The 288,358-nt window shown below is 46.2% G+C and overlaps 1 protein-coding gene across 1 annotated transcript; it reads left to right on the forward strand.

Annotated features, from left to right (window-relative positions):
- The first annotated feature begins 66,409 nt into the window (after positions 1-66,409).
- On the forward strand, positions 66,410-242,328 carry CAPZA2 (capping actin protein of muscle Z-line subunit alpha 2). Its single transcript, XM_069627932.1, has 10 exons — positions 66,410-66,556; positions 112,592-112,655; positions 123,279-123,330; positions 143,702-143,765; positions 145,328-145,534; positions 146,603-146,682; positions 201,281-201,359; positions 201,555-201,626; positions 228,156-228,218; positions 241,373-242,328. Exons 1-10 carry the CDS (start codon positions 66,518-66,520, stop codon positions 241,511-241,513), a joined length of 861 nt encoding a protein of 286 aa, XP_069484033.1. The 5' UTR covers positions 66,410-66,517; the 3' UTR covers positions 241,514-242,328.
- Positions 242,329-288,358: the final 46,030 nt, after the last annotated feature.

Consider the following 288,358-nt stretch of genomic DNA (forward strand, 5'->3'; position numbering starts at 1 on the left):
TTTAAAAACAGCCAAGGCCCAATCGTCACGTCAACTCTGATGGGCATTGTTCTTTGCCGAGTTCGATTTCGAGATAACCTATCGACCAGGTTGTAAGAATGGTAAAGCAGACGCCTTATCCCGAAAAGGGATGGGAGAGGCAGAAGTGAACCCAGAACCAGTACCTATAATTTCCGAACAAAGGATTCTTGGCATGACTACTCTACAGACACTAGAGGACATTCAGGTAAAGATCCAGCAACTCTTTGATCCTACAGCCCTGCAGGACTGGGTAAAGAAAGGCCTGGACTACTCTGTCGCCAAGGATCTGCCTTATTACCAAGGGCGACTATTTCTGCCACACAAGGAACTACAAGAGCTAGTCATTTCCCGTTATCATGATACCATAATGGAGGGGCACCCAGGTATTGCAAAAACTGAAGCTAAAATTAAAAGACAATTCTGGTGGCCCACCTGGCGAAAGGATATTAAATCATTTGTATTGTCTTGTGGTATTTGCGCCCAAAACAAAAGTCAAAAGAAAAAACCAGCTGGACTCTTACAACCTTTAGACATTCCACCTACACCATGGCACACCTTATCGTTAGACTTTATTACCGATCTACCTCCTTGTAATGGGTTTAACACCATTCTAGTTACTGTGGATCTTTTTTCCAAGATGGCCCACTTTATTCCTTTAAAAGGACTACCTTCAGCCTCAATCCTGGCCAAAGAATTCCTCAAAAACATTGTTCGCATACATGGATTTCCGTCCGTGTGGGTCTCTGACCGGGGCAGTCAATTCATTTCACATTTTTGGAAGAAATGTTGTCAATTGGCGCAAATCGACGTGAGATTATCGACCAGTCACCACCCCCAGACCGATGGTCAAATGGAGAGGACCAACCAGACTCTTGAACAATACCTGCGTTGGATGTTACATCAAACTGAGAGTAATTGGAAGGACATTCTTTGGATCGCCGAATATGCATACAATAATTCAGTACATTCTGGAACTGGACAAAGTCCCTTTTATACCCCATATGGGCACCACCCTCGAACCTCAGACCTTGACTCACCCCAACACCTAGAAATGCCCGTGCTGGACCATCTACACTCTACGATTACACAAGCCTTTAAGGAGGCAACTGCACATTCAAAACAGGCGAAGGAGAAATATAAGAAAGATGCTGATCGCCATAGAAGTGATACTCCATAGTACCAGATAGGGGACCAAGTATGGTTGGCCACAAAACACATACCTCTCAAGGGAACGCGGACCTTTAACCCTAGATATTTGGGACCTTACTCTATTAAGGTCATTATCAACCCGGTGGCCATCAAGTTGGACTTACCTGCTAATATTCGAATTCATCCCGTCTTTCATGTGCCACTTTTGAAGCCAGTGCAACCAGGGACAAGACTAAACAAGCCACCAGACCCCGTCCTTATAGACGGGGAACCCGAATTTGAAGTTAAGAACATCCTGGACTCCAAGATGGTGAAGTCAAAACTTTTTTATTTAATCGACTGGAAAGGTTACAGACCACAGGAAAGGTCTTGGGGACCTAGTGACCACGTGCACACACCTCGATTGGTGAAAAGATTCCACTGAAATTTCCCAGACAAACCAAAACAACGGGGAAGAATGACTTTAGGAGGGGCCTTGGGGGGGAGTGCTGTCATGATGCCTACCCCCGCGAACCAGACCAGGTCCAGCAACCCCGGAAGCAGGCATCACGTTATTTTGAGCAAGCCTAAAAACCCCTGCTAGGGGCTGTTTGGGTGCGGTCCTGGCGCCTATGGCGCCATACTCATATGGAGAGTCAGTCCTGGCACCATAGATGCCAGGCTCATAGAGTGGAACTTACCTGATGCAGACCATGCTGCAAGCTTACCTGATGCAGACCATGCTGCAGAGCTCCAAGCCAAATGAGGCTAGAAAGGGACTATTTTACCTAGGGACTATTTTTTTACTCGAGTGGGGCTGGGGAAGAATACTTACCTGGGACTACTTTGGAGGCTATTTAAACCACGCCCGAAGAGCAGCACACGCTTCGTGTTATTCTGCATCCAGCAGCGTAACGCTCACCGTGTCTGCAAGCCTGCATCCAGTCTTCTGCCACGCCCGCCTCGAGTCTGCAGCTCCTAGAAAAAGGGAGGAACAGAAGGAGAAAAGGTTAGAATAAGAGCAAAACCTTCGATCCTTACCTGAATTCTGGATCCACCGCACCTTCGAGCTGGAAGAAAGAAGCATTTTACGCGCGCCGCCTCGCCTGCTGCAGCGCCGCGCTGAACTCACCGGCCTTCGCAGCATCCTCACGATCCACCGCATCCTTCTGCACGTTCCCGCCGCATTCTGGCACCTAAGGGGAACACAAGAACAGCAAAGGTGAGCCAATGGAATAAACAGAGGCAACAGTAACTACCCCCATAGACTTACCTGATTACCGCCGGGGGTACTATTCCTCTTCACGGGTCGGCGCAGTCTCCATTGCATCCTCGCCGTACACCGGCCCCTAAGGGGAACAAAAGGACAACAAGGTGAGACAAAGGGACAAACAAGGGGAACTCTTCTCACCGGAATAGACTTACCTAATTTTACCGCCGGAGGCATTATTCCCCGAACTTCATATTTTCTCTCCACACCTGAATAAGGGAGCAAGCAACAGGTTACATTCTGGCCTTATTTTATTGAACTGTGTAGGATAAGCCAAATCCTTACCTGAACTTCGTCAGCTACCACGAGGAACTCTTCGCTTGGGTCAAGCTGCTAACTGCAAGGAATCGGACAAGAGTGAAAGTCAGACATGTGAACTCTTACGAACTACATACTTTTCGGAGTCAATATTGTTCTGGAACTCACCAATTCCTTCGAGCCAGTGACGCAACTGGTTATCAACGCACCCCTGCACTCAATGCAGGATGGAGAGCTCATCTTTTCAAACCATCAGGTGAGACTATAAGAGGGGACATCAAAGGTGATCTGTGGGGAGAACAGCGTGGGTGGGTGGATTTACACTGAACTCCACAGGTGGTTAATTCCCTTTCTCCATTTGCAGAAGAATATTCCTAAAGGCCAAGCAAACGAAGCTAGGTGGGCCAGTCCAGTCCGTCATCTCGGCCCTACGCGTCACATTGGTGGAGACCGCAGCTGTCCAGTTCAGATCGACGCCTCTGTGGGAGCCCGGTGAGCGTAACAAAAGGTTACAATTACACTGCGCACTAATGAAGAGGGTCCATGAATGAGTTGCATATGTTTAGTTAGTTGTAAAACAGCCTGACACGTGTTTCGAGCACTAAACTCTTCTTCTGAGGCTGAAGACACCATATACAATTATGTAAAGTAATCACACAGTATAAGATACACAATGAACAAAGCAAACCAAAAATCACATTACAGGGCAATTGACCAATGGCCACATCATATCATTTCCATAACATGGGCTAAAAAGATCACAAAAGTAATAGCAAGTTATTCATATAGCAAGACATAAAGGTTACCCATCCATCAATGCCATTAGAACAAATAATTCAAAAAGGATATCGGTCAGCGATTGGATGCAGAAGATTGAAGAATTGGGTGAAAGGAAATTTTGGGTGAGGGAAGACAAATACAGAAACATAAAAATAGTGTTAGATACAGTGTAAGGTGGTTCAGTATGCATGCTCAACCAAGATTCACAGAGGTCACATTGAAAACCACGATAATGACTGTAATGTACCTTGTGGTATCCTGAAATCAGTCTATACCACTGAGAAAATAAATCAAAAGATATACATGTAATCACACTGGACCAGATACATGTTTGAACAAGTCTAACATTTAGGCAGCTTCATATTATTCTTGCCACTTACCAATTGTCTTTTGACCATGGGCTCACTATTTGTGCAGTCCTTTACTTTTCCTTCCACGGAGGTTGCGCGGGCCTGTGGTTACAGTTCCTTTTCTCAATATCTGGACCTTCTGTGTCCAAGTCTCTTTCAAGCTTCAGAGGGCATGATATGCCATTAACAACAAAATAAAAGTTCCTTCTGCTAATCTTCACGTCAGGTAATTACTCCTCACCCTTAGATCCCCCTCAGCCGGGTTCCGATCCTTCTCTCACCGTTAGCCTCCCTCAGTCAAGCTCAAACCAGCCACTCACTCCCTCAGTCGGGTTCACACTTGTCATCACAATGTTCACGGGTATATTACTGCTCGCCCTAATTTGCAGGTATCCCTCAGTCGGGTTTACACTTGCCCCATTTACACAGTTAACTTTGTTAAGCTTTCTCTAGGGATCCCTCAGTCGGGTTCACATTTGCCTCCACAACATGCCAAAGACTTTCAACTGTACAAGGGGTTTGGCTTGACCCTCGTATGACCACTTTGACACCTTATACCGGCCTTCCCTAGGGCCTCTTGGTACTTGTAGTTTCTACAACAACCGAGACTTTCGACTGTGCACGGGATTCAACATAACCTGCTGCAGGACCACTTCGATTTTCCAGTTCAATTCATAGGGCCTTATTACATGGTTGCCGGTAAAAAAAGAAAATTATCGGCATGCCGGTGCTGCCGTGTAGCACTGCTGCCGGAATCTACGGTAGATTCCGAGTCAGCATCTATCTGCATACCGGCATGCCGGTAACAGTAGTACCGGCATGCCAGTAACGCCCCCTAAACTCCTGATAGCGCCATCCTCGATGCCGCAGACACCGACTCCGGCACCAATGAGGCTGTAATTACTGGTACCGGTAATATTAGCACCAGAAGCAATGTCATCGGTTTATAGTCAAAAAGTCGAAAACATAATGTCGAATAGCAAAAATGTTGAAAAAAAATGTCGAATGTAAAAAAGTCGAAAAAACATACATATAATAGGAAAAGTCATAATTTCGAGAAAAAAAATGTCGAAAAAAAAATTGAAAACCCAAAACACTCTTTTTTTTTTTACCCAGATAGTAACATTTATTATGGGGGGGGGGACCCTCCCCAACCCCCCATCACAAACCCCTACCCCAACCCCCCCCCCTCCTCCCCATCCCCCCCACCCCCCATAGATATACCTTTAATTATTTTAAAAAAATCTTTAATATAATATTAAATAATTAATTAATTATTTAAAAAACCATCCCAAACCCCTATCCCCAACCCCCCCCCATCCTCCCCATCACCCCCACCCCCCATGGAAATACCTTTAATTATTTTTTAAAAAAAGTTTAATAAAATATTTATTATTAACACATAAAATCGAAAAAAGTCGAAAAAAAGTCGACATTTTTGTTTTTCGACATTTTTGTTTTTCGACTAAATATTTTCGACATTTTTACTTTCGAATATATTGTATTCGAAATTATGACTGGATACCAATGTCATCGCGCCGGAACGGGGAATCCACTGGCGGCCATCTTTAAAATTAGAATCCATTGCAATCCTCATCCTACAGGAGTGCAACTGAAATCCAAAGTGTGACCTAGTTTTGGCAGAGAAGGACAATTGAGAAATGGCGCCCTGACAAGTAATATGTGTGCCGGGCTGCAGATTGAGGTAAGGTGTGGGCAACCTGCCAAAGTTGCCAACGGTACATAAAATGGGTCAAGGGGAGGTTTGCCTGTTATCTGCGCACAAAACACAATTAGAAACACAATTAAGGTGAGTTTTAATTGAACAGTCTTGAACAGCCTGACACGTGTTTCGAGCTGAGGAGCTCATCATCAGAGGCTTGTATTCCTTGGAAGGTAAGTCAACCTGACAATAGGTTAGTTCATTTCCTGAACCAGTAATTATTGTGAGCTCCACTATATAAAACGCTTTCAATGCGTTGAGATGCCGGCGTCTCCGCCTTTATGAACTGGAAATCCAAAGTGCACAGCTAGAATGAGGATTATGTCAGCGACACGAGGAACTGTCCGTTGGCGCAAACCACGCTTTAGTGAGGCGGAGCTCAACATGCTTGCGGACACTCCAGTAGAGCTTGCAGATGTTGTGTTTGCAGGAGATCAGCGCCGCCCAGCACAGTTTAAGAAGAAGGCGACATTGGTGGAAGTGGCCACCAAAGTGTCTGCTGTGGGGACAACAACCCGGACTGTGAAAGACTGCTGCAAGAGGTGGGACAACTTGCGTCTCCGGGTCCGATACCTCCTCGTAGCCAACCGCAGCCAGGGGCAGGCCACAGGTGGCGGTGCGTCATCCCCACTAAAACTCCAGCCATGGGAGGAAACCTGTAGCTCTGTCATACACATCAAAAGCATTGAGGGGGTTCGAGATGCGGAGACGGGAGTAGCGTCATCAGGAGATGCCGGTGAGTGCCCATGACTTTAATCCCAAATTACACAAATGTCTCCCCAATGCCTATGATGAAGTCCTAATGACAAGTCAGTGCCACCAGATCCCTGCTGCCTTGCCACACACCGACTCCCCCATTGCACGCAAGTATGTACCTGCCTGGAACACAGGCAACAAACCCCACTGACACACCCCACATGTCCCCTGTATTGCACACACAAGTACCATCAGCATGCACAGACACACATCAATGTCCACCGGCTGCCGTCAGCGCTGTGCCACCATATGGCCCAATCCACCTCATGGCAAGATGCACACATCATTGACACCAGTCGCCCACCTGTCACTCCCACTATGTCCCTTCCCGCAGATTCAACATCAATGCAGCAACGTACACAAGTTGACCACATCCTTATCACAATCAAACTGTACATGTCACAGAGCCAGGGCTGCAAGGCCACAACACCCAAGCCACTACACACCTGTACCCCAGCCAACAGACACTGTGCCATCCATGTCCACACTGCAAATATGTCCCCACACTGCTTCCCACACACAATAATGTGTGCACCATGCTATGTCCTACACCGTGACCATGACAATGGACATGACTATGAATGTACTGGCTTTGATGTATGTCACATGGATTCACACATCAATAATGCCCTGCTTCAATGTCCCCCACAGACACATCATCTGAAAGCGAGGGAGAGCTAGCCACAACACCCACCTCCACTGCAGCACGTGGCCGGCGCACAAAATCTACCACCACTAGCCAGGAGCCAGGCACCAGTGCCACAAGACCAGAGCCTGCCTCTACATCTACCGCTCATCCCCCCCAGCCACCACCACATACCTGCTGGCCAGCAACACCACAAGTCCACAACACCACACGGCCAAGCAACCCCACAAACCAACACCACCAGTGGCCAAGCTGGCACATGAGCCGAAAACACCTGTTTCCAAGGCAGCACATCACGAGGACGATCCAGATTCCCCAGTCAGGAGCCTGCCAGAAGACCCACAATCCCCTGTCCGGAGCCTGCCAGAAGACCCACAATCCCCTGTCCGGAGCCTTCCAGAAGATCCACAATCCCCTGTCCGGCCTGCCTGAACATCTGGATTCCTCCCCACCCAGCCAGGCGCCCCACCCAGAAAGAACAACGGATGACACAGGAGCAAACAGCACCGTTGAGGCCACTGGGGCAGGCACACAGAGCGATGTGGCACAGGATGAAAAAGCTGTGTTCTCTCCCCCAGACCCCTGCAGCCCGCCACCATTGCCACTGCCCGGACTGCGCCACATTAGGGACATTGAGGTCCGCCTCAGTTGAATGGAGGAGCGGCAAGAGGCTCTGCATGCCCTGGTCAGATGATACCTCACTGAGGCTGAGTTGACACGCCAGACAATGCAGGACACCTCCCGCAACACTGCTCGTATGCTCGGCAGGGCAACCAAGGGCATATACCAAATGGCAAGGCATGTGCGTGAGGGGAATGAGGTGATGTCATCAATGGCAGAGTGGATAAACATGCTGGTGACTGCAATTGCCAAGCAACGGCACATTATAACACCACTTGGCCCATCGGCTAGCGCAACACCAAGCAGCTCCACCCAAGGAAGCCTTGTGCGTCCCTCGCCGATACTGAATCGGCCGCAGGGGCCTCACCCCCATCCACCAAAAAGGGGCCTCAAATAGGCCATGTAACCAGTGCACGTGTGGATGGAGTTGTTGGGAAGGGGCTGTAGGGGTTATCGGGGAGGTGGCAGCAGGCGGGTGGGTAGTGGTTGTGGGGGTTTGGGGGTGGAATAGGGGTTAGTGGGGGAGGGGGTGTGGTCTAAATTTAGGGGGATAGATATGTAAGGTTCAACAAATATTATCTGTACATTGTTCTTCATCTTTAAATACACCTGGTGTAGCAAAAATCATATGCCTGGACATTGATTCTTGAGTGTGTATCAATTTTGATTCTTGAGTGTGTATCAATTTAATCATTCACAGTGTCCAGCACCCAGTGTGTCCCACTGTTACGCTCACCTGGCTCCCACAGAGGCGTCGATCTGGACTGGACTGCTGCGATCTCCACCAATGTGACGCGTAGGGCCTAGATGGCGGACTGGACTGGCCCACCTAGCTTTGTTTACTTGGCCCGTAGGAATATTCTTCTGCAAGTGGAGAAAGGGAATTAACCACCCGTGGAGTTGAGCGTAAATCCTCCCACCCCGTTGTTCTCCCACTGATCACCTTGGCTGTCCCCTCTTATAGTCTCACCTAATGATTTGAAAAGATGAGCTCTCCATCCTGCATTGAGCGCAGGGGCGCCTAGATAACCAGTTGCTTCACTGGCTCGAAGGAATTGGTGAGTTCCAGGACAATATTGATTCCGATATTCCCGGCAAGACGACGTAAGTATGTAGTTCGTAAGAGTTAAAATGCCTGACTTTCACTCATGTCCGATTCCTTGCAGGTTGCAGGTTGCAGCTTGACCTTACTGAAGAGTTCCTCGTGGCAACCAGTAATGTTCTGGTAAGGATTTGTATTATCCAAAACTGTTCGATAAAATAATGTCCATATGTAACTTGTTGCTTCTCCCTTATTCAGGCGCTGAGAGAAAGTATGAAGTCTCGGGAATAATGCCTCCGGCGGTAAAATCAGGAAAGTCTTTTGTGGTGAGGAGGGTTCCCCTTGTTAGTCCCTTGTTTCACCTTGCTGTCCTTTTGTTTCCCCTTAGGGGCCGGGTTTGGCTAGGATGCAGTGGAAGCTGTGCTGACCCGTGAAGAAGACTAGTCCCCCGGTGGTAAAATCAGGTAAGTCTATGGGGGGTAGTCCTCTGTGTATTCCCTTGCCTCACCTTGCTGTTCTTGTCTTCTCCTTAGGTGCCGGAGTGCAGCGGGAACATGCAGGAGGATGCAGTGAAATGTGAAGATGCTGCGAAGGCCGGTGAGGTCAGCGCGGCGCTGCAGCAGGCGAGGCGACGCGCATTAAAATAACTTCTTTCTTCCAGCTCGAAGGCGCGATGAATCGGGAATTCAGGTAAGGATCAAAGGTATTGCTCTTGTTCTAACCTTTTCTCCTTCTTTCTCCCTTTTTCTAGGAGCTCCAAACTCGAGGCGGGCGTGGCAGAAGACTGGTTGCAGACTTGCAGGCACGGGGAGCGTTACGCTGCTGGATGCAGAATAACGCGAAGCGTGTGCTGCTCTTCGGGCGTGGTTTAAATAGACTCCAAAGTAGTCCCAGGTAAGTATTTCTCCCCAGCCCCACCCGAGTAAAAAAATAGTCCCTAGGTAAAATATTCCCTTCCAAGCCTCTTTTGGCTTGGAGCTCTTGCAGCATGGTCTGCATCAGGTAAGTTTGCAGCATGGTCTGCATCAGGTAAGTTTTAATCTATGAGCCTGGCACCTATGGTGCCAGGACTGACTCTCCATATGAGTATGGCGCCATAGGCGCCAGGACCGCACCCAAACAGCCCCTAGCAGGGGTTTTTAGGCTTGCTTAAAATAACGTGATGCCTGCTTCCGGGGTTGCTGGACCTGGTCTGGTTCGCGGGGGTAGGCATCATGACAGCACTCCCCCCCAAGGCCCCTCCTAAAGTCGTTCTTCCCCGTGGTTTTGGTTTGTCTGGGAAATTTCAGTGGAATCTTTTCACCAATCGAGGTGTATGCACGTGGTCACTAGGTTCCCATGACCTTTCCTGTGGTCTGTAACCTTTCAAGTCGATTAAATAAAAAAGTTTTGACTTTATCAGCTTGGAGTCCAGGATGTTCTTAACTTCAAATTCGGGTTCTCCGTCTACAAGGATGGGGTCTGGTGGCTTGGTTAGTCTTGTCCCTGGTTGTACTGGCTTCAAAAGTGATACATGAAAGACGGGATGAATTTGCATATTAGCAGGTAAGTCCAACTTGACAGCCACCGGGTTGAAAATGTCCTTAATAGAGTAAGGTCCCAAATATCTGGGGTTAAAGGTCTGTGTCCCCTTTAGAGGTATATGTTTTGTGGCTAACCATACTTGGTCCCCTATTTGGTATTGTGGAGAATCACTTCTATGCCGATGAGCATCATTCTTGTATTTTTGTTTCGCCTGTTTTAAATGTGTAGTTGCTTCTTTAAAGGCTTGTGTAATCGTAGCATGCAGATGGTCCACTGCGGGCCTTTCTAAGTGTTGGGGTGAGTCAAGGTCTGAGGTTCGAAGATGGTGCCCATATAAGTTATAAAAGGGGCTTTGTCCAGTTCCAGAGTGTACTGAATTATTGTATGCATATTCGGCAATCCAAAGAATGTCTTTCCAATTACTCTCCGTCTGATGTAACATACAACGCAGGTATTGTTCAAGAGTCTGGTTGGTCCTCTCCGTTTGACCATCGGTCTGGGGGTGGTGACTGGTCGATAACCTCACATCGATTTGCACCAATTGACAGCATTCTTTCCAAAAATGTGAAATGAATTGACTGCCCCGGTCAGAGACCAATACGGACGGAAATCCGTGTATGCGAACAATGTTTTCGAGGAACTCCTTGGCCAGGATTGAAGCAGAAGGTAATCCCTTTAAAGGAATAAAGCGAGCCATCTTGGAAAAAAGATCCACAATAACTAGAATGGTGTTAAATCCATTGCATGGGGGTAGATCAGTAATAAAGTCTAACGATAAGGTGTGCCATGGTGTAGGCGGAATGTCTAAAGGTTTTAAGAGTCCAGCTGGTTTTTTCTTTTGACTTTTGTTTTGGGTGCAAATGCCACAAGACATCACAAATGATTTAATATCCTTTCGCCAGGTGGGCCACCAGAATTGTGTTTTAATTTTAGCTTCAGTTTTTGCAATACCTGGGTGCTCCACCATTAGGGTATCATGATAACGGGAAATGACTAGCTCTTGTAGTTCCTTGAGTGGCAGAAATAGCCGTCCTTGGTAATAAGGCAGATCATTGGTGACAGAGTAGTCCTGGCCTTTCTTTACCCAGTCCTGCAAGGCTGTAGAATCAAAGAGTTGCTGGATCTTTACCTGAATGTCCTCTAGAGTCTGTAGAGTAGTCATGCCAAGAATCCTTTGTTCGGGAATTATAGGTACTGGTTCAGGGTTCACTTCTGCCTCTCCCATCCCTATTCGGGATAAGGCGTCTTCTTACAACCTGGCCGATAGGTTATCACGAAATCGAACTCGGCAAAGAACAACGCCCATCGGAGTTGACGTGACGATTGGGCCTTGGCTGTCTTTAAATACTGTAAGTTCCGGTGATCGGTGATTACAGTAATAGTATGCCTGGCACTGAGAAGATAGTGCCGCCAAGCCTTGAAGGCGGATTTAATGGCTAATAACTCCTTATTGGTAACTGCATAGTTTAACTCAGGTGCCGAGAACTTTCTGGACCAAAACGCTACTGGGTGAAGCTGGCCAGTTTCAGGGTCCTTTTGAGACAGGACAGCTCCCATGGCTAGACTGGATGCATCAGTTTCCACTATGTATGGAAGTTCAGGGCGCGGGTGCTTTAATACAGGTGCAGACGTGAATTTTGCTTTAAGCTCTTGGAAGGCATTTTCAGCTTCTTCAGTCCACATAAAGCGTTTATTTTTTCACAAGAGTGCTTTGATGGGATGTACAACATGTGAAAAATCTGGGATGAATCTGCGGTAGAAATTGGCAAAGCCGAGCATACTTTGTACTCCTTTAACTGAACTTGGTGATGGCCACTTAAGGATTGCGTCCACCTTTCGTGAGTCCATTCGGACTACCTTTGGGGTCAGGATAAACCCAAGGAATTCAACTTCTGTGGCATGAAAAACACATTTTTCCATTTTTGCATATAGTTTGTGCTGGCGCAATTTCTCAAGGACTGCTCGGACGTGCTTCACATGGTCAGATTCTGAAGAGGAGTATACTAGAATGTCATCGATATATACGACAACACAAACGTCAATGAGTTCACAAAGGACATCGTTCATGAAGTATTGGAAGGCTGCAGGTGCATTGCACAACCCGAAAGGCATCACCTGGTATTCGAATAACCCATACTTAGTGCGGAAAGCAGTCTTCCATTCGTCGCCCTCTTTTACACGTACCAGATGGTATGCCCCCCGGAGATCTAATTTAGTGTATATGCAAGCGTCCTTCACTTGGTCTTGTAGTTCAGGGATCAGAGGCAATGGGTATCGGTTCTTGACAGTTATCTGGTTCAATGCGCGGTAGTCTATGCACGTTCTGAGGTCACCTTCCTTTTTGGGCACGAAGAACAAAGCTGAGGATGCAGGGGACTTAGATGGGCGAATAAAGCCATTGGCAAGGTACTGGTCTAAGTATTGTCGTAGGTGAAGGTTCTCAGGTTCCGTAAGGGCATAGATCCTGCTACAAGGGGGTTGTGCACCGGGTATGAGATCGATTTGACAATCGTACGATCTGTGAGGAGATAAGGTGTTTGCCTGTTCTTTTTGGAAGACATCCTGGAATTCTTAGTATTCAGGAGGTAGTTGCATGACTGCTGTGGTTACTGTGGCCAGGCCTGCGCTCAGATTTTTCTTTGGGTAACAGGTTTGCGCACAATCCGGGAAGGTTATTCTCTTCTCTCGCCAATCAATACAAGGATTATGTGTTTCCAACCAAGGTATCCCCAGTATTATTTGGAACTGTGGGGCCTTGATTAGATCAAACACAATGCCCTCTCGATGCTCATCCGGACCCAATAATGTCATCTCTGCGGTGGAATGAGTTACAGGCCCAGAGGCAATTTCATTTCCATCAACTGTGGTGATGACATCTGAGGTGGTTTTTCGGCAGAGAGGCAGATTCATCCTAGAAGCCAATTCATAGTCCACATAGTTTCCTATGGCCCCGCTATCAATGTATGCCCTTACTGCGTACATACGCAATGGCTGCCCTGGATCTACGAGGATCATTGGTATGATGAAATGTGAGGTCTGAGTATCCTTCTTCAAGCTCGGCAAGCAGACCTCTACGCTTGTCGGGCGTGGTTGTTTCCCCAGTCTGACTCCATATGGCTTTTATCAGCAGCTCCTACCACCTTCTTGGGTGGTTTTACAGGGCAATCCCGTAGAAAATGCCCAGAAGTACCACAATATAGACACAATTGCATTTGCCGTCTCCTTTCTCTTTCCTTCTGGGTTAAGGGTCCTTTAACTCCTCTGATTTGCATGGGTTCTGAAGCCTCTGCTCCTTTGGGGTTATGGTGGGTTTTGACCAACACCCTTTTCTCAAACTTGGCTCGATCAGCCTTACTGTTCTGAAGTCTATGATCTAACTGTACCACTAAGTCTATATATTCAGCACAGTCTTGAGGTGGGTTCACGACTTGAGCCAAGACATCTTTGAGTTCTCCTCGAAGCCCTCGATGAAATAACGTGATTCGTTTTACCTCAGCCCATCCAGTTTCCACTATCAACCTTTTAAAAGTCGCGATGTAAGATAGAAGGTCCTGGTTACCCTGTCGTAGGGACAAAAGTTCGTTATCCATGGCCTGTCCTTGGGAGTGCCGGGCAAATAGTCTTTCCATGCTCGTTTGAAAGCCCTGAAAATCCCGAAGAATTGGGTCATCCTGAGTAACTAGTGGAATTGACCAATCGGCTGCACTGCCGCCGAGATATGACAATACAAAGGCTACCTTGGCTTGATCGTTTGGGAAGGCTCCAGGTCTGCATAAAAAGTGCAAGCGGCATTGGTTCATAAACACGGCAAACCTTTTGGGATCTCCAGCAAAGCGTTCGGGTGGAGCTAATGGAATATTTCCAGGTAGATTTATTTGCACAGGGTTACTCGATAACACAGGAGTTGGATTTCCCCCGGAACCAGGTAGGGATGCTTGTCCAGCCTGGCTTTGCAATAGTTGCCTAGCAAGGTCATCAGTTCGCTCCTTTGACAAAATCAGTTCCCTCCTAAGGGCATTGGGTTCTTGACCGGCGGAATGCACTTTAGTCCTCAGTTCCCCTAGTAATTGGGCCAACTGGTCAGTCTGTGAGGTATCCATGTAGGCTTCGTGTTCTGTTACGCTCACCTGGCTCCCACAGAGGCGTCAATCTGGACTGGACTGCTGCGATCTCCATCAATGTGACACATAGGGCAGAGATGATGGACTGGACTGGCCCACCTAGCTTCGTTTGCTTGGCCCGTAGGAATATTCTTCTGCAAGTGGAGAAAGGGTATTAACCACCCGTGGAGTTGAGCGTAAATCCCCCCACCCCGTTGTTCTCCCACTGATCACCTCGGCTGTCCCCTCTTAAGTTTGCAGCATGGTCTGCATCAGGTAAGTTTTAATCTATGAGCCTGGCACCTATGGCGCCAGGACTGACTCTCCATATGAGCCTGGCGCCGGAGGCGCCAGGACTGCACCCAAATAGCCCCTAGCAGGGGTTGTTGGGCTTGCTTGGGGTAACTTGATGCCTGCTTCCGGGGTTGCTGGACTTGGTCCGGATCCCCGGGGGTAGGCATCATGTCAGCCACGCCCAGTTCCATGTCTTCCACATTCCATCAGACGTAATTGTCAATTCATTCCTGCCGTGTGGCATATCCATCATGGCCATGGTGTTGCTGAGGAATCCCAGCATCTTCATCATCCTCATCCTCAGGTGGCATCATGTCCATGTCAAGGGTCAGGGGGACGTTACGCCGGATGCACATGTTGTGCAGCATCGCACATACCAGCACAATTCTGCCCACCTTCTCAGGATCGTAGATGAGTGCTCCCCCGACCTGCTGAGGCAGCGGAACCGGGCCTTCAACAGGCCAAATGTCTGTTCAATGGTCACACGAGAGCATGCATGTGCGCGGTTGTAGTCCTCCTCATGTCTGTTGTGTGGTTGCCTAATGGAGGTCAAGCTCCAGCCCATCGGGGGATACCCGGCATCACCTGCATGTGAGCAAGAGAAAGGCTACTTGTGATGATTTTGGTCATTCCATGTTACCACAGGCTGTACAGTGTTGTTCACAAAAAAAAACACAGAAACATGGCAATTCTCATTCTCTGTTGCCCGGAAAGTGTACGTAGAGCTGATCCTTGTGGTGGTGGGGTAGGTGCAGGTGCCGTCCAAAAAAATTGATGGTGAGTCACACCCAACTAAACTCCTGCTCACTCTTAATCTCATCCGAGATTGGAGGTTGTAAAGAACAAGGTAGACTAAACTTCTGCCCAGTAAGTTAACTCTATGAATCATTCATGTTGTTGTTTAGTTATTATGATTATTTCACGTTGTAACGTTGATTTTAAGTATTCAAAAAATAGTGAAGAAACCATAGTCACTCTGGGTTTGTATTAAATGCAGAGAGTTTTTTTTCTTGCCAATGCATTCCGGGGATAGTTTTCCCCTTCATCAGGGCTGAACTCTCATATGGATCAATCTGATACATATTCATTGCCATTAATAGTGGTTAAATTACCATTAAATGAGAAGAACATAGTAAACCAAAGTAGCAATTGTCATGAATATCCATATTATCAGCATTAACATGTCACAAATAAAATAAGCATCTCATAAAATGCACATACCATGAGGGTGTGGAAAACATTGTAGTAGGTGTTGCAAAGTGGATGGAAAAAAAGAGGACAAAAGAAGAACAATTCAATACTAAATCATAATAGGTCTGTGTTGTAGACAAATAGAGCTAAATGCTGTTAAATGTACTTGGATTTAAAGTCCCTCAGGTGGGCAGATTTCTAGTGAAGCGTGTACCAGTTCACAGTGGATAGGCCTGCAGAGGTAATGAATATATCAGGTTGCTACTTTTCTAATAGCATAGCACAAGAATTGGTCGATATCTGTATCTTACTTCCTGATCGGTGCTGCGGTGTGAGGGAACTAGACTGTGGGCCTCATTACGACCCAGGCAGAAAACCATGGTGCTAATAGCACCATGGTCCATGCCGGTAACTTTCCGACTCCGCCATGGAGAAAGGGGGAATTACCATCCCATTACAAGGTTGGCGGGGCGGTAATTCCCACTTCCTCCATGGCCCTTCCCCATTCCCATTTTTGCCCCATAGGGCATAATGGGAATGGGGAAGGCGGTAATTACGGTACCGCAAACTGCAGTACCGTAATTAACACCAAGGTCCCTTTGCGGGTCCATTCCTTAACGGCTGGTAAAACCAGCCGTTAAGGTGGGAACCCGCAAAGGGACCTCGTAATCAGGCGCTAAGAGATTACCGGTACGGATACCCTTACCGGTACCGGTAATCCCTTAGCGCCAGGGTCGTAATGAGGCCCTGTTGATGCAGTAATTTACGTGTTGGTAGCTTGATCTCCAAAGTGATCTGTAAAGCATTCTATAATTAAATAAAAGGGATGCATATGCGCTCTTGTGACTATTTAAAGTAAAAAAAATACAAAAGAAAAACCCCATTGGGAGATGCAGCTGCGTATCCTGCTGCTTCGTTCTTGCCGTGTTACTGGCACAGCAGCCGTCTCAAGCAATGAGCGGCGCATGCGTTCTGTCAGTTGCTTTTAGCAGCTGCTATGGCAACCAATTGATATCCTGCTATGAGCCCGCGGCGCGGAGCTCACTGCAGACACCTTACGCCCCGATCTTGCCATAGGCAATGATCGGGACGTTGTGGAAGTCATCCGACAGGTATCCATCCTAGTGCACCCCTGAAGGGAACCGAACATATAAATAGAATATGCTCACAACATGATTTGTGTAATTAGGACCCTGAGTGTTGGGGGTCGGTCGGGGCCCCCATGCGGTCCCGTAAGCCCCTGCTCCCGACAGACACACACGTCTTGCCGGTTCGGGCTTCCCGGTCGCTCTGTCGCGGCTGGGAACGCCCCGTTTATTTATACAGCACGCGGCGACGTGCAACATCACGCCGCCGCATGCGAGTCACATCACGGGGCAGCGCCACACTCCTCCTTTTTCTGGGAGAACACAAAACTACGTTAAACACACTATAAGCCACACAAACACAAACTGCTTCACTCAATAACACAACTTGCCCAAAACCCCTTTATTGTCAACCACCCGGATCCCCTTACTCAGGTTGGTTAACCAACAGTCCCAAAATATAATCGCTGAGGTAAGCGGGTTTCCCTCGCCCAGCCCTCTGGGGGTACCTCCCGCTCACCTCCGGCACGTGAAGTCTTTCAGCAGGCGTCTCCCTGACAGGGGATGCAGGGGTGCCGGAGGGACCTCCTCCGTCCTCCGGTATCTCCCCCATATCCGGTTCCAGCAGCGGTTCAGTTCTTGAGTCACCCAGTTTCTTGAAGAAACTGACATTCCGGGTGACAGCAGACCTTCCATTGGATGCCGTTACCATGGACCCCTTTACAGCCACCACATCCAACGGCTCCGGCTCATAGGGGAGCGACAGCTTTCCGTGGGGGTGTCGATTACGGATGAGGACTTCGTCCCCCGGTTCCAGCCGCTGGGGGCTTTTCCTGCTCAGTCCTCACCCGCCGGTCTGCCTCGACCTATTGATTGTCAACCACTCCCGGTTCCTTCTCTCCGACCTCGGGTAGTAGTCCCCGGGGGCACCGCCTGAACAGGGCCTCTGCTGGAGCAACCCCTGTGGATGCATGGGGGGTGTTGCGGTACACCCTAAGAAACTGATACAGGGCTCGCTGTAGTGACTGTCCTTGTCCCTGGGCAATCCTGAAAGTCTTGTTGAGCATCTGCATCAGTCTCTCAGCATCTCCGTTTGCCCTGGGCAACAACGGGGATACCTTCCGGTGCTGGACCCCGCAGCTCTCCATGAGTTCTGCAAAACGCTCACTTTGGAACGGCGATCCATTGTCCGAGCACAAGGTGTGGGGAAACACATGAGCTGCAAACACCTTCTCCACAGCCACGACCACATGCTCGAAGGCCACCGACTCGACAAACTCCACCTCCCGGATATCGGGAATATTCGTCCACGATTGCCAGAAAGTGGGTGCCCACAGACGTCGACCCGAAGTCCGCATGAACGACCTCCCACAGCCGCGTGCCCCGGGGCATTGCTTCAATTGCTGGCTCTCGCTGTAAAGGAGACGCCGCCTGACACCATATGCAGGCCGCCACAAAGTCGTCGACCTTGCGCTCCAGTTCAGGAAACCAGACCTTCAGACGCAGCCTGGCCTTAGTCTTGGCGGCGCCCTGGTGCCCATGGTGAGCCAGAGCGATCACGTCTTGCACCTTTGCCTGGGGGACCACGATCCGGTCGCCTCGCAGCAGCAGGCCAGACGCCGAGAACGAGAGTTCCTCCTTAATCGAGCCCCTTGCACTTCCGCAATGATGTCATTGATGGTAGGGGTGATATGCCGCTCCCTCTTGATGGCCTTGTTGGGGAGCCTCATATCTACACAAATGCGGACAGAGTCAGGTTGCTTGGACTTCCTAGCCATAACAATCAGGGATACCCAAGGATTGGGGCCCTCCACCTTTTCAATAATGTCCAAATTCAGCAGGTTGTCAAGCTCCTTATCCACCTGCTCCCTGAGATGGAACGGTACCCTCCGGTGTTTCAGGGCAACGGGCTGCACAGACTCGTCGATGTGCAACCGCACCTGTCACCAGTCATCATTCCAATGCCCTTGAAGAGGGTGGCATATTTATCGAGTAAGTCATTGATGTCTTCGAGATACACCGAGTATGCGAAGCTGACAATTCCGAGGGCCTCCGCTGCCGCACAGCTTAGCAGAGTGTTGTTGCTCACGGGCGTCACGTAGAACCGGGCTTTAATCTGCGAGCCCTCAAGCTCCACCTTCGCTACGAAGGCACCGTCTAGTGGTATCGGTTCCAGTCCTCCAAACGCAAATATGCGGGCCCTCGGTGTGAGCAGCTTCGGGGGGGATTCAAGGGTATCATAGTGCCCCCTGGCCATCACATTGACCGAGGCTCCCGTGTCCACCAGCACCGGGACAGGCGAATGATTGATCTCAACCACACACCTTGGCTGCCTTCTTTTCTTTCCTTTTAGGACCTCCACACTTGAGACAAAGAAAATGTTCTCTTCATCCTCCTCTGCCTCCTCCTCCTGGGCATCCTCCCTGCCCTGGTCCACCTGGGCCACATTCGGTGGGCGGTTCTGGCGCGGGACCCAAACTCGAGCCTGTACTCTCGGTACCAACACGGGCAGGGCAGCCCTGCATACCCTCGAAAAATGCTCAGGCAGGCCACACCTACCACATGTCTTCCCAGCTGCCGGACACTCTGTCGGGTGAGGGAGGTCGTATCCGCACTTCTGGCACGATTCCCCCGCTCTCCCTGCTCTGTCCCGGGGTCCCACCCCAGGTCTTCTCACTCCTCTTCCACCACGCCACATGGCACACACCTCCTCAGACTTTACTGAGCGGGATCCCGCCTCCATTTTAGTTGCTCGAGCTTCTGCCACCTCATGGCAGCGGCCCAGTTCCAGTATGCGGGGCAGAGTGATACCCGGCTCTCTCAGGACCTGCCTCCTGAGTTTGCCTGAGGAGCACGCCTGAATTAGCATCGTGCGAATCATGTCCGCCACGTCTCCCCACGCACAGCCCTGGGAGAGGCGACGCAGGCGTCCATAAAAAGTGCCAATGTTTCATCATCCTTTTGCTTGGCCGAGAGCATGACATACCTCTCATAGTCCACGTTGGCAAGGGGCAGGAAGTGGGCCAGGAGTGCCACCTTGACTGCGTCATAGCTGCCATCCCCCGCAGGAAGCGACTCGAAAATTTCCTGGACTGTTGGCCCAGCGGAGTACAGCATCGTGGCCACCCTGCTGTCGTCATCTGTCACCTGGGCGGCCCGGAAGTACATGTCGAGACGACCAACCCATTTCCTCCATCTAGGCCCCATGCTGGACGGCGGGCCCGACGCATCAAATTCTGGGATGGGCTGCAGGGCTGCATGGGCTCGCGCTTGGGCCATGATGGGAGGTCCTGGCTGGGCAACTGGCTGCACGATCAGTGCCCCTTGAGGCGCAGGAGCTTGACCGCCTACTTGAGGTTGAGGGGGTAGCTGTGGAGCAGCCACTGGCTATATAGCTGGAATCACTGGAGCCTGAGGAGCTTGTTGTTGACCTCCCGCTTGGCCACCGTCCTGGGGAGGTGGTGCGGCTGCAAGGTGCCCACCGTCTTGCCCACCAGCGCCACTCATGGGCCTGAGCTCACAGGCACCCCCACACTGGGACCTGGGGGCCGCAACTCAGTCACCCACCACCACCACGCACCTGGATGCCCCTTCCACAGGCACAGCGACAGTCCAACCTGGGAACGGTATGGTGGAATCTTGCCTTCGGCTTTGATGAATAGAAGAGATGACTGCCCACTTTAGGATCCGCCACTGCAGTACTCCACCCTGATGATGAAGAGGACGAAGAAGAGGCCACAGCAGCCTGATGATGAAGAGGATGAAGAAGCACAGTGCCCCTCCACTGCAGCAACACCAGTGGTGTAAATGTTCCAAAAATTGGCTGAAGGACAGAACAAGAAAAACTGTGCTAGGTAGGCCCTGCCATTTTAGCCCTTCTCCTTGCTCTCACTCGACGTAGGAGGCCCAAATGTGAAGTAAAAATCAAAAATTGGGCATGTATATGCAGGTTAGACTGCCTGCTCGCAGTTTGTCCAAAAATTAGACCTGGATCACCTTGTCCATCCAAACCGGAGGTTGGAGAAGTTCCACGATCGTGTTGACAAAATGGCCGCCAGCCGCGTGTGCGATCCGCAGCCACGGCGTGAAACGAAATGTCATCCGTTCCGTTTCGTTTAGAAAAATTGTTACATCGATCACCGCCGGGCCCAGGCATCCGCATCCACCCTTCACCACTGTTGGGGTTCGGTCGGGGCCCCCATGCGGTCCCATAAACCCCCGCTCCTGACAGACACACACACACACGTCTTGCCGGTTCGGGCTTCCCGGTCGCTCTGTCGCGGCCGGGAACGCCCCGTTTATTTATACAGCATGCGGCAGCGTGCAACGTCACGCCGCCGCGTGCGAGTCACATCACGGGGCAGCGCCACACTGAGTAGATGTGTGAAAAAAGGCTCACTAGGGACTTTACTGAGCTGAAAAACGTGCAAATAAAGCTTGAGACACAATAAAATGGGCTCTTGAGTGGATGTTTGGATGGGACTTAATTGGGCCATTCTAACTGTGAGGCTTGCACCCTAGGTGCACCCCTGAAGGGATCTGAGCGTATCAGTTAAGTGTGCTCAAAACAAGGTATTGTTCGGTAGGGACCCTGAGTGGATGTGCGAGAGGGGCACGGACCGGACTTTACTGAAATGAAGTGTACTTGTGCAAACTGAACTTGCTCAAGATACAATGGAATGGGCTCCTGTGTGCATGTGCAGATAGGACTCATTAGGGACAATTTTACTATGAGGCTGACAATAAGGGTAACTAAAACTGAAGAATAGGACCATGTGGTCAGCGCTGGGTCATGTTTCAATTGCAATGCACAATCTATAGCAATGTGGGCCACGCAGTTGTGTGCACCGAACGTGCTGATATAATTCAATTTACATAATTATAAATACACCAGAGTGGTGACAATTATCTGAGCGAACACCCTAGGTGCATCTTAACCGCTCACTGAATCAAATACGGAATAATGTCCATTATATATATGCTACCACATCTCTTACTGTAAATATAATTGTGATCTAACAACTTCCATAATGACTAATTGCCTATCTGTCTGATCATTGTGGGAATTCTGCAATTGCCTCAAATCGTTAATGGGACATAATAGAATAACTTACCATGTAAGATGTTACATCATTACGCCTTATTGCTCAAATGCTCAACCCTAAAACAGAATCAATGCTAATCATGTGTAAATTAATGTAGAAATTAAATGGAGAAATTAAATCAAATGAATAATCAACAACAACCAGAAATCGTAAATAAGAAGAGAAGTAAATAGATAAATAAATAAATAGACGTGCTCTTGGTTGTTCATAACCAGGTCATTGCAGTTCCTTTAGATGTAACGTGCATAATCGATCTCTTCGTTGATTCCTGCAGGATTGAGGCAGTCCAATTTGTCAATCCAAAAAGTTTCTCTTCTGTCAAATTGTAGGCCCATGTCTTCATGTGGATTAGATATTTGCACCACTTCAAGAATTTGGAATTTAATTTGTGACAGGTTATGTATCTTTTCCATCCAATGCCTTGCCACTGCCGAATTTAGGTTTGCGTTTCGAATACATGAACAATGTTCATTCCATCTTGTCTTAGCTTTGCGTTTGGATTTGCCTACGTAGTGTAGACCACATGGGCATTTTATAAGGTAGATGATATTTGAACTGTCGCATGTAGCGACATTTCTGAGTGTGATTTGTTGTCCTGTATGTGAATGATTCATGATGTTACCCTTAATGACAAAGTTACAGTTGCTGCAATGTAAACATGGAAATGTTCCTGTTCTTTTTGTGATGGGATTTTTCATCAGTGGTTTAGTTGACACCAGTTCATCGCGGAAATTCCTGCTGCGTTGATATGCAAATATGGGTGGTTCCGTAAAAATATGTTGCACCCTGTTATCACTTGTTAATATAGACCATTTTTTTTGTATGACCTTTTTTATCTGTTGACTTTGAAGAGAGTAGTTCAAAATACATACCAGTGATGGGGCTGTTTTGGTTTGTTTGTCGGTAGATAACAATGTTTCTCGATCCAGGCGGTCAACTTTTTCTGTCGCTGTGCATGTATCTTTTTCAGTGTATCCTCGTGCCAAAAATGTGTTGCATATGTTTTTATATTGCTCTTGATAGTCAAGTGGGTCACGCACAATTCTTTTAATCTGTAACAGTTGACTGAATGGGAGATTTCTGATCAAACTAGGTTGATGGAAATGTAGTTGATTAAGTAAATTGTTCCTGTCAGTTTGTTTCCGGTATAGTGATGTTTGGAACTTGTCTTCACCCTTCTTTATAAGCACATCCAAGTAGTGGATTCATGTGTTGGAAGATTCGTATGTAAACTGGATATTTTAGTCAAAAGAATTCAAGCAGTCAATGAAGTTCGCTAATTCATCCAATGATCCTACTCATATGCCAAAGATGTCATCTATGAACCTCGTCCATAAGGTTATTTTGGGTTTCCATTGCGTGTGTGTTTAGACATTGTCTGTTTCATATTTATACATAAAGCAATTGGCGTAGATGGGGGCCATGGTAGCACATGGCGCATTGAACCTAAACATGCACAAATCATTTCCTATACACCACTGTGGTCTCACCTTCCAGAATTGTGTTACCAATGGAAAAGGAGTGTGCATATACAGTGTCTACTCACTCATTTGCCTGCTCTCATCGTCGTGATACAGGGCTTTCCACATTATGCATTATACATACACAGGTATCCCTGTACATATGCATCGACACATACCCCCATGTGACTAGGTCAGATGTCCATGGGTAGTATGTGGCACGGGTGACGGGTGACAGTACTGTAATACGTCTGGGTGGGTGCTAGTATGGTTGAATGTAGCTTCATTGGATGTGTCCCGCACCTCACTGCCATATCTGGATGTAGTGAAGAATGGTGCGTTTCTGTGTTTCTATATTCAAACCATTGTACTTGTGGGTGTTCCTTAAGGTAACAGGACTGGCATACTGATCTGCGGTACACCAGTGGATTGAGTGCAGACCCTGATTTTGTGTGTGTGACTTATGGTGTTCTTCCTGGCAGAGCATCCTGACTCATGATTGATTTCATTTCCAGACTTCCCATTTCATGCATTGTCAGTACAGGGTGGTGCATTATGGTACATGTGGTACAGGTTTTATGATGTGCCTGATGCATGTTCTGATGTGAGCTCCAGGACTGTTTTTTTTTATTGTAGACATGGCTGTGAAGGCATTGCATATCTGCATGCATCAGCTGTGCCGCAGAATCTTGGAATTTCAGATATCATGCTTCTGGGAACGTGACTGTGTGTGGTCTTCAACTGATCAATGTGTGAGGATTCATGGTGTGGATGTTGGTTATGCTGAGGTTGCTTGGGCCATTTCCACATCTGATTGAGCATTCTATTGGCCTATCCACTCTCTCTGCACTTCATTGCATTCGTGGTTATGCTCATGAGTTTTGCCAGGAGTCACAATGCATTCATGCATGCAGTGTGCACTTGTGCTCCTCATTGATAAAATACTATGCTATGTTCCCACTCCCCTCATGGCCCACCCAGCAGACAGGTTGCCTATGCTGTTAACTGCCCCCCCATTCAACCGTTCCATGTCATTTCATCGAGGGATGTTTTTTTCGCAGGTTTTTTTTACCGCAAATTTGTTTATGAAAAAACCCATCAAATTTTTTCTTTTTTCATTTTTGGGGGCTGCCCCCTAACCACCATTCCCTTTCAGTTTTTATCTATTCCCAAAAACCCACATCCCATATATATAATTTTCTAACCCCCCCCAAAAAAAAATCAATGGGTTTTTTCGTAAATAAATTCACGGTAAAAAACCCTGCAAAAAAACATCCTGTGATGAAAGGACGCTGTACCCATTCAGCACCCCTCATGCCCCTATGGTTAGACTCACCCAACAGCCATGTACGAGGTCCAGCATATCATGCCATGTAGCGGGACACCGGGGAGTTCCACAGCACCATGGTGTCATGTGTGGAGCTAGGGAATCTTGCACAGCAATGCGTTATTATTTTGTGTGCATCGCACATCATCTGTACATTCAGGGAATGATACAACTTCCTGTTGCGGTACACTAACTCCACAGCATGCCGGACCACCAGCTCAACATGTGTGCAGTCGAGCGCACCTATGACGTTGGGCATGCCTGCGATTGCATGGTATGCAACCTTGGTGGCCTTCAACTCCTCAGCAGTCCGTGGCATGCTTATGTGGTCGTGTACATGGTTCAGTAGTGCTTCTAGAACCTGGGTGAGCAAACGGGAGAAGCAGGGTTGCGATATTCTATGCAGATGCCCCACCGTGTGCTGAAAAGTGCCTGTGGCCAGGAAGTGTACCACACACACTACCTTCAGCATGGGGGGAGTGGCTTTCCGGATGTTGATTATGCTCACCAGGTCATCGCGTATGAGGTCCACTACTGTGGTTATGGTGTCCCTGTCCAGCCGGTACAGGGTGTGGATCTGGGCAGGGGTCGGGTTGAATGGGCTGGCCCTTAGGCGGGGGATTGGTGGCTGCCTGCGGGTACAACTGCCTGCACATTGGGTATGTGCTGGTGCATTCTCACCCTCCTTCTCCTCCTGCGCATACGCTGCATGCTCTGACTCACTGCCTCCTCATAGAGTAGCTGTTCATGCATGTACTCCTGCTCTGCTCCAGTAAAGCTAGTGCTAATGGTAGCATTCTGGCTTTGGGAGGAGTGTGGTGTGTGGGTGTGCTCCTTTTGTGCTGTGCTTGACTCCATTGCCTCCACCTGTGCTGATTGTGGCCACCTGTGGCAGGTTTCTGCCCACCAGATTCCTGTTAACGCCTGCCCCGCGATGCCGGTGTTAATGGCATCGTTGTATCCGTTATTACCGGCATGTCCATGCCGGTAAGAGCATGTCCATGCACCTCTTAATTTGCACTTAATGCGGCATGCCGGTGTCACTGGCACGGCTGCCGCGTGATACTGGCAAGGGTGAGGCCGGTCACAGCGGGTCCCTGCCGATGCCAGTGTCACCGGCATCGCGGGTCATAATGCTCCGGTCCAGTAAACGATGACGGTATTACTGTATCAGCATAAATTTTACTGGACCTGCAACCTTGCAAGGAGGCCCATTGTCCTTGTTCAGGAGCAGGGTACCAGTCAGAGTCCTTCAAATGAGCGCCCACATGTCGCTGGACCACTTCTCTTATAACAATTTGGCTTACAAAGGACCTTTGTCCATTAGTCTTCTTTCTTCATATAATGTTGCTCTTCGCAACCTTGAGCCCAAAACAGTCCGATCTATTTACAGTTCTTTCAGACTGACCGGCTATGCCGAACTCTGTTGGCGTCTCTTGCCTCTGGGGTCAAGGACGGCACCACAATGGCAACCACTTCTCCCTGACCTGGCTATCAGTGCAGGAGGGTTCCATGTACTGCTGACATCCTTCGCACCATTCACCAGCTGCAGTTCCCGGTCTTACGTTTCCCTTCTCGGAGGCTCTGCAGGTCTGGGTTGAAAAGGGCAAGGGCAAATTCCCTCCTCATCGTCCTTTCAGGTCTTGCCGCCTTTCTCCTCCGATTGAACTGCCGTCCTGGAATAGCTGCTTCCTCATGCTTTTGGGCTTGCTCAGAGTGTGCTTTTATGCTACGCCTTTTATCCCAATGGGGTAAGTGAAGGGAAGTCAGGTGTGTGTAATTCACAGCAATTGCCTCACTCTGACTGACCCTTGTGTTGGGACATGTCAGGTATACGGCTCTGGTGTCAGTCCATCGTCTTTCCTGGTAATTGGTCTGTGAGAAAGTGTTTGTGTCAAGAAAGGGGGGGGGGTGAGTTTCTAGATATCCTACGGGGTAGGATGGGGAAATACATATATACTTTTTCCCAGCATTGCATGCATAGTAGGAAACACGAAGCATAATATAGTGCGGGGCATAAAAGTGATACCCTTCTCTGTTTTTTCTGTTACCTCCTGTAGGAGTAAGAAACACACCCATGGGAGAAAGTAGTTACCGATAAGGGAGCCCACAACCCTCTGATACGAATTACGTCCTGATGAAGATGACCTGAACAGCTATTGTTATGAAACCGGTCGACCTTTACACCGCATGAGCTGGTCTCATGCAGTTTTATGATCTATGTACATAGCAACCTGGCATAGACTGAATTAATTTAGCTAGACCTGAGCCACATGGCAGGTCTCTTACAGATTTTTCTGTGAAATTTCTCTATATGTTTGAAAAAGGACTGCATAATTAAGGAGCCTTATGTGTGTTGTGTTAAATCAGTACAAGTTGTTTGATTTTTCTAGTGGCTGGCACCGCATTGGTCATTTAAGTATTATACAATGCTGTGCACAGATAGCTCTAGAAAAATCCAGAACTGGGCATTGTCTAATGTAAAATGCCCACTTTTCAGCTGCTACTAAACACTTGGGACTGAATTTTAAATTGCGTTTGTAAGGAATGAAAAAAGTCAATTCTTTTCTACTGTCTGTTAAAAAGCTGTGTCATACCTAATGTTAGGATTGGCCCGCTGAGATACAGAAAAACTTGCTGCTATGTGTATATGATGTACTGAGAACATATATATAATATGTACAGCATAATAACTTCTGCACAGATCGTGATAGTGTTTTTATTTTCAACCCACACCCTTCGACATTGATTGCACTCCAAGCTTTTGCAAGACCTACACTGCAAATGGAGGCAATACAAGGACTGGCTGATTGGTTGCAAAAGGGCCCAGCAAAGGCAGATATTCAGCTCTTACTGGATGAAATTAAGTCAATGAGAGGCGAGATCCAGGCCTCTGTTTCTGAACTGAAAGGGATAGTTGGTAAATTAGAGTATAAAATGGAGGCAATTGAGAATAATCAGCTCTCAGTCGAACTGGTAAATATGAAGATTGATGCCCTCTTACAGGACTTGGAAACCAGAGAAATGAACTTTGCAACTAAACTTGACGGGCTTGAAAATAAGGAAAGCACATGTAACCTACGAATTTTGGGATTGAAAGAAAATCCAGGTGAATCAAGGCTCTCGCCTCAAGGCCTGGTCCACCCGTTGCTGGCATCTCTGTTTGAGGGGGTGGCCCTTCCTGACTTTGTGTTTGATAGGGTCCATAGAGGTGGGGGCTCCCCAGAAAAGCCACGTTCAGTGTGGGGCAAGCAGGGACGTCATTTCACCAAAATGCCAGGGGTAGCAGAAGTGGCATCACACGACCCTTGACCCCTGATGACATCATGTCATTTGACCCCACCTCAAAGTGATATCGCGGGAAGCGATGGAACACGACCTTTCACCCATTGACAAAACAGCAAGTGGCATCACATAGCATTGTACACTAGGAAGAATATGGTTACAATATCACTATATCACTGTGATGTACATTTCATACCTGAATGGATCGCCATATGTATCATTAAGATCAGTGTGCATAGGCCCATATTACCAAATTACTGTGATTGCAAGCAGATGTCCTTGACCAAATGATAATGATATGTTATTATATAGCACTTACGCTTAAGCGCTTTACATAGAAGAAATATACACCCAATATCACCCAACCTGTGTTGGTACCCATTTATCGACCTCAGAAGGATGAAAGGCTGAGTTGAGGCGTTTGAGAACATACTAAATCAGTGACTCACCCCCTGAAGGGTGCCTGAAATAAACCTTTATTGAGTCTAGCAATTGTTGTATAGAATTCCAGAAAGACACATTTTTTGGTATTCCTATTCTTTCTTATTTAGGTTCAGTGCTGAAAGTGTTAGACTTGTGGCCCCCATGTTCTTATTTTTCTTCTTTTTTTAAGGGACCTGAACAAGAAAGCTAGCCACTCCAGAATCAAAGAGCCACATGGTGCTGGCCACAGCCCAGGATCTTGCATTGCAAAAAGCAAAAAAAAAATTGCAACCTCTGGCGACCCCCAAATGACGTCCCTGGGGGCAAGTGCTACTACTTTGCCCAAAAGCAAATGATACTACAAAGAGCAAGAGAAAAAGAGGCAATAATGTATGAAGGATCAGTAATTCAAATCTGCCAGGTCCTGTCTACTTTAACTTTGAACAAACGTAGGGAATGTCGCCCTCTTACGCAATGGCTCAGAGACAATGGAGTGCAAGTGGATTTTCCTTTTCTCTTAATTTTGAACATGGTGCAGAAAATTACTGTATCACGGCGCTAACAGAAGCAGAAGGAGCCTTGGAACACTTAGGGGAGGGCACCCAGTTGTATGGTAAATATAGGGCACCGAAGGGCCGTCTGGCATTATCCGCCTCATCACAGTCTCAAATGCAGAGAGGAAGAAGAGGAAGAAGGTTCCAGAAAGATTTGGAAGTTTAATACACCTTGAGAGATGATTTTTGTACTTCCTGTTGTAGCCCCCCTGAGGTCCAGGTGGAGTTTACTAAGGGTAGGGGCGAGGCTTGCAATATACAGCCTGTGTTTTGATGGGGCTCTGGTATGGGGTTTTGAAGGCATGCCCTTGAGGTTAATAATCTGAAAGTTTTTGCATCTCCGGCTGCAGTTTTTGCCAGGGGCCCTGATTTACTTTTCATTGTTAAGTATGTTATTTTTGTCTGGAAAGGGTGGGTGGGTCTAGTTTCATAGAGCAGTCTCCGCTAGAGGCATTGACAGGGTAGGGCCTGAGCGGGCAAGGCCTACCCAAAATCTGAAAGTGCCCACTCAGCAGCGCTGATACAATTATCCTGACATGGGAAGTCAGTTGGGGGAAACCTGGAACCAGCATTACCATAAGCCAAAAGGCATTGTAAGAGAAATAAGGAGGAAATTACTGTGCATTTCTCCTGACATGAGATGTCAGTTGGGGGAAATATGAGGCAAGCATTGACAAGAGCCAAGAAAGAAAGGTTGACAGACAGAGCTTGAACAAACCCTCATATATGAAATGTAAGCATGGGAGAAATTGGTACAAGTAACCACTGAAGTCAACAAGTTGTTTTATTGAAGAAGCATGATTGTGTGATACCTAAAGTGGAAGGGAGATTGCAGAAAGACCTGATAAGAGTATCAGGTAATTATCCTTTTTGGAATCTGATACCTGGCAGGAAACTATAGGACTTAAAAAGAGATATTCCTGGCAGGAGGGCAAAACATGTATATCAAGAGTTTTTTAGTTAAATTAGTTGAGAACTTCCTGGCAGGGGAGTATACCAGGAAAGGAACAATTGTATAAAAGGGAAGCAGTATCATTATAACCTGTGTTCTATGAAAGAGAAATTTGGTTTTGCCATCCTCCGAAAAGAGTTCTATGAGACAGACATTTGGTTTTGCCATTCTAAGAAGTTATTCCATGGAGAAGATAAGTGTTTTGCTATTCTGATAACAGTATTCTATGGATGAGACATTTTGCTTTGCCAAAGAAGCTGCTTTGTGGAAAAGACATTTTCCATTCATTTGACAGAACATTATTAGAACAACATATTTCCAGCAGACTTCCTGAATTGGGTCAGGAGAATGGAGACAACTCCTGAATACAAGGATAGCCTTTATTGGAATTACCTATTTTTAACTTTTAGATTATAATTTTTTGGGTTGGAATCAGAGACAATTACCTTGCACATTTCTGTACATGCTAGTGTGAGGGTAAGATACAATTTGGACACAAGGTCAACTGCTTTAGTTTTAGTTTCATAGGTAGAGACATTCTCATTAGGTTATGGGCAGATAGGCATTTATTCCACCCTTTGTGTTTTAATAAGCACGGCGAATGTTGAGAACCCTACAACTTGGTGTCCATCCATCTCTCATTTCTGACGCTTCACATGTGGTGTCTGGAGGGTGGTCGGATTCAGTTGATACAAACTGGGTGATACTTACATTTCAGAAACTTAGTAAAAGAGCCTCCGATCCTACCATTGCTATTGAACAATCGATACGCTTTGACCTGAATAGTAGTAGAGGCAAATTACTTCAACTGGGAAGCCAGGCTCTGATATCCACAGACTTGGTCCTTATTCCCCCTCCTGGAACTTACATCAGGTTAGCTTCCAAATCAGGTTTAGCCTGGTGATATGGCTTAGATGTATTGGCTGAAGTAATTGATCCTGACTACAGAGGAGAAATAAAAGTGATGATGCAAAATAAAGGAAAAATCCCTACCAAATTAAAGCAGGAGAAAGAATAGCCCAAGTGATATTGGGAAAAGGCTCTATTCTCTATTTCTATTCTATTCTCTATTCTATTCCATTCTCTATTTCTATTCTATTCTCGAAACCACAAGAAATTAAAACAGTAATGAGACTGCAAAAGGAACTAAAGGTTTTGGAGAAACAGATATAGCGCCTCCTCCTAAATCAGTGACAAAACCTATCCCTAAGGTGGATAACAAATCTGAGGTTATTCCGGACCTAGCTTTTGGCCAAAGAAACAAAGCCTTACTTGCCAGAACCTTTCTGCAGATATTATCTGAAGAAGATGGAAGGGAAAAGAGAGGACCATTTTAAAGGTAGATTGTTATTTAGAGGAGATGTGGGGGGCGATGGCACCTAAGAGCCATAAAACTATTGTTCTACAAATCGCCCATTCTCATCTGACAGGGGAACATTTAGGAACAGCGAAAACCCAAGCACAGATTATGAACCTGTTTTATTGGCCACAAATATCTCGTGAGATAAAGAATTTTGTCAGTACTTGTGCCCTGTGTCATGTGAGAAACCTGAAGGTGTCTCCCTGACTAGTCCCCCGGGATCTGTCATCCAGGTGGCCAGGATACGGCCATTGCTATTGGATCCAGTTCCTGGGGGTGGACCAGTGAGGGAGGGTCACCTAGATGGGGGTCCTCAGAGAATGGAAGTGGGACACCAACGGGTGAGACGCAGCATCCCCCTCTTCATAACACTCTTTCCCCATTCTACCCCATAGGATACTCAGATACTCTACGCCCTGTTTTCCGACACAAACACTTTCACACACCACGAAAGAAGACGGACAAACACCAGAGCCATTTACCTGACATGTCCCACCACAAGGATCAGGCAAAGTCAGTCAATTGACCAGAATCGCACACACCCAACGGCCCTTTCCCTTCCCTACAGGGATAAAAGGTGGAGCATGAGAGCACAATCCGATGAAGGCAGACCGAATGACGAGAGAGCTAACTCAGCACGGCAGATCAAGAGGAGGAGAAAGACGGTGCGAATCGAGAGGGTGATAAGGTGAGACGCAACCTTGCCCTTTCCAAGCCAGGCCCGTGAAACCTCCATGGAAGGAATCGTAAGACCGCAAACAATAGCCAGCATGTGTTGCAGCAGATGTCAACGGTACACAGGGCCCTCCTCTGCTGATAACGAAGCAGGGGAGAGATGCTTGCCACTGTGGTACTGGCCTTCATTCCAGAAGCAAGAAAGGCCAAGATGTTCATCACAGATGGTGAGTCAAGGGGAGAGACGATAAGAAACCGGACTGTGTTGAACGAAAGTAGCAAGCAGCTAATTGGAGAAAGTACAAAGCACTGTTGATATGAAAAGGGAAAACCAGCTGCAGAGGAGTCAGGCACCACGTGGGTGCTCACTCGGGAAACTCTGGGCGACTACCCTATTGTTGAAACTACTGTTATCAGAAGGCCTTGGGAAAGGCGCAAAAGTGGTCGAAGTGATAATACAGGGGTCTCGTAAAATCCTCTGCACAGTCGAAAGTCTTTCACCGACATATGATTGTGTAGCTAATGGAAGGGAATCCCACAGCGTAAGAACTGTTCAAGAAACTGAGTGATTTACAAAGTTGGCAAGAGTAAACCCAACGGAGGGATGCCGATAGAGAGGGGGCGAAGCCAAAAGTCCCAATGAATAGTGTGTTGACAAGAATGAACCCAGGAGAGGGATGTCCATAATGAACTGTTTAAAAAAACATTAAGAGCTGTGAATGTCACAGATGAGATCGAGTTGAAAGCCGTAGTCAAGAAGGATCTGAGCCCGGAAGAGGGAATCCAAGGGTGAGAAGGCATCACCCAACATACAAGCAGAAAGGAACTTTTGTTTCTTATTTTTGGAATACATCAGGTCCTCGGAGGCAAGAGACTTTTTATAGAAAAGAGACTTAACCATCGAAAGCACTGATAGCTGAGAGCGGAACTGATGGTTCGTGCTGTGAAAACTCGAGCGTGTGCTGTGCTCTGGAGTCCCTCCTTGTCCCATGCTCAAAACGTGCGGAAGGGAGACCCCGACTACCACATCCTGACTTATCATTTGTGAAAACTTCTTCTTGCTTTCTTATGAATCTCATCCCACACTCTTTGTTTGTATTTAGCATAAGGATTGACAATAGGCTTTTCTTAGTATAGGCCCTTTTATTTTGACAAGATGCCACTAGGACTGCCTTGTTATTATTTGATGGTTGTAGCTTGCTCCCATCATAGACTTAGGTTTAGATTAGGCATTTTTCCAACCCGCATATACAGTTTAATAAACATCCTTGAACTGTGATGACTTGTGTCTGTCTTTACTGTTGCCACCATTGTCATGAACACAGTCCAGCACAAGCGCGCACCTGGTTTTCGCCACACTAGGGTCTCCCCACATTTTTGGCGTTGGCAATTGCCATGGCAACTGGGCAGACGCTATGCACAGAAGCGTCTGCTGCAGTGATCCTGTTTCTCTTTCGAAGCGACCTACAGATCATTACGGTCACCTGACCGGCAACGCAACGTCACCAAGTTGGGTCTGTTTTCTCCGGCTCCATAAAGAACTGCCGGCCAGGAGTGTGGACGCTTCTGATTGAAGTTAGTACCTGTGTTTTTGCTATCAGCCTGTATACTTAAGTTTTGTTCTCTGACCCTGTTTCCTCTTCACGGACTGCCTAGCTTCTCGATTCTGTTTGGTTCTGCTTCTGATTACATGGTAACAATTGTTTTGCTTTGCTTTTCGGATTGCCACTGGATTGCCCCTGTGTATGTTCTGACTACTTGTTCTCTGAATTCGTGGGATTGGATTCTGCCTGCTTTATCTTGGGAATTTGTTTAGGGCACTGAATTTAGGACACCTTGCTGAAATATAACTGCACCATCCCGTCATTATTATGTCCTCATGCAGCCCGGGGTACAGGTCCTTACTAATCCTTCTAATGCCCCCCGCAACCCCTCCAATTCTGCTCTCGTTTTCCTTGTGGATTATCGTGGATTTTTTCTGTGGTTCCTCTTCAGTTTCTCACTATTACTATAGGTAAGAAAATGCTTATTAAGAAATACTCTCTCTTTAGGAGAGTCGATCAGATGACTGATTTACTCTTCTCTTTCTGTCCTATATTGTGAGAACAGAGTTTTGTTTTTACACCATCAGATGACAATTTGAAGTCTCTAGTGTGCCATATTCTAAGGTTAGGGTTACATTTCTCCCTTGTTTACTTGCTCGGTTTTCTCAATTGAACACTAAGACCTGTCCTTATTCTTACAGTCTGGCGCACACCTGGTGGTGTTTTTTCTTTGCTCTTTCATTTGAATTACACGGTGTCCAGTCATAATTTCGAAAACATAATTTCGAAAGTAAAAAAAGTCGAATCAAAAATGTTGAAAAAAAAAATGTCGAATTGTTTTTTTTTTCGATATTTTTTTTTTGGCTCTAGTTTCTGTGAAAATAATAGGTAAAAATAAAAAAAAGGGGGGGTTGGGGGGGAACCCCCCCATTTTGAAAAAAAAACGTCATAAAAAAAAATTCGACATTTTTTTTTTCGACATTTTTTTTTTGACTTTTTGACTTTCGAATATTTTGTATTCGAAATTATGCCTATGAACCGAATTACACCTCTGTTTGTGTGTATATATATATATATATATGTATATATATATATATATACACCAACAGATGGGTGGATCAAGAGAAAGGTTGCTCTCATTGAGGAGATTCTGGCCTTTCTGTCTGGGTAACACAGCTGTATAGACCCGGGTTCAGTCTCTAGGCGTATCTCCTTGGTGAGGACTGACAACCATGAGTTCCTTTCATATGGTGTCAGGAATGGGATGTGACTCAATTGAAACTAATTGGGGAACAGTACAATTTCAAACCCTTAGTCAGAGAGCCTCTAACCCTTCCATTGCCAACAAGGATTCAATAGGGTTTGATATCTGCAGTAGTAGGAAAGCTATTATCCCCCCTGGGAAAAGAGGAATGATGCACACAGATTTGATCTCGATGCCCCCCTCTGGGGTGTTACATACGATTGGCCCCAAAAGCTTGCCTAGCATGGAAGTTCAGGATAGACGTCTTAGCAGTCGTTATTGATATATACTTCAGAGGAGATTTGAAGGTTCTCTTACAGAATCATTGTGAGATCCCCTTTGAGGTACGTCGGGGAGATGCAATTGCCCAGGGAATTTTAGAAAGAGCATTATTCCCTCAGTTTAAAGAAAGTGACCAGATCAAACAGACTGAGGCAACTTAGGTTTTGGGGAAGCTGATAAAAATCTTAACATCGAAGAAAGGATGGGAAAAGAGCCCACCATCTATCCCAACCTAGCCTTCGCCCAGCAACATGATCCAGCTCTTGCAGAAGCTTTTCTACAAGCCATTCCAAAAGGAGAAGGCTTAGAGAAGGCAAATCCCTTTTTCTTCTTAAAACAAGCATTGCTTTAGCAAAGAGAGACATCCGCGGAAGGTCTAGTCAAAACACAACTGGTAATACCCAAGAGCCACGGAAAGGTTGTATCGGAGATTGCGCATTCCCAGCTTACCGGGGGCATTTCATCCAGACATGCGAGATCTGTCAAAAGACCAGCACAAACATCCCATTACTGCCCCTCTGAACCCATTGTCAATCATAGAAATCCCCTTTTCAAGAATCGGTTTGGACATAATTGGTCTTCTGGAGATATCCTGATTAGGGAATAAACATGTCTTGGTAATTGTGGATTATGCTACCAGATATCCCAAGGTCTTCCCAATGTGAAATAATATCACACAGCAGATCCACAAACATCTTATACCATATTTCTCCAGGGTTGGTTTTCTCAAAGAAATACTAACAGACCAGGGTTCAAACTTTATGTGTAAGCTTATGATTGAGGTCAAAGAGCTACTCCACATTACCACCTTACGAACTTCTGTGCACGATACCCAAACCAACTGGTAGAAAGATTCAATAAAACCCTGAAACTGATTTTACAAAAATTGGTAGACAAGGACGGGAAAGACTGGAATCGAATGATACCGTGGGCACTGTTTGCAGTGAGGAAAACCCCCCAAGCTTGCACAGGTTTCTCTCCCTTTGAACTACTCAATGGTAGAGAGCCTAGAGATGTCCTGGACATGCTCTGGGAAACCTGGGAAGAACAAGAGGAGGCCCCAACTCCCATCTCGCAAACCACCACCAGAATGAGAGAACATATGAAATTGGTTCGAGACTTGGTCTGTACACATATGGAAAAGGCCCAGAGCCAACAAAAATCCACTTATGGCAAAAAAGTGAATTTAAGATCATTCTCCATAGGACAGAACTGGACCTCTTACCCAACTCAGAAAACATACGTATATACAAGTGGCACAGACCTTATGAAATCGTAGAGCGAACAGAAACCTGTACTTATAAAGTATTCCTACCAGACAGAAAACATAAAATCCATTTCTATCACGTAAATCTCTTGAAAGAGTGGAAAGTGAGTACGTCAGCCACCAATGCCAAAGTACTAGCTTGTCTGGTTCCAGAAGAGATAAGTAACTTCGAATTAATCCCTCCCGAGCTATCTATCCAACAAGATTTAAAAGACATAGTAGTCTCATTTGCTGATGTATTCTCAGAAAAACCAGGGGGAGTAAAAGACACATGTCATTTAAAACTGTATCAACTTCCAGAGGCCTGTAAACAGATAGGCCCTCATTAGGACCCTGGCGGAGGTCCATGGTGCAATTTGCACCATGGACCATGGCGCAGAGCTGCCAATACCGCCATGGGGGTTGGCGGACTTACCGCCCCATTCCGAGGTTGGCGGGGCGGTAAGTCCCCAATCCCCATTTACCCTTCCCCATTCCCATTTTTGCCCCATAGGGTATAATGGGAGTGGGGAAGGCGTTAATTACGCCACCGTAAATTACGGTGGCGTAATTAACAACAAGTCCCGTAGCGCCATGGATTTTTCCGCCTGCAAAAAGCAGGCGTAGAAATCTCCATGGCGCTACGGAATGTCGTAGTCTGGCGGAGAGGTACGCCATGCATTACGCTGGCGTAAACCCCTCTCCGCCAGGGTCCTAATGAGGGCCATAGTGTTTGAGGAAGTCGACAACATGTTGAAAGCCAATATCATTGAACCATCTTCAAGCATATGGTCCTCTCCTATCATGTTGGTCACTAAACATGACCATTCCTGGAGATTCTAAATAGACCTCCATCAAGTAAATGCCATCTCGGACTTCGATGCATATCCCATGCCTCGCATCGATGACCTAATTGATAAACTCGGAGCTACCACCTTTCTATCTACCCTAGATTTAATCAAAGAGTAGTGGCAAATCCCTGTATGCGGGCCAGATAAGGAGAAAAACGTGTTTTCAACGCCGCTAGGACTATTTCAATTTAAAGTCCTGCCTTTTCACTTACACAGTGTGCCAGCCACTTTCCAACACCTCATGGATCAAATTTTACAACCCTATTCTGACGTCTGAGGAGCTTTCATTGATGATATCGTCATTTATAATAAAACCTGGGAGGACCATCTCTTCCATCTTTATACCATCATGAAAGTCCTCAGAAACGCTGGCCTAACTGCAAATCCAGCTAAATGCAGATTGCCCAGTCAGCCGTGAAATACCTAGGCTTCTTCGTAGGGAATGAGAATGTATAGCCCCAACAGGAGAAGGTAAAAGCGATCTTAGATACACCAACCCCCAAAACCAAAAGAGATCTTAGACCTTTTCTCGTGTTAATACGATATTACCGTAGGTTTAGCCCCAACTCTTCGGATAAAACAGCCAGACTAACAAATAAACTTAAGAATGCAGAACCCCAGAAACTTAATTGGAATGACGAGGATGAGATATGCTACAACACCTTGAAACAGACTCAGTGTCAGAACCGATCCTAAAGGTATGGTGATTAATAGGATTGGGTTCAAAATAGTATTTGTGCGCTTATGATCACTCTCTCCTATTCACAATAGTTGGCTTGCAGCGTACGCCCTTCCACAGAGCCCACCCAAATAGGGCTCTGAAAAAGTTACAGCAAAACATTACAGTTGTAAATAGGCGACTCGCGCACTGCCTTCTCAAGTAATGACGAGTGGTATTATGAGTGAAATAAATTCAAATAATCAATATGAGTCTTCTTGAGATCTTGATTTATTCTTGGTATGGTCAGCCAACACATTTTTGACCCGAAGGTTGTTTTCAAGGCAATTGTCTGAGCGACTTGATGTATGAATTGTAATGGTCTTGAGAGAATAATTGGTATTCAGCTGCTGTGTTATGTGGTATAGTTCTCGGAAAATCCGTTTCCACAAGAATATATAGCAAAAGGTATCAGTTAATGTAGTTTTTGAAGTCCGTGAACCAGCAAATTAGTTACTGCGTGTGTATTTCCCTTCAGTTTGATAAATTTCAATGTTCTCCGCCTTGAATGGCCTTTCTCACACAGAGCAGCTGTTTGCAGATGGGATAGAACTCAAGTAAATGGGAAAGGCCATTCAAGTCGCTCAGACAAGGGTCTTGAAAACGACCTTCAGGTCGAAACACGTATCGGCTGACCATACCAAGATTAAATCAGTCTAATATGGATTAGAACACCCGATATTATTCACCAGCCACAAACTATTCCCACGTGAAAGAAATTACTCTGTGTTGGGAATCGAGGCCCTGGCCATCAAGTGGACCATACTCCATCTCAGATACTACCTCTTAGGACGAATGTTCGCACTTGCCAAAGATCACTCACCCCTAGTTTGGATTAGCCAACGCAAAGACTCCAACCCTCGCGTCATGTGATGGTTTCTAGACCTACAACCCTATTGTTTCACTGGGGAACATCAAAAAGGAAAAGACCAGGGAAATGTGAATTTTCTTTCCTGGTTCCTCATAGAAACAAATGTGGCTACATGGCATGGAGGATGGGTATGTGAGAAATATGAAGGTGTCTCCCTGACTAGTCCCCAGGGATCATTCATCCAGGTGGTCAGGACACGGCCATCACTATGGATCCAGTTCCTGGGGGTGGATCAGTGAGGGAGGATCACCTGAATGGGGGAGTCGTTGGAGAGTGGAAGTGGGACACTGACGGTGAGACGCGGCATCCCCCTTTTCATAACACCTTTTCTCCATCCTACCCCGTAGGATACTCAGACACTCTACCCCCCCTTTTCCAACATGAACACTTTCGGACACCACGAAAGAACACAGACAAACACTAGAGCTGTTTACCTGACATGTCCCACCACAAGGGTCAGGCAAAGTCAGGCAATTGCTAATCTCAGAAAAAGGATCCAGAGGATACAATTTTGAAAATAGGGGGAATAAAGGAATTTTATTAGACCTGATCCATTGCAGGAGAAAGATTTAAGAACATATCATTTTACATACAATTCATATCATTCACACACATGCTCCCATTAGCCATTCGTACATACACAACAGTGACAAATATAAGCTAAACTTTTATCATAAAAAATCACGACAATCAGTTACTTATTGTCTTCGTTAAAAAGAACAGAAGTATATAATCAATATATAAGAGACCACAACAGATTTCACAAGTGGTCATGGATTGGGATGGGTCACATCAATATCCAAACTCGACCTCATCTCTGGTTTCTCAACCGGTTTCGACATATTTAACTTTAATTTTGTTACGTCTTCATCAGGAGATAAGCAATAACACTCTTCAAAGCGAAGAAAAACAACAGCTGGAGATTCCTGAAATAAATAACAGAACTCGCTGCTGCATCAATGTGCGGTGTTCCGAGGAAACTGAGCTGCATTTCCGTCAGTCAGATTATGGCAGTTATCCAATCCTACAATCCTAAAGAGTCTGATTAACTGCAGAATAGGAAAGTTTTTTGATGGAAGATGTCAGTCCACCAGTAATTCTATTCATAGGCATGATGGTCTTGTGAAAGTCAAAAGACCCCCAACAGCTCTCACGTTCTCATTCCAGAGAGAGAGCCGTCCTGCTCGGGCACAGCCGCTCGCGGAAAACCTGAGTCGTCGGGACGTCAGGAGAAGCTCGGGCAATTGACCAGAATCGCAAAAACCTGATGGCCCTTTCCCTTCCCCACAGGGATAGAAAAGCGGAGCACGAGAACTGAATACGAGGAAGGCAGACCGCACGACAAGAGAGCTAACTCAGCACGGCAGTTCAAGAGGAGGAAAAAGATAGCGCAAATTGACAGGGTGACAAGGAGAGAAGCAACCTTGCCCTTTCCAAGCTAGGCCCATGAAACCTCCGCGGAAGGAAACGTAAGACCGCAAATAATAGCTAGCGTGTGTTGCAGCAGATGTCAACTGTAGATGGGGCCCTCCTCCTCCTCTGATAACCAAGCCGGGAAGAGACGCTTCCCACCGTGCTACTGGCCTTGAACCCAGAAGCAAGAAAGGCCAAGTCGTCCATCACAGTCGGTGAGTCGAGGGGGGAAGATGATAAGAAACCGAACTATGTTGAACGAAAGTAGCAAGCGACTAATTGGAGAAAGTACAAAAAACTGTTCATACAAAAGGGCAAACCTGCTACAGAGGAGTCAGGCACCACGTGGGTGCTCACTCAGGAAACTCTGGGTGACTACACTATTGTTGAAATTAACATTACCAGAATGCCTTTGAAAAGGCGCAAAAGGTGTCGAATTGGTCATACATGGGTCTCGTAACATCCTCTGTACAGTTGAAAGTCTTTGACCGACAGATGATTGTGGTGCTAAGGGAAGGGAAATCCGCAGCGTACGATGTTCAAGAAACTGTGTGATTGACAAAGTTGGCAAGAGTAAGCCCGATGACGGGATGCCGATAGAGAGGGGGCGAAGCCAAAAGTCCCAATGAATAGTGTATTGACAAGAATGAACCCGGCAGAGGGATGTCCATAGTGAACTGTTTAAAAAGACATTAAGAGTCGTAAATGTCACATATGAGATTGAGTTGAAAGCCGTAGTGAACCTGACTGAGGGAAGCTAATATTCGAGAAGGATCTGAGCCTGGAAGAGGGGGATCCAAGGGTGAGAAGGCATCACCCAAAGTACAAGCAGAAAGGAACTTTTGTTTGTTATTTTTGGAATGCATCAGGTCCTCAGAGGCAAGAGACTTTTTATAGAAAAGAAACGTAACCACCGAAGGCTCTGATAGCTGAGAGCAGAACTGTTGGCTTGTGCTGTGGAAGCCTGAGTGTGTGCTATGCTCAGGAGTCCGGCCTTGTCCAGTGCTCAAAACGTGGGGAAGGGGGACTCCGACTACCAAATCCTGACTTATCATTTCTGAACACTTCTTTCTTATGAACTTCATCCCACACTCTTTGTTTGTATTTAGCATAAGGATTGGCAATAGTATAGGCCTTTTTTATTTGAACAAGACACCAATAGGACTGTTTTATTATTATTTGATTGCCGTAGCTTGCTCCAATCTTAGATTTAGGTTCTGATTAGGTGTTTTTCCAACCCGCATATACAGTTTAATAAACACCCTTGAACTGTGATCACGTGTGTCTGTCTTTACTGTTGCCACCATGAGTTCCGTACAGTCAGAGGACAAGTACTCAAATGCCTCCCCCAGACCCCTTACAACCCTTACCCATTATGGACATACCTTTGTCTCATATAGGTATGGATAGAGTGGGACCTATAGAACATCAAAGTTGGAGAATCCGTATATACTGGTGATATCGGACTACACAACTCATTATCCTGAAGCTTTTCCCAACAAAATTATACTTCAGAACACATTTTAAAATATCAAATTCCCTTCCTTTCTAGAGTTGGTTTTCTAAAAGAGATTTTGACCAATCAAGGATCTACATTTATGAGTAAACTTATGGCAGAGGTCAAAGAGATCCTTCAGATTAAGACCTTACGTACTTCAATTCACCATCCCCAAACTGATGGCTTGGTTGAAAGGTGTAATAAACTTTGAAGTCCATCTTAAAGAAGTTACTGGAAGTAGATGGAAATAATTGGGATGTTATGATACTCTGGGCCCTATTTGCCATTAGAAAAACACCACAATCTTTGACTGGATTCTCCCCATTTGAATTATTATATGGAAGGGAAGCAAAGGATGTTCTAGATATGCTATGAGAAACATGGGAAGAGAGATAAAAAAGCTGTCCTACCCTTACCTCAAACCACTCAGCGATTGAAAGAAGATATGGCAGCTGTTCGAGATATAATAAAAACTAATATGGTTAAAACCCAAGAACACCAGAAAGTAAACCATGATAAGAAAGCAGTAGTAATATATTTTTCTGTGGGTCAGAAGGTATTAGTTCTCCTTCCCTCCTCCGAAAACAAAATGTTCTCTAGATGACACGGACCCTATGAGATTATAGAACAAACAGGACCTTTTAAATATCAGGTCTCACAACCAGATGGGAAAATTAAAACTCATATCTATCATATCAATCTTCCAAAAGAATGGAGAGAAAATCCCCTCCAAGACACCTCAGTAACGTTAACTAGTCTGTTATCTGAGGAAAATGACACCAATAAGTTAATTTCCCCAGACTCGGCACAAAATCAAAAACAAGACCTGATGGATCTTTTGAAACAATTCCCTTATGTATTTAGAGCAGAACCACGGAGAGTAATAGTAGTGTTACATTATATTTGTACCACTCCTGGAAAGGTTGTTGAACTAAAACCTTATATGATTCCTGAGAGCAGAAAGAAAAGTATCTAAGAGGAGTTGGAAACTATGTTAAAGGCTGATACTATCTAACCTTTTCAAATCCCATGGTCTTCTCCTATTGTGTTAGTCGCTAAACCAGATCAGTTGTGGATATTTTGTATTGATTTCAGAAAGGTCAATGAAGTATCCCAATTTGATAGTTATCCCATGCCTAGGATCGACAATCTAATTGACAGGTTATGCGTTCTATCTCTCCACAATTGATCTGATGAAAGCATATGGGCAAGTCTCAGTGAATCCTCAAGATAAACCGAAAATTCTTTCTCCAGCTCCATAGGTCTTTTTCAATTTAAAGTTTTACCTTTTGGTTTACATGGGGCTCCAGTCACCTTTCAGAGATTGATGGATCTAGTTCTTCAACCATATGCTTCTTTTTTGCTGAGCTTATATTGATGATATTATCATACATAGTAAATTGTGAAAAGAACATATGTAGCATCTATATTTGGTTACCAGAGCACCTGTGAAAGGTAGGACTCACTGCAAATCCAAAGAAATGTGATCTAACTAGATATGCAGTGAAATAACTTGGCTTCTTTGTAGGAAATTGATTGGCCCAACCCCAAACTGAAAAGATTAAAGCAGTGGAAGAAACCCCAGCTCCTAAAACTAAGAAAGAATTAAGGGCCTTTTGGGGATAGATGGATATTATAGAAGATTAATTCCTAATGTTTCATCGATAACATCTCTTCTAACAGACAAATTTAGGAATGCAAAACGCCAGAAGATTAAATGGTGCCCTGAGGACCTAGTATGTTTTGATACATTGAAACATATCCTATGTAGTGAACCTGTATTGAAAGTGACAGATTTCAATAGCGAGTTTATCCTACAAACTGATGCCTCACATAATGGTCTCGGGGTGCTTCTTTCACAGTGTCATGATGGAATCAGAGACTATTACCCTGCACATTTTGTATATGCTAGTGGCAGACACAATTTGGACACAAGGTCAACCTGCTTTCGTTTTAGTTTCATAGGTAGGGACATTCTCATTAAGAGAGGGACAGATAGGCCTTTATCCCACCTTTTTTGTTTTTATAAATATGGAGAATTTTGAGAATCCTACAACTATGAGTCTGTCTTTCATTTCTGACCCCTTACATATATCTCAAACAAAATGCAAAAGGCGTATGATGACATACCAGAGGAGCATAAATTGTTCGGAAGAACAGAAATGTTCTTTGCATCCCTCTTTACTTCTAGTTTGCAAGCCAATATGAATGCCAAGTGGCTGCAAATAACCTGCTGGTAGCTAAAATAGACAGTTAACACAACAGTGAAAGGCTTTAATGCCATAAAGGAAGAGCTGAGAGCAATCAGGCTATTGACTCTTCAAAATAGGTATGTCCTCAATTTAATAACAGCTATGGGGGGTGGCGTATGCACAAAAATAGGACCGTCTTGCTGTATGTACAAATCTGCCCACGATGAGGAAAATGGGACCCTCAGAGAGGCCATTACATTGCTAACAGGTCTCCTCACTAAAATGGTAGTGGAGGTGGAAGAAGTCGAGGATGATGACTGGCTCTCTGTCGCACATAGACAGTGTTCACATGCACCACCATCTGCTAGACATGTCTTCCAGTTGTATCGTAGTGCAATGGTGTCATGATTCAGCGTTTCAATACCTTTTGGACTACGTGGTCCATAAGACACTGCTACATTCCCTCCAAAGTACATCCAACATGGCCGACGCTAGTGCATCCCTACCGCTCTAGTGTTTCCAGGAGTTCGCCAGTTCCTTGAAAGGAGACACGCCCCCGTGGCACTGCGCGTCTCAACGCTAACTTTCCGAACTTCGGCAAGTGTGGTCGTACTTTCCCTTGTGCTTAGTACCTCTTCCTTCCAGGTTTTGTGCAAGCCCCCCTTCTCTCCCTTAGCTTACTTCTAGAGCTTCTCCTTCCTGGGGCCCTGCCGCCCGTAGCGCTTATCCCTTACCGTCTTTGTATGTGTCCTGGTTCCTTCCTGGCTTCCCTCCTCCTGAGACTCTGCAGAATCTTCCTCATCCTTCCTGGAGTTGAACGCATACTTACCTCAGTTGGATTTCACCTGCACGCTGGCGACGGAGGACACGCGGCCGTGTCTCTACAAGACCCGAGCCATCTGGAAGAAGGAAAAACCCCAGACCAAGACATCGAAAGATAAACAGGTGAGATTTCAGGCAAAGTGTGACAGTTCGAGACGACAAGGATTGAATATTGATTCTACTATGGAAGCAGCCGTTTAGGACCTCATGAGAGGTATGCTAGAACTGACCACTGAAGTACAGAATTTAAAAGCCGAAAATGCAACATTAAAACAACTTGTGCTCTCCAGGGATTCGGCATTCCAGGAAAGTGACATAGTAGGGGGTATTGTGGACAAATATGATGGAACCACCAAGGCACTCCGTTCCTTCCTTGACTCATGTTTAGTGCACTTTACCTTCAAACCTTACTATTTCTCAAAACCCAGGGCCAAGGTAGGATTTATAATCTCCCATCTTTCGGGAAACGCATTGGCCTGGGCAACACCCTTAGTAAATGCAGGGGATCCACTCCTGGACAACTATGAAGTTTTTGTGGATGCCTTTAAAACTATGTTTGATCGACCAGAACAGGTATACAGTGCCCAAGAGAAATTATTGGTGTTCCAACAAGGTTCTCAGGATATGTTGTCATACGTCACCCGTTTCAAACAATTGGCCAAGGAGGCTGACTGGGCTCCAGAAGCCTGTTTCACTCGGTTTCTCCATGAATGACAAGATCAAGGACGAACTCGCCCAGGTGGCCCGCCCAAATTCCTTCCAGGCTTTACTGGATTTGTCCTTGCAAATTGATTTCCGCATCCAGGAAAGAAAGGCTGAAAAGAAAAAAACATGTTCCTTGCCAGCAAGAGCCCCCTTGGATTATACCAGTCCAAAGGAGACAGTGTCTAATCCTCCGCCGGATCCTGAGCCAATGCAAGTTAGCTCCTTACGGGGATGCATTTCTTCACAAGAAAGGACTCGTACAATCAATACCGGATTTTGCATGTATTGTGCATCTGACAAACACCTTGTAAGAAATTGCCCTATAGCTCCAGCTTGGCGTTTGGGAAACACTAGCTCCCGATCTTGAACGGAGCCCAGCTTCAGGAGAAAGATACGTGCTCCAACTCTTCTCCAATCAAAACCAGTCAACCCACAAATAGTCTTGTGATTCTTCAGGTATCTCTGTCAATCACCAATAAAGAAATGTTTTCCATCCTGGCCCTGGTAGACTGCGGAGCAATGGGCATATTCCTTGACCACGATTGGGCACTGAAACACCATATCCCCCGAAAGGCCAAAGACATCATACAGGCAGTCGAAGGTATCGATGGAAACCCATTATCTTCAGGGACCATAACTCAACAAACCACGGAACTGCTACTAACCATAAACAATCATCAAGAGATGTTGCACTTCGACATTATAAAAGCTGCTCATTACCCGATGTGCTAGGCATGCCTTGGCTTCAAAGGCACAATCCATATATCAACTGGGCAGCAGGTTCCTTGTTCTCAGGATCAGAATATTGTCTTTCACATTGCCTGTTTCAGGGGGCACAACCCCCTTCCTCGGAAAACCTGGAGTCTAAGAAGTTGTCCATTAGTGTGTCTAATGTCACCCAGGTACCTGAGTCTTACAAACAATTCTCGGATGTGTTCTCATCAGATATCGTTCAAGCATTACCTCCCCACCGACCTGAAGACTGTGCCATTGAAACCAACGACTCTGCAGTCATAGCATTCGGAAGGATGTTCATACTTTCGGAACCAGAGAAGAGAGCCCTACATGAATACTTGGACACTAATCTTTCCAACGGCACTATTCACCCATCGAAATCCCCTGCAGGGGCGTACTTATTCATCGTGCCAAAGAAAGAAACCAAGGAACTTCGACCCTGCCTGGACTACCGACGTCTCAACCAATGTACACGAAAGGACCGTTACCCATTGCCACTCATCTCAGACATCCTGGAAGCAGTCCGCAGAGCTGTTATTTTTACCAAACTTGATCTTCGGGGCGCATAGCATCTGATCCGCATAAGAGAAGGTGATGAGTGGAAAACTGCCTTCAGGACACCCTTTGGCCATTTCGAGTACTTAGTGATGCCATTCCGTTTGTCTAATGCTCCAGCAGTGTTTCAACGCTTCATGGACAGAGTATTCTCAGACATGCTGTTCCTCTTTGTTCTCATCTATCTGTATGACATCCTGGTCTATTCCAAGAATCTTGCAATACATGAAGAACATGTTTCTCTGGTTTTACAACGTTTACGAGAGAATAGCCTATTCCCCAAACCAGAGAAATGCATTTTTCATGTTCCTACTGTTCGCTATCTGGGATTTGTCCTAGGTCCTCAAGGAATTGAAATGGATCCTGCCAAGGTCGACTCAATCCTCTCGTGGCCCACTCCCACATCAGTGAAACAAATATAATCCTTCCTGGGACTTGCAAACTTTTATCAGAAATTCATTCCTACCTTTTCGTCCGGAAGAAGGAAAAACCCCAGACCAAGACCTCGAAAGATAAACAGATGAGATTTCAGGCAAAGTGTGACAAAAGGTTTCTGTTTGGCAAAAGTGGAATTTGCCATGGAAACTCTATACTTCGCTGTCTAGAGCGAAGACGCATCGACCATGTCATGTGACACATCAGCTGCTTTCCCAGGCTACGTGTGCGCGCAAGCTCTGCCTTTCTACTGCTGGTTAAATCTGGCGTTCAGCAGTTCACCGGTGCTTCTAATTGTAGCATCACTCGGACAATTGTATTCACATTTCCTTGACTCAGCTACGTTTACCTGACTTCTTTTCGCATACTCCTTGGTTACGACGCTCGGAATTCCTGTGCTGACGCAGACCACTGCTGGACTTCTTTTGCCTCACGTCTTTCTTGGTTATGACGCTTGGAACTCCTGTGCTGCATGGACCGCTTGCTGGGCTTCTTTTCTGCCTTACGGCTTTGCTTGAACTCGATGGACCTTTACAGCGTTTCATTCAGACGCCATTTCGCAAGTATTCCGCTACTCGCAACCAGCTCACGGTAACCTTATTCTTTCTCTGATGAAAGACTGTGTTATTTATACTTACCACAGACCCACAATTAACACGCTTGCCTGCTACCAATTAATCCATATACTCTTACATACAAATATTCCCTTTTTTCTGCTTCCAATCAAGTGCAAATTGTGGAACATTTGTTCTTGCCTTCACTCTAAACCCCAAGTGTTGTTTTCACCTCAACCTATTCTGGGTTTCTTAGCGCGTCCATCATGCCGCCCCGGTTACTTTACCCCTACTAACCTTCCTCTTTGTTATTTTATCCTTACGTTTGTCTGGACTAGAACTCCTTCTTCTAACCCAACTCACACCATCTTGGTAAGCTCCATCACCTTATTACTATACTGAGATAACTGTATTTACATTCTATGGCCCTCATTACACGGATGGCGGTAAGGGTTTACCGGTACCGGTATTTCACCGGTACCGGTAAATCCTTACCGCCTTACTACGAGGTCCCTTTGCGGGTTGGGGAATTTAACGCCTGCTTTTTGCAGGCGTTAAAAACCAACCCGCAAAGGGACCAGGGAGCTAATTACGGTACCGCAATTTGCGGTACCGTAATTAGCACCTTCCCCATTCCCATAGAGCCCTATGGGGCAAAAATGGGAATGGGGAAGGGCAATGGTGGAAGGGGGAATTACCGCCCCACCAACCTTGGAATAGGGCAGTAATTCCCCTTTCCACCAAGGCGGTGCCGGTATTTTATCGGCATGAAACATGGTGCTAATAGCCCCATGGTTCACCGCCATCCGTGTAATGAGGCCCTATGTTTTCATTGGGTTGATGGTGTATTTGGTTTTCCAAAGGTTCAGACCTCACATTCCTTAACAGCCAACCTTACCAGGTATTCTGTTTTGTTTAGGTCTAGATCCTTATACTTGTACTCTTGACACTAAGTTTGACATAAATCGGTTCTGTGTGGTTTTCTTGCAGCCTTGGCTTGGCGGTGCATGTGTTCCTCGCTCTTTTGTATGATCAACACTAGGGATGTAACGGTATAACGGTATACCGTTAAAGATACCGTGAACCACTCAATTTAACAATAATAACCGTCATATTGTTCATACCGTTATACCGTTTATACCGTTAAGTGTGCTTTTCAATCTGATTTGGAAAGGCTGCAGTAAGCAAGTGCTACGCAGTCTTGGTCTTGCACCGTTGGATGTGCCATCTGCCAAGTAGTTACAGTTGAAGCAGTTTTTAATGCCATTCCATAAACCACAGGTGCCTGACACAAAATCAATATGTTAGCAATAGGAAGAATAAATACAGAGCTAAGAAGGAAAAGGGTTTACTTTGGGTTGGCAGCTTTGGGGTTTATTTATTTATAATGGCTAATGTTTGCTAAACATATGACAATAGGGGATTTCCCTGGTTCTATCATTGAATTTACATATAATAAGTCACACTGAGAAATTCACTCATCTCTGTGGGTATTCCCTGCTGCCATACCAAAGGGTAACATGTCCGTGATTACTGAACACCTTTTGGCCTGCAAGTAAACTAAAGGCTGTAACGTAAAGAGAGTGTGCGTGTGTGTATGCGCACAAGCGTATACTACCATCAGCCTTCATTGATCTGTGGCATGCAGGTTATAAAGATGGCAACATGTTCATCTTCACCAGTAGCCAGTGGGGGAGCTAAAAGCCTAAATTACCACTTAAGAAAAGCTTTTCAGTTTGCTTTGCCAGTCGCAGCAGGCCCCCCCCCCCTCCTCCTGTCCATACGTGTGTTTGGTGGAAGCAAGAGGTGGCATTTCAGTGGAAAGTATGTTGAAAAGCCCAATGCTGGCCCTGGGTGCCTGGTTTTGTTTGTGATGATAAATCTGACAATTTATAACCTTTTAGAAAATATGTGTTAAGATTGGTTAACTCCACCTGCTATACCGCGATAATCATGATATACCTTCATTTGGCAAGAAGGTTATCATACCATCATAAAACTAATACAGTGACACCCCTAATCAACACCTCTGTCTATTGCTAGAACAGCAGAGGGGTGTATCGTAAAGAAGAGTTCCCTCATGTTGAGGCGGCCTGAATTCTTAGGGTTCTTGGTGAATTCAGACTGACAGGTGATTCAGAAAGGATCTACTACCTGTTCCACTCGCTTGACTCGAAGACGTCTGAACGATGCCCGGAGCTGATATAACACTCTCTTATCTATTCCTGGATTCCTTCCTGGCTCTAATGCATTCAAAATACTAATAGCCATACTAGTGTTAGTGCTATTAGAATTCTGCATACTGAAAACAGCCATAAACCAATGCAAGAAGACTGCTAAAAGGGCGGTAGGAATGAAAATAGTGATAAACCTGGACACCCAAATACACAAATGCACACAAACTGCTGATCTACCAAACTGCTGGCCTCCCTCTCTGCTCACTGGCCTGGCTCTGCCAGCTGCTCAACTGCACTGCCTCCCTGGCTACCCTGCACTTGGAGACTGTTTCTGTATCCCTACAGTCCCCCTACCTGCACTTATGCCTGCACTTACCTTGCACTTGCCACTAGCTGGCCGTTTATTTATCCTTATCCTTCTATCCCATGTACTGCACTTCCCCTCCCCCTGCACCCTCGCACTTTTCCCTTTCTCCCTTCCCATGCACTTGCGCGATCTGAATGACACCTGGCCTAGTAGGATCATTATCCGTCTTCCCCTGTTCCCCCTCCCTTGCCACGTCACGCCTTGAAACACTTGTGTTTCACGCGTTATAAATGCCATATCATATCATATCATTTCATATGAACATAAGACAAAGTCCTACGTCCCTCCAGGCTTAAAATGTTGTTATTCCTGAGACCCTCCTAACTACATAGGATGTTAGGTATTCTGCCAACCAGATGGGGAGTGCTTCTATATGACCTCGAGTGTAGTCGAGAGGCAGATTAATGCATCATTCACAGTGTCGGCCCCTCCATCGCCTCCATATCATAGAAATGAGAGGAGTACATCATTTATGTCGTCTATCCCTCCCGGCCACTGTTCCACAAGTGCGAGAGACGCTATTAACGGAGACAACCCTACCGAGCTTATCCTGGAACAACAGAAGAAGAGATAAATCTCTAAGCTCAAGAAGAAATTAACATGTTGTAACTGTAGATGACACGAGCAACTGACATCACTGCCAAACTGCCACATGAAGCTACACTAGATAAAACAAATATGCACTCACCATGAAGAAACAGACACATTAGGTCAAACATGCATTTAGACATTTAGACATGAAGAATATTACCTGCACCATATAAACATAAGTAACATAACATAATATATACGCTGAAACACAGGACAAATTATATATATATATATATATATATATATATATATACATATATATATATATATATATCTGTGTGTGTGTGTGTGTGTGTGTGTGTGTGTATATATATATATATATATATATAGGTTGATAGATGTAGAAATGCAATGGTATTGAGTGGCTGTCTTGAATAAAATTAACGTCGAAGCCACATTAGAGTGAATGGGAAGCATCGAAGAAGCCTTGAAGCTGCACAAGGATTCAACTTGCTGAATTAGCTGAAATACAGATCTGTGCTGGCCAGACAGTGGGCCTCATTACAACCTTGGCGGAGGACCATGGTGCTATTAGCACCATGGTCCATGCTACTAAGGTTGCAATTCCGCCATGGTGGATGGCGGAATTACTGCCCCATTCCAAGGTGAGTGGGGCGGTAATTCCCCATTCACCAATGGCCCCTTCCCCATTCCCATTTTTGCCCCATAGGGAATAATGGGAATGGGGAAAGGCGATAATTACGGCACCGTAAATTACGGTGCCGTAATTATCGCCAAGGTCCCTTTGCGGCATGGCTTTTAACGCCTGCAAAAAGCAGGCGTTAAACAGCCATCCCGCAAAGGGAACCTTGTAATCAGGCGTTAAGGGTCGGCGCCGTTTACGGCGCCGTAAACCCCTTAACGCCTGAGTCGGAATGAGGCCCAGTGGCTGCACAGCCCCTTGTAAGGTTACAGCAGAAAAGGGAGGTTTGGATAGCTTTGAAGAGAACAGAAGATAATTCCCAAGCGTTAGGCATATTCTTCTTAGATTAGGTAGAAGAATAAACAGCCTTTCAATGCCAAGTGCCCATTAATAGGAAGCTTAATACTGAAAGAAGAATAGCTTGAACAAGACCCCAGTGGCCAAAGAGGTTAAAGACACTGTAATGCATTACAAAACACGTAACCTTTGATTCCAAGATGAAGTCTAAGCTAAATGCATTCTGTGAACACACATGAACATTTTACTTCAAGTTTAAAGAGATGCCCATTTCTCTGAGCATAATTTGTGTTTGCTGAAGCGATGGAAAGACAGTGTTATGTGTTCAGATGAAGCTTGTTTTGCATTCTTTTAGCAGCCGAGAGTAAAGTCTGTCGGCTTCTCATGAAAATCCGGAGATTATTTACAAATTCAGTGGAGTCCAATAGGAGCAACGGCCACTCAGCTTTGGGATTCTACTGATGGTGAACATCTCTGGAAAAATAATGAATTATATTTGGAGGGAAAAACATCACATAGACAGGGAAAGAGCAAGTCACTTCACTTCACTTCTTGACTTCTTATTGAACTCCAGCTGGGCTGACTGAAGCAGACGTGTTTCCGTTAGCCTGTTCCTGTTGGCAAAAGATTCTCTCTGCCACCCTGGTAATTCCCAGTGAAGGCTTGGCAGAGATGAAGAATGTTAGAGAAATGCTAATGGTGATGTATTTCTGTTTCATTTCTACCTGTCTTTTATTGTGATGATCTTTTAATTGCAATAATAAAAGAGACCATTTCAAACTTTACATGATGTGTGTATGAATTATTTGCATTCCAAGACAAAGAACATTGCCTTCCAGTCTTTTCTTTAAGTGCAGTGGGGACCACTTAAGTTAAAAAGATATCTTTAAAGTACTGAGAAAAACAGCAAGGCAAAACAGACACCTGCATTAATATGAGCTAAATTCCTAATAAAAGCCAAGCAGAATAATTCAAAATGTGGTCTCCTCACAAGTGACCTATGATTGGAGAACAGTGTCCATTCATTGAGCTCCAGACACCTGCCTCGACTCCCGATAGAATCCCAGAACGGAAGGTGCCAGACAAGGCCAAGTTCAAAGCGAGAAGCTCTAGCCTGTGGCCTAGGAAGTCCAATATGGTGTCTTACTTAATTGGACGAAGAAGTTTCTTGATGCCGCTCCCCCTACCACTATTTTTGCTCATGTGCTGATGACCTGCCAGATAATCAAGGTTGTTAAGTCCAATGCCAACCAATCGAAACTCTCAAATAATGCGGCCTTGTAACTGTTGCATTAGCTAATTACCTGTTGTTAAGATGATTTTTTTTTGCCTTTATCAATTAAGGGGTGGTCCAAGGTGGGGCCATCAGATTGTTATGTCCGATGAAAAGACCAACCCATATACAAACTATCTGTAGACGATTCCCCTAACCAATCTGCGTACCCCGAAGGATTTTGGTAACCAACATTGCATCAATCTTATTGCTTTCCCTGTTTTATGTGGATTGTTAATAAAACAGGCCTTTTACCTTGACTATTTCCAACATTGGGGGCAGTACTTCCCAGCCTGTCTGTTCTGCTAGCACTGGGACTTTCCAGTGCTTGTTTACACGCCGACTCACCCGCCCAGCTCCCAACATGCTCACACACTTATACCTCTCAACTCACCCACATTTGGCAGGTGACACCTGCCTGGGAATTAGTTCACTTGTGCGCCAAGCCATTCATTCGTCCATTCAATTCCGATGTGCTCTCACCCACCTAAAAAAAAACACGTGTTTTTGCCCGCCCATGGGATCGAAAAGGTTGAGAGATATGTACACTTCAATGCCCCCCCCCAACAAAAAATTAAATCAATGGATGACATAAAAGGTTGAGAGTTATAAGAATTCTCATAGAAACACTTGTATTCAGGCACGTTATAAATGCCAAATCATATCATATCATATCCTTTTTCACCCGCCCTTGGAAATTAAATGGTTGAAAGGAATGTTGTGGCCTGCTGTGTTGGCATTAATTATGCTACCTTTTTTTTGCCCAAGGGTGTGGGACCCTGTAATCGTGCATTTAAAGCACTTGTGTGCATAGCAATTGTTACAGCGTGGGCCGTCACCAGGTCAGGTGACGGCTGCGTCATCAAGTTAATAAAGGGGAAGGTCTTCCCGCCCGTGGGAACAGATACTCCCAGTAACCATTAAGATGACTTGTCTCGCATTTGTGTGGTGCCGAAGGTCCATCGAAATCCACCGTGCCAGTTCACGCCTCGGGCCATACCCCGCACCACTGCGTGATTCGCCCTGCCCACTGGCAGTGCTAAGGCAGGGCCCTGTGGGACGAAGGCACGCCGGGTCGAGCCCTAGCATGCAATGGGGTGTTGTGGAGCTTCCCGCGTCCTCCCATAATCAGCACGAAATGCCAGTGAGTGCACACATCGGCACGCAAAGAAAAGAAAATAATAAAGGGAAAAATAATTTTGAGTAGACAATCGCATGTGACAACGAGGGGGGACAGTGGCTAGCGGGTAAAACGGTGAGCCCGCTCTTTCCATCCCTCCTCTTCATCACCCCTGAGGTGGGGTCAAGGGCCATCTTGCCGGTAGTTGCAGGTAACGGGTACACAGTTGCAGCAGGCCTGGGTGGCAGGGCCCCGAGACGCCTGGGTGGGCCCCACCGAAGACAGTGGCGGAGTGCCGTTCCAGCAAGCGACCCTGTGTCAAGGGTGCTTGTGCTGCTGGTCGGCAAACACCTGGAGACCAAAAGGAGGAGTAACCTGGCCCTGTACCCCGGCTAGCGACCCTCTACGACAAAGCAAAGTGGGAGCTTGTGCAGCCGAGAGGAACACAGAAAATAAATACAGTTTCTCCCCACAGACGTGCCTGTTCAGTTGACAGGGGGAACACACTCTCTGGGCAGGTTAATCTCTGCTGTCATGAGGGCGGAAGATCAAGACGACGACATGGATGGCCCTGCATCCTCCAGCGTATCACTGTCAGCACCCAGGAATGAGGGTCGAAGAAGCAGCAGTGCACCACGAGATACTCACAAATATTTCACAGACTGGCAAGAGCCTGAGTTTGATGTCACAGGTGTGCTCGCAACCCTTGGTCCAAGGTGGGACATGTGGGTGGAGAGACTAGAAATGTTTTCAACACCACCAAAGAGACCGATGAAAAGACGACAAGAGCCATGCTCCTTTTCTATGCTGGCAGCGCGGAGCACCAGATATTCCAAACCATACGGCCTTGCAATGACTCGTTTGATGCAGCCAAGGAAACCCTACAAGAGAACTTCCATCCACTGGTCAATAACGAATATGTCTGATTTCTCCTGTGGCAAGCCCATCATGAGCCGTTGGAGTCCCTTGACGCACATCAAGCGTGACTGCACCTGCTGGCCATGACCTGCTGACTGGCAGACGAAACAGATGAGATAAGGGCGCAATTTATACAGCACTGCTCATCTGTGATGACAAATACTGAAGGAGCCAGACATTTCCCTGAATAGAATACTGGAGCATGGTCGGATGCAGGAATTATCAGTGTCCAGAGCAGCGCAAATGTAGGAGGCGTTGAGAGGTGGCAGCCCAGAGCTGGTACAAGCCATCACAGCGAAGGGGCCATCAGGATCCCGAAGGAGATATGTCAGGCAAAACAGATAAGGCACGCCAAGGCCACCAGAGGAATGAAAGAAGTCCTGCAACGCATGCAGAGGGCTGATGCCTCATGATCAGGCAGGCCTAGTGGTTGGGGGTTTGTGTGTGGCCGATGCGGTTAGCTCAACCACTATGCGTGGATGTGCAGGGTCCCCTGGCAGGTGGCGCAGTCGTCCTGCCAACACCCAACACCACCGAGACCAGGATATCGGCAAGTCGCAGCAGTGGATGAGGATCAGCAGTCGAGTGGAGCGGTCCTGTCAAGGGTGATTGAAGCTGGCAACGTTGGGGAGGCGTTTTTCATTTTAGCCACCTGCCTGGATAACGGGGAACAGCGAAGAAAGCCTTGCTGTTCCGTCTCCATCCTGAACACCGAAATGTACATTCTTGTGGACACAGGAACATTGGTCAACATGATGTCAGTGGCAAGCTTCAAAAAGCTCAGCCCGATCCCCAAACTACAAAGGCCAGAATCTGGATTTTCACATATGGGGGGCCATAGCCTCTCCCACTCGATGGTGCTTTCGCTGCGACAGTGAGCCATGAAGGGGCCCCAGCGGATTCCACGTTCTATGTCACCTCTGTGGCCGCAGACATGTTGCTAAGCTGCTTGACTGAAGAGGAGTTGGGCCTGGCACATTATGCATTCCAGATCTACCGCTATGACCAATAGTGGTGGTGGCTAAGCTCAAGTGCCCAAAAGAGGTACGCATCTGCATCGATATGAGGTTGTCCAACCGTACAATCAGGAGAGAAAGACACTCTACACTGACTTTGGATGACATCTTGGCAGACCTGCAGGGAGCTCAGATCTTCTCAACGCTTGATCTCAAAGCCGGATACCAGAAGATTCCCCTGCATGAGGACTCCAGAGTCATCCCAACATTCTCATTGCTCATTGGCTTGTTCAGGTACAAGTGCCTGAGCTTCGGCTTATCTTCGGCGGCTGAAGTGTTTCAGTACACCATCAGGGGTATGCTGGCAGGACTCCCGGGTGTACTCAACGTAAGTGACAATGTGCTAATCTATTCACAGTCTCCTAGGGTCTGACCCTGAACCAAAGAAAGGGCTGATTCATGGAATCCTGAGTGGAGTTCTTTCAGTTTGTCTTCCATGAGGGAGGGCTTTCACCGGACCCCAGAAAGGTTGAGGACCTAAAGGCGGCACTGACACCCATGTCCCAGTAGGAAGTGCACAGTTGCTTTGGCATGGTGAACTTTTGCGGAAGGTTTATCCAAAATCTAGCCACCATCATGGAGCCGCTATGCCTTTTGACGAAAAAGGACCAGGACTGACAGTGGGGGAAAGCAGAGCAGGATGTGTTTGAAGCCACCAAAGAAGCACTAACCGCCGACACAACAATGGCTTACTTTGACCCTACCAGAGAGTCGGAGGTGATGGTCGATGCGAGCCCGGTAGGGCTGAGAGCAGTGCTGCGGCAATTCTCTGAGATGGGTCAGAGGAAACCAGTGGTGCACACAAGCAAGGTGCTCACCCTGATCCAGCGCAGATACTCACAGATCGAGAGGGAAGCATTGGCAGTCCTGTGGGGTGCAAGCACTTATACATCTGCATATATGGGCACCTGATCAAGGTAGTTACTGATCACAAACCCCTGGTACCAATTCTGGGTGGATTCACACCCAGGCTGCCCATCAGACTAGAGCGCTGGCTCCTTCAGCTACAGGAGCATGGAGTAACTCTGGTGTTCTGGGCAGTAGTGGACAATCTGGCGGATTACTTGCGGATTACTTGCCGTGCCGCCCCAGGAATTAGGAGGTCCATGACCAGATAAGCATGGATAACATTGCAGAACTAGTGGCCATGATAACAGAGGCAGCTGTTTCACGCTCCATGTCATTTGCTGACATTGCGAGGCCCACTAGCCAGGACACGGGAATCCAAGTGCTGATTGAGCAGCTGCAGACTGGGCAATGGAAAGGATTCCTACCCATGACCAACATCGGACACCGGAAGTCCAAGTGTTCATCCAGGGGCTGTGGAGAGTAAGGGGCAAGCCTCCCCCGGGCCCTCTCGGCATGGATTTTGGTACTGTGCTCCAATTACAGCACTTCCTAGTGGTGCTCGATACGTTTTCATGGTTCCCGTTGGTACGGTTCGTGGACTCCACAGCGGCCCTGGAGGTCGTCCCAGTGCTAAAGGAAATATTTGCAGTGTTTGGATTCCCTGAATCGGTACGGTCAGACAATGGGTCCCCCTTCCAAAGTGACGATCTGGCCAGGTTTTTGACATCCCATGTGTGGGTCACCGTTGAAGCACACTGCTGGCCTCGAGCCAATGGGGATGTCAAGAGGTTTATGCGGACCCTCAACAAGGCATTCCACATTGCCTGGAAGAAGGGCAGTTGCTCAAACCTGCTCTCACAGACTTTCTGCTTGCATATTGTACCACACCCCAGTCCATGACAGTGGTATTGTCATTCAAAGCACTATTTGGCATGAAGGTAAAATCAACCATTACGGAACATGTGTCCTGACAGCCAGCAGTGGTAGACCCTACGGCAGTTCAGGAGAGGCACGAGCATTCCAATGCCATGGAGTCTGATCAGCGAGGGCTGGCGGCCGAGCCACTGGAGATCGGAGACCGAGTGCTAGCCAGAATGTGAAACGCCACGCACAAACTGTGTCTGGCACATGATCCGGTCCCATGGACAGTAACTGCTCGTCAGGGAACGATGATCACTGTGACCCGTGGAAGTCACCGGAACAGCGGCTGGTTCCGTCGCCTCCGGGATCCCCCAAGTGGTGAAGATGCAGCAGTCACAATGCTTCTCAGGGCCAGGAAGAGATTGAGTACCTGACAGACAATTAAACTGCTGCCGGGGGAGCCAGTCGGGTGTCTGAGTACAGCCCGGTTCCGCCACCAGGCCCGGCAAGGTACCCCCGACGAGAGACTGAGAGATTATTTGCTGGAGTGAGCGTCTGGGACCCGCAAGTATCAGGGATGATGTTATCTCCCAATGTTGTTGCTATTGTTTGTGTTATGAGGGACTTCGGAGGGGATGTTACGGCATGGGCCGCCACCAGGTCAGGTGACGGCCAGGTCACCAAGTTAATAAAGGGGGAAGGTCTTCCTGCCCATGGGAGCAGATCCTCCCAGTAAAGATGACTCGCGTCATTTGTGTGCTGCCAGTGACCGGGCCCATCATATTGTGACAAAGTCACGTGAGCGCGACTGCGCTGTTCGCCATCGCGCATGGGCATAAAATAAAGTGGGCGTACCCGAGCTTGTCCGAGCGTGCCGGGAACCCGAACCATCAAGATCTGTGTTGTGCGTATTCCTTAGGGTGCAGGAGGCCAAGGCCTGACAACAGGTGTCCCCAGGGCATGTTATGAAACATCACACTGGCGACGAGGCTGCTACTGGGTAGGGGGCTCCTCATCCGATGCCTGATTCAGCATCCACATCATTGTTCCGACACCTAACAGGAGCGCTACCCATGCAGGAACGTTCTAACCACCATCTTGTGCTGTTTATAGTCGCGGGCCCACACCTGGGGTGCTTGTGCAACTTTCATTCATTTTTTGGAGCCCATTAGGGATAAATCATGCTACGAAGGCCACAGGGGCCACCAGGAGGGGTCTGTGGGGCCATATATATATATATATATATATATATATATATATATATATATATATATATATATATTTTAATATTTTTGTTGATACATGCAAACAGTGTATATTAAGAGGAACTATCTATCTGGACCCTCTGGTACAGAGGAATTGTTTTTCTCCTCATTGGTGTCAAGGAAGAGGAGGGCCTTTTATGCGACATTCTGTGTCTACCTGAAGTAGCACCATCATACATCACCAAAATACACACTGCATCCCAAGTGTGGGTGCCTGTGCGAGTTATGCATCTCAGTAGCAGATTTGCGGCCTTCACCCAAGTGCCTGAACGGTCCGTAGACATCAGCGACCATGGAGATGGCGCTCAAGGGGCAAGTGCACCACCACTGATCAGGAGGGTGCCCAGACAACAAGGCACACTGGCCCCCATGCCAGAGTTCGACACATCAGGCACTCCTTCGACATTGGGTCCGAAATAGCTGCTGTGGGTCGAGAAACTCGAGATGTATTTTAATGCCATTGGTGAGACGATGATGAAGCAAAGGTGGCAACACTCCTCTACGCTGCAGGATCTGAGATACATTGTATTTTCAAATCTCTCACTCCCACCGACGGCTCATATTAAGCCATATGGACTCGCTCAAGGAGCATTTCATACCGCTAGCCAACCAAGACTTTGAACGCTTTGTGATGGGCAGTTAAAAGCAACGTGAAGAAGAGTCACTGGACCAATTTTGTGGGAGGCTACATCAACTGGCTAGCACTTGCCACTGTGAAAATGAAGAAGGCATGGTCCGCAACCAGCTACTACAAGGCTGTAGTTCAGGGAAACTACGTCGGCAGGTACTCCGTGAACCAGGGCTCACATTAGCACGCATCCTTGAAATGGGGAGGTTCTATGAGCTTGCTGACGGCTGCACCACCAAGATGGATGCTGCAGTCAAATCGGTGAAAGTTAAAGAAGTATCTGCAATTGGGCGGGCGGTGAACACTGGTCCGTCACGACCCCGTTGGCCCCCGAAGAAGATAGATACATCACAGCCTTGTCTAAAATGTAGCTACAATCTCCCACATGCGAGTGACTGTCTAGCAAAAGGGAGAGTGTGTGGGTCCTGTGGGGCTGCAGGACACTTTGCAAGAATGTGCCGGGCTGCTGCCCCAACCACAATTCCCAGGGGACCAAGTAGAGCGACCAGTGCAGCACCACGCAGACAGAGGAACGTAGCCATGCGCTATCACTAGCGCTATCACTAAAGCTCCAAGACCTGGAGATTGTGAAGGAACAAGAAGAGGATGAGGAGGTCATCTTTATATCAAACATTGACTCCATGAAAAAGAAAAGGAGGCAACCCACGTGCACGGTGACAATCTGTGGGACATTGACTCTGATGCTAATAGACACAGGCGCATCAGTATGCGTACTTGCGACACGCCATTACGAGGCACTCCCAGGGCCATCAGCATTAGGGGAAACACATGCCAAAATATATTCATTCGGGGCAGTGTCACACGCCGGCTTTCACGTTTTATGGCGAGGTTAGGTAACCTGTAACCTTTTTGTCTGTAAAAAGTTATCAGCTGAGACAATGAAAACTTTCCAAATTTCCAATGGAGCGTTTTTGCTTGTCGCTCTAGTGATAGCGCTTTTGATTTGAGATGTTGAGACCATTCTTTCTCCGTTGTTATCCATACACCAAGGTATTTTACTTTCTTTACTTGTTCTAGTTTTTGTTTCTCAATGAAGAACAGGGGGGTGGGCTGCTTTTCGCTTGGTTTGTCACGCAAGGGGCATAATTTTAGTTTTTTGCACATTTATTTCAAGCTGATTCCTAATCATGTATTCTTCCAGTTTATTCAATGCTATCTGTAGTTTATTCAATGCTATCTGTAGCCCTCTTGGGGTTTTAGCTAATAGAACGATATCACCCACATACATGATGCACAGTATTCTGGTTTTATTGAGTTTTGGTGGGGGTAAAGACTGGAGGGGGGTTCTGTACTTCTGCTCTCTATATGGTCGAGGAAAGGCACAGAGGACCCCAGTCGAGATTCTCTATTATTGGTAACGTAGTCGAGCAATCAAGGCCTAGCTTCTCAGGAGGCTATGCAGGCTGGTTCTCAAGTACAGTGTAGTCCCCAAGCACCCACAAAGGAAAGTCCGCACATTGTATCAGTTAAAACACAGCCTTTATATAATTACTATTCAAGGTTATGTACACTATCACAACTCACTTTGTGCTCAGAAAATCAACAATGGTAAATATATACAGTTCTGCAGTGGTACCACAAATATGATCAGATCTCATTAAAGTGCATCAACTATACTGTCAAAATGCCACACAGATCAATAAAGAGGAAACCAGCAGTAGAGAGGGGAAGGAAAGCAAGATGGTTGAACAATTGGCATAATACTGGCCTTTACCAACTAGGCACAATTCTGTGTGGAGATCCTGCCACCTGGGCAACCTGTAAAGCAAAAATGTATCACAAGCCTAGTCCATATATTGTTCTACAAGTCTTATTTCCCTCTACAATAGTTCTACAGCCCCAATGTACCTGAAATTGTAGAGTTCATCGTCGGGGAATCGACTGCCCTCTTCTTGAGTGCCCACCCTTTAAGGCAGGAGTCACGTGTCGTCGAACGTCCGACAGAGAACAGGGTGAACTACGGCGGTGAAGTGGCAGCTTCATTCCTAGTGGTACTCGTCAACGATGGAGCGTTAGCGTCCTGCAAGGAAGAGGCGTGCGGGGCACCTCGGTGACGGTAGTTCTGGACCGCAAAGAGATGTTGAAGAACTGTGGCCCAGCAAGGGCGTTGAGTCGTCAACGTCTCTGTGGTCTCGAGGTGGTGGGAAACCCACCGGCGGATGCTCCTCGGCGCGTCGACGGTCGGGCCTTCTCCAGCGGGATAAAGCGGGCGGCAAAGCAGACGAGAGCGTCCTTGGCTCAAATTAAGTTCTTAGGCAAATGGGAGCGGACAACATTCCGGGCGCTTCTCTTTGGGATTCCGCGGCAGTCCCTATCTCCAGTCGGCAGCCTGTCGTAGGTCTATCTACCAGGTAGCTTTGGCAAAGATCAGCTGGTGCACGATGGTCCCTCGTAGCTTGGGAAGAGGGCGCCTTACCAGGTCCTCTCTGGGTCAGTCCTTGGAGACACAGCAGCTTTCAGATTGGTGAAGGAGGGCAACAGCAATTCTTCTCTTCCAGCAGGGCTTCAAGGTTAAGCTTCAGTTTCAACTCCAGTTTCTCTTCAGCTTCTGAACATGATTTCTAGCAGTGAGAGGCCCCCATATATACTATTGGTCTCCCATTCATTCTGCTGGGTAACACTCAGGCAACCAATCGGTCAGAAGAGCATTCATGCAGGCAGGCAGCCAATCAGGTGCATAGTGCTTTCAGGCCATTCACTCCTCTCCAGATACTTACAACAAGTTATGTGTATTGGGACAAGTACCCAGCCATTCAACACTCCACACTGCATTCATACCAGTTTCGGGCAGGGCTGTCCCAGTCATTGTGTCAAACACCAGATACTAGACACCCACAACACAGAATGCGTATTCGTCACACACTGCATTCACCCAGGTCCCACCCACAGGGTATACCCACAACATACAGTCACTGGGAAGGCTCCAGCCAGTCTGGCATGGACTTCACAACAACACCATATATGGAACTTCAACCCAACAGCCAGTCAGGGGGAAGTGACAGAGTCAGGGCTTCCCAGGACTTTGGGAAAACAAGGTAAAAGGCAATAAAAAAAGAGGCCACAGGGACCATCTTGTTTCCTATTAGGAATCAACTGATTCCAATGGCAGGGCCTGGGTATCCCAAAATGGAGGATACTCAGAGCACCTGTCAAATTCAGCATGGAGCTGCCACCAGCCCATAACCTGCTCTGTGGGCCACACACAGGTGCCCAAAAACATACACTAGGGGCACAGGGTTGTACCCCCACCCATGGGTGCCATAAGGGTATCCCATGGGTCTGTTCACCAAACCAAAAGAGAGAGTTGCACCGCCAGGAGTCCCACATGAACTCCTGCACGGAAAACACAACAGAACACACGATAAAAAGCAGTAAAGGACAAGGACACTTAGGCCATGTCCCTCCGATGCATTTCCAGCATCTCAGTGGGTTCCTCAACGGAGTATAAATATTTTCTTCTAAGTCGGCTGTGTACAAATTGCAAAGTGTAGCTGCCAACGGGCAGCCCTGTTTTAGGCTGTTCCAAGTCTTTATAGCATCTGTGAGGCTTCCTTCCCTAGACATTCTAATTTGGATTGTAGTGTTTTCATATAAGAGTTTGACAGGTTCCAGTATATTGATGATATTGATGAGCTACAGGGAGCCAAGGTGTTTTCCAAACTCGATCTGTAATCTGGATATCACCAGCTAGAATTGCACCGGGACTCACGTTATATAACGACATTCATAACTCACAACGGACTATACCAATACAAGTGCCTGAGCTTTGTGGTCTCATCGGCAGCGGAGGTCTTCCAAAATGTCATTAGAGGTGCCCTTGCCAGCTTAGAAGGCATAATAAAATTGAGTGATGATATATTGGTATATGCAGCATCAGAGACTGAGCACATGGCCAGGCTGGAAAAGACACTTGAAAGGATCGGAAACCTAGGCCTAACATTACACTGTGAGAAATGTGAATTTCTCAAAGATAGCATAGATTTTTTTGGTTTCATCTTCCACTCAAAAGGAATCTCTCCAGAACCGCAGAAGGTAAAGGACATTCAAGAGGCAAAACCACCAGAGAACGCCTCAGAGGTTAGAAGCTTCCTGGTATAGACTGTGGATGAGGCCAGGGAGTTCACTTGTTTCCTTAGGGACAAAGTGGAGTCCAAATAGACACTGAGGGTTTTCACCTCTTTGGCGACGGGGATTATATTGCCATCGATATTGAAGGCGCTGTAGCTGGAATCGAGTTTGTTTAGGTTGTTGGGTGAGTCTAGAATGAGGATCTCTTTTTTTTCGTCATTCAGGCAGAGGCCATGGGTTGCCATCCATGCCTGAATGAGGGTGTACATTTTGTTTACTAAAGCTGTATCCGTAGTGAAATTGCCCGAAAGGGGGATGAGGATCTGGGTGTCGTCTGCATAATTTGTGTAGGTGACACCCAGTCTGTCCATTTTGTCGAATAGAGGTTTAGTAAAGATATTATACATCGTTGGCGAGACACAAGAGCCCTGTGGGACTCCACATGTTGTCTGGATAGGGTCTGCAGAGTCTAAGGAAGGTGGAGAAGACTCGCATGCTTCTGTTGTCGAGAAAGGATTGGTTCCAGGCTATGGCTTCACTTGAGAAGTGGGCGGCTAACGCTAGGTGTTTGCAGAGTACTGCGTGGTCCACTAGGTCAAAAGCCGCCGACAGATCAAGGAGGAGTAGCATAGGTGTGTTTCCTTTATCGTTGAGCTCGTCAATTTGGGCTTTGACATCCGTGCCGTGTTGCGGTCTGAAGCCCGATTGACGAGTGCCGAGGAGTTGGTTGGTCTCCAGGTATTTTTGGTTTTGGAGATAGGCCACTCTGTCAATTATATTGAGGAGGAAAGGGACAGTAGTGATGGGCCTATAGTTGGTGGGGATGGAGGGGTCTAAGGTTTGTTTTTTAAGCAGGGGGAGAACCCAGGACTCTTAGAAGCTACTTGGGTCGGTGCTTGATGAGAAGGAGGCATTGATGAGTTTAGTGACGAAGGGGGCAAGGTCTCTGGTGGCATCCTTGATTATCTGGGCCGGGCAGTAATTGGATGGTTTTAGTGAGGCAATGATTTTTTCAGTTTCATGAGTGGAAACTTTAGAGAATTTGAAGGGTGTTAGGCTAGGTTTGAGCGTGGGCGTCCTGGGAATTTCACTAAGAGGGAGCGAGGCTTTTTTTATAGCAATTTTTGATTGTAGTGTTTTTACTTTATTTGCGAGGGCATTTTGGATATTGGTACACCATTGCTTGTCTTTGGGTACGTTATCAGGTGGTGATATGGGGGATTTGAGTTCCGCAAGATTGCGAATAGTTCCTTTGTATTGGAGCATGCTTTGGAAATTCGGTCGTCATAGACTACTTTTTTAGCTTGGATGATTGCTTTCTTATAATTCGTGGCGCACAGTTTGAGTTTAAGTTTATTTTCAGCTGTAGGGGAGTGTTGCCATACAGTTTCAAGCTTCCTTTTTTCCAGTCTCAGTTATTTTAGATGGGGGGTGAACCAAGTATTAAGGTGGGATTGTTGTTTACTTTTAGTTTTTCAGTGGGGCGATGGTGTCCATGGCTATGGCCATGGTGTCATATATTTTAACCATGGTGTCTGGGTCAGAATCAAATGGCAAGGCATTGATGGTTGGGAGGAGCAGGGGTAGGATATTGTCTGGTGTGATGTTTTTTCTGGATCTAGTAGGAACAGATGGTACCATTGTTTTTTCAATTCTGGGCATCTTGTTAAGTGTTAAGTAGAAATTGATGAGGAAGTGGTCAGTCCAAGGCTGGAGTGTAATTTTAGTGATAGTAGTAGGGCAGTTGGAAGTGGCTACCCAGTCTAGTATTCTCCCTTTGTCGTGGGTGGGGGTGAGGACTTTCTGAGTGAGGCCATGCCCTTCCAGCATGGTAGCGATGGCTTGCGCTTGTTTGTCATTTGGGTCGTTAAGACCTAGGTTCAGGTCGCCAAGGATCATTGTCTGGGATGACTTTTTTCTGTTGCCCGCTAAGAGGCTGGATAATTCCTCTTCGAAAAGGCCTAAGGGCCCTGGTGGCCTGTAAATGATAGTTTTTGTTTTCGTTATGAAAAAGGAGGAATGTGACGAAGTCACGTGAGCGCGACGACGATGTTTGCCATCGCGCATAAAATAAAGTGGCTGTACCCGAGCTTGTCAGAGCGTGCCCGGAACCCGAACCATCAAGACCTGTGTCCTGCATATTCCTTAAGTACGGGAGGCCAAGGCCTGACAACGGGTGTCCCGGGGGTATGTTATGAAACATCACACATATAACAGCAATTTTTAAAAATGGACACGTTTGAATACACTAACATTTCTTATAGAGATTATCACACTTCCTAGCCATTCTGTATATTGCCAATTTTTTTAAAGCACTCTAGGCATTGCTCAAGGAGCCAGTGCGCATGTGCGAGGCTGATCTTTCAAGTAGTAGCCTGTGTTCTGTCTTCTAATCACCGGGAGGAATATCGTATACCTTCTTTAGAGCTTACTATTACCTACTATTTACAGACTAGCACAGCGAGAGCAAGCACCGGGAAATAGACAAAACACGAATGTGGGCGTGGCATTTCCGGATCCGCTGCCATGTCACAGCCAGGCAACAGGTCCACTGAACTATTGTATCCGTTGAAAAGCATGCGCTGTCATTTTTAATATCTCGGGTATGTTGTGCCTGACCCCTTAATGGCTACAGATGCGCACCGGAAACCGCCCTCCTGCTACGGGAACTGCTAAGGCGCAGCCTCCATTGAATTGCGCTGCTGCTGCCCAATCTTCACCCTCGACTCCGCCCCTCACAGAGCGTCACGCGTGCTCTGGGCGGCGTCCTACGCTGACGTCACGCGACGGCCGGGCAGGCAGTTCCGCTGTGGATCGCCAGAAGGGAAGATGGCGGACATTGAAGAGCAGCTGTCCGACGAGGAAAAGGTGAGAGTGGAACGATTACCGCCTGCCTCCTTTAATTGAGGCGTCACCAGCACGGGTGGGTCGTCCCGGCTCCTCTCTGTCATTAACCGGGGCCACGCCCTCTCCCGCGCTGCGGAATGTGCAGCGCCGCTCCAGGAAATGACGAGCCTGCGCCGAGCGTCCCACCTTTCCCCTGTATACCTGCCTGCACTGTTCTCGCTCTCCCCGTGGCATGGTGCATTTGCCCCGTGACACGATGACCCACCGTGCTGCCACTGTTCGGCTGCTCCCCTGACATGTCGGCCTGTGCACCCATGTCAGTCCCCCCCAACCACCCCCCCCCCCCCCCCCCCCCCGGGTCTGGCTGCATGCATGCTTCTGTTGGGCTTCTCAAGTATTATTATTCGCAGGATGCACCGGGTTAGGTTGCACACTATACTGCATCTTCCAGTGTAAGATTCCACCACTTCTTCATCTTCACGCATTTCATCCGCCTCGAGCCAGGTGGATCCCACCCATATCAGATGTACCAACACAACTCTAATGCCAGGACCCCCAGCCACGTTGGTATGCTAAGGTCGCATCTTAGCAGCCAATTATGACGATAACTGTAAATAATTGCCCGATTACAAGCTGCACAGCACCCCCCCCCCTCCCCCTACTGATCCCCGCCCCAGTTTCTACTGTCATCCCGTATCAGGGTCCAGATGTTTAGATGCTGTCAGTGTCGTTGGGGGCGGCGCTACTCCTCCGGCCCTTGTAGGGTCCGAGCACGAAAATAGGAGCTGTAGGGGAAAACTGCGGCCTGGCACTTCCCTGACCCCCCGCCTCCCGCTGCTGAGGCACTGGTTGCTTTTTATAACCATCCGCCCTGCAGGCGCCTGCTGTCCGATTAGGGATCGGCGGGCCAGGGGTGTTGAGGATGTTTCACTGCTGGGGCAGGGAGCTTGAACATAGCTGGGCGGTTAACCTGCAGCCTCTTTCCGAATGGTTTGCTGCACAAAAGTTAATTGAGATGTTTTCTGAATCTGGACATGCACCGTAAACATCTAAATATAATATGCAGTATATGTTATTCACTGCCCACAGAAGAGAACATGTGTAACGTACATAACCTGCCCCCCTCCACTGCTATCACGTGTCTGTCCTTTTTCCTGAAAACTTTTTGTAAACCTCCTTTTTCAACTCTCACCATTTGAAACTTTGAAACATGTTAGGTGCTCCGAGACCCTCTGGGTCTGGCCAGCGCTAAACAAAAATTTCAAATTGAATGAAAATACTTTTTATACTGGGTTATCACTGTCTGCTGGAGAGCACCTGGGAAGAGTGAAGTAGGTAGGCAAAGTGAGAATAGCTCAAGGCAATCTGATTCGTTGTTGAGACATTGGGTAGTACGGAAGATGTAAACTGCGTGTTTAAGCTTGTATTAGTGTAGTCTAAAAATGTCGCCCCACTAGTTGCCTTATTATTTTTGAGCAGCATATCGTTTGATGACTCAGTGGCAAATTCCCACCACATTCTTCATCACTGCAGGTCCCATTACAGCAACTTAACTTTGCACCAGTGGGATTTTACGGAAAGATGAGGCGTGGATATTATACACCAGACCTTAAATTGCCGTATCTAGTTGAAGGCGTACAGAACTGCACTCCCCTCTAATAGCAGCATTGGGCTACGTCCTCTGAGCTCTGGGAAGGCCTGGCTTTTGGGAGTTGCATTGTGTCCTTATGTTAAGCAAAATCATTGAAACCTCCATCAGTATATGATCTAATTATCCTGGACTCAAAAGCAAGTCCCCCACATGGTAACAACGTTGTTAAAGCAGGTGAACAGTTGAAAGTCCTGTTATGGAATGTGTCAGGTCTCAGCAGCAAGATCAATGATTAGAAGAGGCACATAATTATAAAATGTCATAATGTTTGTTTCCAGGAAACCTTGAGCAACCAACAGGATCTGGCTACGAAGCTACACTACATAACTCCAGCTAGTAGAGGCCCATGTGGGAGACCAAGTGGGGAGTCTTTTGATATAGATACCTGAAAACATCATCCTAAAGCCAACCAGTCTAACTACTAATGTGTCTTATATGCTGGCAGTTCGAATCACCCAAAAAGGTGACTCCACCCTGCTTATTTTTAATGTTTATTTTAAGACATAATTATGATGTAGTATGACGAACCTACTAGTTAGTTTAGTTGGGCAATTGCAAGGGTCGAAATTAACACTTAATGAACAGGAGCTAAAATAGTCCTGGGCATAACTAACCTTCGAGAACCAGGATGTAGTCCGTAGCATGCTGCACATCTGAGATGTACATTTGAACTTTGTGTTCATTATATGCAGTCTGTGATGCTTTAAATGTTTTCTCGATGTCTCCAGTGCTTGTTTTATAGGCATTACGAAATACATAAAGTTAATGTCCCTTAGTTATGTTTGTATGGGTCAAAGAAACTCTGGCGCAGTGTGATTGTAAAAATTGCTAACCTATGTTTGTATGGCACCAGATGGCCTTGGGAGCCAAAAGTAGCTACTGGTAGCCGTTAGTGTCAAGCTAACCAGGCTCTCCAGGGCTAGAAGAAGGAGATAAATAGCTCCCAACAATTTTAAGCCCTGCAATTGCAAATTGACAAGAGCGACCATCTTATTTTGTTGGGTAATTTCAACTGCCATACATAAAGACCTTTTATACAAAAGAGCACTCTTACTTTATAAGCAGAGGTGGTCATGCAAAATGGTTCTAGCAGCAATGTCACCGTTCAAGAATGTCTTTCAAAAGGCAAAGAAGTGGGGCTTAAGTCATTATTTCACTAAGTGCACCAGGTGGATAGGGCCTCTTTAAATAGCTTTTGTCTCTTTTTCTTGGGTGCTCGGCTGATCTTGGCTGCAATCTGCTTACTGCACCTGACATGTAACCTACTGTGAACTTTGTAACTGTATTTACCCATTGTACTGGTCCGCTATCTTTTAACCCTTAAGCAAGCCTGCATACATATTCTTCTCAGTGCCTCTATGCCCTTTGGTTGTAGCGCGCTATACAAATACTAAAATAAAATTTTAGCCAGTGTCGATACAATAGTCTTGTGCTTCCAATTTTGCGTCAGCACTGGTTCGATATGCAGGCTCCTGTTTTGATTGAGCCAGCCTTCGATTGACTGAATTGGCATGCAAGCATTTGCTTCCGCAGAGTCGAGCCACTGCTTGGGTTGGTGTGATGCGGTTTTCTGCAATGCGCGGAGTCCTTGCATGGATGGCTCGAAGTCAGGTAAGAGGTTAGATGATGCATAAATCAACACGGAAGGCCTTGTAGCTGCTTGAAATGCCTTATCCATAGTCAGACTTCCTCAAAGGTGTTTCAATGTGATGAAACAGGGTTTCAGCTGCTTCTGGGTTGCTCAGAGGTCCAATTTAGGCTTTCCAGGGACATGGTGAGTCATTGGTTCCAGTTCCGCACTTCCAGACCAGGAATTTGACTTCACTGCCTAGTGAGCCGAATCCTGGTTCCAGAGCACAGGCAGCAGAGAGGCCTTGGTTCAACAGCAGCGTTACCCTTACTGGACCATGGTGATGATTAGTGAGAAAAGCTTTCCTCTGCCTTGGATACCCTCTGTCTTCACTTTTATGGAAGAGGACTTGAAATAAGCTGTATTCCAAAAAGTGTTTGAGTGAATTCTTCTTAGTATCCAGAGAGATATCAACTAAGAATGGCAGTACCTGCCCTCTCAAAGGCAAATTCTTATTGTGAATCCGTTATACACCAAGCGATTTGTAAGCAGGAAGTTATAGTGCGCCATAGCAGAAACCAAGGTGGTGGAACCCTTTTTTGGGCTGCTCTTACTCCACCCCTTCCCACTTTTGGTGACTTCAAAAGGATTCCAGTGAACAATATAGTATGGGAGAGGCTTTGTTGTGTCAGGGTTGCCTTTGAAGCGCACATTCTCTGGACCTCCTGGGGAGGGCTCCAGTGCCGTGGAAGGTAGATATTGGCCTTTCTTCTGGGATGTCAAATAGACAGCTTCCTCGTCATTGTCCCACATGGTTGCTGAGGAGACGGCCAAACGGGCAGCTAATACACTGCTTAGCAAGCTGGCCACCAGTACATCAAATTGCTGTGGCTGTATAATTGTGTGACTTTAGTAGCCATCATGCCACAGCTAGAAATGGCTTATTGTTAGAGTAATATGCCACAAAGGTACACAATTATTCGGTTTTAAGTCAGAGTTGCAGAAGATCAAAAAGCTACCTTTCCCTGTTGGAAATGTGTGTGTGTTTAGTTTAGGTATAAACCTTTAACCCATACATTAAAACATACATTCAATATCATAAACTCATCAATACATAATTACCTACCACTTCAACCATAAATAACAATCACTTGATACATTTACAAAACCAATTTCTCAAATTCTTTCCAAAATTCAGTGAGCTGCAGGAGTATATTTGGCTCCAGAATTTAGCCAACTTTACACAATCCAGGTCGCTAACAATCAATGAGTACCCCTTTATATAAAGATCACCAAGACATAGGCAATTAGTTAACACGTGGCTGGAGGTCTAAATCCCTTCATCACTCAACCTACATTCCCTCTGTTCATATGGGAGTTTAGCCAAGAATCCAATATTTTCATAAGTGTGAAACCACAGCCGCATTGTAAAATTCCTAAGCAGACCATTATGAGCTGTGATGACATAGCTAAATGCATTCAGGAAAAAGGTAAACTTTAGCTCGAAGACTTTATGCAACAATGTCTCCACTAAATATCCTCTATCGCAAAGCCTTTTTTTCATTAAAGTATGGGTCATACTAGGATTAAAAGCAACTTCAATGTTGAATTCGTCCTACTATGAAAGTTTTCCACTTCAAACATACATTTTTTTTTAAGTAGCGGTTGGATTCACCAGTCATCTTAACATTTGAGCAAAGTGATATTCCCATTATCTGCCATCATTTTTAAATATAAAATGCTGCGTGCAATTTTCATTGAGTCATTAATGATGTGAGACCTGGTTCACAACAGATAGCTTCAATAGGCACACACTTAGCAAGTCCCAAATTACATCTCCACGTTTTTCCCTCAACTGGGGGTAGCCAACCCACCTCTTTTCCTTCAAATCCTGCCAGGACATGTAGAATTCCAGGAGTAATGCTGGCTTTAAATATTTTTATAAGCCTTTCCACAGAATAGCCCCCACTTGCGATAATGAAGGATTTAATTAAACGTGTTGTCTCAGATGTTCTAGGCACGATGGCAGCATTCAGCATATTGCCGCTCATTCGGGAACTAGTGGACACACCTAAATAAACATACTCATCAACAACCTCAATAGGAGAACTGTTAATTTCCCACACAAATTTACAGGACCTCTTGGGTCGTTCACTAATTAGCATTATTTGATTTTTTTTTTTGCAGATTCAGCATTCACTCATATGCACTAGAGTATTCAGTTTGGGCTTGCATACTATGCTGCAAGCCAATGGCAGTTCTATCTAGAATGATCGTGTCGGCATATGAAAGCCACACTAATAGGCTGGCACCAGTACGTGGAGGAAAATTCACACATTTAGCTAGGCATTCCTGCCTATCAGCCTGCATATGTTGTAAAGTAGTGGAACCAGCAGACAGCTTTAACCCATGATTAGTTTTAATGAATGCCATCAACGATTGTCCATGAAGTCTGATTGAGACCGAAGTTCCCTGATGCAGCTGCTTGATCAGTTTTAGGATAGAGATATCAGTCATATTTTTCTAATTTTTTCCAGAGCCGAGGTCGAGAAACGGAATCAAAAGCAGTCGCGTAGTCAACATATCAAATGCACAACTTCAGTCCTTTGCTAGGTAACGTTGATCGAATGAAATAGAGGATAGTCCATATTTTATTCTGAGTACCATACCCTTTCCTAAAACTGGTTTGCTGGTAACTCAGTATATTTGTGTCTAGCGCTCACCCATTTAATCTTTTTAAAAAGCAAATTGAGAAGTTTTTAGGGATTGAATCGGTCAATGCTCTCATCCGATTATGTTTAGGGTGATCTCTGGCGCCATTCTTGAGTACCGGTAACAGGTTGGATTTCTTCCAGCCCTCCGGGATATTCCCTGAGTAAACAATTTTATTGTTTGAAGAAGGTTCGTCCAGGGAGTTGGAGAAACCATAATCACCACATTAGGATGCCATATTGACCAGGTGCTCTGGAGGGTTTTAATTTAGTTATATGTAAAATATCTTCTGTGGTGTAGTTATACCACTTACCTCATTAGTCACACACTGGGTATCAGATAATTCATGAAGCCATCTCGCCGATCCCTGCAGTATAATCTACTAACATAATCCACTCACCTTGTTTCTGCAACCAGGTTCATTTCTGAGTTTGTTTCGTTCATGTGCTTATTAGCATAATACCAGACTTTCTGGTTATCCCTATATCTCAGTACAGTAAAAACCATATGCCAATGAGCATAGTGCATGGATGTTTTATGTGACCTAACCCACTTCTCATATTTGGTGCGCAAGCTGTTAATTCAGCACTTCTTCAAGGCAGAATCAAATGTGCTCCCTCTCTGGCAACTGTTGCCACATCATAAACATTCACTGACTTAATTCTGGAACAAACAGACCGTTTCTGCACTCTACCAATTAGGTGGGTCACATTCTCCAATTCACCCAGGATCTCATCTACATCTCCACTGCCTGTCTCTTTTTCCCATTAATATTCACTTGCAAAAACCAGGAAAACATTTAGTAACAGCCTATTAAATTATTCTATATTGCGCACATTCCAATATAATCCATCACCTTGGGTATTACATGCAACATGTCCAAACAACCTTGGGGTATTTCCCATGTTAACCAGACAAAGTAGGTATTTCAATACTACATGGTCACTTGCGGTATTTACAACCGTCGAATCATCTACGAAACCCCTCATTAATGGGCGAGTTACAAAAATATAGTCCATTCTGGATTTGTTTCCACTTGTGCCAAGTGAAGATAAATGAACAATCTTAAGTAAAATAGTTTACTGTGGGATTCGGAAATTCAAGACCAAAAACGTGCAAACAGGAGGACCAAAATATCTTTGTCATTGTCATTACAGGATGGCACATTTATTGCTATCCAGTCACCCCCATAGTGTTAAAATGAGTATTGAAATCCCCGCAACCATAAATTGCAACCCAAGTTACTTGAATAACCAGTTAGACAAAATGTTATCACTACAGTTCCAATGCAACGAGAGCACGCTCCTCCCGGATGGGCATGCACACTAACAATAAGGAATTTTAATTTGGGCATCAATTAGGAGATGGGAAACATTACTGACAGTACATTGGGGTTAGAGACCTGAGGCAGATATTCTGTAAGAACCATGTTTGTTTTGACTCTTAGTACAAGACCACCAAAAGGCCTCCCCTGAGGTTTTTTCATTGCCAATCTCTGAATGGTAGTATAACCATCAATCCACACCTTTTGGGTCAACCACATCTCTTGTAGTTCAGCATTTGCAATAATATGTTCAGACTTCCTAGATCATTTAAAAAAGCTTCAGTTCCCTGTGTATTCCAAGAGATAAATACCAAGGGGCAAAATAAAAGTTCAATTTTCCTTATTTGAAAGCGCACCAGGTCACCAATTCCAGTTAGAATTGCTCTCAACCAATCTGAAGTGCCCAATATGTGTGGTCATCTGCTGATCTGAACGAGCCGTGCAGGTTTTGGTAACTTTAAAATTATTCAACTCCATCCACAAATGCTCCTGCCTCAGATCCTGTATCAACAGTTGAGTCCAATGTAACTTCAAAGCCCATTTTTCAAAATTAAATCGAAAAAGGTAAGAGGTACTCTGCAATAACTGGGGAAATAAAATGGACCATAGACCAATAATGTTGCTCTTAAGTAGGGGACAATTCGAGTATATTAATGTCTTTGGTAGTAACAATAGTAAGATGTGGGATACAATGCAGCAATTGAAGAACAGCGTGTCTATTTTAAAAAAAAAAGGACGGTCTGTAATCCGTGGCAAAGAGCTCTATAATTTTGATCCTGTTGTCACAAAATGTATTCAACTTGACAGTCCCGTTATTAGTTTCCCCACTCGCAGCCATAGCTACATCAGCACTCAGTTTTCCTATTCAAAGTTTCAGCTGCATCAGCGCTCCCAGGGTTCACCAAATTCTCCAATACATGATTCCACATTTTACTTGAGCAAATCCGACTCAGAAGAACTTAAACCGAAAAAGGAAGCGTCTGAAGAAACACCCAGCCTCACCTCCATGACACTCTGTTGCCTTTTTGGTTTATGGAACCACCTATACAGGGGGCCCTGCATAGTTTTATCACCAGCCAACCTTTTATTTTTAGCTTCTTGAACTAGATCATAACCACCAGCAGACATGGCACATACTATGTTAGGCGCAGAGGTGACTGCCAAAGGGCCTGCATTTGCCCTAGAGCGAGAAGGAATCTCCCTCAGGAGTTTAGCAGATGGGGCTTTTGCCAGATTTCATAATTTTTTACTTTTCCTTCGAGCCGTTTTGTTGTTGTGCGCAGTCTTTTTTGAAGCTGACCCTATGAAGCCACCTGTTTGCATTTTCAGCTCGGGCTGTTCAGCAACTGTGTCCACGGACAAGTGACCAACTGAATTGTCCTTGATCTCATTGGCCTGCTTAGAGCCATCCTCAGTATCGCTGCACTTTGCCACATCTTCATTTAGTGCGGGCACTTGAAAGGATAAGCCGCTGTCACCCGTTTCATTAGTTTCAATGCAACTGTTAGCCAGAAACACATCCACAATTCTTTAGACTGTATGAGCAAGCTCCTTTGTTCTCGTGCCATGTTCGCTCATAACATGAAGAGATCTAACCCTGAGAAGGAGAATTTGGTGCAGACTGTGGAGGATGGTGGGGGTAAGTGAAACTAATATACCTGTGGCAGCAATTTGTTAGGTGAACCAGGGGGAGGTTCGCAGCCTTGGCTCTCTTGGGAATCGAATAGGGGTAATCACTCTGGGAGACTTCTACAAGGAGGAGGCGTGAGTGAGCTTCCCTGAACTGGCGGAGAAATACAACATCCGTGAGGGCCAATTTTTGTTGTACCATAGGCTAATAAAGACTGCTGAAAACAGCTGGCTGTGTCTGAAAAAGGGTGATGGAGACGCTGGGCTGGGTACACTTTACGATGTGGTGTTAGGGGGACACCCGATTTCAAGGCTATACGAAATTGTGCTAGAGGCACTCGGTCAGACAGAGCTTAAGGTGAGAAATAAATGGGAGGGAGACCTGAAACGGCCTTTCACAGACGGGGAATGGGCCAGGGTGCTGGTATACATGAGGGAAGTGTCCAGGAACACTTATTGTAAGCAGGTACAGCTACAAGTCAAACATGGAGCATACATGACACTACAAGCCATTTTGCAGTTCCTGGGAGCGCAGGTGCACAGATGTTCCAGATGTGCAAGTGACTTGGCAGGGATGTTGCACATGTTTTGGTCATGTCCGTTTATTAGGGTCTTCTGGAAGAACATAACGGGAAGAGGCATAGAAATGCAGCAGTGGTCACCTGGGGCATGCCTATTGGGACTGTTCCCACGGCAGAGGGAGGAAACGCACCTGACTAGTATCAAAGACCTGATTTGTGTCCTGACCAAAACACGAAAATGCACTAGCGTGGATGTCAGCTGAGGGCCCCCACATTGAGGCATTGTAGAGAGACTTAAAGAAATGGGCAGAAGCCCAGACAGTGGTATGGCACAGGGTGGTGAACAGGGGACAACGGGAGGTCAGTAGTGATGTGACAGCGTGGAACACACTTGTTCAGATAGTGTTTGCAGCCTTGCATGACTGGCCCCCCTGAGCTCAATGAGGGAGCCGCGGAGAGAGAGTTATGGAACAGACTTGAAGGGATTTGAGAGCAGTGAACTGGTGGGTTTGGGGTTGGCGAGGGTGGAAGCATGGGAAGTTGGGGTTGTGTTTAGTTATGAAACGGAACTGAAAATCGAATGTTGCTGGGAGCTACCAAGATGAGGGACCGTCGGGGGTGGAGAAATGGATGATGAGAAGAAAAGCCGGTAGACAGGGGCATTGAGTACTATCTAGATTCGGCCAAATGCCATGAGCGCGATATATGTTTACTATTTACTTCCTGATGTACTTGTCGTCTTACTTCCACTGCTGGTACATTTCTATTGTCTGGTTGCCTAACGCGCAATAAAAAGAAGTTTAGAAAAACAAACATGAAGAGTTTTCATTTTTTCTAATAACTCATTATCATCATTCTGTGGAATCGTTAATCAGCTTTCTGTGTTCTTAATGAGGTTATATTGCTACATTCCACAGTGCTGTGGACAGGTGCACTATGTGTCCGGTGACCTAAAGACTCATGCTGCAGAGCAACAAATTATTGTCGATAGGCAGGAGTAACGACAAATCTGTGATGGTAAGCAGTAAGGGAGCAGGTGTGATCGCACCAGGTGGAATCACAGAACCGGGTAAGCCCTCCGAGGCATCCCCTGCTCTGAAAAAAGGAAGTTGATTTCCCTGCTTCAGGTTTTTTGGAAATCATTTCAGCACTCCGGTGCGTGGAGTACTGAGTAGAATTAGCTGACATTAAGCTGGGGGCCTTTTTATTTCTAACAAAGAAGATGGCGACCGAAGAGAATTGGACACGCTCTTCCCCTGCGCACCTTATTGCTGAAATTCAGCCAATATAATGTTGAGCGATTTGTTAAATCATTTATACAGAAATATGTAACACGTTTTTCAAAGGGCACACTCTTCAGACACGGTCTTGTGGCTCGTTAAGCCACCATGCACTTAGTAAGGTTTTCCTGTATTCATCTGACTCCTGCCCATACAGGTTTCCTCCTTGCCTGCAGTTCCTGGTCTTCTTTTAGCTTTGGGCCAATACTTCAGTTCTACTTTGTTTTGATGTCCCTTATATTTTTTTTCGTGTGCCCCTCTTAGATTTGGTTGATTCATTAGTATCACACTTTTCAGGCACTGTGCAGTGACTTGCTTAGCCACCATGTACTTTGTTATACTTTCCTGTAGTCCTTTGGCTCTTGCCACCACAGGTTTCCTTTTTGCCTGCAATTTCTGGTGCCACCTTAGCTTTAGGCCAATACTCAAGTTCTCACTTTCATACCCTCCTGGGCATCGTCTTGACTTTGTCAATATTTATTTAATGCAAAACATTTCTTGGTGTGGGTCTCATGCACTACTTTGCTTTCACTTCATTTCTGAGTAGTTCATTGACTTTTTACTCAGTGCGACATTCAAAACCTCTTTTCACTCCCTTTGGGATCTCTCAATGGGCGTTTTACTCTGTGCTGCATTAAGAAGTATTTTCTGTTAGTTTTAGTTGATTCGATATCTTCAAAATACTTGCTCCGCCATTCAAGTTTACTTTGTTTCAGTTCGTTCAGCGTTACACTAGCACCTGGACTGAGTGTGTGTGTCTGATTTACACTCGCTGTTCGCCTGCGGCAGCGTTCTCCTTCTTGGTGTCCCTCGCACTGGGCTTCTCTAGACTTCGTCGGTTCCCGGCTTCCCGAGACTCTGCCTCTCGCGTGTTCTCCGCAGGGCGCCCCATGCTCGCTCCTGGCTTCCCACGGTGGCAGCTGGGGACAATGGGAGTTCCATAGCTTCTGCAAAGCAGAACTGCTCTGGCTGGTAACGGGACCTCTAGACTCTGGCACAGCCAATATTCACTAAGTGTGTTACCCAGGTGGGGTTCATTGAGTTCTGTTGCCTGATTAAGGAGGACTCCATTAGGCAGATATGGCTGGTTGTCCCATTGGTATGCTGCCATAGTCCTCTTCCTCGTCTCAGTCCCAGAGTGGTGTTTGGAACCGTCTGATAAAATAAAAGGAGCATTTAAACCTCTATTTTGTTTTTGATATCTGTGTGTATCAGTAAAATGAAGATGTGTCCACCTAGTTAGTCTCTTCCTTGTCCCAGTACTAAGGTGTTGTTTCTGAGACAAAGTTTGGAAGCATCAAAAGAGAAAGGGCTGACAATATCCCACAAAGACTTTAGGGATAGAGCGCTCATTGTGAAAAGGGAAAGGGGGGAATACTGTGCCTCACCTAAGGATGTTCCCTCCACCCAGGTGATCCTCCCTTGCATATCCACTCCCAGGGTCTGGATCCAAAAGCGTTGGCCTTTCCCTGGCCACCTGAAAGGAGGATCCAGGGGAAAACTGAGGACGCCCTCAGGTTCCTCGCATAGGGAACTAAAGGCTAAAATGCAACACAATCAAAGCTACAATACACCACTTGTGTATGGTTTAAGAGACAAAGGGGCTAATGTGACCCTGTGCCAGCTTTCAGCCTTCGCTGTTCCGCTAGTACAGCGAGTAGAGCGCTCGCTTTGACATCTGTGCAGAGCCTGCTGACGCAGGTTCGAATCCCGGCAGGGCCAAGCTCAGCCTTTCATCCTTTCATCCTTCCGAGATCGATAAATGAGCACCACACACCGTGGGTAATAATAAGTAGCGCTCAGACACCTCGGGGTCCGTAGCGCTATGTAAATGCTAAATTTAATATTCATATTAAATTAATTAGCCATTGACCTAAAGCTGTCAATGCTGCTCCTGTTCTCGTGTCACGTGCCCTAATGTCGCTTCCGGGGCCCTGATGTGTTGTTGGAAGACTCTCCCCAATCTGTACTTCTGCTCACTCGGTGGCCGGTGCACCTGCATCTGGGCCTCCTGAAAACACTGTAATGCGATGTGTGAGGTCCCCAGATCTGGTCACACTTGGGAGGCCTAGAATGTGGGCAGGAGGCTCTTTTGATGGCGACTGTTTTTAATGGGGAAAATATTAACAGTTTGAGAATTTGGCCGGTCCTAATGTAGTGCCTTCCAGATAAAAAGATATGGAAGGCACTGGTTTAGGGATATGCTTGCCTTAGGTTGACTCACCTGTGTAGAGTGCCAGATCTTTGATCCATCTTTAATTACTTGTAGTGCCTGCCCATCGAATTTAATGCATTTCAGTTATTTTCTAGTGCAATGGTTAACCCCCCCATCCCCCACCAACCTGCAATGTGGTAACAGTAGCCTTATAATCTGAGTTAGCCTCAAAATCATAGCCTTTTCACTTTTCAAATATGACGGTATTTTCCATTCCCAAATTGAAACCATCACGAGCAAGGCCCACTGCTATAAATGTTAATAGTTACTATCTGGACACTTAGGGATTTAAACATGTATGTTTAAATTTGTGATTGATGTGCATTCTTTTGGGAAACCAATGATGTATTAATTGAAGGCTGGCATCTTACAGTAAGTGAGTGCCACAACCCACTGTTCAGTGATCTTCTCTTTCTAGTTTACATTTGTCTTTGGATCTGATTGGGGTTGTGGATCATGCACCCCACAGTCGTCCATTTATTGGGGGGGAGGGTGTGTGTGTGTGTGTGTGTAAAATAACAAAGTAGTGGCTTCTCTGTAGGTGACTCATGTAGACAATTAAACCTGTTTTCTACTTCTGCTCTTAACGGCACATATCTCAGCAGCACTAATTGCTCCGTTGACTTAAATTTAGCATCAGCAAGCGATCACCATATTTTTCATGTACAGTCAATTATCCAGTCTGCATAGTATGTGGAGTTAATTGGAGTGGTTAGGGAATGCACACTACACCCAGTACAGGTACAGTATGTGAGCGTGGGACCCTTTACTGGCATGCTTTTCTGGTAGCCTTTGGTATTGGTGCGACTTGGTTGCTCCCCATCCTCGCGTGTGATCTGCTATTCTCTGCATTCCCCCCTGTGTGAAGCATGTTGCGAATGGGCCATTCTGCAATTACATGGGTCTAGAAAGTGAGCCCAAAGTTACAAATGAACTTTGTAAATATGTCCATGTTCACTGTGAAGGTCTACCAACCAATCTGGTGACCCCAGATTTTCTTTTCTCAATAGAAACTGAACATTGGCCAAGTCATAACAAATGATGAAAACCATGATTGTTTTCCAAGGATTTTCACCCCCATCGCATTTGGTTCGAAATTGAGGGAGGCTGAGAGCTATTTAGCTGCTACTTATAGTCTAGAAGAGGCTGGTTAGCTCGACGCCAACAGGCAGCAGGAGCTAGTTCTGGCTCCCCGGAACAACCAATGCCGGACAATCACATCTGTGTGAATTTAACACTGTGCATTTGGGATCATCTATAAATAAACATTAGGATCCCTCCATATGTTATTTAAAGCATAATGGGTCATAAACTATGGACACATATGTGGACATTAGATTTGGGAACTCTACGTACTAGCTCCTCGTTCCCCAAAGGTAGCTCCTGGTCACTGTTTAAAGCTGGATACTCGGGAGCTGCTTTTAGCTCCTGCTTGTCCCATTTTAATTTCGCTCCCTGCCTTCCCCATCTTTGGATTTAACCATCAATAGCTTAGTGACGTAGCTATGTTGCCTATGTCTTCTATTGTTTTCTATGTCACTGTCTGCTTTGTTACCTCGTCATTGAAGTGCCCATTGGAGTGGTGTGTGGTCCATGTCCTATTCATATTGGGTTTATCAATAAGTAAACCGGATGACATAAGCATCATGTTATAAAGTTATTTGGAAAGAATATACCTTGTTATCCAAATCTATCACTATACAGCATGCATAGAAATACAGAAACATTGGCCATCACGTTCTCTCAGGGTGGATATGAGAAATTTGCAGCAGCACAAACGTATCTTTCTTTGTTTTTGGAAATAATTCAAATGTTTTGTCTAAATTGGTAACTTCTTGTTGTAATTTTCATTGCATTTTTTAAATTTCGGTTGAATTGCGATCTGTTTAGATGACTGTATTATTTACTAATAATTGTTCTTCAACGCTTTTATTACTGGAATAAATCCCGAAAATGTCAATCTAGCCTGAGTCCAATTCCATAATGTATGCCTGTAATCTTATTTATGTTCGATTGATTGCACTCCTTGGTGTTGTATGGGTGGCTACACTGAGGTATTCCTTATGTAGTAATATATATCACTAGGCAATGGCTCGAGTTTCAACAAATTCACCTGAGTCCTGGTTTACTCACTAAATTGATTGATGGTCCCTGGGGTAGCAAGTGGGGATTTGTTGCAGATCCCGTTATGTACTGCAATATATTGTCTACTGTGGCAAAATGACAGTACAAGAATGAGTAGTGGCATTATGACAGAATTTGGAGTCAACTGTATTCCAAGCAAAGGTCTAGTGAATCAATTTCCTTCTCCCAAGAGTCAAAAGATAAATCCACCAAAAATGTATTTCCTGCCTTTTTAAAGGTTAACTGTTACATCAAATTGGTTCGAAACAAGCATGTGGTCAGGGACCCAATCCAGGCTGCTGTAACATGTGTCATTTGCCTTTGCACATCATGCATAGAGTGCTTTGTCAGCAGAAATTGCAGTGGGACAGGATGTTGTAGAGAGCTCTAGCAGAAACCAAGATGGAGAAACCCTCTCCTTGCCTAACCTCCCCTCTTAGCCACTCCAACCCCCTTCCCGTGTCTACTGATTTAAAAATGACTCTAGTGATCAGCAACGCGGTGTGGGAGTGGATTTATGTCAGGGCTTTCCTGTGTGTTCACCCTTTGGAAAAACAATTGCAAAGTGTTTTGCTACTGCCTTCAGTATCCTTGTGAGCACTCCCCATTCATCTTAAACATCCTAATTCTACCCGTTGAATGCCAGATGCGCCAAATCAAGGTCCTTCCTAGTCCGTCCCTTTTGTGATAGGTCAGAAGAAGGAGACAGGCCATTTTTCTGTATGTTTACCAAGTGATTTATTTAAATAAGAAAATGCGTTTCTATCCGTATTCTATGGTTTTGCCTACCTAACAAAACGAACCAGTGTGCTTGTCAGTAGTGAAATCCAAAGAGTAAACAGTTTGTCCTCCGTCACAACGCTAATCTATACTGGCCCTACCACTAAGCGAAAATAACAAAGTCAGAGAGAATTACCCCCTTCTCCTTTCCAACCCTAGTAACTGATTTTTAGATAGTTCTTGGCCATTTCCTTGATCAACGTGTTCAGTTCCTCTTGTGGACTTTTTTACCATTCTGGTGTCCCTTTTACTTGTGTAGATAAACTTCATCTCCTCGCTGTGTTTGGGTTTTGACCCCTTCAACCTGTCTTTTTTTTAATTTGTTTTTTATGAAGTAGCGGTAAACCCTCCTCAGTGGAAAAAATTCCATAGAACAAGGTATTTGACCCCATGCTCGAGGGGCTCCACACTCCTTTTGTAATTTAATATTTATAAATGTTAAAAATAATTTGTGGTTCTTTAAAATCCGAACACTCCCGTCCTCACCCACCCGGCTCCGCAACTGCCAGATGTTTCCATTCATGTTAATAATGCTTTACCCCATTACATTTCATAAAGTCTGATCATCCGCATTAGGGTCTTTTTGACGTTTCTGTATGGAGCCAGCCATTTTGGTGCAGGTCTCATTTAAACAAGCTAAGTCCAGACGCTGTTAGGCTGCAGGGATCTATCCACGTTGGGACATTACTGCAAACCGTAATATCCCGATGCAGGGACCAATCCGCACGAGGATGTTACTGTTTGCTTAAATGTACTGTTATACTAAGTGTAGTATCCTGGATGTTGTGATTGATTGATTGATTGTATCTGTGTGTGCAGAGCCCAGTGGAATGCTCAAGTGCAGCTTGGAGTGTTGGGGCACTTGAGAGTTCCACGAACGGATGGTCGGGACTTGGAGCTGGTGAAGGAACCAGGGTGGAGGCCTGCAGATCTTCTCTACTACTTTCTGGTCTGAACTATGTAACCAGGAGACAATAAAGCATGTTCCTGTTTCTACCCACCTGGGTCAGCCTGGTTCCTGCTCCTTGTACATCACTGGCCCAGGGTACATCTTGCAGGAGGCAAGATACATCACTAAGCACTAATAAATGCAGTGCTTTGGATGAACATATATTTAAGCCAAAAACAATGCACTCGGTACATGGAGGATTAACTGTTCCATGTACTGAGCTGAAGGTGTACCAAAATAGCTCTGCCGTTATGTACTTTTTTGACAGTCCATATACAATGCATGCAGCCTCTGGACATTGCAGAGTTCTTTCTGTGAGTTTGATCAAGTATTAAGTCCATATACCTGTGTACTCTCCACTGTGGTCCACACATTGAATGCTGCTACGAGATCCGCTTCGGGGCACCGGTCGGTGCAGCTTGGACCCTGTCGCTGGACCGTCGTTTCTTGCATCATAGTGCTACTGATGGAAGGACCATGTTGGAGGGAAGAGAGATGCGTAACATAATCGCCATGAGGATGAAAGCACAAACCATGAGATACTAGAGAATTCAATTGTTGGGCCTAGTTGGAGGGCAGGGAAAGTACCCATCTTAATAACAATAGTAATGATGACTGCAGGCCCCAGAGGGCACTGATTTGCCTGTGGCTGGGAATCCATGCACCGATAGATCCGGCCCTCCCAATTAATGAAGACTGTCAATGGAATGGGGCTCTCGTCATTCTCATAGTTGATTTTATGTCTAGGCTTCTTGCCGCCCTTGCTATACGAAAAGATAATGAGAAAAAGAAAATCTTCCATGATGCTGTAATTTTTAGGGTATTGGTAGAGAAACTACTCTTAAGGAAGGAGCCCCAGCTGAGTAAGGCACAATGTGGCACTATGACCTTTAATTGCACCATTGTCTTGGATGTACCTGACATGCAGATTCTAGAGGGTAAGCAGGAGATTTTGCTGGAATGGATCCATTACAAACGCTTCTCGTAGTTTCTGTCCAGTGTCTAGATCGGTTATTGGCGTATTGAATAATTTGCTGCTTTTTTTTAAGCACCTGCTGTTAAAGGTTTTGAACCCTGTAGTTTTGGCTTATTGCAAGTGCAAGCTGGGTTCGGTCATCCACGCTCCCTTGGTCCCCATCTGCCTTAAATAAGGAGTGCTTCAAATTGCCAGTGGACCTGTGCTGCTCCTCAGGCATGGTGGACATATACGGAACGTGGCCGAGCTAACTGCCTCCGCTTTTGCTACTAACCTTCGCTCAGCCACTTCCGAATAACTTGTTGTTCAAAAGCACAACAGAGAGCGGGTTGGCGGCTGGGCCTTCTCTATTGCTGCAGCAGTTCTGTGGAATAATCGCCCACTTATCATAAAGAAAACCCCTAACTATCTGGAGTTTAGAAGGCGGGTTACAACCTACCTATTTTGAATTTTCATGGGTCTATCTCCATCTCTATTAGCGCCATGATGCCCTCAGGCGACCTTGTGCTTTATAAGAATCACTAACATAACACTGGTGTTTTCTCATGCTCTCAGCCGCCTCCCTTGACAAGATCCCGCCTGTTCCTTTTGCCATTCCCTTCTGGTCTGCAGGTGAGGAGGGGGTGGGCGGCTTGTGGTATCCCCATATGTGGTCGTGGCCTTCAAGGCCTTCCTGCGGGGCGGCTCCCGTGCTTTGTATTCAGTTTTTGGCTTTCCCCGCCATAAATTGCTGTTCTGGACACAGATTGCGCTGTGTACCGGCTGACACTACAGGAAACGTTTTCGTTGGTAGTTTTGTATTTGCAGATAGGATAGCTTAGGAGTCCTTGTAGACCACTTTGCTCTGCAGCAATGTGTAACCCTCCCCTTTCATGTATGTTAACATCATTATTACGTGTTACCCAATCGGGACTCTCGCATGGGTTTCAGCCTACCTTGCTTGTTAAATACACTGCCAACTTCTAGAAGAGCACCGTGATTTCCCACCATTGGTCCGCCTAATGATGCCGATTTATGATGCACGAGACATGCTTTTCTGGTGCAGGTCTGTCCCAGGATGAGACCTGCCGCGTCCACGTTGAACGGCGTGCCGTTTAAGCTCCATGTACATTTTGGTGCAATAATCCAGGCGTGGTGTTGCTGCTGGTCCTCGGCAGCCATCTCCTTTTTCAACTTGCTGTCGCAGGTTTGAAGACTTGGCCCTTCATCCAAGGTTAAGAGCAGGGCCAGCTGAGAGGGGCGCCCAGTCAGTATGCCTGCAGCCAGGCTCTGCTCACTAAGCAGACTGTGAACGGCAAACGGCTGCGTTGCTTTCCTGTGTTCCTCTTCATATAACTTTGCTAATGGGATCTCCCGAGTTCTCTCCACTCTGTTTTTTTGTCGATAAGCGTGCTGTTTCGTTCTCTTTGTTAGCTCCTAATCGTACCCAAATATGGACATCTGAGCCACCGTCTGTGAATCAGCCAGTTCCTGATATGACCTTGCAGACAGGGGAAGTGTTTGCTTTATGCCTGCATGCTCTGCAACTTGCAACAGACTTTTTTGGTGTTTTAACACTGGATTTATTGTTTGGAGGGGGAAAAAGTTGCTTTTTAATTTTGCACTGTTTTATTGTATGGCAACTAGTCTGTAAAGCAGGACCGAGAATGGACGGTTGACCCGAGCCATTCCTGGCAGTTCAGCTCTTCTTGATTGTCTTTTGACGTGGGATTGGATCAAGCACCCCTTGCTCAAGTACAGCCACACACGGCAGCCTAGATGAGTAACTACCATTCATGCTGGCAGACTTTACACAGAGCGCCTTGTATCTGGGCAAGGTCTCTATCCCCAGGGATGTTCATGACTCGTTACTGGGCATTAGGCCTTTCTACTAGAGGATTTTCTGTTTGATTGCAGTCTGCAAGATGTCTGTTTCGATGAGTTTCAAGCCAGTTAGAAAAGTGAATTGAAGTGGTTAGTAATACCATAACTTTAATTGATTATAGTTAGGGTTTCCTGTTTTAGGGGTTTATTTATTTTTATTTCTGGGGGTGGTTTTCCAGTGTTTTCAAAAATTGTCAGAATCTGTGTTTTTACGTTTGCCCCCTTGAAAAAATTGCAGTTAACTGATTTATACAGACAAATAATTTTTTGGGCACTGCTAGGATGACAATTGGCCTCATTACAAGTTTGCCGGTCTGGTAGTAACGGCGCCGGTAAGCTACTGGTGCCGTTACTACCGGACCAGCAAACTACGAGTTCTGCTCGCGGGTGCCTTTTGGCTGGGTGCTGGCAAAAACAGCCGACTCCGGCGGCAGCCGTGCTGGTAATTACTGGCACGGCTACCGGCAACGTCGTAATGAGGCCCAATGTGTCTGTCTCTCAGAGCAATGCTGGCAAACCTTATTGAGACAGGCTCATCTTTTTCAGTGCAGAGTTCAGTGCAGGGTTCTCATTTTATGTGGCGATTCGCACTAACAATCGAATCCACCGCAGCAACCTTGAGAATCTGTTTCTGTAGAACATGGTCTGGTTAAAATATTTTTCTTACATATGCATTTTTCAGAGAACAAATGGGCTCGATAGCAAATTTTATTCGACCTTCTGCCAAATCCTTGCAAGGCAAGCAACTCATTAAAGATGGACCTGGGGTGAACAAAGTACAGTATACATGGGCCAACTTGTGATGTGTGGGGTGGCTAAGGCTATAAAAAGGTGGAGCAGGATGTTGAGGAGCGACCGGTTCAGCGCCTTACATTCTGGCGTGGCTGATTTGTCGCAGTTCTGCTTTCGGCGTGCCCTGTTGGCTGCGTCCAGCTAGGCGTGGGGATCTCTTTGCGCCGGGTTATTTTGCCGCAACACAAAATAACATGACATTGACAGTTATACAAAATATTGAATGCTGAACGGTGCATTCTCTTATCTTAAACATTTTACATTTGCAAAACTCATGGAGCTCGCATGTGAATTTTGACCCATTGAGTGTTTTCATAAATATAGCAGCTTGTTGCAACTCAGTTTGTACTGGGGCTTGTGGCTCATTTTCTTAGCAGACAGCTTCACCTCACTAGAGTGACAGACGATAGTATGAAAGAGACGGACTAGATGATTGTAGGCAAACGGCCAATTGTATTCCTCTTTTTAGCAAGTTATAGTGGGGGTCAGATAGCAAGTTATAGTGGGGGTCAGGGGCTGTTCACGTAAAGTTATGGGTTGTTAAAGACTCAATTTCCCTGCCTGTACCATTATTAGACTGGAAACCCTGCTGCTGGGCTTGGGGCTCTTTCCCACTATGCAATACAGTTGCACATTATTGCATCAGACACAAAACAGAATAAAGCATGCATTGGCAAAGCCAACAGGTTGAGCTTTTGTGTAAGCATGAGATCGGCATTTGCGTGGTACTCATATAATGCCACTAAGCAATAATATTTTAACAGCTGGAAAATGGTTACCTGGGCATATAATGGCAGCACCTGGCAAATGCCTATTTAGTACCTGAAGCCAAAACTGTTAGCGTTGTCTTTGCTTGTTTTAACAGGACTGCCGCACATGGAAGAGACATAAATCAAGTGGCTGAAGGCACACTTGGTTATGCCACTCTCTTTGCCATCTGGCAGCGGTCTGGTCAAATATGAGTCGGTGTGTTTTTTTTTTTTTTTTTTAGTGGGGCTTCCTTTGCAAGCAGGCTCCATTTGCGGGCATTCAGCGCTGGATACCCCTCAAGGCTGGCAGGCAGCGATCAACACAGACTCCCTCCCTCTCTGTTCTCTGGTGTTTCCGCTGCCTGCTCCTGCCGCACAGCCTCCTCACAACAGATGGAGCAGGCTATTTCAAGTGGCTGCAGAGCTGCCTGTTGCACCAGCTAACCACATGCAGGAGAGACTCCAGACAGCAGGTCTCGTCTCTCGGCAAGATTTAGGCATTGATTCACCACAAAGCTGAACTACCTCTGTGGCTTCTTGAATTTTGATGGGTTAGAATAGCTGTATGATCAACAAAGCAGATACACCATCATCAACGTTGGTCCAACACTTTAATGAGGCATCCTTATCCAGGAAACATATTGCCAAGCTATTGAATTGGTCACTTGTCATGCACGTGCTTGAGGGATTTAACACTGCTCGGGTGTGAAGCGTTCGGGATCTCGAAAATAAGGACACGCCATCGACGGTCGTGGGGGGGGGGGCGCTCTCAATGATAAAGCTGGAATTAACCAATATCTTTACTTTTTCAATTTAGTGAGATACACTGTCATTAATAACCGTAATTTGTGTTTGTTGCCTCCCAGCTCAAAATGGCCAAGTTCACAGTGGTGCCATGAGCCACATTAAGAAACACATGAACAGTAGTTAGCGCTCAGAGGCTATAGGACAAATCGCTGTACAAAACAATCCTAATAATAATGTTTATTATCATAATCTCTGCACACTTAAAAGGAACCGTTTGGGCTCTCCGAGATCGTGGTCTGGTTGGGGATTTGAATGAGGTACTTGTGCCACTGTCTGCTCGGCACAAAGGCTGGACAGGAAGAGATGGGCGGCTATCAGCAGACAATTGGCAGGACTTGAAAGCCTACATTTGACTTTGCCCCCTGCCTCCATCCCAGGCTGGGCACAGCCTTGCTAAGTGACTGCTAAGTACCCCTGCCTCTTACCTCCGTTCTAACAACAGATAGGCGCAAAGGGGCTGCATATCCTGCATCTGGGGGCATGGCAGAGCTGGGAGGGAAGGACCTAGGGAGGAAGTGCTGTGTCGAGACCTTTCATTCAATTCACAAACTGTGGTTCCTTGTCTAGACCCGCAATGGTGCCGGTGGAGGGGCACTGCACTGTCACGCGGCGGGAGATGTAGGGCAGGCACTCCACTGTATTGTATTTTATTTCTATAGCGCGCCAAGCCCATAGGCATCTGGGCATATTTCTTACACAGTTACACAGGCAAGCACATTTGTGCATTAGCAATAATACAGGTACAAAGAGATTAAATGACACGCTACACGAAGCAATAAACAGTATATATGTTGACGTATGTGTCAGGTTCTATCTGTAGTAAGGCTTCATTCGTGATGAGCCATGCTTTGACATTCTTGCGGAATTTGAAGTAGGATGGTTCTACTCTAAGGCTGGGAGGGACGGCATTCCAAGTTTTGGCTGTAAGCACTGGGAAGCTTCTACCACCTGCCTTTTAGAGCTTAGAAACTTGGTATAACGAAGCAGTTGGACTGTGCAGATTTAGTCAGTCGGTCAGTAATGTAGCGCTTGAATTTGTCGCAGAGATACATTGGAGCTTGATTGTACAGGCATTTGTACATAAGTGCGAGGGTTTTGAATTTAATTCTTTGGTTGATTGAGAGCCACCTGACACTGTTCTCAGGAACTTGGTTGCTGGTCGGAGTGCATTGTTTTGATAAATTTGCAATTTTCTTTAGGTTGTGTTGGTTAGTGCATAAGTATAGGGCATTGCAGTTATCAAGTTTAGTTAAAACTAAGGCTCTGGCTAAGGTACTACAGTTGTCTAGTGTCAGAAAGGGCCTACAGGCGTTGATAAGCTTACAGGTTTAAGCAGTGGTGGAGGCAGTGGCATTAATTTGTCTAGATAGGGAGAGGGTTGCGTCAATGTAGACACCTAGTGTTTTAACATCCTTTCGAGACCTTACTGTTATTTCCATCAATGTTAAAGGAGTTAACCTGCGTGCCGAGTCTGTTAAGTCTGGTTTGAGTTCCTTGTCATTCAGGCATAGTCCACTTTTCACCATCCAAGCTTGGATGATTGAGTAAATGTTGTTAAGTCGTTTTAGTCAGTTGTGTAGTTGCCTGAAATGGGGATGAGAATTTGGATGTCATCAGCGAAGTTGGTATACGAGACACCCAAGCGGTTATGGTCATTGAATAGTGGCTTTGTAAATATATTATAAAGTGTGGGGTAAACACAGGAGCCTTTCAGCACCCCGCAAGTGACCGAGGCAGGTGAGGCAGATGCTGTCGGGGCAAACACTCTAGTAGTTCTATTTTTGGGGAAGGATTGGATCCAGGTGATAGGTCGTTCGAGAAGTGGGCAGCAGAGGCGAGATGGCTGCAGAGTTTTGTGGTCGACCAGGTCGAAGGCAGCTGATCTAGAAATAGAAGGAGGTTGCCTTTATCTTGCACCTTAAAACACTTTTTTTTTTTTTAAACTCAAATTTGTGCACATTCCCATGTAGAGTTCGGCCTGCTGTATGGGACGTGGGTTGAGGATTCGGCTCCCCTGCTCTAAGGGTTACTGCACAGTTAAAATCAATAGTATTTGGACAGTCCACTTTGCTTTAGAATTCGTTGATTCATGCTATTTTTAGCGAAACTGTCCACTTAATCCAGCTTTGCCTCATACACTCACTTCTAGACATTCCCTCTTTCCTGGTTATGACGTCAGTATGCTCCCCATTTTCTGGGTCCTCTTGTGGTATTTGATGATCAAAAGATAATAAATTAGTAATCAGGTAGCATCCAGGAAGTCTTAACAGCAACGCAATTCCTTGTCTCCAGTAATAGGGGCCACCTGCAGTAAGAAAAAGTATTCCGGAGGGACGCGATGGGCAAAACAAATTTGAAGCTCAAAAAGAGGATTGGTTCTATAAAAAGGACTCTCAAAACATTTTACTGGATTCGACATGTTTTTATCACCTCGTCTCTTAATGTGCTAAAACTTCCTCAGTATGTATTTTGTCCAATATCTTTGTTAAAAGTAACAAACGTTTTTTTTTCTTTTTTAAATTTGGATTTGTATAGCGCACATCTGCCGAGGGGCATCGTGGCGCTGAAAGCAATCTTACTTGTTACAGGCGTACATGGAGTATATATAGATACAGTGCAGAGCAATTTTGCATATTTACTTAGTTGTGCTTATTTAAGTACAGTTGTGAGGGTACAGTAGGATTGGGTGGAGTTAATTAAACAGAGTGGTTTTGAGTACTTTGCGGAAGGCGTGGTATGAATTTTCGTTCCTTAGCGCGGTAGGGAGTGCGTTCCAGTTTTTGGGTGCTAAGTGTTGAAAGCTAGACCCACCGGCTTTGCTTCTTTTGAATGTGGGTAGATAGATCTGGTTCGTCAAGTGTGACCTAGTGCGTCTGGTCGATGTGTTAAGAGTGATTCTTTCAGAAAGATAGGGGGGAGCCTTGGCGGAAAGGCATCTGTGGGTGATGGCCATGGATTTGAATAGTATCCTTTCTTTTATGGGTAACCAGTTGGCTTCTTTCCTGGCTTGAGAGATGTGCTCCCTTTTAGGGGTGCTTAGGGCTGCTCTTAGGGCATTGTTTTGTGTGACTTGCATTTTTTTTAGGTTTTGTGCAGTCGTGCCCAGGAAGAGAGCGTTGCAGTAGTCCAATTTGGTGCCTACTGTGGCTCTGGCTACGGCCGGGCAGTTTTTTGTGGATAGGAAGGGTTTAACGGCGTTGATTACTTTAGTTTTAAGTGCAGCAGAGGAGGCTATGGCATCGACTTGTCGTGTCATGGAGAGAGTGGAGTCAAGGTATACTCCTAACGTTTTAACTGCAGTGGAGACTGTGATGGTGGAGTTGTCTATGTTAAATGATTTGTACCGCGGTGGGAGTTTGTTTAGCGTTTCTTTGGTGCCAACTAGTAGGATCTCTGTTTTGTCCCCGTTTAGACAGAGGCCGTTGGCTGCCATCCAGGTTTGGATGGCTGTATAGATCTTGGTTAATGCCGCTGCGTCTTGTTCATAGATCCCTGTGAGAGGGAGCAGGACTTGCGTGTCGTCAGCATAGTTGGTGTAAGCTATGTGACGACGGTCCAGGTCATTGAACAGTGGGAGGGTGAAGATGTTGTATATGGTGGGGGCAGTGCAGGACCCTTGTGGGACGCCACAGTGGATAGTGGTAGGGGTAGCGCTCGCGAGTCAGAAAAGACCTTCATGAGTCGACCTTCGAGGAATGATTTGACCCAGGAGATGGCTTCTGGCGAGAAGTGGGCTTCATTTTTGAGTTGCGTGCCTAGAATATCGTGATTGACCAGGTCAAAGGCGGCAGATAGGTCTAGCAGGAGTGCAGGTTTGCCTTTGTCCATGATGTCATTTAGTTGGATTTTGAGATCTAGTAGGGCCGATTCGGTCCCATGACGGTTGTGATGGGTCTATAGTTGTTGGCATTTTCAGGATCTAGAGTGGGTTTTTTGAGAAGCGGGCGCACCCAGGCTTCTTTTAGGCTGGTCGGGACTGAGTTTGTGTTGAAGGATGCATTGATGAAGGTTTTAAGAAATGGGGCTAGTGTTTCTACGCAGTCTTTAACTAGTTTAGCGGGGCAGGCGTCGCCTTTGCAGTTAGAGGGTTTGAGTCTGTTGACTATATCGACTACCTCTTTTTCTGAGACTTCTCTAAATTTTAATGGAGTAATGGGATTTGTCTTTTTATTCTCAGTGACTGTTTCCGTATGGGATGCTAATAAGATGTGCTGAGTGATATTTGTGTGATGGTCTAGGATTTTTGCTTGGAGGAGTTCAATTTTGTTTATGAGGGCGGACTATATGGTGTTACACCAGGCTTGGTCCTTAACAATCTCTTGAGACTTGGTGGCTGGCGTGGATAGTTCCTTGAAGATGGCGAAAAGCTCTTTAGATTCTGATGTGGCTTTAGCGAGTCTTTCATTGTAGGATGTTGATTTGGCTGCTATGATGCTTTTTTTGTATTGGGTGGCCAGTGATTTGTAGGCGGATAGTGATGATGCGTTAGGCGCACTTTGCCATAAGATTAGGGCTTTGCGTTTTTTGATTCGTAATTCTTTTAGTTCTGCTGAGAACCAAGTATTTGAGTGTTTGGTATTTTTTGATTTTTTTTTTTTTCTTTTGTAGAGGGGCGATGATATCTAAGGCAGTGCTAATGGTGGATTTGTAGATATCCACCAGAGCAGCAGGGTCTGGTGTGGCAAGGAGGTTGGTAGTGAGGGCCTCTAGGTAAGGGGAAATGTTTTCTTTGGTGAGTTTTTTTTATCAAGTTGTTGGGTGTAGGGATGAGGAAATGAATGAGAAAGTGGTCGGACCAGGGGTGGGTGTGACGGAGCTGATGTCGATGCCACAGTTATGGTTGGCTATCCAGTCAAGAGTACGTCCTTTGTTGTGGGTAGGATGGAGTACATTTTGTTCAAAGCCCATTTCTTGGAGAGCTTGTACTAATGTAGTGGAGGGTCTATCTTTCAGGTCGTGGAGTCCCAGATTAAGGTCTCCTAAGAGAATAGTTTTGGTCATAGTTTTAAGGTCTTCACCCAGCAGATGTGAGAGGTTGTCCTGAAAGTCCAGTATTGGGCCTGGCGGGCGATATACTAGATTAAAGGTGATGGTGGTATTGGGAGAGAGTGCGATCTTGGCCGATAGAGCGTCTACGTTCTCCCCTAGTTTGGGGGAGAGTTGTCTTATTTCTAGGTGATCTTTGACTATGAGGGCTACCCCCCCACCTGTGGACAGTGTTCTGTCCTGTCTAAGGATGGAATATCCTGATGGGATAGCTAGGGAGATGGCTGGGCCTGCGGCATTGTGTAGCCAAGTTTCGGTGATGGCGAGAATGTCACGGTCGAGGTTGGTAAGAAGGTCATGAATTTCTGTAGCGTGGGCAGGGAGGGATCTGGCATTAATTAGTGCACATTGTAGGTCTGGGCGTGGCAGTGGGGGTGGGGTGGTAATCCGCCCTTTGGCTGCCTTCTTGGTATTGTTCATTTTATAGTGTTCGGAGGTAGGTTTGTTTTCAGTTTTGGCTAGTGGGGTTTGTGGTGCGGATCTGGAGCGGAGGCCTAGTATTGGATTTCTAGAGTTAGTAGCTCTAGGGCGCGTCAAGCGAGAGCTAGGCTTGTGATAAGTGGGTTTGGTGAAGAAGGATGGAAGGAAGGGCGTGGGGGGGATGAGTGTGGAGGGTGGGGGTGGGATGTTGGCCATGGTGGGAGGGCACAGGGCAGCAATCAGCTATCAGTTTTGGGCAGGGCACCAATCAGTTAGCTGAGCATATGCAGTACAATGGCTAGGCATGGGCAACAATGTGGCTAGGCATGGGCAACACAGTGGCTAGGTATAGGCAACAATGGCTAGGCAACAATGACTAGGTATAGGCAACACAGTGGCTAGGCATGGGCAACACAGTGGCTAGGTATAGGTTATTAAGTAGTATGGTACAGTTATTAAGCATTGGTCTTCAGAGTGCACTCCAATCACTTAACAGTAAATAGCAGTCTATACTGGGGTAGTTAACAAGGCAGTTATCGAGAGACTAGCAGGGGTAACTCATTGTCTAATCATCTCTATGTTTGAGCACGTCATGTGCATCAGGGCACGTAGAGCGGCTTAGCAGCGTTTCTCCTGATTGACAGTGTGCTTTTACTTACAGTTCACGTCAAGGACTTTGTGGAACTAACGGTAAAATGGCGTATATGGGCTTGAAGGTTTGCAGCGGTTCCCTTGCGGGCCCGCCGCGGACAGACGCAGACAGGCCCTTAATGTTGCAACCCTTGCTGGAGCGGCCGGCTTCCGCCTCCAGTTCGGGTCTGCAAAGTAAATATTGGCGCACGGCCAATCAGCTGTGCTGGGCGGGGAGAGGAGGAATCAGCTGTTCTCCGACGAGAACATGGCGGCCATCTTTGTATGGCTACTGCGGGCCTCGATCCTGATGCTGGAGGCCGTGATGCACGGGGATCGGGTCGAGTGAAAGCAGATGCTAGCTTTCCTGTATGAAGGGGAGGCTTCCTTCTCGTGCTGGTGCTAGTGCACCGCGGCGATGCTTCGTGCGTGGAAATGCGCGCACGTTGGTGCAAGTGGTGCCACGGGTGAGGGGGGGCTCCTGCCCTGCCCTGGGTGGCTGCCTGAATGAGTCGGACAGACGCAGACAGGCCCTTAATGTTGCGCCCCTTGCTGGAGCAGCCGGCTTCAGCAAGGGCCACATACTTTCAAGATCTGTATCCCACACATGCAACAGAACCAAAAATGTGACATTGAATTTTTGACTGGGTATTGTTCCTGAGGCTGCATTAGTTGATGTCTGTAATCTGTTGCTCTGGAATATTGACAAGCATCATAACTATTAATAATTCTGGATTAGCCATGGACTGATACTGTAAAGATTGTAGTCTCTCGCAAGGGTGTGGGATACCCCCTTTAGATGGTGTAAATTATTTTTATTGGATAGAATCTTCTGTGTAGGCCTTCTTTCCATGCTTTTTACTTCAGAAAAGCCTGGGGTGCCTTAATCTTTTTTTAATAACATGCCTTGACTAACTTGACTCTTAGAAAGAGGAATTCCATAGTTGCAATGATTCACAGCTTTTTTTTATTATTGGAAGGTAATATTTCAGTCTGAGTCTGGAAAAGCTTCTTAATATGATGAACAAGGTGCAAGAGAATTGTCTCAGCCTAAATGCTAGTCAAGCAAAGCTTATGTAGATAAGTGGCTGCAAATCCTGACCGAATAGTTCATATTTCATGCACTTCCTGCCTTCACTTTAGATTATCAGTTGTTACCCACTGACTCGAAAGTTACAACTCTTGGAGTGTTTTTGACCCTCATTTCTCTCTGATTGTATAGATAAAAGCAGTTATTAGCAGTACAGGCGTTTATGCTATGTTTCCTTTTACTGGAGACCCTTTCGTAATGACGAAAATTGAAGCAACATGGCCTTAGCAGTAGTAGGAAAGCTTGAATTTGCTTACTCCATCCATATGGGCCTTCCAACATTTTTCATTCAGAGATTTCAAGCAGTACAAATTGCCTAGCCAAGACTGTTAGGAATACAAACTTCGATGCCCCCCTCCCCCTTCCTGTATAGATTACACTGGTTACCTACTGACGCTAGTATCAAAGTTAAAGTAGCCTCACATATACAGACATACATGTTGTTACAAGACCGCCCCTAACAATCTGGCTTCTAGAATCAAATCTTATAGGCAAATTAGAACCCTTCGGTGGTCTTCCATAAATAACCCCGCCAGTTACACTAGTTTAAAATCTGCATGAGGTAAACAAGACCCAGTAACTCTCGATTCTTTAAAAAACGTTGTGCCGGTTTATTGCAAAGAGTAATTTGGCGGCTAGAAATGCATTGTCCGGAGGTACTTTTAATTCTTGTTTTCTGTGCAGCCTGGCTGGCATTCTCTTTCTGGTCGTTTCCGGTATTAGATTTGCATGTATTCCGTATTATAAGGCACGAGTGCATTAGACATTATTTATAATACTTTATAGAACAATTTGCAGCGAAGCTAAATTCAAACAATAGATCCCTAGCTCGGCTGTGAGGAAAAAGGTTTTCAGGTTTAAAATCCTAACTGTCTGCTTCGAAAAAAAAGTGCATTGAAACCGTTAGTCCATTTGAACTACAGTCTCTGATGGTCAGGCAGTCAAACACGTGCTGTATTCATTGTTTCTCGCGTTTTAACACAAAACTAAGTTCAAACCCTTCATTACTCCATACCATAGCACACAAAGCAGCTTAGTTCCTGATAATTCAGTCCTCACTGACCCTTCCGGGAGCCATAATGCTGCGCTCGTTTCTCCCGTGTCTTGGGGCAGTTCATCCTGCCCGCGGGTTAGGCCGGGCACAGCATTTGCTGTATGAAGCTGTTGCGTGCTTTCTAACAGGAAGATGGGTGCCATTCTTCATCAAATTCTTGTACCTACACACCAGGATGTAATAAAGCAGCAAGCCTCTTCATTCACTTATGTTGTCCTGCCTTAAACATAAAACACCTTCAAGTTGGAGGGCGATCCATGGACAGAGAGTGGTGTTCATAGTGATGGACTCTAGCCAAGGAAGTACTTTAAACTTGCTTTCCTCATGTTCGGTCTTGATTCAGTAAAGGCTAGGCTGAAAGCCAGCTCTCTTGCTTCTTAGCGCGTTTGCTGGCTTCCAGTAAAGGGCTTGCTTTGAACTGTATCTGGGCAGGCCATCTAGATTAAAGTGAAACATCTCTGATATGAAGCAAAATGTTATTTTCTTCAAAAAAGAGCGAGCACGCGAGTTGTCTTCGTTAGTGGGTTACAGTTAAGTATCTCCATGAAGCTGAAGAATACATTTGTCTCCAACTGCCGGATTGTATAGTTAACGCTTTGCTGCTGGTGGACAGAGTATGAAACGGACAGCGGGTGTAAGTATGTAGAGAAAAACATGGGGACATGAAGACAAAGTTTTCCTTATTATTATTTGCCCAAAGTATAGTGGTCTATTGGGATTCTGGTAGTTGTGTATATTTTTCTCTTAACGGGCATTGAATTGCTGATGCCGTTACTGTGCAGCCAACCATGTGGATATCGTAATGTTTCTGAATGGGTTATGGCTGCTCTATTGTGAAGGTTGGTATCTTCCGGCACATGCAATTGCGTTACATTTTATAAAATAATGCATACAATCCAGAGGACTCCATTTGCTACTACTAAAATTGGATTTGCATCAGTTTTCTCAAAGCTGGTGTATGCCCTTGGAAGCATCCAGTAACGGAGTCAAAGCTCTAGAACCAAGGTTCAGTTTTTATATTTCAATAATAGTGAAATCTATCTAGAATGTGATATACATGAATCATCCGTATGAATCATCCGTGAACGTAGAGAAGAGGATGACCTCTTGCCGGGAAAAACAGATTAGGAGATTTCCTTATCCTCTGTCAATATTCTGATAAAATGACTAGAACACCTTCTGAATCCTGTTTCTCGCTCCAACCTTTTCCCTTATCCCCAAGGGGCTGTTAACAATCACAGAGTGAGTAGGAGGTAAGAACCAGATTCACACATGCGCTAGGACTCGGGTGGAATTTTACTCTGTGTAGTTACATATAAGTCTCGAGTAATGCGATACGGAATTTTAGTGCTTTTTGTATTTTTTATTGGTACACCTAAGCCAACACATGTTTCGACCCAACAGGGGTCTTTTTCAAAGTGTGTGTGTGTGGATTGTGAGCTCAGAGTTGGGCTCTTGTTGACTGGGGGACAGAGGGACCTCTACATACAGATGAGAGGTCACAGTGAAAGTAAACGCCCCTTGAGGCTAAGGGAAAAGGTTAGAGAGGTAAACTAGATTCAGATGGTGGTCTAGTCGTTTTATCAGAATACCTACAGAGAGGATAAGGAAATCTCCTGATCTGTTTTTCCAGGCAAGAGGAGGTCATCCTCTTCTCTATACGTTCCCAGATGAGTCATGGAAATTGGGGTATTGACAGACTTCCCTATGATTGAATATAATAACTGAACCTTGGTTCTCGAGCTTTGACTCTGTGTTACTGGCACCTTTCTCCCTCTTGGACATTCAACTCCTTCTCTTCTCATTCTGTGATCATGGTAAATAGAATGAGACCCAAGGATCTTATCTCTTGGGTTTGGGTTATGAGAATCCAGGTACCCCAAGAAGGCATCTGGAACCTGTTCATCCTCCACTGCTCGGTTGGAATACTGCGTCTCCCCTAGGGTATGCCTCCCAAAGGTAGCCCCGTTTTCCCCTACCTAGGTGATCCTCCCACGCTTGTACCCCCCCTCAAGGGTTGGGATCCAAAAGCGATGGCCCTCCCCAGTCCACCTGAATAGAGGATTCTCAGGGCTTGCATGGGAGAACACCCTTAAGTTTCTCACAGTACACAGAAAGAAATAGTGGAGGTTTTCAAACGATATTATAAAGGTACTGTAGAGAGAACCCATCCCAAAATGAAGAGAAAATTAATTACAGGAGGAGAGAATTTGCCACAACAAGGCATCTCAACGCTCATCTGTATACGGAGGCCCCCCTGGGCCCCAGATTGTTATTCAACAAGAGCCAAACTCGGGCTCACCATCTACACACACTCGCGCACACTATACATGCCTTGAAAAAGACCCATGTCTGGTCAAAACAAGTGTCGGCTTAGGTGTACCAATAGAACACACACCTCAGAAAGCGCTAAGATTTCTCATTGCATTAGTTGAGACGTTTAGCTAACTACACAGAGTAAAATTCCACCTCAGACCTAGCGCCTGTGTGATGCCAGTTCTTGCCTCCTACTCACTCTATAATTTGCTAGGACGGATCAGCACCATTTCTTTTTTTTATTTTTTACAAGAACCCCTCACTGGTAGCAGGCCCAACTAATTTTGTCAAAGGATAAGCACAGTGAACTGCGGTTTCTAGCGCTCTACCCACTTTGTGTTTACAATTACACTTCAACTTCCCCTCCCCATTCTTAACGAATACTGAGACGAGGAAGAGGCTGCAAAGATCCACCAATATTACCCCTAGGAATAACATTAGGAAAGTAAGGGCAACCAACTGTAGAAAGATTGTCCGACTAATAGGTTCAAGCAGAGTCAGGCGCCCAATATTGACTACTCGCACCTGACTCCACTTGACAACTGTTGTTCACTATAAAAGGTGCAGTCATGTATAGGTGAATGAACGAGCTGGGGGAAGCACAGTGGACCAGAGAAGCTTGTAGCTGCAGGAAGGAGGATCCAGAGGAGAGCGACGTACTGCAACGCTGGCCCGGTATCCAGAGAGGGCTGCAGCATGTTGCGAGGAGCCGTGCCTCCTGCGAGCCGGAGCAAGGCAGCTGGGACCCTGCTGGCAGGGTCCGTGCAAGTTCTTGTTCCCTTGGGCCATGCTCCAGGCCCAAAGGTGTCAGAGGGGCACTTGGGTGAGACCCTGACCTTGATCCACAGCACCCCAGAAAAACTGATTGCCAGCACCACGCTACCTGGTGAGTTTTGTATGAATGAGAGAAACTCGGGAGCGTGCAGGTGGCTGTAGCGGGGGAGAAAGAAAGAAAGCAGATAGATGAAAGCGACAGAAATAGATTGATGTAAGAAGCAGAAAGCCGCGTAAAAAAGTAAATGGTGCACGCAAGTGGCGCAGAAAGGACAGAAAAGTCAATTTGAAAGCAGGCAAGCAGCCTGAAAGTAAAGTGGCTAGCAAAGATCCACCAGGGGGCGCTGAGATGTGTTGATGCATCTCCACTCGTCTCCCCAATAGGGCGCTGATCGAGGGACCTGAGCCCCCCCCGGAACGAGACACCGACACCCCCCCCCCCCCGTAAGAAGGTGCCGGGCACCCCCAGCCCAAATTTGGAACCTGAGGGTGGAACGGAGCCGGAGTTCTGTCCTAGCGAACTCCGAGGGCGCGAGGCCCCTCCTCCCTGCGGCTCCGCGGAAAGTAGCAGAGAGCCCGGGGCTTGCTGAGGGACTCCGGCCTTGACCGACGGCGGCTCGCGGCGACGAAACGGTCCGTGAGGTGGACCACGGAGCGGGAGAAGGAGGCGCCGCAGCAGGTCAAGGGAACCCCCCAGCCGGGAGTCTGCAGCGGATCGGCACCAGGAGTGCGCAGAGTCTGGTGAGCCCGCGTGGGGCGAACACGAGTGGCTTGGGTGTGGCCCCCCCGAGGTAAGGAGACCCACCCCGGGGCTGGGCACCCTCCGGGGGTAATAACAACCCAAAAGGGGGTAGGAGGAGATTAAGACCCCCGCCCACGACGGAGGAATTGCCTGGGGCTCCAGCCCCCCCACAACCGTGACCCCACCCCCGGCTGCAGAGCTGCCAGGGGCCCCCGCTCCCCCCAGGAAGCTGAGGAGACAAGCAGGCCCCGTAGGCCACAACCACTCGGTGGCAGACACCGGGGAGCGGGAGTGCCCAGGGAGGGCCTATGACCTGGAGGGAAACACTGCAGAGGTTTCGGCGCCCGTCCCTCGAGCCCCCTTCTGCCCCTGAAATGGCCGCCCAAACGCAACAAGAAGCGACAGATGCAAACTCAGTCTCCAGGGGTATGGCGGCCCTGCTTGATGAAATTAGAGGATTCCGCGCAGATATCACCCTTAGGCTGGACACCCTAGACAAAAAGGTGGACAATATAGAAGACAGGGTGCAGGCACTGGAGAACAATACGTCTTCGAGTGACATTTTCTAGACCCAATTTGACATGCGCCTGTCGGAGCTTGAAAGAAGAGAAGAGAAATGCTCACTAAAAATGGACGACCTGGAAAACAGGGAAAGGCGCTGCAACTTACGTTTCCTAGGCTTCCCGGAACATGATGGTGAAACTCAGGCAGACATTGTCAAGGCAGTCAACGCGGTGGTGGGGGTACTTTTTGACGGAGCTAATACTAACGAACCCACTATAGACAGGGCCCATAGAGCTGGGGCAGCCTCCAGAGGCCCCAGATCCGTCTTGGTCCGCTTCCACTACTTTTCAGAAAAAAGTAGGATCCTTGAACTGGCTCGTAAGAAGGGCCCGGTGGAATGGGAGGGGGCCCAGATCTCGGTATACCAGGACTTGTCGGCCTTCACTCTGGCGAGACGCCGCCTCTGTTCCCCCCTGACGAAAATGCTCCAAGCCAAGGGAGTCCGATACAGGTGGGGGTATCCTTTTTCCCTATCTTTCGAGTTGGAGGGATATAAGTATACCCTGATCACCGAGGATGACATCCAAAGAGTGACGGGCGAACTCCTAGATAGTTCGGGTTTGGAACGGGGAGACCGCGACCGGGAGCGTGCCCCGATGGGCCCAAAAAAGAACAACGCTCCGAAGGAGAGGCGTAGAGTACGAGGCCAAAGGAAATTTAGGAGAGTGGCTCCGGCGTCGCCGGATCCTCATAATGGCTGAAACAAAACACTGGAATCCGATGAAAATTTTATCCACTTGACGTTGCAAAGGGGGGAAGTTGTTAACTTTTACGTTTTTGCATTAATCCCGGAGAGGGGGGGGGCTCGAATGGGTGTTTATAAAGAGGTACCGAGCCCGGAGGGGGGAGACATGGTTGGCCGGTTGTGTGACCTTGGGACGATGCCTCAACACAACCAGGCGATCTGGGGGGAGGGGGGTGGGGGGAGAGATGAGGGGAAGTTGGGACGGTTGGGGTTTTGTTATAGTACGCCAAAGTTTGGGGACTTGATCGCACCCTGGGGACAATTACCAGCCCTCTGTAGGGTGCGGAAACATTTAGGGAGTAACGACGCTTGCATCCTTGAATTCGGAGTTATGTGTTTCAAAACGTGTCCTAATGGATGAGTCACTTCAATCCTTGTCAGTGGGGTCTTTAAACGTTCGGGGGCTCAACTCTCCCACCAAGAGGTCGCTGCTCATGCGGGAATTCACGAGGTCGAAACTACAGTTCCTCTTTGTGCAAGAGACCCACTGGGTTCGGGGGAGGGAGCCCAAGCTCAAGGCTAAAAACATAGATCAGGTATTCTCGGCCTCGACCCAGTCCAAGAAGAGGGGAGTAGCTTTGCTGGTGTCCCCCGAGGCTCACTTTGGGTTTAAGGTTGCACAGACCGACCCCGAGGGTCGGTATCTCATGGTTAAAGGGGATGTGCGGGGACGATTGTTCACCTTGGTCTGCATATACGCCCCAAATGAGTCGCAGGACGTCTTCTGGGAATGCATGAAGGGGACAATAATGGCATTCGCGGAGGGCACCCTCCTGGTGGGAGGGGACTTTAACATGGTGCTGTGTCCCGAAAGGGATAGAAAATCTGTGAACCCTTGCCCCAACATCCGGCTCCACAAAAAATTGGCATCTGCCTTCCAGGAAGTGAATGGGGAATTGGGGTTGTGTGACACGAGTGTACCCAAGCAAGGTCTGAACCCCGATTACACTTTCTACTCCAAGCCTCATGATGTTTTTTCGCGCATAGACTATATTCTGATAGATGCATCTATGCGGGGAGAGATCACCAGCGCTGGTGTGGAAACCGTCCGCTGGACGGACCATGACATGGTCAAGATTAGGATTGGCCTCCCCCCTACCCCTGCAGCCAGCTCCCGGTGGAGTTGTAACGACCTCCTTCTTCACGACAAGGAGACGCGCCAAACCCTCCTGACAGCCATAGAAGATTATTTCTCCCTGAACGACAACGGGGAGGTAGGCACTATGGGAGTATGGGAGGCATTTAAGGCAACTATCAGAGGTACCCTGATTGGCATCGGGGCGGGGAAGAAAAGGGAGAGGGACCGGGAAGAGAGAGACCTGAAAACCAAGATAGAGGCCATACAACCAGGTGGTAAACTGAAAACACAGATGTTTCCTGGGCAGTGGGAGGAATTACAGAAGCTGCGCACTAGATTGGCTCACCTTCAAGTAGGGCAAATGGAAAGGAAGCTCTCTTTTCTGAAACAAAAATATATGGAGAAAGGGGAAAAGGCCGACAAGATACTCGCCTGGAGACTCCGCGAACTTAGGAATAGCAGGAGAGTGAATTCAATCCGCTCTGCGGACGGTAACTCGACTGCAAGGGACTCCAAAATAGCTGAACAATTTAGGCTATATTATGAAAATGTATACTGCTCAGAATACAAGGGGGATGGGATTGACGTTGATAGGTTCCTGGATTCCCTCCCTGTCCCGGGCCTGCTGCCAGACAAAGCCGACACCTTGGAAATCCCCATTTCATCGGAGGAAGTAATTGACACTATCTCCTCCTTGAAAAGTGGTACGGCCCCGGGGGACGACGGCTTCTCAGTTAAATTCTATAAGACCTATAGATCCACACTCGCCCCCTTTCTGGCCAAACTGTTCAACAGCACACTTAGCCAGGGGTCCCTCCCACCCACAATGATGTCAGCCTTAATAGTGGTCTTACCTAAAGAGGGCAAGGACCCAGCCTTATGCCAGTCTTATCGGCCCATATCGCTCCTGAACACTGACGTCAAAATATTGGCGAAACTTCTGGCGAACAGATTGGCAAAATTCCTTCCAACCCTGGTGCATGGAGATCAAGTGGGCTTTATCCCGGGGCGCCAGGGGTCAGACAATATCAGAAAAACCCTCGGCCTTATGCACGAGGCAACCGAGCAGGGAGTGGAGGGGTACCTCCTTTCACTCGACTCAGAAAAAGCCTTCGACCGGGTCGAGTGGGCTTACATGATCAAGGTCCTTAAGAAAATGGGATTGGGAGATAATTTTTGTAGGTGGGTCGCAGCACTATACAACTCGCCCACGGCGAGAGTGTTGGTTAATGGGGGTACGTCCGAGCCCTTTTCCCTTTCCCGAGGCACCCGGCAAGGCTGTCCCCTGTCACCTCTCCTATATGCCTTGGCCATGGAACCCCTGGCTATAGCGGTTAGGAACGACCCGGAAATTGTGGGTATACGGTGTGGTGAGTGCGAGTTTAAGCTCTCCCTATTCGCAGACGACATACTAGGCTACCTGACCAGCATCCAAAAATCCCTACCGAGGCTGTTTGATCTTATGCGCTTATTTGGCTCCTTTTCGGGACTGAGAATAAACACATCCAAATCAAGCATCATGCCAATGGGCCCAGGGGAACAAGAAATTGAGAATAAAACTGACATTCAGGGGGTTAGAATCGAGCGAGAATCCACTAGATATCTGGGCACCATCATCCCCAGGGATCTGTCACAGCTATACCAACGGAATTTCCCTGAAATCCTTGCCCGGGTCACTAGCGATCTCAAAAGATGGGCCCCCCTCACACTCTCCTGGTTGGGACGTATGGTTTCGGTTAAAATGAACATTCTGCCACGCCTTCTCTATCTCTTCTCCGCTCTCCCTGTCGTGATTCCCGAAGCCTTTTTCGAGCTGCTCCAGTCCCGTGTCCTCCACTTCATTTGGAATGGCAAAAGACCCAGGGTTAAAACCTCCACTCTGACCCTCCCAAAATCCCATGGTGGCTTTGGACTCCCCGATTTTAGGCTTTACTATAAAGCAGCCCAGCTCAGGGTGATGTTGGAACACATGCGGGACGATATGCGTACATTTTGGACGTATATCGAAGACATCCACGCACATCCGAGGAAGGTCAGGGACTATCTCTGGGCCCTTCCCAGGTCAATCCCCCCACAACTCAAGACACATCCTACCTTAGCAGTCCTTTGGACGCTGTGGAAACCCAACAAAGCCAATAATTTGATATCTACATGGCCTTCTCCTCTGGCATCACTCTGGGGCCCCCCCATCGATCTGGACATGAGGGGCTTTCGGGACACCCAGGCATGGTCTGACATGGGACTGGAAAGAGTCTCTCAGCTTACACGAGAAGAGGGCTTCATCGAATATGACAGTTTGACGGAGGCTCTGGTGGATAGGCCCCCTACGGTTTTTGAATTTCTGCGGATGAAGGGGATACTTACCCAATCAAGGTGGTCCGAACAGCTTAGTCGCCCCCTGACCCCATTCGAACTTATTCTGGCCAAAAGTAGATCTCGCAAAGGTTCGCTATCTAAGTTCTATAGTGTGCTGATTACAGCGGACCTAGAAGGCAGACAACCCTTCAAGCGCATATGGGAAGAGAGGATGGGCATGTTAATAGATGATCACACCTGGAGTGCGGTTTTTAAGTGCATTTTCACGGGCTCCCTATACACAGCAGCTATGGAACACAACTTTAAAATCCTCCATTCATGGCATCGCCCCCCGGCTCTGTTGTCTAGAATGTACCGGGATGTTTCCCCCCTCTGCCCCAGAGGATGCCACCAACGGGGAACCTGGTTTCATATGTGGTGGAGTTGCCCGTCCATACAGATATACTGGGCGGAGCTTCTTAGCTGGATCAAAGATATCGAGGGTTATTTGCACCCGCTGGAAATCCTACTGGGCTCCCCCACGCCTGAATCGGAGGGGAATGCCTTCCCCAAGGTCATTAGCGCTATGTTGCGGGCAGGGAGACTGGCGCTTGCGCAAAAATGGAAGAGTGTCCTGGCCCCCTCCAAGGAGGAATGGCTCTGCAAGCTTAGGGTGATTTTCAGTTACGAAAAACTCTCGGCAATAGCAAACGATAACATGTCTGATTTTGTCCAAGAATGGACAGCAGTGTTGCTGCACGATGACTGTATTACTATGCGATTGTAGAAGGGTGATCGAACAAATGTTTAAGCCAAAGGTTAAATTGCGCGAATCCCCACGCTCCTTGGGGGGTTGGACTTGCCCCGGCCTACCCGCTTCATAGTATTACCCCACTGTTTCAAGGTTCACGTTTTTTTGTCAAATGCTAAGCAAGTGTTCTTCCCTATGCTCAAGGTATATGCATTATCCCTAAAGTTGGCGCGACAATTGTTTGGGGGGAGGGATGGGGAGGGGGGAATAGGGGTTGGGAGTTAATCAGAAAATGTTCCTGACAATGTGATTACTTCTGCATTTATTGCGGGTGGGATAGGCCAGTTGGCCCACCCTGCTGTGTATGTTGTCAATAAAAACAAAAATTTAAAAAAAAAAAGTGGCTAGCAAAATAAAGTGGGGCAAGTAGCAGAGAGGAGCAAAATGAATAAAACGCTAAGTGGAAAGAAAAGAAAGTACGAGAGCAAGCGAGTGAGTCACGAGAGAGCAAGTGGCTTGGGACGAATGAAGTGAAAGAAAAAAGGTGCAGATGCACAACAAAGTAGGAAGGTGCAAGAGGCATGAAACAAGAGAAGGAGAAACTAACAGTGCAATAGTGCACAATACGACGAAGAGCATGAACGCCAAGAAAGTGTGTATGGAAAGTGCTTGAATGATACCATGCAAGTGAGAAGCCAAGAGGGGGGCAACAAGGTCAGGGTGGTCGCAGCTAGGAAAAGCTAAGAGCCCGGCTTTTTCGAAAAGCCTCTGGTCCTACCCAAAGAAAGGCACATACAAAAAGGAACTGTTAATCAGAAGATATCATACAAATGGTTTTGTGGATATGAATTGAAAGTTAAGAAATCAAAGTGCATCCTGAAAAAAAAATGTTTTTGTGTTTGAACATTGGAAGGGGCCTGAACTTGGCAAAGGGAACCTTGAGTGGCCTGACCAAGTTGAAGACTTGGCATTTTTGTTCTGTAAGAAGGTTTGAAGCGTGGGGAAGGGAACACCAAAATGCTTACAGAAGGAACTGTGTTATAAACTTTCATGTGTTTTGGAACGTGACTAAACTGAAGCTTGGGGATGAGAACCCCAGGGAACATGCAAACTTTGATAACTGCAAGAAGCTTGAGAGGAAGGTCTTAGGAACAGCTCTATTGGTTGAAATTATTTGTGCAAAATTGAGCAAGCAACCCCTGGCACCAACCCTGGATCCCCTTTTTGTTGAACCGCTATTTTTTTTAATCATTTTTGGAAAGACTCCCTATCACATTTTTGTATAGAGCGTGAGGGTAAGCATAGGTTCAGACACAGACTGACTTTTGTTTTGGACTATTCAACGGCGGCCATTAGAAACATCAGTTGAGGGAGTCCCTTTTAGAGTTGTGGCCAGTTAGGCATTATACCAACCCAAGAGCTTTGGTAAATAAAGGTTTTCGAACAAACCCTGTTGAGTCGCAGTCTCTCTAGATACCATGCCCGTTTCACAGTAGATATTGGCATCCTGTCCTTGTCTCATTTGCTGATGCTACTAGTGTTTTCTTGTTAACTGTCAGCTCTGTGTACCTCACTGTACAGTCAGCCTCCGTATTCTTCATAATCCAATGTCCGAAGAACCTTTGAGGCTACTATGAAATAGTCTTGAGTTCTGTGAACAGCTGCTACTCCCCATTTGCTGATTCTTTGGGATTGAGTGTTGGGAAGTATTAAACGCCTGCTTCTTGCATGGGAGACCTGGTTAGCTTGATACCAACAGCTATCAGGATTGACCTCAAGCTCCCAAGGCAAACTGGTGCAATACGAACAAACCGTTATGACATTAACGTTGTGTACATGGGAAGGTGTATAAATAAGCATTAAGACACATCCAAAGATATTTGAAAGCACAATCGATCAGACATTATGTACAAAAAGTTAAAGTTTGCATCCCATTTGAAAGTAAAATGTGTGACACTCTGGGTACTACCTCCTGGTTCCCCAGAAGTAGTGCCTGCCTACCGGGTGGTGCTCGATAGCCAGGAGTTGACTTTAACTCTGGCTCATCAAATCCTAAATCCAAACCCTGTGTCAGCATTGTCCTTGGACTTCATCAGTCTTGCTATGTGCAACTTTGTAATCGGGCTTGAATACTAGCTATAATAGCCTTGTTTCCTCAGTTGTCTCAGAGACCATCTTAAGGAAGTTTTAACATTAGGATCCATAATTAGATACTTCGCCGCATTGCATGCGTCTTCCTTTTCAAGGACATCAAGAGAATGCTGTGTTGTCAAGTCCGGTCCTCAACATCATACACTTCACATGTTTTTTTTCCACTTTGAGAAAATAGTCTACTTGTATGTATCTGTGCCATGTACCTTGGTTGGAATGGCTGTATACTCTGATCAACCTGCCTCACTCCCGTTTTATTGTACCCTATAGCCAATATGGGGACGGCCTAAACCCATGACTTATGAAACTTGGAAGTTACAGGGAAGCATATCTTTAATTGGATGAGTCTAACATAGCCGCCTTATCCCATTTTATGTTTTTTTATCAGAAATTATATATTGAGAAATGTAATACCTTCTCAAGTATGGTATAACATCAACCAATGAGTGCAAGTCAAACCTTGCTTTCTACTCTAATTGAAGGCCAAACATTCTAAGTGGGCAGCTACTATCCAAGCTTAATAAACCACTAAACCCTCAATTCCCTAGAAACACACAGCGTACAATTTCTTAAATGTCAAGAGTAAATTATCACTAGCCAATGGCTAGTGGCAATGGTGCATTTTGGTGCCTGATTTATGGTAATTAACAGCACTAATGACTTTTCATATGTCTTAACAAATTCCCAACACGTTTCTGCCCACTCGTTTTATCTTGCACCTTCTTTAGGGGAAGTATCACGTTGGAGTCCCCCTCCCCACCCTTTTTGCTTTTAAAATAAGCATGTCTCTGTAACTCACTATAATAGGCTCTGACAGCATTATGATTGCAAAGGCTACCTGTTTGTCTTCCCGTGGAATTTTCTTGTTAATTAGGATGACCTGTGCATTTTGCACACAATTCTTGTTGTTTTGTTCCAAATCAGAGACTAGCCAGGACCATGTGAAAAATGATTGCTTAAAATGGGTGATTAAGCAGGCTGCCTCCACTTATTCACAACCTCCTTTCAGATGTCTCATGCTTTGGAATCTTCACAGGATGATTCACAGACTCAAAAGAAACAGTTACAAAAAACCTTTATTGAAAAACTTTTTGGGTTGAGGGAATGGCTGACTGGCCCTAACTCTGCACAAAAATCTGAGGTATCTAGGCACTTAAACTTAAGAACTTGGTTTCAGTGCTTCAGGTTACAGAAAAGGAAGCGCAAGAGGTGAATCGGGGAACGTGCAAAGGTAATGTACATCATATCGCAAAGTGCAAAAGAAAAGTACATGGTGATCACATCCATTGAGCCTGACCCATGTTGCAGGGCGGCAGCAGCACACATACACATACAAAAGTGAAATCAGTGAGCAAATACATGGTGCCTACCTCATGTTGCAAGGCGGCAGCAGCATGCAAAAATAATTAAGGGGTACTATTAGGCATGGAAGAATGGGATTAGGGGAGAGGGGAGCACACCGATGGCAAGAAAGGGGTGTTGGGGGCACACAGCATCTCAGACGACTGGGGAGGCACACACAGCATCATAGGTGACCAGAGAGAGTGGGGGCACACACAGCATCACAGGCGACCAGAGGGCGGGGGCACACACAACATCACAGGCGACCGGGGGGGCGCACAAAGCATCACAGGCAACTGGGGGCCGCACACACAATCGCAGGGGACCGGGGTGTGTGGGGGGCACACACACAAAGCATCGCAGGCGACCATGGGGGTGGGAAGCGTACCTGAATCGGACAGGGACCTTAGGAGTCGCCTTTGGGGAGGGGGCCGACAAAGCCTGCCGGTCCCCAATTGGCTGAATGAAACACTCTGCTGCCAATCAGAAAGCAGGGCAAAAGGAAGGCAGTTCAGACACACTGCAAGGCCACAAAGGAGATGCGGCCATCTTGGAAGTGCCGAATGTAATTGAAGTAAGCAGGCACCAATGGAGGAACCCAGACGGTTTGGAGAAAACAAACAGCTGATTATGATGATGATGAGAACATTACAAGGCAGTGCGGTCCTGTTGCACGGCAAATAAAGTGAATTGCACAATTTTCCGAGGCTTTTCAAATTGTTTTCGCATTTTTATGCAAACTCTTCTAATTACCCCAGATGGTGCAGCAAGAGCATTCGTGTGCCCCTACCTGGAAATGGGGGCCAGCAGCAGGCAGCCCGGCACGGCCACAAGATGGTCAAACAGTTGGCGAGGTAATGAGTTGTGGGCCCTCAAACTCCAGACAGCAGAAGAAGTCTAAAGGGGTTGTTCCCTCAACTGATGTTTCTAAGGGCTGTCAATGTCCCTAAGTCCAAAACCAAAGTCCGTCTGTGCCAAAACCTGTGCTTGCCTTCACTCTTAGAATGTGTTCTGGGGTCTTCTTAAAGAAAAATGGTGGCTCAAAAAGAAATGTAGACCACGACTGGTTTCAGGTGGCCTTGCCATCAAGTGTAGTTCTGCTAGTTTCGGGGAAAAAAGACAGTTCAAGACAAAAAGGGTTTCCCTCGGTACCTTCCACGTAGAGCCCTTGCAGCAAATAAAATTCACAATGTCTTTTGGTTGCCTGGGGTCCCTTCCCCAAGCTTTAATCCTTCCAGTTCCAAACAGAAAGAGACAGTTCGAGTAGGGCTCTCAGGGTTCCCTTACCCAAGTCTAGGCCTCTCCTGCAAAGGTTCAAAATATCTCTGCTGGCCTCCAAGGGTTCCCTTCCCCAAGCTTAGGCTCCTCTGGTCTCAAACAAAAGTTCACACAGTTTCTTCCACAGTGCAGTGTCGAAGACTATCAAACGCAGAGCTTTTGCTCCACCCCGGCGCGAACACTCTGACTTCTAACCCCTCTCCTCCTGCTTTGTAGCTTTTCTTCTGTCTTGTTTTGCTTTCCCCTTTCTTTCCACTTTGCAGTGCACTCCTGCATCTATTTTCTCTTTGCTATGCCTCTTGCACACTCCTCTTGCTTTGTCGTGCCATAGGTACGCTCTTTTCACTTTGCCGTTCACCCTTGCGCCTTCTTGTCTTACTTTCGGGTTGCCTGCATCCTCTCTTCTGCTTTCGGGTCGCTCACACCCTCTCTTTGCTTTCCATGAACCTTCAAATGTACTCTTTCCATTTTTCCAGTCGCTCACACCCGCTCTTCTGCTTTGGGGTCGCTCGCTCCCTCTTTGCTTTCCTTCAATTTTAAATGCACTCTTTCGGGTCGCTAGCGCCCTCTCTTCTGTCTTTTCCTTTTTTTTGCCACTCGCGCACCATGTTTTCCTCGCTTTCCTTTTTCCGTGCCGCTTTCCGCTTTCAAATATCTGCTCCAGATCCATCCACACGCACGCTACTGAGTTTCCCTCTCTCTTGCTACAAAACTCACCCAGATAGCGCAGCGCTGGCGAGCTGTTTCTCTGGGTTCTGTGGACTGAGGTCAGCGTCGCACCACCTGCCCCTCAGATACCCCTGGGACCGGCACACGTCCCAGGGGAACAAGCACTGACCTGGACACAGACAATAATTGGCAACTCGCCTCACTCCGGCTCCATGGAGACACGGCTCCCTCGACACGCTGCAACCCTCCAGCCACACAGGGTCCCTGTCCTGGCTACCGGCTGACCACCGGATTTTCCAGGCATCTCGTACTGCAGCCTCCACGTTTCAACCAGCAACTCCAGCTCGCCCATCTTCTCTGGCAGAACCACACCTTTTATACCCTTACTGGGGGTCAAGTGGAGTCAGCTGTGAAAGGTTAAGGTAAACAGCCTGACCTTGCATTAATCTATCAGTGGGACAGCCTAGTCATGTAATGTGGTAGGCTTCTCTCTGCTATGTCTATGGGTAATCTTCACTGCGCTCAATAGCTTCTTCTTTGTCCCATTACATGTTGGAAATGGGGAGGGGGAAATGGAATGGGATTTGAAATATCCCATAAAATCTGAGGGAGAGGGTTTTGATGTATAACGGGAAAAGGGGGAATACCATATCTCGCCTTTAGGCTTTCTCCTCCCAATCCCCTATGACCACCACTCAGGTGAACCTCTCTCGCTTGTACACCCCCAGCGTCGGGATCCAAAAGCGATGGCCCTTCCCTGTCCACCTGAATGATGGGTCCCGGGGGTGTCGGTGGGAGAATACTGTCAAGTTTTTCAGTGTCCATTTGAGTGGAGAAAGAGAGGCTACCTCTACAAGAGACACTGCGTTGAGTAACTTCCATTTGCACCAGAGCAGACTGTGAACCCATCCTGGTATCAACTTTCTCTCTTATTTGTAGGGTTTGCAAATGTTGAAAGTAGTGGAGTGAATGGTATTCCTCTGTTAAACTGAGCAGAAGCAAACCGACTCGGTTTGACTCGGTATCAATTTTCTTTTGCTACATAGATTGTACTTTCCAACTTATGAATGTAATGATGGTTTTACTATTTCATTAACTTGGTTTAAAATTAATTTTGAATGTGTAGATCTATGTACATCAAAGTAAATGACATTGTATTTTGTCTTTAAGGTACGAGTAGCAGCGAAGTTCATAATTCATGCCCCCCCTGGAGAGTTTAATGAAGTGTTCAATGGTAAGTGATATATGTTCTTTTTCCTTGTTGGTGTCCAATTGGCGCAAGACTGGTGCTGGCCGGCCACCACACTGAGGAGAAACGGCTACTCCCTTCCGACCCCACCCAACATCCCTAATCCACTATTTTATTTATTAGTATTTATTTACATTTTTTAAAGCACTCTGGCAGCCTGGAGGCATTGAGGCGCTGTTACAGGAAATGTGTCTTAGTTACAAGGTACATACATTGCTACAGGTTGCAATCAGTGTAGCAAAGTTAAGAAACAAAGGTACTTTACGGTGTTGTAGTTACATGAGGCATTTAGAGTTACAATCAGCACATTGAGAACCGTGAGAACACAGTCAAGCGGCGATGGCAGGTTCAGACAAACAGCATAGTTTTAATTGCTTTGCGGAAGGCTAGGTGGGAAGCTATTCCTCTAAGGTGGGGTGGTAGGGAGTTCCATTGGGTAGCAGCAATGAAAGGGAAGCTGGAACCTCCGGCCTGTGCCCTCCATACCTTAGGCACTGTTATTCAGTTGGTGTATGGGTTTCTAGTGGGTCTAGCTGTGTGTGGTCTTGTGATTCTTTGTGCTAGGTACAGGGGGCTGTATTGTGGATGCATTTGTGGGCGAGGGCCAGTGTTTTGAAGCTGACCCGCTCTTTGACGGCGAGCTGAATCTACACACCATTCTAAGGTGGCCAAGGCTAGTTTCCTTTTCAGGGCACAGATGTCTTTTCTTGGGCTGGGTTGGCACTGGGAGCATAGCAAGAAAGGAGAAAGGTAGGAGGGTGGGAGAGGCCCCGAACCTGAAAAAGCATGAGCCACTCACTGAACGCCGCCTGCTTGTTCATAGACTGCTGGAAACACCTTGCAAAAAGGGGGATGGTGCCCTCAAACAGTGGATATGGTCCTCAAGAGTGAGTGAGTAAGCCACCTTGAGTACAAACAAGTGATCCCTAGAAATGGGCCAGACCTAACAATGGGGAAGTCATGAAAAATCACTCCAGTGAGGATCAGAGCTAACACAATTGCACCATGAGTCACCAGATTTTTCACATAGCCAGTCTCTTTTCAAGCCTGGTTGCCATGGGGAGGTAAAGCGCTGCCTTGTCTCATAATTGATCGAGTTCTGAGCACTTTGAACTTTCTTTGGGGAACGGGAAGCCCAATTTAACCTTGTAAGAAAAAGTTTTCATGGCTTCATTAGAGGAACTAGATGTACCAGATGCCTGGACAAGATGTGCAACGTAAAAATAAAACTGCAAGCCCATACCTTGAGAGTTGCAAAAGTTTAAGAAAGCTACAAGGAGCTTTGGGACCAGGTTTAAAAGGGATGGTGGTCCAGAGTTGCAGCACGCATAATCCTAGTGCATGACATGCTGTAAAGCTTCAAAATGCAAGCATAGCGCCAATGAGAGTCCTCTGGATTCTCGCAAGCAGCAAAACGGAGGACTGTGGAATAGCTCTTGTGTCACAGATTCTGTGGTCAACTGATGTCAAAAAATAATTGAGCATTAGGAGAGCATTGAGGCTAGCAATTAGAGGGAAGAGATTTACTAAAGACCATAAATTGGTGCTCCTTAGATTCAGAAGACAGTTGTTTGTGGAGTATCACAAAGCCAAAAGGAGACTAAGGTCATGTTCATGTCTGGGAAAGCTGCTGCTTTTACGGGAGGGAGTAACAGGGGTGGTGTGTGTGTGTGATGAATTGCAGGAATTCTCAAAGGGCGCTCTCCCTCCCCCCGCACCTCTTCCTTGTGAGGCTGGGGAGGAAAGCACGCTTCACAACACCCTCCCTAGAGGTCGAGGCAAGTGGGACCTCTGCGGGAGGGACTCTCCCTTTGGGGACAAGGACACCCGTTCCTGCAAGGAACTTCCTAGAAAACATGGCAATATCACCTCTTCAAACTTATCCTGTAAAGAGTTATGCAAAGAAAATATCAATATGTGCTATTGTCAACGGGAACCTGTGAATGTTCCTTTAACTAAGAAATCCCCATTAACTGAGATGAGGAAAATGACCTGTGGAGGAGAAGAGAAGCCATGGGAAACAGAGAGGAAGGACTATGGAACCACACCGGGGATGTCCGACGGCTACGTAGCATATGAAAGGGGAGGAGCCTGGAGACGAGGGAAAGAGAAGCCCTTGAGTTACTAATTAGCTTGCAAGCCAGCACTGAGCTGGATGCAGGATGCTCAGCGTCCTAAACCTTTGAAAGCAGAAACCCGAGAGAGACGCAGAACATCTCACAATGATGAGAAAGAGAGAAGCGAAGGTGGGCGTGCTGCATCCTATAAGATGAAAAATGAATGTGAAGGAGAGTGGTGGCGTGACCACAAGAAATTTGTTTTGGACCTGTACCTATAAATCACGCTGGTACAACTTGAGCAAAATGGAACAAACCGGTAACTGAAATGCCAAAGTACCTTCAAACACAGCATCACAGAGGAAGAGATGTGAAAGAAACATCAGAGGCCAATTTGACAAAGTAGCCCTACGACCAGGAGAGAACAGAGAATCCATACCAGTCACATGTTACAGGGAAGACGGTAGAAAACAGAGGGGGACTGAGAAACCCTTATTTGAATGCTTCAAAATAAGAAACTTTAAGGTTAAAACACAGTGAAACAAATGATAATGATTACAGGAGTAATCATACTCATCCCAGTGAAGATAAAACTTTATTAAGAAAGAAGTAAAGAAGAATTATTATTGGAGAGTTTAGAGTTGTACCAATCAAGGTTGAAGAGTGACCAATAGAAGAGCAAACAAGACGCATTATTCGAATGATCGTACTTGTCCCAGTAAAGGAGAAGAGTATATCAAATTAAGGTCGGGAAGAACAAATAAGAATTATTATTGGGATGACCATACCCGCCCCAGTACAGATGAAGGTACTATAATGTTAAAAGCCAGTGAAGCCAATAAGAATCATTATTGGAATGCTCGTACTAGTCACAGTAAAGGAGAGTCGTATACCTAATTGAAGTGAATGAGAATCGTTACTGTAACGCTCATATTCGTCTCAGTGAGAGGGAGAAAAAGATTGCGTTGATACCCAGAAGGAGGGAATGAGGATCAATATTGGAATGTTCATACTCCGATCAATCGGGAAAGATTAGGGAGAGAAGAGTTGCTAAGGACCAGAGCAAGTATCAAAGGATAGATGTGGCAATATTGGATAACTCTACCAGGGGGAAAAAAGAACCGGTATCATTGATAAAGAAATTCAAAAGGAAAACAAGAAAAGAATGGAAATCTATAACCAAAGAGAAGAGAGCAAAGCCCAAGAAATTACTGAATGAACAATGTGAACTGATAAAAGCAGTCTCCAGAGACTGTTTGAAGATAACCTATTGAACGGAAGTTCGCAAGAAGTGAATCCACCAGGAAAAGGGAGTCATTCTCCTGCCCTTAGTTATTAGGTTAGTGGCTGGGTCAGATAGGGTTAGTTTGGATGGTGGACAGATTCTTTTCAGACTTGCACTGATGACTGACGAGCACCTTAGTTCGTTTTTGTTAGGTAGGGATGCTTCATAGTGTAGGGAAAGATGGACACTTATCCTTTTTCTTTAATAAGCCAGTGAAATGAATGATCAGAGTCGGTGTCCTTCTTCTGACCCGCGAAAGAGCTAGACAGCCCATGGGGTTGAGGGTGTGGGGGTCTGGGTTAGGGACTGTCTTGTCCCATCTACATGCCTTGGCGCCTGAGAGTCTACTTCGGGGTGGCCGTGAAACCAGTTTTGTCCCTGATTGGAAAACTACCGGTTGTTTGAATGTGGCAGATACTTTTCACTGGTAGGCTTGGATTTGCTTCCAGCTCCAAATCTGGATAAGAGGACGTCTTCTGCAGACCTTCTTCAAATTTAAGTTAGAGTCAAGACTCCTACGACGAAGACTTATGCAGTTGATTAGCACCATTCTCTCCAGTCACTTGCCTAGTGAAGCCCTGCTCCTTTGCAAAATCTCAGAAGTCCCTTGTCAGCGCTTCAGCGCTTCAGCCCTTGGACTAGTACAACCAACTACTCTTGATGCCTACTCGAGATTACATGCTCCAATAGCCTTCCGAACTGTCCCCAGCCGTCCCGGTGGACTGACTAGCTCCCTCGTGGATGTAAGAGGATTCAATTCAACACTACAGCTAAGTCAATGCCTAGCCTGGGATACTGAATGGAAACCCTTATTGATATATCTTTATGTCCAGTTCATGCGTTCTGGATGACTACCCCTCTCTTGGAATCCCCCTGACCCCACTGAGCCAAGAAGTAGTTCTGTTTTGCAAGTTAAAAAGGTTTATTTGATAATTTAAACAATAGATATATATATATAGATATATATATATATATCACACTTTATAAAAATGTAATAATTGAATATCACACTGAATCTGAGCAGTAATCAATAATGTATAGTCTGGCACTAGCACACTTGTGAATAGGAACAGAAGAATAAGGTGGTAGGGAATGCTTTATATAAGTTCAGATGGATGTAATGTTGAATGAAAATGCAATACAGAAAATACTCAATATGATTTCAACAAAACAATGTAATCACTTTTCTCTGGCAATCCCCTCCCCCCTTTATGCAATGCAAGGAAATGGAAGGAAAGCACACAGTTCTCAGAAATGCAATCAAATGTAATCCCGTTCACCCCAGCAAGCTTAGACTACAGAAGTTTGAATCACAGGCCCAAAATGCTTTTATATGTGCTGGCAATGAAGTGAGGTTCAGGGTGAGTGGTATCAAGTTAATATTAGTCCAGGCTCACTCTAGCAATGATTCAGGGATGGTTCTTAAGAGGCAAACGAATTTTAGCAAGGAAAGCAAGAACTGCTGTTTTCACACGTGGAGAAATTTGCAAATCGCGGCAAATTCGCGAGTGAGTTTTTTCGCGATTGCGGCGAAAGAGTATGGAATAGGAATGCGGTTCTAGGTTCGTTGAAAAGCCAAGCTCTACTCTGCTGGTCTGGTCTGGGTCTCTGGTTCTGATCAGGTCTGTGGGTCCAGATACAGCGGTCTCCGGTTCAGCTGGTCTCTCTCTGGATACAACACTGCTTCTGGATCTTTCTGCACAGCTTTCTCTGGACCCAGCGCTGATCTGCACGCTGTTAGGTTTGCTGGATGCTGAGGCCCACTGAGAAGAGTTCTCAGTTTGTGGGTTTAGGCCCTTGCTTTGAGTTCTGAATCAAGTTCTTTGGAGTTTTAAAGTCTACGTGTTGAATCTAGTATCTTCTGGATGTTGTGGATGTTGTGTGGTCCGGCAGAGCGCGTTGCAGCAAATGGAATTGAATGTCCCTATCTGTCCTGACTGTCTGCTTTTATGTGTTTTGAAAATGGGTGTGTGTGCAGCATCACTAAACTCTACCCCTCTCCACTTGTCATTGGCCACTTCATCCTCTTCTCCTTGATTGGGGGAATGAAATGAAGTGTCATCATGATGAGGTCTGTTTATGGTACACAGAACCCACCCCTGTCAAATTGCACACAATCTATATTTTGACCCAAAAGACATATTTGCACAGGTACACATTTGTTTAAAATTACATGCACCCATCACATATCACAGGAGGTATACCCTGTCCAAATCTGCTCTTCCTGGGAGCTTGCATTCAGAAATGGCAACATTTGCACTTTTTAACTGGTTTCGTAATATCGGACATTACCCCAAATTTACACACATGTGCGCAAGGAGTATGGACATTACTTGATGAAGTGTCAGATTTTTAACATGCATACATTTTAAGTAATACCCTCTTAACTACTAGTTTGCCCCCAGATCATGCCACCGGTTCTAAAAACCTCTTAAAATGTGGGCAGAAAAATCACAAGAATTAATGTATCATTTAAATAATTATGACAAGTCCGTACTATGAGTTATTCATCTTTTTCTAAAACCATATTCTGGCTACAGGGGTGTGGTTTCCCCCCAGCACAAGGTTGAATTTCTGGTTTTTCCACTTCTGCCAAGCCAGCTTGCTCTCGCAGGCAGTGCTCCTCCCCTTTCCTTCCAGGAGGAAGCCACTTTTTATGGCCCCCATAATAAAACATTTGCCTGAGTCAGGACAGGGCTTTGTTCAATTTCCTGCAGAGCCCAGGTAATTCAATCAGGGAAGTGTCATTTCCCTTTTGGTGGGAGCAGCAAAAGGGCAGCTAGGCCTGGGAACACAGCTGTTGTGCAAGTCTCATCTCCTGTCGGGGGTAGCTGGTGGGCAGAATTCAGTTCCTTAAGCCAGGCCCCAGCTAATGTCACTTTTAGTTACCCAGTTTTCTGCATTCAAATAAAATTAACCATTTTTACATATGCAGCTAGAATGCTGATTCTAAGTTTAAAACTATGACATTAAAACAATTGCAACCTATGTGACACTCAAAAGTAGGTCACTCATTTCTTTTAAACATTTAGATTTTTTAGTGTCTTTCAGTCCAAATTTACTTAAACTGCTGAAATCCACAACTCAGCCAGTCTTGTTATAAACCTTCAAGTCACTTCAGAATATAACTTTAGATTGTATCCCCCTCTCAGTAAGTCTTTCTTTGGCCTGCCTGGGGTTCATTTATTCAGTTTTACACAAAAAAGAAAAAAGTCTGGTGTTGTTTTAAACCGCCGGCTTTCTGATAGTGGTGAGTACTGGTAATGCACCCATTTTTGGGATTTAAGAAAATGAATTCCCCACAATTCTAGGTTGCTTTTGGCAATCGGCATTGCCATTCCCAATGGTTTCAGGCTACTGTGTGGGTAGTCCAATGGTGGTTTTAGGCAGTGCCCTTCTGTGCCCATAACATCGGCAAAAATGAGTGGCAGCCTATTCTTCATGCATTTCCCTGGGCTTTTTCTGGGAAGCTCTGGCCATCATGATGTTTTCAATGCCAGTACTGCACAGTTTTTGAGGTACGGCTTGGATGCATGGGTAAAAACATCCCACATGGACTACCTCACCAGAGACGTAGCTGTCCCGCATTAAAGCCTAAATCCTTGGTGCTTACCAGCTTGTGCCATGCGTTGCTGTCTCCCAAAATTTCAGCTTCCTGGAATCAAGAGAACCTATCTTGGAGCTAATTCTGTGACTGCGACTGGAAGATAGCCTGTCGTCGCCTGCAAAGGGTGACCGTCGCTGGAACTCTCCTTCCTCCATCCCGTGAAGTGTCCTGAAGGGGTTTGCACCGCGAAAGTCTGCATTCTCCATCATCTGGTTTTGCATCTGTAAGTTGGACCGTCTGGAAGAAGTAGTGTAACCTGCTGGGCACCCCTCGCTCGAACAAAGGATGGAAGATTGTGTCGCAAGCAACCCCCAGATGATCCATCGTGTGACATCGATGTTCCAGTCCCCCATAGGATAACATTGGGTGCAAAGCCCTTTGTCACCTAACTCCCTCTTAACTTGCCTTTGGTCGTCGAACCTGGCTCAACTATCCTACCCTTGGGCAAGCCTTTGGACTAGAAGAGAGAGGACAATGTGCCTAATATTGGACAAATATTTATTCTACTTTTGCATAGTTTTGAACTATTTGAAATCACCACCACAAGCCCATTCATCCTTTTAGATGATGCCTTCCCTGAAGAAACCTGTATTTGGACCTGTGACCTTTGGGCACTAGGCCCCATACATCTTGGGGCTGGACTTCTTAGGTGAAGGAGAATTTGGATTGTGTTGGGTCTATTCATTTAACTGCATATGATTACTTACCTGGTTAACTGACTGACTGCATTATAATTGAACCTACTAGTGAATGTATATATTTGTGATTGCTAGTTTTGGTTCTTAGTGTGTTCTTAAAGGCTTAGTAAATAACTGTTTGTATACATACTGTCTTAGCTGATTATCCTATGTTGTTCTATGTAAACTCATTAGGGCCCAGACCCCTCTCACTCACTCCTTAAGATTAAGACTTGACTGCTCTCCCATAGTACATTCATTGGGCTTTAACTAAACTCTTAAGAGACTCCTCGTTCACCATAACTAGGGTAGACCCCTTAAATTATCACCCCAGGGTTGATTTTAGAAATCCATTTTAAAAAGTCGGTTTCCAGCAGTGGTATTAATGTCTTTGGTACCAAGTGTAGTGTCTCTGAAGTAGCAACCAGCATATCTTGGACATTCTTTCATTTACATTAGCTCGCTATAAGTTGAGAACATAATTTCAAACATTACGTTCAGAATCACCATTATTGGAACGCCATTGTAGCTGTAATTTTTCTTGATGATTTATTGTCAGAAAATTGCTCTAAGAAACTATTAAGGAACACTGACAAATTTTCTAAGCACGACGACAGTATTAAGGAAAGTAAATCAAATAGCCTAATTGGTGGATAAATTCACAGAGAATATGGGCAACCCACCGCCTTCTACTACACAAAACCTGACGTGTAGAAGGTTTGCAAAAAAGGACATCGTTTTAACTTTCTAAACATTAGTGATCAAAAGCATCCAAACGGAGATTAAAGTTATTCCTAGAACCATATTATCATATTTGTCTGACTTATTTTTACTAGTGGTGCATTTTAACCTCTTAAAACATGGTATGTTATGTTAAAGGTTCTTATGCCGTGCCCGGTTGCCACCTGCGTGGTCTCTTGGCGGTCTAGCAGATCTGTAATTCAGGGAGGGTGGCGGGTATGTTAGTCGGATTGTGTGGGGGAAAGAGCACGAGAGCTTTGATGTGCTGTTGGCAGCTTTAGATTGGATACACTGGTCACTGAGCGTATGTGTTTTTCAGTTGGTGGCCGCCATGTGGTGTTGGGTGAGATTGTGTTGTTTAATTCGTTGTTGTGGTGTTGTGAAGTATGTGTGGTTTGTGGTGCTGTAGAAGTATAGTTGTGTTCAGTTCAGAGTTTGAGAGGTGTATGCAGAAGTGTGAGTTTTTAGTACGATTTGTTAGTGGCAGGACATTGCCTATGCAGGATGTGAAGGATGACTATCTCACATAACTAGGGAAAAACAAAATATCACAACCTCATACATTTTGGGCTAGTTGTGAAACGAGATTACCTCACACAATTAGGGTAAATGCAGAATTTGACTAGCTCATAGAGTTTGTGAAAATGGGTTTGAAAGCGAGATATAGCTGACCAACACAATTGGCCTAAATGCGGGAAATGGCTGATTAGCATAGGTGGGCTAAATGCAAGATATGGCTGGCTAGCACAATTGGGATAAATGCAATATATGGTTGAGTAGCATAGGTGAGCTAAATGTGAGGTATGACTGACCAGCGCAAAGGGGTCAAGGGCAGCATAAAAGTGATGTGGCTTAGCTCTACACCTTAGCTAAAATGTGTACAAATGTAGGTAGGGTTGTGTGCCATAGAATGAATGATCTTGCCACGCTTACAGTTTAGTTTTGCTTAAACCTAGCTGAAAAACAATGGGGTGCTGTACACAAGAGGGGGAAGGTATAGTGGAACCGAGCAAACTGGCGTGAGGAGCATACAGGATGTAGATGACAGTAAAATAGGAGCCTTTCTCTTCAGTAGCGAATGTAGTTAAATGTTTAACCCAATCTGCCTAATTCAGTGTAATTTTGAACTTCAAACCTTTAATCCTCTTTCTTTTATGTAATCTATGTTGTTGGGTGTTGCATATCATGACTTTGGCCATTTTAATGGCAGTCTGGTGTTTGGAGATCTACATGTGTTGAGAGTTTAGTAGGAGTAGATGATGTAGGGCAAGCTGTCTGTTATTCTTGTGCTGAAGCTTGCAGATAAAAAAGAGCTGTATGTGGTGAGACCTGGCCTGTGTCCACCCGTCTGCGGGGAATATGTCTGATTTCACCATTGTGAGTTTGTGGGGCAAGCCAGTCAGGTTCATGCATGCATGTGTTTTGTTTGCTGTGATGGGTGTTTGGCATGTTGTGTTTCTGTGGAGTGGAGGGATGTGATGTCAGTTAGGAGGGTTCTAGAAGGTTAGTTGGCATTTTCTGTGGCCATGATACCATGGTGTGCTGTCATGAATGCCTTCATCTATCCTGTCAACTAGTGCATATCAAATAACATTAAGAAAGTGACACAATGGGGAAACATTTGACATGTCTTTCCTTTGCATTAACATGACATTGCAGAATTGCAAATCAAATTGTTCGAATGTACGTCGAACTAAACGTTCATCAGATTGGACTGTTGATCGCAGAAAGTTCAAAATACTTTCAAAATGTTAACTGGTAAAGAAAAGGAATCCCTGCTTAGCTGTTCATGTGTAGTCTGTAATTCAGCACCATTTATATTTTGAATATAACAATTCTGCCTCCATTTATCAAACGTATAACTACGTTGAAGTGCAATGTTACATCCAATATTTGTTGGCTTCGTCAGTTTTGAAACGTCATGTGTTCAGTTCTGTTTCATTCTTAGAAAATAATATCTTACAAATCTTATGTGATTTACTGGGGAATATATTTTGTACTTTTGGAGACAGTAAGTTTCAAAACTGCATCTTTCATCAATACCTGAAAATCAGGCTATCAAAAGACCTCACGCTCTATATTTTTAGTACCACTGTGCCTGGAGATGCTTTTTATACAACAGGGTTTAATTTCTCGAAAATATGTGCTTTTCTCTAATCAAACTAAAGGTAGTTCTTTGGTGACCGGGTTGAAGGAAGGGGGTACAATTACTGTTTAGTAACTGTTGTCCTTTCTCCCTAGATGTCCGGCTGCTGCTTAACAATGATAATCTTCTCAGAGAAGGAGCAGCCCAGTAAGTAATGTTTGAATGGTGAGATGACGTGTTGCTTCAGCTAGTTCAAACTTGTGTGCAAGTATGCAGACAATGGAGTTGCAATTAAACCTAAAGGGTCAAGTGTGTGTTTTTTAGCTGAAGTAATTTGTCAATCTGTTCCTTTGTAATACTGCCCTTAATGTGACCTGTTTTGGTGTGCACAGTGGATACCCAAATTTAAATATCTTGGCATTAGATGCCGGGATAGTGATACAGTCCATAGTGTGACGAATCGAGGGAATGTGTCCCTTCTCCCCAAGGTGGAGCGCCCCGCCCTCTGAGGCTAGGGATGTGAGCCTGCTCTGCAGTGCCCTCCCTAGGGTTCGGGAAAAGTGTGACCTCACCAGGAGAGACTCCCCTTTGGGGACAAGCACTCCAGTTCCTGTGAGGAATTCCTTAAGTCATACCCCATGGTGACATACATGGGAATATCAGATGCATGGAACAGTATATAATCCAGAAACCTGATTGAAGAGAAAGCTAAATATACTGTTACCAACAAGAATGAGGATCTGTCCCCTTTCAACAGAAATCTCCATTTAACTGGGAGAAGGAACCTGGAAGAGGACGACCCGCTGAAGCGAGTTGAGCCTGAGCGACGCGTACCGAAGCAGTGGGGGCTCTCTGACAGCGCAACATCTAAGAGGAGAGGAGACGCTGATTCGTGGAACCAGTGACCTTGGAAACTGCTCTGAGTGAGATCAAAGCACCGGCCGGGCCGTGTCCACGCAGAGGGAGCCGATGAGAAGCAGACCGTGGTGGCGTAACCACAACCACTTTGTGGTGCTGAGGCCGTCCACAGAACAATGTCGAAACGACTATGCTGCGAAAGAAGTAAACAGTCCGGATAACTGCAGCGCTACCAGCTTGCACAGAGAGTGGGACACATGAGACATTGAGAAAATAGTCCCTGGAGCTGTTCCCCCACAGAATCCAAGGTAGCGGGGAGAACAAGAGAACTTGGAGACTGCCGGGGATTATTTTGGAATAGCAAGAACTCGTCTCAATAGAATTGACGAGACAGTCAAATTGAAGACCAGGGAGTGGAACTATATTAATGAGCGAGAGCAAATCACAATAAATGCTGGAAGAGATATCAGTAAGCCTGAAATACAAATACTCTGGAAATGGGGAGAGTACTACATATGTTAAGAGGCAGAGACTGTAAACCAGAAGGAGAATCCTATGAAGGGAGGGCAAGAGAGACCCACAAGAGCAAAGATGAGCCAAACAACGCACCCCAAGAGGGGCGGAATGTCCAACCATCAAGAAGGCATATCACAGCTAAGAAAGTGTATCCTACAAAGGCACTTTTTTGTAGAAGAAAAGATAAGAGAAAGAGACAAAGGGGATTCCTGGAAAGACAATCCCTAAAGAGGAGAGAAACCCCACAGAGCTTTTGAAAGAGTTACAAGAACGTATACAGAGGGTGACCAGAGACTATTCGAAATTAACCTACTAATAAGAAGCTTGAAGCCAAGGAGAACATCTTGAGAGAAAAGACAAACGGGAGAAGGGAGACATTCGTCTGACATTATTTTTGTTAGCATAGTAGGGTCATTTGGGATTCGTTTTTGGACAGCAAACCTTTGACTTCCAGATGACAGACGAGCACCATAGTTATTTATATAGGCGGGTACACCCACATAGCAATATGGAAAGTTAGGCCTTTTCTTATCATTTAATAAACATACAAATAGTATGTCAACACTGCGTTTGCATGCTCCTCCTGACCCTCCACAATGGGTAAATATGAATGGTAGCTTCATTTCAACCTATTTACCAGTTTGCCAGTCGCTGGCTGCAGGGGCACTACTTTCCTTGACTTCTGTCTCTCCTTTGGGTTCAGTGTCTGAAATGGCTTAGTATACCATCCCTAGCTCTGCTGACTCTCTTCTGTAACCATTTCAGTTGCTAAAATCTCCAAATCTGTCTTTTTTTCATTTAGTTCTGGACAGATCATTGTCAAATGGTAGATTGTTTCACGTTCATTTGATTTGCAAAACCTACAACATGTTCTTTTGCGTCCAGTTTTCTTGTCTCAACTAGGTATTCTCTAGTGGGGAGAATATTGAGTCTCATTCTCATATATGTTGCTCTTATTCATGGATCTGGAAAATATGTCAGATACATCAGTATCGTGTTTATGGCTTGAATATCAGTCGGACAAGTAATCGTTTCTGGAATACCTTGTAATCTCTCTGCACGTCCTTATCCAGTCATTCCTCATTATTTTATTTTTTTGCATTTTGAGGTCGTTCTACAAGTGTTTCTAGTGAGATGTCTTCAGCTTCCATTAGATTGAATAGACCTTTTTCCATGATTTTAAGACAGTCATTCAATGCTGTTTCTTGTTCTCTTAGAATATCTATTGCAGGTATTCTGTCTTTTGAAAGCATTTTGCGTAGAATGTTTAGTTGTTTCCAATTTACAACGGATGCCATGGACTGAGTTGCGATTTCATGGCGTATTCTGACCATCGGATATGAAGCTGGTAATCGCAGTATCTTTCACTAGAAAGCGCCCTCTAGTCTTACCCACGTAATTTCTTGTATGTGTAGCATTGCCTCGCTTCCATATGTCATCGAGGGTGAAACTTTGTTTACAGTATGCAAGTATAGGTTTCATTGAAAACTTTCCATATTGTCGCTGTATTATACAACCTTGTCTTGCTAATGTTTGTGTCTTTGCCTCCAGATTTATTATCCATTGTTTCTCCGTTAATTACTTGTTTATGGTTATTCCCCGATATTTATATGTGGTGACTTCGTCAAGTTTATTTCCATTGATTGATATATTCAGAGGTTTTGCTTTCTGGAATGGAAGTTTTGTCACTTTGGTCTTTTCACTATTTATCGTCAGTTCGTTTTTTTCCAAATATAAACTCAGTATTTGTAGACTTTTCTGTAATCCCGCAGGTGTCTTATCCATTAATATGATGTCATCCGCATACAACATTATTGGAATCGGGATTGAATTTATTTTTGGCGGATTCAGTGTTTCATTTTTGGTTCCTTCTATATCTGCTGTGTATAAATTATATAATGTGGCTGCTAGTGGACATCCCTGTTTCAAGCCGTTGCTAGTTTCAATGTTTGAAGTGGTATTGCCATTTTCTGTCATTCTTACTGTTATCATGGTATTTGTATACAATTGCTTGATTGGTTCCACTAATTCCACCGGGCACTGCCATGTTCTTAGTTTCCTCCATAGCTTTTGTCTGGGTGTTGAGTCGAACGCCATATGGAGGTCTACAAATACTGCATATATGTTGGTTTTCTTTTTTAATGCTTCTTGTTTAATTAAGTTTAACAGTAATAGATTCACATTTGTTCCTATGTTTGTGGTAAATCCTGTTTGCCTAACCGCAAATCGGTTATTTTCTGTAGCCCAATTTTTCAGCCTTTTTTTGCAAGAGCGATGCAAGTAATTTGCCTAAGGCGTTCAATAGCGCTATTGGTCTAAAGTTCCGTGGGTCTTCTATTGGGCCTTGTTTGTACAGTGGTATTATTGTTGCTTGTTTCCAGGACTGTGGAATTTGATTTGTTGTATTTATTGCTTTGAGAATGGACTCCATTATACTCGCCCAGAGTTCTGGCTCTCTTCTGATTATTTCGTTTGATAGACCTTCAGGCCCTGGTGCACGCAAGGTGTTCAATTTCGTTATCAACTCTAGTATTTCTTGTTTTTCATATTTTATTTGCCATCGGATTGAGACTTGCTGTTTTTCTTCCTCTGTGTCCTTATTACGCTTAGCGTATATCGTAGAGAAGTGCTTGATCCTTTGCTCTTCGTTCACATTAGTTGTCATGTCTTGTTGTTTCCTAGCATTGTTATTTAGTAAATTCCAAAGCTCCCATGGGTTATGTGTTTTATAGGTATCCATTATTGCCTCAGCATCTTTTTGTAACATAATATGAATGTGTAATTTTTTTCCAATTCACATATGTTTCTTTCTTCGCTCGTAGTTTTCTGATGCCTTTTCTCATCTCCTTTTTCTTTTCTACTAACTCAGCATTATAAACATGTGAATGTAATTTCATTTCATTGTTTTTTTTTCCCAAGATGCGATTTTAACAAAAAATTGTTATTCAATATATCTTCATTCGTTGTTAATGGGTGTTGAAGATTGTTTTCAAATGATTGTATTTCTTTTTTGTTTATTCGTATCCTAAAGATTTTACCTGTGGTTTCCAAAGGTATGCATTAACTCGGCTTTCTCAGCTCCGATATACCATCACCTTCTGCTCTTTATATCTTTTATTGAGTTCAATTCTTCTGGTAGGTAAATATAGTCAATCACTGCCAAAGAATTTCCTCTTCCCCATGTTTTTATGATTTTTCCTTCACAATCTCGTGGTTGTTTTAATAGCGATAACTTTCTGATATTTATTTCTTTTTGCCACCTCTTTGCTCTCATAGTTCGTCGTCTTTTGCTAACACACCTTTCTCTCTATATAGGTGTATGTTCAAATCTCCACATATGATAAATCCTACATTTGCATGTTTCGATCTTGTTTCATCCACGTTTAAGAAGATTCCATCCAAAAAAGTATTGTCATTTATTGTCGCCGGATTCCAATATACGTTCATTAATGAGATGGCCTGTCCCGGTTTAGCTTGCCTGGAATTCTTTGACCACCTTCTTGCACAGTTAATATATTCTGAGTGCAATGATTGATGTTGGTGCAAGACCCTATTCCCCAGTTTGGGACTATTTTTTCTCAATGCTAACAAACCTGAAGAGGGTCTTCCTTGAATTCCTTTGGAGGCTGGGTTTATTGTAATAAAGCCGTCACATGCTGGTGTTTCTCTGAGCCACGTTTCTTGTAGACATATAAAATTGGATTTTTCAAGTTCTTTTTTCGATTGTTCAAACAGATGTTTGCTTCCTCTAGTATTCCATGTAATAATCGACCATGTCGTGCCGATTTTCTTTGGTTGTTATGGTTCCCTTATTTCATCACATGATTCTTCAGATTTGAAGCTATCGTAAATGATTTGAAATGGGTAAATTTCATCATCCCTTTGTTTTTTAAATTCCGAATTTGTAGAGTACGATTTCTCAGTTGATAGTGATTTCGTCAATTTCTCTTTATTCTCCTCTGCTGTTTGTATTTTCATAAATTGTTCCCTGAAGTCCCTATAATTAAGTGCAGTAACCCTTCCTTATGAAAACCGATGCAGGAATCTTTGCTAGACTCCAGCAGAGCAATAGTATGGTGCATTAAAGAAGCTGCATTCGGAACAGGCAGGACTACAGTCGGTGCTCCAGCTATGATTTGGAGGTGGGAGTATTTTACGCATGCATTTTTAAATTGGAGAGTAAATGCAATTTCAAGAGAGTAAAAATGAGTTTTCTCCCCTGCAAGAGAGTAAAACTTATCCAACACATACTATCGAATAATATATTTTAAAGCACAATATGCAGAGAGGTGATGGAAGTGTTTTTTTGAAAGGAACAGCTTTTAAAGTTTTACTGCGTTTCTTCAAGTGTTAAGAATTGAAACACAATGGATACAGGAGAATAATTCAGAGGTTCTCGTAAAAGGATACAGACTGGTAGCAATAAAGGATACACTCGAAGACTTCTTCACCGGAAGATGTCAGAGGTAGGGCGCAGTGTATCAAAAGAGAACCTTCTTACTAATGTCACCCTCTGACTAGTAGAATCCACAGTCAGATAGAGCTATTAGTGGGAAGGGCGTGAGTGGACCAAGATTCACCAGGCTGTTGATAAAGAGGAACGAATTTAGAATGATGATTGAAATTGAAGGACAATAAGAACCTATGTTGAACACACTAACCTGGAGGTGTAGCCAAGGAAACCTGGATGTGTAGCCAAGGAAGTCTCAAGAAGTCCGAAGAATCCAAGGAAACAACGGCAAGGAAAGGGTAGTGAGGGATCTAACCCGAGCGGAATGAGGGCAGCACTAGAGACGGGTTGGTGCACACACAGGAAAGCGTCCATAGTCCAGTGCACGTGTAGAAGGAGGGTATTAGAATCTTGATCCAGGAGGTAAAAGTCCTTAATACAGTAGAAGTTCGATGAACGCAGAATCTTGGTAGATAAGGCAGAGCCGTAATCTGCAGGGTGTTGATGCTGCCGGGTAGACAGCCGAAGTCTCTATACAGCAATAGGAAGCTGCGGTGTGGAGCAACAATGCGGTAAGCTTCTAATAGAAATACCAGGAAGATGTTGCGGGTGAATGGTGGGACTCCGATTGAATGAGGAGTGGAGAACCGCGTACGAGCGCGGAGGAAACATTCAGTTCAAGAAAAGTTGGAAGTTGCCGGGAAATGCGTCGGAACGCGGGATGGCAACCGTATTTTAGGCAATAGAAGAAAAGACGTCTGCGAAAGGCAGCAGTAAGCTCCGGAATGCGAAATGAACAACAAACTATCAGAAGCGTGGTTGCAAGACTTCCGCTTCGTTAAATGGTGTCAACTGACGTGCGTAGGACACACGTTAACGTAACGTCATCGCGTTGGTCATGTGATCCATGCATTTGGATTAGCGCCTCCCAGATAACTTCCATTGAGTGTAGAACGGTCTAGCCGTTCTCAAGGCTGAGGAAGCCGGAAAACAGGAATTTTTGGGTTTCACAACGGAGCCAGCTGGAGAGGACGGAGAGGTAGGCATGACATCAAGTACATTTTTCTAAACAAACACAGTAAAACTTTAACACTGCCAGTTTCAGGGAAAGGCTTCCCTCATCTCTCTGCCTAACAAAATGCAAGTGCGCACATCCAGGGGCTGAGAAGTCAGCTTCCTCAAACAATGTCTTAAGCAGACCCTCACCAAATTGCAACATGGGCCCATTCACTGGCGCCCCCGGAACTCCCACAATATGAATACTATTCCAGCGAGAACGCAATACCAAATCCTTGCAGTTTGATCTAACAGCGGTAAGATCCTTTGTGACCCCTTTTAGTAGCTGATCATGAGAAAGGACTGTATCATCAAGGTGCCCCATTCTCGTCTGTCTCTGTAATGCACCCACACTCCTTACCCATTCTAGCCTTCTGCCATAAGGGGTTCCATCCCCGCAGGCGCCGCCATTGCACATGCCGGGCAATCTCTGCAGCAGATGCAGTAGGCACCTCCCTGCAAGGAGTGCTAGCAAAGAAATCAATCAGCCCACGTTTGTTGGCAGCCCCCTTCGTCATTCTCCAACACGCAATGTGCTCGGGTAATGACAGCACCCCACCAAGTATTCCAGCAGCTAGGATGTCGAGGCGCACCCAGTAGGTCAGAATCTGCACCGCATCACGCAAATCCAGCCAGGCACCCTCTATCCCTGTCGGATCCAGTTCACAATCCCCTACCTGTACCTACAGCCAAGTGCTGTACCGCCAGGAGCAGTATATCAAACCCATAATATAAAGGTTACAGTCTTCCCCACTTCCCCCACAAACAGCAATTCCTGTCCTTCAAGTGACATGCCAGGAGCAATTCAGCTACATCTATGGGCAGAGATCAAAACCTCTCAATAATAACCACTGCAGGCCTGGGCTCAAAATAAGTAATTTAGCCAAAACACTGTACCTCCAGCCTCACCCCAGAGCACCTCCAATCATGTGGCAAATCAAGGGCCAAGATCACACCTGCATGGCCTCTCGCTCCCACGGGCTTCAGATCTCATCGCCTGGAGTAGGCTGCAGCGTACCAGGCCCCTCGAGCACTGATAAATGACTGGTGCTCCCTGCCGGCGGCCTCCCAACAGAGTGCAGCATAGGATCTCCTCGGGGAACGAAGAAGGCACGTCCCCGCCGTAGCAAGCCCACTTGTTAGGATAGGTAGTTGCTATGACAAGTATTAGTTTAATATTGTATCCATTACATTTTAGATGTTATATGTTTTAACACATTGCTGAAGTTACATGCTTCCTATCACTCTTGGTTACATTAGAACTTAGGCACAGTTATTGTTGAGTGCTCTAGGTTCTGGAGTGTGAGGGAGAAGGAACTAAAGGAGGACGGTTGTGCAGCTTCCGGCTGGGGGTCGTTTCAATTATATAACCTTACTTGAATAAAGGTATTAACGAATAAACTAAGTCTCCGCCTGCCTTCCTTGCATCCTAACACCACTCCACACTCAGGCCTCAGCACTGCTGTCTTTTTGTCACGAAATGAATAAGCCAATGCAGGATTTATGGGCAACAGGATAGCCTAGTGTATGAAACATGTTGGGCAATATGGTAATGGCTGGAGAGAAGCTCAAGAGCAGGGGAGTCTGGTGAGCTCTCCAAAAAGGCGATGGCAAACATTGCTGGGACTTGGTAACAACATTGCGATTTTGCTAGTAAATACTACGGAAAGACGAGATTGTATTAAAGGCACGGGGTTCCAAGCTTTGCACAGTAGAATAAAATAACATCAGCTCTTGGGGTCCTACACACTCCAGGGATTTCATACAGATTTGTGTTCAAGTCTTTTCACCACAGGTGTTCAAAAAGCTTTTGTGTGCCAACTAAGAACAAGAATTATAGTGCAGGAACTAAAGGGTCCCCACTTCGGCAAGACACCTTTTAGTTCCGGCACTATAATTCTATGTAGTGTATTCTTATCCATTTAAAAATGTTTGATAACGCACCTCTGTGTACTGCTCTAGTTTGCTGGCGCTTCGTGTTTGTTTTAACCAACAATGTTTTTGTGGGTAATAATGCCAACTAACTGTGTGGGATGTTATGCAATTTGTAAAGGCACTTGATTGAAAATGTATTCTATTGGCAAAACTCCTGCGGCTGAACCTACCACATCTCTTGCAACCTTTTTCGTGTGCAACCAGTGCTATCGTGTGTGTGTGTGTGTGTGTGTGTGTGTGTGTGCGTGGGGGGGGGGGTGGGGAGGGGAGGAGGGGCCCGGAGGGAGGTTTTGCTGTCTCTGCATTAGTTTTGCTCCAAGGCAGAGATGGCATCTAATAGCTACTTGGTGACTGAAACACACATGTTTGGATTCTACCACCTGCTTCCTTATTTGACCTACAAATGTGTGATCCTGGACCATTCCTTCCTTTAACACCCAATAGAGAGTGCTTAAAACAGACTGCAGCGCAATACATTGGCCTATTCTGTTCAGCCTGAAAACCCCTAGATGCATTCACATTGTCCTGTTTGGCTGTTCCTCTCTGCCGCGCATAGAGTGGAGTTGTCATGGTTTGAATGTCTCTCTGACGTTACTCACCGAGCATGCATGTATTCAAAGAGAGCCACCTGCCAGGAGTTTTACATCTTCCCACGATCCCCTTGTAGCTGACCTGTAAAATGCCTTTCGCGTGCTTGGATTAGGCCAGCAGTATAGGTGGACTTCTCCATTGGCTGACTTTTCTAAAATGTTGTAGTTTTGAGCCCCTCTGTTACTTGCCTGTAACCCACTGCAGTAGAAATTTATTTCATACTGCAGTGCCATCTACTGGCAGAAAGAGGACTTTTTTAAAATAAAGAATTACAGTGACAATCCTGTGTAAACGGTACGCATTTAAAAGTGAAATGTGGCGTACTGGCAAGAATTCAATGCGTAAAAGGGCCCTATACGCCCCTTATCTGGAGGGCTGACTACAGTACGTGAGGCTGAATGAGCATAGCGAATGCCGGGGGAATGAATGGGCAAAGCTGCTGAGAGGCGGCTTGTGACAGGCAAAATCCCGAAGAGCAGAGGGAGGGAAAATGGGAATGGTGGGTAAAAAAGATGGCAACAGGTAGAGACTAGTGCATGTCGAGGCTGAAGGGAAAACTGAGGGGCAACAAAGCAGTAGACTGGAAACCTATGGAGTACCTTTTTACAATTTTTTTAAGCTATTCAAGGTTTACATTATTTGTTTATTTTGCTGTATTTGATTTTATGAATTTGTTTTGCACTGCCCCATGAAGCTGTTCTTTTGGTGTATGCTATATTGTGCAATACACAAGGGTCCTTCCCCTTTGGATCAGAACTTTCTAGTAGGAGTCCGTGTTGAGCATATAAACGTCAGTTCTTTTTTGCCGTCTGCAAAGTCCTTTTGACCTCTGGAGAGGAGAACCTCTTTACATCATGGAGTTATGGCTTCCTTCTTGATTGCCTACGCTTCTCTCACCTCTGCTCGTTAGCTTGTAAGTGCCACATTCCACTACAGCTAGCCTACACATTGCACGCAATATCGGACGGAGCATTTTCTAAAGCAGATGCCCACAGTGTTTGCATAACCTGCCTTCATAACTGTTAGGAAAGTTTTACTGTTAGGAAAGTTTTTCTGAAGTCCAGCTAAGGGCTTAGTAAAACCATTCAACTGAGACAGTGCAAGACTACACTCTTAGTATAAGGCGGTACTACCCCCTGAGTATATGGTAGCATAGACCGAGCAGCCAGGCTTACCTTAGGAGATATAGAGAGGGTGGTAACTTGGTACAAAGAAATTGTAGCATACATTTGCTCCAAAGTAACACTGAAACACTATGCATTGTAAAAATAAATGATTTATTTAAATACGAGTAGTCTAAAATGAATCTTGGGCAAAGAAGTACCATCACATTATAAAAAAACACAATTATAAAAACACAACACCATGCTTTAAAGTACACCAACCAAAGCATAGACCTTGTTCAGAAAACCTAACAGTAATTCTAGGGAAGCCAGACCTCCTCATACACATTTAGTATAGCCTACACCTATTCATGGGGAGTAAAACCATACGTTACTTTCTGATTACTTTCAGTAATACAAGGCGAGTAGACACTGTCAGTTAATGCAGAGAAACTCAGCCAAGAAATCACATAATCCACCGACCCTGTTAAAAGGATACTTTTCTGAATAGCGGAACACAGATTCACGGAACAGTATATACCTATAACTACATTAATGATAACCCAGTTATACTAGGTGAGTGCAATCTTTTGGTGTTATATTCGATTAGTTACTTTTCAGTGCAGTGGAACACAGATTAAGTTCAGCAAGAACTAATTTGCGATTGCACCAGGCAGACCAAGGTCAGCTACACCTAAAAACACTTTTTAAGAATGTCACACAGCTATTCTAAGCAGGTAAAACATAATGTAATATACTATTACAGTTGCTTTTCATATCTGTGGAACACAGATTGAGGTAAGAACTCTAACTTATTTTAGGATGGCACACAGCTAATTCAAGGTAAGTAAAAACCTATATACTTTTTAAAGGAGCTATCAGCAACATAAATGTGGGTATGAACCGAAGACTGTTTAGCATCTGTATAAAACGGACCAGGGAAAGCAAAACCCAATGTTACACTTTATGAATGATTCAATGTTATTCTGGGTAGGTAAAACCTAGGGCAGACTTATTCTAAACAGGCTATACAGCAAGTTAGTGGCAGCAAGGGGAACGTATACACCTATTCCTTGAAAAAAATAGTTAGTGAAGCCAACAGCATTACTTTTGGAAAAGAGGCATAACCAAATCACAGGTGAGTAAAATAACCTTGCATATACTTTTCAGAATGGCACACCATGCATTCAAGGTAAGTAAGAACTTTTGTAACTGCTCACTCTAAGTTAGTTACCAACTAACTCTTTCACAAGTAAGTCATTTTCAAACACTTGTTATTCTTTTCAAGACAGAATCCTTTACTTATCCAGTCCTTCCCTAGTCAATTGCATGAGTTCACTCAGAGGCAGAAGAGGGACCTTAGTGGTCTAGGTGCCAGCTGTAGACAGGGTGAGATAGGGTTCTGTTGCAGCAAAAGTCAGAGTTCCTGTGGAAGTCTGGTTGTCTTGAAAGTTAGTTAGGGTCCAGGGACTTCAGAGAAGACACCCTAGGAGGATTCCAGCAGTGGGCCTGAGTGAACTGGATGAGAGGACTCAATCCCAGAAAACACCCCAAAAGCTTAACAGAAATCACACATGCTTAATTAAGTAAATACCACAGCCAACGCAGTACCTTTGCACGAAAGCAGAGTTTCAGCAAGAAGACTTCAGGATCTGCAGCCAAAAACCTGGTTGATGAATTCCTTTGTTATGAAGACGGAAGACAGGACTTTGGAAGGGATTTTACAGCAAGGATCACGGGGAAGGCTTCAGGCAAGAGTTTCTTCCAGCTGGATGCAGCTCTGTAGTTTTGGCACCCTTTTCAGGAGCCAGGGAGACGACTGAATATCACTGGTAAGATTCTCATCGCTTGCAAGGTCTAGCACTCTGTTGAGGCGGACTTCTTTGGGCTTTTTTCATGTCTATGGCGATCCTGCATGATGCCACCAAAGTTTCAGCTCGATTCGGAAGACCGTGCACTGCACACTGGCTCGAGGTTGTAGCGTATTTGGGTATTGCAGCCCTGGAAGGTCTCAGCATGATGTGGGAGGGCTCAAAATGCAGGCCCTCTTGAGTCTAGTGGATCCCACCAGGCTCTGGGCCGACCTTTTTCGGGATCCCAAGGTCAATTGGAAGGAATGGTAACAGCAGGCTCTGGTTACACAGCAGTCTCTCTGGTCAGTGGAAATCACTACAACCATAGTTTCTTCATCTTCCTCTTTGGTTTCAGCTCCAATGGTCGACATGTCAGCAGCTTCCAGGTTCGGAGTTTTTATCAGGATCTACAGCACAACCTCTGCATTCTCTCTCCGCCACAGGGAGTTGTTTCCTTTCAGCTAGGTGGAAGACAAAGAGCTGCAGCGTTTTGGACTCCTTCCCTCGCTTCCTGCCTTTCCAGACACACTGGGGCCTGGGCGGGGAATCAACCTGATTCCCACGGAGACAAAACAGCCACTGCGGTTGTTCCTGCCCAGAATGGCAGGGGAAGACTTCAGAAAAAGCAAGCAGACAAGAAATGGCGAAAAAAAGAGGAACTCATCATTTTAGAAAAATGGTGGCCCTTCTGTGCATTATCGAGGCTGAATTAACAGACTGCGAGTAATAAAGACCAAAAGTCATAAAGGTAAAACCACTACCACCAGCCATTAATGTAAATCGTGCAACTGTAACAAAAGGTTACCAGGTAAGTGAGAAAAGTGATACCTTGTATCCCCCCAGCACTGCACATAAGGTGGGGGGGTGCTGGCTCACTATGTAAAATGTAAAGGGGGATGAAAATCCCTCTTTACCACTTGGGAACTGTAGTTCACCCAAGTACATGAAAGCAAAATTAACAAGGTACCCCATAGGGGCAACCCAACCTAAGCCCAAAATTTAAAGGGACCTATAACTTCACCAATACACTCTGGAGAGACATAAAGAGGACACCCATAAAAAGAGTAAAAGACTAGGTGAGAAGGGAAACAATTCCCCTTCACCCAGGGCAAGCTAAAATAGTTACCTATACAAAGCAAAATGTTCTGGTGTTGATACAGGTCAGGAAGATTTATCATTGATATGAAAATCTTACCTACCAGTAACTGCTGCCCTGTTTGCTTCTACCTCTTGAAATCAATTCAAGATTCTCAACATAGCAGAAAATACCATTGAGTGTTGTAGTACACCAGAGGGTGTGCATGGTCTGGTCTAGTTTGGTTTACGTCTGCATCCGCTGACTCCACTTTCACCAGACAGCCTGTTATAGGGCTCCCACTGACTTTGTGCATGTGTCAGAGCACGCCATACTGTAACGCAAACTTCCAAAGACCTCTGTTCCTTTGTTTCTGAATGAATCTTCAATAAGGATTGATCAAGTTCATGCTAGATTGCTCCTTTCATCTTCTGGTAACTACCAGTCCATTGGTAGGTATGGAGCAATAATTGCAAGATTATTGTGTGAAAGGAGGATAGCACAGGGCGAATGTGCTGGTCTTGGAAGCAAGACCATGCAGAGCAACAGTTTCGAATCACGGATCCGCGCTTAGAAACCGAACTCTGGTATTAAGCGCATAGTAAAAAAAAAATAAGAAGACAAATGTGTCATCAACGCCTATTCAACCAACATCATTGGTTATTGTCTTAGCAAATAAGGTTTAAAGCAAGGTACCAGCACCCGTTTTCTCAGGTCAGATGAACAAGGTGAAAACTATTGTTGTGTTTAAGAATCCAACACACGTTTGAAGCAATCCAATGGAGAAGTAATCCTCTTAAGGTAGCATACTGCAACTTTATGGCTGAATCGTTAAAACTTTAATGAAAACTATTCTCAAGATCCTGTAATTCAGTTGGAAACCTTGACAAAGCCAGAATTGTATTTGCTACCAGGGCTCATTTTGGTTTTGTTTTAATGTGTTTTGTGACCTCAACTTGAAGATAAAGCAATCAGTGACTTGACGTAGCAATTCTTCATGCGCGTGTTCTTTTGTGTCCGTCACTGGCTCAATGTTATTGGATTTATTCTTTGTCCTGGCTTTTGCCTTGTCTTGGTTGAAAAACAAGTGCTCTTTTTGTAGAGGCTTAGTTTGTGGCAGCTAACCGGCATGAGTGCATCTATCCTCTTTTTACTGCTTTATTGACTCAGCCTTACCGAATTCAGGACACAGACACTGGACCAAGACGTTGGATTTATTATTGTACCAGCACATTACTATTGCAACACCATTTTGCAGTAGCACCTGGAGCGTTCCAAGTGCTAAAAGGAATTACCAATAACGATCTGAACCCAAAAGAACTGACGGACTCAAAGAATATGGCAAAATACTAGTTCACACACTCGTACTAATAATTTGATTATGCAAAGGCTTTATATCTCAATGTATGTCGGCTAGGACCTCATCCTACGTGGCATACTTTAAAAACCTATTGCCGGGAGGGATTGGTTAGGGGAACATATGTACCTATATATCATTTAGGTGCTAGTAACATTATGGATGCCCCTTATCTGGTAGACCTGCTTTGAACTACCTCTAAATACATATAATACAGATTATAGCAGAATAACAGCAGCAGATTGTCTTCTGCAACAATGTAGAACACACTGCTACAAAGACCGTTGTGATTTGTTGGTATTCTCTCCCAACCTTGGACTTTCGGCTCGTTAGCAGAACGTGAGCAAAATGAAACCCAGGTGCAGAGTGCAAAGTCAGACTAGTACCCACTTGCCCAATGAGTCCATTTCTCATCGACCAGGCCCTCAGCCAAGGCCTCTTCTTTGTAGTTGACCTTGCGGACTGTTCTGTTCTCTGGGACGTTTAAGGAAGTGTAGGTACACCACTATCTTTGTCTGGAGCTTAATGAACAGACTGTATTCTCTTGTTCTGAATCACATGTAAGGAGACCAATATTTTGTCCATTTTCGACCTTTTATTTAGTGCTATTTAAATAAATTAGGCTGGATGGCATTACTCCTCTTTGCCTCTGGAGACTTGGTGAAGGAAGCCCAACCGGTATCCGGGATCCCAAGTGGTGCTGTTTACCCAGCGCTGAAACCGCAAAGTGCCGCTGATCCAAAAAGAGCCTGTAGCTGCCGGCGCCATCCAAATCACTGCCGCAGTAGCCCTCCAGACGTCCTCCCTCTTGTTCCCGTGACTGAGGCTCAGGAACCCAGGGTCTGCATTGCTGCAACAGGACAGAATCCAGCTGGACCACTGTTCTTCAGACCAGAGGCACCGTTTAGACTTGGGTTGCTTACCTCATGGTCTTTTTGGCTGTGCTCTTCTCAGTTAGATTTGCACTGGCTGCTTTTGAGAGTTGATTCCAGCTCTCCTTTTCACTGTAACCACCACTTCTTCAAAGTGATTTTGATTTTACATATCATCTCTTAAAGAAGCCCATTTAAACATTCACAGATAACATTACATGATAGTCATAAGAAAATGTATGCTTTATGCCCAATAAAAGAGTAACCTGCTCAAATAGTTCATTTATAAAATGCAGTCTATTATCAGACCGCAGGACTACACTCCCACCCCATTTTGGAAATACCTCGCATACGAGAATACCCAATCTTGGAAATGCTTCACGTACTAGAAACCTGGCAGCACATCTGGCATCGGGGTGTGCACATGGACCTGCTTAATCCATCCGGAAAAGGGATATTCTCCAAAACACAACACACAATCAATCACTCAATCCTTCTTGACCGCCTCCACTCCCTAGTAATTCGTGGAACCACCCTCAAATGCATAGCGTCCTTCCTCAAAAAGAGGAATCAAATAACTCTACTGTCAACATATTCCTCCCAACGCCGACCAGTCAAAACCGGAGTTCCACAAGGAGCAAGCCTATCGGCCCTCCTGTTCAATCTCTACATGGCAACCCTCCCACGAATAATTTGCATGCACAACATCCTGTGCTACAACTATGCCGATGACCCACAGCTAATTCTGAAACCCCTGAACTCAAACCCCAACTGCCGACCTGACCTCGCTTCCTGCCTTCTCGACATAGAGCTCTGGATGACCACAAACCACCACTTACTAAACCCATTCAAAACCGAAATTATGGTATGTGTCAACACCAAACTTCTTCCACACCCACTTCCCTGGCCATCGGCCATGGGCAACTCACTGACCCCCTCTAAATCAGTAAAAAACCTTGGATGCGTCCTAGATTCTGACCTAACACTCTCGCGCCAAGTCAACAACATCTCAAAGTCCTGTCACTACCACCTTAAGACTCTTAAGCGCATTTTTCCATACCTCTGCTTTCCAAACCGACTCTCTGCTGTCCAGTCAATTATTATATCAAGACTGGACTACGCTAACCCCCTCTACCTTGGAGTCCACGCATACCAACTCGCTAAACTACAAAGAGCACAAAACGCTGCAGCCAAACTGCTGCTGGCGCTTGCCCAAGAGACCACATTTCCCCAGCCCTCAAAACTCTGCACTGGCTTCCGGTCGCCCGAAGGGTGGCTTTCAAAACATAATGCATTTCTCACCGAGCACTGCACAAAACCGGACGACAATATCTTCAAGACAAACTAAAACCATATCACCCTGCACGTACTCTAAGATCTAGCACAGCAGGCCTCCTAGTCATACCAAAAACAAACTCAGTCAAGTTAGCCTGATCATCTTTCTCAGCCTTGGCCCCCACGCTGTGGAATGCACTCCCACCCCACATCCGACTCACTGAAGACCTTTATGTCTTTCCGCAAACTGCTGAAAACTTGGCTTTTCCCCTAAATCCGACCCTGAACTCAATCTAACTTAAACTCGATAACAGCACCTCAATGACGTTGCCAAAATACTTGATCATAAATATCAATGCAGTTTCATGATTCCGAGCATGAAATCGTAAACTAATAACCTCTACCGATTAGCTAAAATCAACAAACAAAATAGAGTCAAAACGATCATACCTGTAAGTAAATAATAAGAATAAGTTGTATGAAGACAGTAATGCGACTGAAATTAATGAAATAAACCAATAAATGCAATTGGACAAAAGGATCGATGTGGAGGTGAGGAATGAAGTAGATAACAACTTGTCAACTAACCCAGACGACTAGATTTAATTAACCCCTTAAGTGCCAAGGACGAGATTGGCAGTGTAACGCGAAGCAAGGCCTGTTGGACTGGGTGTGGTTTATATAGCCAGCCACACCCACCCATGCCCCAAAAACTAGTATGCAGCATGTGTTGCTTGATTCAGCCCCCCCCCCCACCATGTTGAGGGAAACCTAAATCCGGATGTCCTCATTCCACTATTGGGCAATGAGTGCGGTGCCAGGTGCGCCAAGATTACACTCAGTTGGACTGTCTTGTGCCTTTATGTGCGCGGGCATGAAACCTTTGATGTTTCTTTTGGGGTCCATGTTTCGTGGTGTGGACACAATGACCGGAATTGGGATAGACATGTGCTATAGGGTTAGGGATCTCTGCTATAGGGCCAGGGATCGTGACAAAATGTTGCTTGATTCACTATTCTAAACCTAATAATTTTCATCAATGGGTATGAAATAATCGGTTTATAGTGATATCGAAAACCAAAATCTCGAAAACCAAAATCTCGAATACAAAAGGCCGAAAAATAAAATATCGAATTTTTTTTTCAATGTGTTTTTTTTTTAAATGGGGGGGTTCCCCCCCCAACCCCCCTTTTTTTTATTTTACCCCTTTTTTTTACTTACCTGACCCCAAAAACATATATAAATAAATAAAAAATTCGATATTTTTTTTTTCGATATTTTTTTTTTCGGTCTTTTTGTATTCGATATTTTGGTTTCGAGATTTTGACTGACTACCGAAATAATCACTTCATACCCTGATGCTCTTTGTGTAATCAATGTACTTTTGGGTTTCTCTAGAATGGCAAATAACGAGTTGCAGCTTTTTCAGTGGCGAACGTAGCAGCTGCCAACGCTGGTTCGCAAAGTTAATGTTCTTTCATTACTGGATCTAAAGTCCCACTATAATAAGCTAATGGTTTATTTCCATGTTGTTTTCTATGTCGGAACTACTGTCATTACTTCCCCATTTGAATGTAAGAATAGATAACATTCTTCATAATAATCTGGAATTCCTAACCCAGGGGCTGTACTGATTGCCTTTTTTAATTCTTCAAATCCTTCAGTCATTTCATCTGTCCATGTTATCTTACTCTTGCTTACCTGTGCTTCCGCAATTCCTTTTAAAAAGTGGTTGAATATATGTGCTGTAATCTAAAACTCAGGCCCTAAAATAATTACATAGGCCTAAAAATGGTTGGATTTCCCTGACTGTTTTAGGTTCTCATGTCTTCATTATTGCTTCTGCTCTCTGAGGTGTCCCTTTTCTCCCTTCTTGAGAGATTAACTGTCCTCTTCCTGACAATATTGTAACTTTTCTTTGTCTACTTTGTATCCTTTCTCTGCCAGTATAGCCATTAACTGAACTAAGTCTTTTCTGCACTTTTCTTCTGTCTCGCGGCACACTAATATGTCATCTACATACTGAATTATGGCACTCTCAAATTGTACGTTACCTGGGTCCATCTGAAGGGCGCTGTTAAAAATGGTGTGGTCTCTCAGTACCCCTAGGGCATACAAGTGTGTTTTAGACGCTGATTTCTACATGCAAACAAAAGTCAAATCTTTGAGTCTTCATGAAGCGAAATTGAGAAAAAGGCGTTCTTTAAATCTATTACTGTAAAATATTTGGCTGTAGCTGGAATGTTCCATATCCTAGCGGATTTGGATCTAAAGGAAATTCAGCTTCAGCTATATTCTATAAGGGGCAGAGATCCTGAATAAATCTCCACAACCCTCCTGTTGATTTCTTCACTGGGTAAACAGCCGTGTTGCATGAGGACTCTGATAGAACTAATATTCCCTGCTTCACTAAAGCGGAAATAGTCTCAAATATGCTCATCTGCTTCACTAGACATGGGATATTGTTTTGCACGTGGCTGAATTGCTTCAGGCTTAAGCTTAATTTTAACTGTTCCTACTCCATTCAAAAGACCCACATCATATGGACTGTTGGTCCATAAGATGCGGTTCCGTGTGTTAATATCCCTGCAAAAATATCGGCAAACAAAAATATCGCCATATTTTTGCGCCAATATTAAGCCATGGAACCTGCAGGGGACACCCCCGCAACCCCCATCATTATTTTAATGGAGCGGGGGACACTACCGCAAACCCCGGTCCTAATGACCCCATAAATTACTTTATCCACACTTACTTTTGATACTCTGACTCGGAAGCATCCCCTTAACCCACTAATATGAGTTGTTAGGGACCAGATGCTACCGCAACCAGATTTTGTCTACAATATCTTCTCGCACCTATCATTCGCGTGACAGCAGTCACACATGGTTATTATACCCAAGTCATAAGAAAAAGGCCTTAAGGATGACCTGAATGGTCGAACCATGTGTCAGCTGATCACAAAAAGAATACATTGCATTTTTGTGAATACTTAGCTGCAACTCAGCAATTGAATTCATTTTCAAAAGGGCAGTGCGCGAGTCACCATTTTCCAACCCAATCTGTTTTTATGCCAAAACGTGGGTTAGCTAATACCAAGCAGATAGTGTTGGGTGGTCCCACACAGAGTTACTACATCAATTCTTGCCTAACAATTAATTCGAAGGGTCCCTGCATTCAGAACTTCCCTCACTGTTAAATATGGAAAAGCAGTGTGTCCGGAGTTATGTTAAACCCTAGTTCTCCTTCCTCAATGATCTCCTTGCATCTTCGTCCCACAGCATTAACTATTCAGGTGTGATCCTGCAAGGTGGGGTGGCGTGTGGGTCGGTGGGTTTAAGGATAGTTTTTATTAGGATATCTAATAACTACTAATGGGTTTGTGATGAAGCGGATAGCATGTCTGCCATTGGACGTGTTGTTATGACTCTAAAACTAATCGATTAACTATCAATGGGATCTTCTTTGAATTTCCTTTTGGGCTATTTCAAATATCCATTTGTGGTGACTTTGTTACTCAGTTAGGTGGACAGTTGTTGGTCAACAAACATTTTGTCAAAAAGAAATGCTATGTTCATATTTACGGTCATATTTATGTATTTGTGAGCCTAACACAAATGAAATCCTTTTATTTCAGTGCTTTTGCACAGTACAATTTGGACCAGTTCACTCCTGTTAAACTTGATGGCTATGAAGATCAGGTATGTCGACTGATTGCGATGTGTTCTGTAATGTTTGCCAGCTGTTTTTATGATAAATCGGGGCTTGGGAAACCCTGAATAAATCAGTCTATGGTCAGATACTTACTGGATTCACATGGGAGTTTACATTGTTTGCTAACTGTTAAAAATAGTTACAGAAAATTACCATGAAGCAACCAAGATATATTCAGTACTTAAAATACAGTTTTGAAAATAATGGAAATCTGTCTTTGTTCGGCAGCAAACCATTTTCAATAATATCTAATATTTTTGTAATTCATAACTAGCTTTCGGCTTCGAGATATTCAAACTAGTCTATCAAATAAGGAGGTTGGTTATCCTATTTGGAGTCCCAGATACTTTCCGCACTCAAGCATATTTTTAACGTTAGATTTTTAATAGGGATGCAAAATATGTTTGTAAAATGCTGTTCTTGCTGGACAGATATTTTTTTCTAAATTCATCCAAAAATTCCATGTCAATTAATCGAGATACCAGCTTTCTTCCAAAATTCACAGAGTTCAGGAGAAGGAGCTTAGCACATGCTTGATGTTCGTCGAGTGGTAATGTGCTTGCTAGACAAAATTAAGGAACTTAGAAAAACAACTACTTTTTCATTTCAATGGCAACAGTAAGGTGGAAGATGCAGTTAATAAAGCAACCACAGCTAGGTGGATTGTGTGTTTCATTCAGATGTGCTATTCTATGGCAAACATGACACTTCACTTTATCCCTAGTCCTTAGTGCTCGTCCAACCAGGGGTACAGGAGCTTCTGTTGCCTTGCTACCAAATGTCCTTGGAAGCCATTTGCAAAGCAACAACATGGAGTTCAATACACACTTTCACACAACACTATTGTGTTACACAAACAGCACATCTGCTCCTTCAACTCTCCCATCACCATCAGGGAATACTGCGAATCTATGAAAAGCAGGTGAGTTTAAGCAGATTCACCAGCTTCAGAAGGCAAATATTACTTACCAGTAATCCTCTTTGTGGCTTGTATCTGCTCACATAATCCCACGATCCCTCCACGCATCATGTCAGAAAGCAAGACATTTGAGGACATTGAGGCGTGAAGCATCATGGGTAAGTGCACATCTAGTGTAGGGATAGCGTTGCAGGTATGCCCATGTCGATGCCACTTATTCAAAATTGAAAACAAAAGAAGTAATACTCTGCACCAACCACTAGAGGGCAGCCTATGCCCCAGCATGTGATTGTAAGCAGATACAAGCCATAGAAAGACCATTGCTGGTAACATTTGCCTTACATTCGAAGATTGCTGAATGGAACATACTGAAGGCCAGGGTACTTACTCATTTAACTTATATTTATATTTATGGCAATGTCATTTCATTAAGAGCATCTCTGAGCAGTTCACATAAACCTCTAGAAGCAGGCCCTCATTACCACAGAGATTTTTATTTTCAATCTTGTCTTCGTGTCATTTCTTCATTCAATTAACCTACTTGGTTTGCATGGGGGTGTGGGTGCATATTGTGTATGTAAATAGAATTTTGAAAACATTCTTTACAACCTAGTACTTATATTTTGACAGGTTTTAATAACGGAACATGGAGACCTGGGCAATGGGAAGTTTTTGGATCCAAAAAACAAGATTTCGTTCAAGTTTGATCACTTGAGGAAGGAGGCTAGTGAGCCAAGACCGCATGAAGCTGAAAATGCAATTGAGTCGTGGAGAAATGCTGTTGATACTGCAATGAAATCCTACGTAAAGGATCATTATCCAAACGGTGTTTCTACCGTAAGTAAATGATTCAATTACTTGCACATTCTTGCTGTTAAGTACCAAGCGCATCCAACAATGTGTGGTTTGTTCCATTTATGCTGTATTCCTAAGCGTAAGAATGAAGTATATCCTTTAACTGCTAACTTACTGCTATTTTCCTGCAGTCTTTAGATTTCTTTTCACGATCACCTTTGAACTTAAAACTTTGCATAGAAAACCTATATAAAACAGTACAGTACTTGTGTCCTTGAATAATGGACTTCACTGTAAAATGTGTATGTGGTGTATACACAGACCGTCTTTCTCGGTTTGCCGTTGTGCATTCACAAACAATTTTAGAGTTATCTGCCAACTGGTGAGGGATATTGGAAATTTCTTGCACTTTGATTTTGTTGCTGCCTTTTCAAGGTGTTTTCCTTTGCTTTTTCAAGGGTTGGTTCCTCAGATAGTGTAGTGGTTCTCACTTTGGCTGCCTGTGAAAGTATGTACACTATTTTGTTTCAGTCCAATACCTTATACCAGAAAGACCTTCATGCAGCATCTTCTGGCCCTCCAAGGCGTGTAAAGTCTGGATTCTCTCCACCATGCCTCCACAATACAGCAAAAGGGTGTACCACAATGTACACCAATACATTTCATGTTTGCACTGCGAGCATTATTGACAGTCAATATGTCCATCAAATCAATTTTCAGTGAGAGGGAACATTTTAATGTGGTGTCGATTTCTGTTTAAAGAATTATTTGCAATACAATTAAATAAGGTGCCACATGCTCTTGAATTTATAAACTAGTCATTCGGCCACTATGGTGCACCAGTAAGCTCTTGCATTTGTGACTTTCGGCAGCTACCATAACCATTGAGTCTCCAAGGCCCGACTCGGCTTGTAGTTCTGATAGGTTCAACATTCAATGACCTATTGAAATCCATTTATTGTATATTTGCAATCGTACAATCTTGTTTTTCAGATCTGCTATGTTTGATGCATTACTTGCTGCACACTATAATGAATCATGAATACAATGATGTTGGTTCCAAACTTAAAACTGCTTATTTTCATGAACCATTTCCTTTTATTTTTTAAGGTGTATGGTAAAACCATTGATGGACATCAGACCATTATAGCCTGCATCGAAAGCCACCAATTTCAAGCAAAAAACTTTTGGTGAGTTATCCCAGCTTATCCCATTTTGTGTGTACACACCAGAATCTGAGATAAGGAACACATTTTTGTACTGAAAGTTGAAATTTAGCAAAGGATTACACTAAATTAGAGAATATTCAAAACAAGTGTATGAGTTATGTGCCATCGGAGCCAGGTCCAACATGAGTTCTTTCAGTGTGTGAACATAAGTCTATCAATGGAAAAAACAGTGTAAGTGTTAGGGTAGATTTCCATTTTTGTGCCTAATCTCCTCCACACGTGAGTTCCCTTAGGTCTTTTTGCTGGAGATATGGATTTTTGGTCTCTTCCCCTGAATGAGTGGGAACGCTTTCCACACTCTGTAATCGGTTTACCATATCTTTTGGGATACTTTGTATTTCTTTTTGTAACTCTTTCTTGGAGAAATGCTTTCCTCCAAGCTCCATGACATCTGTCATTGACTTTTGTTACACCCGGCACTCTCTATGCTGTGTAGCTGGGAGCCCCTTGAGCTTTCCATTTTATTTTTCTGTTATTTCCCTTGTGTGAACTAAGTTCCCAAGGGCAGGGTGATATTTAGTAAGCACACCACAGCGTATGTGGAGTTCTGAGAAGTTACTCTCTATCCCCTATCTCACTGCTCCTGTAACTTTTGACCCAAAATAGTGGATGTATTCATTTTTTCGCCGATTCTCTTTTGCTGGTCCCTTTTTTGTCCTTCTACTGCCGTGCTGGGTATATTAAAGTGACGCATGGCTAATCTTCACAATTCTATCTAAATGAGACGCATGGCTAATCTTCACCGTTTGTCTATTGTAACACATTTCCTGCCCTCACTATTTGCTGCTCCTGTGTTGCTGGAGTGCTGATTAGTGTGTTTGAGAGTTTGCCCATACGTGTTTGCCCAGTCCCAACACATGTGAGCCTACAGGGAGACTTCTCGGAAGTCCCTGGCCCTTTTTACCAACAAAGAAGTTACATACTTGCTACACGTGACTTCCTCTGGAACATTTGAACTTTCTGCAGCTTTGCCTTACCCGTTTTGCTCTCCAAACTGACTCTATGAGACACTCCTAACTAGTTAGGGATGGATGTTTAAGTATCAGGCCACTGAAATTGCCAAGTATTTGCTTACCTTGTGCTGGTTTTGTTTCATTTATCTTACCTGAACCAGTTATTACAAAAGTATTTTACTTAAATTGCATACTGCCATTTTAAAAGGTATTACAAAGTGGTTTACTTGATGTGAAGAATGCATGGGTTTTCCTAAGGTTGTTTATTGTGTGTTATAGTACTTGCATTTTAACGTTACCTTAGCGTATATATAAAATAAACCATTATTTTTATATATAAAATAAACCATTATTATTATAGAACTTTTAGTGTGCCAGTGTTTCATTGGCCTATGTGTATACTTAAGTTCTTTGTGCCACCTACAAACCTTTCTCCTTCCTAAAATGAGCCTGGCTGCTCAGCAATTGCTACCAACATACTTGTTTGGTGCAGGCCTATACTAAGAGTTCGAGCCCTGTGTCCCAAGTGAGTCTCTTCTAAAGTCTTACCTAAGGTGGACTTTTGTAAAACTCCCTAACAGTAGAAAACTACCTCTGCCAGCAGGAAAGCTGCAAAAGCAAAAAAAAGGAACAGTTAACACACACATAGTTGCAGGTTATGAGAACTGTTACTTCCCAATAGATATTGATCATTCCCCATGTTCACCCACATCCTACACGGCCCTACTGCTACTCTTCTGTGTGGGATTTCTCCCCAAAATCGAGCAACGCACAGGTGGCTGGGAGTTGGTGTACCCAAACACATTTGCACTTGATGGGTGTCTACTGTGGCATGTGCCCAAAAAGCTTAAGATGCACTTAACTATTTATTTCCTGTTTTTGTTGAACACATGATGCAAAACAGTTTCTTCAGAACACAAACTATTGGATTCAAATGCACATCCATTGCTTTTTTTCCTAGGAGAGGCCGGAGGAATTTGTTTGCATAATGTGTTGTTAAATACGTGTACAGCTTGAACAATAAAATGTTCTTAGGTGGGTTATGGAGAAAAGATGATGCACTTGTTATTTTAAGCACCGTTCTTTGGGACCAATACATGCAAATAATTGGCATGCAAGTCCACATTTATTTATCTCCTTTTTTATCTTTGTTTTGAAAATATGGTTCTGGTTTCATTTTGTGTTTGTAACTAGATTTTCGTTGTAATTTATTCGTTTTTCTAACCCCGCTTTCTAAGAACCACCAATAGAAAGGGAAAGAAAAAAAGGTTTTGCATCTTGAAACTATTTGATTCATATGCTTTCCCTATTCCTCTCATTTAGGGGTCGACTGCGATAGTATGCACACGTTGAAAAAAACCCAAACCTGTATAGTGTGGGGGAACAGAACTCGGATTAATGATATAAATTGCACGAAGAAGCATGGTTTAATATTACTTTAATTGTGTTCAGTGTTCTAGGGAGAGGGTTCAATGAATGTCTACAGGACTATGGGTTTTATATATAACTGAAAAGGATTGACTATGGTTAAACAGTGTCAGGAACTGGCTAATGAAAAGTCTCTCTTGAGGTACAGTGTGGAAAAACAGTAAAGGGCCTATGTAGACCTTCCTACTAGTATTGCTAAATGAAAGGCTTATGCGTGGTGGCAAACTCTGTAGATTATAACGTTAATGGTTGGAAGGAAGGAGGCATATGTAGACATTAATAAAATACAGGCCTTTTCAGAATCCATTTGACAGAATATGGACGCGCGCAGAATTCCCCACAAGCTCCATCAGATTGTGAACTTCAATAAACCCACGTGTAAAACAGATAACTAGTGTGGCATAAGAGTGTGAAAGAGTTTAAGCTTGCCCAGAGGGCCACCAACCGTGAGATGAAATGTGTCCAACAGTACTGTCTCTGAACGGGTCCCAGTTCAACCGTACCATGGATTAGAACCACCAACTACAAGTGGTTGCAATCCTATGGGAATGGGAAATGTAGTGATTGATTACATTTAATTCCCTAATAAATCGCAGATGAGCACTTAACTTTGAGTCTGTGGTGAGAACCTCCAAGGACACAGAACATGTGTATGGTCAATTAAGTGCCCTTCGGAGTTCAAGCGTTGGTAGAGGTTTGACCCGGGAAATAACAGTACAAAGCCCATAGGCAATGTTATGAGTTAATGCAAGGTAAGTACAAGTTCTATACCACAGGTGTGGCCAAAGAAGCAACTAAACCCCGAGCAAATCGAGGTGGGACCCTCGCAGAAAGCTGGAGAGGCAGGTTCAAGACTCCTGCCATCAGAGCTATGGAAGCAGATGAGGATTAACACCTATGCAGGTCAATGATGGTATGCAGTAGAGCAAACCCCAACTACTATTGGACCCATGGGTGCCCCAGACAACAAATAAATCAAGGACAAGTACTTAAGTGCCTTTAATAGTGTTTCTGATGCTTGTTAATCTGCTTTTAATCACATGCTGTGCATATGGTCCGACATCCAGTGGTAACCGCAGAGTATTGCATCTTGTCTTTCGGGGACTGAAAGGGGACGTTGGCATAGGCGTGTCTGTAACACTATTCCTATCGTGACGTGCGTAATACCCAAAATCCCTCAAGCGCAGAGGTCCCTCAGATTGTTGTTTTCCGCCCAGATCACTGGTCGCCCTATAGCGGAGCTCTTACTAGAGACATTGTTTATCTTTACCGAATTGTCGGTTTATTCCCTGTTAAGTCACTTCGCCAATAACTACATCTTCGACTCTAAGGGTGGATCGTCTACGGCTGTGGATTTCGGCGCCTAAGATCCGGCGGCCGGATTGTCCATGTGGTCGGGTCCTCTGGCCGACCTATACAGTAGAGGGAGTGGGGTCAGGGTGGCCATATTGTTTAGTATGTCTTTCCTCCTTTCCCCTCTTTTCCCTTTCGGTCTGGTCATCCTTCCCTTTTGCTATGGAAAGGACTCCTTTTAGATTCTGCCCTAAGTGTAGGGTCCGATATCCTTGGAAGGACGAACACAGGACGTGTAACGCCTGTCTCCCCCTAGAGCACGACGAGAAGTGGTGTGCGGCGTGCAAACTCCTTCGGCCTAAGACACTTAAGGAGCGCCGTGTAAAGTGGTGGGCCGCGTACGGGATGTCACACATGGATCCCCCCTCCCCCACCGCCACACCAGCCGACGGGGGGTACTTGGGATGACCAAGCGTCCAACGCGGATGTTATAGACCTTGAGGCGGACACTTCTAGATCCTCCACGCCCGTACCCGACCCTTCCAGGCTTGACTCTGGTCTTGCTACAGGGACCGCACCCGGCGACAGGGGCGTACAAGCATATCACACTAAGCACACAACCCCTACGCCAATTTTGACGCCTTCGTTGAAAAAGGCGAAAGCGCCAATGGGGTCGCCGAAGTCTACACCGGTTCCCCTGGATCACTCTGATCCAAAGCCTTTCCTGCGTTCGCAGCAGCGTATTGCGACTGGGCAATCAAAACTAACCAAGGACGCTACTACAAAACCTACACGCGTCGAAAGTCGGGAACCCGACGCTTCGACGATTGCCAGGGCCTCGGTAGGCCCGAAAACTACAGCTAGGCCTCTACCCGGAAACCCGACCGCTAAGCCTCCTGGTGATGCGGACGGTATTTCTACTACCGACAAATCAGCAGAGCCTTTGTCTCGTGACGATTCAGCGACTATCCAAAGTAGCATCAGAAGAATCGCAGCAGCGGTGGGCCTTATTCCAATTCTGCCTAAGGTTATGGGTCAATCCGCTGAAAAGGTTTCGGGCGGATTGGATTCCCGATTCCGATGAGGCTTACGTAGATAGTCAAGAGCCTCTCTCTGACACCCTTAGAGGTTCCCGTCGACGCCACAGTGCGGAGAACGTCACTTCTCCTCGCGTAGGCCCGTTTGGGTCCTCTAACTGGACTACAGAAAAATTCGAGGGTTGTATGGATCGGCTGGAGCGGTTTATCAGTTCTTCTGATCATCCGCCCTCGAAAAGGACTTGGGTAGTCCCTAACCCCCAAATTCAAGTAGATCAGTCTCAGGTTTTCCAACAAGAAGACGTGATCCATATGGATACTTATAGAGACATCTATAATGAAGAATAGGAAGCTTCCTTTCTGCAAAACTATGAGGAGGATCAACAGGTTACGACAGACAGCTGGGAGGAAATCCAGCAGGAAGGTGAAAACCTTGAACACAACAAGATCAGGACTCTGATATTTTCTGCCTAGATTCTCCTCCGTCCACCCCGGCTCGCCAGGCCACCCCTGTGGATGACCGAATGGCTTTCAACTCCATGTTTCTTCAAAATAGACACTCAAGAGGCGGTACCGCAGCAGGATTTTGTGGAGGATATTATTAAAGAAAAACCTCCGGCGAGTCAATCCATCCCCCTTCTTAACTCTGTTAAGAGACGGGTAGCTCCCTCTTTGGTTACACCTGCCCGGACACGGGCAGTGACCCAAGAGTCGAAAAATTATTTCGGCCTTCTCCTACCGACCCTCTGTATATCAAAGGGCACGCCATCCCGGACTCACTGGTAATGACTACAGCTCGAAAGAGGGCAGGGTACCCCTTGCCACGGGAGAATCCCCACCGGACAAGGAGTCGAAAAGGTTGTATGCCCTAGGCAAACGTGTCCCATCACCATCTGCATACACCATTCGGGTTGCTAATAATACTTTATTAGCAAGCCATGCTGATGCCCAGTGGAACTTACTTCAAGAAAGCCTCCAGGAGGTTCCTGAACTCGCCAGAACAAAGCTTCTCGCTATTGTTTCGGAGGGGAAACTGGTTAACCAGAATGTGGTGAAGAACACCCTGGACACTGCAGAAACAGCAGGGAGGTCTCTTGCACAAGGTACTCTTCTGAAAAGACATGCATGGCTGCGTACATCGGGCTTCAGACCTGAGACTCAGGCCTCCCTCATTAATAAACCCATTGAGGAGACTAACCTCTTCGGGAAAGCAGTTGATGAAGTATTGCAGACGGCCAAGAAGGAGCACGAGACTATTAGGTCTTTGCACCAAATTACACAAAAACCCTCCTCCCAGAGGGGTAAAAATTCTCGGTGGTCCTTTCGAGGACAAGCCCGTGCCGTTCAGAACAACTACGGCACAGGTAACTTCAAAATGAATCAAGCATCCGAAAGCCCTACTTACTACCCCTCAAGGGGTCAGAAACGCAGCAAAGGTAGAGGCAGAGGCCCCAATCCCAAAGGAGCCACAGCCTCTGGTCAGAAATGACCACCAAGTCCAGGTCCCCTCCCATGTCTCCCCGGTCGGGGGGGCGATTAACATCTTTCCTCAAGGCATGGGAGGGGATAACTTCCGACCAGTGGGTCTTAAAGACGGTCGCCCACGGTTATTGCGTGGAATTCACCCGACCTCCACAGTTCAGACCGCCGCGCTCACAACGCCTTTCACTTGACATCTGGAGATCCTGATCCAAGAGGTGGAAGCAGTGCTGGGAAAGGACGCCATAGAAGCCGTCCCTATTCTTCAGGTAAACAAGGGTATTTATTCAGTGTACTTCCTTGTACCCAAAAAGGATCTCACCATGGGTCCTGTTCTGGATCTGCACCCAGCGAACACATTTATAAAACCCCAGAAGTTTTGCATGGTAACACTGCAGGAGGTGATCCCATTGCTGAAACAGGGGGACTTCATGGCAACATTGGATATGAAAGATGCATACTTTCATATTTCAATGTTGCCAGTGCACAGAAAATACCTAAGGTTTATGATCCAGGACAAAACACTACCAGTTCATAGTACTCCCCTTCGGCATCGCCTTGGCGCCAAGGGTGTTTACCAAAGTCCTGGCAATGGCAGCAGCACACCTGCGCAGACTATCAGTCCCAGTTTACCCTTACATCGATAACTGGCTCATTACGGGGGACTTGTTCAACGCTTGTTTTTCGAACCCCCAAAAAACTGTAGATCTCCTCTTCAGCCTGGGTTTTTCAATCAACGAGAAGAAATCCAGCTTAGTGCCCAGCCAAGTAAAACAATTTCTGGGAGCGCTAATTCGGACGGAAGACGGCCTTGTCTTCCCCTCCAGCGAGAGGGTTCAGAACATGCTCTCTTAGATTCCTCAATATGTAGCCAGTCAGGAGGTGACGGTACGCAAAGCGATGCGTTTGCTAGGGGTGATGGTGTCATGTATATACTTGGTTCCCGACGCGCGGCTGCGCATGCGCCCCATGCAAGGGTGTCTCAACAGCCAGTGGTGTCAGGCCAGCGGACAATGGGAAGATCTGTTAGTTGTCTCGCCAGCCCTCGTTCTCTCTCTGCAGTGGTGGTCAAGAGAAAACCTCTTGAAGGGGAAAACCTCCACCACCCCTGAAGTGGGAGCCACTCTCACGACAGGCGCATCTCTCACGGGGTGGGTGGCACACCTGCTTCAGCAGACAGCACACGGAGTGTGGTCCCCTCAAGTAGCATCCAACCATATAAACTTACTGGAACTACTAGCGGTGTTCAAAGCATTTAAAGCCTTTGAGGTGCACCTGCAAGGGAAGACAATACTGATCCTAACAGACAGCACTACAGCAATGTATTACTTGAACAAACAGGGGGGCACTCGCTCTCCAGGGCTATCCAAGCTGTCCCAAAACATTTGGATATGGGCTCTCAAACACAAGATGTTTTTGTTGTCCCAACATGTTCCAGGGGAACTCAATCTTCTGGCAGACACACTCAGCAGAGATGTTCCTCTGCCAGAAGAATACGAATGGCGATTTTGTCCAACGTCTTCGCAGAATGGCGTTTCCCAGAGATCGACCTGTTCGCTACTCAGGAGAACGCCCAATGCCAAGACTACGCCTCCAGGTACCCCGAGAACCGATCCAAGGGCAACGGTCTCTGGATAACTTGGTCGGGGAAATTTGTCTACACTATTCCCCTGACTCCCCTTCTCAACAAGATAGTGCACAAGATGCACCAGGAACCAGTCACCATGATACTGGTGGCCCCCATGTGGGCCCGCCAACCCTGGTTTGCTCACCTGATGGAAATGTCCCTCTCGCCACCAGTCAAGCTGCCCTGCCCATACAGCATGTTGTATCAAGACAGGGGGGAGACCCTACACCCATGCCCACAAACTCTGAATTTAGCAGCTTGGCTCCTGAGATCATATAGAGTTTGGACACCTGCAACTCCCTCAGAGATGCATGGACATACTCAGGGAAGCGAAAAAGCCTAATACATGTTATTGCTATGCCAACAAATGGAAATGTTTTGTCACCTGGTGCAATTCCAAGGGCGTCAATCCCATCGATTGCTCAACCTCACACATTCTGTTGGATCTAACCCACCTGTTGGACTCAGGGCTAGTCTTCAATTCCCTAAGGGGTCATCTGGCTGCTCTGTCAGCCTACACCACATCACAACAAAAAGTATTGTGGTGGAAAATACCAGTAATTAAAGCCTTTATGAAAGGGGTCAAGAGGATGTATCCTCCCATCTCTCACCCAGCCCCTGGCTGGGACCTGAATGTGGTTTTGACCAGGCTCATGGGAGCTCCCTTTGAGCCTATGCATAAAGCAAGTCTGAAAGATCTGACTTATAAAACAGCCTTCCTAGTGGCTATCACTTCTATCAGAAGAGTTGGCAAACTACAGGCCCTGTCTGTATTAGACCCCTTTGTTACAGTCCACAAAGATAAGGTAGTTCTGTGCACATATCCTAGGTTTGTGCCTAAATTCATTTCAAAGTTCCATGTGAACCAGTCAATCGAACTACCCACTTTCTTCCAGAACCCCACTAACATGGCCGAAAGAAGCCTTCACACACTAGACGTGCGCAGGGCAGTCGTGTTTTACCTGGAAAGAACTAAACCACTAAGGAAGACTAAATAATTCTTCGTTTCAGTGGCAGCTGGTAGAGAAGGGGATCCTGTCTCTAAATCAGCGATCTCAAGGTGGATTGTCAAATGCATCACACTATGTTACGCTCTTGCTAAGAGAGAACTGCCCTTCAAGCCTAGAGCACACTACTCGAGGCACTGGGGCATCCATAGCATTCATTGCAAATGTTCCTCTTAAGTCCATTGGCAAAGCGGCAACCTGGAGTTCTGTACACACCTTTACAAAACACTATTACCTAGACACTCATTCTAGGTCCGATTCCCAGGTGGGACAAGCAGTACCAAGACATCTTTTCTCTACTGTTCCTTCTCACAACCCACCTCCAACTCCGGGTACTGCTCCCTAGTCTATGCACAGCATGTGATTCTAAGCAGATTAACGAGCATCAGAAGACATGCATTACTCACAATAATAGCGTTTCTGATGATTGTATCTGTTTAGAGTCACATGCGCCCTGCCCTCCCTACGTCCCCGCTCGGGGTGGAAGGAACATAGACGTCTTACTACTTTCTCTCTTTATGTACTCACTCACTATAGCCTTGGGCTCCCTCATGGCAGAAAAAATACAATCGGAGGGACCTCGGCGCGTGAGGGATTTTGGGTACTACACACGTCACGATAGGGATAGTGTTACAGACACGCCTATGCCGACTTCCCTTTTCGGTCCCCGGAAGACAAGATGCAATACTCTGCGGTTACCACTGGATGTCGGACCACATGCACAGCATGTGAATCTAAGCAGATACAATCATCAGAAATGCTATTACGGTGAGTAATGCATATCTTCTAAGGCGTGGCACTCTGCTTAGATCCACATCCTATGAATTGTCAGTTTACCTCGTGGTTGGGTCAGAATATTACATCTTCTTTTTCAAATTTGAAAAACTGGGTGTTGACAGCGTCGTTCCTGCAACACTATCGCCATAATATTTGTACAGGGAACCGTTGGGACAGTTTTTCTGAAGTCCAACAAAGGCTTCATAAAACATGCATCTGAGACAGTACATCAATCCACTCTTAGTATAATTGTATTTATTGGGTATTTGTAAGACGCCTATACAACAAGTTGTGTTACAAGGCGCCACAAGACAAAAGGGGGGGGGGACAAGGGAGGAAGATACAACAACTGTACAACTTGACCTTGTGACATTCAGATCATGCAAGTGCAGAACAAGAAGTGCAAGGGAGACGGGGGCCGGGTGGGGGGAGTGCTGGTCTGCGTAAAAAGCGAAGTGCTAGGGTGGGAAGGGACTGCAGGTAAGTGCAGGCAAGGGTATGGGCTGGGAGGGGGCCCTGTAGTACTCTGAGGGAACCAGGCAGCCCGCCATTGAGGCAGAAGAAAGGCCTTAGCAGGGGAGGAGGAGAGTGAAGGAGGAGGAGAAATAGGTCTTGAGGAGCTTCCGGGTACTTGCAGAGATCCGTCTCAAACCAGAGGGACAGGGAGACCATTCCAAAGGGAGGTTCCTGCGGAGGAGAGACATCTACCACCCCCCCCCCCCCACTCTTTGGTTAGAGAAGTGTCTGATTTGCAGAGAGTTGGAGCTAGCAGACCGAAGGGCTCTAGCAGGGAGGTATTTAGGGAATGCAAATTGGATGCAGCAGGGTACCAGGCCCTAGACAGCCTTATGGATGTTGCAGAGGGTCTTGAATTTGATCCTAGCAGCAACCGGGAACCAATGGAGAGAAATTAGGGCTGGAGAGATGCGGTCCCTGGGCGTGAGGCCAAGAATAAGTCTTCCAGTCCTATTCTGGATTAGTTGAAGGGGACGAAGCGAGGATGAGGGAAGATTAAGGAAGAGGCTGTTAAAGTAGTCAAGCCTAGAGAGGACCTGAGTTCTGGAGACATTGTTTCAGGGGGAAGGTGAAGAAAGGGAGAATACCTCTGAGGAGGTGCTGCTGATGGTGGGCCTTCTTGGCGAGGTCCTCGATTAGAGAAGAGGAGAGAGAGGTGAATCAAAGATGATCCCTAGGTTTTTTGCCTCACAAGAGGGGGAGGGGACCCATAGAGGGCGGCCGGAGGGAGGGAAGTAAGGTGGGAGCTGGGGTCCCAATGAAAAGGATCTCCATCTTACCGGCATTAAGGCAGAGATCATTGGCAGCGCACCATGACTGAATGGCAGTCAGACAGTCAGGGATGAGAGTGTAGGAGGAGGAAGGGGTGGGCAGCTTTAAGGAGAGCTGTGTGTCTGCATAACACTGGAAGTGAGGAGAGAAGGAATAATCAAGGGGGCCATGGGGGCAAGGTAGATGTTGAAAAGCCAGGGCGAGATAATAGAGCTTTAAGGGACGCTGCAGGCTGAGAATGTGATGGGGGAGGGAAAATGGCGCAGTTGAACCTGGGAAGGTTGGTTGGAGAGGAAGGTCCACCAGTACGGTGCCATGCCGTGATGCCAAGGGTGTCCGAGCAGATTTATCACTGGTGGCATGATTGACCACGTCTAAGGTAGAGGAAAGATCTAAGAGGATCAGAACAGAAGCAGTTAGTCAAGATTAGAGAGCAAGTCGTCACATGTTTTGAGTAGAACAGTTTCTGTGCCTCTGGTAGCTCTGAAGCCAGACTGGTGGTCATGGAGACAGATGACAGATTCAGTATGTTGGGGAAGTTGGGAGATGGCAAGCTTCTCCAGGAGATTGCCAAGAAGCGGCTAATGGAGATAGGGCGATAGCTAGCTGGGCAGGAGGGGTCTGAAGGTGGATTTTTAAGGAGAAGTTGCACAAGGGAGTGCTTGAGGGGTTGAGGAATGGAGCTGCAGGCAAAGCAGTGGTTTCAGAAATCAGCCAGGGAAGGCGCAAGTGAGGCAATGTTGTCTTTGAAAGTTCTAGAGGAGCCGGTGAGCACCTGTTTGGAGGAGATTTTCGTAGAGCGGACAAGACTACAGCCTCATCCGGTGCTATGGGAGAGAAGGATGAGAGAAGTAAGGAAGGGGCGAGAGGAGTCAAGGGTGGCATGACGGCTGGGGAGAGAAGAGAGGGGTGTAGAGTAGAGTGAGGACAGAATATCCTGGGTGGGAGGCCGGAGGGGTACGGATGGTCACAATAAGGCAAGTAAATCCTATTGGTAAACTCCAACACTCCTTCAGTTAAGCAATGATAAACCTGTACCAACACATATTACTTTTTAGAAAGGGGGAAACTGTAGTATCCTATATGTTATGAATGATGTCTGTATGATGCAAGGGCCTTGCGGAATCCTTTAGTGGAGCTTGGAGTGTTGGGGGGCCCCTGGGGGTTCCACAACTGACGGTTGGGAACTTGGAGCTGGGCAGAGAACCACGGTAGAAGCTTCTGATCTTATCTCTCCTACATTCTGAACTGAACCTGTAACTAAGAGAATAAAGCTTGTTCCTCTTTTACTTACCTGGGTTAGCCTGGTTCCTGCTCCTTGTTGTTACTGGCCCAGGGCAGATCCTGCAGGAGGCAGGATACATCAAATACCATTCAAAGCAGCTTATACACTTATACACTTTTTAGAGGCGCAGAATGTAACTCAAAGGTAAGCATAAACTCAATGACACTTTGTAACTACTTCTTTCACAGAGATACAGTCTCTACCCCTCCTGTCGCCTCCCAGGCTCTTTGCAATGCCCTTGCCTCTCACTTTATCTCAAAAATCCAGGACATCCTGTCAACCCTCTCCTCCCTTTCCCCTCCTCTCCCCTCTCCTTCTGTGCACGCTGACCATACTTCAGCCACCCCCCACCATCTTTTTCGTCCTTTTCTCTTTACTCCCCTGACGAGGTCGCAAGACAAGTCTGATCTATGAAAACCTTGTCAAAACAGGTTCATCCCTGTTCCTCTAAAACCATCAAGGACCACATTGATACCCTCTCTCCAGCCCTTGCGGATTTCTGCAACCTCTCCTTTGCCTCAGGAGCCTTCCCACTCCCCTCTGAAGCACTCCCTTGTGCATCCTCTTCTCAAGAAACCCACAGCTGATCCTTCTTGTCCGGCTATCGCCCAATTTCCATTACTCCTTTTCTGGGCAAACTCCCTGAAAAGCTGGCAATCTCTCAGCTTAACCTTCATTCTGATTCTGTTGGCTGTCTCCACAACCATCCGTCTGGCTTTATAGCTACTAGAAGCATTGAAACTTCTCTCCTGAACATCCATGAAGATCTGCTCTCCAACCTTGACTCTAACATTCCCTCTGTCCTCATCCTACTCGATCTCTCTTCTGCATTCGACACGGTCAGCCATACCATCCTGCTCAACTGTCTCCGTGACAACCTCGGCATCACCGATCAGGCTCTGGCATGGCGGACCTCTTTCCTCTGATCAACCCTCCCAGGTCCAAATTGGGTCCTTCCTATCATCTATCTCCCTTTCTACCTTTGGTGCTCCTCAGGAGTCTAACCTCTCGCCCTGGCTTTTCAACCAATACTTGGGAACTCTCGCCCACTGCATTGCCATTTTCCGCTCCAATTTCCAGTGCTATGCTGACGACGCTGAACACATTTTGAGGCTTCCCTCAGCCACCTCCTCGCCTTCTCTCATCTCTGATTGCCTAACTGCCATTCGGGATTGGTGTGCTGCCAACGATCTTTGCCTGAATGCCAGCAAGACGGAGATCCTCCTCATCGCTACACCTTCACCCTCCTTTCCCTTCACTCTCTGGCCAGCCCTCCTCGTATCTCCACCTGTGAGGCCAAGAACCTTGGGGTCATCTTTACTTCCACGCTTTCCTTCTTTGCCCACATCTGATGTCTCTAAAAAGTCAAACTTCCTACTGCACCTCCTCAGAGGTACTCTGCCTTTCCTCTCCTTCCCCCAGAAGCTCACTGTCTCCCGAGCCCTGGTTCTCTCCAGATTGGACTATTGTAACAGCCTCTTTCTAAATCTACCTGCCTCTGCTCTCCGCCCTTTGCAACTAATCCAGAACTGGACTACAAGACTTGCCCTTGGCCTCAAGCCCTGGGAGTGTATCTCTCCAGCCCTGAAATCTCTCCACTGGCTCCCAGTGGATGCAGGGATAAAATTCAAAACCCTCTGCATTGTCCACAAGGCTTTCTGGGGCCTGGATCCAAAATACCTTCAGCTATCCCTCCGTAAATATCTGCCCTCCCGAGCTCTTTGCTCCTCTACCTCTAACTCCCTTAGGGTCAGTCGTTTTTCAAAGAAACAAGCTGGGGGTAGATCTGTCTTCGGCTGGGGCCTCCCTCTGGAACAGTCTCCCTGCCACTCTGAAACTCAAGGTGAAACATCTCTGGTTCCCTAAGCACCCTAAGACCATCCTCTTGGCTTCTGCCTTTGCACTTACTCTCCTCTGCTGATCTATTCTCTCTCGGCACCGTGCACCTGGCCTATCGTCTGTCCTCTGGGCCCAGGGAACTGCTCACCCTGACACTCAAACACCCACCCACCCCCACTGCCTCCGGGCCATCACCTGCACTGGGATCTGTATCTGTAACCATACAGTCCCCCTCCTATTTATTTTTATTATTTATCTGCTTTCCTTTGCTGCGCACTTTCCACTTCGCCCCCCCCTTCTATGCACTTTTCCCCGTTCCCGCTCCCATCCACTTGCGCATTCTCAATGTCACTAGGTCTAGTAAAATTGTTGTTTTTGTTCTCCCTTGTTCCCCTCCCTTGCCTTGTCACGCTTTGAAACACTTTTGTACGAGCGCGATGCAAATAAAATATCAATAAGTGCGTGCTAGGAAGAATTCTCATTTCTGTGCTAATTCCCTTCAACCATAGAGACCCCCAGCTCTTTTGCTGGACTTTAGGACTTTTGATTTTTATCCTGGAGTGAGACAGACCTTTTTCTCACTTGCTCATGTATTTTTGATGTGATATGGACTCTGTGATTCTTTGGTTTGGGAGTCTGACAAACTCCATAGGCATCTACATTTTGTATTGTGACACACAGCACCTTCAGTGCAGTGTCACAGAGAAGTCCTTTGGATTTCTCATAAGGTTTAAATACATTCTCTTGGGTAAACTACTGTTTATTTTATTTTTTTATTTTTTTACATTTGTAGAGCGCACTGCAGCCCATAGACATCGAGGCGCTATTACATGAAGGCGTAAGCAGATAGATTATGTAAACATAGGAAACATAAGGTACTTAGTTACAGAGCGAGGAGCGGAGCATAGTTACAAATGAGGTTCGTCTGCCTGTAGATATAAAGGCAGGTAGGTTTAGACAAACAGCCTAGTTTTTAAGACTTTGCGGAAGGCTAGGTGAGAGCCAATCCCCCTGAGGAGCGAAGGTAGGGCGTTCCAATGTGAGGATGCTAGGGCTGAGAAGCTCGAACCGCCCGCACATACTCTACAAGTCTTGGGGGTAGAAATCAGGTTGGTGTAGGCAGATCTGGTGGGCCTGGCCGAGGTGGGTCGTGAAATTCTCTGGGCAAGGTAGGGGGGAGCAAGGTCATGGAGGCATTTATGGGTGAGGGAGAGGATTTTAAAGATGATCTCTGCCTAATGGGCAGCCAGTGGACCTGCCTCCTAAGGTCAGAAATGTGGTCTTTCCTGGAAAAACCTGTAGCGGCCCTGAGGGCGTTGTTCTGGGCAAGCTGGAGCTTAACGATGTTTTTACCGGAGGTCCCACCAAGGAGTGTGTTGCAGTAGTCCAACCTGGATCCTATGATGGCCCTAGCAATAGTGAGGCCATTTTGTGAGGATAGGAAGGGTCTTGCTGCGTAGATGAGTTTGGAGTAGTATGCCAATGAGGAGGCTATGGCATTAACATGCCTGTCTATGGTGAGCTTAGAGTCGAGGTAGACTCCTAGAGTCTTGACTGTTTGGGATACCGCAATCGGTATGTTGTCGATGGTAAAAGAGGTGTATTGTTTGTCAAGGTTGCCTAAAATGGTTGGTGACCCAATAAGTAAAAGCTCGGTCTTCTCGCTATTGAGACAAAGCCAGTTGTCTGCCATCCAGGCTTGGATGGTGGCGTAGATGGAGTTGAGGGTGTTCTTGTCCAGCTCATAGTCACCTGTAAGCGGGATGAGCACTTGGGTGTCATCCGCATAGTTCGTGTATGAGATGCCCATAGAATCGAGGAGATTGAAGAGAGGCTGTGTGAACAGGTTCTAGAGGGTGGGTGCTATGCAGGAGCCCTGGGGCACCCCACATTTGATGTGGCTAGGAGATGCGCATGCTGAGTCCGAGAAGACTTTCATGGCCCTTTCCTGAAGGAATGAGGTGATCCATGCGCATGCTTTTGGGGAGAAGTTGGCTGCTATAGAGAGATGGTGGCAGAGTGTGTTGTGATCAACGAGGTCGAATGCTGCAGATAGATCGAGGAGGAGCAGGAGCGCTGGTTTGCCTGCATCACAAATGTCATCCATTTGATTTTTCAGGTCAAGTAGAGCTGTTTCTGTCCCGTGGCGAGGTCTGAAACCAGACTGCCGAAGGCCGAGAAGGCGGTGCTCTTCGAGGAATTTTTGGACTTCATGGTAGGCCGCTTTGTCCAAAATTTTCAATAGAAAGGGGACAGTAGTGATGGGCTGTAGTTCCCTGGTACTGATGGGTCAAGTGAGGGCTTTTTGAGGAGCGGACGGACCCAGGCTTCCTTAAGATCAGTTGGAACATGGCCAGACTGAAAGGATGCATTTATGAAGGCTGTGAGGAAGGGGGCCAGAGTAGGACCGCAGTTTTTGACTAGCTGTGCAGGGCATGCGTCACCTTTACAGTTAGATGGTTTGATAGTTTTTAAGAGCGTGATGACCTCAGATTCAGTGATGTCTTTGAAGTCGAAAGGCGGACAGGAGTGGGTTTTGGTCTCTTTGTTGGTGTTAGTATTCTGGTTGGCGATTAGGAGGGTCATAGCTTTTTGGTGTGCCTGAATTTTAGTTTGCAGGGTATTTAGTTTATTAAACATGGCGGATTGGATGTCATTACACCATTTTTCATCTTTCTGGATGGTGGATGGTGAGGTGGACGGAGTTTCAAGTTCCCTGAAGATGGTGAAGATTTCTTTGGTACTAGATTTGGCGTTGGCAATCCTATTGTTGAAGGAGTTAGCTTTAGCGAAGATAATAGCTGTTTTGTAGTCCTTAGAGATAGTCTTAAAGGTGGATTTGGTAGCGTCGTTTGGTTTATTTCTCCAGGCTGAGAGGGCAGCTCGCTTCTTGGAACGAAGCTGAAGAAGCTCTTGGGAGAACCATGCATTGGTATGCTTGGCTTTCTTAGATTTTCTGAGAGTGAGAGGGGCGACGGCGTCAACCGCATTGGTGATTGTCAGTTTGAAAGCGTTGGCAAGGGTGTCAGGTTCAGTTGAAAAGGGGGCTTGGAGAGCCGGTACCTCAAGGAAGGGCGTCATCCTTTCTACAGTTAGTAAGCGGGAGCTTCTTGCAAGAGCTGTGGGAAGTGGGATGGTGGGTTTGGGGGGCCCTTTAGATGTGTCCAGGTCAAATTGGATGTGATGGTGGTCTGGATAGGAGAGTTTCCAGTGATTAGCACTGGGCAGTTGTGGTGGCCAACCCAATCCAGAGAGCGCCCTTTGAGGTGGGTAGGATTCGAGATCGTTTGTGAGAATCCGAGAGTGGCGAGGGCTTTATTTAGGGCGGCCGCATGGGCGTCATTAGGGTCGTTGAGGCCTGGGTTAAGGTCACCTGTGAGAAGGACTTTGGATTTTTTCTTTAGGTTCGCTGAGAGTGCTTGGATGAGGGATTCCTGGAATTCGGCAATGGGTCCCGGAGGTCGATAAACAATATGAAGGGTCAAGGTGAGGTTGGGGGAAAGATGGATTCTAAGGGGAAGGTAGTCACAGCTGTGGCCAAGTTCCCCTTCGATCCTCCTAATGGTGAGGTTGTCTTTGGCGATGAGGGCTACTCCCCCGCCTCTGAGAAGGTATCGGTCTTGCCTGTAAATGACTGTTCCCAAGAGTAGTAAAGTGAAATTGACTTTACTTACCTATTTTTCCTAGATACTACACCCCATCGTATGTGGAAGTACTGGGGGGTTACTTAGTAGCACCTTTTTCTACTTACTCATGTAACTTTTTTTGTTACCTTCATTACATTCAATGGCTGGTGGCAGTGGTTTATATTTCCTACCATTGTGCTTTTTTACCGCAGGCTGAATCCTCAGCTGCAGTATTGCACCCATGGGTGCTCATTTTGTCAAAATGGCTCTGGTCTTCTTTTTTCGCCATTTCTTGCTTGTGAGGTCTTTCTTGGGTTTTACTCTGCGCGCCAAACCAATTTTAACCCATCCGTTTGTTTGCTCGAAACTCCCTGTCCTTGGTCTTCCTGGTTAGTTGAATGCACCCAGTGCTGATTGGCTGCCTGGCTACCCGGCTGCCCTTGAAGGACAGCCACCCTGCTGTGTGAGTGACAGCTCGGCTGTGCATGAATGGCAGAAACCTTCATAAAAGGCAGCGTCTTTTGAACAGAAGGCAGAGTCGACCACTGGAACAAACATCCAATGAGGGGGATAACAAGATGTCTGAACCCGACCCTTCACGTTCCGACTCTGACAGTTCTTCTTCCTGTGGACGAGAACGATCTTCCTCAACCGGGTAAGCGGTAGGGATTCTGGATGGAGGGCAAGGAGCCGGGCCTGGCTCGTCGACGACTGGCGAAGCCTGTAACACTGTCGCGACATTAAGCTGAGGTAACCGTGTGTCCAACCGCTCCACCAGCTTCTGTAATGTGTTCAACACCTCCAGGGACAGAACTGCCTGAGGATTCAGTAAGGAAGAGGTAACTGGAATGGCACTTCCACTCGAAAACGACACCGAACCAGTTGGTTGTAATCCCAGATCGGTTGGATGTGCGACCGGACCCCGGTCATCCTCCGCCGACGAGATGGAGAAAGCCGCTTCTGGTTGCAGCAAGGCCTCAGGAGGGATCGGATCAAAAACCAACGGTTGCCATCCCACCGACGGGGCCACCATCGATGATGACATCTTTTCCATAGGCGCCGTTTGACCTGACGAAATAGCCGTAGGAAGAGCCGTCGCCGAAGACAAAGCAGGCGTCGACAATCGGACCGTCGTCGATGAAGTCTGTGGCGCAGGGCCTTGAGGCGTTCCTGACGTTTTTGAACTCGACTTGTGGGACGTGGACTCTCGACTCGAGGTAGACTTAAGACAGTCTCCTGAGGAGGATTTCGATGAGTCTTTTCTCTCCTTTTTAGATGAGGAGGAAGAAGACGAAGCCTTATGTGAAGAGGAGGACCTCGCAGGATGTTTCTCCGAGGGGCGTTTTTCAGATGAACGTGATTTCTTCGCCGGAGACTCCGCCGACACTGAGCGACGAGGGGGCACAGGAGACTTAGATCTCGAGGCTGTAGAGCCTACCTCCGATGCCGGGTACGCACCCGCTCCGTCATTGAGCCAAGTAACAAGGCGTCTGTTGCAGTCTTTTAGGGTCTTTTGTGAGAAGCCCTGACAGATCTCGCCGTATGACGAGGGTGAAGACAGTAAATACAGTCCATATGCCCATCTCCTTCATACACTTTAAGACCGCATGTAGCACACGGACGAAATAACGCCTTTCCAGACATTCGTCGAAAAGTAACAGTCGAAGAAGAAGAACGCACAACCTAATAAAACAGTAGATACTGGAGTTAATCCCACTACTTAGCGGGGCTATTTATACCTCTACTTCCTAGTGGCGCTGCCGTACGCGGCCCAAAACGACATAGATAGGACACAAAAGTGTCAGAAGTTTTCCTATGGAAAATGTCTATATAACTTACCGAGGATTCCCGGCCTGACGAGGGGGAATATTCCAAGCATGTGAATCCATGAAAGATACCAATGCTGGAGAAATGGAGTTACAGGTAAGAAACTATTCCCTTCCAAACTAAGGTACTGTCTTGACTAAGGGGTACTTATCTCTTTGGTCTGTAGCTTGCTCGTTATCACTGGAGACTTGCAGTTGCTGCTTTTTGTGCACAGTTGCTTGCAGCCCTGTGTGATGCTGGAAATGCTTCAAAGGGACAGTGCCTCTGAATCCTTGTCCTTTATTGCTTTTTATCATGTGTTCTGTCTTGTTTTCTGAGCAGGAATTCATGTGGGACTCTTGTATTTGGTTTGGTGAACAGACCCTTGGGATACCCTTATTGCACCCGTGGGTGGGAGTACGACCCTGTACTCTCAGTGTATGTTTTTGGGCACCTGTGTGTGGCCCACAAAGCAGGGTACGGGCTGGTGGCAGCTTCGTGCTGAATTGACAGGTGCCCTGAGCGTCCTCTGTTTTGGGATGACCAGGCCCTGTCATTGGAATCAGTGGATTTCTGATAGGAAACAAGATGGCCCCTGTGGCCTCCTGCTTTCTGTCGCCTGTTACTTTACGTTGCCCAAAGTCCTGGGAAGCCCAGACTCTGTCCGTTCCCCCCGACTAGCTTTTGGGTGGAAGTTCCAGATATGGTGTTGTGGGAATGTCCAGGCCAGACTAGCTGGAGCCTTCCAAATGACTGTATGTTGTGGGTATGCCCGTGGGGTGGGACCTGGGTGAATGAAGTGTGTGACGAATACACATTCTGTGTCTAGTATCTGGTGTTTGACACGACTGACACAATGACTGAGACTGAGACAGCCCTGCCTGAAACTGGTATGAATGTAGTGGGTAGTGCTGAATGGCAGAGAGCTTGTCCGTATCCACATTCTGTGTTGTGAGTGTCTGGATGGAGAAGAGTGGCCTGAATGCACTGTGCGCCTGATTGGCTGCTTGACTGCCGGAATGCTCTTCTGAGTGATTGGTTGCCGGAGTGTGACCCAGCAGAATGAATGGGAGACCAACAGTATATCTGGGGGCCTCTCACTGCTAAAAACGTTCAGAAGCTGAAGTTGATGCTTACTCTCGAAGCTGAGCCGGATGAAGGTGAACCGCTGTTCCCTTCCGTGTAATCTGAAAGCTGCTGTGCCTTCAAGAACTGATCCAAGAGAGGACCTGGTAAGGATCTTTGAGCCAAAGCTCCCTGGTAGACAGACCTACGTCTACGAAAGGCTGCCGACCGCAGAAGGGGACAGACGAGGAGAACGAAGAGAAGCACCGGACAGCCGTCCACCAGCCGTCCACCATCGACGACCGCTGTCGCTGACTGGAGCCTCAGTGCTCCCGTTGCCTAAGAACATTCAATCCAAGGACTCCCTTGTTCATCCTCGTCGACTGCTTTCTCCCTGCCGGAGAAAGTCAAAGCCGTCAACGACCGAGGAGTACCCGGAGACGCTGACAAAGCTACTGAAGCCAGCCGTGGACACGTCCCGTTTGCCAACGACCAGGCGCCTTTGCTGGGCCCAAGTTCTTCACTAACTCTTTGCGGCAACGAACCATCGTCGTCATGCACCACACGCCTTCTCTGTTGCAGGACGTTTTCGACCGATAGTCAACGAGCAACGCAAGGACCGAAGTTGCTGCCTCCACGACAACGTTCACCTTTTCTTCATCTCGGAAGTTGGATGACCCTTGCCACTTACAAAATATCTACACCTTGTTACGTTGCGGTTTCTTTGTGTACAAGATAACTACATTACAAGCAATGGAATCTATCATAAATGGTAAATTGACTTTGATGCGTTTAGAGGCTCTCCAGAGTGCTTGTGAAGCCAGGGAATTAGACTTTGTGGATAAGTCTAGGGCTGAGCTGATAGCTGCCCTGGTGGACTACCAGATTGATATTGAAGTTCTTGAAGTGGTGTGGGGGGCGTAACCAATGAGGGCCCTACCCCTGGGGGTGTTGTTGAATCAGATTCTGGGAACGCCACCACTCCTGCTGCCTCTGTTCCGACCTCCAGCAATGTTTCTGCAGGGAATGCCTTGGAACGTGAGTTATTATTTTTTTATTTGAATTGGCCGAAATAAATCAACCTTTCAAAATGTATACATAAAATGTTGCAAATATAAAAAATAAAATAAACAACTTTTCCAACATACTTCATATACATCAAACATGTGCTGTTAAATTCAAATTTTAACCATCTGAGTGAACGCAGGATTAAACATCTCAAAGTAGCAGCCAACTTTAAGTCAATTCATCAAGACTTCTAATTTCAAATTTGTCAAAAAATTAATAGTGACGATTTGGATCGACATGTATGAAGAAGAAAGAATCAAGGGCGAACATTGATCGGCTTCCAGCCCTCCTAAATGTTTGCAATGGCGAGCAAAATTTGTCTCTCTTGAGGCTTCTCAAGAGTACACATTCTGTTAACAAATGCAATAGTTTCCCGTGGCGCACAGTTCAAGCAAAATTGACAATAGTTGTGATGTGACAAAAGCAACTTTGGTTTGACTTGAACATCCTTTGTGAGCCACAGGTTGAAACGCAAGTGCAGTATCCCAGTGTGATATTTCACCAAACGTGTTCTCACCAAATATGATGTAAGAGTGCGTACTTTTTTAGGAGGAAATCTACACGAATCACCATCTCAATATTGTAGGCATAAATCTCTTGTCTTGATCCAGTCCACCTCATATACCTTGGTTTTGGCTTTATCAGGAATAGTGAGTAACAAATCAATAGACACATTTGCATCAGCCAGATCTTGATAGACTTTGCCTGACCAAGGAGTCACAAAGGCATGTTTTGTAGAGAATACATAATTGGTCAAAGTTTTTAAGATGACAGCTTGGTCTGTAGACATGAGCCACTTTCTAAACAATGCACTTAAGCGCCAGTGATAGAGCGCCTGGAGGTAAACCAGCCCCAGCTCATATCTGACCCAGGCACCTGGGATACATTGTGGAAGATGTAACATTTGCTTCCAATATTTGGCCTCCCATTTGTCAAATTGAAACCATGTCTTAATTGATAGTTTCAAGCCCATACAAAAGGCATGGGACTGTCTTCATATTCCAAAAGTACCATGCTGGTTAAATAGAAAATGTGCCATATTTATGCATGATCATTTTCGCCTGGGAGATAACTGTGGCTAGTTTCGATTCCACTCGCTGTATCTAGGTCCCAGCATCATTGTTGCCTGCAAAAGACATGCCAAGATAGATATACTGTGGGACTACGGTCCAAGGGATCTTATTAACGGCCCAAGTAAAAGATGAATGCCCAGATCTTTATGGAGAGAATGTCAAGATCTGAGTTTTTTCTGTGTTTATTCTGAGTTCATTTTGTTGCATGTGCACGTGGAAGGCTGCTAGAAGATCTTGTAGGCTCACCTTAGTTTTCGAAATTAGGACTATGTCGTCCGCATACATTAAAGTTTTTATCGGCTGGTCATTAAATTTAGGCAAATCTGAAATCACCTTCTCAAAACCATACCTGGCATCATGGATAAAATAATTAAATATTGTGGATGCCAATAAACACCCTTGCTTTAAACCTCAGGCTGTATGAATGTCATTCTACAGTAATCCGGCCAAAGTCAGTCTAATTCGGACAGAGGTGTCGGAATGCAATGCTTGTATGACATCATAGAGCGTGGAAGGACACTGATCTCTGCACACCTTTGACAACAAAATGGCATGGGAGATCGAATCAAACGCTGCATGGAGATCTATGAATGCAAAGAAGACGGCTTGTTTTGTCGTCTGGCATTGGTATTTGATGGCATTCAAACAAAACCGGTTAATATTAGTACCCATGCCAGCGACAAAACCTGTCTGTTGGGGATCTCGGAGGTGATGTTTCAGAGTCCACGCATTAAAATCTCTTAAGATTAGTTTTGGGAAGATTTTCCCTGGCGCATCTAGTAATGCGATTGGGTGGTAATTAAGGGGGAGACTACGATCCCTCTTCTTGAAAATAGGAATTATTATGGAGATCTTTCATGATAGAGGCACCATTCGCGATCTTGGAACTTATCGAAATATTTTGTCAAAAATGCGAGCCCAGTCAACTGGATTTAATTTAAACATTGCATACCTTAAACCATCTGGCCCTGCCACCCTGGATGAGATATTCTTTATTATCAAGTCTTGGATGACTTCAGGCGAGAAGTCAATGCACCAGGACGTCACTGAATGTTGAACAGATGGCATCTTGGCGTATCGCTCCTCAGCGTATAGAGTAATATTTGATCTGTTGTTGTTCCTGAACGCCATTGATCTGAGCATCTGCATGCGTGTTGCAAGAATGATTTTTTAATAATTGCCACATGTCAGCCGAGTATTTATTCAGCATGGTGCAAGCCATGGCTTCGCTGTCTTTTTGGAACATGAGGGACTTTCTGCTCCTAAGCTAATTTTTATATCGACATTTTGGCAGTTTTGATATCTTGCCAACGAGAATCTGCATTGGTATGTAGAAGGATTATTTTTATTTGCCTATATTCAGCGCATTTGGAATGGATCTCAGGATCAAAGATAAGATTGTTGGATGCCATTTTTGTATGGAATAGTGATGATGTTGGTGAATGGCTTAAATAGATCAGAATATTGCAATGGAAGATGGGCTGAGATATGTTGCTCGATCGATGACTGCAATGCAGCAAGGTTGCTCGGATTCCACCGTAGCCTTGTTGTTGATGCATTAATGACCAACTCCTGAGTGAAAACATGGGACCTTGGCTTGGATCAGTTCCAGAGAATGTCTAAAGATAGGACCCAGTGGTCAGTATCACAAATGACCAATTTTTGGATGCACTGTAACAATCGTGCCTCCCCATAGATATAGGCAATAATGCTAGTGCTCTTGCCCCTGTGCCAGGTATGTTGAGGTGGGAGGTCACCTAAAACTGCCCCATTAACCATATGGAAGTTGCGAACTTCCATAAATGAGGTCCATGTAGACACTTCTTTGATTGCACGTTTCTTATGCCAGCAATCAAGAGTTAAATCACCCATGATAATAGTATGGGTAATGTATGCACACATGTGTATCTTTTTTTTTTTCCCAGAATGACGTGCGTATAAAAAAAAAAAACGAAGTCACTGATTGTGGTGTTATTGTCCCCCTACCACATTGTCATGTAGACTCACACGAGCCCCTGACAAGCGGACTGGCTCGCTTCTCGCACCAATACCTTGTGCATTTTTTAGGAACCACCTTTCCCACAATACATCCCAGTGTAGTTCCTTTGTTCTGCTCCACACTGGATGCATACACCCCAAACACGGGATGGCTCCCGTGGACTGACAGCACTTAGAAGCCTATCACAGGATGCATATGACACCTTCACGTGTTCCTCACACCCCCCCACTGGGATTGGCCCAGCACAAGGGGGCGTGTCCAGCATTCCAGTCTTTTCTACTGATTCACGACAGGCAGCCATTTCCAGCGCCACCGTGAACCCAGCAAGAACTAAAAGAATGCTAATCAGGTAAGCCATGTCCCGGCCGGCCCCAGAGCCCTATGACTCTCTTTTACATTGCAAGATTGCTGCACTTTTGACACGTCCTGGTTTAAAAACTAACGGTGATCGCCACACCACCAGATCACCTTCCTTATGGATGTTACCTCGGATAATTGTCTAGTGTTTATCAGTAGCCACTGCTCTATAGCAAAGCACTCTCCAAATACGCACGGAGTAAATGTTTTCCTCCATATACATTAAAAACGGCACATAGTTTGCATCTAGCACTATCGGCTTTTCCTCCGCCGCTCACACTCCTCTCTGGGACCCAGCACGAGACCCGCCATGTGGACACCACTCACACCGTCCTTGCCTCCGGATACAGGGCATGCAATTATTTATTTAAAAAAATAAATACTTGTAATCCCACGACCAGCCCTATGCGTACCATCCTCTGACTACAGCTTTGTAGCACTGCAGCACCGTGGAACCACACTACCCGACGCCCGTGTTTAAATGCACCTCCACTTTGTCATGCAGCATTGTCACACGTGGCCATAATCACGCCACCATTTATGAAGTGCCTCTCGTTACCATTTTGCTCTGATAGGGGTATATATTTGTTTTCCCCCCACTTTAGATCAATGGCTAATCATAAGCCCAGTGCTGTCTCAATCGGGTTTTCCTGGCACGGCTGATCCACACCCACTGGTGTATCCATCACACCACCAGCCCTGGGATTACATCTAGGTTTGCTGACAGTACAGCAATACCGCCTCACTCCGGTTGGACGGTAAACTACGCTTTCCCATACACAACAGGTGTATTTTCTCTAGCACCAATGAGCTGTTATTTATTAACCCCTAAGATACTTACCTTTTGAGATCCTCATAGTTCTCCTCCTTCCCACAGATCATACCCACGGACAGTCTCTCCTGATGAAGGCCACCACAACTACAAGCTCCTACCAAGCCATTGTGGCCGAAACACAACTGTGTCGATCACTTGTGGCACAACTGTGAAAATACCCTTTGTTGTATGTTTCTAATTTTGTGTTGTGTACACCGTTTTTGTTTAAACCACACCCGGGTTGAAAAACAGTCTCGGGCAGCACTTATCTGAGTTACTTGTGTCACCAACTTCCTATACTCTTATGTGCTTGTCACTAGGGTACTCATCCTCCACATCCTGATGAGGGTGCACAACTGCACTTCCCTATGTTTTTTGTATTGAAATCTGTCCGTTATTGCTTTCGTGCTTAGCGAAAGTTTGTAATAATTTAAGGCACTGGTTTTTGAGATTGAAATAAATATGTCCAAAAACAATGGATTGTTGTGAGGATCTCGCATCCTGATTATTTTTGTAATCAATATATGTACCCTCCTGGGCATATGAGGACTCTGCCCTTGATATTTTCCTGGTCATGTCAAGACTTCTGGTTAAACCAACATAAAAGTCTTCATCTACCATGGCTGCTGGATTACGATAGAGATTCACTAAGGCAATTGATTGATGTTGACATGTTATCTTAACAAGCTGAATGTAGGCACTCTCGGAAGCCCAATGTGAAATTGTGAAACCTATTTTATTTTTTTATTTTATTTATTTGAACTTCTACTCAGTTAAAACTAAGTCTTATTCAAATTTTTCAAATCCACAGATCGCGATACACTGAAAACATCTCTTATCTAAAAAAAAACTCCCAACAACTGGTGCGTCGCGCTGGCCACTAGTAAACAGGATACCTGAAACTTGCCTCCTACGACCAACGCCTTATGGAGACCCACCCTGGGATGCTTGTTGATTTAACTGTTTAAATACAAGTTCTATTAGTTTGACCAGCGCTATTGTCCATCTCGTTTTCTCGCCGGAATCCGTCTATTCCACAGATCCTCAGGTCGAAAGATCCATAAGTTTTCAACCAGCGGAGGGAGGTATTTGTTCCTGTTGTCGTTGGTTTTTGAACACTCAATCACCAGATGCCTTAGTGTTTCTGCAGAAGATTCCTCTTTGCATAGGTGACATCTCTTGTCGGTTGTGGCTCCTCGAATTGTTATGATCTCACGGGTCAGCAGTAGGTTTAGTCTCGCTTTCATGAAGCAGGTTCTCATTTTTTTGTCCGGAAATTTCAGGCAGTAATTCTGTGTTTTTTTCAACTTGTTGAATGTTGGTGGCAGGTGGCTTAGAAGTTTATTCCCCACCACTTTCTCTACTGTCATGATCCAGTCCATTTCTTCCATTTTTCTTTTAATTCGATCTGGATTTTCCTTCAGTTCTTTTCTGTAGATACTATTTGAGCTAGATCGTCCTTTCTGGCCTTTACCCATTTTTTCAGAGCCTTGCATTTGCCTGTTTCGATTTCTTCCCTCATGATGTTGAAGATGGGTAGTGTGTCTGACATGATTATTCTCCTATACAGTCTCATTGCACTTTGGTCTACCATCGACGCTAATGACACTAAGCCCAGCTCTCTCCTGATGGCCGGCATGGCAGTCGAATTCGGTAGACCTAACAGTGTTTTCCAGACGTAACCCTCTAGTTTGGTCCAAAGATGACGTGGGGTATATAGCGACGCTTCCATTACGTATGCCAGAGCAGGAATAACTTTTGCTTTGTAGAAAGTTATCGCTGGTGTTAGGGAGAACTTTCCAAACTTGGTGTCAACCGCTCTTGTTTGAGAGGTTAGATGTTTCACTTTTTCCCATAGTTGGTTTTGCACACTCTTGTCTGTTCTTGAGCTATCAATCTGAACCCCCAGATATTTGATATTTTGTACAATTTCGATTTTAGTGTTATCCAGAAACCAGCTTAGTTTTTTCGTTGGTTTGCTCGGTACTTTCTCAATTACCAGGATTTTGGTTTTTGTTTTATTTATCCCCAGGCGGTTTTCGCTGATGTACTTCTCCAGGTTTGCTAGTTTTCTTGAAGCCCCACTTTGGTCTGATCTAGCAGAATGACGTCATCGACATACAGAAGGCGTGGAATCTCCGTTTTCCCAATTTTAGGGGGGGAACGATCTTATTTTGATTTCTGAGAGCTGATAGTCTCCTAGAAAAGCTATGAACAGGGCTGGGGCCAAAGGACACCCCTGCTTGACACCTCTGTTCACGACTATCTCTTCTGATAGTGCACCCTGGTAGTTTAATTTGACTCTGATTTTCGTGTGCGAGTGAAGGGCTTTTATGGGGTCCAGTATATTTTTGGGATAATTCCAGCCTTGAAGTATCAGCCAAAGTCTGTTCCGATCGATCCTGTCAAAAGCTTTCGAAAGGTCTATGAAAACCAAATAGACCTTTGGCGCACCTTCTTTGACTTTGGCTTTCAGGATGTTTATTAACAGTATGTTGATTACTGTGGAGCCATTTTTTTGAAAGCCCGTTTGAAGATAGTCTTTAGATGGGCCATCTTTTTCCCAGATTCGGAAATGCTCAAGCAGGTGAGTTGCATAGATTTTCCCTGTTATGTCCAATAAGGCAATTGGCCTGTAGCTCTCAGGTTCGTTTCTAGCTCCTTTTTTGTAAATTGGGACGATCACCGCTTTCTGCCATGATTCAGGGATCATTTTTGTTCTCCCACATTCGGCAAAGATCTTACTGATCATTTCTGACCATTCCTTTGGGAACGTTTTAAGATCCACGTTCGTCAGTCCGTCCGGACCCGGGGCTCTTGAGGTTTTCAGCTTCCTTATAGTTACTTCAATGTCTTCTGCGTTCGAAAGATCTTCCCAGAATGTGTTAGAGACCTGGTTACTCATTACTGGTTCGGTGTTCGGACCCTCAAATTCCGTCGTGAAGTAACTAATCCACCTTGCTTCTGCCACTGAGTTGCACTGCATTGCAATTTGAGTACTGTTCATTGATTTGATCAAAGTCCAGAATTCGCTGGATTTTTTTGTTTGCAATTTTCTCATCTTGTCCTCGGCGTCATTTTGATATTGAACCGCTCTGTGTTCTTTACGCCAATTGTTATAGCTTTTCACTTTGTGTTGCCAGTTCTTCCAATCTTCCAGGACATTTGATTTCTTGGCTTTGATATGCTCTGATTTCTTCGCTTTCTTCGTGCCCAGTACTTGAAATGATAATAATAAAGGCAGATAATTCGGTCTTTCTTTCATTTCATTCAAGACGTTGTCGTTGACTCTGTATTCCCAGGCCCGTTTAATTTTCACGATGTCTTGTTCAGTTAGCCGTAGACGGGTCTGTATAGCCAGGTCATACTTACTTGTATTCGGCTTTCTTGTTTGCCACGTGCAAATCAATAAGTTGTGATCGCTATGGAAAGTTTTTTGCACCTTGAAGCCAGTCAGGCCTTGTGTAAGTTCATTGGAGGTAAAGATGTAATCGAGGGTTGCTTTTGAGAAATTCTGTTCCCAAGTCGGGATGTTTATTTGGTTTGGGAACAGTGACGCAACATTTTGGATGTTTCTTGAGCGGATAACTTCATTCCACGCCTTTCCTCTCTCGATGGTAGAGTCTAGGCCTCCTCGGGACTTGCCGGGTCCTTGTTGGTCAGCCACCACCTCGGAGCATTTGGCGTTGAAGTCGCCACAGATGATAAGCTCAATTTTGTCGAATTCAACGTACAGCTGGTCTATCGTTGCACTCATGTTGGAACAGAAAGTTTTGATCGACATCCGTTGCGGGTTCCAATAGCAATTGACAATTGCCAGAGGAATTTCCAGCCCATTTTGGTTTTTTACGTTGGACTGAAGCTGTGAGGTCAGAATTACCAATGTTTCGTATGACTGTTTCCACTTTCGCGGTTCCCTCAAATCAGTTCCTGTTTTAATAGCCGTTAAAAGACCCGATGAAGGTCTACCTAGCAGGCCTTTAACTGCTGGTGATATCACCACTGTGAACCCGTCAAGGGCAGGTTGGTTCAGCAGCCAAGTTTCCTGCAGGCAGACTATGTTGAAGAGACCCAGGTCGACATCTCCGGTTGTCGTGAGGTGAACATGACCTCTCGTATTCCAGGAACCCAGACTGAATTTTTCCTTTGCGGGTCGCTCGATTCCTCTGTTACCCGTGTTATCATCGAAGCGGGCTGACCCAGGTCGTTGCAATTTGCCCGTCTTTTTATTCCAGTTTGAGATTAGCCACTTCCAGGGGCCTTTGGGTTGTGTTAAGGCTTCCGCTTTCCCCTGATTTTTCGAGTATGTGTTTTTCTTATCCTCTGAGTATTTGGCATCTGGTAATATCCGCGCATAGTGCTGCTGCTGTTCCTCTCTTTGGCTTCTGACTGCCTTCCGTCCCGACTCAAGGTGCTCCTTATTGCTGTATCTTTGCCCTTGGCTGTTTTTCATAACATCCCTCTCCGTCGACTCGATGAAACGTTTCACTCCACCACCATTGTGGTGATATCTTCTGTGGGGTTCATAAAACTCCTGGGGCTTTTCCCATCGATTTTGGCGGTATAGATCCTCAGTTTTCGATTGATAGTGCTTTTGAAATGTGCTCCTTTCCTTGTTTTTCTCTTCAAGATCGTGACCAGCCGTCTTCCTTTTTATTTCAGTCAGACGGAAACCCATTTGTTCAATTTCTTCGTAGGCTGACTCATCAATATATTGGATACCGGCAGCTTTCAGGTGTAGAAAAGCCTTAGCCTTCTTTTCCCTATGATAGGGTTCCACTAGCTCAAAGTCCTCTGTTCTGATTTTTTCAATGTTTTTATTTTCTTAGTTATTTGCAATACTGTCGATCTATTTAATATCAGGAAGTTTTTATCTGCTTCTATTTGTTCCAACTTGAAAACTCGTATCACTTCTTTTGCTTTTTTTCGATTGTCCCCTTCCCCTCTTTCTGCTTGGTGGTTCCACAAGCTTCCTCGTTTTTCCACCTCATCTCCCTCCGGTCGGTGCTTCACTGGGCTCCTTCTTGTTTTCGATTCTCTGTTTTTGTCTTTCTTATCCTCTACGCTTGAGTGAAGTTTGGCTTTGGATCGGGCTTCGTTGGACTCTGGCCTAGTAGGACCATTCTTGTCGCCCGGGGCACATCCCTCAATTGGACTTTCATCCTGATCTTTTAGCCTCCTTTTTTCACTGCTTACTGTTCGATGATCCTTTGTCCCCTTCATCTCCTTTTCTGAGTGTAAGGATATATTCATTAGATCTGAACTGCCTAGAAATTCTTCCACTGTTCTTGGCGATCTGGGTGTGATGTTTTCCTCAGACCGTATTGTTGCATCATGTCGGTTTACCGTTATTCGTGTCGCACCCTGGTCACAGGCACTGGCATCTCGTTTTGCCGACATTTTGAAGTCATCCTTAAGAATAGTATTTGTCTGAATCTGTAGAGTTATAGGCAGCGGGATCTGTTTGGCTTTTGCAAATTGGCGCTCTTCGGTTATCCCTTGTGCCAGTGTTGAAAGGCTTTTGCCATTGCCCTTTGTCAGTGCCTGGACCTCGTGGCCTGTTACCTCAGAGCCAAATGCTGTTGACTGTACGGTTCTCTTTTGTATTTGCATGCTTTCGATCTTTTTTCCAGGGCTTCAATTTTTCTTTCCCAAATGGTTTTCTGATTGCATGCTTCGTCTTCAACTGCTGTTATATAGCTTTCCACATGTTTCAGTTTCCCCATCATGTTTGAAAGAATTGCTGTGTTATCGTGTACGTTTTCTTTTATGACTTCGTACAGTTTGCAGAAAGGTGCTAACACAATGGACATGGCCGACATGATGGCTATTATGTCGGGTTTCTTATTTGGGGATTCTTTTTGAGTCGTCTCTTTTGCGGTGAGACTTGAATTTTTTCTAATCTCCTCGAGGGTGCTGATGAGTCAAATGCTGAACATTGCACTGGGGATCTTAGATTTCTATCAGTGTTCGCCGGATTTCTTGATGACCCATTGTTCATTTGACGGTTGTCCCAGTGGAGTTTTGACTCGTCCCCTTTCGTGGTGGGGGAAAAAATGAACTGACCCATGGTCAGATGGGGCTTTGTCCAAGCCAGACGTTGCTCTCTTTCCGGCTGTATGAATGGCTCTCAGGCTGTTTCTGCCCCCATTTCCCTCTCCTCCTCCAGTTCATCCACCAAAACCACTGTCTCATGTATGGTCGCCGGGACCCCTTTAGGTGCCTGTTGGATCGGTGTGTTGGTAGCCATACCTCTAGGATGATCCTTTGGATTTGATGTCGTGGAGCTCACAATCTCTGCCTCCTTGGTCTTTTCTAAATCCTCACTCACTTCTTTAGTGGTTGTATTTCCATTTTCATGGGGGCGGCCGTCTTCCCGCCCTTGCTTGTCTATTACTTGATGGTGCCGATTCCGTTTTCCTCTGCTTTTGGGCTGGCTGTGTTTCATCAGCTATTTCTAGCATTTCCACATCCAATACTTTAGTCTCTATGCTCTGTTTCCTTTTATGTTGTTGAGAAAAGAAAGCCTTTAATGGGCATGACAGAAGTGGCTTAGACAGCCCTTTGGACTTTTGACCCCGTCTTCTGATGTTTTTGTTTTACTTTCTGTTCCATCACGGGAAATTTATTGGGTATTCTCGTATTCGCTATCTTATTAGCCCCTTGGGGTTTTGCTTTTAATTCTCTTTTTTCTTTTCACTAGAGAACCAGTTTTCAGTTGGTCGCCATCAGTCTCCTTGTTCGAATCCTTGTTCTCCTTCGGATTGATTTTCGCTTTCCAAGCCATCTTCATCCGATTCCTCATCTTTAATTGGGTCTGCATCCACCTCTCTATCACTGATCTCAATAACGGGCTTAGGGTCCCTCGGTTGACTTTTGCCCTGCCCTTGCGTGATAACGTCGCATTCACTATGTGCGACGTGGAGCATTGCTTGAACTCGGATCACATTCGGCGGAGTTTCTCTTTCTTCCACTATGCCTGGGGTCTTTGTCTCCACTTCCACCTCAGCACTGTGCTGGCGGCTCTGCCCCCTCTTACTAATCGATCATCGAATAATTCAGGTCCTGCATCTAGCTCCTTTGCCCCCCGTGAGCCCCTTTTGCTCGGGAGCCTGGTTGGGCTCGAAGCTTCCGTACTCCAGTCCGATTTCACAGGGGAGATGACTCCACCCAGTTCCTCATTTGCCTCCGGTTCGGGGCTTTCATCGACCCCGCTGCAGGGCAGCCACTTCGAGTCGGGCAGGTTCCGTCCTCCGACCGCGCCCGGGCGAACTCCACTCACCGAGTCCGGTGACGGCAGGCTGCTGCCTGCTGGATGGACGGAGGCGGGGGCGGGTGGGCGCATTCCATCTTGGGCACCCTCCTCTCGGGCGGGTCGCTCCTCAAGCCCCTCAACCTCCTCAGGCTCCTCCACCATCAGAGACGTCATCGATGGTACCGGGCCCGTACTTGTCGACGTGCTTCGGTTGAGATTTTGTTTTCCTTTTCTTTTCTGCTTCTCTTGACAAGTCCCTGTTGTGGCACTTGTAGACGACATGTTTGCCCAGGGGCTATGGATAGCAAGTCCGCAATTGTAGGTGTTGATGGCGGCCTCGGTGCCGAGGCGGACTTGCTCCTACTCCTCTCGCTTGTTCCTGGGGCCATTTCCCCCACCGACTTTGCTGTTTTCGTCGACGGTGAGTTTTTCAGGAGTGACTTCAGAGAATTCAGAGGTCGTACCTCCGGCTCCATTCGACTCCGGCTTTGCGTCTCTAGCGGACTGCGGCAGACTGGCTCCCCACCTCGGTTCACCAGCTCCGTTCACCGCTCCGCGGTGTGTTGGGGATTAAATAAGCACTTCCTGCACAACGATGTAGAAAGCGGCTGTGACTGCTGCAGACTGGCTCCCCACCTCGGCTCACCAACTCCGTTCACCGCTCTGCGGTGTGTTGGGGATTAAATAAGCACTTCCTGCACAAGGATGTAGAAAGTGGCTGTGACTGCTACAGACTGGCTCCCCACCTCGGCTCACCAGCTCCGCTCGGCGGTGTGTTGGGGATTAAATAAGCACTTCCTGCACAACAATGTAGAAAGCGGCTGTGACTGCTGCAGACTGGCTCACCAGCTTCCTTTAATTGTGAAACCTATTGACGAGTTGACAGCCAATGGATAGGCCAGACGAAGGTCTGCCCTTGCCAAGAACCACTGGAAGCAGGATAGAGTCATAACTGTCCCATACAGGTGGAGAGGACAGCCACGTCTCTTGCAATGCTATGATGTGGTAAATACAGGGTACATTTTTAATGGAGAATTGTAGATGCGAATGGCCTCAGGTATTCCAACTCGCAATTTTCAAAACTGCTATCATCTCCTGAATTGTGTGGGTGGCCAAGGGCCGGTGGCCATCGATCAGCTGTTGACTTTGAGCCTAGATAGATAAATATTGGGCTTTGGGTTTTCACATTGTGGCCTAGCTGCTATGCGTTCCGGGTCTTGGGCAATTAGAAATCCCATTGCGAATAATCGCATTTTAGATTGCCAGATGGTATTCATGACCACTCCAGAAAGGACCATAGCCTGACCACTGAACACATAGAGTCAGAAATTAACTCAATTTGCTCAATGTCAGTAGTAGCCACATCTTCGAGTTCCACAATGTCAATGAAGATGTTCAAAACAATGCGCCTATTGAGGTCATAGGTTGGAAAATTGCCGTCGCTACACTTCATAATGAGAGTGTGACACAGTGAATTCAGAGAATGTGCATGTCTCGAGGGATTATGAGAAGACGACTGATTTGGTAAGCATTTGAAGTGATGATGCCCTGAACTCAACATTTCGCTGTAACTCACAGGGCAGTATTTCCGTTGTTTCCTGATCAGGCCGAGAACTGCTGCCTGGGTATTGGTGCGGGCATGCGGGCCCCGAGTCTGGCGTTTGTGCGCCAGACTGCTGTATACTTGGCTTAGACAGCTGTTCATCCAGATATAAATCGACCATGTGTTTTTAGGGCTATGATCTTCCCGATTTTGGTCGCAGCCTACTGAGGATGGTACTTGCTCGGGCATGTGAAAGGTGACTACTTTCTTGACCGATTTAAGTTGTGCAGAGGACTTTTCAAGGTCCTCCGCCTGCTGAATAGAGTGGATAAGGTTATTAAGTGGAGAATAAGAAATAGGGTGCATGTCCATTTCTCGCAGATTAGAAACAGGAGTATCATGATCTTAGTTTTTAATGTTAGACACATTTAAACGTGAATGTGACTGTGAGTGTAAGCTAGGAGCAGTCTTTTTGTTTGTAAGTTTGATGACTTATCCAACGCTTGAAAAAAGCATTCAAAGTGCTTTTTAAAGGTTTTGTCGCATCCATGTTTTTAGATTTTTTATGGAGGTCCGTGGCCCTTTCAATGGGAGCTTAAAGCTCTTGAGTTTTTGATTTGCACCACGAGCCTCACCTAAATTCTGATTCCGTAATGGACACACCTCCGCAGAATCGGAAGCGGCTGAGCACGGTTTCGGAGAAACAGAAGACGTCCATGACTCGTCCAAAGTGAGTGGACCATTTGAGTCATGGTTGTGCTCCATGGGGCGGATTATGCTGGCAATAGCTGGTAATTGACAAGTGGAGTCAACTGAGGGACCCAAAGGCATCCCTGAACTGGACAACAACTCTTGATTAGTACATTCTTGAGAGCGATCAGAGGCATCTACTGGGTCTTTGGACATTGGAAGTGCATGCATCATGTTGACCGTAGGAGTTGAATGATTAACATTTAGCCATTTAGCTAACTCATCAAATTGGCTTGATTGTTTGGTCCATTTTTACATCCAGAGTTTCATACAACTTCAAAAGACTCATGATTGGGGTGTTAATCGCCATTAAGGCGGGTAGCAACATAGAAAAATGGTGCAAGGTGGCCTCACTCCGAGGCGGTCTAGGGAGTCTTGGGGTCGGATGGATAAAAGAGTCTAGTAATGACTGAGCCTGTGCCATGGTTGAATTTAGCGTCATGACCTGAGAGCCCTGTGCGCACTCTTCGTCTACAATTGAAATTGCCGATTCACACTGGCTTGCATAGATGGAGATGCCAGACGAATCATGGCTAAGGGTTGGGAATGTAATTGGGGAATAATGGAAAAACCGGGTCAGACACCGGGCCGCTTCCCTTGAGAGTCCAGAATCGTGTTATCAGAAAGTGGCTGAGGATTGACCCGATCACAGGGGGCCACTGGATGCATGCATAAGCTATTTACTATGGGCATGCACGGGTACAATAGTGTGTTTGTTGGTAAGGCTGAAGATAGTGTCAGGGGTGGGTGAGGAGCCGCTTTAAATTTAAATGAGGACGACTGTCTAAGGGCACACAGTGTTTTGGCAATGTTTGGGGTGCATACAGGAGTAATTGTTAAAGCAGAGGGGAACATTTTGACGAGGTGGAACATTTGCTATGACGGGTGTAACATTAAAAACTGCTGCCAACATGTTGAGCGGGTAACCAGGCATGTCAGTTTTTAATGAATACGCAGCATATGCCATATCCACACTGTATGTTTGGATAAATTCTTGCCCAGAAATACTGATGAAAAAGTTGCATGATACGTTAATGGCACAACAAAAAAAAGAACAAGCCGCTGCTGCTTCGCGGCTAAGCGGCACTTAACCGGTACTTCCACAAGTGTGTACGTGTGCGAGCTCGTAATATGGGGAAGTCCTCAGTCCGCGTGATCTAGGGGCGGGCCAAGCTGAGGGGCTGCAATGGAATAGAACAAACAGTCAGTAATGATGCTTCGCTACGAAAAGTAGCATTGAGTCACATAGTCACTTATTCACTGGTAAGCACCAGACTGAGGGTCCCCATGACCAAAGTCACCTTTGTTGTTGATGGCACAACGTAGCAATCCTACAGCAAGGAACAGGCGGGAGCTGCAGCAGTCCTTGCGGCAAAGCAGTACTATAACTTGAGTTATTAAGGATGAAATTGGACTTTGAATGCCTAAAGTTGGACATTGAAGCTGAGCTTAAGAAAGAGGAGTTGTCATAGCAAGTGGAACTCAAGAATAGGGATCTTGAACTCCAAGACAAGGACACAATGTCAGAGAATCCAGCTAGAGAAAGCTAGAGTGGAGACTTCAGCGAAACCAGTTGTGTCGGGTCTGCAGCCACCAAGTTTATGCAAGATTTGGTTGGTGTGTATGTGGAGGGTTCTGATATCCTCCAATGGGATTAAAGCATTTGAAATGGCTTGTGCAATTCACAATGTTGATAAAAAAGATTGGGCTAAGTGTTTGTTAAGCAGAGTGCCTCAGACTGGGTATGACTGTATTCTGAAACTGAGTGTGGAAGAAAGAGGTCTGTATGAGTGCAGGAAGTCTGCTTTGATTGCCAAGTTTGGCAAGACACCTACCCAATACCTTAAAAGGTTCAGGGAATTTAACAAACAAGAGAATGTGTCTTGGGTTGACTGGAGAGTGCTGCGTACATGAATATGATGGGGTGGATTGATGGTTACAAAGTGAAAACGTTGGTTGAATTGTCGCACCTTTTTGTTTTTTGAGCATTTTTCGGAAGCCTGTTCACCAGGGCTGCGTCAGTATGTTGCTGACCAGAACATTTTTGATCCCTTTAAGCTGGTCAGGCTGGGCTGACAAGTAGGTCTCCCACTGGGTGTCCCCTAAGGACTCTAGCGGGAAGGACAAGGACAAAGAAAAGGGGACATCTCAGAAGGTTGAGGAGTCCTAAAAGCAGTCACAGTCGAGTAAACCTAAACCTTCCCCTCCTAAGACCCAAAAATGTAGTGAGGATAAGGGTATGCAGTAATAAAATCGCTGCAAAAATGTCACCTTTACAAAAAATCACGGGAAAAATGCTGAGGTTTGACCTGGTAAAGGTGTACCCCATTATACCATTTAAGGGGAGCGGAGGTTGCGGGGGTGTCCCCTGCTTCCCTTAAATGGTATGGGTCTGGGGGTTGCGGGGGTGTCCCCCGCATCCTATACATGGATGCCGGTGGCAAAACAACAGGCTTTTTGCCGTGATTTTTTGTGTAAACGGCCATTTCTGTCACCTTTTTAACACATGGAAACGGGATAAGTACTATGTGGGTGGGAGTAAGAGTAGTGGTCCACCCGTTACGCTCACCTGGTCTCCGCGGGTAACCTACAAGTGCTCCACCTCTTACCATCCCCGCACCAATGGTCTGGTCGAGAGATTTAATGAAACTCTCAAGGGCATGCTGGGTGCTTTGGAAGAGCCCCAAAGGAGGAAATGAGATCTCCTCCTGCCATGCCTGCTGTTTGCTTACAAAGAGGGACCTCAAGAGGGTGTTGGTTTCAGACCCTTTTAGTTACTTTTTGGCCATCCAGTGAGGGGGGCCCCTTGCCTTGATCAGAGAAGGTTTGGAAGCCACCCCTCCAGGTCCTGCCAAGCAAGTGGGGGACTATGTGTTAGGCCTCAGGCGGAGGATGACACAAATGATGGGTCAGGCAACAGCGAATCTCGAGGCCAGCCAGGAATTGAATAAATAGTGGCATGGCCTTAAATCATATCAAGTCAGTTGGACTCCAAGACAGGAGATCCTTGTGAGGGAGCCTACCAAGCCTAGAGCTTTGGCAGATAAGTGGACTGGACCCTTTAGGATAATCTCCAAGATGGGCAAAGTCAACTATCTGGTTGACATGGGAGTCCCTGGGGTAGCCCCTCAGGTATTGCATGTTAACAGACTTGAGCCTTTGCATAGGCGAGCATACGTCTCATGCCTCTTGCTGGCTTCCGAGCAAGAAGAGGATGAGAGTGAGCCCCTTCCTGATTTGCTGTATAACAACCCTCCGGGTGGCTGTAGACAGAGTGCATCTCTCTCCAGATCTGACGACAGAACAGCAGAGGGCCTGCAGTACTTTGCTCCGGCAGTATGCCTCTGTTCTCACTGACACCAGGCCTTACACCATGGTGTAGGCATGAAATTGACACTGGTGACAGTGTGCCTGTCAAAAGTAGGTGCTGCTGTATGTCAGATACCGTTAAGAACCACATCCAGGCTGAGGTGGCCAAGTTGTTGGATCTGGGTGTTATTGAAACCTCAACCAGTCCCTGGTCCAGTCCAGTGGTCCTTGTCCCCAAGGCATGTTCCCAGGCAGGTACCAAGGATTGGAGGCTCTGTGTGGACTACAGAGGAGTCAATGCCTTCACCAAACCTGACGCGCACCCATTGGCCAGGGCTGATGAGCTCGTGGACCGGTCTTTACACCCTGCCCTTCACAAGCCTAACAGCTTCTGACCCAACAGTGATTCTTTTCTACAAACTCTTAAAATATTGTGCAAGACTTTTGTGCTATCTAAAGAAGTGGCCCAGCTCTCTAGGCATTGTTCAAATTCACCCTGGCTGTCCTGCTTCCCTGCAGACTCTTCTGGCCCATTGACTTTGGTTTTAACTGTCCCTCATAGGTGGTGCATAAGTTTAACTTGGATTGCTGGGAAAGGTCTAACCTAGACTTCATTGGGAGATTGAAAAGTATTCACATGCTCTGAGAACCTGTTAACCCTTTTCCTCCCCTAACCTTTTACTTTTCTACAACCTCAGTATTTGCATTAAGTGTCAAAAGCGATAGAGCAATGTCCACAGTATCCTAGTAATTAAAGTCACCTCAGGGTGTAGGAATTGTGTTTGTGATATCCCAAAAGGGTATCTACTTGCTTATCTTAAATCTGAGGAAGTTTTACGAAGTGTATTTTTAATGTTGCATATTGCTCTTTCTAATGAAGCCATATTTAAAACTGACCATCAAATAAATAATAGAAAACCTTGAGTATAAGTGTTATTTGGATACTTGTAATTGTAGTTCTGATGTTTATTAATCTGCTTAGAATCACCTGCTGTCCATAGTCCGACATCCAGTGGTCACTGCAGAGTATTGCATTTTGTTTTTCGTAGTCGAAAAGGGGACATCGACAAGGCATGTCTGTAACACTATCCCTATAGTGACGTGCAGTTTACCCACAATCCCTCACGCGTCGAGGTCCCTCAGATTGTTTTTTTCCACCCAAATATTGGTCGCCTATACGCGGAGCACCTCGACAGACATGGTCGTCCTTAACTTATATTATTACTTACATCCCTCCTTCGGCGTCGTAGCTGCGAAGCTGTTCACCGCTGATCAAGATCTCTGACGGAGGTGCCTTCGACGGAGGAGGTTTTTCGGTGTTCGCTGAACACGTGGCCTGGCCTCGACGGCCAAATACATTAGGGAGAGTGGGGTTGTGGGACATTTATTGTTTCTCTTTGAGAATGCCTTTCCCCTCCCTTTCCTTCGGGGTTGTTGTCACATGCAATCGGTTCCTCAGCTATAGAGAGGACACCCTTCGGCATAGAGCAAGCAACGCCTGTAACGTCGACGCCGGAGGTACCCTCGACGGACAGTTTAGTTGTCGAGAGCCTGGCTTGGATTATTTCCACCGATAGCCAGAGACGGACGGCGAAAGAAACGTTGATCGCCGCACATAAAGCCCGGGAGACGCCGAAAAGGTCAGAAGGAAGGCAGGAACCGCCCCCTCCGTCGAGAGGGACTCCTAACCTACCAGTAGGCTTTTCAGAAGGCGAGGGGAACCTCTCCGACGTTATGGGATAGGTCAAAGCGTTTTCTAATGGAAGGCCCTCCCTTTTCCCCCCCTGACCGCTCTGGGGTACCTCACGAAACCCTAGAGAGACTCCAGTTCTGTATGGACAAAATGGAGCGGTTTATGGAGACTCAGAACCTTCCAAGAGATCAAGAGAGGGACCTCAGGAGGATCCCAGGGCCAAGTACCCCAGGCTGTTTGATCCCCCCCAAGAGGGTGTAGATTTATATGACCTCACTGGAGAGGACCCCCACTTTCAGGAGGATGATGAATTCCTAGGCAATGAAGGGGAACAAAACCTAGAGAAGGAAGGTTTTGAAGACAACCCGGATATGTGTGATGGGGGCTTCGGAGAAGACCCAGAAGAAGGCGCTTCACAGCCCTGGCAGTCCCCATCAGTGTTTTCAGACCCTGACGCCATAAACCTGTCCCCACCCAAAGACTCACCTATTAGGAATACATCACCTATAGACGATCAACCTACCTTTAATGCACTTCTACGCAAGGCAGCAGTGCATTTCGAGATCGAGACCGGGAAACTTCTCCTGACATCGACTTTGTAGAAAAGATCATTAAGGAGAAACCCCGTGAGCCAAACCATTCCCCTCCTCGCCTCAGTAAAGAGACAAATTATTCCTTCACTATCCACTCCCGCGTTGATCAGAGGGGTCAACCCGAGGATAGAAAAATGTAGTCCTCCATCGGACCCGTTATACATCAGGGGCCACTCTGTACCAGACTCCTTAGTGGTGACAAATACCAGAAAGAGAGCAGGGGTCCCGCTGTCAACTAGCGAGGCACCACCAGATAAAGAGGGTACAAAATTGTATGCCCTTGGAAAGAGGATTACAGCCTCAGCTGCCTTTTCCGAAAGAATTGCCAACAACAACTCTTTGCTGGCAAGTTACGCAGATGCACAATGGAGCAAACTACGTAAGGATATTGAGGAGGTACCGGAACCCCTACGTACTCGGCTTCTAGCCACGGTGACTGAAGGAACCTTAGTCAACCAAAGCATCATTAAAAATACTCTGGATGCTGCAGAAACGGTTGGCCGTTCCCTAGTCCAAGGAATCCTCCTCAAACACCATGTATGGCTAGGTAATTCAGGCTTTAAACCTGAGACACAAGCATCTCTAATTAACAAACCTATAGAAGATGCACACCTCTTTGGTAAGGCTGTGGATGAGGCACTAGAGACCGCAAAGAAAGAATTTGACACAATCAAAACACTAGACCAAATTTCAAGGCCTCCCAACAAACGTGGTTATGGCAACAAATGCTTTTTCTGAGGCCAACGCCAGCAGCAACAACAGCAGCAGCAATACTCTGCAGGTAACTGGTCCTCTAACTAAGGCACCAGTGGACAATATAACCAAAGAGGACAACGTCGTGGCAAGGGAAGAGGTCGGGGTCTCACCCCTAGAGGTTCCCAAGCCACCAACACCAAATGACTCAAAGATTCGGGTTCCCTCCCATGCTTCGCCGGTCGGGGGCCGGTTAACATCCTTTCTTCCATCATGGGAGGGTATAACATCAGACCGCTGGGTACTATCAACCATAGCCCGCGGTTACTGTATAGAATTCAACAGTTCCCTTGCATACAGACCCCCAAGGGGACGACGCATGTCGCCAGAACACCTCGCCATCCTTCTTCAAGAAGTGAACCAAATACTAGAAAAAGGAGCTATAGAGGTCGTGCCTCTAGCCCAGGTAACGGAAGGTATTTATTCAGTGTACTTCCTTGTACCCAAAAAGGACTTAACCATGCGCCCTGTACTAGATCTGAGCCCAGCGAACAAATTTGTCAAATCTCAAAAGTTTCATATGGTGACTCTACAGGAGGTAATCCCCCTGCTTTCACAGGGAGATTACTTGACAACACTGGACATGAAAGATACATACTTTCATATTTTAATGTTGCCAGCGCACAGGAAATACCTCAGGTTCATGATAGAGGGCAAACACTACCAGTTCAGAGTGCTACCCTTCGGCATAGCATCAGCGGCGAGAGTATTCACGAAGGTACTGGCAGCGGCCCACCTGCGCAGTTTGTCCATCCCGGTATACCCTTACCTCGACGATTGGCTCATAACAGGGGATTCTTACGAAACATGCTTTTCAAATACCCAAGACTGTAGACCTTTGGTTTCAACTGGGCTTCTCCATCAACGAGAAGAAATCCAGCTTAGACCCCAGCCAGATCAAACAATTCCTAGGGGCTCTAATTCGAACAAAGGACGGCCTCGTCTTCCCCTCCAATGAGAGGGTCCAAAACATGCTGTTTCAAATCCCTCAATATGTGGCCGGTCGAGAGGTGACGGTACGCAAAGCAATGCGCTTACTAGGAATGATGGCGTCATGTATTTATTTGGTACCTCACGCGCGCCTGCGCATGCGCCCAATGCAAGAGTAGCTCAACAGCCAGTGGTGTCAGGCCAGCGGACAATGGGACGATCTAGTGGTGGTTTCGCAGGCCTTGGTCTCTCGCTACGGTGGTGGTCGAAGGAAAACCTGGTAATAGGGAAACCATTCGCCACCCCCGCAGTGGAAGCCACTCTAACCACAGACGCATCCCTCACAGAATGGGGGGCTCACCTATCCCATCAGACTGCTCACGGAGTCTGGACGCCAAGCGTAGCATCCAAGCACATAAACTTACTGGAGCTACTAGCTGTGTTCAAGGCACTGAAAGCCTTCCAGGCACACCTGCAAGGGAAGACAGTGATGGTCCTCACAGACTGCACCACAGCCATGTACTACCTCAACAAGCAGGGGGGCACCCACTCTCCAGGACTGTCCAAGCTGTCCCAGAACATCTGGAAGTTGGCTCTCAAACACATGTTCCTACTGTCACAACATGTACCAGGGGAACTCAATCTGCTAGCAGACGAACTCAGCAGAGACTTCCCTCTGCCCTCAGAGTACGAATGGCGGTTACACGAAGACATCGTCTTTGACGTCTTCACACAATGGGGATTCCCAGAAATAGATCTGTTCGCAACTCTGGAGAACTCACAATGCCAAGATTACGCCTCCAGGTACCCCCAGAACCAATCCAAGGGGACCGTTCTATCGATACCATGGTCAGGGAAATTTGTTTACGCTTACCCCCCCTCCCCTCCCCCCCCCCCGACTCCCCTTCTCAACAAGATAGTGCACAAGATGCACCAGGAACAAGTTACCATGATACTGGTGGCCCCTATGTGGGCCAGACAGCCTTGGTTCACTCACTTGATGGAGATGTCCCTATCTCCTCCAGTGAAACTTCCCTGCCCGGACAACATGCTGTCAAAGGACAAGGGCAGGACACTACATCCATGCCCTCAGACCATGAACTTAGTAGCCTGGCTCCTGAGATCATAGAATTTGGACATTTACAACTCCTGCAGAGATGCATGGACATTCTCAGGGAGGCTAGAAAGCCTAACACTCGTCATTGTTATTCTAGCAAATGGGAAAAGATTTGTCATCTGGTGTAGGGGAAGGAGCATCAACCCAGTTGACTGCTCTCCCACACAAATTGTTCTGTACCTGACTCGCCTATTAGACTCAGGCTTGGTGTTTAACTCTATTAAAGTCCATTTAGCTGCACTTTCCGCATACACCACTTCCCAACTTAGTGTCATGGCGGAAAGTCCCAGTTATTAAAGCCTTCATGGAAGGAGTGAAGAGGATCCACCCTCCCGAAGCAAACCCTGCTCCCGGATCGGACCTAAATGTGGTACTAACCAGGCTCATGGGGTCACCCTTTGAACCCATGCACAAAGCAACACTTAAAGACCTCACTCTTAAGACTGCTTTTCTAATAGCTATCACCTCCATTAGGAGAGTAAGTGAACTACAAGCGCTCTCTGTACTAGACCCCTTTGTAACAGTTCACAAGGATAAGGTGGTTCTACGCACACATCCTAGGTTTGCACCAAAATTTATCTCAAAATTCCATGTCAACCAGTCAATAGAACTACCAACGTTCTTTCAAAATCCTTCAAACTTAGGTGAGAAGAGCCTGCATACACTGAATGTTCGCAGAGCAGTGATGTTTTATATGGAAAGAACTAGACCATTGAGAAAGACTAATCATTTTCATTGCAAATGTCCCTCTTGAGTCCATTTGCAAAGCGGCAACCTGGAGTTCTGTTCACACCTTTACAAAACACTACTGTCTAGATGCCCACTCTAGATCTGATTCCCAGGTGGGACACGCAGTATTAAGACATCTTTTCTCTACTGTTCCTTCTCACAACCCACCGCAAACTCCGGGTACTGCTCGCTAGTCTATGCACAGCATGTGATTCTAAGCAGATTAACAAACATCAGAAGACAATGCATTACTTACCGTAAAAGCATTTTGATGGTTGTATCTGCTTAGATTCACATGCGCCCACCCTTCCTCCCCGCTCGGATGGAAGGAACATAGACTTTCTTCTATATCTCTCTTTTCTGTACTCACTCACGTCTAATAGGCTTCCTCAGGGCAGAAAAAAAACAAACAGAGGGACCTCGACGCGTGAGGGATTGTGGGTACACTGCACGTCACTATAGGGATAGTGTTACAGACACGCCTTGTCGACGTCCCCTTTTCGACTACGAAAAACAAAATGCAATACTCTGCAGTGACCACTGGATGTCGGACCTATGCACAGCATGTGAATCTAAGCAGATACAACCATCAGAACTGCTTTTACGCTAAGTAATGCATTGTCATCTCAGTGTTGCATCTCTACAGCTCACATTTACCCCCCTTGAGATAAGTCTGGCTGCTCAGTCACTCTACCAACGTGTGTAGTACAGACCTTTACCAATAGGTGGGTTTACCTACCTATTGCCAAGAGAGCAAGGCTGGTGTAGTCACCCACAGGGTTACTATATACCATCCTGCCTAACAGTGCGTTAGAAAGAGTGAGGGGAGAAGGGGGTGGAGGGTGAACGTACAGTTCAATAAACTCCAGTACTAGACCTGGCTAGGTAGGGGAGACAGTGGGAGGAACAGACAGACTAGGTAGGTCTAGTACATTCAAGTCGTGCAAGTGCACAGAGACAGTAAGTGCGAGGGGGCGACAAGTGCGCCCAGACCAGCAGGGGCCAGGGTTAAGTGCAGGGTGCTTGCCCCTCATGGGGCATAATGCAGTAGTGCCAAGCAAAGTGTAGAGGCCCCAGAGGCAAGTGCAGGACTGGCGGGGAGCCTGGGACCTATGGGCTCTGGAGGGGCACCAGGCACCAGTCAGATAGCTGAGCAGGTTGTAGAAGAGAAAGAAGCAAGTAGAGAGGGGGTTAGCTGGGCAGAGGAAGAGAGAAAGAGGAGGAGAAAAGGAAGGCCTTGAGGAGTTTCCAGAACTGCAGTAGGTCGAGTTCAAGACGGAGAGAGGCTGAGAGGCTGTCCAGAGGGAGGCACCTGCAGAGGATAAGGATCTACCCCCAAATCTGTGTGGAAAAACGGATGACCCGCCAGCTCTGAGCTGGTCAGCCACAGGATGCTCCTGGGACACTTCAACGGCTCTTCTTTGCAGGGAACCGAGCAGACATCAGGAATGGATGTTCCCTCCACTCCAAGAGTCACAGCTCCCTCGCTGGACTGCTGAAGATCACAAGCAAGACGGGGCTCCACCAGGTCAGCAGCAGAGGTTGGTCACCAGGCCTCCTTCAGTCGGGTCTCTGGTCTCTTCGCGGGTCTAACAGCTGGACGGGAGTCTTGGCTCCTTCAGGTTACTCCAGGATCTCTGAAGAATGGGTTCAGGGGTTCTCTTCGAATGGATTGTGTTCTCCCACGTATTCCTCATCTTTGATATTCGATACCCAGCTTCAGCTGATTGGGAAAAGATTTTTCGGCAGATGGTGCTGTGCATCGATGCGGTTGACGTGATGTTCCTTGAGGGCCTCCGTCTCGAGGATGTCATTGTCGAAGGTATATATGGCACGCACAGCGCCTGTTGGCTTCAGTTCCGGTTTTCCGAGTAAGCTAATGCTTCAAGATACTGCGGTGCGCCTCTTTTTTTTTGTTCTTAACGCGATAATGTATTCTTCCTAGACACCTACTACCCCAAAGGCAGGGTTCAAGAAGTATTGGGACTGCGATTCTAATATGTTGTTAACCTACCCACACCAAGTTTGTCTGTGGTGTCTCGGGATGGAGCATAAGTCCTTGGCCTGCTCCAAGTGCCAGTCAATGACTGGAAAGGCTCTGAAGGAGCAAAGGGGGAAATCGGCAGTAGGTAAAAAAATCCCCATCAACTACCCCATCGAAGAAACCTTTGTCCGACGAGCTGAGAGGTGACTCTCCTCGAAGGAAGGAGGTTAAAAGATCAAGATCAAGGTCCAGGAGTGCCTCCCACCACTCATCGTCGTCGAGGAAGTCGAAAAAGAGGCACCACAGGTCGCCTTCTTGGACTTTGTTGTCAGACACCTCCCTGAGAGGGTATCTCTTCCCACGAAAAGCTCTACACCTGCCGAATGGGAAGCATTTGGATCTAAAATGCTAAAAATATTTCAAAAACAAAAACGCTTGCCAAGCCATGCTCCTACCGCGCCTTCCAAAGACGCTTGTAAGGGAAGTGCTCAAGCCAAATCCTGTGCGCACTCGAGCCCAGGTAGGCCAGATCCTCATTGAGAGCTGTCAAGGCCTCGACGCAATGACAAGTAATTGAAGGATCCTTTGAGCCCTAAGTCCGAACATGAGTTGAGGTCATCGACGCCAGCTGCGCCCTCCACGCCACCTATGCTCTCAACGTCGGCGGCACCATCGACGCCAGCCATACCTTTGATGCCAACCGTGCCACCTAAACCAATGACACCATCGAAGCCGAAAAAGATTTTGACTCCTTGCGCGTCGAGTTCAGTTTCTTTAGCCTTCGATGCCTATCCCAGACCAGACCTATATCAATTTACCAAGAAAAGATTATTTCAAATCTCTCGCCTCAATTTATGAGGAAAATGAGCCATCAGACAATGATGCGCCTTTTGGTCTTCAATTTGGTACACCAAATGTGCCTAAGGGCTTTATTTCGGAAGAGTCTAGATTAAAAGATCTCTATGATAATTTACAAACGGGCAGTGGGATAGACACCTCACCAGAGCTGGCTTTTGGTAGACCTGAAGCTGGTGAGCATGCAGATGCTTCATATAGACAACTAATGGCTAAGGTTGTAGACTATATTGGGTGGAGTAGGCCTACCCTCCCCTTTCAACAGGATGATCTGATGGACACCCTTGATAAGGGTCCGCAAATGGATCCTATTTTACTATTTCATATCGCTCTCCAAAAAAGGGTGGCAGGAAATTGCGAGACACAGAGATTAATCCAGCAGTAAACAAAAAAAAAAGCTGACCAAAAAATACCGATCTTCCAGTAGTGACCCCAACTACTTGTCTAAACACCCCACTCCAGAGAGCCTGATGGTACAGGCAGCTGCCACCCTCCCACACTGTCTCCGGCCCACCCCTTGCGCTGGGGTCTGTATCTGTACCCATACAGCCCCCCCTTTTTCTTCCTGCACTTATCAGACCTACTCTGTCTGCTGCCTTAAACCTAGCACTTGCAAATTGCTGGCTACCACTGTTTGTTGCCTTTATTATTTATTTATTGTTATTTATCTGTTTCTCCTCTGCTTCGCACTTTCCAGTTCTCCCCCCTTCCATGCACTTTTCCCCTCCCCCCCGCTCCCTTGCACTTGCGCGTTCTCAATGTCACTGGGCCTAGTAAGATCGCTGTTTTGTTCTCCCCTGGTCCCCTCCCTTGCCGCGCTCTGAAACACTTGTGTACGAGCGCGTTACAAATAAAATATCAATCAAGCAGGCAGTTTATCCAACTATCCCTCCAGATATAGATGGCAAGAGAGTAGATGGATGGGCAAGTAAAGTATTTTCTGCAGGGAGCATGGCTCTTAAATCGGCCAACTCCACATGTGCCCTAGCAAAATTCTCATTCACTCTATGGGACTGTATTTCCATGGCAGCAGAGCACATTCCCAAGGTGGAGGAAAGAGACAGGTTCTTGGCTATTGTTAGAGACAGCAAGGAAGCCATGTGTGTGTCTCTTCAGTCTGGTCTGGATTGTGCTGACAGCATCAGCATAGCCATGGCATCAATTATTATTATTATTATGCACCATAATATGCAGATTTGCATGGTTGAGGACATCTAGATTTTCGCCGGATGTTCCATTCAGACTCCTCAACATGCCTTTTGACAGGTCTCAACTTTTGGAGGGGTAGATCATTTTGCTACTGCTCCTCAGTTGGAAGAGCTAGAGGAATGACTGATCAAAGAGGCCAAAGAAGATTCGCTCCTGGTGGATGAGGGAGAGGTGCGAAGGCAGCTCAAGCAGTGACATCCTTACCAACAGCACACCAGTGGGAGGCAGACTGTCTCAGCATCAGAAAGAATGGCGAGACATTACTTTGGATGCTTGGGCATTGGAAACCATAGCCCGCGGTTACTGCCTTCCTTTCATTGAGAGAACTCAGAACCATCGACCGGGAAATCACTCTTTGAGGGTTCCAGATCTGCTTCTTGTGCAGGAAATGTTGACCCTGCTAGAGAAAGGCGCTATAGAACCGGTGCCTGTAGCGGAGAGGAACAAGGGATGGTACTATCCATATTTCCTAATACCCAAGAAGGATGGAGGAATGAGACCCATCTTGGACTTTAGATACTTGAACAAGTTCCTCAGGAACGACAAGTTCAAGATGGGCCCACTTGCTCAGATCCTTCAGGCCTGCCAACTCCAGGATTGGATGTTGTCATTGGACCTTCAGGGTGCTTCTTTTCATGTGCAAATTGATCTCAAGCACAGAAAATACCTGAGGTTCGCCGTTGGCAGCTCTCATTACCAGTTTTGAGTTCTGCCATTCGGGCTAACCTCCGCCCAGAGGGTTTTCACCAAACTGATGGCGGTGGTGGCAGCGAGTCCTAGGAGGGGGTATTCATGTCTACCCCTACCTGGATGATTGGCTGACCAGGGCGTGTTCTCCCAAACAAGTCCTGTATCCTCTCAACGTCACCTGCCACTCTCTTCACAGACTGGGCTTCTCCCTCACTTACAAGAAGTCCCATATGACACCTTCTCAAAAGCTCCAGTTCATCAGAGTTGTACTGAATACATCCTTTAGAAAGAGGTGAGGGCTCAACATATTCTGCAGATGGTCTACAAATTTCAGAGCGCCCAGCATCTCTCATCCTTAGATTTATTTTGAGGTTGCTTGGCCTTATGGAATCCTGCATTTTTCTAGTGCCAGAGGCTCACCTGAGAATGAGATCCCTTCAATGGGCCCTCAGGACACAATGGTCCCAGTTCTCAGGAAACATGTAGGACCTACTTCAGGTTCCAAGCAGGGTCGCACAAGATCTGCTGTGGTGGTCCTGCATGGGCAAAATTCTGAAGGGAGAACCCTTTTGGCAACCCTTGCCGGAGATAACAGTAATGACGGACGCCTCACTCACAGGGTAGGGAGCCCACGCCAACGATATGAAAAAAAGGCAGTCCTTGGTCTCCATCGGAGTCCAAACTACACATCAATCTTTTGGAGCTGAGGGCAGTCAGACTTGAATGTCCTGATAACGATGGACAACACAGTGGCGATGTACTACCTCAACAAGAGAGGTGGTGTAAGGTCACTACCACTGTCCAGAGAGGCAATACAGCTCTGGTACTGGGCAATTCAAGAAGGAATCTCTATTGTCGGCAGTTCACCTAGCCGGAGAAGAGAAGGTGGCGGCGGACACTCTGAGCAGGCAGAGCACAGTCTCCCACGAGTGGGAACTAGCTCAGGAAGTCCTTCAAGAGGTGTTGACCCTTTGGGGAACCCCTCAAGTGGATCTGTTTGCAACCCATGTCAACCCGGAAATGCAAACTGTACTGCTCCAGGGAATTTCCTCCAAAAGGAGCTCTGAGGGACATGTTCGTAGTGGACTGGAAGTTTCCACTCCTGTATGTATTTCCTCCAGTCCCCGTCATTCCTCATGTGATCAGGAGGTTGAGAAAGTTGTGTTCGCAAGCAGTGTCAACCCCCTAAATGCGAACTGTACTGCTCCAGGGAATTTCCTCCAAGAGGAGCTCTGGGGGATGTGTTTGTAGTGACTGGGAGCTTACACTCCTGTATGTATTTCCTCCAGTCCCCGTCATTCCTCATGTGAGAAGGTTGAGAAAGAAATTTCAGGAAACACAGGATCCTAATTGCCCCGGATTGGGCCGGGAGGACTTGTACCCGGACCTGCTGGACATGTCCACCTGCCCTCAAATACGTCTTCCACTAAGAGAGAATCTTCTCTTGCGAGAGGAGGGTTGGGTTCTCCATCCAGAGGTGCAGACACTCAGCCTTCACGCATTATTTCTGAAAGGCTGAGATACAAGAATTGGGATTTAACGGATTACGTAATGGAGAAGTTGCTTTTTGGCCAGAAGGCCAGCGACAAAGTCTTTGTACCGTTGCCATTGGAAAAAATTCTGCAGCTGGTGCAAAGACAAGAATGTAGACCCTTTTCTATGAAAAACATTGGAAGTGTTATCTTTTCTACTATCCTTAGCCAATCAGGGTTATGTGGCGGCGCGATCTATCTTTAAACGCTCGTCAGAAGAATGTTCACATTTCAAAATCCCACTGGTGACGCAATTTCTAAAGGGACTCACCAATGTGTTCCTCCATCTCCTTTCCAGTTTCCAGTTTGGGTACTTTAATATGTGCACCCCTTTACATTCATGTCCATTAAGGTTAACATATAAAACCATTCTCTTGGTAGCATTAACATCAGCCCGTAGAGTGAGTGAATTGCAGGCAATATCATCCAAGACACTCTTTAATATCTTCCACAAGGATAGGGTTGTTTTGAGGGTTAAGCCTTCATTTTTACCCAAAATAATTTCTGATTTTCATGTAGGGCAGAAAATGGTATTGCCCACTGTTAGGCACGATTGTATGCAGTACCCATAGGGTGCACTAAAACAACCCTGACCTCCTGGCAGTAGTAACCCAACCTTTGGTATAAGTCTGTACTATACATGTTGGTAGTGTGGACGAGTAGCCAGGGTTATCTCAAGAGGGGTCATTGTGGGCTGTAGGGGAGTTACACAGATTCACAGTGACAAATATTCAAGCAAACACTTACACACAGGGTTTCTTGATAAAACATTATTAATTTAATAATTTTAATTTTATGTGTAATTCTGAAGTATATTTGTGTGGTGTTCTGCAGTACTCCCTTCAGAAGAAGGCTTATATTAACTGACTGATAACAGAATTGGTAACCTACCCATTTGGGATGGCATTTAGCAGAGACCTACACCCACAGGTGACTTCAATTGTTAAGGTGCTGTTGATATTAATGTATAACTGTTAGCATGCATAATTAGTTAAGAGCAAGTAAAAGGGGAAAGGTTATTAGAGCAAACAAGAAACCACAAATATTTCTTAAGCAGGCAAATACTTTCAGATCCCCCGATGAGTCATTCAGTTAAAACAGGCTAAGCCAAAGTCAAGGCAAGAGTCTATATGGGCTGTAGCACTTCTTTGGAGGTAAGTAAAAAAAGTATTTGCACAATGTTTCAGAAGTCTTTGAAGAAAAAGATGAATCAATATAGGGCCACAAGCTGATTAGACTTGTGAGGGTAGAATATGCAACCAACTCTACAGCAAGAGGCAAGTTCTCTTAGACTTTGCACAGTACCTTTAAAATGAAGAAAAGATGCAGGAGATGACTCTGGTTCCTGTGCAGCTCTGCAGATCTCACTTTTCCTGGGCCTCAGTCGTGGGGACAAGAGGGAAGTCGTCTGGGGACTCCTGCACTGCACTGGGATGGTCAAAACTCTCAACCGGCAAACTTCACTTTCAGTGGCTGTTCAGTGTTTCAGCTCCTCGCGTCTGCCGCAAATAGCAACACTGTGGTTCCTGGCTTTCGAGATGAACTTTCCTTGTGTCTGGGGTCTGGCACTTTGTTGAGGGGGCTCGGGTTCAGTCAGTCCTGCTTCCTGAGAGTCCTGGGGAACTTCCTGGAGCTCTTGGCCAACTTAAAAGCAACGCACACAAACTGGTGTTCCTCTCCCTGGCTCTACGGTTTCCAGCAGCAACTCTGGAAATTCAACCAGCTCCGAGATGGATGTCCAGGTGGCTTACTTTGGAGTTGATTGGTCCCACCAACTCAACGGGGTGGGGGGGAGTCGTCCTTGTAGGGGCTTCTCTGTCATTGTGAACTTGGCGTTTCGGCACTGCAGCAGGGCTTCACCGGGCAAACCAAGGGTCCAGGAGTTGCAGCAGGCATCCTCTTCAAGTTTGTCTTCGGTTCCCTCATCCAGTGGTCGACTCTGTCTTCCAAGCCAAAAGACTCACCTTTTTATACAGTTCTCTCCCTTTCATTCCAGCCTAGCTGTCACTCGCCCAGCAGGGTGGCTGTCCTTGCCGGACAGTCAGCCAGCCAATCATCACAGAGTGCATTTGGGTCTCCTAGGAGACTAAGAACAGGGAATTTCGGACACCTCCCTCACGTCCTGCCTACCCCAGATACCCTGGAGCCAGAGGCGGGCTTCACTTGCGAATCCCGCCAAAGGCAAAACGACCAAAGGGACCAAACCTGGTTTGGCGCGTAGAATAAATCTCAAGAGGACCTTTCCACAAAGAAATGGCTAAAGAAGACTGGGTCCGTTTTGACAAAAATGGCACCCTTGGGTGCTTTACTGCAGCTGCGAACGCAGACCGCAGTAAATGCACACCATGGTAGTAAAAACGAAACAACTGCTACCAGCCATTCAGTGAAGAAAGGGTAACATTAAAAATGTTACATGAGAAGCTAGACAAAGAGGATACTAGGTAACCCCTCCAGCACCCTATTGTAAGATAGTGTGTGCTGGGTCTAGATCTTGCTATCTATGAGGTGCTATTTGTGTCCTGGGAGCCGACACGCTCTAACGGGGCTCAGCAAAGGGGGGGGCGTAAGAAGAGCATAATTCAAGCCTTTAGCTGCTTTATTCTAACATATTCTACCATATAACGAGACTGGCTGGCAGCTGCAAAATGATTAAATGCCCTGCAGCTCTGCTTCAAGTCTACATTCGGGAGGGAGCCGGGCATTCTTCCTGGCGCTGCCTACGTTGTGTTTCAACGAACTTTTGTTATCCTCGTGGCACTGCGGCCTTGTCCTTTCACGTGCAGACAATGTTTTACAGTCGAGCAGTGTAAGAAGAAAATGTACTGCGAAGCAATAAGAACAGAAAGCAATGAGCAATGGTTAGAAAACAAAATGGCGATTCTTGTTACATCAAAATGGCCGTTCATTGGCAAACTCGGAAACCTATATTCTGTCATTTCGTGCATGAGACGGTTGGCCCACGGCCATCAGAATACGTTCGCGGTCACATGAGAGAGGTGTCCATTTTTCTAGACTGACATGCCAGCCACATTCTCAGAAAAGGAACCACGGCTAGATATTTGAATGACTTTCAGTAAAAAGATTTAGCTGCTTAAGATGTTACATACATGTAAGATTTTTCTTACGTATTTGTCATTTAAAGATTCACGTGCAAGTCATTCAGCTTCATGACACGGTTAAAGGGGGTTAGAAAACTTCAGATCTCACCCAGCAGCTAAACATGACCCTCAGAAGTGACGAATACTGGGCACCAGTTCTAGTCAATGGCCTAATCAGTGCTTAAATATTCTGGTTTGAACCACTTAATGTAGGAATGAGTATCCCATCTATATTGGACCTGAGATTGGAAAGCAATCTGAGGCACAAGAAATTGACTTTTGTATACGCTTAAAAAAAAAAAAAGAATATTCTGATAAGGTTATTTATGGATTGTTGGCATTGCATTAGCAAAATGTCAACCATTATATAACTATTGTTCAATAAAAATTGGTAATTCATACATGCATTTTATTTTAATTAGGATACCAGGTACTTTTGTTTTGTAGCTGAACTTGCATCTGATGAACTTTGAATATAGGAAAGATGCCACTTTCAAAAGAATGTTCATTTTGAAAGTGGGAATCACATTCCCATGTTGTGGTCTTGTGTTTAAGGTGCTCTTTCACTAAGTCTGATGGGCTTGAACTTCACTTGCAGAGGTGCTCATGTAAACGTGTGGCTTTACTTGTTTTCTAGAGCTGTGTTTAATATAATTTCCTTTGGCACCTAAAGCCTGTGAATCCCTCTGTATCTTTAAGGAATGGGCGTTGGAGGTCAGAATGGAAGTTTACCATCACCCCTTCTACCACGCAGCTGGTTGGCATCTTGAAAATCCAGGTATGTTACTCCAAGTTCAATCCGTCACCTGTGCTCAGTCACACTTTGTGCCTGGTATTTACGTGCTCATTAATCCTAAAATTCAAAATAGACTGGAGGCTATACACCAAAAATTGTGTTTGTATGTAGAGTTCTAACTTGTCTGCAGAAGATGCATTATACTCTTAAAAAATATGTTCTGTTTACTTTTGACAGGTTCATTATTATGAAGATGGAAATGTGCAGTTAGTGAGCCATAAAGATATACAAGAATCTTTACCAGTGTCTGTAAGTATCATAATATATTTTAGGTACCTGCATGTGTTCACAAAAAAAGTGCAGTGAGTGTGTAGCAAGTGCCAGGCCTTGCATTTCTTCTGAGGAAGCCATTGGCGAGGTTTGTCATCCTACATGCCACCACCTGTTGGTGGTCCAGAAGGGTTTGGTTTCTTTTTGCTTGGAATTTACTATTTCATCAGTCACCATAATACCTGCCTTGGTGTGTCCTCTCTAAAAGGTGTTCTGGTACTTCCCAGGTATGTTTGAGCTTTAAAATACCACACATGTAATCTTTAAAAGGCATGTGGTCTTTTGAAAGAAGTGTGTGATTTAAGTGAATATGCATCTCAGAATAGAGTTTAATACACCCCATACGTCTTGTGGTTTATTTGACTACAGCAGCCATAATGGACGCCTCTAATGGATGCCTCCTCTGAATGTGCAGCAACGTCCGGTGCTAAATGATTTTTTTTTCTATCGCTACATTGAGAGCTTTGTTAGTGCTTCGTTGACCTGGTTGGATAACTCAAAGCACTCGCCTCAGAGATCTATATGCAACTTTGTTTCTAGCTTAAATCACAATTCAAGTTAATAACTTGAATTAAGTTACATGTGGGTACTATAGAAATGAAAAACTTTGGGCCGTTCCTGCAGGCAAGAGAGGCAGCCGAGTGCCCGGAAGCCAATTGTAGGAGGGCTCAGGGTATTCAACTACTCGTCTAACTTCTGCATCCAGATATATGGTGAGGTGCTACATTATGGCCCTGTTTTGGGTTTAAAAAACATATTCTGACCTGGCTGCAAGCCAATTCAGGATATGCCTCTCCATGAAGGGCAGTTTGAGACGATCCAGGGGACTTGCTTGATGGCTAGAGCCGCTACAGTGCGGGGGAGGCGCAGGTATAACTAGCAGACACAGGTGCGATTAACGTGAAGCAAATATGAATGCGAAGGAGAATAAGCTACGGGGAGTAAAGGGAAAAAGTACCCTGAAAGCTATATGGGAGAAAATGGATATTGCACCTAAAAATGCAGGGAGAGGAGAACAATATCAAGGAGCGACGAACACTCGGGAGTAACGGTAACTTTCCCTGACTGAGGGAACTTAGATGATATTGTGTAAAATGTGAATATGGATGTTTCACCTGCTAGACACTGAAGTTCTTACTGTTTGCATGCACCCTTTATTCCCATGCAGTCTATGGTGATGCATTTTTATATCTTTTCTGCTGGCTAAAACGGCTTCGATGAGGGTGGCCTGTTATGGGAGAATTTACAGTGACATTTTTTAAAACAATACAATAAATGGCACTCATGTGGAGGGAGTCGGGCATTTAAATTACAAATGAAAATACCTAATCTCAACGATTTTTAAACGTGAAACAATAGCAACAGAGTTTAGTACAGTGCATTGAGGTGCACCTTCACTGTGGGTGATGCCTCGGGTTAGTCATATGGTTTGTTAAATACTGTTCACTCTTTAAATCCTTGCTAGTGGACGTAGAGCTCACACTGCGCATTTAGACTGCACACTTTAATGGAAACTGCACACCGTAATCACTAAATGCATTTCTGCCAAAAGAAACTTCAGACCAAAGCACGCTTTTACTATCTACTCGCACCAAAAATTACATGCATCAGCCGTTTTGGTTGTCGAAATTCAAATATTGAACAAATTTGAAGTGTAAAACAGGGCTATCAATTGGCCATCAATAGGGGTTACAGTTGTAAATAAATAAATACAAACACATGAATGTTAAAGGTATTTATATAGCGCACCGTCACCAACGGCGTTGGTCTCCAGGCGCTCAATGAATAAAATAAATAAATAAATAACTGGTTTAAATGATCAGGCCACCGAGAACTTGATGTTGTCAGCACTATAAATGCATCATCTGCTGTTAAATGTATAAGGACAGCAACACTGCCGAGAGGTTATGCAAGTTAATGTGACTGCTTTTCTCCATATGCAGTCCGCACCATTCTAAAACGTGTTTATAGTGAGAGGTTTAGGAATCTCCCTCCTCTGTTCTCTAAACTGATCATCCAGCCAATACCACTTTTAGGCACCAACTAACCACTCTGGTCCAAGCCACTGTTCGAATAAGGCATATATGTTACTCAAAATTAGCAGGATCACAAATCACTAAGCCGCAGCACAGGATTCGACTTCCACCAGTATTTATAGCACAAGGCAGAAGTTTAGGCAAATGGTGGCAATGCCTTGGTGAAGAGACCAGTCTTTCCCATGTTCAGTGTGGGTCTTAACCACATAAGATGATATAAATATTATGAGTGTGATACGGCTCCTGAAATCTGCTAAGTTAAGCATGTGGTCAAATGTCATACTGACTTTCTATGCATTAGGCTACTTGTTTTGCACATCCGTATATTATTTTAATCCTCATCTCATTGTTGAGGTCTGCAGTAGTGTGTAGTGATCTGGCCTACAGATTAGCTGTGAGTGTGAGGTCATCTGCAGTGGAATGTTTGTGTGGAATGTTAGTGTGGAGGTGTTCTGCTGGTGACGGTTGGAGAGGAGAGTGAAGCAGTGAGCTGAGAAGATGGGTGTGAGCCCGGTGTTTCCCGTGTCATCTTGTGTCCCCTACCATCCCTGTGTCTTGTGGGAGTTCAGGACATGGACAATAAAGAACCCGAGAACTTACCTTGATGTACTGGCGGTCCATCATTGTTACACTAGCGACGAGGATGGGATGGTAGGTGGACAGCCTCTTCTATGGCGCTGCTGGGGGGGGGGTGCTGCACTCCTGGAACACCACCCCCGGAACACCACCCCCGTGATGTCCCTCCCACACCCTGGCATGGTCTATGTCAATTTGGCCCGCCGCGCGCAGTTCGTGCCCCTTTTGGGTTCTCCTGGCGGTCATTTACTGGAGTTCCCTACATGGTGCGAGGGGCAACGGTTGCTGTGTTGAGTTTCAGCGAGGACAGCTGTTCTGTGGCAAGGATGGCGGCACGGGATAGGAGCCATCAACCAGACTGGCACTTTCTTGCCCTGGAGTGAGCTGGGCGCCGTTTTTGTTGCAGGCTGGTGAGCCGCTGTCAGGAGGAATAGCTGCACCACCTGAGTTCTGTCAGGTGAAGGTCTGAGCGCGGCTTGCAGTGAAGAAGAAATTGGAATGATCCGCGGTGCCATTCATCAGGAGGAGAAGTCCCTGTGTCTCCGGTGTACCGCTGTTGAGCCTGTCATCGCGCAGACCAGCTCCGCCCTTTTCAGGGGCCAATAGGAGTCCTTGCGCGTCGGCACCTGGGAGGTGTCCGCGCTGTCGGATCGGGCGGTGTGTGCGCGGCGGCTTCTGAGAAGTTTGCGCCGCGCCGTCGCATGAAGGGGCACATTCTGTGGACTCGGGTGTTTCTGCCCGTTCTTTTTTGTGTTCCGCTGCAGCGTGTGTCGCAGGAAGCTGCGTGGATGTGTCCTGAACGGCTTATGGATGTTGCCTGTTCGGGATCCTAACACAGACTGGTGACGTCACAGTTCGGATAGGCGTTCCCTGTGAGTCACGTGAGCGGTGGCCTTTGTTTTTCCTGCGTGTTACTGCTCACAGTTGTCCGGATGTTACGATGGAACTTTTTGGATTGTTTGTATATGAATATTGTCATGAGACAGGGGCTTTCTGTTTCACGCGTTCCTAGCCTCGTTTCCAGTGTTTCGGAAAGCAGCAGGGATGCCGAATGGAGCTTACGATGTGATCAGAGCACGCATCTCGAGTCAACCACTGAGTCTGGAGTGATTTTGTTGAGCGGCAGGTTCATGCCGGTCATTATTTTCGGAACTGCAGCAGTCGGAGCAATTGTTTGCAGTGTTCTTTTACTCCGAGTGGACAAGATTTAGTGTGAATTTGCTTGGTGTACGGCAAAGACATGGACCGTGTCAGGTCAGGTTAGTGTATCGGGCCGTGTGCATGTGGATGGGTGCATAGTACATGTTGTGGCCCATTTGTCCTAGAGGTATCTAGCACCCTTAATTAAATCCCGGGGGGGTGTCCTGAGTTAGGTGTTACTGAAGGCCGTTGTCAGGCCCCTGTGGTGTCCTTGTGTCGTGGCCTTTCATGGGAAATAGACCTCTGGTGTGGGTTTAGGTTTTCCTTTGCAACTCCCAGGCGAGGGGCTGGGGGTTTGAAATGCAATGGAATCTGCTATGTAATTGAATATGCAATTGAAATGTCTATCTCTTTGCTTTGTTTCATCTGGGGGGTGGAGCGTTGGTCCGGGCAATGTAACCCCAAGGAGTGTGGATTGGAGGTGGACTTACTTATGCAGGAAATGCATCGTGAACTTACTCGTGCACCGTGAACTATTACTTATGCGGGAAAATGCAGTAATGTCACTTTTCACCGAACAGTGACTTTCGTGCAAGTCGTTTTTGTGTGGTGCCCAGGAGCCCAAGCTGTTGTCATTGAGGGATGGGCTGGGGATCTTCATCATCCAATGTTTTCACATGTGATGTTTTGTTCACCTTCGAACATGTGATGTGTTTTCACGATGTTGCATTCAAATTCCATCCTTGTTATGCAATGTTACCAAATGGCATTTATGCATGCTTGATGTCGTCAGTGTTGGGGTGTGAATGTGTGTGCGTGTGCATGCTGTGGTTTGGCGCTCCTGTAGTCACGTGTTATTATAGCATTGGAATGTTTGCGCCTTGTATGAGTGGCGTTGTGGTTGCTGTGTGCTGTCATGGGTTGAGTTGTTTTGCCCGTATGTTTTGTGTCTTGAGTGCATGGTCAGGAGTGCCTGAGTCCTTGAGTAGTGCCTGGTTTAAGACGGGGTTGGTCGCTATGTTTTGGCACTCAGGGGTGTTGATCTCATTATCTTGAGTTTCCTTCTAACTGGTGTGTTCCAGGTTAGGTGGCAGTGGTGTTGTGTTAAGGTCTTTAGTGACTGATGGGACAGGGTAGGTCGCCATCGGCCCAAGCGGGTGTTGTTTCTGGTGCCTTAGGTTGCAGGGTTGGTCACCTTTGGTGTTCTTGTTCCGTCATTAGTGCCTGTGTTGTCAGGGTTGGTTGCTCTTGGCGTGGGTTGTGTCGAATTTTAGATCATTCATGGTTTCCGACCCATTTGGCTGAGATGGGTTACTATGGTTTGGAATTTAGCTTTACCAGTGTGTTTCCTGATTCCGAGTGTGGTAAGTCAGGTTGTCTCCTGGTGTGTTAAATAATAGTGTTTTGTAGGTGGATGGAATGACTAACGGTTTGTGCAGAGGAGCAGTATTGGGTTGTGGTTCTTCGTGTGGTTCCTCAGTCATTGTCATGCTTTTGTTTTTGCTTCCTTTTCGGGGCGGTTGGTTAGTGCTCGGAGGGGCAGCTCTGAGACTTCGGGGTGGCAGACTGAAGTGAAAGTTGATTTGTGCTAAGGTGGGTAAGTTAGTTAGGGGAGTTGTGTTAGTGTTGGCTAACACTAGTTTGGCTAGGGGTGGCAGCCCTAGGTCCTGAGGGGCAGCTCGGGACAGGCACAAGTGCTCTGTTTGTTATTTTGTGGCCTTGCGGTGTGGACCGATGGAGGGGTGAGTTGTTTTTAGGTTGCATGCCGTTGGCACTTTCTACTTGGTCCGAGGGTGTCCTGCAAATGTTGTCCTTTCCTGTGGTTCCCATTATTGGTGCTACCAGGGTTTCTGCACATAGGCGGCCGCTGTGTTGCGGAATTCTGGTAGTGTGTTGTGTTGGGGTGTTAAGGTCTTGTGCTGGTCACATTACCTTGTCATTCTTTTGTTTTCCCATGGAGGGAGTGGTGTAGTAACTGGCTTTGTGTTTCTAAGGGGAGGAGAAGTGTAGTAATATGGCCTACAGATTAGCTGTGAGTGTGAGGTCATCTGCAGTGGAATGTTTGTGTGGAATGTTAGTGTGGAGGTGTTCTGCTGGTGACGGTTGGAGAGGAGAGTGAAGCAGGGAGCTGAGAAGATGGGTGTGGGGGTGAGCCCGGTGTTTCCCGTGTCATCTTGTGTCCCCTACCATCCCTGTGTCTTGTGGAGGAGTTCAGGACATGGACAATAAAGAACCCCGAGAACTTACCTTGATGTACTGGCGGTCCATCATTGTTACATAGTGCACACACTGAATGTATCCACTGTAAGCCCATGATATCCATTTTTTGAGTCACCAAGAGTCTGATGTGCTTGTCCCATCAGAAATCATGGATAGAGACCATTTACGTGCGACTGTGAATAAGCGCTAAGCACAGTGAAGGTAACCTAATAGATGGTCCTTACTAAATACATAATGCAACCACTTGGCCAGAAGAATATAATAGATGTAGCTGGATAGTCGGCTAATGTTGAGAATAACTCATTACACATGCACAGGAAGGGTATAAATTGCCTCGAAACGAAAGAATGTTCTAATGAGTAATCAATATTAGCAAAATTCAGTATACAGAGATATTATTTAGTCTAATAATTATTTGATTTGGAAGATGTTTGCTCACTTACTAGATCCCTAATGTCAGAACTGTTATGAGATGTTTGACTTGTGACTTTTAAGAAAAGTTGTATAGCACCTCTGCATGAACTTCGCCTATGATATGCTAGCCTCCAGTTTGTGGGTACGAGGCGGTTAATATATGATGCAGTATGTTTTATTTATAGCCCTTATTGCCATTATAGGAATTTTAGTTCAGTACTGAAGTAAAGACGGGGAGGCACACTAATTGAGTTGAAATAATGGGGGTGTGTGGATAGTGATTTTGGCAAATATACAACAAGGTTATACCCTAGAGGATTGATTTAGAATTAGATGGGGACTACATGATGTAAAATTACAATACCAAATTGTCCAGTGGGGGTTTTATAGACCGCTCATCATATGTCCCCATCAAAAAGAGCATACCAAGAGGATGGGAACTGGGTGATGTGGGCCATGGTCATGGTTATTGTAAGGTGCAGTGTTTAAATGTTTCAATTAGGGGTTACTCCAATAAGAGCAGGTGAGAGTTACTGGTGGTTAACAAGGATACCTTTGCACGTAATGAGCATAAAGGTCCTGATCCGCTGTAGGTACAATGGGATGATTATATTTGCAAGACCTCATAATACTGGATGAGAGAGTGAGAGGAAGGTGGACCAGAATAAAATGATATAAATGGGTGAGTGGTGGAACCTAGTGAGGGTATAGAAGAGATGTTAGTGTTCACAATTTCACCACTATTATTAGGGTCGAATGTATATAGATGAAAATTTGAATTCATATATACTCCCTGTAAGTTATGATGTTAGGAGCAAATGGATGAATGATGAAGAACGCAATGAAATAGCATAATCGATTGTGAATGAACATTGTAATATAGAGAGAAAGAGTAGAAGAAGAGATGTGGTTGAATAACTTCATTAATGGACGCTGATTGTCAGGAGTCTTGGGTTCAGAATATGATTTTTACAATACAGAAAGATGCTTTGAAATTGTTCAGTCTTCTTTGGGCTGACATATGTCATTTAAAAACGTTTTTATTGTGTTTTTGTGTTTTGTTGGTTGGTTATATGTAATGAAACAAAGGCAGATGTGGTGTTTTTGCAAGAAACTCATCTACTGGGCGAGACAAGGAAATACCTAACTAATAATAGATATCCCTATGAATTATCAAATTGCCATCTTTCAAAATTGAGAGGAGCTGGCATTCTTTTTAAGAAGGAGCTAATCTTTATAATAAAGTGGTCGTGGATGAAGGGAAAGAGGCAGAAAGTCAGATGCAGCAACGTACCAGAGAGGTATGGTAAGACAACCAGTAGTCTGGGGAGTTCTTAATCCACTGTATCAGAATCCGTGGCAATGGAATCCTTAGGAACAGGACTAACGCCACCGGCATGAGGACGCATAGCCTAAGCTGGCATCAGTCCCTAGTTCCCACAGGCCACCGGAACCCGACGGCACGCGGACGCCTAGAGCAGAAGAGTAGCACGCACTCAGGAAGTCTCTAGTCCGTGTTTGATGTGCAGGGTGTCAATCTAAGCAGAACATGAAACGGAAACGAGGTCGGCAACTGTCGGGCAAGTTCAGTACAAAACGTGAGGCGAAAACACTCCTTTAACTGGTCCGGGTCAAACAGAGAATAGGCAGTCCAAATTGAATTGAGAAGCAAGGCAAGGTAGATTTTGGAAAGCAGAAGGTCGGCAACAGTATCAGCAAAACAGAAGGGCAAGGCATGAGCAGAATCCAGGGACAAAACGAGGGTCCGAAACGTGAGCACTGATTTAAACAAGAACGCGAGGAAAGCAGCCGTAATGCAAAATCGGAAGCATCGTGGCAAAGCAGGTAGAGGTTTAAATAGTGGTCACATGACCCAGCCGTGTTCCAATGAGAGACGCGTTGCATGGAGAGGCCGCCAGCATCTCCATGGCAACCTCCAACGCTTTTGCAATCGGGAATGCCCAGTAATGAAAACCTGATGCGGGGCCCAGAAGAGGCGCTGTAAAGAAAGCATCTTGTGAGCCTGGATTTCTTTTGTGAAGCGTGGGTTAAGTTTCTTCTTGTTATTAACCCCTGATGGATCACTCAAAGCAACGAGACCTGGCTTAATGCAATAAGAAAAAACGCGGTTCCTGACAGCTGACTTACCGTGCTTTCAATTTGTTTCATAGGAAGTTCTAGTGAGACCCCACCATCCAAGTGGTGTTTTCAACACGGTGAACATCTGTCTGTAAGGGTGTTCCACAATTTATTTGTACCTGTAAATAAATGTGCATGGAGCTGTAAAATGATCATCTGTTCTATGTTAGGCAAAACAAAAACCTCAACAGTGCAGACTGAATTTGAACAGCCCCTTACCCTGCTTCAGCAGTCGTAGGGATATGGAGGCACGTCTCCAGCAGAGCAATTTGCAGACTACCTGTAAATCAATGTATACCATGGATAGATACACGTCTGTCTGTGTCTAGGAAGCTCTGTGTACCAAAAATGGAGCATAGGGTGTTTCTTGCCCTACATGTGCAGGGAAAACGGAGTCCTCTATATTGGATCGCGGGACCTTGGAAACAGCTACCGAGTTACTGTCACTGGGGTCTGCAAGAAAAGTTCTGTTTTTGGCCCATCGGCTTGTAACACTCCAATCTACAAATACAATTAAAGAGAGTCTGCATTTGGCTGCCTACTGTGCCTGGGCAATGTTTCACTGATGCTTTCAATGATAAAAGATAAGCGGGCTTGCCTCCGTGTGATCGGCAAGCAACAAAGATAATCAGGCTTGCCTCTGTGTGACCAGTAAGCAACCCGTTTTTTATGTATTTGCCTCGACCAGCTTGCCAGATGCGGGGCTTTAAGAAGCTTGTATCTGAAGTTATCAAAGGAGGAGCTTACCTCCTTATGGTGTCGGAGTTGGCGATTCTGCAACCTGGTGCTTCGTATACGATACGTATGTACCAGATGTTCTCTCCGGTTTCTACTTTTCTTAAATGCGAAAAGTGGTTTCTTGGCCAGAGTGTGCGTTTCAAATCAGGTGCCAGTGTTTATTAATTGTCCTTTTTAAGATGTTACTATTAGGACTGTTTGTGGACTGTATGTTACTAATATGACTGTAGAGTTTTAGTTTCAGGGACTCTTTAGTTTTGGTGGTCAAACCAACTTCTCTCGGGGTGTTAGCTGCTCTTTTTGATGGTCCTTTAAGGACCATGTTTCATGAAGGTTTCTTGTTCTTTGCAGTGCCTACAAATCCGTAGGAACTGCACAAAACAAGAAACCTTCATGAAACATGCTGAAAATCTCTAACAAAGATTACTACGAAGACGTTACCATAAATGGACCATCAAACAAACCCGAAAAAAAGCAACTAACACCCAGAGGGAAGTCTGTTTGACCACCAAAACTAAAGTGTCCCTGAAACAAAAACTGTAGTCATATTAGTAACATACAGTCCACATAAAGTCCTATTAGTAACATCTTAAAAAGGACAATTAATAACCACTGGGACCTGATAAAAGACGTAGGCACCCTGGCCACTTTTCGCATATAAGAAAAGTAGAAACCTGAGAGAACATCTGGTACATACGAGAGATGAGACCACAAACCACCATAGAGAGAACATGGAACCTTCCACCTGTAAAAAGCCACCACAAATGAGGGAAGTGTGTAGCCTATGAATTTACTGACAAAAAACTGACCTTTGACTGTCTGTCCTTTTGTTATGAATGTGTAATGTCCATACATGTTTATGGTATGTGATGTTTTTCACTTATTTTCTGTATAAATACAGAAGTATGGCCCTCTGTGGTCTAAAAGAAGACTTCTGAATTGTCACTTGATTCTTTATGTGGGTTCGGCTTGGGATCGTCCTCACCAATTGTGTTTATATATATCTTAGACTGCCTGGAACAGTCAGGGAAAAGCCAGGACCCCCTTTTCTCATCAATGCAGTGCAACAAATCAATCTACTTGCGCTGTGAAGCATTTTCACCACAATTTGGGAATGTTTATAAAACTTCAAAATAAATTCCTCCTAGTGTACATTTTGTTTTCTGTTGATGAATTATAAGAGATTAAACATAGGTTTGTTATGTGGTTAGAATGGACTGGATTGCTGCAGCCAGTCTGGTTAAGTGTTATGCCTGTGGCATGGCATTTTGTTATTAGCCGTAAAGGTAGACTGGCTTATATTGTTGCAAACACTCTGGTTATTTCTGACTTTGCCATGGCAATTTTGTATTGGGTATCACGGTAAAGCAAACGGCGGTTTTGTGACTACACTGGCTGACATTGGGGCAACTAGTCTGGATATATTTTCTAACTGCTGCATGACATTTTTTACCAACGAAACCAACAGAAGCATGTTCTTATGGTAATTCTGGCCTGCATGGGCATGTATAGGCACAACCAGCATGAAATTGAGTTGGAAAAGTTTGTGCTCTGTTGTTGACTTGCTTCTATTGGAATTTTCCATATGTTGCCCTACAGAACCAAATGTAAGATGGTTTTTGACCCACTTTTTCACAGAAAGCATTATGTAAAATGCTCAATTTTAACCCATTATTGTTTTAAGAGGGGAGGGGGGAGAAGAACCCTGTCGAACCCCGTTTGGTTGCTGCTGGCTCTTTCACTGCTTTCAGAAGCTTACGCATTTTCGAGGGAAAGATTTACACCCCCACAGCCACAATTAAAATTCACCAGCCGCCACTACATTGTGGCCTTATCAACTATGGGTCTGAGATTTTAAGTGGGATGGGGGAGCCACTTGCAGTTCTAGATGGGGGATCCTCCCAAGATTGCCAGCCAATTTCTAAGACACAGCTGCCTACTGCTAGGAGTTCCACAGATACACGCTCTTTCAGAGAGACTCGGCCACATCTTAACGAATTTTCCAGCCACGTGGTCTCCTCCCAAATGCATGCACACTGCATGTAAAGCATAGTAGAGGCCTCAACTGTAGAGTTGCTCTAGGAGTTGTGATGCATCTGGGCAATTCATCCCTTCTTCCCAGGGTGGAGATTTGAGGTTAGGGAGGTGAGCAAATCAAGCAAGAGCCCCCCCCCCCAGGGGTCTGAGAAAGTGGGCACTCACTGCGAGTACTCTCCTCCAGAGGACAAGGACTACCATTCCTGCCTATATGGGAATAGAAAATATTGATTTTTTTTTTTTTTTTTACTGTGGATTAGCATGCCCAACATACTAACATTACTCTCAGATATTTGGCGGAGGCACTGCTGGGATCCTTGTGAAGACAACACCGGATGGAGGTCAATACGCCCGTGGGAATACACCAGCGAGAATAAAGAGACGAGGAAGCTGGAATGAAGCAAGAAGAATCCTACGCGGAGGCGAGCCTCTTACGTGAGTAAGACCCAGAGGAGCGGAGCCACACTACATCTCAGAGCCAACGGTAGCGTGGAGAGAGAGAGCCGACCGAGAGAGAGACGCCGAAAGGCTGTCGTTTAGCTCCAAACCGGAGACAGACTGGGATGAGGTGCGACCACACAGATGAGAGATGCCGCAACAGGAAAACCAAATCCCTGGTCTCTATGCAAAAATTATAGCGACTGCCAAGCTGGGCAGGCCATGGGTAGCGAGCACTCCAGAGAAGGTAAGGCCGAACGGAGGGATGGATGGTTACGTCTCCGAGTTGAGCAAATCTTAAAGCAAAGGAGTGTGATGAATGTGGTGCAGTCATCACTGATCTCCTGGCAGTAACTTCCTCTCATGTGGCCATGGGACAGCAGCCGCTACCTGATCCTGACCCTGGGGGCGGCTATAAGAGGGAGGATCACAAGGGAACGGAGACGGCCTCTGGGGAGGTTTCATGGCTCCATTGGGTGAGACATGGTATCCCCGATTTTCTCTTGAAAATATCCTCCCTATGTCTGAAACCCTCATGGCCTTTGTCATGCATCTACTCCTTTTCCTATGAAGAACAGGGAAACCCCTCTCATTAAATCTATAAACCAACCTACCAATCTGATGGAATCACTGAGAAAGAAGCTGCTAAGCGAAGAGGCGCTGCAGGAATGTCAGGAGTCGGTGAGGGAATCCTGGGTGTTTGCAGATGGAGAAAAGCAGCTTTTCCCTTACTGTAGCCAAGAAGAAAACCGGCGTCTCAAGCAGAAGCCACAGAGGACCGGCGAATGAAGAGAAGGCGGCCGTGAGGAGAAGGAAGACTGGAATTCTTCATCAGCAGACCATGATAGAGAGAAACGGCGCCGGCGACGAACGGTGAGTCCACCCAGGCAATTTCAAGTGTGTGAATCGGAAGCCCTGGCAGGAGAGTAAACCAGGCAATTTTCAAGTGTATGAATCGGAAGTCCCGGAGGGAGAAAATACCAGGCAATTGGAAAGGATTGTGTTAAACAAGAAAAAAGAAACCAAGTTTGTGAAGCCATACAGTTTTTGTCTGCAATTGTGGTAGTTGACCTAGCGAGGCCCAAAGAAAGATTGTATACTAAAACCTCAAGGAGCAAGGAAGAATCCAGGGGAAGGGAACTATCCTCTGGAACCAAGAATCCTCTTCTCTGAAGAACTTTGTTGGAATCGTTGATTCTTTATGAACACTTTTTCAGAACCTTCCAAGTTTAAAGCAATTTCCCTTTTCACCCTATAGTTTAGTTTGTAGTGTGAGGGTCAGAATAGAACTTTGGAAACAGGCCAGTTTTGTTTTTGACATCCTGACATGGGCAGATCCTTAGTTTTGGTTTTAGGTTGTAAGTTCCTTTTAGAGCAGGGCTAGAGAGGCCTTTTCGCATCCCCTTTTATTTTCAATAAGAATCTTTAACCAAAAACATTTCAAACCTGTGTCCGACCTTCATTTCCGACTCCTCACAGGGGCGCTTAACTAAAAAGAGTTAGACAAGAAGCTGGAGAATCCAAAAGGGTAACGGGAGCCAGAGAAACCCTAATGAGTTGAGCCAGTTGGAGGATCAGAAGGCTTTGAGGAGCTCTAGGAAATAAACATAAATAAATTAGATAATGTCTGAGTTGGTGGAATTGTGCTAAGAAAATAATGTTTCCTTTTTAAGGAACTGGAACCATTGGATTTATGTAAAGACTGTACAAACTAGTTATAATGAAACTGAAGAGAGGATTGACAATCTTAATTTGACGAACTATGAAAAACCCATGTTAGACGGATGAACAGTACTTAAGAGCAACTTTGGCCAGAAGAAGCCAGAGTGGAAGGGCTATGGCTCTGGCAAATTATTATGCTCAGTTTCTCTAATAGTGACAGGGCCAGATAGAGGTTAGGTTTCAGACCAATGACTATTTTTGATTTGGACAATTGACGAGCACCCTTTGTTTAGGCAGGGAGAAACCTTTATAGCGATAGGGACTGGTATGCATTTTCACTTTATTTTCCAATAAACAACTTTGAAATGTTAATCTCTGGTCTGATTCCTTCTGCTTTGCCACAGAGTCCATACACTTTTTTATCCCACGCATTGATAAGTTTACATGTATAGCTAGTGGCTGATGCCGTTGTGTTTACCTGCTTGTTCAGGTTCAGTGCTGAATCCCAAGTAGACACCAAAGGTTTTTACCTATTTGGAGACTTGAATGCTAGTACCGTCAATGTTGAAGGATTGGAATTGCTTGCTAAGTTTGTTCAGTCTACCAGTCGAACCTATGAGGAATAGCTCTGTCTTCTCATTAAGACACAGACCAAAGGTGGCCATCCAATTTTGTATAATGAGGTAGATTTTATTCAGGAGTGCCGAATCGGTGTCATAGTGACCTGTGATGGGAATGAGAATCTGGGCTTCGTCTGCATAATTGGTGTAAGTGACACCCAGATAGTCAAGGTCATCGAAGAGCAGTTTGGTGAACATGTTGTACATTGTGGGGGAGACGCACGATCCCTGGGGTACTCTGCAGGTTACTGGTGCTGATTCTGCTGATGAGGTGGGAGAGAACACTCTCATGGAACGGTTATCCAAGAAGGATTGGATCTAGGCTGTGGCTTCCAACAAAACATGTGCAGCTGAGGACAGATGATTACCTAGCACTTTATGGTCAACCAAGTCAAAGGTGGATGACAAGTCCAAAAGGAGGAGATGGGATAATTTGCCCTTGCACGTTAGCTCATCCATCTGGTTCTTTAGGTCGATGAGAACTGTTTCAGTACCATGTCTTGATCTGAAGCCTGATTGGCGGAGTCCTAGTAATTTGTTGTCCTCCAGGTATGTTTGAATCTGTAGGTATGCAGCTTTATCTAATATCTTCAATAGAAATGGGACAGTTGCTATAGGTTTGTAGTTTGTGGGAATGCTAGGGTCCGGATTCAGTTTCTTTAAGAGGGGGGAGTACCCACGCGTCTTTAAGATTGATTGGGACTGTGCATGCTTTGAAGGAGGTGTTGATTTGATTAGTAATGAATGGCACTAGAACCCTAGTTGCGGCTTTAATTATGGGGTCTGGGCAGATGTCCCCTTGGTATCTGGATGGTTTGAGTGATGCTATTATGTTCTCGACTTGGAGAGTAGTACCTTAGGTGAATTTAAACTGGTTGACCTGTTTTATTGGACTCTTTGGTGCTTCCTGGGGCGGTAGGTCGTTGGGTGAGAGCTTTATTTTTTTATCTTCAATTTTTTTTGGAGGACTGATAATTTATTGCAAAGTGCGATTTGGATGTTGGTGCACCAAGTCTTGTCTTAAGTACACATGTCGGTCAAGGGAGAGGGATCTACCATTTCAATGCAACACACACTTCTTCTCCATCCACCTTCAAACGTAACTACACTAGACCTCTCTGCAGTTACTTATACTATTATTGTTACATGCACTGCTATGCTATGCTAGTTTCTCTCTTCTCAAACTATGGTCTTGGCAGTAGGTGTTCTACAAATACAACAGAGAAGCATGGAGAGTTTTGAGCTGGAGGAGTGAAAGCAAGATCTGGGTTACAGATGAAAACAAGGAGAGGAAAACGTTGGACGGAGAACCAGAACGACAACAGCAGTTCAAAGTAAATAACCACCATTGGCCACGCAAACTAGGTGTGAGGGGTCCAAAATGTAAGGCGGGCAACTTTGTGAAGGTTTTTCAAAAGAGATTTTTATGAACTCAAAAAGTTGGATAAACGCCTCGCTTCCCTGTCTAAAATAAACTAAAGGAAATACTTAACAAAAAGGTTTCTGTCCCTCACACTTGATGCACAATAATCAATTAGGAAATATATGGCAGTTTAACAGCAACAAATATAACAGTACTAGCAGAAGAAACCTGTTCTCCGAACGGGTTGTGTAGACAGAAATAACACTGATCCTGTAGGTCGCTCTTCTGATTCGTTTATCAGATGATGTGCTTTTCTCCCTGAAGTAAACTGCATTACGAATGGGCGCGTGTGGCTGGCTGACATACACCGGAGCAGACGTTGGGTGGGTGGGGGAGTCGGGGAGGCGCGAGTTGGTGTACTTCTACATGCTGGGACCTTCTGTGCCCACCTGTCGCCTCACCCTGGCGTGGTGCAGTTCATTGCAGTGCAGATATCTTGGAAACCGGGCATCCTAGGGCCTGTCCCTCAAGTTTGTTTCTTCATGTTGGGACCAGTCTTTCTACAACCACATTGATGTTTCGCCGATTTGAGGCAACCGTCTCATGTGTGACGGTGCTGAAATCCAGGGAAAGAAGTGGGGTGTCTAAAACCCATGTAACCAGTCATGTCCAGATGGTCCTAACAGGAAATTATGCAAAATCTGGTGCAGATTGGTCAAACAGTGTGGAATTGAATAGGGAACAATGTTTAGCCACAAATCCTGCCACAAACGAACTTTCAATTTAATATATATAGATAAGTCACATCACAATAGCTGCGTCTTCTGATAACGTGGCTGAACTTCCTCTCCCCATGTTCAAGCAGGTCTTTCTTTAAATGTTCAAAAAGGATAATGAATTCCTGCATCATAACGAAAAGTTCCACTTTAGTTCTCTTTCTAATCCAATTTGACAACACAAAGTTCCAACCTGGATTCCAATGATCGTTCACAATTGTTTAACAAAGCTTTCCTCTTTTCACTTGTCGTCAAGGTCTGGAGATTGCTTTTGGCCATCAACAATAAATAGTTTAGAACTTCATTCACTTCAACACAAATGTCTTTGTCAAGATATTTTGGCACCACTTTAGCTTAAGTTCTACTTCATCAAAAACAGACATCCACTAGTAACCTCTTTAACTTCAACACAAATGTCTTTGTCAAGATATTTTGGCACCACTTCGTCTTAAGATTTACTCCACCACAGTACTTTGTATCCACCTGGTTTACTGTCATGCCATGTTTACCACTTCTACAACACTCTGCTCTGGTGTATTTGTGCCTAAACAGAACCAATGGTTACAAATGCTCTTGATCCGGTATACTCCCCTGCCAGCCAAGATAAACTACTGTGGTTGTCTGTGCAGGTATACTCTGCCCGAACAGAACCAATTGGCACAAACATCTAGGACCTGGTATACTCTCTTGTCAGGCTCAACCATTACCCCCAAGGACTTCTGTGGTAAGGGTCAACTTAAAAGGTTTTAACAATGTCTTCTGCTTCACACAATTGGGTTTAGAACTATCTTCAAGTGATAGAAGAATCACACTGGTGCTATTTATTACACCTGAGTGTTTGCCACACACAAGACATGCAATGCTTCCTTCCTCCTGAACCTCTTATCAGAAGGGCAGCCCTCCTGCCAATCATGTTCCACCCTTGTAGTATTAACCAAATGCTGATTACTCTTTCTCTTCTTCAAACTTATTTGTCAATGAGGGTTTAAAACATTCATCTGCACCTGGGCAATATTCTATATATATATATATATATATATATATATATATATATATATATATATATATATATATATATATACTCACACTCACACTCACACTCACACTTTGCTTAGGCAACCCTGGTTGTTTTTCAATTGCCTTAATGTGCGTCCCTTTTGGCTATGGCAATAGTAGCGTGTTCCTTTTTTGAGAAACTGCCCCTTCGTGTGTTTGGATGTTATAATCACCCACTATAGCACAATCACCACCTTCTGGTGGGACCTTTAAAAGTCTCTTATGATATGATAGGTTATTTATAACGCGCTTAATACCCAGAGGTCTCTAAGCGCGGATCTGGGGATCGAACCTGTGGTGCTCCGTGTCGTCTTGCTTCCAAGGCGAGCACATTGCCCCTGAGCTATCCTCCCGAAAACAGGGTGCTATATCCCAAGACCCAGAAGGGTAGAATTGTAAACATTGGGTTCAGACAAGGTAACAAGGAGCAGGCAATTTACTTGCTTTCTAACTATTAATGAAGTGGTTGACGCATGAGCAAATTTAAAGTGAACATTTTTCAAAACTACACATATAACGCACTGAAAAACAATCAATCTGAAGGCATAGGCGCCCAAGGCCTATGGGCACCAGCACAGAGAGTAAGGGTTGAGTGACAGGAGCCTCCCTGTCGATACCTTCTTTTCATTCTGAAGAAAATAGGGTTAATACGCTAGACCTACCTCTAGATGGTGCAATATGCATAATCTGTGAATCTAAAGGGAGACCAGCAGCAGAATGGATATACTTGATACGTAATGTTTGTCATGTAGGATACTGCTGCAAAGCCTCTTGTCTTATTTTTGTACATTCACCTTTTAAATGAACAGAACAATCGATCTCATCTGTTAAATAGCGGATGCGTTGGAAACAATGGTGTTCTCTTAGGTTCTGCCACAATCCAAATAGTTTATTTATGTATAACGAAAAGTGTTCTGAAACAAGAAGGCAAGTTGGGCAATAGCTTTCTTTCAACCAATTAAATTGGTTAATTTATATAAAGGAATCTAAAACTGGATAAAGAAATTTATAAGAAAATAGGAATAAATATTTCTTAGCATATGTTTTATTTGAAATAATGAAATGACCTTTGCAGTGGCTCAACACTCCAAATCCTTTGTCATCTTACAGGGAGTATTGAGGCATAAAAGAAAGATGGAGGGATAGCAGTTAAAAGAACTGATTAGGGGGGCGTGGTTAGGCACGCCATCATGAAGACGGCTGCCTGAGTGTCTCTGGCATCATGAGGGCAAAGAAACTCATTGCAACCCTCTCTTGGCACCCCAAACTATGTGGAAATGGTGTGGTTCCCCTCCTGAGCCCCGTGGCCGTTGCTGGGTGCAATTTGGAGTTCGAGGAGGACGGCGCCCTGAAGATTGCCTCTGATGGGGTGTGCCTGGCCTGCTGCACTGGGCACGTGAAGTTGTGCTGCGCTGCCTTCGCGGCTACAGCTGGTGTCCTGTGTCTGAGCCGCCCTGAGCATGTAGCCGCCTTGTTGGTGTGTCTCCGTGGAGCTCCGGAGTGTGTGGCGCTGGCCTTAGAGGAAGGAGAGAGGTTGGGTGCGTGCCACCTTGGAGGCTCTGGGGCCTGCGTGTGTGTAGTCAGCGACTCCTGTGTTCCCCGCCTACCCGCCTAGAACGGACCGGTGAGTCACCGGCACTGTGGAGCCTGGGATTGAGGCTTTGGGAGTGGGCCCCTGTGCCTCTTGGATATGCTGGACATCACTGTAGGGTGTGTGGGGCATGCTGACTTGCCTGTGACTCCCCTTATGCTGTCTCCTATACAGCATTCTCATGCAGTGTGACCTCTCCCACAACAAGATGCAGTGGAAAACTAATGCAGGGGAAAAGCCATAATGCCTCCAAAAAGTGAATGGTGTGCTCCAGAGGGCTGTGGCGATGATGGTGTGGGAGGACATCCACTGTGGTAACATTGTCCTTGGACTAGCTGGGGTGGGGATCTTACGCTGCAGCCTGCTTCTACACTGCATGGGGCCCAGAATATTTGATGTGAAGCCGGTTTAGAGGTTTGCTGTATTGGGTTCCCCATGCCCAGTTGGATTTGTGAAGTGGGCACGAAGACTTCCTGATGCGGCTCCTTGAGCAGCCATGTTGGGCCACCTCATGATCTGCCCCAGCTCTGTGCACAATTCTACCGCGAAAAGGTGAAGGGATCGCCTCCAAGCTCGCTAGTCTCCCTGTTTGCTGAGCTTTATATATCCAGTCTGCAGTCTCTTCCAGCGCATTGCCACTCATCTCTAGCTACTGAACTCCTGGCTGAGAGTTTGGCACTGATATTGGCATACCGGCATCCTCAGTTTAGTTGCCACGCTGGTCTGCCCTATGCCTACTGGGAGGGGTTCTGGGAGGGGCGTTGGGTGTGCCTATACTCAGGATTGATCACCTGCCTGGGCAAGCTGTGCTTTGTTTTGCACTCTTTTGGAACTCTGTCGTCCTGGCATAGCGGTGGCCATTGTTTGCATTGCCTTGGAAGTGTAGCCCCAGTCCCTTAGTGGTGCAGGTATTGCAGTGCCTTCTAGGTCTGACATTTCTGAAACTCCTAAGCCAGGGAAACAAGGTGATATCTCCACAATGCCGCAGTCCTCAGACAAGCACAAGCGTACTGAGGTAGTTGCGGCCTAGGTCCATGTGGTTGACCCACTCCCAGGTATGCTCACGCAGATGTTACCAAGTCGGACCTGTAGGGTCTGTTGGCCTGAAATCCGCAAATAAATCCACAAGAGCACGGAGGAACTCTGCCACAAGATGCTGGCACTAGGTGAGCGTTTTGGACGCTGAGCACCGGGTGTCGGAGGCGGAGGATACACTCTGTGAGCAGTCCTGTGAGGTGGCGAGTGCTCCAACTGAATTGAGGCCTTGAAAGCCCCTGTGATGCCCTGGAGGTCAAACGGGAAGATGGGCAGAATTGCTCCCACAGAAATAATATTCGGATACGGGGCCTCTCTGGTGGGGTGCTTGATGACCTACCTACCTTTTCCAATCCATTCTTGGTTTGCTTGAGGATTCTGAGAATGAGCTTGACAGAACTCACTGAGTCATAACCCATGCCACTCTGGCCCAGGACAAGCCTGCTGATGTTGTCCCGGGTCCACTTCTTTAAACTAAAGGAACGTGTAATGGCTGCTGCTCGACTCTTGTCTTCCATCTCAACATGTCACTCTACCTGTACCAGGATCTAGCATCAATGACTTCGGCAAAGCAAAAGGCACTGCGCCTACTGACTGAATGGTTGTGCACCGGGAAAGTGCCGTACAGATGGGGTTTTGCAACTGCGCTCTACTTCTCTCATCAAGGGAAACGCTGGGTGCTGCAAACACTGAAGGATGCAGAGAGTCTGCTGAACTCAGATGGGGCAGGCGGGGGAAGCCCAGAGGATGAGAGGGGGATGAGCCTGGTTCCTGGCTTGGTACCCTCGCAGAAGTGGCAGAAAGTGGGCAGGGGGAGGCGGGTGAAGAAGGGGCAGGTGAAAAAAGTAGAATGCTATGAGGTTTTGTGTTGTGCTTGTGGGTGGAAGTGTGGCCTTCTCCGGAGTAGGGCCTAATGGGTTGTCCTTGAAGGCTGGGCTGTTGTGCTCCTGCAATTTGGGGTTCAGTTGGTGTGGTGGTTGTGCCCGGGAGGGGGGGTTCCGTTGGGTTGTAGTTCTTTGCACCCTCCAAGTCAGGTTCCAAGAGGGTTTCCAGATTAATGGAGTTTGCTTGTGTTTGAGCATGGTTTGTGGTTGGGTCGGGTGGTTTGTTCATAAATGTTTACTGTGGGATGCCCATTCAACGTATGAATCTAGGTGCAGGAGTTTGTGCTGTGGTTATGGGAAGAGGGCACTTTGTCTTGGGGGGAGATGCTAGTGTGGCGGTTCATGTGGAAGAGGGCGATCTTGTGTTGATGGCCACGTGGAATGTGCAGGGATTGAATTCCCCAATGAAAAGGAGATCTGTGCTAAGCAAACCAAGGGACATATCTTCCTCCATGGTATTTTTACAAAAAACACATCTTCTTGCACAGGATGAGAAGCAAATTAAAGCCTAGGCGTTCCCACGCCAATTTTTGTATCGGGGTGGGGTAGTGGGGGGGTAACGGAGGATGACTATCTTGGTGGGTGCAAACACAAAAATGGCGGGGTCCCCATGGTGACCCTTTGACATTTTCTTATTTTTTCATGATGGGCGGCCACTATTCAGGCACAGCCCCTATTCGAGATTCTGATTAAATCTATTAGTCAGCACAAAGATAGGCATTAAGTAAAAATAGTTTATTTTATTCAATTCAGAGTGAGAGTTCAGAAGTCCTATCACTTCACTTGTAAAACTTATGTTACAACATTTCAAATTAATTGAACTGCAGTCGAGTTTTATAACATTTTACAATAAAATTGTGATAAAAATTCCTTTGTCACATCATTCACAAAACATATCGTAGAACAATTGAGAAAGAGGCAAATACTTAATATCTCAAGTGCAAGATACCTATTGCCTACGCACTGATGCAAAAAGCATATGGCGCAACTCTTGACACTTATAGTTCAATGTTGAAAAGTTTCCCAACGATGAAGAAGACTTTTTTTTAGTGATATGTATTTTTTGTAAGGAAAACAAAGCTAAAACACGTGAGTCAGCGGATCACGATCTCTAAGATTAAGGGGTCTTCAGGACCTTCAGGGACGCTTTGTTTGTGTCAAATTCCTATTGTGGGATCGTATGTTCACGGTCGTTTCGCAGTATGTCCCTAATGTTGTCAAGATGTATTTCTGGAAAACGTTCTACTTCAGGTGCTCCCTTTCGCTAATGGACAAGTCATGATTGGAGGTGATTTCAATCTGATGCCCAACCCCCAGGTGGACTAGAGACTGCCTCCTACGAAGTTGGATTTTAAGCATGCTACTGCCTTCGGGCGGCTTCGGCGTGATTTGGGTCTAGTGGACGCTTGGAGTTTGGCCCATAGGGAGGAGAGCGATTTCTCTTTTCATTCACACGTTCACGGGGGCTTCTGTTGATTAGATCTCATGCTTATTCTTAGTGCATTGTACCGTCTTTCCGAGGGGTGAATATAGGTACATGCACCCTGTCCGACCACTCCGCGGTGTCACGGTTCCTGGCAATGGTAAACAGGCCTGAGAGACCCTGACACCCATGGAAATGATATGAGCCAATGCTTAGTGATCCGGTGGTGACCAAGAGAGTTGGGGGAGGTTATTTCCAATTACTTTAGGGAAAATAACTCGGATCCTTCACAGAATGTATGGGATGCCATGAAAGTTGGTGTCAGGGGTGGGCTCGTTAGCAAGTCTGCTGCTTATAGTAGAGAGCGGCAAGTGGTTAGAGTATGGTTGGAAGGGGAGTTTAGTCGGGCGTAACAGGAGCATAAGCGATTGGGGTCCCGTAAGGCACTGCGCAAACTTAGATTGACACGTAAAAAGCTGGAGGTGCATGTGGCGGACAGGACAGCACAGCTCAGGCATTGCTGAAGACCAAACAGTATTATGCTAATGGTAATCGAGCCAACCGCCTTCTCGTAGCCAATCTGCGTAAACTCCAAAACCGGAACACAGTGTTAGCCTTGCACGATGGGCAGGGGGCGATCCACTGGGGATTTTTGCAAGGCCCATTTCAAGGCAGTATTTAGGGGGGAGACTGTTCTGGCAGAAGTTCAGGCTGACTATTTGCGGATCGTAAACCTGCCTATTCTGTCTATTGAGAATCAAGAATTTTTGGAGATGCTCATCTTGTCGGGGAAAGTGGAATGGGCGATCAAGTCCTTAAAGAATAAGCCTCCTGGTCACGATGGATTTACAGCTACCTTTTACAAGTGTTGTGCAGGCAAGGATCCGGTACTCTGAGATTCCTAGCATCTGATTACCCTCACTAGCATGGACTCGTAGCTGCTCTCGAAGATCTTAGCCTGCCATATAATGGAGGTCCTCCCTGGACTCATAGACGTTGACCAAACAGGATTTATTGTAGGTCACAACACTCAAGACAATGTGAGGTGGTTTCTGAACCTACTGGAGGTGGGGCAGCATTCAGGGGGTGATATGGGGATTGTCACGCTGGATGCCCACAAGGCTTTTGACAGACTGGACGGGGGTAACCTTTGTGGGGTTCTGTAGCGGTGTGGGTTTGGGCTGAGGTGCCTTCAGCTGGGTGATGGCAATATATCAGAACCAATTTACATCCCTCGGGGTCTAGTTTGCCAATGCCCAGGGGCATTTGACGGGGATGCCCGTTGTGTCCGTTGATTTTCACATTAAGCCACTCGCTAGCTGAATCGGAGCTAAAGGGGCTAGGTAGGGGATCCATGTTGGAGGGATGGACTATGTGTTTCTCGACGCAGAAAATGTGTTACTCACCCTGAGTAATTCCGTTCTTCCCTTGCTCAGGTGTTGAGTGAGCTAGATGGATTTGGCCGGGTCTCTGGGTTCAAGTTAAAATATGACTAATCACATTGGCTGGATGTTTCTTTGAGGCCCCAAGATTGGAGTGTGATCTGCGCTCTTGCCCCGATACAGTAGACTCAGGAGGCGAGCCCCTATTTGGGGTGATCATCCCTGAAAGTTTCTCAGACGTCTTGCAGTCTAACTTCCCGCTGCTATTCCAGGAGCTATCTGAAGACTTAATTAGGTGGAGTGGCCAGGAGATCTCTTGATTTGGCTGTATTGCAGCAGTCAAAATAAATCTTATCCCTCATCTGCTCTATTTGTGTGCAGCTTTTCCGGTGAGGATCCCTGACTTGGATCTCTGCACACTTCAGGGGAACATTTTCAAATGTATTTGCGGAAATAAGCATGCTAGGATTGCAAAAAAAAAGGTGCTGCTGAAATAAGCTGGGGTGGTTGGCCTGGGTTCCCGAATATCTTTTGCCATAATGTAGCTGCGCAGCCCTCTCATGTTTATACTTGGGGTGACGCCAATCTGCAACCAAACTAGAAGACAATTGAACAGGCCCATCCGGTCGACGGTCAATCTGACCCAGCTGTTTTATGTGGAAAAGAGATATCTGGCGCAGGAGTGGGGATTCTCACTGCTAGCCACAACTAAAAGCACACTTTACTTTGTGGGAAGGGCTCACCGTAGGTTTGGTGTGTCTATGGGGATGGACCTCTTTCGGCTGTATCGGATAATCATGGGGGAGCTTTGGGAAGTAGATAATGGGTGGTTTGTTGAACCTGCAACAGCTATACAAGTATAACCATCCAATAATGTTTGAGTGCAAACTCGCTTTTATGCTACCGGAAACAGAACGGTTTTGTTACACGCAACTGCAGCTTTGGGCTTCTCATCCACTCACGAAGCACGGGGCCAGCAGGCCATTGATATGATATGGTAGTTTATTTATATAGCGCCTATACACAATGTGTTTCAAAGTGCTTCAAGGCAAGGGAAGGAAGAAGGGAAAATACAATGACATTCTTACAGGCCATGAAGAGTAAGGATGTGAAATTAACTAGCGTACTTGGCCTGACAACATTTCAGTGCAAGAGCTAAGACATAGATAAGGAAGGGAGGGGGAGAGTGGGAAGGAATGTAATCCTCTAGAGCTGATTTTTACAGGGAGGCTTGTCACAGGGCCAGATCTCAAAGCTCTGTAGGTTGCTGGACACGCGGGAGGGATCCTGTTGTGTGCCTACCATACATGGCTAAATGGGAGACTGAGGGCCCATAGAGGATGAGACGTGGTTGAGAATATGGGGAAGGATATTTAAATCTTGCAGATAAGCAATGTTCCTATAAATTCTGTTACAGATGGATATCTCACCCCAGAAGGGTTGAACCATATTGCTGTACATTATTCTGCTTCGTGCTGGCAGGGTTGTGATACCGTAGGTTCCCTTTTTCATATGGTGTGGATGTGTCAAAAGGTGAGCCTCTTCTGGAAGGAGGTGCTCTCCATCATTAAGGACATCGTGGGGTTTTCACTTCCCATGGACCCATGGGTGGTAATCCTGGGTGTCACAAGTGAGGGCCTATTCCTTCTTATGGGTCCATTGGCCACACTAATTGCTCACCTCCTCCTGGTGGCGAAACTGGAAGTGGAGGATGGGCCAGTGATCCAGATGTGGTGGGTAAAAGTATGGGATATCCTGGTTGCTGGCAAAATTGGGTGTTATGCGACGGGAGATATGCCAAATGTATCTCTGTTTGGAAGCCGTTCATCGATTTTGCAGAGACTTATCCTGCGATAGTTGTTAGGCCTCTGATGCAGAACTTTTCATTATTGTAATATTATTTGATTTTTGGGGTGTCGAATGGATCGAGTCAGCATGGGGGAGCGGGCGGGAGATGCTGGGAACTGTTTTACTAAGCACCTTATTTGTATCACATGGAAGTTTGTCACCAGGAGTCTTTGAACTGCGCCTGTTACTCATGTGCTTCTCTGGCTGTACCCACAGTATGTTAAATAAACGTTTTTGGAAGAAATAAAGACTGGTCAATCCTATTCAATATTTATTTCTGACTTGAATATGGAATTTGGAGGGGGCCTGATTTAAAGGGAACATTAATCTTGCAAAGAAAAAAGGCAGCATGATGTTTTACAAGACTTCTTTTTCTAACAAGTGTACATCTGATTATTGCGGATTGTTCGATGAGAATGGACAAAAAAGTGCTTTGACTTATTATTTAGATCTGTGGATGCATACTCACTCCATCAGCACCGTTCATAAATTAAGCACAATTGGAAAAAAGGGAATTTGTTTTGCTCTTAAAGATGTAAGTATTTTTTTACTTTTTCAAAAATGGCGATGTCTGATTGATTATTGTAAGTAACCAAAGATATGTTTATTCACACACCTTTTTTGTTGAACAAATTCCATATCCTCATGTCATATCTTCATATAGTAATCTTCTAAAGCGATCAGATCCTCTAAATTAAATCCCCAAAACTATCTAAACATCCTTGTATCATAACTTCATATATCCTCTCTCAAATGATCACATTCTCTACACGTGTTTCGCTGTAACAGCACATCAGGAGGATTGAGATTTGTAATGTATCAACCAAATTCCTCTTTTGTAGGCATACAGTATCTATTTGTGAGAGAGTTTCTCTTGCTTTCCAGTGTGTACAATTGCACGCCAAATCTCCACCACCCGATATTGTCATGTGCATTCTCTGTAAAAAGTAGGACCTTTTTTTTGCTTTTATTCGTGACATGTATGTGCCGTAATTGTATTGTTCCCTGCATTATACTGATTTTAAATATGAAAATAAAAGTAAAGAGATTATTTTTCACAGTCGTTTAACTGACACTTTGTTCTTTGTATGCGATTTAGCTATTAAAACTGTTTTTTTCTTCTTTTGTAGACTGAAGCGCAAACAGCAAAGGAGTTTATCAAAATTATAGAGGCTGCCGAAAACGAGTACCAGGTTAAGATCTTCAAAATGCATGGCATAGATTTGCACTTAAGAAGCATCTGTAATTGCAAATGGATTTGTTTTACCATACTCGTGGCCTGCCTGGTAATAGTGACCATAGGTTATTCAATATTTGCGATTCCATGTCAATTGTGGCATTTTCAGCTACAAGTGATGAACAAAAACAACAAATGGTTTCTGAGGTGCTCCTTACACCTTTACCCCATGTATAATCCTACTTAACATCTTACTATAAATACTGTCCAAGACGTGAATTCTCTAAAAGAGAAGGTCATAGAGGCAGAAAAGCTCTGCGTTCTTTGCCACAATTCCCAAATGCGAGAACCAAGTTCTTGCTGAAGGTAAGAGCGTTGAATAGAACTGGAATGTACACTGCACAATATGTCAAGTCCCTCCGGTCTGAATCCTCCATTTCTGTTTGGGATGCCCACCATTAAGTAAACACTTTCTGCTTCCCTTCTTTGCCTTTAGGGTGCCCATTTCTTGGCATGATACAAATCATATTTGTATTTGCATTTTATTTATTTCTATAGCGCACCAGGCCCAGGGGCAACCGGGCGCTTAACTTAGTTACAACAAGATGAAAGCATAACAAGGCAATGTGACAGAGTATTACAAGATTATTACAGGAAGATTTACAAAATTTACAAAATATACATTCAAATGAATATCGATAAGGCAGTGATTTACAGGATAGTTAATAAAGGATGCAGAGTAGGTCAAAGTGCAAGTAGGGCAGTAAGCTGGTGTTAGCAGTCTTGGGCGTGCATTCTTTGATGTGCAGTCAGAATGTGGAATGCTAATCCCTGGGCTCTGGGCAAAAACGTGAACCATTGATTTGAGAACTCACTCTTTGTTAACCTTTTTGAATTTCTTCTGCAAAACGCCATTTCCTTGGGGCTTCCTCTTAAGACAAAAAAGAAAACTGACCAAGTTTGGCAGAAAAAAACCTATAGATTGGTTTCATCATCATTCTGGGTTTGCCCTACTTTGCATGATCCATGACATGTTTCCACGTTAGGTGATCATTGTATAAAGTTGGCTTACAGCAATCCGCTGTTTGTAGTGGGTGCCAATCAGAATAGTTGCCTGGCTTAACTGTGCTAATGTTATGCTACTCAGTGTTCAGTCCAAGTACACTATTGTTCTTAATGTCCTTATTCCTATTTCTTCTCACCTCTTAAATTGATTCTTTCATTCCTTCTCTGGTATGTGACTCCAGGTCATTGTTAGATGGACCTGGAGACTGCAGCCATTTGAGACCATTGGTATCCCCAGGGCAGGTCACTTATCAGAGTTCGATAAGCCCAACATCTGAAAACTACCATTTGCAGAATACACCTCTTGTGCGGGAGAAAAACCTTGGACCGGATGCTGCAGCCACCTTCTTAGACCACAGTCCAGAACTTTGCCACAGAACTACTGCAGGAGAAGGGATTCTTCAGCCTCCCCATTCCTCAAGTTGAAGGTTCAGCACTCAGCTGGGGTTTACAGGAGCAAGCCACACCTAATCCTAAAAGTGGGGAGCTTTCCAGCTGGTTAACTTGAATCCGAGCAACAGCTGCCACCTGTTCAGTATAGGGCGCATTCTTTGTGATCCTAGAAGTTAGCTGCCTTCTTTAAAGACTCGGTCTGGTGGCAGGTCTACAGTCTCCCTGCCACAGAGACTGCTCAGACCAGTCATGTGATGAGTCAAGTTGGGAGAGAAGAGGTTACACTCGATTTCTGAACACTAGAAAGAGACACACGGATAGCATGAAGTCTATCTAAAACTGCCTGCAGATGTACTAAAACTAGGTTTCGCTGGTGGTCCCGCTTATCTAACAGAGGACAGAACAAGAAAAGGAGAAAATTATCAATTATTTCTAAGACTGTTCAAGCTTTTGACTCTCAACCTCTTCTCATCAACGAATCTCTATCATACATATTTAAAATTCAGGAGATAAGGCAATTTTGACAGGATTGTCACCCCTGAGAGGGTGAGTTGCCCGTCCAAACTTTCTACGCCCGCTGAGTGGGAAGCTTTCCGGATGAAAATGCTTGACATTTTCGACAAACTGGGCAAGGCCCCTTCCGTGCCTTCTGTTGAAGCCGACAGGGAACGGTCTCGGCCTGATACTCGCGCGGCCTCGAGCCCGGGTTAACGGTGCGATCCTCATCGGGAGCCTTCGAGGCCTTGTACGGACAAGGCACATAAGGATCGCTCGAGACATGAAGCGAGGTCACGGTCTTCGTCTCCATCGAAACCATCAAAACCCTTGATGCCATCGAAGCCGCCGACGCCACGCAAGTTGCGTGTCGGGTCCTCCACCCTGATCAGGCCATCGATGCCTTCGGAGCCGTTGTCGACGCTGACAGTTTCAAATTTACCAGCGCATCCCATGGCAACAGTGGAACCACCTAAAATGGCGGTTGCTTATTCCAAGTCGTCGACTTTAAAGCACCTGGCTGTGATTCCTGAGAAAAGGTGTACTCCTCTGCCAAAGAAGGATTTATTGAAGTCCCTCACCTCCATTTTCGAGGAGGAGGAACATTCTGATTAAGGGGAGGCTCCTTTTTGGTCTCCAGTTTGGGACCCCTAATGTGCCAGAATGCCTCATCTCGGAGGAGGGTCAGATGCAGGATCTTTGTGATACCTTGCACAATGCAAGTGGTATTAACACTTCTCCTGAGATTGAGTTCGGCAGGCCTGACCCTGGTGAGCATGCCGACTCCTCTTACCGACGCCTTATGTCAAGAGTGGTGGAGTATTTGGGCTGGGCCAGGCCTACTGCCCACTGTGATCACGTTGGCGGAACATCCAGTCAAAAGGACGTTACCAGGGGTAAGTAACTTGTTCTTCTAAAATAGGGTAAAGTGAGTTTGAGATAATGATGTATTCCTGTTCCTTCCCCCTTTCCTTGTATCTCTTGTGCCATGGTTTGGGTGCTGGCGCCTCTGCAGACTTTGACGTGGTTGGTCTTTCAGGCACTTTTGGTAAACCAGTCCGTTTAGAGGTCTAGCGACTTGCCTATGCCTTGCCGATGAGTGCCTGGCCATTGGGTGTAAGGTGATGAGTGCCCCACCGGTGCTCACTGGCATTGGGATTGGTTATTCTAAGTGCTAGTATTCATTGTCTTTTATTATAGTGCCTTTTACCAAATTTATGGTCCCAGCGTGCTTCTGGTGGAGCGCCTTCGGAAGGACTGAAGTCCAAAGAAATTTTGGAATGTTTGGGAGTAGCTATTATGTGTTTGTGCAGTTCAGCCAATAAAGTTATGCGAGGATGGCCATGACCCTGGTAGTCAACCATGTCCAAAAGGAGTGTGTATGGGCGCAGCGCAGGAATACTATGGACTAAAGGGGGATTGAGTTTACGGCGATGGAGAGTTATGTGGAAAGCTACAGTTTGAATTTTTGTTGTTAAAAGTAGCTTTGTTTTTGTGGAAGAGGTGATGTGCAATAGTGTTTGTGTTGTATGTGTATGTGCGTGCAGGGTGTGTGGAGTGAAGCCGTGCCTTCCACTAAGTTGCAATGGTTTGATGTGCAAGGGGAGAAATTGGTTAGCTGTACAGACAATGAATGATTCCTGAGTTCCATCTATGTACAAGGAGTATTGCTGCGTCACACAGGCGACTTGCTTGAATGCATAAAGGAGGTTGTTTGCGCGGAAGAGCTCGCTATCCCTTATTCCTTCTGGTGCGAAAACAAGGCTCCTGGTGCCTGGTTACGTGTGGTGGAGTTATCTGCCATGCCAACCATGGGCGAGGGGTCCGAAGTCCTGTCCTACGTCACGATCGGCGTGATTTCCCAAGGTGTATTTTAAGTGCAATGCATTACCACTCTCCAAGCCCATATGGGTGCAATACCTGGCCCACTCTCAGGGTTCGTTCCAGGTGCAAGTTGCTGGAGTGACTAACGAGTCCTCCATGTGTGCTTGGCGTTCCACAAGAAGGTAGAATGGCAGATCAGGCTGTTTAGGCAGAACAGGCCCGTGGCTGAGGTGGGCAGGCGGGGGAGGGTGTGGGCTGGGGAGGGGACTGCTGGCTGAGGCAGGCGGGTGTGTGATGGGGGTCAAGAGGTTGGGGGGGAATAACCAGGTTTTGAGGGGTTTACTGAAAGCCAGTTGATCCTCTATGCAGCAGAACGCGAGGGGGAGGGAGTTCCAGAATGTGGGTGTGAGGACAGAGAAGCCGGTACCTCCTAATCTGGGGAACTTGAAATGAGGGACTACCAGAAGGTGTGCATGGCCTGATCTGAGGTTTCTGGTGGGGTGGTAGCGGGAGAGCTTGCTTTGGAGGAATTCCCGGGCCTTTCTTGTGGATAGCACAGTGCGTAATGCACATTGCCTTGAAAGAGACCTGTCGACTGATCGGCAGCCAGTGGAGTGTCCTGAGTGCGGCAGAGATGTGTTCTCTCGGGAGAGTGTGAGGAGGAGCTTTGCTGTGGAGTTTTGGACCTGTTGGAGCATTCTCAGTTTGTATGTGGGTACCCCTTGGTAGAGGAAATCAAAGTAATGTAGGCGTGAGAATGGTGGTGAAGGCAAGTCCCTTTACGCACACTCCAGAATAAAGGCATCCTTCTAGGGAAATAGGCCAGGAAATAGTGGTGCAACAAAGGTTTAATTGTACATAATACAAAATATCAGCAAAGGACTCTGCTACTCGAGAGTGCTCTGGTTAATACAAGGACAAGCAGAAGCTTAAAAAGCCATGTGGCGTCATCATATACAGAACAAAAATTGTGCTGTTGATTGGTAAGACCGGATAGATGGGCCTGCTCCATAAGGGATGCCAGGCTACAATTGTTTTGTTTTGTTCTGTTGCTGTCGATCAGGAACCACGCGAGTCAGCTAGGCTTGTCTCAGTCTTGGGTGAAGGTTAGGGTGCTCACATAATACAATGTTACATCTAAACTAACACACTAAACTCCTTACTCCATCATTGTGGCATGCACCTGGGCGGCACAGAAAATGGTGCCGGGGGAAAGGAGAAGGGAGGATAAAATATAGTCAAGCTGACCCACACATTCAGGGCTTTGTTGATACCGCACTTTCTGCATTCAAGGTCCCCATCCTGGGTTTGATCTTTAATGTATCCCTCCCTGCACCTCGTGTTACAAAGACTGTTTTATGTTGGAAGAAATACAGTCGTGCACGCTTGGATCTTTTATGGACACCTGATTTGTGGTAGGACACAGGAGGGTCTTTTGCTTATCGTGGAATGCAGAGGTGTGGGGGTCGAATCAGTGGTGTGGGCCTAGCGTTTGCTCTCGCTGGGGGTTAGAGGCCGATTGGCAGTTTAGTGGAGATAAATGGATGCTGTGAAGAGCCTTGTGTTGTCTCACGCTCTTGCAGGGCGCATTCCTCTGAAAGATATTAAATGTTTGCAACAGTGGAGAGACAGTGTGGCCGTGAACGTCCGTGAGAACAGGCTCTGTAGATTCATTCTGCCTTAATGAAGTTGGGCCTAGTGAACTGGGTTCATGGAGTTTGGCTATTGGCACTACCTTGCTTCTACATTGTGTTTAATGGTGCAGTTTTCTTCCCCCTTATACACTACATCACTGCATATGGGGTTCGCCTCACCTGGATGCGCCTAGGGCGGTGATACTAATTTCCATCCCAACAATGGCTATCATTGCGGATACTGTATGGGGGTACGAGAGATGGGGGAAAAATCAGTTTGAGGATGCAGAGGTAGTGCAAATATGGAGACTGCATTGATGTGATGGGAAAGGGAAAGTGAGCTACAAGTGCATTCTAGGTTTTTGACATGGGGAGATGCAGTCCGGGCGTGTCCTAATGAATGCGGCCAAGGGATCAGTTGGGGAAGGAGAGCTGTTTTGCCACAGATTAGGATTTCTGTTTTTCCGGTGTTGAGGAGCAGGTGATTGTTCGTCATCCAGTAGTCAATGTCTGAGAGGCAGGATACGAGGTCTGGGAGGCGTGAAGAGGGGTAGTTTGTGATCTTGGTGTCGTCCGCATAGTTGTAAGAGGTGAGATTGAAGGAGCAGATGAGCTTTGACAGGGGGGAAGGTAGAGGTTGACAAGAAGGGGTGGGCGGCTCCCTGGGGGACTCTGGGACTGGGCAGGGGGCGGAGGAGAAAGGACTGAGGCAGACAATTTGGAAGTGGTCAGAGAGGAAAGAGATCCATCGGAGTGCAGATATCTCTTATGCCAAGAATCGTGAGGATGGAGTGGTTAATCATGTCGAAGGCTGCTGAGAGGTCAAAAAGGATGAGAGCTGCTCAGCCCTCAGTGGTCTGCTGTTCTTTTTGGGTCGTCTCAGATGAGACCAGGGAGGATTCAGTTCCATGCAGGGGTCTGAAGCCAGACTGAGCAGGGTCGAGAAGGCTGTGGGCCTCCGAGAAGAGGCTGAGCTTGGGAGTAGGCCATGCAGTCTAATAATTTGGCTATGAAGCGGTTATTGGGATTTGTGGCAGTAGTTGGAGGGGCTGAGTGGGTCAAGAGAGGGCTTTTTTTTTTAAAGTCGTTTGACGTGAGAGGTTTTGTATTCTGGTGTTAAGATACCTGCTGTTCAGGAGTGGTTAATTATGGATCTGGTGAAGGTTCTTGCAAAGGTGCAGGAGAGGATGTTTTTGAGGGCCAGAGGGCATGGTTCTCCCGGGGAACCTGAGAGGTGTCTATTGGTGAGAAGAATTGAGAACTCGGGAAGGGAGATTGCAGAGAAGAAGTTGAAAAGGGTAGGCATAGGGGTGCTGTTGGTATGGCGGCGAAAAAGTCGGTAGTTTGGCATGGATGGCTAGGTTCCCATCAATGGCTGTGTTGAAGTAATGGTCGGAGAGGGTGTCACACAGTGCCTATGAGAGAATGGGTGGAGAGTGAGAGCAGAGGGGGGGTCTTGAACCTGGAGATTATCTTGTGGAGTTCTTGACAAGGGTTGGTTTCATTGGCGATGCGGGAGGTGTAGAAGGCATGTTTGGCGTTCCTTATTTCGAATCTGTAGGCTCTCGTCTGCCTGGCCAGAATGTGTTTGTTTTGTGCAAAAGGGTTGTTCCGCCAGTGTAGTTCCAGCAGATGGTTGATGCTTTTGAGCAATGTAAGGTGATGGCTGCACCACCCGAGGGAGGGACCTGTGCGGTTGGAAGGCAGTTTTGTGGGGGCTAGACGGAACAGCGCTTCTGTGAGCCATTGGTCAAAAAGGTCTGTCTGGGGAGGAGGTATCTATCTGGAGGGACCATTGGGCAGGAAGGAGAGTAGGGCGGAGGAAAGGTCAGGGCAGATCCAGAGTGGGATCCTGGCGGGAGGGGCGGGCTGCTGGATGCAGGGGGCAAGGGGCCGTTGGATTCAGGGCTGAGAGAAGATAGTGATCAGTCCAGATGAGGGGGCGGGTGCAGGCGGATATCAGGTTGGAAGCTGAAAACTGCATCTAAGAATTACATCTAGTATGTCACCTGCAATGTGGGTTGGGCCTGATATGAGTTGTGACAGATTAAGGGCTTCCATGTTGTCAATGAGATGGCGGGTCATGGGGCTGGAGGTGGAGTTGAACCATTTGTTTAGATCCCCAAGAACAGTGAGAGTTTGGTGGGAAAGAAGTATGGCCGATACAGTGTCACGCAGGGAGTCTGCAAATTTTCTGTCATAGCCCGGGGTCTGTAGAGGCCTGTGAGGTGAGGCTTGTGGAGGATGGCTATGGCCCCTGTTCTGCTGGTAATATTATGGATGATCAAGGAGCAGCCTGTGGGGAAGGCTTGTGTGCAAATAGGAGTAAGTCATCAGAGAACCAGGTTTCAGTGATGAAAAGGATTTCAGGGTTTTCATCAGAGATGAGGTCCAGAATCAAGTGTTTGTTTCTGGCGACTGATCTGGTATAGATGGGGATGCAAGAGATGGGTGGGAGCGGGAGTGATGTCCTGAGCTGGGGTTGGGCGGGGAAAAAGGAGGGAGATGCTGCGGGTGAGGCAGGTTGGCATGGGTAGGATAGGAAAGGGAAGACGAGAAGGGGAAGAGGGTGGACATGGAAGGGCAAGTGGGGTAGGTGTATAGCAGGGAGGGAAGGAAAGGGGTCGCCAGGACAGATGAGGGGAGCAGTGTGGCTGTAGGCAAAAGGTCTTCTGCAGCTGGGTCGATGGGGCAGTGCCAAAGGTGTGTGTGGAGACAGAGGAGGGAGGATCTGCAGATTCTGGAGTTTTGGTTGAGACTGAGCAGCCTGCGCTTAGTGAAGTGAAGATGGAGGGCCTGGATAGGGGGCGAATGGGCCGGCTTTGAGCGAGGTGAGGGTGGTGGGGCAAGGGGTGGATAGTGGTGAGTGGAATTCGGGTGGGGGCTATCAAGAGAGAGTGAAAGGGGATCAACAGGGTTGTGGAGCGGGGGGCAGTGGTAGAGGTGTAGGAGAGGGGGAGGTGGAGTCGAGGTGGGAGGGAGGGAGGGGAAAATAGAGGTGGAGGGTGGGGGTGGCAGTGGAGGAAAGAACTTGTGGGTCTGGGCTGGCGTGCGGGTGCCAGGTGCATGTGGGGGCAGGGCAGAACCTTTATCATGCCAGGTTTGCGCAGGTGCTCCATTGCACAGTGCCAGTGGTGTCATTTGAAACTTAACCTTCTGGGTGCCTTACTGGTGCTTTGTTGTCTGCTATTGTTATTGGGTTCTTGTGTCATAAAGCGTTGGTATAAAGCTTTGGCTTTTGGGATATGTTCCTATGTTTCAGCATTTGTAACCTCTCTGCTTTTTATTGTGATTTTGATGATGGTCCACAGTTTACTCAGAATCTTGTCTTTTTGAGAGTATCTAAGTCTGGCTGGGTTTAACACAGGCCATCTGCATCTAAAAGAAATACCTTTACGCCTTAATGAATTGGATGGAGCTAAGATGATCATTATTATGAAAGATCCATATCGATGTATTTTATGGTGCAGCTTCATTTTCTTTTCCACAGCTCACTTTTTCATTAATCAGTGTACTGTTTTACATATCAGTGTAGCGTCAGCCAATAATTATTTAAATACCTGAGGAAATTAGATGCTCATAAGCTTAATATTAACAGTGTGGCAGATAGAAGCAATAATTCAAATAAGGAAAACTGTTAAAATAAATGCTCACCACACCTTAATACGCCAGCATACTAGGTAATGTTAACCTGTATCTTTAAGAACTCTGGTGCCATTGGTGTACCCCTTTCCTGTCAACCTTCAGGTTGGCACTGTTGCGTCTCCCCTCTTACTCGCAGCGTATCTAAGCATTAGTGAGGGAAATCGGTGGTTGCACAGAAAGCAAAAGGTTTTGCAGATGTGTTGGACAATTTAGCTCCAGTCCCAGCCTAACTCTCAATGACTCTAGGTAACTAGACCCCCTCCCCCGCCCGGTTCCAGATTGCAAAGTCTCATTGCAGTCAATTTGTCCAGTGTCTCCTATGTTATTTATTTCCACCACCTTACTCCTGGTTTGCTGCAACATCTTTCCTGTCCTGTTGACCCTACCCCCGCCTCCCCCCCTGAGTTCTCTCGCCTCTTTAATGTCTGGTGCACAAAATCTCGTGCATGGATTCTACTTGCCTAGGTCTCACCATCTCCCGGTCTGCACACTCTTGCCAATCTCTCCATCAGGAGATCTTCTGGTAGCCCTGTGTCAGTGCAGCAACTTTTACTCTTAACCCTCCTTTGCAACGCCCCATTATCCTGCTTTCTTTGACTGTTCCGCGTCCCTGTTAGGCAGGATTGTATGCAGTACCCTTTGGGTGCACTACAACAACCCTGAACCCCTGGCAATAGGAAGCCAACCTTTGGTGTAGTTAGTGTGTACTACACTGGTTGGTAGCGTTTTGAGCAGCCAGGCTTATCTCAAGAGGGGTCAATGTGAGCTGTAGGGGAGTTACACAGAGATTCACAGTAACGGGTATTGAAATAAACTCTTGCACACAAGGTTACCTGATTAAACAATTATTAATTAATGTACCAGTCAGTTTGAGTAAGCCTTCTTCAGAAGGGGCAGTATAATAGTGACACACAAATACACTCCAAAATACACACTCTTTGTTTTCAAATCAGTAAGTGCCCTTTTGGAATGGCACACACACTTCCTACACCTTCAGGTGACTTTAGAAACTAGGACTCTGTGGACATTATTATACCACTGTTTGCATTTAGAACCAGACTAAAGAGTATACCAAAGAAAAAGGGTTATTGAACAAAACAAGAGATCACACAAATATTCTGAAGCAGGTAAGTATTTTTGAAACCCCCAATGCAAAGTTAGTTCACCCTTTCCTGCAAGGAAGACCAAACACAATGTCAGAGGGAAGAAGAGTTATTCAAGGAGCCAGGCTAGGCCAAAGTCAATTTGGGCAAAAGTCTAGGTGAGCTTTAGCACTTCTTGCAGGTAGGTAAGTCTTGCACATTGTTTTAGAAGTCTTTGTTGAAAAGAAGAAATCAAAGCAGGGCCACAAGCTTATTAGGCTTGTGAGGTTAAGAAGCTGATAGCAACACTACAAAAGCAACCACGACAAGTCACATCTGAGAACAAGTGAGATTACACAACAAGAGGTAATTTCTCTTGGACTGTAAGAGTACCTTTGGTTGGATAGAAGAAAGGGGCTTTGGCTGGCTTCTGTTCCTGTGCAGCTCTGCAGATCCCGTTCCTGGTCCTCAGTCGTGGACGACTCCTGCACTGCAACGGGACATTCAGTGACAGAAAAGGACCAACTTCTATTCAGTGGCACTTAGCGGTTTCAGCACCTCGCGTCTAAGCAAATAGCAACACTGCAGACTCTTGGCTGTCGAGATGGGCTTTCCTTGCATCTCGGGTCCAGCACTCTGTTGAGGTGGCTCAGGCTCCGTCAGTCCTGCTTCCTGGGAGTCGGGAGGATCTTCGTGGAGCTCTTGGTCAACTTAAAAGCAACGCACCCAATCTGGTGTTCCTCTCTCTGGCTCTACGGTTTCCAGCAGCAACGGCATTGGAAATTCAACCAGCTTTGAGAGGATGTCCAGGTGGCTTACTTTGGAGTTGATTGGTCCCACCAACTCAAGGGGAGAAGTCGTCCTTGCAGGGTTTCTCTAGTTGAGGCGAATTCGGAGCTGGAGCTTCAGCACAGCAGCAGGGCTTCACCGGGCAAACCAACGGTCCAGGAGTTGCAGCAGGCGTCTCTTCCAAGTTCTTCTTCGGATTCCTTCGTCCAGTGGTCGACTCTGCCTTCCAAGCCAAAAAGCCTTGCCTTTTATGCAGATTTCTCCCATTCATTCCAACTTAGCTGTCGGTCACCCAGCAGGGTAACTGTCCTTGCCAGACAGCCAGCCGGCAAATCACCTAGGAGTGCATTCCTGTCTTCTAGGAGACTACGCACAGGGAGTTCCCGGTGCCTCCCTCGCTTCCTGCCCCTGCCAGACATCCTGGAGCCAGAGGCAGGCTTCACTCGTGAATCCCGTCAAAGGCAAAACAAACAAAGGGACCAAACCTAGTTTGACACGCAGAGTGAAGAAGGACCTTTCCACAAAGAAATTGTGAAAAAAGACGACCAGGCCATTTTGACAAAAATGGCACCCTTGGGTGCTGTACTGCAGGTGCGAACGCAGCCTGCAGTACAAGCACACCACGGTAGTTAAAAGTAAACCATTGCCACCAGCCATTCATTGAGGAAAGGAAAGGGGAGCCATTCATTGAGGATAGGATAACATAAAAATGTTACATGAGAAACTAGACAAAGGGGATACCAAGTAACCCCTCCAGCACCCAATTGTAAGATACTGTGTGCTGGGTCTATAAAGCTAAAAATATAAGTCCAGTCAATTTCCCTTTACTGCTCTTGGAAACAGTAGTTTATCCAAGAGAAGGTATTTAAACCTTGGCAAATCTAAAATACTTCCCTGTGCCACTCCACTGACTGAAGATGCTGTGTGACACAATGTAAAAGATGATGCCTATGGAGTTTGTCAGACTCCACAACCAAAAGAAACCAACACAGAAAACACATAGAATTTAAAAGTTCAAAGTCCCAAAGTTCAGCAAAAGAGCTGGGGGTCTCTAAGGTAGGAGGAATTTAGCACTAAACTGAGAATTCTCCCTAACAGTCCCTTTCTGGCAACTGTGTATAGTCTGCGCTAATCCTTATTGGTATTGCTGTCGGTAAAGACACTTCACCACAGAGCCAAGACGCGCCTTTTTTCTGCATGTGCTGTTAGCGGAGCACAGATAACTTAACATTGTTTGTCCCTTTTCAGTGCTCCACAACCACAATGTAAAAAAAAAAACCCTTATGGTCGCACAAGTTCTTCAGCACTTAAGAAATGTGGGAGGTTTAAAGCTGCACAATGTGCCCACATTATATAAAGAGAAAAGATGCAAGTTCTCTACAGAAACAAGGGTGGGCAGAGGGATAACAAAAGGGGACAGAAGACCAAGTGATCTTGGGCCGTTTCCCCTCCACAGGTTCTGAATTGATCATTGGCCCAATGCTAACGCAACAATGCCTCCAAACTTTGGGTGGTCTCTTATAATGAAGCTTTTCAGTCAACTCTCTAGTCTGAAGATTTTCTTGTAGGAGGGACTTACCGGAAGATGGATCAGGAACTATGTGTCTACATCTGACTGTACGAAAGACTACCAGCTCCACTGGCCTGTCATGTACCTCCTCACCTCAAAGCGCTGTGAAGATACAAATGCTTTAAAAATCATAAACAAATACATTGTAGAACATTTGCTTCTTGGTGGTCTATATCAAACTAAATGTATATGTGGGAGACCCCACTTGTATCGGCCCCTATGTCAAGCTATCCTTTATTCTCTTCTTCCCCTTCCTCCTGCATCTACCTTTGGATGTCACTGCAAAACCACCCAGCGTCGTCATTTTAGTGCTGCCAGCACATCATCACATAGCAGAACCACCAATGTTACTGCAGCTATGTACTTTAAATCCAGTGTTGAGTAGCCTCTGTAATGGCTGAATGCGATTTCCAGCAGAGCAGATCTCGCACTACTGTGAAATAGTTACAGGGACAATGCAGCAACCCTGATACGAGATTATTAATCTACAGCGGACCACCGGATCTGTACTAACACAATTCAGTCCAGTCTTTTCGTGGAATGTCCTAATAGGTTGTGTATACCCAAGTATCTTGCTAATTGTGTGAAAACTCTCCTGGCAAATCGGCATGCATTGTATTTGAACTTGGACAACTATTGCTATTCTACACTAATTGTTGGCTGTTTTTCACAGACTGCCATCAGCGAGAACTATCAAACCATGTCGGACACTACTTTCAAGGCCTTACGTCGCCAGTTACCAGTCACCCGCACTAAGATCGACTGGAACAAGATCCTTAGCTACAAAATTGGAAAAGAGATGCAGAACGCTTAAAAGGAACATTGCATGGCTGGATCATTTTACTGTCCTTATATCCAAATGAAAACCATTGCAAAAGTATTCAAAACGGCCAAGTTTCCCAGTCAACCCGGGCCACTGGAAATCACTATAATTAAGTAATTTGATTAGAGCACAAAGCTTAGCTTATGAACCATTATTTACCTTTTTTAATGTTTCTTTTTCTGGAAGAAAGCTGTTAAATCGCTTAATCTGAACTTATCCACTGCTTTCGTTCGTTATTGTAAAGAAAAAAGCATACCCATTAGATTTGGGCTAAAAGCCAGAACTGATGAAAAGATATTTTTACTTAACCCTGTAATTAACGTTTGGTACTTTAATATGGCGTGGACGAATACCACTCAAGTGTAATTGACTCAAGAAAGAACATTTCTAGTTTCAGAGTCATCCGGGATTTGGCATCTGTGTTCCTTTATAAACAGTCGGTTTTCTTTCCATTGTATGAAAGCATATTATGTTATAACCTTTGGAAAATCCGTTTATTTTGCTAGCACAGTGTTCCACTGAAACTTTTTCAAAGGCAGCCAAGGTATAATGTCAAGGTTTTGAAACAAAAGAAAGTACTTATTGAATACATGCAGTTCATGCTTTGTTTTGATGACTGCTGTTTAAAAATTAGCTTGAATTCCATCTGCCCTTAAGTTTTTATTTTTATTATACAGCCACAAATGTATTATAACACAGCAAATTGTAATATATATATAACCCCGTACTCCTTACCATGTCTGTTTTTTCTTGGATTGAAATGTACAACAATTCAATGTGACATTAAAATGCAAATTTTCTATTTATGCGAGTTGCACATAAGTTGTTTTGGAGAGTGTGGGCCGTGGCCTTTTACAGTCCTAACTGTGAATTCATAACTTCTCATTTAGAAAGTGTGAAGTAGTTGCATCTCAGATTTCAACTTGTAAGAACATTTAATAAGCGATGTGAAAGCGGCATCCTTGTCTCCTTTTGCCACAGTAGTGCATTTTGTGTTCCATTACCCTATCTTCACAACTCTGGTCTTCCCGCTATGTGGTCTTAGGGGTTAAGCCTTTTAAAAAGCAGGTTTTGCTAGTTGATATGTGGACTGTGTACGCTCTTTTGAAATGAAGGGCATCACTTGGGTATTTACTATTGGATTAGACCAATGTTGAAGTTGCAGAAGCTCCCTTTGAAGTACATGCTGCTACATTCCTTTGTGCAACAGTACTTGTGCTCACCAGCCGGTATATTACTTTTTAGCTGATAATTACATTTTGTAGTGTGGTGTTGCAAGCCTCTTCCTTATCCCAAGCCCCCTGTCTTGCCGTCAAGCTAATCGGACACTACACACCATCTTGAAGTTCATTTAGCTGCATGGGGATAATGGCAGAAAGAGTCCATTGTTAGCAGTCTGTTTTAGCAGCACCGGTTTAGTGTCCCCACCAGAGTTTGGTTACTGTGACAAAGGACGTATATGGGAATCCGAATAGTAGGGTGTGGAGAACCTTACTCCCACCAACCAATGGCCAATAAGGGAATGCTGTCCGCTACACCATTGAGTTAGAAGTGGCAAATACCCAGGCTCTGGATTGGTGACTTTAGCAGGATTGCTTTGCTGCCTTCCTATAATCGGAAAGTATGGTGTCTTTCGCTACACACACACCTGGGCTCGAGCCACAAACCTGAAAAAGGTTCCTGTATTATACTCGGTCCATTTGGAATGGTCTGCCGAAAACCAAACCCCCGAACTTGAAAATGCAGTCCCTGCTACTTTCTAAGAACCACACAAGAATGTACTAGCCGAAAACATATTGCCTGAAACCATATTAGCCATTGTGATGCAACCCATCCTTTGGCTCATGTATGCTGCTTTATGTATCTGCCACAAATGTACTGTTACATTTATTAATATTGTTATGCTTTCTTTTTCCATTTAGGTTTTTATTGCTGTCTACTCTTATTGTGATGTTTGTGTGTGTGTGTGTACATTTTTTTGTTTACATGTAAAGCATTGTGTGGTACTCAGATCATGCCTTGCAAGTCCTGGTTCATAGTTGGAAAACTTCTAAATAAGACCACACAAAAAAAGATATAGTGAAAAGCACAATCGCTCCCGCTACTCATCTACTAGAATGTGGGCCACATTGCACAAGATGGTGAAACAGTCTCCCTCAGAGTCCAGTTCACTAAGACAGACTTCCACTTTTATTTCCTGCGAACTTCACTGCCGCGTGGTTGGATCCAATACCATTCCTTCAAAGCAATTTCTTTTTGTTGTCCTGTTACATTTGTCCACGTTTACTTATCTACCCGCTCTGCACTTACTTTTATTTGTTTTTCTTTGTGGTGTGTTTTAATAAAAATGTTTTATTAAAACGTAGTTGATGTGCTTTATAGAGCTTGCGATGCCTGTTGGCCGTCTTGGAATCTACCGTCCCTATAGAGGCTCTAATATCAGTAATATCAGTTCCTTGCCAAGGTTGTCCATGATGGCAAGGCTGTAGTATTGTGTATTCTGTGTGGCAAAGTTCTTAATAAGTCACGTCACTAAGTAAATAAGCCTTCTGTCTTTATTACAAGATTTTCATACAAAAATAGGCAATTGAGATTCACAGTCTAGGGGTGGTCCCTGTTCACCTTTCCCTCAAACATAAGGGGGAGCGGGCACCTTTCTAGACCAGGCTCCCTTCTCCCAAAGGTCTCATCACAGTACAGTACAGATTGACTACAGCCTAGTTACCCCTACTGTCTAGCCTTTGCCTTTCTCGGGAGGGCCTAAAAGCCTTAGCCATAACTCTTTAACTCCCTGAGGGCCAACCTACGGGACCTAAGTGTGATAGTTTGATCACCCAGGTGTGCCTTTGCTCCAGAAAATAGTCTTTCATCTATTAACCTCCACCCACTCTGCTATGCTCTGCTTTTATCCACCGTCCTAGTTCAACATTTCTTCTCCACTCCCCCACTCTAGTCTTCCTTGTCCTGTATCTATCCTTCACCCCTCTCCTGGTCTTATTCACTTCCCTCTAGATATCACTCCTGACACACTATTCCTAATTACACCATCCTACTGTTTCTCACTTGCTTGCTATCTGCTGCCCTCTTCCAATACCTCTACTCCAGCATCCTCTGGGTACATGGTGTTCTGCTCCCTGAAAACACCCAAGGGGATATAGTATCCTGCTCACTAAACCACACCAGCGATAGTTTTCTGCTTGCTCACTACATTTCTTCCTCCTTACTAGCGCCACTTCCTCCAAACTCACCTGATCTTCTCTTTTTTTGCATTCGCCCACATCCATACAAACATCAGAAACTCATCTCTTAATCCAACACCTTACCTTCACACTCACCAACGCACCAAAATGTCTTCTCCCAAGTTGTTCTCCATCTGTTACACCCCCTCCTGTGATCTTGTGCTCCTCATCCAACTTAATCTGGACATCTCTCACTGCAAACTGACTCGGTTGGCTTTTTATAGCTCCCACCTTCCTGACCAGAAAGTTCTTTTGTCTTCCGATGCGTAGCTAAGTCTGATGCTTCCCGGGGCCAATTTCTTCCTAGCCTATCCCGCCCCTTTTTCATATCCCAGTTCCTGCAACCCTGCCATGTGGTCTCTGGAACAGTTTGTCCTTGGTTGCACTGCTGGATTTAGACAGTCAATATGGACTGTTGTGGGTTTTTGATTGCGTTCCCTAGTGTCCCCTTCTGCTTTACATCTGCCCACTGGCTGCATTTCCGCTTCCCCATTGTACACCTGTTGTGATTATGGAGGTACTGTGTAGGGTTTTCCATTTTTAACACCGAAACCATTTCATTCCTTCTGGTCTGAGTTTTGTTTTTTGGAGCCAGATGCATTGTAGCATTTCTAGTCTTTGCGGTTTTTGTTGTGCTGATTCCCCGGGATCCACCAACCACCTCCGGTTTCTGAGCACTCTGGTGCATGCTGGTAGCTGTAGTTTCTGAGACATCAGGCTGCTCGGAGCGCCACGACTCTGTGGAACTACCTGAAAAATTTGAAAGAGCAACTTAGAAAATAGAAGATCTAGCTTGGAAAAGGGGGGATGTCTGTGAACAATAGACGCCTTCAGTTTCTTAACAGACCCTTGTAAGCTGTACTGTTGCATTTTGTCAAAAGATCTTTGCATAATAAATACAACAGAAGTGACACGTGTAATTGAGTATGGAACTTGTGAGGTTAATGTTACAGTACCATCAGGAACGTGAGGCACTGGGTGGCTTAGAGCTGCAGGAATCGCCGCAGTAAATGTCTGGGTTAACTTGAGTTGTAGAGTTTCTATCTGCCTGATAGTGTTTCTTTATAATCTTTGTTTTAATCCAAATCCTTTCCTATTTCATTTTAGTTAAACATGTGATGGGATTGTTGTCCTTTAGGACATATACTTTAAAGGATGGCCATACAAAGCCTACTATTTGTATTATTGATTACAATGTATAACCTTTCTTCAAACAACTGAGTCATCAGCCATTGATGGTAGAGCAGCCCTGTGTCCTTTATTTATTTGTAATGTACTGGAAGCCCGCAGGCATCAAGTCGCAGGAACATTTCTCCAGCATGGGGTCTGGCATGGATTCACATGCTCATGAATATTCCCCATCGTCAGGCTGGGAATCCTCGGTAAAGAAAAAACCAGTATCAGTTTTGTTTCTGATCTGTCTTTCGTAGTAGTAACCAATCACTGATCTCTGCGTCATAGTGACCACAGCCAATGACTGCCCTCTACCTAAGCCCCGCCTCTGGCAGCCATCTTCAGATTTTTACCGCACGTTCATGTGTTGGGATCCTCGTGCTATTGCTCTCTAGCGTTAGTGCTATTTTTTCCTGTTTTTTCTCAAAAACTTTGTTTTTTCGGTCAAAAGAGCCTCAAGCTCCACCGACTCTCCATCCGATCAACGGGGACCCGTGTCGGATTCGTCTACGCCCCTCAAGGGTGAAGATTTCGTCGAGCTACGCTTTTGGAGGACTCCAGAAGTTTCTCAGGCCCATCTCGGACATGGCCCAGGAGAAGGGAAGCTCGACGCCCGGAAAGCTGTTCAGGGTCTGCCCTGGATGCCAGCTGCAGAATGTCTTTAAGGAAGACGAACACTCCTTTTGTCTTTATTGCCTACATGAGGACAAGACGCACGTGGAGAAGGACTGTGCGTTTTGCGGCAACATGTCAGAGCGGACCATGAAGGACCACCATCAACGTCTCGCCAACTGGCTGGAAGGGAAGAGCCCGTCCGGCGAGAAGAAGAGGAAGAAATCCGAGCGGTCTTCTAAGACCTTTGAGGACGCCCCGGCGACGGGGGTCCAACACAAGGCCAAGCACCGCGTGTCCGCTGGCACCGGGAGCGCCGAACGGTCGGGCTCTAAGGGCGCCAGGCAGGGCGCACCCTCCCGGCACCATCAACCACGAGCCAACGCTCTGGGTCGGGTAAGAGGAAGGCCGAGCACCCGGCGAAGCTCCTGGAGAGGCCCCGGTCGAGCTCGAAGGCCCCATCAGAGGGGGAGCGAGGCAGTGCCCCCCCCCTCAAGGAGAAGGCGGTGAGCGCACCTAAGGTGATGAAAGCCTTAATCCATCCGGCCAAGGCCTCTATCGAGACAGTCGCGGCGGCCCTGGCTCAGCCTGTGGAGGCTACACCAGTGGTGGCGACCTCGGGGCTCAGAGTCTCCCTGCCACCGCGGAGGGAGTCCTCTTTTATGCCCATCGACAGGACCCCCGTGAAACCTCCGGCGGAGAAGAAGGGGGGGGCAGGAGGTCGTCGTGGATTCGGCCTCAACCTCTGAGGAAGAGCTGATCGAGGTCTTAAGCCACAGCCTTGGCGTGGAAGAAGACCAGCCCGTCGGGAGGGATCCCGACGCAGGAGACGACGATATCGTCGAGGGTGCCGACGGGCCCCTGACAGCCCGTCGGACTCCCCTCTGCCAACGCCGCAAGACAACTCAGCGGCCATTTTGTTGGCTATACAGTCCTTATGCTCAGAGATAAGGACGAGACTACCGTTACCACCAGCGGAGGAGCCACTCCCGTCAGGGGACCCAGAACCAGGACCTTCTGGCAGCCCTCCCCCCAAGAAAAGAAGGATTCACCCTCCACCTCCTTTTCAGGACTCCACGACTCGAGGGGATGATACGGGGACTGACACGGCCGCGACGGGTACGGACGACGAGTTGTACGACGAGGATCTGCCGTCGTCACCTCCCACCCGGGCTTCCCCGCCCGACGAGATTGGATCGTTTCACTCCATGATCGCCAGGGCATCCGAGCTCTTCCAGCTCTGCCCTGAGGAGAAGAAGAAGGAAGGTTTCCTTTATCAATGGCGCGAGGCCAAGAGGAAGACGGTCCTGGCGGTACCTCTACTGGACGATATTTGGGATGAGGGCCTCGCCCTCCTCAAGAACCCATCCACGACGCCAGCTAGAAGAGACCGGTACGAGAAGAAGTACCGGGTCCCGGACGCGGCCCCCTTGTGCCTCCGGGCACAGCCTACCCCGGACTCCGTCGTCTCCGCGGCGGCCAGGAAGAAAGCGGGGGGGGTGCGGCCTTCACGTCGACTTCCCCGCCGGACGGCGAGGGAAAGAAATTGGACACGATGGGGCGCAGAGTCATCTCGTCTGCAGCGACGACGATTAAGGCGGCCAACGCCTTGGCTATCGTAGCCCGCTACGACAGGGAGCTGTGGTACAAACTGGCTCCCCTGCTGGACTTCCTACCGGACGACAAGAGGGCGGAGGCCCTGGAGATCTTGCAGGAAGGTGAGGTGGCGTCTGACCACGCCATCACGATTGCGACGGACATCGCCGACACTGGATTTCGCCAGTTGGGCAACGGCGTGTGCCTTAGACGGCGTGGATGGCTCAAGGCTACTGACTTCCGTCAAGACGTACAGACCAGAGTCCTGGACATGCCGTTCGATGGGAACAACCTGTTTGGGAAAACAGTGGACGATTCCCTTCAAGCCATTAAAGCGGACACAGAGACGGCCCGGACTCTCGGGGTTCTCCAGCAACGGCGGCCGCCCTTTCGGAGCGGCGGCGGAAAGGGCGCCTCCAAAGGTTCCGGCGGCGGATTTTCCACCTACCGTCAAGCGGCCCGTTCGTCGTCTCAGGAAGCTTACAGGGGACGAGGCAAGTCAGGCGGACCCCGCCGTCGTCGCCAAGGAGGTCAAGGCGGCAAAGCCTCGTCGAAGCAGGATTGAACCGGCCGTGGGGTCGGGCCCCCACCGAAGCACCCCGGTGGGAGGCCGGCTGGCGAGCTTCGTCAGCGTGTGGGAGTCCATCTCCACCGACCGTTGGGTGCTGGACGCCCTAGCCCAGGGCCACGCGCTCGAGTTTCAAAGAAGGTGCCCGCGCGTCCCCCCTGTGGCCAGGAAAGAGCTTCACGTCGTTCAGCTTCTCCTGGAGGTAAAGGCGATGCTCAGGAAGGGCGCCATCGAACTCGTCCCAAAGAGGCTTCGGGGCTCCGGAGTTTACTCAAGATACTTCCTCGTGAAGAAGAAGACGGGAGGATGGCGCCCCATCCTAGACCTACGACGACTGAACAAGTTCATCAAGGCACAGAAGTTACGGATGGTCACCCTCCAGCACGTCCTGGGTCAGCTGGAGGAGGGCGACTTCCTGTCGTCGTTGGATTTGGAGGATGCCTACTTCCATATTCCCATCCTAAAGGGGCACCGGAAATTTCTCAGGTTCGTGGTCCAAGGGCGTCACTATCAGTTCAGAACCCTTCCCTTCGGACTACGGTCGGCACCCAGGGTATTCACCAAGTGCCTTGCACCAGTGGCGGCGCAGCTGCGCCGAGAGGGGATCCACGTCTACCCCTACCTGGACGACTGGCTCATCCGAGCCAAGACGAGGGAGCTCGCCGTGGAGCACACGGCAAGGACCGTCCAACTTCTCACGGACCTGGGATTCTCCGTGAACTACGCCAAGTCCCACCTGGTACCCGCGCAAGACGCACTGTTTCTGGGAGCGAAGCTCGACACAGTGTCCCTTCTGTCCTCCCCGTCGGAGGAAAGGACCAGGGCCATCCTGGCAAGGTACAGTGGATGTTGGTTGCCGACGCGGCCAAGGTGAGGTCCATCAAGTCCCTCCTCGGAATGATGTCTTCTTGCATCTACCTTATTCCCCTGTGCAGGCTCCGGATGCGCCCGTTGCAGGAGTTCCTGGACGCGCGCTGGATCCAAACGACGGGCAGCTTCGAGGAGAGGATCACACTCGACGAGAGTTTTCGACGAGCGATCCGGTGGTGGGGCACCCGCGCGCATCTGACGGCGGGCATGGACTTCCAGACCCCAGGCCACCAGGAGACACTGACCACGGATGCCTCCCTGGAAGGGTGGGGAGCGCACACCGAAAAACTGCACGCGAGAGGCCTTTGGCTCCCGACGGAGAAGTCCCTCCATATCAACGTCCTGGAGCTCGGTGCAGTGTTTTGGGCCCTCAGGTCCTTCCTTCCGTCCCTCAAGAGCAAGGTGGTGAGGATCTTCACCGACAACACCACCACCATGTTTTACATCAGGAAACAGGGCGGAACCAGGTCCCCAGCACTGTCCAAGGAGGCGCAGGACCTGTGGCATTGGGCCGTCGCCCAAAGGATGTTTCTGGTGCCGTTTCATCTGGCAGGGATAAAAAACACCATCGCCGACTCACTCAGCAGGGAGCTGCGCTCGTGCCACGAGTGGGAACTACGGCAGGATCTAGTGGATCGCCTCTTCCGACGGTGGGGCACACCCCAGATCGACCTGTTCGCGACGGCGTCGAACTCCAAGTGCCGGAGGTTCGCCAGCAGGTTTCCCCAACCGAGGAGCATGGGCGATGCTTTCTCGTTCCCCTGGGAGGGCCTGTTCCTATACGCATTCCCTCCATTGCCACTGCTGATCCGGATCATCAACCAGCTCAAGAGGTCACGGTGCAGGATGATCCTCGTCGCACCTTCGTGGCCGAGGCAGATATGGTTCCCGGACCTTCTGGACTTGTCAGCGTCCCCGTCAATCAAGCTGCCAGTGGACGCGGATCTGCTCTCCAGGGAAGGAGGCGCCATCCTCCACCACGACCCGAAGTCGCTGAACTTGCAGGCCTGGCTCCTGCAGCGCTAGAGTTTGGAGGATACGACATACCGTCCGACTGCAGAGAGGTTCTTGCAAAGGCCAGGGCGTCCTCGACTCTTAAATGCTACGGACACAAATGGAAGAGGTTCTCTGTCTGGTGCCACGCACAGAAGATTAATCCTCTAAGGATTACGGCTCCCCAAGTACTGCCGTACCTGTTGACGCTGGCCAAAGCTGGACTGGCACACGCGTCCATCAAGATTCATCTTGCTGCGATCTCCCGATACACCAGAACCACGGGGCGGACGTCCTTGTGGTCTCATCGTCTGGTGAAAGAGTTCATGAAGGGACTGTTCAGATCGTTCCCGCCGGTGAAGGCTCCGGCCCCGGCGTGGGAGCTCAACGTGGTGCTGACCAAGCTCATGGGACCTCCGTTCGAGCCTCTGCACTCGGCCCCGTTGAAGTTCCTGTCGTGGAAGACAGCGTTTCTTGTGGCCATCACCTCCGCACGACGGGTGGGAGAGATCCAGGCCCTTTCCCGCAAGGCCCCGTACTTGACTTTTCACGACACGAGGGTGGTGCTCAGGACGCACCCCTCCTTCATGCCCAAGGTGCCGTCGGACTTCCACCTCAACGAACCCTTGGTGTTACCTGTTTTCTTCCCGTCGCCTTTGTCGCCAGCTGAGAGGACTTTGCACTCGCTGGATGTGGCTAGAGCGCTGAAGTTCTACGTGGACCGCACGAAGTGTTTTCGGAAGACGTCACAACTCTTTGTGAACTTTGGACCTGTCAATCAGGGGAAGGCTCTCTCGAAGGCTTCCATTTCCAGATGGCTCTCCGGCTGTATCATGTACTGTCATCGGTTGGCAAACCGACCGCTGCCTGGCCGTCCGAGAGCCCATTCCACCAGAGCGATTGCAGCTACCACGGCGTTCCTTTCTGGTGTGCCCCTGCTGGACATATGCAGGGCTGCTATGTGGAGGTCGACGCACACCTTCACGAAATTCTACTACGTCGATCGGGATTCCAGGGAGGAGTCCAGGGTCGGCCAAGCAGTGCTGCGCAACCTGTTCGCCTGAGGTGAGCCTGGTGAGGAGGTAAGATGCTTAATGTTGAGTTTGATGTAATGCTTAATGTTGAGCCTTTGCCACCTCCCGTGGTTGTGCATGTGTGTACTGCTATGTATTCTTTATTCATGAGCATGTGAATCCATGCCAGACCCCATGCTGGAGAAGGAACAAGTTACGTACCTGTAACTGTTGTTCTCCAGCATGGGTCTGGCATGGATTCACATGCGAACCCTCCCTCCTACCCCTCTGCGGCTCTTCACTTGGTCATACTGCCACTTCACGTGCTTCCAAATCTGAAGATGGCTGCCAGAGGCGGGGCTTAGGTAGAGGGCAGTCATTGGCTGTGGTCAGTATGACACAGAGATCAGTGATTGGTTACTACTACGAAAGACAGATCAGAAACGAAACTGATACTGGTTTTTTCTTTACCGAGGATTCCCAGCCTGACGACGGGGAATATTCATGAGCATGTGAATCCATGCCAGACCCATGCTGGAGAACAACAGTTACAGGTAAGTAACTTGTTCCTTACTCACCATTACATACATAAAGAACGGGGCAAACATTAAAAGATTTGGCAGGAGCCAAGAACATTACTTAAAATGTAAGATCTTTATTGATTTCCTGACATTTCTGAGATTGGGTTCAGCTATTAGCGTGGCCGGTAGGGCATTCCAGAACTTGGCAGCTTTGATTATAAAAGATTTACAGAGGCCTTTTGTTCGTCTGTAATTCTGGCAGATTATCTGCTTTTTGTTGGTGGATGGCAATGTTCTGGTTGGGTGGCATCTGGCTATCAGTGCTTTGAGATAAGCGGGAACAAGACCGTGAAAACATTTGTGGACCAGGGTTCCCCCTTTGTAATTAACAAGTTCCTGAAAAGGCAACCAGTGGAGCTCCCCGTCTATGACTGGCGATGTGTTTGCATCTGTGAAGTTTCTTCGCAATGCGTACAGCATTGTTTTGCAGGACTTGACGTTTTCTTATATTAGCTGCTGAGCCTACGATTAAAAGGGAGTTGCAATGATCGAGCCTTGATAAGATAGTAGCTTGGTCAATGATAGCACAGTTGTCTTGCAAGATGTAAGGGCGTATGTTTTTGCAAAGATTCAAAGAATCACTGCAATTCGAGGGGATTGGGTCCTCCGACCTATTCCATATCTATGACAGTAATCACCACAGCTGTGCTACTTCGGAAAATCTTTCTGCATTCAGCGTCAATGACGTCGATACGCCGTCCTCGAGGACCTCCGTCGAGCCGACGTCACCGGATGTTATAAGTAGGACGCACGATGCCTGTAGCCTCAGTTCTGTTTTTTCTGCGAACGTCTTCTCTTCGGAGATCTCGGCGCGCCTCAAATCTACTGAATCTTGTTCTTTCGGTTCTTTGAACCTGTTTCTTCATTGCTATTGAATATGTCGTCTTCGGCTTCTTCCACCCCGCGGTCCGTGTTTGAGAAGTGTTGGGTGTGCGGGTCCAAGATGTCGCTGACGGATACGCACGACGCTTGCCTCTGGTGCCTTGGGGAGGACCATGATACGGGCGACTGTGTCGACTGCCAATCGCTCACATCGAAGGCCTTGCGGGAGCGTAAGAAGAACCTGTCGGTCGGTAAGGTGGCCAAGCCCCGGAAGTCGTGTTCCACTGTTCTTTCAACGGACGATTCGAAGGGTGACTTTCTGCATCGTCGTCAGGGGTCTGGGGGTTCTCGGTCTGGAATTCGGTCCCGCCATTCCTCTGCCTCTTCGAGGCACTCCAGGAAGCACTGTCACCGGTCACTTTCACCGTCCTCTTCCGAGGACTCTACCCGTCGGCAGGTTGCTTGTCCCAACAAGCATTCCACTCCCGAGGAATGGGATTCCTTCCGAAAGGAGATGTTGGCGATATTTCATTCGTAGGGCTCCGGTCCGTCCGCGCCGTCTGAGGACGCCGGTCGTGGCCGTGCTAGAGACGCCGCTCATCCGCCTTCGGGCTTGAGCAGTTGTCGCGTCCACCGGGGTGCCTTAGAGGTCCCGGTCGGACAAGGATGGTCGCTCTAGACATGCCCGTTCCAGGTCCCGTCCTCGACGCCATCGAGACCGTGTGAACCTGTGAAGTCTTCGAGGAAGACATTGATGCCGGCGGCGCCGAGGTCGTCGACTGACTCTCTCTCGAGGCCCTGCCTCCGAGGAAGTCGTTGACGCCATCGGTGCCCAGGCTGTCAAGAGACACTCTCGGGGCTCCGCCCTCGAGGCCTATATTGACGCTGTCGGTGCCGATTCCATCGACACCTTTTGAGGCCGTTTTGTTGGGGATGCCTCGTGGTACAGGGGAACCCCCTAGAAAAGCTCTGGCTAAGGCAAAACATGTCTTTGTTCCTTTTTCGGTTCCCTCTTTCCAGCCTCTGGATTATATTTCTGAGGTGGATGAGGGGTCTGAGGAAGGTGTCGGTCCTGCAGAGGTCCCTGATGACATTTTTTCTGGTCATAGCCAGCTTGAGGACCTGCGCCAGTCATTGCATGACGCCAGTGGGCTCGACACCTCTCCGGAGGTGGAATTTGGTAGGCCTGAGCCTGGCACGCATGCCGACTCCTCTTATCGGCGCCTGATGTCGAGGGTCACGTATTACTTGGGGTGGTCTGCCCCCCCTGGGGATTTTCAGCAGGATGACCTGACTGATATCCTGGACCATGGTCCACCAACTGAACCGGTGCTGCCATTCCATATGGCCTTGCAGAGAAGGGTGGCTGCGGCTTGGACTTCACCAGAGAGTCTACCGGCAGTGAGCAAGTCCTTGCCGAAGAAATATCACCCAGCCAGGTGCGACCTCTGCTACTTGACCACGCACCCCACTCTGGAAAGTTTGGTGGTGCAGGCGGCTACGGCCCCCGCAAAGCAGACGTTGTACCCTACCATCCCTCCTGATAGGGGCGACAAACGTTTTGACGGCTGGGCGAAGAAGGTATTTTCTTCTGGGGGTATGGCGCTTCGGGCTGCCAACTCCGTTTGTGCCTTGTCTCGTTTCACGCACACTCTGTGGAACTGTATTTCCCTAGCGGCTGATCATATTCCTGAAGGGGAGGAACGGGATGGTTTCCTTGCTATCATGCAGGATGGCAAGGATGCCATGTGTGAATCCGTTCAGTCGGGTCTGGACATGGTTGATTGTGTCAGCCGGTCCATGGCGGCGACCACCATAATACGCATGTTTGCGTGGTTGCGGAAGTCGGGATTTGCTCCTGATGTGCACGCCTGCCTCCTCAACATGCCCTTTGATGTTGAACATCTTTTTGGCAACAAGGCTGACGAGAGTCTTGAGAGGTTGCAGACCTCCAAAGCTGCAGCGAAGTCGTTGGGCGCTGCAGTCCGCCAACCTCCTCCTTTTTGTCCTAGGGGACAGCAATGGAGGGGAGGTTCCTTTCGATATTACTCGTCCTTTAGTAAATCGAGAGGAGCTGCAAGTCAAAGGGGCAACCATAAGCGTGCCAGAGGTGGAAAACAAGGTACTCGAGGTGTCAAGGCTGCGCGAGCAGTTGCCTCTTTGCCCTCGGGCACTGTCACTTCAGCTCAGTCATGAGGCCCATCTGGCGCAGAATCTTGTAGAATGGCGTGCCATTACTTCAGATGTGTGGGTTCTGGAGATCATAGCCCACGGCTACTGTCTTCCTTTCCGGCAGAGGCCTCACGACAATCCACCAGGGAACCTCTTTGAAGAGTTTGGATCCGCTCCTTGCGCAGGAAATTCAATCCCTGCTGGAGAAAGGCGGTATAGAACTGGTGCCTGTAGCGGAGAGGAACAAGGGATGGTATTCCCCTTATTTTCTGATCTCGAAGAAAGACGGAGGATTGAGACCCAAGCTCCTCAGGAAGGACAAGTTCAAGATGGTTACTCTTTCTCAAGTCCTCCAGGCCCTTCAACTTCAGGACTGGTTGGTGTCTCTCGACCTCAAGGACACTTACTTTCATGTGCCGATCCATCCCAAGCACAAGAAGTACCTGAGGTTCGCGGTTGGCGACTCGCACTTTCAGTTTCGGGTCCTGCCGTTCGGATTGACCTCCGCCCCGAGGGTTTTCACCAAGCTCATGGTGGTGGTGGTGGCAGCGTATCTCAGGAAAGGGGGGATCCACGTCTGCCCCTGCCTGGACGATTGGTTGATCAGAGCGCGCTCTCCCGAGCAAGTCCTGGATCATCTGTCAGTCACCTGCCACTCCCTTCACAAGCTGGGCTTCTCCCTCAACTTAAAGAAGTTTCACTTGACGCCAACTCAGCAGCTCCAGTAGATCGGAGCGGCGCTCGACACGTCTTTAGGGCAGTGTTTTCCTCCCCAGGTGAGGGCTCACCACATTCAGCAGATGGTGCACAAGTTTCAACATGCCCAGAGTCTCCCAGCGTTCGAGTTCTTGAGGTTGCTTGGCCTCATGGCATCCTGCATTCTTCTGGTGCCAGAGGCCAGGTTGCGGATGAGATCTTTGCAATGGGCTCTCAAGCTCCAGTGGTCACAGTCCTCCGGCAGGATGTCTGATCTCGTTCAGGTGCCACCCTCGGTCGCCCAGGACCTCCTGTGGTGGGCTGTCGAAGGCAATCTGATGAGGGGGGCTCTGTTTTGGCTGCCCTGGCCGGAGGTGACTATCATGACGGACGCTTCCCTCACGGGATGGGGAGCTCATGCCAACGAGCTGACAGTCAGCGGTCGTTGGTCTCCATCGGAGTCCAGACTCCATATCAATCTGTTGGAGGCGAGGGCAGTCAGGCTTGCCCTGAAGGCTTTTCTGCCGACTGTGCGAAGAAAGAATGTCCTGATTCTGACAGACAACACAGTGGCCATGCACTGCCTCAAAAAAAAAAAGGGGGTTGGGGCAACGTCGCTTCCTCTGTGCAGGGAGGCGATGCAGCTCTGGTTCTGGGCCATCCAGCAGGGAATTTCGATCTCAGCAGTTCATCTGGCCGGAGACGAAAACGAGACAGCAGACGCTCTGAGCAGGCAGAGCGCGATCTCTCACAAGTGGGAGCTGGCTCAGGAGCTTCTCCTGGAGATCTTCGCCCTTTGGGGGACCCCCCAAGTGGATCTCTTCGCCTCCAGTGTCAACCGGAAGTGCGAAAGGTTCTGCTTGCAGGAATTTCCTCCAAGAGGAGCCTTAGGAGACACGTTTGTGGTGGAGTGGTCATTCCCACTGCTGTACGTGTTTCCTCCAGTCCCCGTCATCCCACAAGTGCTGCGCAGGTTAGGGAGGTTCGGTTCCCGGATGATCCTCATTGCTCCGGCATGAGCCAGGAGGACGTGGTACCCGGACCTTCTCGACATGTCCACCTGCCCTCCACATCGTCTTCCCTATCGAGACGATCTGCTCTCACGGGAGGGGGGTCGGGTTCTCCATCCAGAGGTCATATCCCTTAACCTTCATGCTTGGCTTCTGAAAGGTTGAGCTATAAGGATTGGGACCTCCCTGAAGACGTGATGGAGGTGTTGCTTTAGGCCAGACGGCCGGCAACTAAGTCCCTGTACCGTTGCCGTTGGAGAAAGTTCTGCGACTGGTGCAGGGTTCAGAATGTGGATCCTTTTTCATGTGACATTCCTGTAGTTTTTTTTTCGCTTTCTTTAGCACACAGGGGCTTGAAAGTGGGTACCATTAAAGGTTACCTGGCGGCGCTGTCCATATTTAAGCGCTCGTCTGAGGAGTGTTCTTAATTTAAAATTCCTTTAATTTCTCAGTTTCTGAAAGGGCTCACTAATGTGTTCCCTCTGTCACCTTTCCAGGTGCCCGGTTGGGATTTGAACCTTCTTCTGAAGTTTCTAATGGGTGCTCCTTTTGAGCCTTTACATTCTTGTCCTTTGAGGCTGTTAACCTTTAAAACTGTATTTTTAGTTGCGGTCACTTCGCTCGCATAGTGAGTGAGTTACAGGCACTTTCAGTTAAGCCACCCTTCACTGTGTTTCATAAGGACAGGGTTGTCCATTGAGTTTGTCCTTCCTTCCTTCCGAAGTGGTGTCGGAATTTCATTTAAGCCAGAAGCTTGTTCTTCCGGCATTTTATCCTCCTCCGCATCCTGGTAAGGACGAGGAGAGGCTCCATAGGTTAGATCCTAGGAGAGCTTTAAGTTTCTACATTTCACGCATGTCCCGGGTCAGAGTGGACGATCAGCTCTTTATTGGTTACGCTGGAAGGCGTTTGGGACAAGCTGTGACTAAGCAGACTTTGTCTAGGTGGATTATCTTGGCAATTTCTGAATGTTACCGCCTGGCGGGTAAGGACCCTCCTCTAGGCTTACGGGCCCATTCAACTAGGGGTATGGCTGCCTCTACTGCCCTGCAGAGGGGTGTTCCTATTCGTAACATCTGTGATGCAGCCACTTGGGCTTCGGTCCATACTTTTGTACGTCACTACTCCCTAGATTCTGTCCATGGGCAGGATATGGCCTTTGGCAAGGCGGTCCTTTACTCTGCAATTTGATTGGGCATTCTAAATTTGTATATTATAAATTCTTTTCCCACCTCCTTACGTTGGTACTGCTTTGGGAGTCTGTCATAGATATGGAATACGTCGTCGGACCATCCCATAGAAAGAACATTACCAGGTAAGAGTAACTTGTCTTTTTACTCATTTGATTCACATATGCATCCGAGTTGAGCGTCGCTTCAAGTTGGCTACCTAACTTTTTCACCTTATTCTGGACCGGGATAACATTCTGTCCAACTTGAAAACTTGTGTAATCAAAACTGTGTTTTGCCCAGGCTTGCCTTGCCTTTCACACATTGATGTAATTACCAACCTCTCCGCTGATAAATATTGTGTGATCCACTTTCCCTTTGATGGATGCAGTCGTTTGTCTTTGGCCATGTGTGTTACCGACATTATATAAAGGAAATATTCTTTTACTTGAATGCCCAACAAATATCCATTGTTGCCATGTTAACTTATAAGACGACGAGTCTCCATCATATCTGCACAAAATCTCTCCTTTCTTTAGTAGTCTCCAACTAGTATATCATTTCTAGGTTAACCCAATTAAGTCTTACTGGCCTATACTATCACCAACACAATGGGTGGTATTATAATCCTATTATGTTAAAGTAACAAGGTGGAGTTATCACAAAAAAACAAAAGCTCATTGAATGTTATTGTGCATTTGTATAGCGCTTTCTATACCATTGGTATGATCTCAAAGCGCTGTGTGTGGTTGAATGTCCTTGCGGTCCGTAGTCCAGGTCAGTGGACAGAGTAGGGCAGTATATAGTATGTGTGCAGCGGTTTGTGTGGAGAGTAGCTGCATTGTAATGCTAGGTGTGGTGGTTGTGAGATCTGTAGAATGTGTGCAGCAAGGCAGTTTACCTTGGTGTCTGTAATCGGGTTTTCTGGAGTTTGTGCATGAGATTGTGTGTGCAGATAGGCCGATATTTCTGTGGGGGTATAGCTGCGTTCTAAATACTGCTGAGGTGTTCATCGAGGTGTGTACGTATGTGTGTAGATTGGTCGAGGGGTGTAGATGCATTCTATTGTTAAAGGAGAGAGCATATGTGTGTGTGTCTGTCTGGATTGTTGTGGGATCCCGGTTTCCTGATTATCTTCCAAAGCCCTCTGAGCTGACCGTATCTATCCCAGGGCTTCGGAGTGTTAGTTCCAACAATAAGAGAAATTCACTGTCTAGTGCAGAGATTGTTCGGATTACCAGGTTTACAGGTGTCTTCCCGGGGTTAGGGTGTTGATAAGAAATGGCCACACTTAAGTGTCACTTGCAGGAGTTGGCCTTTCTGGATTCTGTATCAGTGCACAGAGAGGTTGAGGGGGGGTTGTTGGGAGTCTAAATCGAACCCTCAAGTAAAGGGGTTAACCCTTAAATAATCGACAATAGAGTTATGACTCCAGAATACCGTTTTACCATAAAGGCAGGAGAAGCTAACTCATGTCCTCAAAATATAGCCAACACTCAAAAATGATTTAGGCATTACTACTTTGAATAGAAAAAATATACATATTTACATATTTTAATTTTCATTATACAAAAATACATACAACATATATCGTATGCGAAGATTCAAAAACGTTTTCAAACAAATGTGATCAAAGGGCTAGTGTAGTACTAGACAGAAAATCACTGTGGTAGTGTGTGCAAAACAACTCCAAAATCAGAGCCCAAAAAGTGGCCTAGATGTTAAAGTGGCTTGTGGAGTGCAAAATCACTTGGACATACCTAAATTCATCACTCTTCGACTTCATACTCATTCATTCCATTCAATTTCCCATGTATTCATATTCACTCAAACATATACAAATTCAAACAATGGTTAAAAAAGCCCAACCTGTTTCTTTCCTAATCTATTCAGGGGTTTAATCCTTGGAAATCCATTAGGGGCAACAAAGATTTGAAGCTGTTACACACAAGCAGAATCTTGGTGCTGTTCCACTAGCCTAGTATAGTAAAATAGTCCAAGTAATAGGTTGAAATAGCGATAGTTCAGATCTTCTGTTTCTTGAAGACATGAAGAGAGGACTACAGGAGGTATCTTCCCTTGTAAGAAAACGGTAGAAAAATGGAGGGTCAACATCCATTTTAAAAGTTAATGATACATTTAGAAACTGGAAAGAAATTCCAGAAACGGGGGGAGCTAATGAATAGCTAAGAGGTCGGTTTCAAGTAGCACTGTTACCTCAATACATTCCATCCTTTCGAGAACGTAATGAGGCGAGGTACCGGTCTATTGAAAGTGGAGTGGTAAACCTCGCGAAGTAGGAATGGTGTTAAGAGTCATGACCCCTCATTCCAGTAGGACAAGAGATACTAGATAGGGGAACGTGACTAATACCTTAATTCCGTGATGACTCGATGGGGACACTTCTGGGAGGTAGCAAGGGGTAAGTGTAAGTTACCGTGGATGACAATATGCATTAGCCTCATTATCTTAATAGGCCCTATTGGTAAATTTGTGGCATGCCTGATAATTCCAATGCAAAGGGTTAGTATAAATTACCGTGGATGACAATACATGTTAGCCTAATACCCTTTGAAGGCCCTATCGGTAAGTTTGTTGCAAGTCCATTAATTACAATGCCAGAGGGAATATCCATGTCGGAAGAATATAACATGTAGAGTTCTTACCTTGTCAACGGTCCAGAATGTCGCACGTAGATGGTTGTGTCTAACCAGTTACTCTAGTTGGTGAATTGTTATCGACTCATAAAATGTAAGAGTTCTGCTACCTAGAGAGATGACATAAGGTCAGGAACAACAAGAGACTTGGCGAATCCTTATTGGAGTGACTTTCAATACTACGGATGAGATAATTTAGCTACAAATATACATTTGCGTTCTTGCGGTATCGGATCTCAAGAGTGGCGAGTTTCATGAGAGATTGTTCTATTAGTGTACGTCAGGCATCATGGCGACGTCCGATAAGTTGTCATTCTTCCAGTATGTGGGAGTGCCATCAAGGGAAAGATAACATAAGCAATAGTGTTAAGCTGGGGGGTTAAGAGGTTCATCGTATTACACAAAGCCCTGGGGTTAGTGGGGCAGGGGTATAAGGTTATGGCAAGCAAAGGCACCAGAATGGGTCCTCTGCATAACTTCATCGGGTTAAGTATCTCTTAGCATTAAAAATCATTAGTGCGTTTCTTGGGGCCCATGCGGTGTGATTGGCTACATTATTCAGTATATAACTAAAGAATACAAATGCTCACCAGACCAAAGGTTTTGCTGTGTATGCTTGTTTGTCAGGTTCCAAAAAACGAGAAAGATGTGGCAGGGTCAAAGCTTAAAGAATTTCTTCCGTTTCACTTTTCGGTCGAGTGCGGGTGCCTGTCAGAACTCGCCCTCTCCTTGAAGGTGATAGCTTATAACGTGGGCTTATTGGTCCTACGGGGTGAAGGTTTTTTGATATTTTATTTCTATCGTGCTCATACACAAGTGTTTCAGAGCGCGACAAGGCAAGGGAGGGGAACGGGAGAACAGCGATCTTACTAGGCCCAGTGACATTGAGAACGCGCAAGTGCATGGGAGGGGGGGAGGGGAAAAGTGCATGGAAGGGGGGAGAGGTGAAAGTGCGAAGCAGAGGAGAAACAGATAAATAACAATAAACAAATAATAAAGGCAACAAACAGTGGTAATGCAGCCAGCAATTTGCAAGTGCTAGGTTTAAGGCAGCAGGCAGGGTAGGTCTGATAAGTGCAGGAAGAAAAAGGGGGGGCTGTATGGGTACAGATACAGACCCCAGTCCAAGGGGTGGCCCGGAGGCAGTGCGGGAGGGTGGCAGGATGAGCAGGTACCTGGGCCCAAAGTCCAGGTGCATGGTGCCAAGAGAGAACAGATCAGTAGGGGAAAGGGGGAGCGAAGGCAGAAGAAAAGGGGAAGGTCTTGAGATGCTTCCGGAGATGGTTCTCCTCAAGTTTTAGAGTGGCAGGGAGGCTGTTCCAGAGGGAGGCCCCAGCTGAAGACCGAGATCTACCCCCAGCTTGTTTCTTAGAAAAACGACTGACCCTGAGGGAGTTGGAGGTAGAGGAGCTAAGAGCTCGAGAGGGGAGGTATTTGCGGAGGGATAACTGAAGGTATTTTGGACCCAGGTCCCAGAAAGCCTTGTGGACAATGCAGAGGGGTTTGAATTTAATCCTTGCATCCACTGGGAGCCAGTGGAGAGATTTCAGAGCTGGAGACATAAGATCCCAGGGCTTGAGGCCAAGGACAAGTCTCGCAGTCCTGTTCTGGATTAGTTGCAGAGGGCGGCGAGTAGAGGCAGGTAGATTTAGAAAGAGGCTCTTACAATAGGTGCAAGATTTACTTGGGCATCGATTGTCTACAAGTGGTAAGTGCACTATCCCGGGTGGTCCATTCCGTGTGTTCGATGTGTAAGGATCAGCCGGCTGGAGCTCTCGGGCTCGTAATCGCGTACGCTGGTATGGGACTAGTGGATTGTTTAAAATAATATCCAGGTTGCTCGTAGCCAATCGAAATACTACGTGCATGACACAGTGTCAATCGCGTCATTTGAGCACCATGGTGGGCGTGTCATTAATCACCGATTGCAAATATTCAATATTCGCAAGATGTCAGGCGACCAATCATTGCGTGTCATGCAATGCACGGTGCCCACTCCATCATGTCGGCGCGAGAGGTTGCTGTGTTGTTACTAAATAATAAATGCTTAGTTGTACTACAAACTTTGTTCTTATAGTGGAAGACCACGAGAACCCAAGTGGAAAATTGAAATTATCATGATATCTAACCTACTCTAGTCATACATGTTCAGCGTTCTGGTGGGTGGGTGTGGGGGAGTGGATCCCTCCGGCGCGACTTAACCAATGGTAATGCTGAGAGTGTTGGGATGCAAAACAGCCTACTTCCATTTATGATAGAGTGCAGTCTCTAGACGGGAGTATGGCATGATGTACTTGGCGTCTAATATACCCTTGGAGGAAAAGGTATCGGGTAAATACTGGTAAAGTCCGGACTCGCTAAACGCAACTATGGCACAATGTGCTTTCGGTGTAATAACCCCTTGGGGGAGAAAGTGTCAGGATGACTCAAACCTCACTAAGAGGAACGTTTCAAGTTAATACGTGGGTGAAAAGTAGACTTATGCGAGATTGAGTTCAAATTACGTTGTAGATCTCGTCTGAACTTTGAGTGAGCTATCTCTTGTCGTTAGTCATGTACAGAGATCCCTGTCATAAGTCAATTTCAGGAATATGTGGTATAGACGGGGGGCTACGTGACCCAGTTCATTTTCTAATTCAGACCTGTGTCCATGCTCTTGGTCAAGAAGATAAACTCTTGTTCTTTCTTGGAAAGTAAAAGTAAAAGATTGTTCCGGTCGGTGTCTTTGCCGAGCTTAAGTTTATATATTATTGACTATGTCCGGTCTTGAATTTGGTGGACATTTTCTATCCAGTGATCCACAAGTGGGGCATTCTGGGTTCGATTTCTTTTTTATTATTATTTTTTTTTTATTTTTCATTTTTCTGCAGCTCCGGTGTTCGCCTATGCGTTATTTTACTCTTTTTTTTTTTTTTTTTTTTTCTGTTTTGCCTATATAAATTTTGTTGAATGGGCAGATTTCCAGATTCCATGCCTGTTTATGATCGTATTCCTTAGAGTGAGTGAGTCCATTTCTGAGGCTCAGTTATGGTGCTAGTGGCCCCATTTCCGGGTACCTGGTAATTGTTTCTAGCGGGTAGATGGGTATTGCTGACATGTTTTAAATTGTGGGATTATATTGCACAATTGTCCCTTCTGAGAGCTTCAGAGGGTAACCTGACTTCATCATAGACTGCCTTGTGTACCTGGTGGATGACGTGTTCTGGCCCAGTCATAATGTTTGGACGTAAGTGCTGTTGGATTGTGGTTCTGCACATTAATTACCAGGTAGGGAAAAAATTGACCCTGGTTAACAGGGGCAGGCCCAACCGCAATGGTTAAACAACAATGGTATTGCACTCCATGATTTTATTTCTAAGCAATAATTTGCGGATAAGTAGGATTGACGGAGGTTGAGATCTCTTGGACTGGTAACATTGTGCATAATCTGAGGAATATATGATTAAGCTCAGTCCTGGTGGAGAACATAAGTGCTATTAGTGCCCTGGTTTGGAGTCAGGGTATTAGTTTCCAGGTAGATACAAATAGACATTACGTGGTGCATGTCCGGTCGGGGATAGTGAGCAAGCCCAGTCATAGCATACGAACATAAGTGCTGTTATGTCTTCGTTAGGAGTCGTGTGCAATTAAGGTTGTAGCATGCTTAAGGTGGTATGGTCAGCTTATTGCGCAAGGGAGCAGCTAGACCATTGTTGCAGAGTCAGCAGCTTCCTATCGTTGAGACAGACTGATCCCTAGAGCCGGCTTCCGTGTCCCGACTGTTCTTACTTCCCATGCTGATGCGGTTCCTACCAAATTCTGGCCATTGGTGGTGGGTCGAAGGGCCCAAAGCGGTCCATTACATCATTTAGGGAAAAAGCCACAGTTTCAGTGCTTTCCGGAAAGCCATGTAGCCTTGGCTGTGCCGAATGTGGGGAGGCAGTGAGTTCCTTAGTGTTGGCGCCAGGGTTGAGTAGGCGGAGCTCACCAATCCTGGCTGAATTATAGGTGGGAACCACTAGGAGGAGGGCTGTGTTTGACTAAGGGTGCGGGTTGGGAGGTAAGGCATAATCTTTGCTTGTAGGTATATGGGGCCCATTTTGCGCACTGCTTAGTGAGTAATGCACAGGGTTTTAAATGTTGCCCTTTATCCAATTGGGAGCCAGTGGAGGGTACGGAGAGAGTTCAGATGTGATCCCTTCGTCCCAGTGCAAGGAGTTGTCTAGCAACCGTGTTTTGGATTCCTTGGAGTTTAAGTTGGTAGGCTGGTGCACCCAGGTAGATGTAGTTTGCATAGTCCAGTCTGGACATGACAATGGACATAATTTCAGCCAGCCTATTCGGATAGTTGGGGTAAGAGAAGACGCGCCTCAGAAGCCCTAAGGTAATTGTGACAGGATTTGGATACAATATTGAAGGGGTGAGACAGGGTTAGATCCGTGTCCATTGTGCAGCCAAGGTTTTTGGTGGGGTGGAGGTGGGGAGAGGGATGCTGAGGCAGGGTGATTATGGGAGCGGTTGCGGGGATAGAGCTGAATTGCTGCACACCATGATATCTGTTTTCCCTGGGTTCAGAAGGAGATGGTTATTTGCCATCCATAAGTCACTCTGTGAAACATGCTTTTAGGTCAGGGTGATTTGTGTGTCGTTGGCATAGTTATAACAGGTGAGGTTGTGCGAGCAGATGATCTCTAGCGGAGGGGTCCTGTAAAGGTTGAAGAGAAGAGGTGAGAGGCAGGTGCCTCGGGGTACTCCAGTGTTCACTGGGCCTGATGTGGAGAGGAAAGTGATTTGCTGACTGTTGAGAAATTAGACGGTTGAATGCTGGATCTCGGATTTCTTGAGTGTAGTCTGTCAAGGCGGATTGTGTGGTTAATGGTGTTAAATGCTGCAGAGCGATCAAGAAGAACAAGTGCTGCACATCCTTCAGAGTGGGCTGAGACTTTGTGGCCATCCTAGATCGAGATCAGTGTGGTTTCTGTTCCATGGAACCGACGGAAGCCTGATTGCACAGGGTCTAAGAGGTTGTTGAGCTGAGAGCATGCCGAGCGGTCGATGACCTTTGCCAATAATCAAGTGTTGGTATTGGGCCTATAATTGGTGGGTTGGAGATGGTTGAGGGATGCTTTCTTTAGAAGGAGTTTGACATGCGCTATTTTGAGGGGTTCTGAGAAGATTCCAGAGGTGAGGGAGTCATTAAGTATGGACATCTCCAGTTCTCCTGCACAGGGGACGGTGAAGATTTCTTTGAGGAGAGAGGCGGGACAAGGGTCAGGCGAGATCCAGAGGGTCTGCTGCTGGATAGTAGTTTGACGAAATCCATGGACGAATTAAAGTTGAAGGAACAGAAAGAGGGGGTTTTGGAGGGGAGGATGGTGCATGGGGTGATTTTGGAAAGTTTTACATTAAGGGTGGCCGTCCTGTCTAGCGCTGTATTGTCGAAGTGTTCAGAGAGGGAGTTCCAGAGGGTTTCTTGGAGGTAGTCTGGCCAGAGGTGCAGGAGGGCTTCGGGAATTCCGTGAGGATCCTGTGGAGCTCTTTGCTGCTGCAGCTCAGGATTATTTTATAGTAATAGGCTTTTTTGTCCTGTCGCATCTCCAATTTGTAGTTTCGGTGATGGTAGGCAAACAATGACTTGTTTTGAGGGGTTCTGGATGCTCGCCATTTGCGCTCGAGGGAGCGACGTTTTGTATGCCTTGAGGTTGGGGGTGAACCACTTGATATGATAGGTTATTTATAACGTGCTTAATGCCCAGAGGTTTCTAAGCGCGGACCCGGGGATCGAACCTGTGTTGCTCCATGTCGTCTTGCTTCCAAGGTGAGCATGTTGCACCTGAGCTATCCTCCCGAGACCTACTTGAGGGGGTTGGGGGTCATTTGCGGTAGGGGGCAGAGCTGGAAGGAGTGATTCGTTGAGCCAGGAGTCAAAGAACTCAATGGGTACGGGTTTGTCTGTGGCCGGGAGTGCGGGAAGGGTGCATAGCAGGGCTTCTGCCAGGTCAGGTAGTGCTTTGACCTTGTTCCAGCATTGGAGATCCCTTGGCGGGATGGGGGGGGTGTGCGTGCAGAGAGAGAAAGGTCTGGCTGAGAGGTCTGTCCAGATGAGGGTTATAGGGGTGAATGTAGAAACTATGTTGGAGGAGCTGAAAATCGCATCAAGGGTGTGGGCTGTGATGTGGGTGGGTCCTGTCGTGTGGCAGGAGAGTTTGAGTGAATCTAGACTGGCTGCCAAGGGTTGAGTCATGAAGTTGTTGGTCATGTCAAGCCAGATATTAAAGCCTGCCAGTAGGGTGAGTGCTGGGGGGTTAACTAGCGTGGTCGCTAGTGAGTCGCAGAAGCTGTGAGAGAGTGGGCAACAGAGAGTTTGATTAGGAAGGATTCACAGTTAAGCTGAGTTGGGGGGTGGGGGGTTCGGGTCTGTATGGGTGCATGCTTGAGAGTGTGTGTGCTGAGTCGGAGGCTGGGGGTTTTCGGGTACATGCTTGAGAGTGTGTTTGGGGCACAGTGTTTGGTTGGGGGTGGGAGCCATGGGGCATAGTGTTGCACTCCCAAGAGTGAACCCACTAATAAAGCTAAAACAGGCACAGTTAGGAGATGTACATCCTTTGCTTTTTTGAGGAAGCCTGACTCAACAAAGGCCATACTCCTCTTGGGCAACCCAAACAGCAAACTATAGCAGTCCAAAATAACAGAATGTCCAATCATAGGTCAATAAAATATATATATAATTTAATTAAACAGACGATATACAATAACTAAATGGAAATAAATTATAACAATGGAAAATATGTAGTAATAAAAATTGTTACCCCTCAAAAACATATTCTTTTTCCATGTGTTTAATACAAATTGGGGGTTGAAAAAGCCTCCTGCCACGCCCAGCCTACCGCCCCGCCAACATTTTCTTTTCTGCCCACTATAGCCCTCATGTAAGGTACTTTCGGCCCTCTGTCAAAATTAGTTGTGTACCCCTGTTGTATAGTCTTATAAGAGTAGCAGGGTTTTTAATGCAGTACAGTAATTGCTGTACTGCTACTGGCTTCAAAGGAGAACACAACCAAACATGGACTGGAGTTGCTTCGGACAGGAGCTGCCCTTTGCCTTGGGCCCTTAGCCGAGAGGGCTGTGCGTTCGGGGCTGCCGTGGGTCCCCGTATTAAAGTGGATCCAGACAGCCAATGGGGGCGACGGGTGGGCTATGGGGATGGAAAAGAGGATGAAGCCGGAGGCAGGGGTGGAGGGCAGGCACAGAGAGCAAGGAGCGCATAACCCCAAAAAGCAGGTAAGCACAAACAAAAACATGCAAAAGATGTGTCTGGAGGCAAGGGGAATCACTCACACACTCGCCTGTTCCCCGGATTGATTGCCATCACTGCCTGCCCATGGTTCACATCAGTCATATCCTTGCTGGCATTGGTGCCAAGAGGCTAGTTTTGGCAAAACACGATTTAAAAAAAAAAACACACATAACATCATATATAATGCAGCGGCTTGTGTAGTAAGCTATCGGAAGCTTTACTCAATCTCGCCTGTGCTTTTAGTTCTCAGCCCAGGTCTTGCTTTCACATGCTCTTAGCTCTTAAAATATTTCCTTGTATTACATTACTACATAATAATATATGTCTTGGAAATATTGGACCATGTTAAGGTAAATCATTTTATTTCAAGGTTTTAATTTATTTTTCTTCAGCCCTTTGTTTGGATTACTTAGTGCATTATACATTGTATTTTTTGGAAAATGGTATTTACGGGTGTGGACAAGATGGCACTAAGTTGGGGGGTGTCTTCCATGAGCTCTGCCTGGTGCTGACCCAGGGCTATCTCTGAGCAGTCTGGATGTGTCCCGTGCTGCCCTGCTCTGGTGCTCAGTTTTGTGAGGCTACCCGGTTTGTATGTGTTTTGCACCTTGAAACACCTTGTGTATAGGCGCACTATAAATACCCAATAAATAAATAGGGAACTGGAGGGATGCGTGCCTGACTGCTAGCGGCAACTGCTGACATTGGAAGCCACACATGCTTATTGCAGCACACTCAATATATGACTAGCCGTGCTAGCCCGCCCTGGGTTTCTGCATATTGATCTGAGCTGTGGAGAAGCTCCCTGCAACTTGCATCGAGTCTTGCTTCTTGGCTACGTGTTGCATACTGCACAGGGTGATGCTCTGCGTACAGGGAAAGAAGGCCATTGCGATAATGAACCCCTTGCTGGGACTGGGGCAGGGATCACCTGAAGCCCCTCCTGCCTTTCCCAACTCCCCCACTTGAAAGATTTTGAGAAGAACAGAAAGCAAAAATGGGGGTGTAAGTAGGTAATTGGAAGTTGGCATGCTGCTGAAGGCTTTTAAAGGAGAGTTCAGCTGCCAATGTGTGTGACCCACTGGATTAATTAGCAGCAAACTTGTTGCTGTTCCTGAGGTTGCTGCTGCGATCACTGATGTCAGATCCTCTTTAAAGTAAGCAACTTTGCTGCCCATTTCCTGGGGGTGGGGTACATCTTGTGGTGGCCCCCTTTTAGATTTTACTGCTTTCCCATTGACCCCAAAGAAGGGCTAGAGGAGCAGTAGTGGATGTTCAGTCCATGTGGAACAGGCAGACTACATTCCGGAAAAGTAGCCTAGGGGATTGACAAGGAGACCACCCTTTTGACTGGCGGCGAGAGCCCAGCAAGAAAAAAGAAATGTCGGGCACAATCACCAGACAAGTCCTTTAGGCAATGCAAGGCATGCTTAAGGGAGACCTGAAGTTAACCTTACAAGAATATATGTGGCTTGTTAGGGAAGATGCCTCTGCTGCAACAGCTGGAAACAGAACGGTGATTAAGCACTTGGGAAGCAGGCTGAACAATGAGGAAGGTGCAATGCCTATATTCAGGGAGCCGTTACTTCTGCCTCCTCATCTTTGAAATTGCTTGAAACTACACTAAGGGATCTGCAAAACAAGGTCGACCATCTAGAGGTCCGCTCCAGGTGACAGAAAATGATGGTTAAGAACTCGATAAAGGGAGTGGAACGCCAAGGCATAAAAGGGTGCTTTAAACCCCCCTTCTCATGGTTGGAAGAGCAAAGAGACCACGAAATTGATGGGGGACACAGAGTGGGTCAGTTGAGGCAGGAACCTAGCGCTGCGCCTCGACACATCCTAGTGAAGCTTCACAACTACTCTATTAAAGATTGCATAATGTCAAAAGCATACAAGAAAATGAAACTCTTGTTTCTGGACAGTGCAAGTGAGTTCCAGAAAATTGTTAGCCCAGCCACGCTGGTGAGGATACGCATGAAGCCGCTTACTAATGCATTGCTTAAATTATGGGAGGGGACGGCTCGATAATGCTGGCTTTTTCCATCTGCAATTCAAGATTGAAAGGTTCCATGTGTTCATATCGCGCAAAAATATTGCCATATTTTTGTGGCGATATTGACCCATGGACCCTGCGGGGGACACCCCTGCAACCCCCGCTCCCACAAAATATCCTCCCCAAAAATATTGCCTATGGCGAGACAAACGGCCCTATGTATGGCAATATATTTGGCGTGCATATTTTGTAGGGCTACCGATTGAAACTATGGAAATCTGTTCAGACAACTGAAGAGGGGTTGAGAGTGCTACATCATTGAGAGGGTCCAAAAAAAGGAAGTAAGCGGCCAATGGCCTGGGGCGTAACATTGAATCGTAGCACCTGTCCTATGGGGAGGGGACTCCCCTCTATAGGGACAATACATCCTCTGCTAAACATATGCGAGATAAGGCTGGTTGTCTTACATCCAGTAGACACCTAGCTCACGGTGCATGCTGTTTATATTAATGGGCGGACTGAAGTCTGACTTTGAACATCTAGCTGTGTGATAAATAAGCCCCAGCCTATGAACTGTGGAGATTTCTTTTCCTCATACTGAGGTATGGTTGAACCCCGCCATTCTGAGAAAAGCTATGTTTATAATGTGGTATGCTGAGTATTGATTAGTAAGTACTTTGAGCTCCCAGGGGGCACTTTGTTGTACACTACTAACGCTTTTGTAGTATGCCTTTAGTATGTAAAAAAGTGTGAATGTTTTCACTTAATTGCACCTGATCTTACTTGAATAGTTTGGGACACATAGTTAGGATTCGGGGGAGAGAGGATTATGGGAGTCTCTGGGTGTTGGCCACTCCTGAGTGTTTGGAGATGTTTTGCTGTACAATATGCTTAGTGTTAGGAGAAATGGGAAAAGAATGGCTGTGGAGCGGGTGACGCCTTGCTGGTCGAGGGCGGGGCTTAGAACAACCATTTGTGGCATTCAGACCAACAAGACAGGGCAAGTTTGCAATGGCAGGACGTGATCTCTATATGCTTTTTAGGAAGATGATCTAAAATATTCGAACATGTTGAAGGGTTGAACCAATCACATTACAGGGCTGAACTTCCTTGTCCAGAGTAATAGCTTTTTTTCAGAATTGATGGCCGACATGTCCAAGGTGGCATGCCTGCAGGAAACTCACCTAATGACCTTGGACCAGCATAGACTTGGGCAACAAGAGTACCCAACCAGTTCAAAACAGGTATGTAGTCCAAAAAAAGTGCCCATTTTGATTCATAAACAGTTTGTCCTTCGCCCCCTCAGTTGGGGGTAGATGCAAAGAGCCAGATTCTGCATAGTCCTAGACAATGAAGGATGCACCCCCTCGCTATATCAACTGTGTACACAGCTAAGCAAGGGCAAGACCAATTTCTTGATTCCTTTTTAAGATTGCAGGAGTGTAAGGCTGTGAGGGAAGTCATTTGCACAGGGAATTTCTGCTTGGCTCTTGATCCTGATGAGGGCAGATATATACATTCTTAATATGGTGGTTCCGGTGCAGTGCCACACAAGAGGAAATACCTGGGAAGGGTAGGGTTAATCAGTGGTTGGAGGCCAGGGACTCGGCAGATAGGGGGTACAATTATTCACATGTTCACAGATTGTATGCCTGATTAATCAGGTTTCTTCCCCCTTTTCATTAAGAATACTACATTTATGACTGTGTGTAATTTCAATGACTGACCACGCTCCAGCTCTGGTGGAGCTCTACTATGGGGCCAGAAGAGAGAACTGATAATGCAGTGACTGGAGTCATATAATACATCTTACAGAGTACTGAGATCTGAATAACATGCCAGGGACTGAAATTCAAAGTAAGTAGGATGTGAGGAAGGCAGTATTTCGCGGGGGTTGGAGGGTGGGTTGTTTCGGGCGGGTTGCATTTATTAAGCTTGCATCAGAGTCCAAACGGCTAAGAGGGCTAAATTAATCTTATTTACAATTGCAGCGAGGGGGATTTTGAGTCACAGACTGGCTCTTGAAATATATACCAATGGCTTACTGCTGTTGGTGACGATTTTACGGGCTAGCAAAGTTTAATGAGCAAGTCTATCTGCTAGGTACCCTGCTGTTGTGTGCGTTAATGGACCAAGCCAGTCGATCCTTCATTCAAGTTAACGGCAAAGATCGGGAGGAGATTCAGAGGTGTAGTGGGGGAGAAAATATTACTTTTTGCACCTTTTACCAAAAGCCCTATCGGCTGACCATCTCGATGAGAACGAGCAGAAGCTGAATCTAGATGAGATTGATCTCCCAGGTATATTGGGAGCCCAGAGAATTAATGGTGGAGGTGGTGTAAGCACCAAAGTTAATATTACAACTTAAAGCACGTAAAAGCCCTGGACCTCATCGTTTTGCATAGTACTTTTACAAAATCAGTCACCTTCTACATAGCCTGCATCCACTCTTCAATTCCTTTAGGCTGCAGGAAGGGTTTCTATTAACTAATCCACCATCACAATATTACCTACACCTGGCAGGGACCCTAAGTTATGTTTGTTGTATGGAGCTAGAGCCCTGACCAACGTAGATGTGAAAAAGTATACCACGGTCCTGGCAACTAGGCTTGAATGTTTCCTCCCATAGTTCATTGACCCAGACCAGTCTGGGTTCATGCCCAATAGAAATAGCCTTCATAACCTAAGGCGGCTATTCCATACTGCTGACACATCTAACTGGTCAAAACTACAAAAGACATACCTCGCGCTTGATGCTTAAAAGGCTTTTGACTGGGTGAATTGAACATTCTTGGAATTGGTTATTGGGAATTTTGAGTTTGTAGATGAGTTCTAAAAGATGATTTTAGTAAATTACCAGGGTCCAAGAGCAGGAGTTACTATCAAGGGTAGCCTGATGGATGCTTTTCCAATTAGAAGGTGTGCCTGCTCTCTCCCTTGCTTTTCATGGCGAAAGATCTGCTTATTTGCTGATAATGTAATTCTTACCCTGTCTGATCTACCCAGGTTGCTGGCAGGAGTAGCTCAGGAAATTGAAGCTTTAATGTGAACTAAGTCAAATCTGAGATCTTCGGTATCCCTTGACAAAATAAGGGCTCTTCCAACGCCATGATAGATTTTATTAACAAAGCGCCTATGCACAAGTGTTTCAAGGCGCGACGAGCAAGGGAGGGGAACATGGGGGACAAGACAAAAATCTTACTAGGCCCAGTGACATTGAAATTGCGCAAGTGCAGGGGGGAGGCAAGGGGAGATTGCCAGGGGAAAGGGAGGAGGAGCAAGTGCAAGACATAGGATCAAACATTGAAAGACGAGAAGTGTGGCCAGCAGGTGACCGTGCAGGGTAATTGCGTAGAACCATTGATTAGATAAGTGCAGGTTGTGGGGCTGTAGGTTTGCAGATACAGGCCCAGGTGCAGAGTTGCCAGGAGGCAGTGCAGTTGTACAACTGGGTGGGCAAAGACCTGGCCTGTGATTCAGAGGGTAGCCAGGTAACCAGTGCGGTATCAGATAGGAGACCAGCAAGGTAGTGGAAGAGAGAAGGCAGAAGCACAGAGGAAAGTCTTCAGCTGCTTCCGGAACTTGAGATGGTTCTGCTCAAGTTTCAGAGAGGCAGGGAGGCTGTTCAAGAGGGAGGCGCCAGCCGAAGAGAGAGATCTGCCCCCCAACTCGTTGCTTGGACAAGCGACTGACCCTCAAGGAGTTGGAGGTGGAGGAGCGAAGAGCTCGAGTAGGAAGCTATTTCAGAAGAGAAAGCTGGAGAGATTTTGGTCCAAGGCCCAGAAAGCCTTGTGGATGTTGCAAAGGGTATTGAACTTGATCCTTGCAGCCACAGGGAGTCAATGGAGGGATTTCAGTGCTGGAGAGATACGATCCCTGCGATTGAGGCCAAGGACAAGTCTTGCAGTCCTGTTCTGGATGAGTTGCAGAGGGCAGAGAGTAGAGGCAGGCAGATTTAAAAAGAGCTCTAGAAACAGTAAGCTTCTGGGGAATTAGAGGAAAGGAAGAATACTTCTGCGGACGTGCAGTTGGCAGTTTGACTTTTTTGAGACGTCGGAAATATGAGGAGAGATGGAGAGTGAGGAGTCGAAGATGACCCGTGGTTATTGGCCACACAGGTGGGAGCAGGAGGAGGACCAAGGGAGACTGGCCAGAGAGTGGTGGGAAATGAGGAGGATCTCTGTCTTGCTGGCAGTCAGGCAGAGATCATTGGCGGCGCACCACTCGTGCATTGCATACAAACAATCCGGGATGAGAGGGGGAGAAGGGGCGGCAGAGGGCAGCCTGAAAGCGAGCTGGGTGTCATCTGCAAAGCACTGGAAGTTGGAGCAGAGAGCAGCAATGCGGTAGGCAAGAGGTGCCAGGTATTGCTTGAACAGCCAGGTAGAAAGGTTAGACCCCTGGGGAACACCACAAGTGGAGAGAGAGATAGAGGAGAGGAAGGCCCCGAGTTCGACCTTGGAGGGTCGGTCAGAAAGGAAAGAAGTCAGCCAGGCCAGAGCCTGGTCAGTGATACCCAGGTTGTCACAGAGCCGGTTGAGCAGGATGGCATGGTTGACCATGTACAAGGCAGAAGAGAGTTCAAGTAGGATGAGGACAGAGGGGAGATTAGAATCAAGGTTGGAGAGCAGTTCTTCATGGATTTTCAGAAGAGCAGTTTCTGTGCTTCCGGCTGCTCTGAAGCCAGACTGCTGGTCATGGTGCCAATCAACAGATTGAGTGGCCAGATTAAGCTGGGAGATGGCCAACATTTCCAGGAGTTTGCCCAGGAAAGGAGTGATGCAATCGGGCGATAGTTAGCCGTAAGGGAGGGGTCGGCTGAGGGTTTCTTGAGAAGAAGGTGCACATGAGAGTGCTTCAGGGGGAGGGGAAGGTTCCGGAGGTGAAAGAGTGGTTGCAGAAGTCAGAAAGGCTTGGCGCGAGGGTGCCAATGTGGTCCTTGATGGTTTTGGAAGTACAGGGAAGAACCTGTTTTGATGAGGTTTTAATAGATTGGACCTGTCTGGAAACCACATTGGGGGAGAAGAGAGGGAAGGCAGAGAAATGGTAATCTAAATCAATAAAGTACTTGGGAGTTAATCTGACCCCCAAATATGCATCCATCTGTTGAGCCAACTATCCTCGATTGATTGCTCATATTCAGACAGATTTAAATAAGTGGAAGGGGTTGACCGTGTCAGGATGAACATGCAGAGTTTAGAATGTTTAACTCCCATCTAGAAGGCATAGGAGGCCAGTGTGAACAGGTGCCTACTTAAGTGCTTGAAGGCCTTTTTTGTGGTGGGATGTGCAGATGTCACTAAATATTACGTTGCTGGACATCTCAGGGATACAGTAGAGGAGTGGATGAGGCCAGAATCGGAGGGCAAGGTTTCAAATGGAACCATCAGTGGCTACAACAAGGATCCAAGTGCAGCCGTGACTTCCATTTGGCAGAAGTGGCCCCTTAATGTCGTTGAGTCCTTTCACCAATCTCACTCTATCCGTGTGAGGCAGTGCTGCTGACCGATTCGGTCTTGTTACCATTCCTTTCCGTCACCCCGATCTTTTAGACTCCTGGACTAGATTCTGGGAATTAAAGTCTTGGGAAGTATGGGAGTTGCATGTCTGTAGGAGTTAAGTTTATTGGGGGGCAGGGGGCAACAAATCCTTTGAGACCTGCAAAAGAAGTATTTGGGCTGCGAGAAAGTGATAAGCTTCAATACCTACAGAATAGGCATTGGGTCCTGCACAAGTTGATGTAGGGGGTCGGAGGGAAGCCACTTGACCTCTTACTGTTGTTGAGAAACGGGATGTTTTCTTTAACATAAGGAAAGTCCTAATATCCGAAAAGAGCAAGACATATCACCAAATTAGTTTAAATAAATGAACAAGCAACGCCTTTATTTCCTAAACTTTCAAGTATCGGACAGCATGTCATTCCACCATGATACCTGGCTCTCCCTCTCAGCTCCCCTTCTATTTCCCTATAGGGTTGACCCCAAGCAACCTTACACATTCATTTTCAACTTTTCTTTCCCTGCACCCTTAAAACAATGAACTCTTTCGTATTCCGACTTAGTACATCATTGACTTTGTGTTCACTGATCACATGGCCATACATATCTGGTTCTACTTGATATTGCTGACAACATCTGGTCTCCTCGCTCTCAGGTGAGGGGCAGACGCCACTGCCCTCGGACACAAATCTGCTTCAAGAGAAAGTGCATTGTTATAACTGGATACATGCGGTACAATCCAAAGATGGCGGCTGGGTATCCTTCACCCAGTGCCCCTAAACATAGCGTGACCAGACGTCCCGGTTTTCTCGGGACAGTCCGCTGAAATCACCCGGGTCCCGGGAGTTTTTTCATTTTCCAAACCCCATCTGGGGATTGGAAGGCTGGCTGGCTATGGTCCCGGTTTTTGCTGGGACCCAATTTTGAAATCCCGAAATCAGATCCTGGCGAGGCTGTTCTTGCATGTAAATAGAGACGTGAATGCTTTTCACGCCCCCATTTCATCCCCCTTCCCCAGCGCTCTCCTCCAATGAGAAGAGTGTGCCTGTGAGCACGTCCCCTGCCTTCCCTCTGCAACAGGCCAGCAACATAGACGTAGGACTACAGTTTTGTCATAGTGCTACTTCTATGTCTATGGCCTGTCCCGATAAAAAAAAAAAATAATTTAGAATAATTTAGAATCTGGTCACCCTACCTAAACGCTTCACATGTGCTGAGCCTAGTACACTCTACAGGGAATGCTTTCCCATTGGATCTCAAAACAAGTATTGGCAACAGCCCAAAGGTTCAGGGAATACCCTCAATAATGTCTGCTGGGATTTAAAGAAAAATAAAAAATACCCTGGCTTAATTTGGGCATAGGCATCAAGGAGGCCTCATAAAACGGTGCCCCAATTCATTTGACCTTCCCAGTGCTTTGTGGACGCAAGTAGATGACGTTAAATGTAACCATGGGGTGTCACTGTGGACACATCTTATCTCAAGACTCTGGATGGCTGATTTGCCTCCTGAATTGGATAAAGACAGAATTGAAGCAAGGTTTTAGGCTGTCTAATCTCTGGGGATAGCTGTGAGGGTGTGTGAGAAACCAGAGGGTGTCTCACCTGCTTGTCCCCAGGGATGATTTTCTCAGGTGGCCAGGGCACAACCATTGCCTTTGGATCTAGACCCTAGGAGTGGACCAGTGCGGCAGGATCACCTGGTTGAGGGATCTTAGGGGAGTGGGGGTGGCAGCCGATGGTGAGATGCAGTATTACCCCCTTTTTTTGTATATCCAACCCTCCTATTTTTTAGGATCCGATGTCCCAACTCCACCCCAAACCCTCTTTCTGCACAAACACGAGGAAGAGGGCAACTGAGAGTAACAAAACTAACTTGTATATATTGTACTGGACATGTCCTGCTAATCGGGTTAGGCAAAGTCAGGCACTTGACTTCAAGTACATACACGATTCCAATTAGCTCTCCTCACACGGATAAAAGGTGGAACCCAGAGAGACACTCTGAGCAAGGTGGAACATGAGACATGAGTACAAGCAGAACATCCGGGACGAAGGCGAACCTACTGGAGTAGAGCGACGGACCAAGGGACAAGAGCAGCGGGTTGAAAACCCTGAGTTCCCTACAGGAGGTTGTTGCCTCCACAAGGCCGCAAAAGACACGTGGGGAAGGCCAGATCCCAATATCGAAGAGTGCATTGTGTTTCACAGATGCCAGAGACCCAGAGACCCTCCCGGGTAAACTGCAGAGTTGGGGAGGCGAGGCCAAGCTTGTGGTACTAACCTTGACTTGGGAATTGGAAATCGAAAAAGCAAGAAAGAACAGCACAGAGTCAGTGAGTTGGCAAGCGACATGAGAGACTGGTGTGTGCTAAGAAAGATTTAATTTCACAACAATATATTGCAAGCAAAGGTTGCACACGTGTGGATGAGACGCGAGGAAAGGTAGAACTGGGAAGGAACTTCAAGATAAAGACAGCTGTGTAATCAGTGATCTTAAGTAACGGAGTGGTTTTGTGAAAAGGAGTAGCCCACTCGAAAGTCTAAGTGGAAGGTGCATTGTTTGAGGCGATAAAAATGAATGAACTGTAAAAGTGAAAGTGAACGATTTTAACCCAGAGAGAAAGAGAGGGGAAAAGCTGAACATTGAATTCTGAGTCGAAGTGGTCCTGCGGTAGTCCGTAAAGGAAGCCTGCACATTGGAAAGTCTTCGACATCCGAAAAAAGTGGTTTGAGCCTGACTGAGGGAGACCTGAAGTGTAAAAAGCTTGGGGAAGGGAGCCCCAGCAAGTGTTGGTGAACTGTACAAGGTCTGAGCCCTGCATAGGGGGACCAGTGTGAACTTTTTGTTTTGGTATTTGGGGAAGACTGGAAAAAGTGCCTTTAATGTGGAAGGCCAGGTGAGCCTCGACCCACATTCTGAACGTTTGAGAGTTAAAGCCTGACCCAGTGTCATCCTACCTATAAAGACTGCCTTATTCTGTGCTCTCTGAACGTGGGGAGAGCTGATTCAGCCACATTTATTCTTCGTCGAACACTGATTTTCCTTTTATATACATACCTATATACATACCTATATGTCTTTTGTCCGGTGTATTGAGGTGAGTGAGGTCCTTCCAGCGACCCTCCTGGGCCTTCATTTAATCTATTTTGGCTGCATGTTACCTTGCCCCAGCCCTCTTTATCAGCTTCCATCCTCCCCTCTCCCAGCATCCACTTCCCGGCTGCTCTTCCCTCCCGCCTCCAGCCCGCCCACGACCCTGATTGGTACGTCCATGTGGTCATAACTGACCTTCCCAGATAAGTCCCCTGCCCAGCAGGCCCTGCAGCTAAGGGCCCCAAAGCAAAGGGCGGCTCCAGCTAGTGTCTGCAGAGGAAGCCAGTGGCCAGCCATCAACCAGCAGTGACTCAGGTAGGAGTGGCCTGGGTTAGGGAGAGAACCTTCATTATACCCCAAAAACCTGGCCACATAGCAATTCTCAGACTTGAGTGTGTTTTTCACTATTGTTTAAATTGCATTGTGAAACCTAGGCCTTTTCCCCCACTATACAGGACTCTCAGACTTAGGTGTGTTTTTTTCAGTTATTTAAATTGCATTGTGAAAGTCTTAAAATTTGCATTGTGAAACCTAGGCCTTCTCCCTAATAAACAGGACTCTCAGACTTAGGTGTGTTTTCTCAGTTACATAAATTGCATTATGAAGTATGGCCGTTCTGTGGTTTTGCCTCCTAGCAAAACATTCATCCAGAGAACATTTCTTTTTTTTTATTGGTTTATTCAAACCTTTAAAAGAACAAATGATAAAAATACATTTAACAAATCACACATTTAAATATCATAATTAGCAAAAACAGAAAACAGCAAAGAAAAAGCATCAAAAATTAAGCAATTAAAAATGATAAAGGAAATCAAATGAACACTGATTTAGGCAAAATGAACCACAGGTCACAAACAAGATTTAAGTCCATTTTTCGTTGGATTTAGATAGTTCTTCATCAATGTTTTTGAGGAGAAATGTCAGAGCATATGTTAATTTATTATTTGCCTCCGCAAAACATTCCTCCCACCATTCTTCCATTGTATGATGAGGTTTATTTGCCACAATTGATTCAAACAGTGTCATTCTTATCGCAGAGAAGGCTTTACAGGTGAAAATCAGATGTTTGATGTTTTCTTCACAGTGGTCACAGAATCTACATTTTGGATTCAACTTCTCATATTTAGTCCATCGTATAATCACTTCTTTGGTCTTGAATTGATTCACCCTGAATTTCATGAGCAGAGTTCTTTTGTTTGTCTGGGCATTTTTCAAGATATTTGTACGTGGAATTATAGGCTTTTCCTTCAGGAGGAACATTCTTCATGAGAGAATATTTAACTCTATTTATGCCTGTGCTTATCCAATCGTGTTCCCACAACTTTTTCTTTACGGCATCCGGGATTTCCACCAATGTGACTACGTCACTATTTATGTCTCTTAGAATTTGATGACATTGCTTTATCCAGGCCGAAAAGACTGTATTTGATTGCTTATTTGCCAAATCATGAAGAATTTTCATGTGTGGTGCACCATTGGGCAAAATTATCTTACGGAAGATTGACACAGTGTTCCATGTGACCTTTGCATTTATTGAGATTAACCCCAAGTCATATCTCACCACTGCTGCCGGTATCCCCCTAGCAACTTTCAGGATTCTACCCCAAAAGATGTTTTCAAGGTTATCCCATAAATTTGATGGACATCCAAAGGCAGTTTCTGCGCCATAAATTAGAACTGGCACAGCTTTTTGCTTATAAAACTTTAATGTGGGAACCAATGAAAACTTGCCATATTTTTTATCTAAGGTTGTTGCTTGAGCACTTAATTGACGACATTTGGCTTTAGTTTTCTCAACCCAAGTTTGATCATTTATGTTGGAGTTCAACCACATACCTAGATATTTTACCTGTTTTACCTGTTGCAGTGGTTCGCCGTCAAGGTGCCAATTAAACTTCTTGGATGCACATTTGGTAAGATCTTGAAATGTTAATACAACAGATTTGCTTGGATTTATATGCAAACCATTGTTGCGTATATATTGCTCCAACACATGAAGTTTTCATTGTAATCCAATAGGTGTAAGATCCATTAATACTAGATCATCTGCATAAAGGATCCAGTTCAGAGCAGAATCAACTATTTTAGGATCGAATCCTTTTACTTTTCCAAGAGCTTCACCGATGTCCGAGATGAAAGCATTGAAAATTATGGCCGCAAGAGGACACCCTTGTTTGACCCCACAAATGGTGCGAATGGGTTTAGACAGAGTGCCACATGTATCCAAACGAATGTGGATTTCAGTATCAGTATGTAAATCCTGAATAGCAGATAAAAGGCTATCAGGACAATTCCAAGTTTTTAGTTTCGTCCAAAGAATTTCCCTGTCTATGCTATCAAAAGCATGAGACAGGTCGACAAATGCAAGGTACACTTTTGATCCTTTCATGATCGCGTCCATTTTCATTAAATTAATGAGTGTAAGATTTAGGCAACATCCTGCACCCTTCACAAACCCACTTTGTCTGGCGTCTATATGTTTAGTTAGAACTAGCCATTCCATCAGTTTATGGTGGAGTTGAGTTGCATATATCTTGCCTATAACATCCAACAAGGCAATAGTCCTATAGTCCATTGGGTTTGATCTGTTGCTTTTCTTAAAAATAGGCACAACAATGGCCTTCTTCCACGACATAGGAGTAGCACCTTCCATAACAATTTTATCAAATAGGACCTTGCAAAACTCTGCCCAGGCTTCCGGATCCGATTTAACATAGCATTGGTTATGCCATCCGGACCTGGAGCACGAGAATTGGAAAGTTTTTTTAATATTTAACAATTTCTTCCTGATCATATTGGATATACCAATGTGAAGGACTGGCATCGGAGGATCAGGAGTGTTACCCTTTTTTGAGAACAACATTGAGAAATGCTCAATCCATTTTTTTTCAGTAACCATGTTTTTTTGCGAAGCCAGCTGTATTCCAGATTCATTGTTAATAACTGACCAAAAATCTGAAGAGTTTTTCTCTTTTAGGCACTTTATTATTTTTTCTGCATCATGTTGTTCCGTCAGGGCACGATGTGCTATGATCCAATTCTTGTAGGTTTGTTTGATCTTTTTCTTCATCTTAAATTGATCCACTTTGCTATAATTCTTTTGTTGTCGTAAGGCCCTGCGCATTTCTCATGACAATTTCAGGATTGTAAATATGTATGTGCTTATGAGACCGAGTACTATTTGGATTTCTCAAGATCTTATATTGTTCTAACAAAGAAGTATAATCTACACCCAACAAGTCAATGTGCTTCTCATATTCATTTTTCAAGGTACTCACTTGCTGTGAATTAAGTTTTAATCTATTTCCACTGCAGTTTGGTATTGTATTCCAATTCCATGTCAGTGAAAAAGATTGCTGTGGCATTTCAAAATGTGCTAATACCATGTTATGGTCGCTGACTTGCGTGTTATGAACTTCAAATTGTAATATCCATAGCGATAGATTTTCAGATACAAAAATGTAACCCAATATGGATTTTTGATTATTCCTTTGCCAGTTCGATTTGGCAGGTATGTCACCCTCGACATTACCGTTTAGCCTAAAGAGTCTCCATAAGGTTAGTTCTTCACACCACTTTTGCACCAGATTCTGTTTCCTTAGGGGTTCATTCTTACATCTGTCAGGGTTAGTCAGGCGAGTACAAAGGCAGCGAATATGGCAAGGGAAATGTGCACTAAATCACACAGTGAATAGCCTTGAATTAAACTACGTGCACACAGGAACCAAGACTCATGTATGCTCTAAAACCCAGGAGTGCAAATAGAGTGTGACAACAAAACCAATATAAGAAAAGGGATGTGGGGTAAGCACCTGACCGCGAGGAAAGTCGGCAAGTGCCTTACCCCCAATTGCTGTTACAGGTACTGACAGCGCTAAACCCACGTAGAGGGCAAGCAATGACAGGATCTGTGAACTGACACTCTTGATGGTATTAAATAAGGGAACTAAAAAAACTGTACTCACGAGGACGAGAAAAACCTCTTGAATGTCAGCAAGCCCACGAACCCCGTTGATAAAACTGGGACCCACAAAGGCTATAACAGCAATGGGAGGATAACTAAATACCTAAGTTGGAATAGTGATTACAGAATAGTGAGGAAAACAACAGGAGCTAGCTACAACAGCACACCACCCTAATAATCAAATGGGAAATAAATGCAGAAGTGCAATGGAAAACATGGAATGGATCCCAATAGAAAGTAAGGATCAGGAACAGGTAAAATGATATCAAAAAAGGAAACCTTTCCCACCCATCCAAGGAGAAAAGGCAGGAAGCTAAATCTAAAAAAGGAAAGACTAATGCATCAAGTTTTTCAGTAGCAAAGGATAGCATCAAAGAAACAGAAAACACAGGCAAATTGGGCTGCATCAAAGGGTAAAGCACAGAGAAAGGCTGCCTGCAGACAGAGGAAGACAGAAAGGGAAATCCAAAAAGTAGAAATCAATTAAGCACATGAATCCGAAATCCAGGGCGGAGGAACAAGAAACAGGAACTAGGAACTAGGCACAAAAGCTAGGAACAAGGAACGAGGGACTAGTCACAACAGGAACACTGCAACGATGACCAGCGCTGGACTGAAGTAAACTGAAGCTTTTAAAGCTGCTTAACGAGCACACCCCTCAGGTGTGCCGCCTGCTGCACCTGCAGCCACAGGTGTTGCCTATCCTCCACCCAACCGTGTCCTGCAAGGGAGAAGGTGAAGCAGTGAGCCAGGCATTCTGGGAAGCATAGTCATTTGATCAAAGTAGCATGCTGGCTGCCAAAAACCTGGAATGGATCCGGAACAGAAGTAACTTGAAAAATAAGGTTTTAGCGCTCCCAATTCATCACAGCACTGTATCATTAGGTTTGGAGGAAATGTCCAGTAGGGAATAAACCCCAAAACATGCCCCTAAGTGGCGGGAACGGGAGCGAAGGGAGCGAGTCGTGACAACATCTCTCTATAAGATCTAAATTAAGACCTCCACATAAAATTATGCTGGCACAACTATCCTTGATCATTAATTAATCAATTAAATCCATAATTTGTTCGACAAAAGCCTGAGTACCTGCCTTGCAATGATGCCAATACAGATTTATGATGAAGAATGTCAGATGTTTATTTTCATCATTATTACTCATTGTGATGGTAACAACTTGAATGTATGATGATATATTCTTATACTCCCCGATGTTTTTTCTACAAGAGTGAGAAGACCTGCACTTGGGCGACCTTTATTTCCTTTGATAGCAGGATTAAATGCTATTTCATAATTCTCCGCAATGGGACAAATGTCCAACCAAGTTTCCTGCAGACATATCAAGTCTACTTCGCTAGCCCACTTTTCTTTAGAGTTGAACAAATGAGAGAACCTCTTGTATTCCACGAGCCAATGGCTAGGAGGTAATTTTTAGGCTTCAGTGTACATTAGCTCCGAGTGTTATTTGCCAAGGTTGCTGCTAGCCAATTCCACTCGCTATGGGGTACATGGTTCTCCTCTTTTCCATTTATTTGAGTGATTTGATGAATAAGTTTTACTGTAATTCTGATATGATCAGCTTGTTTTGTTTTTTGATTGCCGGACTGTTCTTGTCAGAATAAGTTGAATTGCTTATCCGATTTCCAGCTCTCCTCTACCAAGGTTTGTGTTTCTGACTGGGTTTCATTTGAAAGTTGCTTCGGCAATGATTTAATCGTAGGAACTACATCATTTGCTTCTTTGATCATGATGGTAGTATCTACTTCAACAATGTCGAAGCCGCAGGGTAGCAATGCTGACGCGCCCTGCAGTAGGGTTTCGCACACCAGTCTAGAGTTTACATATAGAAACACTCTATCCAAATCAATGTCATGCTTGAATTCTACGGCCTGAATATCGCTGGACTCAATAGTACGTAGCACAGGAACATGATGAAACAAACTTAATACATTTTTCCTGTTCATTATGAGGCTGTCACAAATATTTAGGATTCTTTCTAGACTTAGACAGTACTTTGCCTTTATTTTGTTGTTTTTACTTTTCTCACCGTTTTTATTGCCATTATTGCCTTGAGCCTTAGAAAGATTTTCCTTCATTTTACGAGAATTAAGGTCTAGAGGCAAATTACTGGTCACAGATTTTTTTGAGCAGAACAGATTTTCATCTTTCAGTGTTTTCTCTTCATCTACTGGTTTGTCGTTAGGAACCGTATTCACCAATGGGGATATATTCTTTTGAGACATCGTCCTTAGTATGGATTTTTTTCTTTTTTCATCTAATGTTTTGAAGGGGCTCTCTATTTGTTCATGAGACTCAGAAATAGCCATTTTCGGTTGAGTTACCCATTCACAAAGACGCCCTGTCGGTGATACACCGCCTTTTCTTATTTTTCGCTCAACGGGCCCCGTCAAATTCTGGCTCGGAACTGGCTCAATCGCCACACTTCCCTTATCGCTTCCCAATTGTTTGACTTCCTGTGGATCTTCGTATATTGAGAGATTCATTAATGTCTCAATATCAGCTTCGTCAGACTCTATTTCTGATTCTTGATCCGAAATGGCGGGCATAGGCGTTTCCTTTTGCATTTGATTGGCTTTTAAGGGAGTTCTTTTTTGTTTTCCTTTATTTGTGAAACCATCCAAATTATTTTGCAGTGTACCGCAACTATTAGCCGATACATTAACTGAAACTGATTTAAGATTTCTTAAAAACACTCGTGCACTACTTGCTATCTTTCAATTTTCTGATTTTTCGGCTTCTTTTTTTGCGGTACCCCTTTTGTATTTTGTTTTGTTCTGTCTTTTGCAAATATAACGAACAACCCTTTTGGTGCTTGTGCATTATTTTCCTGCAGGTCTTTTCTATTATCTAAGCACCTGTCATATTGTCCCATTGCCTACTATTGTCTCGTCTCATCTACTATTGTCTCGTCTCTCGTCTGCATGCACCCTTCATTGTGTCCTTCCCTAGTGCTCTCCGCGCCCCCTCCCACACCCTCTTCTCTCCCTACCTACTCTGTGGTGCTCTCTGTCTCTCCTATCTTTTCTAACTGCTTCTCTATCGACTATCCTGCTTTCCTCACTAAATCTGGTAGGAAGAAGTTTAAAAAGGACATCCTGGACTCCAACCCAGACCTCCCTATCGTTGATACCTATACCAGTGCCTCTTCCAGGCAATCCCTCACCAACATCCTCTTTGCCGTTCCCTTGCCAGATCTATGGACTCTACAAATGGTCTCTGTCCTCTATCCTTTCTCTTCTTCTCCCATTAATGGTGACACCCGATGGGAGGCCCTCCTTTCCTCCTTCCACTCAGCTAAGGTCATCATTAATGTTTACCAGAATGGTAACTTCTTGGTCCAAGGCCCTCAAGCCAACCTTCTCATCTTTGATAGACTCTTCCCGCGCCTCATCAATTTCCTTTCTTCTCCTGCTGTCCCCTCTCTCCCCTCCATGCCTTCCTCGCCTCCCCCTGCTGTCTCCTCCTTGGATACCTTGCCCTCTCCTCCTTCTTCTGCCCCCCTTCTTCTACACCTCCACAGAGCATACCTCTGATTTGTAACCCTCCCCAAAAGACTTTCAAGGACAGCAAACTTCTCCATATTGCCACTCTAAACTCTCGCTCAGCTGTCACACTCCTCTGACATCTGCCGCCTCCTGGAGGAATTTGACCTGGTCAGATCTCCTCCTTCCACTCTGAGTGGGCATACCTATCCTCTTCCCTCCTAGTCTCGACCACTCAACTCCTTCTTCTTGGAGACTTTAACATCCACCTGGATGCTTCCTGTCCTTCTGCTGGACTCTTCCGTGACCTCTGTGACACTCTCTCTCTATTCTCACCTCTGGCCCGACTCATTCTGCAGGGCACAATCTGGATGGTCTGATCTCTACAGACCGTCCCCTTTCGATTCCGCTCACCACTCCACTCTCCTGGAGTGATCAATTTCTCCTTTCCTCCCAGCTCACCCTCTCTACCCCTCAGGCCAAGCCAACTCCAGCACTGCCACCTACCTTTTTGGTTATCCGACCCATGAAGCGTGTGTCAGTTGAGGTTTTTGCCTCCACTTTCTCACCCCACCACCCCCCTTGGCTGACTCACCCTGACACAGCCCTTTCCATGCTCCACTCTGCTATATCTGATACTCTCTATGTTCTTGGCCCTGTCATGAGGATCCGCTTGAAGCCCAAAACCAAGTGCAACTCTTGGTATGACTCAGACCTCGTCACCCTTAAACGCAAGTGCAGGGTGGCTGAGAGGTAATGGCATCCTTCCGGTACTCCTGCTCCTCCAAAACCATCAAGACCACATTGACATCCTGGCTCCTGCTCTGGCTGACTTCTGCAACCACTCCTTTACCACTGGAGTCTTCCCTTCCCCCCTGAAGTACTCCCTTGTGCACCCTCTTCTTAAGAAACCCTCTGCCGACTCTTCCTGCCCGGCTGTCGCCCAATCTCCATCACTCCTTTGCTGGGCAAACTCCTGGAAAAGCTGGCCATGTCCCAGCTTAATCTTCACACTAAATCTGTTGGACACCATCAGTCTGGCGTCAGAGCTGCCAGAAGCACGGAAACTGCTCTCCTGAACATCTGAGAAGACCTGCTCTCCAACCTTGATTCCAACACCCCATGTGTCTTCATCTTACTTGATCTCTCTTCTGCCATCCTGCTTGACTGTCTTCATGATAACCTGGGCATCACCGATCAGGCCCTGTATTGACTGACTTCTCTCCTCTCCGATCGACCCTCCCAGGTCCAATTCGGGTCCTTCCTCTCCTCTATCTCTATCTCTACCTGCGGTGTTTCCCAGGGATCTAACCTCTCTCCCTGACTGTTCAACCAATACATGGCACTTATTGCCCACTTCATTGCGGCTCTCTGCCCCAACTTTCAGTGCAATGCGGGTGACACTTGTTTTCAGGCTCCCTTCTGCTACCTCTTCTCCTTCTCTCATCTCTGACTGACTGTCTGCTATCCAGGAGTGTGGTGTGCTGCCAATGATCTCTGCCTTAATGCCAGTAAAACCAACATTCTCCTTATCGGCACACTTGTTCCCTCCTTTCCTGTCACTCTCTGGTCGGCCTCCCTTGGCCCTCCCACCTGTGAGGCTAAAAACATCAGGCTCATCTTCGACTCCACCTTCTCCTTCTCTCCTCACATCTCTGAAGTCACACTACCAGCTGCACCTCCTCAGAGGTATTCGTCCTTTCCTCTCCTTCCCCCAGAAACTCACTGTCTCCAGAGCTCTGGTTCTCTGTAGGCTGGACTTCTGCAACAGCCTTTTTCTAAATCTGCCTGCCTCTACTCTTCGCCCTCTGCAACTCATCCAAAACAGGACTGCGAGACTTGTCCTTGGCCTCAACCCCCGGGGATCGTATCTCTCCAGGACTGAAATCTCTGCACTGGCTTCCAGTGGCGGGGAGGATTAATTCAAAACCCTCTGCATTGTCGACAGGGCCTTCTGGGGGCCTCAATACCTTCAACTCTCTCTTCCTAAATGTCTTCCTTCTAGAGCTCTTCTCTCATCCGCCTCCAACTCCTTCAGGGTCAGTCGCTTCTCCAAGCAACAAACTGGTGGTAGATCTTTCTTCTGGTGGGGCCTCCCTCTGGAACAGCCTCCCTGCCTCTCTGAAACTTGAGGAGAACCATCTCTGGTTCCGGAAGCACCTTAAGACCTTCCTCTTTGCTTCTGCTTTCTCTCCTCCTCTCCCCTGCTGATCTGCTGGCTGAAACTGACACTGCACTGGTCACCTGGCTACCCTCTGATCTTGGGCCCAGGTCCCCACCCCCACCAGATGCACACCTGCTCTGCTTCCCAGGCAACCCCTGCACTTGGGGTCT

The sequence above is a fragment of the Ambystoma mexicanum genome, chromosome 12 (genome assembly GCF_040938575.1).
Source record: "Ambystoma mexicanum isolate Mex_15411 chromosome 12, UKY_AmexF1_1, whole genome shotgun sequence".
NCBI lineage: Eukaryota > Metazoa > Chordata > Amphibia > Caudata > Ambystomatidae > Ambystoma > Ambystoma mexicanum.

Excerpts from the sequence above, each read along its gene's own strand:
- CAPZA2 (XM_069627932.1), top strand. The coding sequence starts at position 66,518 with ATGGCGGACATTGAAGAGCAGCTGTCCGACGAGGAAAAG. Across the intron at positions 145,535-146,602 it reads ATCCAAACGGTGTTTCTACC|GTGTATGGTAAAACCATTGA; the intron begins GTAAGTAAATGA and ends TTATTTTTTAAG. Across the intron at positions 201,360-201,554 it reads TTGGCATCTTGAAAATCCAG|GTTCATTATTATGAAGATGG; the intron begins GTATGTTACTCC and ends TACTTTTGACAG.